Raw genomic sequence first — 288,358 nt, 5'->3', positions numbered from 1 at the left:
CTAAGTGTAGAGCAAGGGAAGTTAGATGAAAGAGAGGATGCAACAAAAGAAAAGGAGTAGGCTATAACTATTCAATCATTGGTAGAATTACCAAAGACTAGCACTCCTACTAAGACCATTCAAAAGCCGAGCACTAAAGCTATCCCCTTTCAATTTTCAACTCTAGGTTTGAGTTCAAAAAAAGTGGCTAGGGTACTTCACTATGGAGACCCTGAATTAGATGAAGATATTATGATTCCTTCTTATGATTCCAAGACTATAACCATGGCATAAATGACTAAAATGAAAAATGCAATATATAGAAGGATGGGGTAGGAAATAATGAGGAAGGAGTTCAAACATAAGAAAGCACTTCATGACATAAAGGACATCTTTTTGAATGCCTTCAGCTTGCAGTCACTAAACGAAGGAAAGCCAATAATTGAGCAACTATTAAACATAGTTGATCAAGTGACAAATGAAGACCAGGACACCAATGTTAAACTCATGGAATGGTTAGAGAGAAAATTTCAAGGAAAGGTGAATGAAAATATATCAAGTAGCATTGCACTTGAATAGGTAGAGTTGGCCAAGAAAATTGATAAGGTCAAAATTGTCCTTGAAAACATTTTTTCATTATATAGGAAGCTATGTGATTTTTCTAATTTCACACAAGAAACTAATCAACAAATAATGAGTTTGGAAAAAAACATGAAAGTCTCTAGCATGAAATTACCTAGAGATCCAACTTAGAGTGAGAAGCATTTTGCAAAATTTCTTTACACTCAAAGGGAGTTAGCTATACTAATAGCGGAGGAGGCCAATATTAAGGCAAAATTGATGCAGATCTAGTCCTCCATAACCCCTCATTTAGAAGTCCTCCACAAGGAACAAGTTTATGCTGAAATAGTTTTAAAGAAAGATCCAAATATTTCTACCCTCGATGGACTTGTACACCTTGCTGCAGATACTGCCATCCAGCATAAGTCACTTGACATAGCTTTGGAGAATTGGGATGCAGCTCTAAAAAGAATAATGGAGGTAAATAGTACTTTTTTGGCTAAGTATGGTATTACTCCTTAGAACCCTTTGACATTAGTGACAAAAAGGGGGAGATATATGTTTTAGGGAGATATAATGAAGATATAACTAAGGGGGAGAATGCTATAATGCTATAAATTTCATTCATTCTGATATAGTCAAGAGGGGGAGATACAAAATTTTGGCAATCATATGGAAACTAGCGTTGATGCACAATGCAGATATTCCATAAGCTCTGATAGATCATATATAGAATATAGATATAGCATACAAGTACAAAATATAGGTATAGGACAAAAGACAAGGAGTAATAGTCACATTTAGTGCAAAATTTTGGTTGCAAGAATGAAAAGGCACAAATCAACTCAGGGGGAGTTAAGGTATTTTGAACAAATTTTGAACCAATTTTGAAATTTTGTGGATAGGGTACTCATAAGGATAGATTAGTAATGTCTAGTTAAGTGTTTTTGACACTCATGTCAAAGGGGGAGATTGTTGGTCTTAAATAGTTTTGACATTTGAGTGTCAACACACTTAATCACCTTTTGTATTGAAGCCAAGTACACCATGTATGTCAAGCCACAATGTGTGCCAAGTCAAATTTTTAATATGTGCCAAGTCATAGTTGATGCTAAGTGAGCTAGAATTGTATATATGTTGAGCAAGATAGAGTGTAATAGGTGCCAACCAATTCAAGATAGTATGTGTGCCAAGCACCAATTGTCCAGTATGTGTCGAGTAACATAGAATTACCATATGAATTTGTGCCCTTCAAAAACTTAGATGTAAATCATTTTTGGAGCTGACATAAGAGGATTTTGAAGGATAAAAAGGATAAGGATGAATCTTTTACATTCCATATATGATCTGCATGCAACCAATCAAAAAATGGAGAAGGCATTCAACCAATGAGAAAAATACAAAGAATGAGCTAGAATTTGAGATTCAATATGGATTGTAGATCTATACCTAACACTAATTCTTCAAATTCTTTAAAAGGAGGTCAAAAACTCCATTGCATATGTGGTTGAGAATAGTGTATGGGGAGACTATAGTGAAATTCAGCATGAAGAAGAAAAGACTTAGAGGAACAAAGTAGCAATTTCATATCGAGTTGAGCAGAATAGCATAAGGAACAAGGGACATGATGAGATATCAAATCTCAGAGGATCAAGATCAAAGAGAGTAGATCAAGTTCTCAAAATCCAAAAATTAGAGATTACATACTGTCAGGTTTATTATTCTAATAATTTCTTGTCATTGTATTAGATGTTGGAAATCCTATTTTGATAGGTTAGCTTAATAGCTAGGTAGGAGAACCTTTGAAGAAGGTGATTGAAAATCCTATGTATTAGGTGGGTCTAATAGCCTATTGTAAATCCTTTAATATGGTGACACTTCATGTAAAGTGTTTTTAAATCCTCTAATCAGGTCACTATTGATACAGTGTAAAGCCTTTAATAGGGCAGGCCTTTCACAAGGCAGACCATCAGAAGTGGTCAAACACTTATTGTTGTAGTAATTTTTTGTGGGTATCATCCCCACCCCAGTTTTACCTTCTTATTCTTGGAGGTTTTTTGGGTTACCAAATCTTGTGTTATGTGTTAATGCATGTGTTTACTTTATGGCTATTTAATGTATTTATATGCATGTAGTTTACTTTTCAGTTTTATGCTTAGAGGGTTGAGAAAGGTTAAAAGTGTGATACTTCTGATTCACCCCACCCACCCCCCCTAGAAGTACTCTTCCCATTTTGAACATTCCAAAAATTATAATATCAGGATGATGGAGATGGCTATCAAAGGCCACTTTTCTTGTCAGACATATCAGTAGAAATCAAATAGAGAGTTTGCATGAGGCATGTGAGTGATAAATAAATAAGTTTTGGAATGAGATATTAGACATATAGAGAATTCTTGTCATTTATATCCATATGAAAAGATGATAAACATGGTCATATCAAGGATCTACTCCAACACACTTTAAACAATAAAAATGTGATTTCTATATGAGAATCACTTTAACGTGCAATTCTAGCTATCAGTTTGAAGAGCTTTGATGAATTATAACATGCACATGCATAACATAAACATTTACTTTTTTCTTTTGAAAAAAAATAATAATAAGTTGATTAATTATTTTAGGTAAATCAATGATAGATATGGATCACATAGCACCCATATATGAGAGAGTCGTAGACTCCTACAACTACCAAGCCTTTTCTCTAATACCACCATTTTTCAAATAGTTACCATGCCTCATTCATTCATAATTCCATAAATAGTAGCAATGACTATGTGGTATTAGTATTTATAAAGCTGAAGGGATTTGATGAGATCCATTCCTATTTCCATAAATAGAAGAGTTTTCCCATTCATTCATTCATTTAGCATTTAGGAGTTAATATATATATTTTAGTTCCCCTCCAATTTGATTTATGTAAGTCATCCTGATGGATCCATCCTTGATGATATTTCTTTGTGAGTGACCATGATTGAGACCATGAGTGGTTTGCACCCTTGGAGTGATTGGATTGATTATTTTTATGGCTGATTTAGGAGATTATGATGTACTAGATGGGTTCAGTAAGGTTTGTGCTAGTGGTTACTTGGATTGATTTTGTATCATGATGTTGTTATGTGATTACCTTGAGATGTGAGCAATGGTTGCACTTTGTTTTGTTGTCCTATTGTATTTAACTACGTTCTTGTAGTAGTGTTTACTCATGTGTTTGACCATGTTGACATAAATGTGCATAGTATTGTTTAAGTTGTTGAACAACTATTATTAATTCCATTATTAAATTCTTAAATAATTAGATTAATTGTGCATGTTGGATTCATTAGTTATAGTGCTGCGGATAAGTACCTTGTTCATTCTAGCAATTTTTATAAAATGGACTATTTAAATGATTATTTAAATGAAATTGATTAAATTCTTTAATTATGAAATTTCATGCAATTGTTTCTTGGGCTTATATTATTGGTGTACATCTACACTTGATTGTGTTCATTATTGTGCAGGAATTATATCCTTGACAATGGCATATGGAGTTATTGATCAAACCTTTCACATTCAACCAATGTCATCCCTTTATAACTGATGTACATTTTGTTGTTATTTTAATCCTTTGGTAATTGGTAAATCTAGATTCATAATGCATTATGTGACTAGACCCATGAGCATGTCTATGCATTTAGGATTCTGCAATGGTAGCAAAAAAGATTAAATTAAATGTTGTTCAATGGGTTGAAAGGATAAATTATTTGATTAAATATTTATTTTATTGTTGGCTAATTTTCCATAGTTGGATTCTAATTCAATTGGAATCACTTGATTTAATTTGGGTTAAGGGAGCCAATTAGTTTATTTAATTGATATAATCTAATTTATATGCTAGTTTGAAAAAGTACATTTATGAGCTAAAAGTGATTTTATTCTCACTTCTCATTTTTTCTTTGATGGTTTTGGAGAAAATTTTTCCAAATCCTTTTGTGAGAAATTAGTGTTTTACTCATTGCAATAGTTTGGCTCGGCAAATCATTGTGAGGTCAGTCTTATTGGATTCATATAAGGACTTCTCCACTATGCCGATGGATTCATCCAATTCAGTGTCCCCATTATTTTACAGTGCTATTTCTCATTTTTCCCTCTTGGCTACGAGGAAGGGATTTTTGGTTTTATTGGTTTTGCTCAATTTCAACTTTTGTTTTGTGTTTCTAAATATTAGGGAGTGGAGAACTAGTGTTTTCCCCCACTTTTATGCATTCATATCACTTGGTTGGATGGGGGTGAGCATTTATATTTTGTAGGAAATTAGAAATGGAAGTTTAGGCATTGTTATGCTATGGTTTTCCTTGAACCGTCTAAGTCCATTATTTTATTTGAATAGTGTGATGTTGGTTAGATTTGATCAACGTGATTTTAATTTTGTTGAATTCCAAGATGTTTTAGTTTTGGGTGTTTTGGCATGGTCTCATTTTACATGTCATCTATTTTTTTGCATATTTATTTGTTTGGATTATGTAGAGATTGGATCTTATATACCTTTCCTTAAAGGATCATGGAATCATAACACTTATAGGACATTCTGGAGTATTTTATCTCTTGATCTGAATTGGTGTTTCCATAGTGGATTTTGTTGTTTAGTCAATTTTATTGTACCCTTGAACTTGTGACCCTATTCTTGAATTGAGGTTTTAGTTTCATTTTTATCTAAGAACTTTGAGTTTTTGGCTTTTTAGTCTTTCCTCAGCTTGCGTGCTACTCATATTTTGTTGGGAACTTGCATTGTCTCCTTGTATGGTGGAAATGGATTGTATTCCATGTTTCCTTGCATGTTATGTTATAATTTCTTGGACACTAGTATTCATTTAGAATCCATACTCCCAGATTTACATTGGTTGAGTGAGCTCATGATGGACAATTTTGTTACATCATTGGGATTCATGTAGAATCTATACTTCCAGATATAGGTCAATTGTGTGATCTTGTTACACTTTTTTATTTTATCATTTCTCATCCAACCGTTATTGTTTGTGTAGTTGGTGTGCCCACACATGAGCACATGAATGTTTACTTGTCATGTTCTTGTGAGACTCAAACTCCTACTTGCCTTTAGTTGAGTTATGTTCATTGGGGTTGGGTTGGGAAACAACATAGCCTATAGGCACTCCTCATGTGATGGGCATGGGTATGTAGGGTAGACAAGTGGAGAGGCTTCACTCATAACCCCAGGTCATGTTCTTGACAAGGTTTACATGAAGAAGTTTCTAAATAAGTGATAACTAAATGAATAAATGGGTAGTAAAAATATGATAATAAAATGTAAAATAACTATATTGGTTGACTGAGTGTATATTCCTATATAGATTTTCTAAGGGCAATTGTTTGTATGGGTTCACTGAGGACATAGTGTGATGGCCTCTTGAGGGAGAGTTTTTGCATAATTTTTAGCTTGGGCTTGCAATGCCAAGTGATATACTTTCCACTAGAATCCCTATATAGTATACCCATAGATTGTATGACTAGGACCTATTATAATGCATTGTCTCATGATCTTGGTTTTAATCCTTTGTACTAGTTGGTGTGAGTGTTAGCCATTAATGATTGTGTTGTGTGTTTGTGGTTAGATTATTATCTCCATAAACATTTTAGGAGTGGGACTATAGGTACCATGTGGTTTGGAGGCATAGCTACCTATACCACTATGGGGGACTAGTGTATAAAGATGGTCTACTTTAGTTTGACACTAGTGTTGGATGTTCACTTGCTACTTTGGTGTATCTAGAGTATGTTTCCTTGTGATTTATGTTGTACTTTAGATGCATGGATATTATGTTTAGATGATGTTATTTTATTACTTGATGCACTCCTTTATTATGATTTTGTATCATATTTCTAGGTGATGTTTCTTACCATTACCTTTGATTAGTGATGTTATTGGTAGATTAGCATGTTGGATATAGTTGTTCTTATGATGTTATATGATGGCTATTGCTAAGAATGATCTCATGAGACAACTCTAAATATCTTGTCAAAAATTTGAGATTCATGCTTGGGGGTATGACTAGGATCCCTATGGTCTAGTGATTCCATTTTGGTTTTGAGGAAATAAGCATGACTATTTGTAGTTTGGTGGCTTCGTTGCTTTTTATTTCTTTCTTGAGATAATTAATTTATGCATATGTATGTTCATTGAGATGTTTCTTTCCACATGATTACATTAGATGATTCAGTTTAAATGTTAGAGTTATTTGATCTTCCTTATGCTATCAAGTGTTTACTCCTCAACTATGGTGGTTCTAGTACTCCCTAGCCTAGAGGTTCTAACTCTATCTTCCTTCAAAATATGTCATTTGGTGTTTCTTTTCTACCTTGGGTGAAACTGGTTTAGCATTGGCTAATACTAATAAAGTATCACATGACTATGGTAAAAATTATCGTGTGATACTAGAAAGTATCATATGGTAGTTATAGAAAGTATCACATAACACTAGTAAAGCATTGCACATTAGTATCTACTTAGATAGTATCATATGATACTAGAAAGTATTGCACGTGTTCTATGAAAAAAAATTCTTTGGTAAACAATAGGTACTATCTGACTTGTTGGATGTATTTCAGAAGGTCTTTGGGATACCCTATTGGGTTGTGCATCTTCCTAGGTCTTTATAGTTCATAGATTAAGTGTATCATTGTTTGTTAGATTCTCATAGTTGGTTCATGATTGCATTGGCCAGTAGTGGCATTTGGAGATTGTTGGCTGATTCGACTGTTTGGTTGAGTCTTAAGCTATGATCTTTTGATTAGTTGCATGTTGATGTTGCATGCATCCATGCTTTACTCCTTTAAAAAAATGTATTTTTTTTTATTTATCCTTGTTCCAAGGATCTCTGGGTGGGGCATTACATTTGGTATTAGAGCCCATGTTCAAACATTGGGATCTCTGTGTATTTGTTGCCCACATGGTTGATGTTGCAATTGTGTGAGTGTGAGTGTCTCTTTGAGAGTTCATGATTTCTTGTTGCTTGGGTACCTACTTGGGATGGACTTTCTTATCTAGTAGATGTTACTCAAGTGATGTGAGGAGAAGGAAGTGAGTCTTTCCTTGTTATGTAAATGGGATTACTTGGTTGTAACATGTGTTAACATTTTCATTTCAGCATTCCTCCTCTTTTGTGAGTGGTCTTCGTGTATCCTTACATGGCTTAGGTTCTTCCTATCATAGAACTTTTGTAGACCATTTTTACCTCTTGGGAGAAGAGTTAAGCGAAGCTTAGAAATGAAGGTTATTTCTCTTAGTGGATCCTGATAGCTCTTAGTGGCTCTTAAGTGAAGGTCATTTATTGCTTAGTGCATTATTGAATGACCTAATGCTTAGGATTTCTTGATCTATGACCATGAATCTTATGATTATGTGCTTCTTTAGAGACATCATCTATTAGTGGGTGTTATTCCTATTGTGATTGGGTGTGGCTTAGTTCACCTTTGAGGTTGAACCTAGTTGTGATCTTTATTGCTGGTGTATTCTCTTATGCTTACATCTCTAGAGCGAGTAGATTGACATCGTTATGCCACTAGTACTATTAGTGTGGAATAGGTGCATAGATGGTTGGATGAATTGCGATTTTTTTATAAATGAATCTTTGGCTGATTTAGTGTGGAGGTTGAGAGAGACTCCCTTTGAGTCCTAATGTTCTATAGTTTCTACCTCCCTAATCTTGTATTTTCAAGAGTTTATCTTAGTCAAGTTTCTCATTTATGGTTAACTTGAGGCTAGGGATAGAGTTTAGTGGTAGGTTGGGTGTAGCATTATTAGCACATAGCTAGAGAGACATGGTATCTTTGGAAAAATCTTACCATCATTTGCACTGGTGAGAAGTCAAACATATGATTTTTCCCATTAATGGAATTCCTCCCAATCTTGTTGACAAGTGATGCATTGTCTACCTGGGTTAAGTAACCCTAGTTCCCAATGATAGTTGAGCTTTGGTACCATAGAGAATAAGTTCTCCTAAACCTGGTTGTTGGTTAAGGAGAGTACCCTTTTAGAGTTTGCAATTGTGGTAGTGATCTACTGTCCCCTTTTTTTAAGGGTGAGTTGGCTTAGTTTCAAGAATGCTCATGTATGGAATGATAGTATTCTTAGAAATTTTGGGATGGTTATTCCCCATTATTCCAACTCTTGTTGGAACTACATAGTTTTTTGACCTTGATTTGTGGTCACTTGGTAGGTGCATGATATAGTTGGGCAACTGTTGATGAGTTAGAGTTGATTTTTCCTTACCTTGCATTGTTGACTTTATGGCTAGTTTGGTCTTCCTAGAGCATAGGAAGTTCCTTTTTGAAGGACCTTGTGTCAACGTGATGCATATTCTCTTGTGGTTAACCTATTTGAGGGTTGATGAGAAGGTTTGTGAATGTTGGAGTGATTTGGATTTGACTTGTGGAAAAGTCAGTGAGTCATTCCTATTGTTTAGTTTTGATTTTGTACTTGGTGTGTTTGGTCTTCATTCTTGGATTATAGGCTTCAAGGAGTAAGCCTAGCCATTTGGGGAAAATATAGTGCTTCTCCCATTTGATTTATGTAAGTCATCTCGATGGATGGAACCTTGATGATCTTTCTTTGTGAGTGATCATGATTAAGACCATGAATGGTCTACACCCTTGGGTTGATTGGATTTATGTTATTATTTAAGTTGGATTGATTATTCTTATGGCTGATTTATGAGATTATGATGTACTAGATGGGTTCACTAAGGTGGTGCCAGTGTTTACTTGGATTGATTTGGTATCATGATGTTGTTCCATGATTACCCTGAGATGTGAACAGTGGTTATGTTTTTTTTTATATCCTACTATATTTACCTAGGTTCTTGAAGTAGGGTTTACTGCTGTGTTTAACAATGTTGACTTAAATGTGCATAGTGTCATTGAAGTTGTTGAACAAATTTTATTAATTCCATTATTAAATTCTTAAATAATCAGAAATGAATTATCGATGTTAGATTCATTGGTTATAGTGCTACAGATAAGTACCTTGTTCAATTTAGTAATTTATGCAAAATGGAGTATTTAAATGATTATTTAAATAAAATTGATTAAATTCTTTAATTATGAGATTTAACATAATTATCACTTTGACTATTATTTTTGTACATCTGTACACTTGATTGTGTTCATTATTGTGTAGAACTTATATCCCCTACAATGGGACATGGAGTTATTGATTAGACCTTTCATATTTAGTAAATATCATCTCTGTATGGTGATGTATATTTTATTGTTATTTTAATCCTTAGGTAATTGGTAAATTGAGATTCATAATGCATTATGTGATTAGACCCATGAGCATGTATATGCATTTAAGATTCTACAATGGTTACAAAAAGATTAAATTAAATGTTGTTTAATGGGTTGAAGGGATTAATTATTTGATTTAATATTTATTTTATTGCTAGCTAATATTTTGTAGTTCGATTCCAATTTGATTGGAATCACCTAATTTAATTTGGGTTAAGGGAGCCAATTAGATTATTTAATTGAAATAAAATAATTTATATGCCACTTTAAAAAAGTGCATATATGGGCTAAAAGTGAGTTTCTTCTTAGTTCTCACTTTTTGTTTGATGGTTTTGGAGAAAATTCCTCCAAACCCTCTTGTGAGAAGTTAACTTTTTTCTCATTGTGTGAGTTTGGCTTGGTGGATCATTGCAAGGTCAATCTCATTGGATTCATCTCAGGATTTCATTGCTATGCCAATGGTTTCATCTGATTCAGCATCTCTGTTATTTTATGGTGGTATTTCTTATTTTTCCCTCTTGGTTGTGAGGTAGGGTGTTGGGATTTATTGCGTTTACTTTGTTTCAACTTCTATTTTCTATTGCTAAATATTAGGGAGTGGAGAACTAGGGTTTCCCTCTATTTTTATCCATTCATATCACCCGATTATATGGGGGTGAGCATTTCTATTTTGTAGGAAATTAAAAATGCAAGTTTAGGCATTGTTATGCTGTTGGATTTCTGTAATGTGTCTAGGTCCAATATTTTATTTGAAAAGTGTGATGTTGAGTTGATTTGGTTAGTGGTGGAAGGCCCCTAACCTAGTACCATATTTTTATCCCTAAATAGCATAGATATGGTAAGAATTAGGAAGCATGAGGAGGTGAAGTGTCATGTCCTTTCCTCTCATGCATGGTATGTGAATGATAGACTATCATCATACACCATATGATAGAAGGATGATAAGTAGGTTCTAGGATTTAGATACATCATGATTGGCATCTTCCTTATTAATATTGGATCTAAGATCTTATTAAGACTGATATACATTGTAGTCAATTGTCATAAATATCATATTCAAAACTTCATCAGGTCAGTAAGCTAGGACCCTATGGAATAAAGACTCGAGATGTTGTGACTTAGAAAACTATGCCAATGGGATCATAGTATGTTATGATCTATTAGGATATTTGTTTTAGGAAACCTTTGTGAAAAGATGAATTAACACCCACTCTTATAATGTATATCTCATAATGATAACGAGATAGTGATAGTAATCAAAACTATATGTAATTGAATCAAAGAATACTAGCTATGATGATTTCATTTTTGTGGTATTAACTTAAGGTATGTAATCAAAACTAATTTTCATGATTGGTTGATTTAGCAATATAGATCTGACACTTCATCATTTGATAGGGGATGGATTAGAATGTAGTTCATAATGTTAGTTTGATCACTTGATTATAAAATTAATGTTGATATGCAGATTCTAACATTTTAACATTTCAAAATTTTACATGAAAATAATTGAGAAATAAAAGTTGATTATGACAATTAAGTATGTTAAAATTGATTATATGATTTATGATTATATGTAATGGGTAGATTTTGATATTTTAACATTTTGAATGAATTATTTGAAATGATGAGGAAAGGAAATTTAATTTAAAATATGTTGATATGGATTTTGTAAAATTTGAAATTTTGTGCATTTATGATATATATTTTATTTGACCTCCTTGGACTACTGATGCTTGAGTTTAATGTGCAGGAAGTGGAACCATGGAAATTCTTGGAGAAAACTAGTGCCAAACCTTTGTGAACATAGTCCAACCAAGGAAAATGTTTGGAATATTCAAAAGCCTTGCTGTGAAAGTATTTTTCTTTGTAAATGTGAGTTTGCTTGCATGTGGAAATGTTAATCATAAAGATGCAATAGAGACATGTCATGTTGATGTTGAATGTGCATTTATGTGTCACATGACACTTGTCAATTTTGTGTGCAATGACATGTCATGTAGGGTTTTGGTCAAGGTCACATTTTACCCTAAAACTAATTACCTTGATAATGAGTAAGTAAACCCACTTGACAAGGGGTATGATGGGTCACAATCAAAGAAAATTCGAATTTGGATTTGGTTAGGGTTTTGAGGGGTCATTAGGTGGTCCCAAAGTGTCTTTTATGTGAAAATGAGCTTCCCATGTGATAGTATAACATGTTAGGAACCTAATTTTGACCATGATAGTGACTAGATAGCCTATAGAGCCCCTTTATCCATGCATTCTTCCACCAATTCGAAAATGGACTTGTCACATGTGTTCTCTTTGATGTTCCCACTAAGTCAAATATAGAAAAATTAGAGGAGACAAGGTTGTAAGAGGGAGTGGCTTAGTGCCTTTGCTAAAATAGTTAGTAAGAAGGCCTTATTAGAGAATCTTGGACAAACTAGTGGGGTGTTCACCCACTCTCTAAGTTTAGAGATAGTTAGGGTTTGGAGAAGGACTAAGGGAGCTCTAAAACAAATATCATTGCCTTAGCTTGGACCAAGGTTGGTGTCTCATACCATGTGCATTTTCTTTCTTTTAGTTTTGCATAGTAAATCTGCAAGCATGGAGCATTTGTTATGGGATCTTGCATTGGATTATGAATCTTTGGATGGTAGATTTTGGTATTGTGTTGTGCCAGGGTGAATCTTTGTATTGGGTTGTAGTGGTATGAATGTGCATTGTGTTTCATGAAATTTCTTGGGTTCTTCCTTCTTGAATCTCCTTGTTTTGGAATTGAATGTCAAGTATTGTTATGGGTGTGAGGGATTTACTCACCCTTTGGGAAGGGAAGAGAAGCTCAGGGTGAAGGGCTGAGTTGGGCTTGAAATATAGTTGAGGAGGTTAGAGTATGGGCTCCACTCTATTCCATATTCATTCATATCTTGTTTTGTGGGGGGGGGGGGTGGGGTGGGGGTGATAAGGGAAATGATGGTGTAGGAAGGAAGATTATGAAGTATGCGTATTCAAGGATGCTATGGTTAATGGTAGTATGTTAGAGGATTTTTATGAAAACTCCAAAAGGGCATGAAATTGTTGAACTTTGAAAGCCCTGAAAGGGTATGGAAATTATTTATTGAAGATATGTGATGATATGGCAAGTCTCCTTTTTGAAAGCACACCTTCACCCTATGTTCATTGGTTCCAATGGTGAACCATAGTGTAAACCTTGGAAGGGAATATTATGTGTTATTTTGTAAATTATCATGCATTATCATATGTTGTATGTGTGTATCCCATTTGGGTCTTGTTTCCCCTACTTAGTGGGTGGCTTCATATAAGCCTAGGATGGAAGGTGAGCCTCCATGGTTCCTAGTTTGTGTGTGCATGTAGGTTTGTGAAGATGGATTCCTTGAAGATATTAGGGTTTCACCCTTGACCAAGTTAAAAAAAAATTTATTTTTGAAAGAGGGACAAATGTGTCATGTCCTCTTAAATGTATTGTGATATCAAGTTCCCATTGTGATTTCATTTCGATGCAAAAGAGAATTATTTTTAGATTATGATAAAAACAAGTTTTGAAGGGGCCCCAAAACCCTTTAACAAAAATAGAAAAGATAAAGCATTAGAGTCCATTAGGTTTTACAAGAACCTAAAACCTACTGAGAAACAACATCAAAATTAGGTTTTATAGGAACCTAAAACCACATAAACTATCCAATAAAAGAACTCAGGTTTTACAAGGACCTAGAACTTAGTTTAAATACCAAATAAAAACTAGTAAATAGGACCAAAAACATAAACCATTAATCGCAACCAGCAAAAAAGATCGAAAGCTAAGACAAAAACTAGAGATCAAAACCCAGTGAGAGCTACTACTACAACTCTTTGATCATTTTAATGACCTCTTTTCCAATCTCTACAGTGTCTTGAATGGAATCAGTAGCTGAAACACCAACAACCTCCTAAGCCCACTTCCTAGAACTCTACCTAGTTCTCTTCCTTGGACTTTCTGGTGATATGATCTCTTCATTTGTATGTTTTCCAAGACTGGCAATAGTAGCATAGATACTGGAAGTCACCTATTCCATTTTATTACCACTTTCCATAATAAGCATTTGGAGGTTTTGTTCATAATCCTTGAGTTTGTTTGGGATGTTTCCCACGTGCACTTCCAGTTGGCTAATTTTGGCATAGTCAATATTCTGGTTTTGTTGCACAATATCCATTTTCTGTTTTAGACCCATTATTTTCTTATATATCCATGAATCAACTTGAAGAATGGAATCAACTTTTTTCTTAGCAAAATGCAAAAAGAAAAGCATAGTTTCTCTTTGTGGAGAATCATTTTTTTCCTCTACCACAACCTCTCTAGTAGGAGAAGCAATCTTTTCTATCTGTTCCTCCTCCCTTATAGTAGTAGGGTCCTTATTTTTGTCCTATTCCACAACCTCTCTGGTGGGTGAAGCAATCTTAATAGTATGATCCTCCTCCCTCTTAGTAATAGGGTCCTCTTTATCCTTTTCCATCTCTTCTTCACTAGCATCAATATCACTCTGATTACCCTCATCACCAGTATTACCCTATTCTATATTTTCTTCATTTTTTTCTTCTGCATCCTCCTTCCCACTTTTTCCTTTTCTCTTCGAGTAACCTTCTAGGTTAGAACTAAAATTTGTAACATCTATTTTTTCCTCTTCCTCTAGAGTATCATCCTCTTTCCTTTTAGAGTTCTCAAACTTAGTGTTCAGTTCCACCATGTCCTTTTGAGAATGCGAGGGTTTTTGTCTAAGAATCCTCTTCTTACCCTTAACATTCTCTTCATTCTTATTCTTTTTAGAATGAGAATCAATAATAGAACCCTTATTTTTATCTAATGAAGGAGTGCAAACAATGGACTTGCTTTTACAGTAACCCTCAATAAGGAGAATTAAACCTTCACGTAAAATAGGACACAACTCCTTCTTCCTATGAGCATGTAGACTTTGAAGCAAAGAAAACCACAAATAGAAAGGAAAAGAAAGTCTATCCTTATGTCTAAAATGACTAAGAAAGATAAAATGAAATTTATGTACACCTTTATTTCTACCATCCAGAATGAAATACTCACAAGTACAGGAGATCACATCCCGCCAAATTTCCTTTTTCTACTCCAAATCGTAGAAATATCCACTTTTTTCCAAATTTTTCTCCTCAGCATCCATTTTAGGAAATTTTTTGAAAGCAACTATTCAAATTCTGGTTTTTTTAGTGAACTTTATGCCTTCTATGGGTAAACTCGTGATCTCAGCTATGAAGTCCTCTGTTAATTTCACAGTAACACCATTTAAAGAGACCTTGTCCTCAGTCCAGTTTTTGAAAAAGGCTGTGGTGACATGCAGGTTTGAACCCATGAAGGCATTCCAAATAACTAGTCACCTTCCCCTTTTGCAAAATCTTCCAAACATTCTTCCTAGCCTTCCATTCATCACAATTTTTTGGTTCTTGTTTATGTGGCTCACCTCGTATTTTCAAAGAATTATAGAGAATAGGTAAAACTAGAATTAGTTGAAAGCCAAAAGCAAACAAGTTAAATAGATACCAAATTTTCATCACATCACATAAAACCCACTTTAGAGATGATATGTGCAAATCTCGCCTTGTAATCACATAAATGTACCTCCTTGGGGAAGGAACATTGACAACCATAGGCCCACTACCAAAAATCATTAAACTTCTAATGTTGGCATATCTTTCCCACGTTCACATGAGTAATGTCATAATTAATAAGGGCTTTAAGATCAATGTGCTTGTTTGACTCACTAAACCACATCATTTTATAACCCATTTGGACTGCATAATTAGCAACCTAGTCAGCTACCCCATTAGCCTTACAATAAGTGTGGGATATTATGACTTTTTCAAATTTATTAATTAGAAATTTAATCTCCATGATCGTTTCCTCAATCGACCAAGTAATTAAATTTTTGTTATTGAGCATGTTAATAATATTTAATGAGTCACCTTCCAACGATAGTTTAGGGTAACTCGAATTAGCTGCTAACTTCATAGTGTATAGAGCAGCAGTAGCTTTAGCAATGTGGTTATTAGAATTACCTATAGGAACTACAATGACATCAAGTATATTGCTAGCATAATCTTTTAAGACCCCTGCACATCTTGCTCTTCTTGAATTGCCTTTTGCAACACCATCAAAGTTCCCTTTAATCCATCCATTAGGGGGAGTATTCCATCTAGAAGTTAATCTTGGGTTATCAATTTTCAAATTAGGACCTTGTGATTGCAAAGGATTGTTAATTTGAAAAGTTTGAATAGCTTTCCTCTGAGATTTGAAATTTTCCTTTATTGCTATAACAATATTTTGTCCAAGAACCCATCCTGGCAAATCTTTATTTCTAAAGATTCTATTATTTCTTTCTTTCTAGATGCCCCACTGGAGATGGGGAAGAGTTATTTTCCATAGAATTTCAACATCAGGATCCCTAGAAGGACACTAACAACTTTTAAAACAAAATTCAACATTGTTTTGATGAACCCAAGTTATATTCTTGTAATTGAGAATCTCATCCCAAACTTGATGACTATAAGAATAGTTCAAGAACAAATGGCCTCTATCTTCAAATCCATTTTTACATAAGGTGCATCTATTTACCACATTAATACCTCTTTTTTTGCAGATTATCATAGGTGAGGATTTTATTTTGAAGCATTATCTAGTAGAAAATGTTTATTTTAGGTTTGAGATCCTTAATCCAAGCTTGAGACCAATAAGGATGATTACTCTTCTCCCTAGAAGTAAAGAGAGTAGAAACTTTGAATTGGCCACTAGGATCAGCATTCCATATCATCTCATCCTCATAAGTAGGATATAGAGAAAAAGCATTCAAACTTAATTGTATTTTATTGAAGCCTTGATCAATATCAGTCAATTTCACCCCAAGAATCGTTATGCTAGTAATGACTCACTAAAGTGCCATACCTTTGCTTACATATGTCAACTTGAGTAGTATGTTGAAAATATTCTAGTAGAGGATGATCCATTAACCACACATCTTCCCAAAATCTCACATTTTTCCCATTTCCAATTTTCCAGGAACAACCCTTTCCAAGAGTATTCTTTGTCCCTTGAATTGTTCCCCATATGGCAGATGGATGAAGAACATCAAGAGAAGAAAGGAAATCAGCTAAAGTATTAACATTGAAAAGGTACTTATGTTTTCATATGGTACACCATTCTTCATCATCATGATAAGGTCTCCATCCTTGTTTAGCCAAAGAAGCTCTATTCATACTTCTTATTGTCCTAATTCCCAATCCACCATCTTTGATAGGTTTGTAGACTTGGTCCCAAGCAATTAAAGGCAGTCTCTTTTTTTTCTCAATCCCAATCCATAAAAAATTCCTTTGAATTTTTTCAATAGTATATGCACATTTGACTAGAATTCTAAAAAGGCTCAAAGCATAAGTTGGTATACTTTGAAGACAAGCTTTAAGAAGAGTTTATTTACCTACCTAACTTAAAATATTTCCTTTCCATCCCGCTAACTTCTTATTGAATTTATTTATAAGATCTTCCCAGAAGGAATTAGGGACTTTCAAACCTAAAGGTAGACCCAAATAGATTGAAGGGAAAGAACCTATAGAACAGCCAAGGATATTACCAATTTTATTATGTCTAGGAATAGGAGTGTTAATAAAAAACATAGCACTTTTATTCCAATTAATCAATCGACTCAAAGCTAAAGAATACAAATTAAGAGCTTGCTTCAGGTTTCTAGCTTCACTAACTTTAGATTTACCCATAAAGATTGTATCATCAAGAAACTGACCATGAGAGCAAATAAGGGGTTGGGAAGAAGGCTACAAACCTTTAATAACACCTTTTTGAGCCAAATCCCCTATGTATCTCCCCAGACAATCAGCCATAATAACAAAAAGAATGGGGGATAAAGGGTCTCCTTGTCTCAGACCATGAGAAGGTTTGAAAAAATGAGAAGAACTTCCATTGACCAAGATAGCTATATAAGAGGTTGAAATCAACTGATAAATAGCCCCAACAACCTTATGGTGAAAACCAAAAGCATATAAAATTTTAGATAGGAATGCCCATCCAACTCTATCATAGGCCAAGTAGCAATGTCCACTTTCATAATAAACCCCTAATTATTGAAACATGATAAAGAATGAATATTCTTAGGGGCAAAGATAATAGAATTAAGAATTTGTCTACCTAGGATGAAGCCATTTTGCTAATCAACAATAATTGAAGGAATCACCAGATGTAATCTAGAAGTAAGGAATTTGGAAATAATCTTATAGAAAGAATTAGAAAGGCTGATTAGTCTAAAATGATCTAGAGAATTAGCTCCAATCTTCTTGGGAATCAGATAGAGAAATGTGGAATTGACTTCCTTTAGCATTTATTTTGCGCCATAAAATTCCTTCACAGCATCACAAACATCTTTTCCTACAAGTTTCCATAATTTTTGGAAGAAAAACATGGGGAAAACCATTTGGACCAAGTGCTTTGTCTCCTCCTAGAGAACAAACAGCTTTGAAAATTTCTTCATCTTTGGGAATGGAGCTTAACAATTTATTATGTTCCTTCAAAACCAAAGGTGGAATCACTCTGAGAAAATCAGCTTGGTGGTCTAGATTAATATTGGGATCAACAAACATGAAAGAAGAGAAAAAGGAAACCATTTCTCCCATAATGTATTTATCCTCAGTAATCTTCAGATCCCCCTTTTTCAGATGTGAAATGTGAATATTAGCTCTGTGCTTGAGGGTAGAGAGATGAAAGAAATTGGTATTTTTTTCACCTTTGATCAACCATATCAATCTTGATCTTTTTCTCCAGTAGATTTCTTCTTTAGTAATGATGTCATGATAGTGGGCCAACTTTTCATTTTCTTCAGTAATAAGGTCAGGAGTGTATCCTTCCTTCTAAATTTTATCCTAAATTTTTTGGATGTCTTCCTTGATAGTAGATTTGTTCTCAAAAATATTACCAAAATAGTTTTTGTTCCATATTTTAACTTCTTTTTTAACATTTTTGAGCTTAGAAGCTACTCTATAGAGAGTAGTACCTTCAATGTCTATATTCCACCAATCAACCAGTTTGATTTCAAACTAAGGGTGCTAGAACCACATCTTTTCAAATCTAAAAGGAAATTTTTTCTTGAAGTTTATCTTTGCAGCAGTAAAGATTAGAGGAAAGTGATTTGACCCAATTTTCTGGTAGGCTTCCAACTTACAAATAAAATCTTTTATCCAGTTAGGAGAGATGAGAGCACGATCAAGATGAGCTTTAATACATTCATTACCAACTCTCTTATTACTCCAATTAAACTAGATGCCATGGAGATCCATATCCATTAAACCCTCCTTGTTAATAAAATCCATAAGATCCAGTCTACCTTTCAGTTGACTCACATTTCCCCCCTTTCTCTCATGGTCATAGAGAGGAAAATTAAAATCACCCATAATGATCCATGAACCAAGATAACCCTTACTTTTTATATTTGAGAAAGTATCCTAGACCTTTTTCCTAAGGTTCTTATTGTTGGGAGCATATATATTGATAATATACCAATCTTCCTTATGATCAATGCTAGTAATTTTGGCTACCATTAGATATTTACAAGAATTCAAAATGGTTCCTGAATAATAGTTTTTCTTCCATAACATTAAAGTTCCTCCTAAAGTGGCTTCTAAACTACTAGCCTTTATTGAGTAATTTTTAAAGGATTTAATCTGTTCAACTTTCTCTTTATGCATCTTTGTTTCTTGCAATAAAAGAAAATCTAGCTTTTTCTCTCTAACAAAATTCCTAACAACATCAAGTTTATGGATGCTATTCAACCCCCTAATATTCCAAGTTATAATTTTCATTACTATTTTTTAGGTGTAAAATCCAGAATAGTTGTCTGTCTTTCATCAGCAATATTCTGCATACTCTCTAATTCTCTAGTTTTCCTAGAGGATCTTCTTCCAGGTTTATCTGGAATACCAACATCTAGTTTCACCTTTGTTTGCTGATCCACTCTACTTCCAAATTTTTTTGGGGTATGATCAATTGGTTTCCCCTTAACTTGTTGATCCACTTTACTTCTTCAAAAAGAGGATTGATAATTCCATGCAAAGTGCCTTTGTAGACATTAGGACAAGTGATGTGCTGATCAACATCAAACTCCTCACCATATAAAAGATTAGTGAAAACTTTAAAACCATTTCTAACATCACTATCATGGACACTTTCAGCATATGAAGAAGAAAAATTAGAATATATGAAGACTCAACATCCACTCCATCAACGAAGCATGTAGAATACAAATCAAACTTACTTTCATTGTCTCCATATAGGTGATTCAAATGTCTTGCAAGCACATCATCATTTATCTTATCAATAGGTGTTGATACATTAATCTCAGGATCAATCACGTACTGATCATCACTGCACTCATCCTCAAGACACTCTTCTACACAATTAGGTAATACGTCTCTATGGATAACCTCTTTGTCTTAATATTGTGTAGACACATTTTCTTCATAACTTTTAATCTCAAACTGATTTACAAAATTCTAAAATGGACACTCTCTTTCAAATTTAAGAAAAGAATTCATACCTTTACTGACATACGAGCACTCACTTTCATCATTACTTTCTTCTTCCCAGTCTGCATCTGATTCACATGAAGACGAACACACACTAGCACTATCCTCTTCTTGACTTGAGTAATAACTCTCATCATCAGCTTCATATGACACCTCTTGATAATATATTGGATCAGAAACTTCATTATCACTTGATAGATCACTTTTATTTCTTCCTCCTCATACTGAGATAAATACCTTTCCTCTTTCTAATTCGTTATGTTTTCAACACAATGTGAATCATCAATGGGAAAATGGATGACTGAATTTATATCTTGCCTGGATAACTCATCAAATGAATCAATTCTATCATTCATTGTTGTAATACCATAAACATGTGCATTCAAATCAGCACGAATGCAATCATTTCCTTTTTGCAACAAAGAGATATCATGTTCACATGCTTTTATTTCTGAATTTTCAACAAAACTATTTACAACAGTAGGAGTACTTATTTGCTGATCTGAAATCAAACACTCCTTATGACATTGACTTATGCTTTGCACCTCATATTGCTAGCCAATATTTCTAGAGAAGTGACTCTAGGTTAAGCCATATTTTATGTTATTCTCAATCTCTATTGCTATCATGAATGCCTAATGCAAAGTTCTAGGTTCCTTATCTCTCAACAAATAATTCATCTTCCTATCAAATGCACCGAGATAAACCACTAAACACATTTGATCATCTGGCTTGTAACTTTCAGGAAATTCACTCAAAATCTTTGCAAATCTGATATTAAATTTAGGAACTAACTCACCATTCCTTATTTCAATTTTCAAAAACTTATCAAAATAATCAGAGATGCTTACTCTTTCCCCGAACTGCATCATGAAAGCTGACATTAATTCATCCCAAGATGAAATTAAGCATGCTGGTAGGAACAAAAACCAGTCCCTAGCATCATCCTATAAAGTCTAAACAAACAATTTCATATGAATGTCTTCATGAGCAATTTCAAAATCACCAACCAAGTCACTAAACAGCTGAACATGATGACTGGCTAAACTTTCATGGTTTCCACGAAACTTAGGCAAATACTATCTGAGGTTACAAGGCATAGTATTCGAGAAACCATGGATACCATTAAAATTAAATGGCATATACCTCTTGGTAGAGATGGATCTAGGAATTTCACTAACAGGCTGCATACTAGATGAGATAAAATTCGACATTCTTCAACTCAAGACTCATTCATCATTAAAAACTTTTAGAATTTATAATTTGCAACAGATCTTCAAAACCCTCTACCAAATGAATGCTTCAAATACACTTCACAACTTTAAAACAACAATTGAAACCAAATCCAGCGAAATGTATAAAACATAAAACTATTCTCCTCTTCTTAGTGCTCGAACTTCACTTGATGGAGAATACATATGTAGAACTAACTTTCATGGGAAAGTGAATTATATGAAAGTATAAAATACCTCAAGTGTTGCTGTATGAAACCACTGATCTGCTGATTGGCTTGGTGCTAACATGAATTCCTCACACCACTAATCATAACCTTACAGAGTCACCATCTCACTAAAGAGAGAAATGAAATCACAGTTGTGCTTCATCTTTATCATTAAAATTCTTGTGACAACAGATCAAACAACACTTCTAGACTTATTTGTCAAAAACTTATACTAGATCTCTCTTCTTGCTTGCTAATTCATCTAACTTTTAAATCTGCTTGATTCCCATGAAAACTCTTGAAAACAATTTATACATCACTGATCTACAATGATTCAGAGATCCTTTAGATAGAGTCGCCACTCACTATTGTGAGAAATATTTTAAAATGATTCATAACACTACAGATTTGAATCGAAAATTCAACTTGAAAACTTTGCAAAACTTTTAACAACATTTAAAAGAGAGAAAACATCTTTCACCAATTCTAACTCTGAATTAGAACAGTATTCTAAAAACAACAACCAGTTGACATGACTGAAGATGAATGCTCTTAGCAACACAATCTATATTCAACCTTGAAAAATACTACTGCAAATGGATAAAAGCTTACTGAGGTACATTATTTGGAGTAAGAAAACTTGAAAAGAACATCAGAGAACTTACTACTGACACCTTTTAATGCACTTCTCTTGCTGTATTGAATCTCTTCTTTTCAAATTATACAGGTTTGTCTTAAATCTGATTCAATACAGTCCCCAATGGAGTCACCATTTTGTTGGTGTTTGAAAATGTTACCCATTTCCAATTACCCTGATGAGAACAAGATGCATCTAGGGGCAGCTAACTCCCATTATCAACACATCCATTCAGACACCAGGCCAACTATAAGGCATGACCCTTCTTCTTCTTCAGGCTCTGCAAAACCTAGGTGGGTGAACCTCTTTAGATCTGACCATGTGACCAGTGTAATAACCATATTTAGGATCTATAAAAGTAGATGAAACCCCTAATTCTTCTATGCTTAACCAGGAGATCACAAGCATGAAATAGCTAAGGACGTGACTAATGAAATTGGAAAGCTAAGTGTGGGTTATACTTCAAATATCTTTCAACATAAAAGGGAAAATTGACTGAATTATTGAGGAAAGACAGCATGTTCAATATGCAGCAAAACTTTAATGATCCTACAAGCGACCAGTGTCTTATCCATTAGGGTAACCCTATACTCTAGAATTATGCATCCTTGAACATCAATCAACATATAACATATGTTAATACATTCATGTTCAGTCTATTCACCTTATGAATTAGACAACAATATCCAATATAACCCATACTTTCTCACATTCTTTTTAATTGAATCTACAACCTTGTCTGAAATCACAAGCACTTATATGACTCCTTGAGTCAAAGGCAAGCAAACGTCAAACATACAACCGGGCAATTGCAAATAGATTCAAGATCTTTGTTCTTGAACATATAACATTACAAACTCAATAAGAAAGGAAACAAAATTATATTGAAATTCAAAAGAAATTTTGCACATTGTATTTATCTCCTTGAAATAAGTACATTAGGAATGCATAAAACAAGATACAAGATCACACTAGTGTATCAGAACTATCTATGAAATCCATATGTTGTTCATACAAGACATGCTAGGTACGTGGTTTTCACAGCCTGAGCAGAGCTCCAAGAGCTAAAAAAAAATTTTGGAAAACCAACCAATAACCCCCCTCCCCCTTAGCCTTGGGATCTCACTTAAATACTGTGAGATGCAACAAGCTTCAGGCATAGAGAATTGACAAGTGTCCCTTACAAAAGATATCTTAAGTTTGTAACGGCAGAAAGAAAAAAAAATGATTAACAGAACATTATGTAGATCAAATATTCTCCTATAAGCTCCTTTTCTGTTACCACTTTTTTGCTGATTTGGCTTTACCACTAATTTTTTGTATGCGCAAATGCTAAGACCGCCCTATTAATGACAAAATCAACTTTGAAGAATATGCACCAACCTAGGCCCGTGGGTTTTTTCAAGATGACTACTGAATGAGAATCATCTTTACTTCCCACTCTTTACTAATCATGTCAGGCTTCAAAAATAATAGAATCATTGCTTAGAATGTAGTACAGAAGCTGGAAAACAATGTGGTTATAAAAAATAACAAAATAGGGATGCTCTAATCCCCAGCCACATCTGTTTCCTTAACCAACTTCTTGCCAAAATCTACCATCCACTGACACAAAAAGGGGGAACACGCACAAAAAATGAAGAAGATTATACCCAAAGGTATAAAATCTTCCTCACCCTCTTCCAAAACTATGCACAGGGTCCCAAATATTTTTGCTACCCTGGCATCAAACTAAGATACTTTGAAAATTTGTTTAAAATATGATGTTTCTACTGAAAAGGTTGTTAGCTTACAAATTCTATTCCTTTTTCTTCTTACCACCTTGGTGTCTTGACTACGACACCTGATTACTGGCTTTCCTCTATCAAAAAACCATACACAGGCATATGAAGCTAACCATTTTCCTTTTCTGAACCATCCTCTAAAAATAAATAGATCATTTGTCAAAGTATCAGTGTCCCAAAACCAACTGCTCCCAACGAACAATCCTTCCACTATCCATACCCTCAGACTTAGTGAAATCTTTAGAAACATCTTTTGAAAAGCAAACAACAGGACTGAGAAATGCAGAGACTATGGTATACAATTTTTCCCTGAAGCCTTTCCTTTTATCTCTGTAACTTTTGCATTTTATCCTTGAGCCAACTACTTGACACCCATGCCAAATCTACCTCAATCTCAGCAGTAACCTTTTTCGTTCAGAGATTACTCACAAATTTCTACTCGCACAAGTTGATATTGGGAAAATCTCACTTGTTACACCCTGTTCTTTACTTTCACACATGAAGGTTTTCATGTCTCATTAATATGCATCATAATACCACCTTAAATAGTAAAATATGCACCGTCAATCTTGAAAATCATATTAGTTGATACTGTGAGCATGACGGCTTCAAAATCCACTAGGCAAGCTAGTCCAGAAAAACCCAATCAAAATTAGCCATGTGTGTAATTTATCTTTTAGTGGGTGCTTTGCGTGAGAACTGCAGATCTAAATTGAATCAATGACCTAAGTCCACCCCACATGTCACTTATGTGCTTGCCTGCATTTTGTAAGCTCCTCGCATTTTTAAAATGTGGACCAGCGCCCTCCGTTGATCTAAAGAAGATCAACGGTTGATGAAGAAAACCCTGAACAACCATTGCGCTGTGTCTTTATCACAAAACATGTGACATTTCAAAAATGGCATGATTTGGTTAAATGTGATACGGTCCACAATCCTTTCACCCGCATTATAAAATCATACAGAAATAAAACAATGCGGGCAAACGCTAGCCATTGATGTTGGCTTAGATCGAAAGTGATTCAGAATTTCAATAATAGGCGGCCCATCACAATGATCCTAACCAATGAGAAAATACCTTTTATTGCACATGTTCTGACAAAACTGACCGCGGCACTCAAAACTTCGGTGCCCATGAGATCGTTACTTCTTCGCACTTTGGTCTCACTGTGCCACGCGTCACAAAGTGGCATGCCCGCAATATTTATCTGCCTCTCATCTTGAAAATGCGAGTATGTCTCATTCGTCGATCTCACATAGATCAACGATGTTCATAACGTGTCCTCTTTGCTTGTACGAAATCTCCTTGCATCTTCATAAGGGACAGACGTTGCTTATGCGCTTGCTCGCATTTTGTAAGTTCCTCGCATTTTGAAAATGCGAGAATGCATGGTCCGTCAATCTGAACAAGATCTACGATCACCGAGACTTGCATGGTAAGTTTGAACAACAACCTTTTGGATTTAAAAAAGGTGTAAACCTTGATTACCTTAAACTTAAAGCAGATTTAATCTAAACACTATTTCAAGTTTGCCTAAGGTTTAGAAGGCATGCTCTGAGCAAGAAAATGAGAAAGGGCTAAAGGATTTCGAAGGATGTGGTGGATTTTTATAATGTAATAGGTTCTTGACTAAGTTCTGCATATTAAATGGGGTAGAAAATAGATTTAGGATCTTAAGGATCTTAAAAGGACAGCCGAGTGCACATTCAATTATGGGCATTCATAGGGCTTAACTTTCTCAAAATTTCAAATGGATGCTCAAAATGGGAATGCAATTTTGAGTGCCAACATCCCCTTTAATAACCCATTTCCATTTGACCATTTTCCTCAAAGAATCTAAATTTGGTCTAGCCCCTAAAAATTTGCCCACTAGGGTAAAAGAGAATTATTGTCATTCTTTATTGTTTGAAATTATGAAAGGAACAATTGAGAAATGGTATATATTTAACTTATAAGAAACACCTTCTTTATGAGATTTGATGTATTATGATGAAGTTATGCAACAAGATCCTTCCTCTTATGTTATTCATTGGTATAAATATTTTATAAAAATTGTGTGGAAGAATATTTTAAATATAGTTGATCAATTCAAAATATAGATGTTGCATTGCAAAATCATATGTCATGAAATGGGGAGTAAGTCACCATACTTTGGTAGTTCTTTTTGTATGGATGAAAATTAGAACATTGGTTTTTCAGGTTCTAGGATGACACCATCATCATCAATATAATCACTAAAATTCATGGTAGGATAAAAAAAATTATCTTAAGGAAAGAAAACCCATAGTCCAAATTTATGAGGAGATTTTCTGTAGGTACACATTTTCTCTTTGGAAAATGTATGGGGGAAGAAAATAATCCCCTCCCCTAGATTACAAACCAATAAAATATTGGTAGGAGATATTCCATAAAATCCTTCAACTTAAATAATACTAAAGCTTAAGGCATGAAAAAAGGATGATAGTATAGTCTAGGGGGTAAAGAAAAAATCTTTCTCTTTTAGGGTCTTCTGACCAAGTCTCTTGATTTCCATAAAGTAGCCACATGAATTTAAAAATAAATTTTATATATATATATATATATATAAAGTATGACAACCAAATCAACATAGGAAAGTACCTAGCTATTCCCCCTTAAGAAAATGATACCCCACCCTTATCCACCTCTATCCCATTGGCCTAGGTGCATGGAAGCACTTTTTATTTTGAGGTAAATATATTCAAAATAACTTCCTTAGAACATGCGGTAAACCAATGACTTTTACAAACTCAATGCATATAAGAATAAGGAGATTCAACCACTAAAACCATAACATATTAATATAACACTAAACCAAATGCCAAAAAGTACTTATGTAGCTGACCACCCTATATCCACCTTCAAATAAGAAAATAAGATTTAACTAAGGTGAAAGCACATAAGTCAGACGCCACCTCTTTGGGAAAAGCATGTCAAATTTTGAGTTTGGGATGGGATAGTGGTAACCCACCCACTCTAGGCACTACACTTTCTTGAAAAGAACAGATTTTGAAAATGAACTTTAAAGAAAATAAGACTTGACTGTGTTAGAATATTCCCCCTTTTTGGGCACTTCATTCTTGGGGACAAGACAATGTGCCATCCTAGAAAATGTGGACATTTTTGGAGGTAGTATATAAGGTGGAGGATTTTAGGATAGGTCTAGGGATAATTAAAAGATTATGTTTTAAATGGAGTATTAGCTTGTGTAGGATATTATAAAGTAGGATTTACTTAAAAATTATTAACTCATGTATTAAGAATTTAGAATTTAATCCCATTTAAGTTATTAAATTATGATTAAGATGTCAAGTCATATTTAAGTTATTGAATCATATTCATTTTATTAAATCATGTTCTAAAGAATTAGTGGTGGTAAAGAAGAAATCAATTTAAATGTAGGGTTTAAGTCATTTCATGGTAATTGTATATCTTGTTTATTTTAAATTAACCACAACTCTATCTTAGTAGAATAGTAAAGTAGGACGAAGAAAGAAAATTAGAAGGGAGGCGTGTAATGTTGCTTGGAGCTTTTATATTTTCTTAAATTAATTAGCTCCTTAATTGATAATGGTACGATTCTAAGGCAAGATATAAACTTAATGTGTTGACCTTTGTATAATCTTGGTATTAATCCACACTAAAATGTTGACAATCAATAATCAGGTCTTAGTGAAAATTAAGATAATAATGACAATGCTAAAATAGTATGTATATAAATACATGGCCAATAGATGAATTAATGGTATAGGTGTAGATACGAACTTAATGATCTTATTTTTCATAATATGAATTAGATGTTAATCAATGCCTAAAAGTGTTATTAAAAATAAGGTTGTTAGAGGTAATAGAGTTAAAATGAATAGTACATATATATGTTTCCATGGTCAACTAATTTTTTAGAGTTAGGTTAATAAATTAGGAGTTAATGAAATGACTATGTGCAAGATGATCATCAAACTTGGTATGCCTATATAAAAGAAGATGAAATAATAATAATAATAGAGTTATAGAATGAAATGAAATGAAATGAAATAGGATTGGTGAATTGTAACACATCATGGGAATTGTGAATGCATATATGATAAGCAATTTCGAATACCTAGTAGTAAAAAATCTAGTTGATTTGAGAGGATAAAGGGCATAGTGCAAATTTTTTGTCAAAATAGTCCTACCATAATAATTTAGTGGTCAAAATGGGACATAGAATGTAATGAGTGAAGGTCATTTACCTAGGACAATTATCAAACATCTTCACCAAAAATGACTATGGAACTATTATAACAACATCAATGCAAAAGTTTTGGTTCACACTTACATAGGTCTCACTATGAGGATAGGAGGTGAATTCTGATATAATAACATTGCTTAGCTAGTATGTTATACCTAGTTATTCAATTAATGATCAACCTCTCATAAAAACTTGATGTGCATGAATTCAAATGAAAGAAATTTCACTTCCACTAATTACTTTACTACCTCCAAACATAATGATTGGATTAGTATCTTCTAACATGAGTTGTTGTCTTAGCACTCTGCAGTTTGACAAAATATTGATAACAAGCATAGTTCTTTACACATTATCTTTAGTTTTTCCTTTCCAAAAAAAAATTTTAAAAATTGTAGTTTTGTTTTGTCTTGGAAAATTAAGGCATGACAAGTGGGTTTTTGATTTTGTCAAATTCCAAGATGTTTTAGTTTTGGGTGTTTCGGCATTGTCTCATTTTGTGTGCCATCTAGGTTTTTGCCTATTTCTTTGTTTGGCTTATTTAGAGATTGGATCTTATATCCCTAGTGGCCTTTGGAGATTGTTGGTTAATTGGATTGTTTGGTTGAGCCTTCTGTTGTGATCTTGTGATTAGTTGCATGTTGATGTTGTATGTATCCATGCTTTATTCTTGAGAAAAAATGTATTGTCCTTTATTTATCCCTGTTCCAAGGATCCCTAGGTAGTGAATTAAATATTTTGTCTCTTTATATGTCCTTGTCATCTATGTCTTTGCAATGATCTCCTTTAGTGGACATGGAAGAAAACAATAAGGGAAATAAAGTATGCAAAAAAAAAATCTAAATAATCCTTAATTGATTGAAAAAAGGATTGTTGAAGACATTTTGTGAGCCCTAGTTTTCCTTTTACTTACTTTCTATAATTACTACCAAAAAAATATACTAAGCATTAGTGACTTACCAGTGTCATTAGTTGACATGTGCAGCTAGAACCCTTCCTCCCACTTGTGATTTGTCAACTAAAACAAAACAAAATGAGATTTACTTTTCTTTTCTTTTTTATATCTCATGTTTAAAAAAAAGTGATATTTAGTTTAATTTATTTTTGTTTATATCATGTGTTCATCAAAATTGACACTAAACCTAAGGGATGTCAAAATGTTGCATCAAAAATTTGACCTTTTTGGGACATAAACAAAAGGAAATTGTAATTCATAATCCAAAATGGCCTTTGGTCAAAAATTATGGTTGAAAATCAAGTAAACTTGTACTAGTGGCATTAGATGAAGTCCATGACAATATTTGTGGGTGACACTCTGATTGCCTTTTACTTGATTAAAAATTACTTAGGGAGGGTTAATATTGGTAGACTATGTGATTCAATGTTGTCAGATATGCCAAGTCATGTAAAAATTCAATGTTGTTAGATATGTTATTAGATATGCCAAGTTATATATAACATAGACTATGCAAGTTGATGTTGTTAGATATGCCAAGTCATGTAAAAAGTTGATGATTCATGCTCTTTGGTGTGAAATTATTCCTTCCATCACACATTGGCCTTTCTAGCAATGGGCCTTTAATCTGGTTGGTAAGATCCATCTAACTTCCTCTAGTGGATACAATTCATAATCACAACAACTAAGTATTTTGGAAAATGAGTTGAACTCATTCCACTATCTGTTACAATAGGCAAACATGTTTCCATATTCATGCTGAATCACATCATTTTATGTCAATAATATCCTAAAAAGCTTTGCAAAAAGTTCAAAATCAAACAACATTGGTACTCAATATACTATACCCAACGAAATGGCCAAGTTGAGGCCTCAAATAAAAAACTATTAAGAATGTTGCATATAATAGCTCAGAAGTTAGATTGAGACTAGCAACTATAGATAAATATGGTATTATGGGCCTACATAACTACTATATATACTCCTACTGGTGCTACATCCTTTGCCTTAGTCAATGGCTCAACATTTTTCCTTCCTCTAGAAGTCGAGGTTCCCTCTTTATAAGTCTCTTTACATGAATTAATCACTAATGAGGACCATATGGATATGAGAATGCATGAGTTTGAAACTCTTGATGAGTACCAAAAGGAATTTTTTGACCACATGTGAGCTTATTAAAAGAGAATGTCTACCAGCTATAATAAGAAGGTCCATCCACATGAATTCAAAGTGAGTGAGATTGTTCTTTGATAGAACCCCAAGAACCAACATAACAAAGAATAGAGGGGTAAGTTTGAGCCTAACTAGTTGGGTCCCGACATTGTAATGGTGACATTTTGATCTGGTGCTTATCAACTTTCTACACCCAAGGGAGAACAACTCTCTAAACCTATCAACATTCTCCATTTGAAGAAATTATATACTTAAGGATTTTATGGCTCATCTATTTGTACATACTTTATGATCCTAAAAAAAAGCCCAAAAAATATCATATATGACGCTGAAAAATCCTAAAAATAAGAAAAAATCCTTAAAAAATGATCATCTTGGTGAAAACCTAGGAATAGGTGCTTTGATGTATCACCAAAAAAATTAAAAACCTCAAAAAATACAATTTATTTATTATTAAAAGTCCCAACAAAATTCCAAGTGGTGAAAACCAAGAAATAGGTTCTACTTACAACCCTTGCACCTATGTCTATTAGTCCTAGTTTTCCCTCACTCACTTCATTTTTCCTTGCCTAGCTTGGAATTGATTCTTGTATAGGTCTAGGGGACACAATTTTTTAGATTATTAGGCTCTCTTTGTGCATTGTTACTTCTTTGGAAAACTTTTCCAACAATGCTTCTCAACACTTACCCTTGACATCAAGCATTTCTCAACTCTTTTTGGATACCTTAGATACACTCTAAGATGATATGATATTTCTCACTATTAGATGTGAGTTCTAAAAGAGATGGTCATGTGACTTACACACACATACTCAAGCATTAAACTTGATGATACTTGATTGACTTTCTTTTCTTTATGTGTTTTCTATGGTGATTTCTTTGTTGAGTGTTCCCTCTCTAATAGTCTCTCAAGTATGTAATGGACTAGAAGACTGGGAGAATGGGGCATATTTTACTCATTTTCTTCTTGTAGGTATACTTTTTTGATCTAAAGTGCTATGAGCATTCACCTTTTTCCTACTTGACATTTTTGGATAGTAATGTATGATCTTGGTCTGCATTCACAAGATTGCACTTGAGGGTTATCTAGGCTCTTACGCCTTGATGCCAATGCAATCTCGCTATACTAAACTTAGGGAATATAACTACATTAGTCATCTTGAATTACATGTCTTTAATGCTTAGGTTGGATTCCCACATACCTATCCAATATAGATCATATTCATATCCTCATAGTTATATCAATGAGCATTGTATGATCATCCAATGTCCCTAATAAAGCTCAATGATAAAATTAGAGTCTAAAATTTATGTGTCTCTTGAGAGTAAACCTCTTTGCATACTATTTTTCATTTTAGGATCATTCTTACTTAGTATCACATCTTGTAAATGGAGAGAGATTTCTCTTCATCTTTCATGGATATGCCAACTAACTATGTTCATTTCTTCTCATTCCTCCTTGATTATATCTTTCACTCCTCATTTATCATGTCCACTTAATTCTTCTTCTATGGCTATCACCACAAGGGGTTAATCTCATCATCATATCTAATCTATCCAAGTATCACATTTTCAAAACATGATTCTATATCATAATATGAGACCTAAACACATCTATGAAAGAGATACATCCCTAAGCACATATAGATAAGAATGAACATAGATGAGAAAAATCACATGGAAATATAAAAAAAGTACTAAAACAACCAAACAAATCCATTGCATGAGCATGAAAAAGAGACAAGTACACAATGATATCAAATCAAGTATCTCATACATCTCAAGATGAATCGAAGTACATATACATTTAAGATCCAAAAATCTAGATAACTGTCTCAAAATACATCTACATCAATGTCTTACAAAGACATTAGCCTAGACCTAAACCTAGACCTAAGATTAACTCTCTCCTTCATGATTAGGTTATAACTTAGGGGGAGCCATCGATGTCCTAACTCCTCACTAGTGGCTGATCAAATATACCTTCTCTCTCTAAGTAGAGAAGAACTTGCATACCCACTTGAGCTAAAACTATTTAGACTCCATGATAGTAAATTTCCATCACTCCTTATGTCTTTACCTCATGATTAGCCTTTGCTAGATCATCTTGTAAGGATCTCTCTTTCTTGTAATACTTTTCTCTTACATTAACCAACTATTTTTCTCTAACTATAATAGTCATCCTTAACCCCTATACCTCTATCTCCAATGCATGGATCCAAGCATCTCAAGTATCCTCCCCATCTCCCCCTATCAACTGCTCTCACCTTTTCTCTACTCTCCCCACCCTCTGACATCTCACTAGTCTCTCATAATCCTTAGGCTCCTCCTCCTCCTCAACCCTTTCCTCCTTCTTAGCCTCCTCCCTCTCAACTTGACTCTAAGAATGTGTTTGACTTCCCAAGGCTTACCTATAGATCATCCTAAACTCTATCCTCCTAAAACCTCTCTCCTCTCCTCTAGTGCCTCTGAAATCTATACCATCCCAACCCTTATCTACCACCTAAGGTAAGAAATGGGTGCCTCTACATCTCATATAGGTATGTTAGCTTTACCCTTACATTTTTAACATTAGGTTGATAGTCCCATGCCTCTGGTTGTAACACTATAGTATCCCACAAATATTTCTAATATTATAACATAGGGAGCCACCCCAAACTCTCCTCACCCATGAATTAGGCATACATCATGGTCTCTATAGATAAACCATGTTGGTGCCCAAGATGTATCCATACCAAGATGATAACAAAATTCTCGACAATATATAAATACCTACTAATGAGAAATCTTCTATAAAACATGTAACCTAACTCATCATTGGTATCTTCCCATCTCAAAAGAAATTGGTAGGGCCTCCACTCAAATGAGGAAAACTCATCAAACAATATTTGATAATATGTCAAATTGCCACTATGAGACTATGGGATAAAATTAGTGTATCTATAGATGAATGGATACTTCCGCTCTCATGGCTTTACCTATGGTTGTACCACTTCTATGTGCTCCCACACCTAAATCTAGGCCAGAACTACACCACATGCCTAGGTCCTCCCCTCCTGATACATGATTTAATGGAGTTTGTGGTACATATTTGTGAGGATCACCAATCCCCATACTATCTACCTTGGTCAACCCACAAGATACGTAACCAATTAACCCCAACCCAAAGGGAAACACTTTTGGCTCATAACTATCACCAGGGCCTTTGCTACCAAAGAACACATAAGATAGGATACATGGTATTGATCCCTATACTCCTCTATCAAACACTCCCACAACATGTGCATGTCTAGGATGGTAACATCCTCATAAAGATCCTACACTACTACCATCCCCTCTATTAGGGTCTAGTCTTAATAAACTTGTGATATGAAAATGCTCATGTTAGCACTCATTGTATGGAAACCATGACCCAAAAGAAAAAATATCAAAGCATATCTATCATACGTACCAGGTCACCATGGCATGATACTCACATGATGTGATACACATTCTCTAAGGTGGTCATAGCCTCTCCAATGGGAAATTGAAATGTGTTATGCTCACTATGCTACCTTTCTACTAAGGCTTTAATCAAACCATGGTTCACCCAAATATGGGGCATCTACAATTGCTAGCCAAAACCCATGGTCTCTAATATCTCTCTATCCTTATCATCAAGGTAACATACAACTTGTAACCCTACCACCTTGGGGGCTTTGATATTCAAAGTAGGAAAAACCATATACATAATTAAACCAAGGAGAGTAAGAGCCTTAGTACCAATCATGATGGATCAAATAAAGCTTTACAAATCTAAGAAAGTGAGAAATCAAAAGTAACACAATCAAATTCTACCTTAAAACATGTGAATTTGCTCAAAAACTAACTATGTGATACTTTCTACAATAGTCATGCAATACTTCTTGATGATCATGTATCATGCAATAATTTTCATAATAGCAATGTGATACCTTTTATCATGTGATACTTCACACAATGTCATGCAACTAATGGGTAGGTCCCATATGATACTATCTCTAGTACCCGTATGATACAATTTCATTGTTAGAAGTATCATTTGATAGTTTGTATAATAAGTATTTATACTTTAAAATTATCATATGATTCATAACAAAAAACTAATAAAAAATGATTAAAACATGCTAAAAATGTGTTATTAATGACCAAAAAGCTCAAAATTTTTGATGACTTACTAGTGTACACTCGAAAGTGTCCCACTCTAAACCCTTCTATCCAAACAATTCCATGAGTTGGAATGCTTGGATGCCAGCTTAGAGCTCCCTATCCATGGAGTGCAAGAGATTATATTTCAAGAATAAGAAAGCTCTCAGATGAGCCTTAGAGATACTCTTCTTGCTAGTAAAACATGCAATGGGAGGTTCCAAAGACAAGATGCAAGAATGCAAATGTCCCAAGGAGTTCCTCAAGAATGCAATGAAAATGAAAATTAAGCTAGAATGAGATGCAAAGTGGAGCTATGCTAAAACATGAATGAGAGTGTTACAATCCAAATATTAAGCTATGTGAGATTGATTATTGCAAAATAGAAGCTAAACTAACATGCAACATGAATCTAAGCTAAAATGCGATGGTATGAGAGAATGTAGAAAAGAAATAGAAGTTCTCCACAAAGCTCCAAAGAAACCTGTTAGAAAACCTATAGCATAACAATATTCAAAAATGAGGATCGATTGAGGGGGAAAGCTCTCTCCCTTTTAAAGATGTATGGATGGTAGAGATCAAGATTAAGATGGTGGATGATCAACGGTGGAATTTGAAAAGAGGAGTGATCCATGTGCACACACAAGTCAACCAATAGAATATAAGTTGACTTGTCATATAAGACAAAAGTCACAAAGCCTTTTCTTTCAATTGCAAAATAGAAAAAGGACTTTATGTGTGCACTTTAAGTGGGTTAAAAGAATGGGGTCTTTTATTTAATTAAAAGGGGACATGTTCTTTTAATCAAATAATGAACTTAGGATAGCATAGTCAAACTATAGGTTATAATCAAATAAATTGATTATTAGCAATTTGGTCTAGGTAAATGATTAAATTAATTTAGCCAAAATGTTGAAAAGGGGGCTAATAGTCTAGATGACCATTTTTAGGTGATTACAACTAGGACATTGTACTATTGAGACAAGTTGTTCAACTAGCTATACTCGAATTGATGCCAATTAGTCAAAATGCCTACATAAGCCATGACTATCTCTCTTGGATCTCTCAAATATCTCAAATTAACTTGAAAGAAAAATAAGTTGAAAATGACCCACGGACCCCTTATATAGTCCTTTGATTTAATTTTGACCCATTTTTCAGGCTCCTTGGAATTTCGAAAAAATTGCACCCCTAGATAATTTTGACATCCTAGATCCATTTTTGGGATGGAATTCAAAATCTAAGTTCATCTTGATGGTCAAAATCACATTTTAAAATTTTGCCTACTTCTATGTAGTTAGTTGACCTTTTGAGATCTAATCTTTGAATCTTCACTGGGGCATCTCTATTCCTTCATATCTTTTTCATCTCCATCCTCTTATGATAATTCTATATCATCACGTTTTTCTTTGTTCTCACTTTGACCTAATCCTTATGACTTATCTTTTTTGGTCAAACTTATTCAAACTGGGGAATTTGATCACTTCTTAGTGGTCACTCTTGGCTTTTTATCACATATCTATCATCATGGACCTCACTTTATCTCATTTTTATCAATTCTTTCTCATTTTTGCATCCCTTATACCTAATTTCAATTTTAATCCTGACGAGATGGGAATATTATATCATCATTGCAAATTGTTTGCTTGCTATGGCTATCTATTTCTTAGGAGCACATACTTGAACCTTCCATTTTCTCTTGATCTATTTTATTTTCTTGATATTACTACTCTTCTTGAGTTTTGATATCATCAATTTCTCCTACTATTTAGTAGTGCCACTACCAGGCTATGCATTCAAAACTTGCTATCTCGTTCTACATTTCATTCTTTGATATTAGATCTTTATCTTGGTGCAGGGCATCAAGACAAAAATTCATGATAATAGGTTAGGTAATGGAGTCTAGAAGGAATTTTAGAGACAAGACCACATGTAAGGTCAAATGGATCCTTGGTACCATTATAAACTAGGATGCCATTTGAACCAAAGTTCAAGTTGAATCAATTTTAGTTGTTTTAAGGGGGAATAGGGAATTTTTAGTTTCCTAGGAGGTTTTAGGTGCCTTAGTAATCATTTTATATGATTTTGTAGCCTAGGTGGATAATAAGTACAAAAATTGTCAAAAGGACAAAAATTGCAAAATAGTGCAAAAAGTTGCTAAACAACAATTTTTGCAAAGAATTTTTTGTTAAACTACAAAGTGGTTGTACAGTCTTTATAACAATTCAAAAATTGGTTGTGACCATTTTTGGACATCTATTTAAGGTTTCTACATGACGAGAAACCCATTGTACGGACGGGTGAATAGCAAGCACTAATAAAAACTCAGAATTTCTATCATTTTCTCTATTTTTTCATTTCTGTACAGCTTGTACGGATTAGTAGTGGTGAGATTTTGGCACAGTTGGATAGAGGAGTGAATTAGTGTTCTATTTCATTTTGTTTGAATTCTTTATCTGATATGTGCTATGAACTATACCAATTTTTACAGAGGTTGGTCTAATTTGCCCTTAATTTGAGGGTTTCACAAAGATGTCCTCTTAACTTGAAATTCCATTGTGGGATTTCAATTCCCCTTTGGGGAATGAAAGTTAGGAGAGGTTACTTAATGATGGTATATACCTAGTGCTTTAGGTGTAGGTTTTCTAATTTTACCAACAAGCCCTAGACTGAACATTGCCATATGTCTAGTCTAGATTTGAAGAAGAAGGAAGGTTCAAGCTCCAAAACTAGTTGATTTGACCTAAGTGAAGGGTTTAGGAGGATTATTTAGATAAGAATAAGAGTTCCAATGGGTGGAGTTAGGTTTGTGAATCCATTTACTTACACTTCCTTTGTTAACCTAGCCTAATCTGGCCAGTTAGTTCTATGATTCAATGTGAGTGTTAGTTTGTGTTGGAGTAGAGTTAGAGTCTAATCTCTTGGAATCTTTAAGAGGAGATTCAAAAAAGGTAATAAGATATTCTAGTCCTTTGGCAATTTTGGGATTTTGACTGAGAAACCAAGAATTAGACCTATAAGGAATGTTGGTAACATTTGTGTAAATCATTTATTAGGTGTTTGAGAACTCCAAAGTTGGGAGAGTCTTGATGGATTAGGTCCATATAAGTCTTTTCTATCAAGAGATTTGAGTTAGAAACCCATCTAGGAAGAGTTTTCCTTATTAAGCCTATTGGAGAAAGGGAGTCCCTAAAAGGTTGTGGTTGATCTAAGTTGGTCAAGAACCCTATTATTAAGGGTTAGGCTTGAAAGTAGTGGAGTCCACTTTCAAGGTAGGGAATACCTTTTGTTAGAATCCTTTTTATCAGTCTGAAACCATTGAGGAATGTTGAAGTGATGTTTTGGATTTGGAGAGTGAATAGGTGTTGTTGGTGACAAGCTCTACATCAAGTGGTATCAGAGTCACTAAGAGCCTGATAGGAGAGGGAATATGTCTAAGAATGAGGAAGGAGAGAGGGACATACCTCTTAGGATCACAAATTTGAAATTGGCCAAGTTGGTCAAAGAACAAATGGCAAAGAGTAGGGCAGTAAGAGAAGAGAATAGAACTATGAAGAGGGAATTGGATAGATTAAAAGGCAACGTGGAAAAAGGAGTCCTAGAAGACTCTAAAGGAGAAGAAGAAGGGAATGAAGAAGAAGACCCTTTGTAGGATAGACAAGCCATGTCTTGAGATCAAAGAGTAATGTTAGAAGCCTTGGAAAGAGTAGGAAGGATAGACCAAAGGTTAGAACTTCTTATGTTCAATGGAAAACTAGATCTAGAAGAGTGCACAGACTAGATTAAAGCACTTGATAATTTCTTTGAGCATGATAACACACCTAAAAGCCAAAGAGTGAAGGTGGCAAAAATAAAACATGAAAGGATCTGCTATTAGTTGGTGGAAATTCGTACAGAATGAAAGGAAGGATGAAGGGAAGGAACCATTGGCAACATGGAGGAGGATGAAGTCAAAGATCAAAAGATAATTTATACCAAAGGACTATGAGGTCCTCATACATTAGAGGTTGTAAAGTGTTATACAAAAGGACTTGGACATTGGGGCCTATATATAGGAGTTTCATAAACTCATTCTAAGGGCCAAGATTCCTGAGAATGAGAAGCAAAAACTAGCAAGGTACTTGAATGGACTTAAGTACTCCATTAAAGATGAATTTATATTTTTTAACCCCAAATCAATACATCAATGTTATCAGATGGCCCTCAAGATTGAGGACAAATACAAAAGGAAAAGTGGATACCACCAAATTAGAATAAGGGAAGGAGGTGAATAGAAAACTACCTTCAAAACTAATGAGGGACTTTATGAATAGATGGTGATGCCCTTTGGGATTTCTAATGTCCCAAGTACATTCATGAGTCTCATGAATAAGGTTTTGGAACCTTTCATCAATCATTTTGTTGTTGTTTATCTTGAGGACACATTGATTTTTAGTTAATTTAGAGAAGAACATCTAACACACTTGGAATTGGTTTTGATGAAACTCAGGGAGAAGGAATTAAAGATCAACTTGGATAAATGTGTCTTCATGAAAGAAGATTTGGTGTTCCTAGGTTTTTTCATATCCAATGGCAACCTCAAAATAGATCCAAAAAAGTTGGAAGCCATTCTCAACTGGCCTATACCAAGGAATGCAATTGAGGTAAAAAGATATCATGGTTTGGCAAGCTTTTATAGGAAGTTCATTTAAGGTTTTAGTGATGTGTGTGCCCCTATGATTGATACAATCAAGGGTGGAAGGAAATGTCAAATTGCATGTAATGAGACTACAAATCAGTCCTTTAAATACTTGAAGAAGAAGGTTGTAGAGACACCCATCCTTGCTTTACCTAATAGGGCCATAGGAGGAGTCCTAAGTCAAGAAGGTAAACCAATAGCCTTCTTTAGTGAAAAGTTAAATGAGGCAAAGAAAAAATACTCTACATATGATTTGGAATTGTATGCAATAGTTCAATCATTAAGAAAATGGAGACATTACTTGTTGCCTAAAGAATTTGTGGTTTACACTAGCAATCATGCTTTGTGCTTTTTGAATAGGAAAGAGAAACTAAACCATAGGCATGTTAAATGGATGGAGTACATCCAAGCATACAATTTCACCATTAAGCACAAAAAAGGGGTTGCTAACAAAGTAGCAGATGCCCTTAGCAAAAGGAATCTGACCATCCAAGAAGTCAAATTTGAAAGTGTGGGAATCCATTCCATGAAAGAAATTTATAAAGGAGATGAAGACTTTGCTAAAGCTTACCATGTATGTAAGGAGATGAATGATAAGTACCACACTGAGTTTGTAGATTTCATCTTGTAGGAAGGACTTCTCTTCGAAGTAAGTCAACTATGCATCCCTAGAGGATCCATGAGGGAGAATATAATAAAGGAGAAGCATTGTGGAGGACTAGGAGGGCACTTTGGTTTGGATAAGACATTGGAGTTGGTTAAGAGATTCTATTTCTGGCCTAAAATGTAGACAGAGGTAAGAAGATTTGTGGAGAAGTGCATGGTGTGCCAAAAACCCAAGAGAACAACCTCATATGTAGTGCTATACACACCATTACCTATTCCTCAAAAACCTTGGGATTCGATTAGTATGGATTTTGTGCTTGGGCTTCCAAGAACTAGACAAGGCTATGATAGCATATATGATGTGGTGGATAGGTTTTCCAAAAGGGCCCATTTCCTTCCTTGCCAAAACAAGTCATGATGCTTCACATATTGCATGGTTATTCTTCAAAGAAATTGTAAGGCTGCATGGACTACCTTTTGTCTATAGTGTCTGAGAGAGACACAAAAATTTTAAGACATTTTTGGAGAACCTTGTGGAAAAAGATGGGAACCAACTTGTCTTACTCTTATGCATACCACCTACAATCAAATGGTCAAACAGGGGTCATAAATAGGTCCTTAGGGAACCTATTAAGGTGTTTAACAAAAGACCATGGAGTCACATGGGACTCAATCTTAGTACAAGTAGAATTTTCCTATAATGACTCAGTAAATAGAAGTATTGGTCATAGTCCCTTTCAGATTGTTTATGGGACTCATCCCAGAGATGTGATGGAACTAAGGGATGTTAGCACCTTGGAGAGAAAGAGTGCATAAGTAGAGGACTTTTCTGAAGTCATAAAAGAGATCCATCAAGAAATTAAGAGAAGGTTGCAAAAGACTACTGAAAAGTATAAAGAAAGAGCACATAAAACAAGGAGAGATCTTCAATATAGGGTACGAGACATGGTGATGGTACACTTGAAAGTAGAAAGGCTGCCTAAAGGAAAATATACCAAGATAATGATGAGGAAAATGAGACCATTTAGAATTCTTCAAAAATGTGGCACAAATGCCTATAAAGTGGAACTATCCCTTGATATTGGGTTATCTAACATTTTTAATGTCTCTGACCTCTATCCCTATAAGGGATCTGCTATTTGTGATGTAGGTGCAATTCATTAAGCAGAAGTACCTGCAGGACTCCTAAGAAGTCACCAATAGAGGTGTAGAGTCTATTGGACACCAAGATCATGAAATAAATTAGGAGGAAGACCTATTATCAATACCTTATAAAATGGAAACACAAGCCTATGGAAGATGCAACTTGGGTGACTGAAAAAGATCTCAACAAAATGGGACTTAAAGTGGAAGAGTTGCCAACTCAAGAGACTTGAGTTTTTTGGCCTAAGGAGTATGATGCAGGGAACCTAGAAAAAATTGCATGATAATAGGTTAGGCAATGAAGTCTAGAAGGACTTTTAGAGACAAGACCACATGTAAGGTCAAATGGATCCTTGGTACCATTATAAACCAGGATGCCATTTGAAAAAAAGGTCAAGTTTAATCAATTTAAGTTGTTTAAGGGGGATTAGGGAATTTGTCATTTCCTAGGAGGTTTTAGGTGCCTTAGTAGTCATTTGATATGATTTTGAAGCCTAGGTGCATAGTAAGGACAGAATTTGTCAAAAGGGAAAAAATTGCAAAAAAAGTGCAAAAAGTTTCTAGTTGCAAAAAAGTTGCTAAACAACAATTTTTGCAAAAAAATGTTGATAAACTAAAAAGTGGTTGTACATTCTTCATAACCATTCAAAAAGTGGTTTTGACCATTGGTGGACATCTATTTAAGGTTTCTACATGAAGAGAAACCCATTATACGAATGGGTGAACAACAAGCACTAATAAAAACTCAGAATTTCTATCATTTTCTCTATTTTTTCATTTCTGTATAGCCCATACATATTGGTAGAGGTGAGATTTTTACATAGTTGCATATAAGAGTGAATCAATGTTCTATTTCATTTTTTTTGAAGTCTTTATCTAATCTGTGCTAGGAGTTATACCATTTTTTGTAGAGGTTGGTCTAATTTGCCCTTAATCTAACGGTTTCTCAAAGATGTCCCCCGAACTTGCAATTTTACTATGGGATTTCAATGCCCCTTTGGGGAATTCAATTTAGGAGAGGGTAATTAATGATGGCAAAGACCCAGAGCTATAGGTGTAGGTTTTCTAATTTTACCAGCAAGCCCTAGGCTGAACATTGCCATATGTCTAGTATAGATTTGAAGAAGAAGGAAGGTTCAGGATCCCAAACTAGTTGATTTTGACCCAAGTGAAGGGTGTAGGAGGGTTATTTGGATAAGAAGAAGAGTTCCAAGGGGTGGAGTTAGTTTAATGAACCCATTTTCTTACACTTCCTTTGTTAACCCAACCTAATCTGGCCAATTAGGTATGTGATTCAATGTGAGTGTTAATTTGTGCTAGAGTAGAGTTAGAGTCTAATCTCTTACAATATTTAAAAGGAGATTAAAGGGTATCCAAAAAGGTAAGAAGATAGTCTGGTCCTTTGGGAAGTTTGGGAGTTTGACCGAGAAACCAAGAATTAGACCTATTAGGAATGTTGGTAACATTTGTGTAAATCACTTATTGGGTGTTTAAGAACTCCAAAGTTGGGAGAGTCTTGATGGATTAGGTCCATATAATTATTTTCTATTAGCAGAGTTGAGTTAAAAACCCATCTAGAAAGAGTTTTCCTTATTAGGCCTATTGGAGAAAGGGAGTCCCCAAAAGGTTGTGGTTGATCTAAGTTGGTCAAGAACCCTAGGATTAAGGGTTAGGCTTGAAAAGAGTGAAGTCCACTTTCAAGGTAGAGAATACCTTTTTTAGAAGCCTTTTGATCAGTTTGCAACCATTGAGGAAGGTTGAAGTGTTGTTTGGGGTTTGGAGAGTGAATAGGTTCTTTTGGTTGCAAGCTCTGCATCATATTTGCTTTTGCCTGCTAGGATTCTTCATTCTTTGACATAATGTGTTCCTAGATCAATCACACATTAGTCAAAGAGGGTCAATATAATCACCCAAAAATGGTCATCTGGACTATTAGCCCCCATTCCAAAAATTTTGCTAAATTATTTAATTATTTGCCTAGACCAAATCTTTAAAAATCAATCTAATTGGTTCTATCCAATAGTTTACACACTATCTCCTAAGTTTATGTTTAATTAAAATAAACATGTCCCTCTTTAATTAAATAAAATACCCCTTTCACCATCTTATCCTAAGTTGCAAATATAAAGCATTTTCCCCAATTTAAAAATAAAATAAAAGACTTTTTATCTCATGTGGAGATACAAAAGTCAACTCTTTCTCATTGGTGGAAATGATCTTGCTCATGGATGATGCTAAAATTTAAACCCCACCCTTGATAATATTCCTCTAGATTTTGATCTCTATCATCTGTACATCTTTAAAAGGGAGAGCTCTTTCCTCATCTAAGGATCCTAAATTTGAATCATTGTTATATTGCAAGTTTTTCTATAGGTTTCTTGGAACATATTTGGAGAACTTATATCTTCTCTCTCTTTAATTATTGTGTCCTCATGCTAGCTTAGCTTCATTTCCATTAGCTTAGTTTCCTTATGCAATAATCTAACTTAGCTTTATAATAACAGTTTTGTAATAGTCTCATGTTGCTAGTATAGTTGCATTTTTACATTCCATTTAGCATAGTTACATTTTCATTGCATTTCTATGAAATCTCTTTGATACTAGCACTCTTTCTTTTTTCTTACAATCTACCATCTCATGGTTTACTAACAAGGGCTTCATTCCTTAGGCTCTGAGTAGATCCCATTTCATCCTCATGTAAATGCCTTTGCACTCTATAACTGGGCAGTTGTAGGCTGACATCCAATCTTTCCAATATATGGGATTATTTGGATAGAATGATTCTTCTCTTGACAATTTTAGGTGTTTTTCTCTATGCAACATGATCTATCAACTCTTTACTTAAGTTATAGAAAAAAAAGAATGCTTCTTCTCTTGACAATTCTAAGTCTATTATTCTATGCAACACAATCTATAAACTCTTTACTTAATTTATGGAAAATAGAATGCAACCTATTTTACCAAGCATAATTTTAGAGGAAAAAATAAAATTTGTCCCACAAAGATCCATATTAGATGGGACATCATCACTACAGATGCTATCCAGTTGGTCAACTTTAATAAAGAAAAATTCATGTTAATAAAATTAGATATTTAAAAAGCATATGTCATGGTCATTTGGTATATCTGAAAGAATCTATTTTTTCCAAAAAAATGGATAAACCTAGCTTTCAAATGTATTTTGACACCTAAAATCTAAAACTGAGTTAATGGAATGTTGAAAGATTTCTTTGATATTTCAAGAGGCCTTTTCCAAGGAAGTCCTTTATCCCCTTTTCAATTTATTATCATAGCCGAAGCACTAGGTAGATCCTTAAACTTAGCTAGAATAGAAGGTGATATTTAAGGTATTAGGATAGCTTCAAAGTTGGATCATTTCACTCACCAATAATTTTTAGATGACACTTTTCTATTTGGAGAATGCTCAAAGGAGGAGATGAGAAGTTCCAATAAAATCTTGAATGAGTATGCATAGGTATCAAGAAAGTTAATCAATCAAGGAAAGTCAAAAGTCTTATTTTGCAATACTTCTTGAACAAGAAATTTTAAATTCCTTGGGATTTTCCAAAGGACATTTTCCAACTAAATATTTGGTTATCCTCCTAGCTTCAGGCTTTGGGAAAAGTGGGGTATGGGAGATATAGTAAATATGATCAATTATATAAGAAACTCTTGGAATAATAGTTGATAATCATTAGTAGGAAGAGCTACTAAATTTAAGGTAGTTCTAATTGTAATCTCAATCTTCAAGATGTCTTGTTGAGAACTTCATGGAGACCCTCTCTCAAAAGTTACAAAAATTCTTTGAGATTTCTTATAATAGGGATCTAGTGATAATAAAAAATTGGCTCTACTTTCTTGGGATAAGACTTGTAGGGCTAAGGAAGATGGTGTTGTGGGACTTAAGAGATTGGATGTATAAAACAAAGAATTGGGCCTGAGTTTGGTTTGGAAATGATAGTAGATATGGATTTGAAATGGGTTAGAATCTTACTTTAATACAACTATCTAGATGGTAGGATTCCCAATAGTATTTTTAGGCATTCTTCCTCTCCCAAGGGTTCAATTCCATGGAACTTTTTAATTAAATTTAGAACCCTCATTATTAATAGGTTATCTTGGAGTTTAGGCAATGTGGAACAATCTTTGTTCTAGGACATTTCGTAGGGAGGTTTCCCAATTCTATCCCATTCCTTTTAGGATAATAGGTCTATTGAGAACATAAAAGATAGGAATGGGGTTCATGTTTCTAATTCAAAGATTAAGTCTGATGTAGAACCTCTCTCTTTTAGAGGAAACCTAGTATGAGATATTAACATTAATGCAAGATTTAAATCTAGAATTTAGGAGATTTTAGAATCTGGAAGGATAATTCTTAATTCAAGATTAGATATAATTATCTCGAACGTATCTCCTTCAAGGTCTTATTTCTATAAGATAGGTTATGAGACCCTCTAAAAATCCTTTGGTTTCACTACATCCAATATTCCTTAAGAATTATGCTAGGGTAAAACTTGTCTTCTGCAAGAAGGTATTGTTGGAAATAATTGAAAAGATCATGAATGAAGAATAATGGAACTGGTAAAGAATGTTTTCAATCATTGTTTTTTCATTGATGTCAAACTTTCTACTTGCAGAAATGATAATTGCTTTAGTGATCCAAATACTATCTATTGGTTGATTGACAAGGAGGAGGCAATCAATAAGATGTAACTAGTACACCTAGAGAAAGCTTGAAGTTATGATGTTGTAATGAAGTATAAGGATCAACTAAGCCATTGATGAAATAATGTATTGATGACATACTCTAAGACATAGAGAATGAACACACTGATGTAAGGTTTAGCTAAGTCATTTGTAAAGCCTAACTAAGTTCATTGGAGAGAGCCAAGCAAGCTAGTTAGTGCTGAATAGATTCTCAGTTGAAGCTGAGCAAGTTCAACTTTAGTGTGTGCTGAGTGAAGATCAAGTGCTGAGTGAAGATCAAGTGCTGAGTAAATATCAAGTGCTGAGTAAATATCAAGTGCCAAGTGAAGATCAAGTGCCAAGTAAAGAAAAAGTGCCAAGCATGATACATGAGCCGAGTAACATAGAGGAAGCCGAGCATCAGTATACTAATAGTGCTGAGTTGCTGTATTATTTTGAAAAGTTGAAGATTCACCAGAAATGAGCTGACATGGTTGTTACCTAGAATTTTGCAAACTAGATAGAAGATAAGAATGATGAGCTGGTGGCACATAACACTATGTAAAATGTTTTTGGTAAACAGAACTGAATTCTAGACGAAGTTTCTAGATGAAGATGAGATATGGGATAGATGCATTGTATCCTATCTAATCTATTGAAACCCTAAAGTTAGAGAGGGAGAATCGAGTGAGAAAAGTATTCCATATCTCTATTTAAGGAGTCATAAGGTCACAAAGAAAAGGTTTGGTCAAGTATGAAAGCATGAAGTGCTAAAGTAGGTGCTAAGGAGGAAGAGAGCAAAGAAACTCAGTTTCGATAGATGACCATAGAGATGATTGCATTGGTATGATGAGCAAGAAGACTCAAGGAGATGAAGCTTGAGAGGAAGACAAGTTGTCAGAGTTGCAATGATTAAAGCCAAGCAAAGGATTGAACTGAAGTGTGATATAAAATTTGCAAGATATGTTGTGAGTTGTATCAGATCAAAAGCCATTATTGTTACTCTCTAAAAGTTGTAACAGTTAGTATAAATCCTATGGAATTAGGTTAGTTTAATAGCCATGTTATAAATCCTTTAATAGGGTGGCATTCCAAGTGAATGTTCCAAAGTCCTTTGACCAGGCCCATTCCTAATAGTATGGTGAAATCCTCTAACAAGGTCACATTTAACAATGTGGTGTAAGCCTTTAACATGGTAGGTCTTTAACAGGGCATCACTTTAGAAGAGTGAGAATTGAGTAGCATGTTGCTGGTGGTTTTTCCCAAATTGGGTTTCCACATAAATCATTGTGTCATGTGTTGATCGTGCATGTTTTATTCCTACATGTTGATTTGTTGTAACTTGCTAAGATGGTTGTTTTAAGCTTGGATGGATGAATAGTTTAATGGGCTCACTATAATTAGTGAAAAATTATGATTAGGGCATTTAGAACTTGAATAACTGATTCAACCCACCCCTCTTAGTTATTCTAAAGAATTCTAACAATTGGTATTAGAGCCTTGCTGTTGATTTAGTTTAAAGGGACTAGAATTAGAAAAGATCAAAATGCCTAAGAGAGAAGTTCCCAAGCTCAACAAAGATAACTTTTTTGCATGGAAAAGTTTGATGAAGCTGCATCTTGGATCTATAGGAGATTATGCCCAAAATTCAATTATTACTAAACATGTTGATCCAACTTGAACTCTCACTATAGAAGATTTAAAAAACAATCAGGAACATAATCAGACAATGTTGGAGATTGCTTTTGCACTCAACTATGTTGAATTCGATGATATCAAAGGATGTGACACTGCATTCAAGATGTGGAAAGCCCTATCAGACATTTATGGAGGAGATTAGAATGTCCAAAGAGAAAAGAGAGAAAGCCTCAAAGGAAAGTTTAATGACATGAAAATGGAGGAAAGTGAGAATGTTTCTCAGTATGCCTCTAGAATAAAGGAAGTGGTAAGTGCAATAAGATGTTTGAGTGGTCAATTAGATGAAGATACTGTTAATAGTAAGTTCTTAAGAACTGTGTTCCCTATATATGCTATTAGAGTATTAGCTATACAAGAGCTAAGATGTATACTAGGAAACAATCTAATTTTTGATGGAATAGTGGGTAGACTCACTGCATTTGAGTTATCTAACTTTGACAACTATAGACTTGAGAATGTTGAATCTACTTTCAAGGCCAAGATATCGCTAAAAGATACTAAATAGGTGAAATCAATGAAGGGAAGAAAGATTAAATATGTATCTAGTGACAGTAGCACTGATGAGGAAGATGTGGAAAAATTGTAAGCATTACTAGCTAGAAGATTTCATAGAGGCAAAGGAAAATTCAAGGGTAAGCTGCCTATCATTTTTTTCAATTGCAATGAAGTAGGACATATTATTGCAAGGTGTACACAAAAAAAGGATTACAAGGAAGGAAACAAGTACAAATACATAAGAGAAGATGATAAGAGAGATTACAAAGACAAAGGCAAGAAGTGCTATATCGCTAAAGAGGATTCTGATGATAATGATGACGAAGTTGTTTATGTGGCCATGAAGGACCAGTCTGATGAAGAAGAGACTACAACACTGGTAACATGTATGAACAAGAATGACAGATGGATCATAGACAATGGGTGGTCACATCACATGACATGAGACAAAAGTAAGTTTCTTGACTTTACTCAGTATGATGGAAATAGTGTTAGATTTGGAAATGATGCTCCATGTCAAATCAAAGGAAAAGGTTCCATTAAACTTACAGAGAAAATTTGATGTGACAATGCATACTATGTTAAAGGACTAAAATACAATTTTTTGAGTGTCTCACAGTTAGGCAATGTAGGATGCAAAGTAGAATTTGGAAACAAAACTCCAAAAATCTATGATACTGATGGTAAATTCATAGGAAAAGGAGATCAAACAAGAAGTAATCTATTTTATCTTGATATCAAAAATGCTTTGTGTTTTGTTGCAAAATTTGATGATATGTGGTTATGGCATAAAAGGCTATGTCATGTCAACTTTGAGAATCTGGTCAATATCAGTAAAATGAAGAAAGTCAGAGGTTTACCTAAACTAAAGAAGCCTAACAACGTCATGTGCAAACAATGTCATCTAGGAAAGATGACTAAGTCAAGTTTCAAGAGTAAAAACTATATATCTAAAGAAGTACTTGAGTTAGTCCATACTAATTTATGTGGTCCAATAGAAGTACAAAACTACAAAGGAGATAAATATATAATGTTGTTTGTTGATGACTATTCCAGGATGATGACTATTATGTTCTTAAAGAAAAAATTTGATGCTTTTTAAATGTTTAAGTGGTATGTGGCTAGAGTTGAAAAGGAAATAGGAAAGAGTTTGAAATGCCTGAAATCACAGAGGTGGTGAATTCACATCAAATGAATTTGAGACATTTTGCAATGACAAAGGAATCAAAAGACAAACATCAGCTCCTACAACTCCCCCACAGAATGGAATTGCTGAGAGAAGAAATAGATCTGTGATTGACTGTGCTAGAATATTAATGATGGAAAAGACTGTTGCTCTAAAATATTTGAGGGAAGTTGTAAGTGTGGCTATTCATACACTGAACCAAGTACAAGACAAGAAAGGTACAAGTGCAACACCTTTTGAATTATGGTATGGTCACTCACCCAATGTAAAGCATTTCAAAGTATTTGGTTGCAAATGCTTTATCCTTAAAGATACTAGAAATGGAAAATTTGATGCAAAAAGTGATGAAGGTATATTCCTTGGTTAGTCCACTATAAAGCTTATAAGTGTTTAAATACTAACACTAACAAAATTGTGGAAAGTGCAAATGTAAACTTTGATGAGTATACAGAAGTCCAAGTTGAAGAACCAAAGAGAATGGATGAATATAGAACCTTTGTGTATTCTTATGAAGGAATGCCTATTGACGAGATTGCTATCAATAAAATTGAGATTCAACAGCAAGTTTTAGTTTTAGCCGAATCACAACCAGTGAATGTCGAGTTGTATTCAAAAGCTAAGTTGCAAAATGAAGAAAATGCACATTCCAGCTCTGAAATTAGTACACATGAAAGAGATATAGAACTACCCGACAATGAAGTACATAGTGACCCTGAATCTGAAAGATCCAACATGGAAACAAGGATAGAACCAAGATTATCCAAATATGTGAAGAGACATCACCCAACTGAATAGAGAATTGGTGACAAAGATGCAAGACCAATGACAAGGAATAGACTAATAAATGAATCATGTTTGTTAAGAAAATTTGAACCTAAGACAATGTATGATGTGTTGCAAAATGGTGACTAGTATAAAGCTATGGAAGAAGAGATTGATCAAATAAGGAAGAACAAAACCTAGAGTTTGGTTCCCAGACCAGCTGACAAGAATGTAATTGGCACCAAGTGGGTATTCAGAAATAAGCTAGATGAGAATGGTGAGATTACTAAAAAAAAATCTAGATTAGTATGTAAGGGTTATGCTCAAGAAGAAGGATTAGACTATGGGGAAACATTTTCCCCTATTGCTACAATGGAAGGAGTAAGAACTTTACTTGCATATGCTACATATAAAGGTTTTAAAGTCTATCAGATGGATGTAAAGTCTACTTTTCTGAATGGTATATTAGAAGAGGAAGTCTATATTGAACAACCAAAGGGATTTGTTGATGAGAACAATAGGGATATGCTTTGTAAACTACATAAAGCACTCTATGGTCTAAAACAAGCACCTAGAGCATGGTATGAGAGACTTCACAAGTATCTAGTGCAAATAGGATTTGAAAGAATTGATGATAACAACAACATGTACATCAAATTAGAAGAAGGTAAGGATATTCTTATATCTGAAATCTTTGTGGATGACATAGTTTTTGGAGAAAAGGAAGTGTTTTGCAAAAGCTTTGCTAACAAAATGAAACATGAGTTTGAGATGTCTATGTTTCAAGAAATCAAGTTCTTTGTTGGATTGCAAGTATATCAACTAAAACATGGTATATTTGTGACACAATAAAAGTACATCAAAGAGATACTTAAAATGTTTGGATTGGAAGACTCCTAACTAGTCAGCACACCAATGACAACAGGACATAAGCTATCAAAAAATGATGAATCAGCTGCAACCCATCAAACAATGTACAGATCCATGATTAGAAAACTACAATATGTTGTACATAGTAGACTAGACATAGCATTAGTAGTTGGAATAGTGGCTAGATTCTCTACTAATCCTAAAGAAAATCATCTCATGGCAGTAAAGAGAATAATGAGGTATCTCAAATGAACTAATGATTTTGGCCTATATTACAAAAATAATGAGAAGTTTGAGCTCAATGCATACACAGACGCAGATTGGGGAGGAAACAATGATGAAAAGAAAAGCACAAGTGGAGGAGCATTATTCTTGGGAAAAAGGCTAGTTACTTGGACTAGCAAGAAACAAACATGCACATCTCAGTCCACTGCTGAAGCAGAATATGTGGCAACAGCAGTCAATTGCAGTAACATTGTGTGGCTCAAACATCTATTGAAAGGAATGAAAGAAGAAGTAACCAAACCTGTGATACTATATTGTGATAATACAAGTGCTATAAACATATCCAAGAATCTAGTAATGCATGCAAAAACCAAGCATATTGCAATCAAGTATCACTATGTCAAAGAATTGGTAGAAGACAAATGAGTAAAGATGGAGCACATTCACACAAAGAAACAAACTGTAGATATCTTCACCAAACCATTGCCCAATGATGCTTATGAATATCTTAGAGGCAAGTTGGGGGTAATGCCCCTAACTCAAGCAGTTTAAAGCAACAAAGAAGCTTCCCTGCATCAACAGGAACAAATCATTGAAATATCAGAAGAATGATACAGAGGATGACAATAGGAGCAGAAACTCTAGATTAGTTACAAGCATGGTGAAAGAGGGAGAAAAAATGAGATGCGAAGTTTATATTTAGCATGTTAAAGATGCTACATCTTTGGCATTTATGTCAAAGAGGGAGATTTATGAGAAATTGATCAATGAAAGGGAAAGATACAGAGATATGTGAGATCAGTAGTAAGGATGCAGCAGTCAAGAGGGAGAAGCATAAAGAAGTAGAAAACATATATAATTTTGGTGGTAACTAAGTTGATCAATTGATCAGTTTGATTTGCCATCAATGCCAAAGAGGGAGATTGTTGGAAATAATTGAAAAGATCATGAATGAAGAATAATGGAATTGGTAAAGAATGTTTTCAATCATTTTTTTGTCATTGATGTCAAACTTGCTACTTGCAGAAATGAAAATTGCTTTAGTGATCCAAATACTATCTATTGGTTGATTGACAAGGATGAGGCAATCAATAAGATGTAATTAGTACACCTAGAGAAAGCTTGAAGTTATGATGTTGTAATGAAGTATAAGGATCAGCTAAGCCATTGATGAAATAGTGTATTGATGACATACTCTATGAAACAAAGAATGGACACACTGATGTAAGGTTTAGCTAAGTCATTTCTAAAGCCTAACTAAGTTCATTAGAGAGAGCCAAGCAAGCTAGTTAGTGTCGAACAGATTCTTAGTTGAGGCTGAGAAAGTTCAACTTTAGTGTGTGCTGAGTGAAGATCAAGTGCCGAGTGAAGATCAAGTGTTGAGTAAATATCAAGTGCTGAGTAAATATCAAGTGCCAAGTGAAGATCAAAAGCCAAGTAAAGATCAAGTGCCAAGCATGATACATGAGCCAAGTAACACAGAAGAAGCTGAGCATCAGTATACTAATAGTGCTGAGTTGTTGTATTATTTTGAAAAGTTGAAGATTTGCCAAATATGAGCTGACATGGTTGTTACCTAGAATTTTTTGAACCAAATAGAAGATAAGAATGATGAGCTGGTGGTACAAAAGACTATGTAAAATATGTTTGGTAAACACAACTAAATTCTAGATGAAGTTTCTAGATGAAGATGAGATATGGGACAGATACATTGTATCCTACCTAAGCTATTGAAACCCTAAAGTTAGAGAGGGAGAATCAAGTAGGAAAAGTACTCCAGATCTCTATTTAAGGATTCATAAGGTCATAAAGCAAAGGGTTGGTCAAGTATGAAAGCATGAAGTGCTGAAGCAGGTGCTAAGGAGGAAGAGAGTAGAGAAATTCTATTTTTATAGATGACCACAGAGATGATTGCATTGGTATGATGAGCAAGAAGACTCAAGGAGATGAAGCTTGAGAGGAAGACAAGATGTCAGAGCCACAGCAATTAAAGACAAGAAAAGGATTGAACTGAAGTGTGATATTAAATCTATAAGATATGTTGTGAGTTGTATCAGATAAAAAGCCATTATTGTTACTCTCTAACAATTGTAACAGTTAGTATAAATCCTATGGACTTAGGTTGGTTTAATAGCCATGTTATAAATCCTTTAATAGGGTGACATTCCAAGTGAATGTTCCAAAGTCCTTTGACTAGGCCCATTCCTAACAATATGGTGAAATCCTCTAACAAGGTCACATTTAACAATGTGTTGTAAGCCTTTAATAGGGCAGGCCTTTAACAGGGCATCACTTTAGAAGAGTGAGAATTGAGTAGCATGTTACTGGTGGTTTTTCCCAAATTGGGTTTCCACGTAAATCACTGTGTCATGTGTTGATCTTGCATGTTTTATTCCTGCATGTTGATTTGTTGTAACTTGCATAGATGGTTGTTTTAAGCTTGGATGGATGAATATTTTAATGGGCTCAGTATAATTATTCAAAAATTATTATTAGGGCATTTAGACCTTGAATAACTCATTCACCCCTACACCCCCCCCCCCCTTAGTTATTCTAAAGAATTCTAACAGGTATTTTCTCTTTACTAGCTTTGCATCATAAAATTTTTAGTATGGATAAATTTGAGAGGATGAGATGTTACAAGCCATCAAGATGTGTGTTGTGCAAAAAGTAATTGAATTCCCTTGATCATATTCTTGTTCAATTTGATTTCCCTAACCAATGTTAGACTTGGCTTATGAACAAACTAGGATGGAAATCATCTTTTGCAAGTAACCTTATAGACCTTTTTCTTAACTAGCCACATCTCCACTCTAAAGATTCTTATTGTAGATTTTGGACTACATCCCCCTCCCTATTGATTTGGGAAATATGGAAGTAGAGAAACTATAGGATCTTCAAAGAGAAATCAATGGATCTCTCTTAATTCTTAATTAAAATGGAATAAGGTATAGTAGAAAGTAGGAAATAGGACACCTAGAATTCTAAAGGGCTCAATTCAATTTTTTGCATGGGATGAATGATGCATACTAAGTGGAATGGTTTAATATTTTCCAATCTTAAACTGAATACTATAGCTACCTGAAAAAAAGAGGGTTTGAAATGTATATAGAAAGCTCTTGAGGTAGGATGGTTCAAACTCAACTTTGATGGGGCCTTAAGACATAATCTGGGCCCGATAGGAATTGGATGTTGCATACACAACATGAAAGGAGATAGGAAAGATTGTGTTGCTAAAGCAATTGTAATTACAAATAACAATGATGCTTAATTCCTAGCCTTTCTAGAAGGACTAAAGGAATGTAATAGCATCAATATAGAAAACTTAGAAATTTTGAGGGGATTCCTCTATTATCATTAATGCCACTAGAGAAATATATACTCTCAATTGGAAGTTGGATAATATATTGCAACAAGCCAAGGCCTACCTCAACAATTTTTGAAGTTATGTTGGCAGCTATATTTTTAGGGAGGGGAATTAGGAAGAAGATCACCTATCCAATCAAGGAATATATGAAGTTAGGGAGGGTATAGGATAGGGTAATTGAGGCTTTTATCTCTTTCATAGGAATAAATATTATATTTTTCTCAATAATGACTAAAATTTAAACTTCTCTTTAATGATAGAAGTTATTTATTTAGGATTTTAACCACTCAATGTTTTATGCTAACATGTTTCTAGAGTGAGTAGTGATGAGGAGGTTTCTCAATATTTCTTTCATCAAATCAATGATAGTATTGAATAATGGTGTCAAAGGTTTCTCAAATGTAAATTGCTAGGAGAAGGGATAGCTCTTCTCCTTTTTTCCATAATTAAGGAATGCCCTAATTAATTATATCTATAAACTAGGGGATGCACCTTTTATCTTTTTATTATGGGCAAGATTGGAGGTTTTCTTCTCCATTCTTTCCTACCAATGTCTGCTTGAATAGAGACCTTGTAACTTTATAACATTTTTCTTTAATCATAATATAATTTATATAGCTTCAGCCTTTACTGATCAAAAAATAAAATAAAATTATAAGATTGAGTAATTTTTATTACTCGTATAATTTTGTGAAGCAATATATAACTTTATAGATGTGAAAGTATTTTTAGATAACTATATATGAAAATCATTTTAGATAACTGTATGTGAGTTTTGACATTTTAAGAAATCGGTCTAATTGATTTTTAATTATAAAAAAATAAAAATATTATCATAATAATTAAATTTTAAAATTTTATCAATAATATATTTTTAAGTTGCTTGATAAAATATATTGTAAAAAGAGTTGATATATTAATAAAACGTTTTCTTCAAACACTTGATCTAAATTGTATGTTTAAGTTGTACTTTATTTTTTGAAGTAACATAATGTAAAGGTAATTATACTTCCCTTAAAAATTATTACATTGTCTAATTAATTTATGTAAGAAATAAATAAATGGAATAAGTTGTATGTGGGAAAGGAATGTGAGGAGATGGATAATATTTTAATTTGGATCACAATATAATGAAAGATAGCTATGTGGGTGTAGGATAATATTTTATATAAGAGATACAGATCATATTTGACAACTATAGCTCTCTCAAAAGTAAATATAAAATGATATAAAGAGTTTAAAATATGTGGTTTTGGTACCCCTAATGATATTTCTTACATCTATATACACTTTTTTGTGGTATAATATAACTAATATTAAATAAATCTCAATTTTAGTTGTTTTAATGTGTTAATGAGATGGTTGGTTGAGGATAAATTAGACGAGTGCCTTTATATATCAATGGAAAAAGGTCTCAAAGTGTTAAAAGTAGATGGGACAATGATTAAAGCAAAGAGTAAAATGGAAAGCACACCTTTTGATTCCAAATGTAAGCTAAGTTTCATGTATGGAATCAATTAATTAAATGCAGTTATAGAACACCCAAATAAACAACTTAGTTATCCATAAATTAACCTGTGTGTTTGTGTGTGTGTGTGTGTGTGTGTGTGTGTGTGTGTGTGTGTGTGTGTGTGTGTGAATATGTGTATATGTGTGTGTGTATATATATGTATTTATCTAAATGTGTGTGTAAGTATATATGTATTTATATATAGATATCTATCTATACATCTCTCTCTATATATATGTACATATATACACACATATATACATATATACATATATATATGTGTATGTATGTATATGTATACATATTTATATGCATGTATATATATATGTGTGTGTGTGTGTGTGTGTGTGTGTGTGTGTGTGTCTACATGTATATATATGTATATATTGTTGACATTAAGGTCAAATATTTTATCTATTTGTGACTTAACACTTAGTCAGTTGTTTACATTACTACCAAGCTCCACATGAAGAAAGAAGAGTCTCTCGAGCTTCACAATGTCTACCGAACATCTGAGACAAAATGTATTGTAAGCCAAGCATATCAATTGTTACTAAGTTCTTCAGTGTAAGTGATGAAGATTTAATGTTAGTCAAGCTCTGTGGTGCCTACCGAGCATTCAATTATTATTTATCTATAATGTGTTAATGAAGCGAATGAAAGTATTGTTGACCAAGCCATTTCGTGTCAACTAAGTTTACCAATTTCTTCAGTTATCACAAAGTCATCTAGTGTTGACCAAGTTTCTATTACTCCAAGTGATCAGTATGGACTGAGCATCTACATCAAGTGAGTGCTAGAGTTTTTCAAGTGTTGACAAGTGTTGTCGAGTGCTAGAACATCACCTGAGTGGTCTTTAGAACCCAAGTTACAATAGTGAGCCAACTTTGTGAAAATTGTTTGAATTTGGCATTCTAGCTAACTCCAAAAGCTAATTTATTAAATTTGTATATATATGAAATATACCTTTCATATCAAAAGAGTGTATATTGAAGAATATGAAGCAAGAAGAAGATGAGTGCAAATTAAGAATGCTACAAGCAATATAAGGAAAAGAAGAGACTTATCTATCACAACAAGGTGATCATTATTATTCAAAGGAATCTCATTCAAAAAACTAAGTTGTAGATCAAAGATCAAGAACTAATTCATCCTAATATGTGCATCAGTCAAATCCTTTACCAAGGTGGACTTAATAGTCTCATTCCAAATCTCCTAACAGAGTGAATACTTCATTGTATGTTGTAAATCCTTTCACAAGGTGGACCTAACAGTCCTTATTTCTCCTAATAGGGAACATCATTAGAAGTGATCAATTGTAAGCTTTAATAGGCTAACTTTATACTGCAGTAATAAAGCTTGTGGTTATCATCCCCACCCCAGTCTTAATTTCTATTTTGGAAGGTTTTTGGGTTACCAAATATTGTGTCAAGTATTATGAATGTTTTACAGCTTTTAGTCTTTCATGCATGTAATTAGATTAGATTATATGGTGAATTAAAGTAAATGTTTTATTGGTTCTTGATTCCCACCCCCCCCCCCTTAGTCACCCAGTCTATACTACATTCCCAACGTATATATATATATATATATATGTGTGTGTGTGTGTGTGTGTGTGTGTGTGTGTGTACATACACATATGTATATATACATATACATATATAGATACATATACATATATATATAATTACATACATACATACATACATACATACATATATATAGACACACACACTCACACACACATATCTATATCTATATATAGATATGATAAGATAGCATAAAAAATATTTTAAAAAGAAACCTTAGTACCTCCTAGAACATAATCTTCTTAAAACTAGCAAATCAATTAATATGATTAAGAATATTGGATAAGGTTCTTTTGTATATACAAAAAGTTGGTTGAGATATTAAAAGATACTGTACATTCAAATATTTTATTTCTATATGATTCAAATATTATATGACACCCTTTGGAATTAAAGCTTATTATTGGAAAGAAACTTTATAATGATGTGTAATTTTTTTACCCTTACAAAAAAACATTTAGAGCCTTTTCCATACTCTCATTTATTATTAAGTTTGAATTTATATATCCTTAACACTAGCGACTATCCTTTGGTATAAAAGCATGATCATATATAATTACATAGATTTCTCATACTTTTACTTTCACTAGATGACCATATTCTCTTATTTTTCCAAATATCACACATTGAAACATTACAACTCATTTTCAAAGTCCTCTTTGTGTTTTTAATATTTTAAAAACAACTAAATTGATATTTTGTCTATTTAAGATTTCTAATTCATGAAGAAATATATAATTTAATATTTCTTCACAACTCAAATCTAGAGATAAAATGTTAAAGTCTTTTTATCATTTCAAGATGAAAGGATGTTCCAACTTAATTAATCACCTTGATACCTTAGACAACCTATCATAGCTAAAATTCTTATAATATGATAGTTTAACTTTCCTAATACCTCACTAACAAAAATGTGGTGAACATGTCAAATAAATTTAAGGGGGAGGTGAAATAGTTATCCAAAAACATTCTTAAAATTTTATTGATCCAATAAATACTTGAAGAAATAAAAAACTTATAACATATATTAACATAGAAGCAAAAAATCATCAGTACAATGAAAACAAAAATGTACATTGAACTAGAAGATGGGAAAGGTCATGGAGAAGCCAATTCTCATGAAATAAATATCAATTATTGTTATTTTTACAAAGAGTCTCACTATCAATTTCTCATTGTAGTTTGGCTCACTTTTGGTTGTGCTAACTACTCATAAAATAAGAAATGATGATTGTTGGTACAAATAGGCTCACTGTTACTACAAATAGGGTCATTGTTAGAATGTAAGCAATGATAATTGATTCTACCATTGAAGTAATTGTCACCAACACTTTGTAATATAGAAATTATATATTAACTCATATTATTTATATCAACTCAGATTAATGTCAACACACATATCTTGTATTGTTAGATTTGCATTTGCTCCACATACTTATCAAACACAAACATCACTCCAAGAGTTAAAATACTTTATTTTTACATATTGTCTCATACCAATAACAAGGTCAACCTAAATTGGTTTGGAGTTAGTCAATAGTAATTTTTTTAGTAGCTAATATTCACCAATTGGATAATATTAAAAATTTGGGAATCCAAATTTGGCTAATAAGTCAAGCTTTCATGCAACTAAAATTTCCACATTTTTACAAATTATTGCTTTAGATATATATAAATCACCAAATAATTTGATTTATCAAAAAGCTTAACTCAAAGATTCATGACAACTTTAGGTAGTTGTTTAGATTAAGTTCACCTATGTTTGTCATTTATGTAGAAATCTAAATTAACTTGTGAAAAATATCTCATAATTATTTGTTATAGTATGTTTGCATCACTGATATTTAGTTGTCACAATTGGTTTAGAATATAATTTAGTCATCTTCATTACTTCAAAGAGGTAAAAATGTTACTACCTGATTTATAATGTGTAGAGGGGTTCAAATTTCTATTAGATTATTGATCTCAATAGAAATAAATGGTCTTGAATTTTTTTAGTTCTATTAGAATTAAAAAATATTCATACATTTATCTCACACAATACAATGAGGTTTATTATATAACACTTTAAATAAATGGTTGAAACTAAATACTGTAGTGTTCTTTCCTCTAAAAAATTAAATTTTCATTTGCAATTATTTTGATGCAAGTCATGGTCTACACACAAGCATGTACCAAAATTTCAAGATACAGTCACTTCAATAACTCATAAAAAAAATACTCATCATAAAATTACACAAAAATACACAACTTCTACATATCACTCTCAACTATGATCCTATCTAAGGGATTTGCAAAATACTAAATATAACTACGTCTTTTTTGTTACACACAAAAATAACTACATTAAGTTTTCTTAGGAATCGAGAACTATTTTACATGTACATATGGTTTGACCCATGTAATCTTATTTTCTTTTCCAAACTCTAGTTTTTTATAAAGTGGATTCAAAGAACTATAATTTTTTATAAAACATTTTATCATTTTGAGTAGATGAACCTCAAACATTTTGTCCAAGTTTAGGTTTACCTAATTTTAGAAAAAAATATGTCCTCTTAAACCCCTATCTTTGTACACTATATTGGTGTACTTACCCTTTATTGCAAATCAAATATTAATATCAAACGATACATGTATTGCTAAACTCATGAATCTATTTAAACTTCAAAATACCCTATATAAAAAACTTAAGGTTTTTTATTTCTAAACTTAAAGGAAAACATTTATTAAACACAATGGTATGATAGTAATTGTATAATAATATATTAATACCCTTTGACAAGATTAGTTGTCTAGTATAATGGAATTTTCTAATGTGTGTGTGTAATATAAAATGATGAGAAATGCTAAAGGTAAATCACTCACCAAGTACTATGATATGTGCATTGAAATACAAATCCTCCCTTAAATGAATTTGATTAGTAAAATGAAAATGATGAAGGGTTCTTGAATGAAATATCTATGTTTAAGGAAGAAGTTTATATTCCTTAAAAACAATGTGATTGATATGATGCAATGGTATAATATGTAGATTTTTGGTATTATGAAGATATAATTAGTGAATTGGAGATCAATGTATAGTTAACATTGATAGAATCTATCTAACTACATAGATGGAAAACAATTCTATAGGTGTTGTTTAAGTTAGTACATTATAGAAGGATCACTAGTAAAGGAAGAATTGTTAGCATGAATGCTGATGATACTACTTTGGGGGAGTATCCTAAGCATTGGAAAGTATTGACATGTTGCACTCATGACTGTGTTTGTCATTGATGTTAACATAGAAGTAAGTCTCTAAAGACTAATAGAGTAATAGAGAGAGAGAGATTGTAGTTGTACGAACAATGTTTTGATTGTCTAGTGATGTGCAGTCATGGACATGTTCAACACTATGTCCTGATGATGTGCTTCAATGCACAAGACGTAAGTTGAAGATGTAAAAAAGTTGCACCTAATTTGCATAGAGCAATACAAAAACAGAGTATTAGGAAAGGAATTCCTAATGTTTTTTCCTATCTTACATCTGAGATGCAATGAAAAGATGCAAAGTCAGCTTATTGCAAAGGATAGTTTGTTGGTGACGTTAGAGAGTGTTCAAGTCCTAGTATCACATGTGTGAAGTTTTGTATAGATTGTGAGTTGATAGTGCTATTTTAATTATAATTAATTAATTATCTTAATATAATTAATTGGGAAAGCCTCAAGGCCAAATCAAGGAATTATTTTGATGATATGTTATAAAGTAAAGATGTTTTTCTTGTTTGTAATGTGTTGTAATCAATTTATAAAGTGTGAAGTGTGAAAAAGAGTAGAGTTTTTGGTGAATGTGAGTAAGTGATCCAAGGGATTATTTGATGTGACATTTTGGATCTAGTTACAAGATCAAATGAAGTAGAGGTCTAGTTGAAAGGAAAGAGATAGAGGAAGGAAGTACAGTTCACATCTATTAATTTGGAAGGAATAATATAGAGATCATTTGGATAGTGGGTTCATTGGTCTTAACCTTGAAGCTGTTTAGGCAGTGGGTCCAACTATCTTCCACAACTCCTAATAGGGTTGGAATCTCCTAATAGAGATTCAAATTATCCTAATAGGGACTCATATGTATTAAATGTATACATAGACTCCTAGCAGGGTCCATCCTCTAACAAGGAACATTTATATTAATACATCATCTTGTGGGTACCATCCCCACTAGGGTTTTCCCTCTAATCAAGGGTTTTCCTAGTTAACATATCTAGTGTTATTGTGTATGAGTATCTTCTTGTGGTTTCTATTTACATTACTCATTTGGTTAAGTTTTTTAAGGTCGATAATTATGATAATAGTTAGATAACTAATTCACCCCCCTCTTAGTTATATTGGGGAACTATATATTCTAATAATTGGTATCAAAGCCTCAAGTACTTGAAGGATAAGCTTAACAACTTTGGAATATCGATGGCAAGAAAGGATAGTCCTAAGTTATATAGAGAAAATTTTGTCCCATAGAAGATAGAGCTTATTGGTGAGTTATCAGATTTGTGCAGAAAATAGAGCATCAAGTTTTCGGATGCAGAATCCTTTTGTTGCATACAAAAGAACAAAATCACAAGCAATGATAGAACTAGATCCAAAGAAGAAGGTATGATCTTCTTATAGAGCCAAAAGGTATGAAATTTTTTGTTTGTTATACATGTAAAGTGTTTTTTCATTTTTCCTCTAGATGTCCTAAGAGAGTAAGAAAATCTAGAAAGTGTTCACTTTCTAATGAAAGAAGAATTTAAAGCAAGTATGGAAAGATTCTTAAATGACTATGATGATAAAGATAATGAGCTCGAATTAGTTAAGAAAGAGGAAGTAGTAGAAGAGATAGCTTTGGTAACTATTGTTGATCCAAAGGATAACCATTTAAATGTAGAAGTTATCATTGAGACTAACAATGATTTATAGAATGGTAATCTATTTGAGGAGTAGAGATATAATCTTAGAGAAGAAGAAAGAGTTGATTTGACAACTCCTAGTTGAAGTATATTCAAAAATAAGATAAATGAGTAAGAAAAAGTTGTGAGGAACAAGGCTAGAATTGTAGAGCAAGAAAGCATAGACTATGAGAAAGCATATGCACCTATAGCCAAAATGGAAGTAGTAAGAATATTCTTGGCTTATGCAGTGAATAATAAGTTCAAGGTATAATAGATGGATGTTAAATCAACCTTCATGAATGAAGAAGTTGAAGAAGTATATATTGAGAAGAATAGAGGTTTTCCTCTGATAGAATACAAAGACATCATATGTAGAATAAAGAAAGCTCTATATGTTTTGAAGCAAGCACCTAGAACCCAGTATGCAAGGTTAGATAGCTATTTGGAAAATCTTTAATTTGCTAAAGGTATGAAAAATAGTAATTTGAATTTGAAAGAACTGGAGAATGGATTGCTAGTAATAATAATATTTTTTCATGACATTATATTTGGAGGTAATGATGAAGCAAGCGATAATTTTTCCAAAGAAATGAAGAATGAGTTTGAAATGAGCATGATAGGAAAAATGAGGTTTTTCCTAGGATTGTAGATTATGCAAAATAGTGATGGTATTTTCATTTCACAAACTAAGTACCTAAAAGACTTGTTGAAAAGGTTTGGATTAGAAAGTTGTAAACCTATTGGTACACCTATGATAATTGGTCACAAGTTTTCCAGAAAAGATGAGACACCTAAAGTAGAGCATAAGAAGTACAAATATCTAACTCACACAACACAAGATATGGAAAATGTAGATGGGATTGTAGCTAGATTTCAAGTTGATCCCAAGGGGTATCACTATGTAGCAATAAAGAGGATATTTAGATATTTGAAAGGAACATATGACTATGGAATTTGGTATGATAGGTCAAGTGAATTTACTCTATGTGCATATACTAATGTAGATTGGGAAAGCAACATGGATGAAAAAAAGAGCACCAGTGGTGAAGAATTTTTTCTTGAAAGAAGATTGGTTTCTTGGCTAAGCAAGAAGTAAGATTGTATTTCACAAAGTATAGCTGAAGTAGAGTATGTTGCAATAGCAAATAAATCTAATCAAGTTATGTGGATGAAGAAAATTTTGAAGGATATCAGGATTGAGTTTGCAGAACCTATGATCATTTACTATGATAGCACAAGAATAGTGAGAATGTCTAAGAGTCTTTTATTGCATTCCAAGACTAAGACTACATATATTAAGTATGGTGTGTTGAGAGATAAAGTAGCAAAAAAGGAGATCAGATTAGAGTATGTAAGTACTAAAGATCAGATTGTAGATATCTTTATGAAGCCCTTACCTAAAGATACATTTGAGTACTTGAGAGGTATGTTTGGGATTATGCCCCTACCTACTTCTAAGTAGATGATGCAGTAAGTGCACTAGTCTAGTGGTACAGAGCAGTATTGTTAGATTGGGTTGAATGATAATGCTTCCTATATGGGGGAGTATCTGACATGATCTGAGTCATTGAGTACTCTTGGTATATGGTTTTGAATAGTATCTTTGGACACTAGAGCTGGTTGAAGAATTGGAGTAGTTTACTAATAATTGGTATACTGTCATATTGAGGCCTTTGATGTTGATTTCAATGGGGAAGAATATGTATGAGAAACATCTCCTAAGCATGTATGGGGAGATATCTCTTTGGGGCAGAACTTGAGAGTTTTTTAGCATGTAAACAACTTATGCTAATCCTAGAAGTGTTTTAGAGGATTTTAGACTTGATTAATCAAGAGGATTTGAGAAGAGGAGAACAACAACAACAACAATATAGTACTATTTTGGTATTTTAGGAACCTAGATATTTTTCATCTATGTTTCCATCAATGCCAAAGGGGGAGATTGTTAGCAAAAATGTTGATGATACTACTTTGGGGGCATATCCTAAGCATTGGAAATTATTGACATGTTGCATTCATAATTGTGTTTTTCATTGATGTCAACATAGTAGAGAGAGATTGTAGTTGTATAGACAATGTTTTGATTTTTGGTGATGCATAGCCATGGACATGTTGAAAATTGTATCTTGATGACATGGTTCAATGTGCAACACTTAAGTTGAAGATGCACAAGAGTTGTACCTAATTTCTGTATTAGGAAAGTAGTTCTTGATATTTTTTCACTATCTTACATCTAAGATATAATGAAGAGGTACATAGTCATACTATGACATAGGATGGACTATTGGTGATGTCAGAGAGTGCACAAGCCCTAGTATCACACATGTGAATTTTTGTATAGACTATGAGCCAATAGTGATATTATAATAATAATTAATTAATTATCTTAATATAATTGATTGGGAAAGCCTCAAGGCCGAATGAAGGAATTATTTTCTAGATATGGTATAAAGGAAAGATTGTTTCCTTGTTTGTAATTTTTTATGATCAATATATGAAGTACGAAGTGCAAAAAGGAGCATATTATTTGGTGAATGCAAGTAAGTGATCCAAGGGATTATTAGATGCAAGATTTTTGATTTGGTTACAAGATCAAATTTAGCAGAGGTTCAATTGGGAAGACAAAGATAGAGGAAGGAAGTACAATTCACATCTATTATTCTACAAGGAATAATACATAGATTTTTACATAGTGGGTTCATTGATCTTAACCTTAAAGCGACTTAGGCATTGGGTCCAACTATCTTCCACAACTCCTAATAGGGTTGGCACAATTCCTAATAGGGTTGGAATCTCCTAGTAGGGAATCATATTTATTGAATGTATTCATAGACTCCTAATAGGGTCCATCCTCTAAAAAGGAACATTTATATTAGTACATCATCTTGTGGGTACCATCCCCATTGGGGTTTTCCTCTAATCATGGGTTTCCCTAGTTAACATATCTAGTGTTATTTTGTATGAGTATCTTGTTATGTTTTTTTATTATACTACTTATATGGTTAAGTTTATTTAATGTTGATAATTGTAATAATATCCAAATAACTAATTCAAACCCCCCACCCCACCCCAGTTATATTGGTGGACTATATATTTCATCAAGAATGTGTAGGAAATTTGGCTAGGTAGATACTTTGGAGTTGTTATTTATGGTAGCATATATTTTATATTAAGTGAGGTGATCGTGAATTTTTGTTTTGAAGAAGTTATCTTTGAAAAAAATTTATGTATCATAGATTTTATTCATCAGCACAGACATTGTTTTGGTTTTTTTGGTTCACGCATTAAGTTTTAGCATGTATGCAATTACTTAGAGATAGTATAGAGTGTCAAGATTTCATACCTATGCACTCTAGTCTTGATGAGAATATATATATATTGATGATTTAGTGATAACAAGTATGCACAAGTAGAACATGATAGAGTTAAGAGAAGAGCTATTTTATGGTAAGGAACTATTTTTTTAGCAATAAATAAATTAACGAATCAGGGAAGGCATCATAGATGTTGAACCTAAGTGAAAAAAAGTTATTTTTGCATTTTGGTACATGTGTCAAGACACGATGGTTGACATAACATAATAACATGGTATAAAGGGCATTTTTGAAATGAAATTTTTTGTAATTTTTATGACATTGAAATTCTATTATTATTTGATGAAAATTTTATGTTAAGACTAGTAAGAAGCAGTATATGAAAAGATTTTATAGTGAGATACAAAGGTCAAATTAGATATTGAAGATATCAACATTGGAAAGAGGTTTTTTTTTTTTCTATATCACTTTTGTGTATAGAATTTATTGTATATTGCATGCCTAGGTGGTGGTAACATCTTGCATACATTTTGTAATTATAATAAAAAATTGTAACAAGGTTGAGGTTTCTAATAAGCCCTAGTCCTCTTACAAGGATTGAGAGAGTATAAAGATGTAAAAGACTCCTAACAAGGTCAATATCTTTCACAAGATACTCTTGATTAGTGGATCATTTTCTGCGGATCATCTCCACTAGGATTTTTCCTTGGCCAATATTTCCCTAGTTAAAAAGAAATGGTGTTAAATGATTTCCATTTTGTTTCTATTATGTTTACCTTTTAGTTCATTCACATGGGTATGTTTTAAAGTTATAAAAGATATCCATACAAGGGAAAACATTTGTGAAATACTAATTCACCACCCTTCCTCAAGTATTTCCTATTTCTAATTATTGATATTAGAGAAAAATTACTCATAAGAGGGTTAACAACTTGATTAATATCTATATAGATATGGATTAGTTATAGAAGAACCTAGAAGAAGCTCTTGAGAAACTTGATCTAATCATAGATGAAAGAGATTTGGTAAAGGACAAATATGAAAAGACAAAATATTTTATCCATAAGTTGAAAGAAAAGATTGAATACATTAGATTCACAAAGGATTTGAATGATCATATCAAGGATAGTGATGAAAATTCAAGACTTAAGAAAGATAATGAGATCTTGAAGCATGAACTAGATATTACAAACCTAAAATTGAGTTTTAAGGACAATGAAAAGAATTTTGAATCATATTTGAGATCTAAGGATGAAGATCTAAAACCCAAAATTACAAAGGTAACATCTAAACTTAAGACTACAAAGCTAGAATATTCAAAACTTGAGAAGTACAATACCATTGTGAAAGGTGAGCTTACGTAGACAAAGCGAAATCTTGAGAAGTTGTATTCAAGTAGTGATAATTTTGATGAGAATATTATGGTACAAAGACCTTCTTATGAAAAGAACAGTCTTGTATACTTTGAAGGATAATAATATAAGATATTTGAGGTTACAAAGGAACTAAATTTTATGAACCAATAACCTAAACCACAACAAGAAGATTTGAATAAGGTTGAGTCCCATCAATCTGAAATGTACCTAAACAATGTGAACCACCTAAAGGGGCAAGGAGGAGATTTACTTGAAGATGTTATGTATGAAATGAATTTGGTCATATGAAGATGACCTATATAGATAAGTATACTAACCCTATTTTTGGTTATTGTTATAATTGTTATGCTTATAGACCTAGAGCTATAAATTGTAGGAGACCTAGATTAAATAATTATATGTATCAAGGTAGTAACCCTATAGCTAGAAGACCTATTAGAGTAAATACTATCATGAGAAATGGAATTATGTATTATAAGTGTAACAACTTTGGACACATAGCTATAGATTTCATATTAGAGTTAAATCAATTAGGATCTAGATATAGAAACAATGTGACAACATTGCCAGTTTTGAAACAATTTAAGACACAGAACAAGATTTTGTAGAATGAACTAGATGATAATGTCAACAAACATAAGGAATAACATGAGAAAATCAAAATTTAGGATGAATGTGAATAATATCAGAAGGAATGAGATTAACAATGATAGTAAGAAAGAAAATGTGAAAAAGAAAGTTGAAAACATCAATGAAACATTTGTTTAGGAAAAGTAGCCAGCAAGTTCTCAAATTTGGGTAGAGAATAAGATAAAAATAAGTTGAAGTAAGTGATATTTACTAACAAACTTCTATCCATTTGAGGAACTTCTTTTAGACAAAATATAGGGGAATTAAAGGAAAATTATTTAACCCCTATACGATTGAGTTAAGGTTTGTACATTTCATAGAAGGTAGATATGGATGAAAGAAAGTGACACATAAGTGAACACAATATTTTTAGTTAATATGTGAGTGCACAAAGAGAATCATGTTCTATGGTTAATAAGAATAACTTTTTGAAGCCTACTTACTTTAACAATTAATGCAAAAGTTAATTAGAATGGATTTAAAAGATAAAATCAGATTTTTGAGTACTATTTGATCATAAAATAAATTAAGTAGCATCAAGAGTCAAATTTGAGAGAAAATTGAAGTGCAACGAAGCAAATTTGAAAGTAAAATCTGTGAGCCCTATTTTTGCAAATATAAAGGTATTTATCACTTTTATAGTTGTAATTTAAAGGTTTCAAGTTGAAAAATGGAAAATCCCATTGTATGTGATGTGAGTAAAAGACCTAGGTATAAACTTAAGAAACATTCATACCTTGAAGACATCCCATCAAGAGCATCTTTGGTGCCTAGTAGAGTATTACATGTAGAGGATATATGCACATACATATGTTGCAAATTTGAAAAAAAATAGAGACAACTATATTCACCATGATATGAATCTAGTATACAAGAATGACCTAACTTTCAAACAAGGGTGTTAACATTTTGAAAACTTAAACATTACTAGGCATATGTTATTTGAGGAGTTTGATAAACCTAAGTGGACAAGGATAATTCTGAACCCAATTTGTGAGGATATGTTCTAGGTAGGTGACATTCTAATAATGATTGATAATGACAAGATTTACAAGTTGACTAGATTGAATAATGAGGGTAGTAACCCTAATAATGTGAAAATTGTTAAGAAGAGCTATTTGAAACAAACTTGAAATAAGTATCAGATGGAATAAATATGAAATTAGACAAGATAGATGGAGTTTATGTGAGATTGATCACTAAGATTATAAGATATAAGATGAATAACAATTTTTTGGTAAACTTAGTACCTACTAGATTGATCCATGCAACCTAGATAATGATTGTAGGAAGATAGAAGGTTAATGTGTGTGACATTCTAAGGCAACAATTAGTTGACAACATAATTTTTTAAAGAAAACCAAGAATGAAATATTCAAATTTGAATCCTTATTGATGCACAATTCTTCCAAGTGATAAGGAAATTCCCTAGTATGCTCAATTATGAGTGGAATACAAAAAAAATGCAAAATGGAAATTTCTACACACTATTATAGGAAATAACTTGAAGAAATAATCACAACATATATCTCTAGGATGATGAAGATTTTCCAAACTTAAACGAAATAGAGATTTAGGATTCCACCAGCCTAATTGAAAAATATAAAGATGAAATACATTTTATGGTAGAGATAGATGTGACATGCATGGAAGTAGTAAAACCAAGAGTTAATTTCATTGACTCCATGGGATATGAAATGACATAGGAATTGATAGTAGGTTATACAAAGATAATACTTGAAGTTGAAGGATGGAGAGTGTCCTAGATGAGGAATTTATGAAGATAAAGTTAGAAAAGTAGAAAATCAATTAAATAGAAAGGAAATTATGAAGAAAGTTTGAAAGAAATTAAATCAGATGTTAAAAGAAACTAGTATGCATAAATAAGAATTCAAAGAAGCTATGGGTATTGCAAAAGAGATGAGAGAAAGTGGGAAATATGAGATATCAGTTCTAAATTCATTAGCAATAGAAATTGGATCTACTATCTTGGCCATAATTGTAGGACCATCAACTAAAACATCTACTACTCCATATGCAGGACTTACACCAGTACCCCAATCTTTTTCATCACCACTAGTTCAATCTAGAGAAGATGAAGAGGATGTTAGCATCATAAAAGTTCAACCATCTACAAGTAATAGCATTATAAGGTTCATGAGATTAGTAGAGGTCAATCAACAGGCAGTCAAACCTCTTAAACACAAAAGAATAAATTTTTTTTATAGGTCTAGGAAAGAGACAAAATACTATAGTTACTTATTTGGGAAAGAAAAAGGAGAAGGAAATAGAACATGAATCAAATGTAGAAAAAGGGAGATTAAAAGAAGATGAATATGAGGCTACAAGAAAGAGAAGAATGAAATGAAAGCCTAGGATATAAAACATGAATAGGAAGGTCATTAATGAAGGAAATTCCAAAAACTTAATTAAATACCATGATCTTTATGATACTTTTGAGAAATTGTAGTTAGATAATGACATACTTAGATGAATGATTTTGTTCAACAATTTTTTGATCAATATTCATGGAAAAATTCATGATCACTTATATTAAATGTTGAAAAATAGATAGAAGAGAACAAAGGATGAAGACAAAGTAATTAGAGAGAGAATAGTCACAAAGATTTGCAAAATTGAAAAAGAAGAATGCTTCAACAAAATAATGAGTATCTTAGAACCTTTGTTTAGGAATAAAATAGGAGCCATTCTAATCATAGGAGACAATTATGAGGAATTAAACAAAGAAATAGATGAAGCATTTATCCAGGTTATGATCGAGGCACAAAAGAAATCAAAAGAAAAAATAATGTTAGAACTTCCTAAGTCTAGTTAAGAAGAAGCAATCATAAAGTGTGGAGGGGGGGGGGGGGGGGGGGGGGGGAAGGGGGGAAGGGGGGGGGGAACTTGTGGACTCCAATTACTACTCTAGTAGACACACAAGTCAAAGGTGTAGAAGGAAACAAAGAAACATATATGACAGAACAAGTTAACAATTAGTACATACATAATAAACATTAACAGAACCAATATTACTAGTGATTCATCAGAAGAACCTTCTAAGGATTATAACCCTAGTACTAACAATTTGGTAAGATATAAAAGATCTAATAAATAAATAAAATGACACGGAAGAAGAAAAAAAGAATGGTAAAGATCAACATAAATTTTTTGATAAGAAGTTCCAAGCTATTTGGAAGATAATTACTCATGAAACTTATTTATGTGTACCACAATTGATACACACAAAGATAGAGAAGGAAACTTATATTTTTCAACAAGAAGAGGGATAAGAATATAAAATGGATACTAGTTGTATTGCAGAAAAATGTAATCAAGGAAATAACACTAAGCAACTAATGCATCTTCCTACATTATCATGAAAAACCTCAAAATATGAAAGAAGACATGGACATAAACATAACATGAAACAAAAAAGAGTATAAACTATCAAAATACCACTATGAAAAGCTCATGAAACCATCAAGTGGAGATGATTTCATCACTCATGGGATGTGGTTGCTCACAAATCTAGTAGCATAACAACGAGGTAGATAGTGCTTTTGTGAAAATGAGGAGAGGGCTCTCCTTTTATAGGAAAAGAGATGCAATGGACAGCTGAGATTGAATGCAAGATGAATGGCTAGGATCTCTCAAGATAAATGAGGTGGAGGCCAAGTAGAGTCCACATGGATTAGGGTTTTGACCATTCAGAGGGGGCAATATGCTCACACATGTGTGAGAAACCTTTGATGGTGACATGATCAAGGAGGTGTGAGAAGCATGGCTTCTCACACATGTGTGAGACACCTTGATTCTCATGCAAGAGGACAAGTGTGCAAGAGGTGTGAGAAGGCATGGCTTCTCACACATGTGTGAGACACCTTGACTCTCATGAAAGAGGAGAAGTGTACAAGAGACATGCAAGACATGAGGGATGAGGAAAGTGTGAACATCTCTCACACATGTGTGAGCACACACTTAAGATTAAGAGGTGATTAGCTAGGATGATTATGCAAAGCAAGCATGATTAGGAAGTGGGTAGGTTTAGCATGATGGGTTAGTTAGGATAGTGAGGTTAGGTGAGGGTTAAAGGTAGGAGCCATGTGCTCAAATAGGATTAAATGTAATATTTAATTCCAAGGGGGATTAGGTAAGGATTAATTAATTAAATGAAGTACTTAATTAAAGTGAATGGGTTAGGATTTAAATAAACCTTAGTTTATTTAAATCAAGGTAAGGCAAACATAATGAAATAAATGTAAAATTTATTTAATTAAGGTAGGAGAATTAAATAAATAATGAATATTTATTTAATGGGTCAAGTTAAGGGTATTTGGACAATTTTAGGTGTCTACATTTTGCCCCTCTTTGATATAGAATTAGTAATGTTACATCAAAGAAGAATAAAATATAGTGGCTATGAGGATAAGACTAGTAGCATGATGCCCCAGTCATGGAAGGATGAGGAAGGATGATGAGGGTGGAAGGGTATGCCCCCTCGAGAGGACATGCGGGTTAGGAGAACATGGATGTTCTCTCGAAATGGATGGGAGTGAAAAATGATACGAGTTATGCTGCAATGGCATGAACAACCTAAGTTTGATATTGTATTCGAAACTATGCACCAAGGTATGAGGAACCAAGATGACAATGTGTCAAGTACGTGAAAATAGGGGTCTAATACAACCATATGCCTTATGAAACCATGATATGGAAGACCATGATTCTTAGGGTCAATAGGATGCCAAGACCATGAAAAATGAAAAAAATACTAATGCAGACAAGCAACAAGCAATCATGCAAAAAAAACCAAAAGCAAACCAACATTTTGCCCCTAGTCAAGCTGAAAACCCATGAATGGATTTAGTGATGATGATTGATTAAGGATGACAAAGCTAATGATAAGCGTAATGCACATCCAAGGATTGCGAAGGATTCTTCCCATGATAATGTTGAAATATGGTCAATGGATTATCAGCTGATTGGGTCAAATTGATGAATTGATTAAAGATTGAGGTACAAGATTACAAGATGAGATTGATTGGATTAGTATTGATTGCATAGTTGATATTTTTTTTTTTTTTTTGATTTTATGGTGGATAGAAGAATGAACGTGGATGAGATTGGAAGAATAGATATTGATAAGGTGAAGAATGATTAGAGTAGAATAGAAATTGATTTGAAAGGATTAGAAGAAGGGAAAATTGATTGAATTAGAGGATGAATGAATTTGATTGAAGTGAGTTGGAAGAATTAGATTAAATGTGAGTTGAATAGAATGGATTGGGACCAATGACAAGGGAGAACCAAGGCATGGTAAATGGAGGAAAAAAAATGTGATTTGGTGGATAAAAGGGATGGTGAAAGGATATGAGGGGCCAAATGATATGATGTTGGAAAATGGAAGCCAAGGACCATATTTCGAAGGATTCCAAATGATGCCCCATACCAAGGATAGGAAAATGGAAGGAAATATGGTGGGAAAGGATGCATGAAAATGGAAGAATAGTGGAAAGACTAGTGGATGGAGGAAGAGAAGGCATGTGCTCTTCCAAAGCATGTATAAACATTTTGGTATTGTGCCTCTAGTATTGATCATGAGCATGGGCATGAAAGTGCAATGAATAAGGAAAATGGGAGGGAGGTTGTGAAATAGGGATAATGATATGAAGGGTATGGATGAAGTGTGAGATATGAAGGTGATGGGATGGAAGGGATGACCAAGATCATGGACATAGGAAAGGGGGATGGAAGTATGTAGGTGTATGGATGGAAAATGGATGAACATGACAAGGACCATGAGATGAAAGATATGGATAGCATGTCAAGATCAAAGATATGGAAGGATTACGAGACATATGTAGGAAAATGTATGGATAATGTGCAAGGGATATGTCAAGTGAGTGTATGGATGGATGAAAGGAAAGTGAAAGTCAAGATCAAAGATGGAAAGGGGCTAATGAACGGTAGAGGGAAGGAGGGAAGATATGTATGGAAGCTTCGTATGGATGGAACTTTCCCCCAGTGTAGAGTGCAAGTGGAAAAAGGAAAAGTGAATGGATGGAAGGATAAGTGGAAGTGGAAAGCAATGGATACACAATAGGGAAATGAAGGGAGGACTCAAGCATCTATGTACATGGATGGTATCCCTTGATATTGTTCTTTCTTTTTTTTTTCCTTATTATTTTCAAGGAATTTTGGCTATTTGCTCATAGATGTTGGTAGGATAGTGAATGGAGGAAAATGACTTATGAATGGATGGGAGGAAGATATGGTTGATGGATGCTAAGCTGGAAGACTTGTGAATGAATGGATGAAGGAGGTAGAAAGATCATCATTGGCACACACCTTGAAGGGTGATGGAAAGGAGAAAATTTTGGAGGATATGTAGGAGTGGATTTTAGGATATAGGGACCCAAAATGGATGAAGGAGATGACAAATTTGGAATGGTGGATTTGGGTATATAAGGACCCAAAATGGATTTAGAAAATGGAAGCTCAGATGGTTTAGGAATGAGGGAAGCCTTTGGATTAGAAAAATTGGATGTCATTGTGAATCTTTCTTCGAGATTCAGTGCTACATTAAGTAGCTTTGGTATCCACAAAATTTTTTCATTTTTTATTTTCAGCCTTTGTGGCCTTTTGATTTTGCTTTGGATCAGATTTTTCTTTTCTTGAACATGTCTTTTAGAGGGGACATGTTGATCCTTTGATTTTTGTGGATATTTGGCTTCATTCTTTTTTTCTTTAGCATCCAATGTGCTTCCATTGGCTATGGTAGGGGTGCATGAAGAAGAGAAAATGGATGGTGGACACTGGAGAGAATTCAAGGATATGTACCTTTGTTGATCTTTAGGAGCATGAGGGGATGAAGGGGAAAACATGGATATGGTAGATGGATGTATGTAGGGACCCAAAATGGATGGAAGTGATGAAGGATTTGGCAGTGGAATATAAGGGCCTGGAATGGATGGAAGTGAGGAAGGAATGAGAATATGGATATAAGGTCCCAAAATGGACCTAGAATATGAATGATGGGAAGCTTTAGGTTTGGATGGAGGAATTTTAGATTCGGAAGGAGTGGAAAGAGTACCAACATCTTGAGACATTATTTCTTCAATGGGATACTTAGCATTTTCAACACAAGATGCGAGTCTAGGTGGATGAGGTTCATGAGTGGTAGGATCATGTGGAGGATGAGGATCATGAAGGGGATTATGAGGGACAATAGTATCTTGAGATGAAGTGGGATCATGAAAAGAAAATGAAGGGGTACTTTGATCTTGACTTAGAAGAGGATCACAGAGTGGAATGCATGGATCGTGAGATGGAATAGGATCATTGAATGGAGTGGAGGGAATAGAGCCATGAGACGGAGTGATTTGATCTTGACATGGAGTGGAAGGAACTTCTGTATGAAGTGGAGGGTCTATGGATGCAAACTCTTGAGATGGAGTGTAATTGGTAAGGTGCATGGTACATGGAATGTCTTGATCTTGGTTAGGAAGGGAATCATAAGATGGATTAGGGGGGATAAATGGATCTTGATGGATAGGGGAACGATGGGATGAAGAAATTCTCAGATCTAGAGGAGAAGATGAACCTATAATGTCATGCTTTGGAGGAAGGTTTTGAGATGGCACTAGGGGTATGACTTTGGGTGATTGTCTCACTTCATTTTGTATTTTGCACTTAGCCAAGAACAATGAAAAATACCCCTTCTGAGGTGGGGATGATGTTTTTGGAGGACTAGAATTGTGTGAAGGTGTAACTATGGTTAAGGGATTGCATGGGGGGTTGGGGGTGGATGGGACATGAGGACTAGCATCTTCGAAACATGGGGGAAGAGGACACATGGCATGAAAGGAGGCCTCTTTCTATTGACTTGCTAAAATATAATTCTTTAGTTGTTCCATTTCCTTAGCAAGGTCATTTTTGTTTGCAGAATTGTGTGGGCTATAAATAGAATTGTATGGAGTTAAAAGATAATGAGGTGGATTTCCCTTGTCAAAGGTAGAAGAATAATGAACATGAGATGGATAAGAGTTGGGTATGAAGTTTTGAGGATGGATTTGATATGTAGGTTGAACGGGAGGTATAACTCCATATTGTCTTTGAAGATTGTCAACCATTTGATTAAGAAAATTCAAATCCATAGATGTTAGAAGAAGAGTGATGAAAGATTTGAGGATGGATGGAATATGAACTTAGGACTAGGAGAAATTTTGGACTTTACATTGGTTCAAATTGGATTTGACTTGATATGATTTGATTTGATATTGAGATTGATCAGGGTTTAATTTGATGTGATAAAAAACCTTAACCAAGTGAATGTGAGATTCAAATGAAAGTCCAATGGTGATGAAAATGCTCCTATGTCCAAAGTAGAAGATTTGATGCAAAGTTGAATTGGAAGAAGAATTGAATGAAATTAGAAAGATTGATGATGGAGGAAGATGTAAATGGATGGAATTAGAAATTGATTAGAAATGATTGAATTTGACAAGGAATTGAATTAGAAGGATGATGATGTGGAGGATTGAATTAAGAATGCATTATGAGATTGGCGAAGGAAATTGAAGCTGGATGATGATGAAGCATGACTAGAATGAAGATTACAGATTAGATTGAATGATGAGGAAGATAAGGAAATGATGTGGATGAATAGAGATGATTAAGAGTTCAAGGAATGGTTTGGATGATGAAGAGAAGAGATGGATCAGGGTGATGACTTGGATGGAAAGAAGAAGCGACATAGAAGTGATGTGGAAAACTTGACTTGGGGAACCCAAACCAAGACTTGTTTTTTTGTTTTTGAATTTTTTTTTTGGATTTTTGAACTTTTATGATTTTTATGTTTTATGATTTTTTTGGGTTTTTAGGGTTTAAGATGCAAAAGAAAACAAGGAAATATGTACAAGGAAAGTGTGTTTCAAACACTCAAGAATGTCAAACACACCAACAATCCTATAAGGTTTCAACTAGGATGTACAAGGATCAAATAGAGGGCATCTCACTATACGAAAGGTACATGAGGCCCAAATCTGTAGATGAAAGAAAATACTGCCACACAGCCGGGGGGAGATGGTAACCCAAATCTCCTCCTTCACTTCCCAAAGGTATAAATTTCTTTGAGAGAGGTGCCTTTTGATTCACCTCCCAATTTTTATACTCTACCAGAACATGGGAGTTGAGGTCATCCCAAGGGGTGATGAAATCTCCAATCAGGCCTCCTAAAAAAGAAAAACAAGACCACTTATTTCTTGTGCACCCAAGATCACCCAAAGGCACGAGGGGAGAGAATATGTAAGTGGCCTTGGGGTTCAAAAAGACACGCGTTTGTTCCCAATGAAACTTTAAGTTTTGTAATCTACTTGAAGACACATGTGTTTATATCATACAATGTTCTTTCCAATTTGAAATGTTGCCAACCTAAATGAAAACATGGATTCATCAACAAGAAATTAAATCTAGCATGTGCATAAGCAAATTGCTAAAAATGAAATCAATTTTCCTTAAGGCATTCAAGAGTGTGTGATTGTTCATTTTAAGCACCAAATCCAAATGTGATCTAGCCTAGGCATACATGTCCATTTCCTTAAGGCATTCAACAATGTATGAATTTGTTTTAAACACCAAGCCCAAATGTTTGCTACCCTAAACATGCATGTCAATTGTCCCTTAAGGCATTCAACATTGAATTTGATTGTTTTAGCATTTAACCATGCATTCAAAGACGAGTGTTTAAGCATACAAGTTCATTCCAAAAAAAAATTCAAAGCACAATCTGCAAGAAAGATGATTAGTGAGAAAATATCTCTACAAAAACACAAGTTAGTACCTTGAAAACCCTGCAATGTAAGTGTTAGCACAAAGTTTCATTTTTGACAAAAAAATAGAGATATAAATACTATCAAAATTTTATGAAACCAACACCATTACGATGGGCTTGAAATTAGCTTTTTGACGATATTTCATTTTTTGAAAACAGAGTTCATATGCTCAAGTTATGAGCAAAAAAACCAAAGGTTGCTCCTTATGATTTAAAAGGGTATGTGGACTGTTGATGCAGTGCTGACATCAGTGACCTGCGAGGTTAAATTTGATGGTTAGGAGCACATCAATCAAATTTTTTTTTGTTTTTTGAACCTTTTTGGTTTTTAAAAAAAATGAAAAAAAAAATGTGACATAGAGATGATGTATTAAAAAGAGAAATTTTACTTTATGACTTCAATCTAAAATTTGAAATCTCAAAAAAAATATCGAAAACAAAAGTTAATGTGTGATACTTTAATTTAAAATTCAAAATCAAATTGAATAGCCTAGTCTTGGCGGAGGCGCAAACAGATTTGCAAGGCAAGCAGAGGGTTTTTGGGCGCACAGAGAGGTAAGGTTTAGATGGCAGCCACGGTTGCAAGTGGCACGGCTAAGAGGGAGCCGCATGGAGATGCAGCGGGAGGATGGCTGGTGGGTTGTAGGTTTTAGCATAGATGTTGACGAGTTAGTAGGGTTTGCAATGGAGGTAGAGAGGAAGCGAAGGCCATGGGTGGATGTCAAACTGGAGCCATGAGTGGAGGTTGAAGCCGTGGGATGAGTAGCAGAGCAGCCACGAGTGGAGGTAGGAATGGTAGTGAGGAAGGGGATGGTGGCTCTGGAGTAGTGTGAGGGAAATGGCGGTCATAGGGAGTCTAGAGTGCAACATTTAACAGAGGTTGTGGGGTTGCAGAGTGCTCTGCAAGCTGAGCAGCACAGCGGGGAGGGGGGTTTCGATGGCGGCAAAGGCTGCGGGAGAAAGGACATTGTGCAGAGGGTGGGGAGTTACAACAATGAGCATGGAGCCAAGGAAAGGAGGTGGTAGAGATGGTAGAGGCGAGGGTGGGGAAGTGACGTTCGTGGCGGGATGAGTTGTGGTTGTGAGCTGCGGGATGAGTGTCATGAGGGGAAGTTGTAGGTGTTGAGTGCTATGCAGGGTTGCAGCAGGTTTTGGTGGACTGTGGCGGTGGTGGAGGGGAGGAAGCAGGGTCGTGTCCACCGAGGAGTGGAGGACACGGTGGAGGAAGCAAGCATTGTTGGGAAGCAGTCGCAGCCCTGCCGTGGGTGGCAGGAAGGGGAGCAGGGGCTGTCGTGACAGTTGCGCCAATTGCGAGCATCACGTGCGGGTGGCGTCCCGGCTGATCTGCGCCCAAACCAAAAAAAAATAGAGTTAAACAATGTGTGTTTTTATTTATTTATTTATTTATTTATTGATATAAAAAAGCTAACAAACAAATGCAAATGCTAACCTCCCTTTTTTTTAAATTTTGATTTTTGATTTTTAATTAAACTAACCCCTCCTTTTCTTGTTTTTTCTTTTCTTTTTTTAAATCTATTTATCTATTAACAAAGAAGGAGCATTTTTTTTTTAAAAAAAAAATTCTAACAATGAATATTTAATGCATATGTACCCTAGAACTTGGAAATAAAGCCATAAGAAATGAAACATAGAGTGTCATATGTCAAAAAACTTCCCTTATGTGCTCCAAAGATGATTATGGACTTTTTGGTTTGATTAGATGCTCCTCATGAAACTTGATCTCCAAGTGCAAGCCTTCAACCTACAAGCACTATGAAAACCTCATGAAACCATCAAATAGAGATGATTTCATCACTCATGGGATGTGGTTGCTCACAAATCCAGCAGCATAACAATGAGGTAGATAGTGCTTTTATGAAAATGAGGAGAGGGCTCTCCTTTCATAGGAAAAGAGATGCAATGGACAGATGAGATTGAGTGCAAGATGAAGGGCTAGGATCTCTCAGGATCAATGAGGTGGAGGCCAAGTAGACTCCACATGGATTAGGGTTTTGACCATTCAAAGGGGGAAATATGCTCACACATGTGTGAGAAACCTTTGATGGTGACATGATCAAGGAGGTGTGAGAAGCATGGCTTCTCACACATGTGTGAGACACCTTGATTCTCATGCAAGAGGACAAGTGTGCAAGATGTGTGAGAAGGCATGGCTTCTCACACATGTGTGAGACACCTTGACTCTGATTCAAGAGGACAAGTGTGCAAGAGACATGCAAGACATGAGGGATGAGGAAAGTGTGAACATCTCTCACACATGTGTGAGGATTCCTCACACATGTGTGAGCACACACTTAGGATTAAGAGGTGATTAGCTAGGATGATTATGCAAAGCAAGCATGATTAAGAAGTGGGTAGGTTTAGCATGATGGGTTAGTTATGATAGTGAGCTTAGGTGAGGGTTAAAGGTAGGAGCCATGTGCTCAAATAGGATTAAATGTAATATTTAATTCCAAGGGGGATTAGGCAAGGATTAATTAAGTAAACGAAGTACTTAATTAAAGTGAATGGGTTAGGATTTAAATAAACCTTAGTTTATTTAAATCAAGGTAAGGCAAACATAATTAAATAAATGTAAAATTTATTTAATTAAGGTAGGGGAATTAAATAAATAATGAATATTTATTTAATTGGTCAAGTTAAGGGTATTTGGACAATTTTAGGTGTCTACACTAGTAATGATCATTCCTTGTAACAAGGTGAAATAGGGAAAAGGAACAAGAAAAAGAATTAGTAAAGTCAATAGCAAAGGTGACAGTGCAAAAAAAAATGACAGTCAGTTGGTCACTCCACTCAAGGACATGGGAAGAAATACACTTAGTTCATCAAAGTCACTCTTAGAGACTTTGATTGCAAGCATGATGGGTACTACACCAATGATATCAATAGAGGATCCTAAAATAGAAATTCTTAGTTAGTGATTAGTATTGGCTACTAGAAAAATTCTTGAGAAAAGAAAAGGAATAAAAGGATCCCAATAGATGTTAGAGAAAATGACATGAAAGATGGAAAGTTTAATGAATATTGAGATTAGAGAAGATAACCCATAGGAGAAGATAGTAAATTTTTTAGAAGAATTTTATAATCATTAGAAAGATTTAGTGGAAGTAGCTACACTCAAAGTACTAGAAGAACATGAAAGTATGCTAGAATGTTTAAAATAACCTATCTAACTTGGATACATGCATCAAGGAACTATAAAGATGTGTATATAAAGATAATAAAGTTAATGAGAAATGTGTGCTAGCACATGAATACATGAAGACCTTCACATCTTAGATCATGGGAAAAGAAAATGAATTGAAAAGTGTAATTGGTGAAATCAAGAGTGCAGATGCTCAAGTCATTCACTTGGGGAAAAAGATCAATAAAATTCATGATAAGAGGAGAATACTAGAGAGGAGTAGCGAGAAAAAAATGTAAAAAATATCTTTTTTGAGAGAGCATATATATTCAAAAATTGATCCAATACATAAATAGTAGGATGTTTTCTTGAAGGAAAAAATATTATATGAACAATTTAGGTATCCAAGCTTTGAAGCAATAGAATTTGCTTCCTATGGACTATGCACACTTATCACCATCTCAAATCCAATTAAAGGAGAATGGAATGAAGGAATACTCATCTTGAATAGTAGTTTTGCTAATTGCATCTCATTGTTAGACAATTCATCAACATGAAGAGAAGAAGGTATACTAAAATTTTTGACTTGTATATAAATTTTTTGAATCACCTTTTTCATTGAACTCAAAGGGGGAGTCTTTGATGAAAAATTGGACATATGTAATATGTAAAAGGGGATATATGATAGAATATAGAGTAAGGGAGAGTAATATTCAAATTAGGAGATATAAGGATGTAAAGATGGTATAAATAGAAAATTATCCACATTTTGAAATTTTGTAATAGTCATGTGAAGAACTTCACCAATCTTGAATTTTTGAGATTTTTGGACTTTTCCAATTTTCCCATATGGTGCTATCAATTCCAAAGGGGGAGATTTTTGAAATTTTTGGCTAGGTAGATAGTTCGGAGTTGTTAGTTATGGTGACATCTATATTAAGTGAGAAGATCATGAAGTTTTGTTTACAAGAAGTTATCTTTAAAAATTATCAAAATATTATAGAGTTTCTATGTCAACACAGACATAGTTTTAGTTTGCATGATTCACACACAAAGTTTCTACACATGTGTAGTTACCTAAAGATAGTATAGAGTGCCAAAATTTTATACTTGTGTGTGAGTCTTGATTAGAAATATGGACAGAGATATGGATGAGTTAGCAATAATAGGTATGCAGAGGAAAAACAACACAATGTTAAGAGAAGAGATATTTTATATTAATGAATCAATTTATCTAGGAAAATATTTACTTAACTAATTAGGTGACATCCAAGATATCAACCCTAAGTGAAAAAAAGTCAATTTTGATTTTGGGACATGTGTGAAGACATGAAGGCTGACATGACATAATAATAAGGTAATAAAGGACAATTTTAAAATGTTTAGTTTTGTGATGTATATGAAATTGAAATTCTATTATTATAGGATAAAAATTTGATGTTACAAGTAGTTAGAGGAAGTATATGTGAGGATTTTACAGTGAGCTACAAAGGTCAAATTAGATATTGAAGATATCAACATTGGAAAGAGGTTTTTGTATACATAAATTTATTGTATATTGCATGTTTGGGAAGTGGACTCATCTTGCTACATACATTTTATAATTATAGTAAAAAATCCTAATAGGTTTGAGGCTACTAACAAGGTATAGTCTTCTAACAAGGACCAAGAAACTATACAAATATAATAGAATCCTAACAGGGTCAATATCTTTCAAAATATACTTTTGATTAGTGGATCATATTGTTGCTACCATCCTCACTAGGGTTTTACTTTGGCTAGGGTTTCCTTAGTTAACGAATAATGGTTTTATGAGTTGCATTGTGTTACTTTTATGCTCACTTTTAAATTTATCCACATGTGCATATTTTAAAGTTATCAAAGATATCTATAGTTGGGGGAAAAAAGTTTATGAAATACTAATGCAGTAATCCCCCCAATCCCCCTTCCCCTAGCCCCCCTCTCACAATATTTCCTATTTCTAACAATTCATATCAGAGAATAGTTACTTGGAATATGCATAAAAACTTGAGTGAGATATCTATGGATATGGATGACTTAGTGAAGAACCTAGAAGAAGCTCTTGAGAAACTTGAGGTAATCATAGAGGAAATATATTTTGTCTAGGTCAAATATGAAAATGCAAAAGATACCATTTAGAAGTTGAAATAAAAGATTAAATACATCATATCCAAGAAAGATTCTAATGATAAGATCAATAATAGTGATGAAGTTTCAAGACTTAAGAAGGAGAATGAGATCTTAAAGCGTGAGCTAAAAATTTTAAAAAAACCTAAAATTGAGCTTGAAGGATGATGACAAGATGATTGAATCAGATTTGAAATCTAAGACTAATGATCTATAATCCAAACTTAAAAAAGGTAACATTTGTACTTGAGACTAAAAGGATAGAATATTTAGAACTTGATCAATACAATACCATTGTGAAAGATAAGCTTACATAGACAAAGCAACATCTTGAGAAGTTGTATTCAACTAGTGAGAAGCTTGATGAGAAGATTATGACACAATGACATTATTATGACAACAATGGTCTTGGATACTTTGAAGGAGAATTATCTAAGAGATAAGAGGTTATAGAGGAACCAAATCTTGTAAACTGACAACTTGAACTACAACAAGAAGATCTCAACAAGGTTGAGTCTAATCAATCCAAAGATTTCTGTAAACAATCTAAACCACCTAAAGGAGTTAATGAAAGTATACTAACCATATTTCTAGTTATTGTTATAATTTTTATGCTAATGTACATAGAGCTAGTGAATGTAGAAAACCTAGATTTTATAATAACATGAATCAAACAACTAACCCTATAGCTAGTAGACCAATTGGAGTAAATAATGTTATAAGAAATGGAATTATGTGTTATAAGTGAAACAACCTTTGACATATTTCTAGATATTATATGTTATAATTAAATCAATTAGGACCTAAATATGGAAACAATATGATAGCATGTTAGATTTGCAACAATTTGGAACACACAACAAGAATTTGTAGAATGATCAACATGAGAACAAGAATATTTAGGAGGAATTTTTGGAAATACAAATGGGAAATGTATACACTTCTGAGGGGGCATGAATCAGAAGTACTAGTTGTTAACCAACAAAACTTTTAACTGAAAATAATACATGCATAAACACATTGAAATAACATGTAAAGTAAATGCATCCACATAAACACTTGACGCCAGATATGATTACCTAGAAACCCTCCAATGAGAAGGTAAAAATAAGGTAGGGATGCACCTACAATTCTTCACTACTGCAATAATAACATTCACCTATTAAGGTTACATAGTTTGACCATTCTCATGATCTGCCCTATGAAAGGCCTGCCCTATTAAAGGCTTACAAAGGATTGTTAGATCCTGCCCTATTAAAGGATTTTAACACCTTATTAAAAGTTTTCTTGGCTAAAGGACTTTAGAACACTCACTTGGAATGTCACCATGTTAAAGGATTTTACAATGATTGTTAAATCAACCTTAGTCCAAAGGATTTCACCCTACTAATACAGTTGTTAGAAAGTAATAGTAGAATATTTGATCTAATACACTTACAAATTTTGTCTTTCTGATTTCAAATCATTTTTCCATTCATCTTGGTCCTCTTGATCTATTATACCAATGTTGTATAGTTTCTCCTCTACTCTAAAAATTGATTCTACAATTCTTTCACACTTCTAAGCCACCTTGTATGCTTTAAGATCAATTCACCCCTTTCACTTCCTTCAATTCTTCACTTGCATCACTTCCTCATTCATACTCACACACTATAAAATATGGGGCTTTGTCTCACTTTAAAAAGAGTTTGGTGGCTTAGGGTTAGGTATGAATCTACGATTCAGAATCATTCATTTTTCCTGCTCAATTCCTTCCATTTTTTTGATTGGTTGCATGTTGATTGCATAGGGAATCCAAATAGATTTGATCTTATCTTCAAACCTTCGATATCTATCCATAAGTCAGCTCAAAAATGATTTACATAGTTGTTTCTACCATCACAAACAACTAGGTCCACTCTATGTTACTCGGCACTTGATAATACTAATGCTTGGCACTTACTATAATTCTATCTGGCTCGAAACTTGAACTCGCTCAACATCAATTGTTCACTCAACACTTGAATTTTTTGACACATGAGTGACTAGACACTCTTTACAACTCAGCATCTATACATATTATACTCGGCATATGTTACTGGCTTGGCATGAACTTAGTAAATATCTCAAGTGTGTTGACACTCAATTGTTGAAACCAATTCTTGGATCAATAAGAATGTGGAAAATATCAAAAGGAATGAGAATAGGAATGATAGTGAAAAATAAAAATAAAATGTAGCATGTAGAAAACTTCAATGAAATATTTGTTAAGAAAAAGTCACCTACAAGTTCACAAACTTGTGTAGAGAAGAGTTCAAGTGAAACACCTAAAAATAATTTGAAGTCGGTGATTTTTGTTGACAAACTCCTATCCATTTGAGAAACATATTTCATATAAAATAAAGGGGAATTAACATCATACAATTATTTAATCCCTTTATGATTGTGTAAGGTTTGCATAGTTAATAGGAGGTAGATATGGATGAAGGGAAGCCACAATTCTAAGTTCATATATGAGTGCAAAAAGATAAATAGGTTCTCTGGTTATTAAGAATAACCTTTTGAAGTTTGTGTACTTGCCCAATTAATAATTAAGGATTTATAGGATGAAATTAGATTTTTGAGCACCATTTGATAGTGTTAGAAGTTAAGGAGCATAAAGTAGAAAATTTGAGAGCAAATTGAAGTGTGCTATAGAAAATTTGAAAGTGAATTTTTTGAGCCCTATATTAATTAATTTAAAGGTATTTATTGCTTGTACAATTGTAACTTTAAGATTAACTTGAAAATTGGAAAGTCACATTATATGTGATGTCAGTGAAAGACCTAGGTATAAATTTAAGAACCATCCATACATTTGTAAATCCTTTGATAATGTAGATCCTAGCCAATATGTTTGTATATCTAATAAGGTACAAATTACTTCTAATAGGGTGAACCCTTAGAAAGGGTAATTGTATGCTCCTATTCAAACAACTTATTTATAGTAGTAGTGAGTTCCTAGGTATCTTCCCCACTATAGTTTTCACCCTCTAAAAAGGGTCTCCACGACACCAAAATCATACCTTCATGTCTACTGAATATGAGGTAGTTTGATTTTGTTATGCTTTATTTACTAATATTGGCCATACACTTGATTATCTATAAGTCAATATTTTAGTTGACTAGATTAGTGATTAAAGTTTTAAATTATTTATTTGTACAAATTGAAACCCCCATGCCCATGCTCTGCCCCCTCCAAAACCTTATATAAATATGATAAATAATTAAAGAAAAGTAGATTTGATGTATGGAAGTACTTGTGCTAGAGGAAATATAATGTGATTGAACTTACCTCTAAGGAAGAAGAGGAATATTGACCTTTTATATATAAATTTTATCATTTCTAGACTACCATAATTAGCTATAAATTCATATCAAGGAATTTGATCCTTGTAACTATTTATTGTGCAATTTTCAGCCAAAAGGTCAAAGACTATCAATTTTTTAACATGTTGAGTTAGTCATAAAAGCTCCAAATCTGATGAATTTTTTGAAGACATGTGACTATATCTAAAGCTTCCAAATCAAAATCCATGATTCTACAACCTATTACTACACAAAAATAAGGGGAAGAAGGTTAATGGGAGGGGTTTGCCTCTGTCAAACCCCTATTTAGGAGCCATCCTTAAAATGAAATAGAAAGAGTGTTGTAATGTACAAGAGACTAGATTTAAGAAATGGAGTAATACCATTTAGATGCAATTATCTCTTATAATATAATTATGGTAATTTAACATATTTGACTCAACACAAAAGACAAAGAAAATCATATTTAAGAAAAAAATCTCATCTAATAGATGGTATAATTTACTACATTTTTAATTTGAGGAAGAGAGAGAAGAAGAAGACTTAATTGATGAATGTGGACTTAACATTAGGGCCCATTTTTTTGTAGGGATAGGAATTCAGAATAAGAATTCATATTGAGAATATGAATGATTATTCCAGTAACAAGTATTTTTTGGATTAGACATAAGCTCATTTTAGGGGTAAAATGGGAATATGTATTCCTACTCCTTATTCCAATTAGTGCACCTAATGGAAAATAGAAAACATATTCTTAATTCCCTCTTCCTATTCTAGCAACCAAATAGATCCTTAGTGCCCTTTTGGTTGTATGCATGGGTATTGAGAATAGGAATGCACATTGAGAATATGATTGACTATTCCAATAACAAATATTTTTTGAATGGAGATAAGCTCATTTTAGGGGCAAAATGGGAATATGTATTCCTATTCTCTATTCTAATTAATGAACCAAACAAAGATAAAAAAACATATTCCTAATTTCCCATTCCTATTCCTCCAACCAAATAGACCCTTAATTCTAAAACTTACCCTTAGTTTTTAAACTCTCACTTTCTTGTATTTGTTCTAATCCTAAACATTACATTTCATGATAAAAAATGTCCTACCAACATTTGTTAATTTGTCATTTTTTCTAATTTTTCCATGCCACCCTACAATATTCACCATCAAATCCAAAAGATTTGATATATATTGATTATATCATCACTTTCCAAAATCAATTTTGAAAGAAGGGGCTAGCAAAACTCAGTTGATCTAATAGTCAAAATTTGATGTTGAGAGTGAATTGTAACCATAGAAATCATGAAATTATATTGACATTTAATTATAACATTGGTATTCATACTTTTAACAGCTAATGAATGAAAGTCATCAAAATTGTACATCCTAATTTCTTTTGATTTCTACGTACAAATGAATTGAACAAATCTTCAATTCAAATTGAGACCATAGAATTCAGACACAATGATTACCATGGGGAAACCCTTTAGGGAGAAAAACCCCACCCTCCAAAACTTGCACAATGTATTCTCAAATCTAGAAGATTACAATATACTAGCAATGCAAGTTCTTATAAGAGTGCATCACCAAACTTGAAGTCAGACTCAGACTAAGAGAGACTACTTCTAGCACCAGTCTTGCAAGCTAAACATGATGATTCAAAGACCTCCCCAAGCCCTCCTTTTATAGTGATTTTCCACTTGGAAATAATTTGTGGTTTTACAAAACTATGCGTCAAAACCATGGGAAAAACAACCATGCCACATGTTACCCACTTGTAATTTGTAACTCCAAGAATAACATTTTTGTCCATAATTTTGTCCTCTAGTTTAGAGGACCCCCATTAAAGTCATATAATGAGTTGTTTACACTCTAAAAATAGACCTTCTACATTGTTCTAGAGACTAGACACATTTTTAACAATTCATACACCTTTTTCCAACTTATAAACATGTGGAAAACTACCACAAAAAAATCCTAGAATTTTTTTTAAAAATTCTAGAGTTTTGTAGAAAAATCTTGCAAGGTTGAGATACAATTCTCACCATTCTCCCACTTGTTAGACACCATGCAAGAGTCAAGGGATCTATAGTGTCATGGACTTAAGTTCTAGGGGATGAGAGGCCCGTAGACTCTGAACACCATCTAAACTTCTCTGTGCTCCCATCTAAATCCATCTTCCTTTTGAACACCCATTTACAACCAATAAAATTCCATCCTTTAGGAAATGGTACAAGGTCCCATGTATCATTCCTCTTAAGAGCTTCCATCTCTTCTTCCATTGCTATCTTCTAGGACTCTAAATCATTCATGCTAAGAACCTCTTCTATATTTTTTAGTTTATCAATATTAGCATTCAAAGGGAATATACACCTCCAATCATCAAGAGTTTCTGGTGCTTTCCTCTATTTAATAGACCTTCAAACAAGATCTAGTTCAAGTTCAGGTTTAGGTTCATGACAGGTTCTCCCTCTTCCTTTGATGATTCAAAACTTGTAGATCTCTCTTCAACAACTTGTCTTTCTAAGGGCCTTGATTCAACTTTCTTAAGTGTAGCAAGAAGTTGAACCACATATTTCTTTTCTTTTATCTATTCTGGCTGCACTGTAATAGAAGAAGGCCCAGTTTCTCTAAAAATAACAGTTCTAGAGTAAAATACCTTTTGTGCAATAGGATCCTAAATCTTGTATCCTTTCACACCATAACTATATCTGATGAAAAGATATATTTGATAGCTTTTTTGTCCAATTTTGTCTACTTCTCCTTTGGCACATGAGCATATGCCTCACAAAAAAAATCTCTTAGATGTATAAGTGAAGGCTTATGGCTTCACCATGATTCCATTGGTTGGTTATCAACAAGAGCTGATGTGGAAGACCTATTTATTAGCTACCAGGCAGTGGCTATAGCTTCAGCCCAAAACTTTTTTTATAGTCTAGCTCCACGTAGCATACTCCTAGCCTTCTCCATCAAGGTCCTATTCATTCTTTCTACAACTCCATTCTATTGTGGAGAATACAGAGTTGTTTTCTCTCTTTTAAGACCACAATCTTTACAAAATGTATCAAAATCATTGGAGCAATATTCACCACCATTATCAGTTCTCCAATGCTTTATCTTCTTTCTAGTTTGCAACCAATCATTTCTTTAAATTCTTTGAAATGACTAAAAACTTCAACTTTACTTCTAAGAAAATAAACCCATGTTCTTCTACTAAAATCATCAATGAAAGAAACATAATAATTGATCTACCAATTGAAGGAACATCAACTAGACCAAATACATCTAAATATATTAGATCCAAAAAACATGAGGACTTACGAGAACTTGAGTAAAACTGAACACAGTTTTGTTTACTATAGATACAATGCTCACAAAAATCAAAATCAAGATTGTAGTCATTCAACCCATCAAAAAGGTTTTTATTCTTTAAGTTTTTTAGACTTTCCTCACCTATGTGGCCAAGTCTCTGATGCCATAGTCTTCTATATAGGTAACTTTGATTCGGTAGGTAGAGCACCCTTGGCTACCCAAAAATCATGACCATCTATTGAAAGAGAAACCCTCTTCTTCTCCAACAAAGTAGTCATCTTTATAGTCCTTTTAGAAGTACTATTTTACTCAACTGTGCATGTAGCAAGTTGGTACAATGTACCCAATCTACTTCCTCTTGCTATTACCATAGCACCTGTCACCATTTTCACACCTACTTCAAAAAACTAAACATGCACACCTATATCTATTAGTTTACTAACAAATAAAAAATTCCTTGGTAGTCCTAATATATGCAAGACACCATCAAATCTTCTAATTCTTCCATCAAAAAATTTCACAAAACTATTTCCATGGCCAACAGTATCAAGAACTGAGTTATCACCCAAATACTCCTTACCACCATCAAAATTTCATACTTACTAAACCAGTTTCTATTAGGAGTCATGTGAAAAGATGCACTTGAGTCTATCAACCATGCATTATCACCTGTATGAGTGGCTAAGGCTGTGATAAAAAATCTCCATCTTCCTTCTTGGACTTAGAATCAAAATCTTGCTTTTTCTTCTTTTTCTTCTTCTCCTCTTTGTAGTCCTTTCAGAAGTGTCTAGGTTTGCCACAATTCCAACAAATCACCTTGGTCTTACCAAGAGATTTTGATCTTCCTTTATTGTTGGACTTAGAGTGGCCATGTTGCTTTTCATTCTTGCCTCTTTCCTTTGGTCTTCCTTGAACACTCAAAGCCTCTTTGGCATATGGAGAGACCTTCCTTCTCATCTCCTTAGAAAGTAAAGAACCAACAATGTCCTCCATTTTCAAGACAACTAAAGTGCTCCCTATGGTCATGACAAAGTTGTTCCATGAGTCAGGCAACAAACATAGCAAGATTTGACACCTTTATTTTTCATCAATCCACACCCCAACTGAGGTCAACTAAGTCACCAACATATTAAAACTTTTGAGATGCTCAGAAATCTGTCCACCTTCTTCCATTCTCAAGTAATACAACTTCTTCCTCAATAAAATCTTGTTCACAAGTGATTTCACTTGATAGATTTCACTTAGCTTCTTCCAAAGCTTCTTTGCAATAGGTACTTCATGGACATTAATTAGTAAAGAGTCTAGGAGACACAATCTAATAAAACTTTTAGCTATTCTATCTCTCACATCATACTCTATATTTGAAGTTGGATTAGTGGGCCTGAGCTTTTTTTCATCGACTACATCCCATAGATCTTGATCAATCAATCAATCTTCCATCTTCTTCTTCTGCATCTCAAAGTTTGTGCTAAAAAAATTATCTTCATCAATCCTCCTTGATGTGCTTGCCATCTATGCAATCCTACAACACAAAAATGAAAAACCTCTGCACAAGCTCCCACTCAAACCTTGATTGGCTCAAAAAACCCTATACCCAAAAAATAGAACCAAAACTGGCCAAGCTCCGATAGCACTTGAAAGGAAGCTAAGGTGCATGGAATTGCTTCCTACACTAATCTTTGAGAGGACAGTTATGCAAATTTGACTAATTGTTGTAGAGATCTCAAGAAATGCATAATAACATAATAAAACTAACAATGAATGCATAACACAATGATTACCATGGGGAAACCCTTTCAAAAGAAAAACCCCACCCTCCAAAACCCACACAATTTATTCTCAAATATGGAAGATTACAATACACTTACAATGCAAGTTCTTATAAGAGCACATCAGCACAACTTGAACTTAGACTCGGACTTAGAGAAGCTCCTTCTAGCACCAATCTTGCAAACTAACTTTGATGATTCAAACATCTCCCCAATCCCTCCTTTTATAATGATTTACCACTTGGAAACCATTTGTGGTTTTACAAAATCATAGTCCAAAACCATGGGCAAAACAACCATGCCACATGTTACCCACTTGTAATTTGTAACTCCAAGAATACCATTTTCATCCATAATTTTTTCCTCTAGTTTAGACCCCAATAAAAGTCATATAATGACTTATTTACACTCTAAAAATAGCCCCTCTACATTGTTCTAGAGACTAGGCACATTTCTAACAACTCATACACCTTTTTCCAACTCATAAACATTTGAAAAACTCCCACAAAAAAGTGTTAGAATTTTCTTTAAAAATTTAGAGTTTTCTGGTTAAAATTTTCTAGAGTTTTTTGGATAAAGCTTGCAAGGTTGAGACACAATTCTCAACACTAGCTACACTCCTATTTCCATTGGGTGAGGAGAATATTGAGTCCATGTGAAAAGAAATGGATAGTGTCCCACCTAGATAATGTTTTAGTTTTCTTGCTCCATTACATTGTTTTATCAAAAGCACTTGAAATGAACATATTGCTTCCCTTAGTATTTTCTTGAAGTAGTAAGTACCTTATAGCATTGTAATGAATACTTTTTGGTCACATTTGACAAGCACAAAATCAAAATTTTGTAGAAAAGGAGGGAAGATATGTTTTCACTAAATTCTCCATCACATCTAATCTATTTATCATCCATGACTAAGAAGGTATCTTTCCTCAAACAACATAAACTTCACAGGCTAAGGCTTGATTCCTAGGCTGAAAGTGTTAAATAGTCAAAATTGACTTATATTTCAAGCACAAAAGCATGCAATTGCTAGTATTTTATATTCGATCATCATATATGTCTTGCATACATTTTTCAAAGAAATTATGTATTTAATTACTTAACTTTCTTATCATTATTCATTGTTAAATTTTGTTGATATTTAGATTCTTATTTTGTATGTTATAGAGATGAAGGAGAGATATTAGAGCATATTGCTATGACTATCATAGAACTTATTGAGAAGGTCAGATTTCAACCAAAAGAAACAAGTCCTACCTCCATGGAAAATTGGGACTAGTTTCATGGAAGAATCCAAATATTGAGTCACATTGTTATCAATCTTATAATTCATATATAAGAACTTTTTTTAATTCTTAATTTATAACAAAATAAATAAAAACTTCTTTAATTCTTAATTTATAATAACTTATATTTTATACAAATGTATTTCAACTCCTAAAAGACAATGATTTTTTTTTTTCTTAATGAACACAATGCAATGGACATTTGTTGATGTTAATTTCCTTGGAGGGTCTTGGTTGTTTATTATAATGCAATTACTTTAGAAAAGCTTGGATGAATACTATTTTTAAAATTCAATTCAACATGTCATTCATACCATGAGGCCACTTGTTATTTGATATTTATTATTTTTTTTTATTCAAAACGTAAAATATTTTATATGTATTGATTAAAATACTGATTTAAGTCATGCTTGAAATAAAATACAATTAATTTAGGTGAAAAAATGAGATTCAAGTTGATTAGATGTAAAAGAACTTTAAGGTGTTTGGTTTTGAGACTCGTGATATATGATAAGTGTTGATATTTTATGATATTTGATTGTTTAAAAATGTAAAATTGTTTGTTATATAGATCATTGTTTTAATTTTTGAACAATCATAAAAAAATTGTACATTAAATATAGAGTTTTCATATACAAATATAATCAATTGATAATGAAATATTATGTGGGGCTATTCTTAATTATTGCCTATTTACTCAATTATAAACTTAAATGGTTTTCTATTTTTTTTTTTTTGAGATTTATATACACATGATTAGTTATATTTTAATTATGAAATTGGAATGATATAATGTGTTTATTTTGAATGTTCAATTTTAAAAGGGATCATTTGGGTTAAATTGATTTAGGTAAAAAATTTAAGTTGAATTCGAATAATGTGGAAAAAAAGAATGGGGCTTACTTTATCATATTTATTAAAATTAGAGAAATAACAAAAGATTGAAATTTTTATTTGTTTCCAAGAATTAAATGAAAACAAGTAGATTTTAGGAATTTTTTTGGTAAGCAAGGTGGTTGAAGCCAATTTTTTTACTATTAAATTTTTTTAATATTGGTTATATATAGTTCCTATTAAAAATACTACATATAATCAACAACATTTAGAATATTTTATTAGAAAAATAATGTAGGCAATATACTACTCTTGCTAGCATCTAAAAATCCACTTTCTACCATATTATATATTATGCTGATATTGCTTTTTCAAAATATAAAGCCCTAACAAGACAATGAAGGAAGTTCCAAGGGACCAAATAATCTTATCTCTATCAATTTTCATGCAGACAATAATACATTTGGGGGTCATTTTTTACTTAAATTTTTGACAACAAGCCAATTTGGCTTGTCAAATTCAATTTTTTTTTTAAATGTGATCCTGATAACACAATTTTTTTAATGAAAGTTAAGTTTATCATCGAAATTTAAAAGACAGTTAAGTTTATCTTTGAAATTTTTAGGTTGTCGAGGATATAAACAAGAAAAAGAAAAGTGAAACTTCATTTATTCATGTGGCGAAGAGCGGGTGGAAGGCTTTAGGCATGACCAAGACCTTTTTAGTGTCATCAAGGTAAGATTGATGGATTAATTTTCATTCTCATCCTCTTCTGTTTGAAACTTTCTTTCAAGGGAAGGGTTCATGGATTATCTTTTATTCTCTTCCTCTTCTATTTGGAACTTGCTTTCAAGGTAAGGGTTCATGTATTAACTTTCATTTTTGCTAGATACATTACAATAATCAGGTATGCATAGGATCATGGTGTCGCGAAAAGTGGTGATCTAAAAAATATGTAGTTCTAAAAAATGCCTCATAGCATTTCAAAGTCCATTCAAAATTTTTTACAATCCATCCTAATACTTAAAAAAATAATTAATACCTTTATAAGGCCTACTATATCTTTCAATACCAACTTGTTAGTGAACAGATTGTCCTCCAAGAAAATACATAAAAATATAACCTTGAATGCATAAGTGAGAAGACTAATCAACACTAACAGTTGGGTAGGTTGTCATTGGATTGATAACCTTCCTCTGAATTTTATTAGGTATAGTTCCCTGTGTAAGATATACAATGAATTGATTATGGATGCTTTTAACCAAAAAGCACAAAAGGTCTACAAACATCTATTCGTAAACACAGAGTAGATGCGAAAAATTGAAAAGAAAAGAACAACAAATAACAATAGATGACACAAAGTTAACTTGCCCAAATGCTGCATTAAAAAGCAAACAAGATTAAAGATATATTTTCCATCCTCTTGAGAAAATGAGGAATTAGAGCTTTAGGCAATATCTTGAAATGATAGCATAATCTAAAAAAAATGATAATGAAATGTATTTAAGAGCAAACTAAAAACAACATAGAGATTGTGATCAGTGGAAGGAAAATGCATTAGAATCAAAGTTCTGATATGATTATCCTCCAATCTTCCTTCTCTAAATGAAAAATATGCAAAGGTCCCCTTCCACATTTACAATCCAAAATCACTATCTAAAAGGAAAACTGAAATTCTTTCTTTTAACATTACATTAACAAATCAAAATTTCCCCTATCTCTAACACATAGCTCAGAAAATAAACTCTACACTCTCTCTCTCACAAGAAATGGAACAAATCTAGAGAATTTCCTCCTCCTGCTATAGCATGCAGTTTGTAGTCCAAAAGAAATAAAAATGGAACCCCCTCAAACTTTGCTATTGGCATATTTATTATCTTCTTACTTCCATGAAAACCTTTCAGTTTCCTTAACTCAATCTTGAAAAACTTTATGACTTCCCCTTTTCCTTTTAATATTTTTAATCTCCCCTTTCTTAATATTTTTATATCATTATAAAAAAAAATTTTATAATTTTGCTAATATGAGGCCTCTATAATATATGCATGATGATAGGTGGCATTTGTTGGTGACAGAGTGCTGATCCACTAGAGGTGCAAATATACACATGTATCTCATGAACCCAAAAACATTGTAAAGATTTATTTGTTGAGAAGTTATAAAATTAATATTAATCCAACATATCTCAATTTCACAAATATCCAATAGTGGAGTTGGGACTTATGGCTCCCGCACCGAAACCAATTTTTTGTTCATCTACATTTGTGACTGTTATTGCTGATCTAATAGAGGTGCAAATAGGGACCCATAACTTTTGATCCATAATTAATCTCACATTTATATTTGGAGAGGATTTTTAAAACTAGCATTTACAAGACATATCCAAAATTTAAGTCAATCCTATGATTGGATAGTGAGATACAACCTCAGAAACATGACTATTTTATTGTGCTCTGCATTTCGTCACTGTCATTGCTGATCCAATAGTGCTGCACTCAAAAACCTGTAACTTTTTATCCATAAATAATCTAACAAAAATATTTGGAGAGGATTTAGAGAACTATTTTTGGCTATACATGACCACAATTTAGAACAATCCAAATGATGGATTCTTAGATATGACCCCCGAAATAGGATCTATTTTATCTGGCATCATTTTCTGTGTGTCATGGATCATTTTGACAGTGCTGCATTAAAATATGTGTAACTTTCTATCCATCAAGAATATTTTCAAACCACTTGGAAGAGATTTAGATAACTATTTTTCTTTAAACATAGCTAAAAATGGGATTGATCCAATTGTTAGATTTGGATTTATACTCCCTTCACTGAGACTAATATTCTAGCTCCCTGCAAATTTGTGGTCATAGAAATTATAGCAGCTTCTTCCAACTATATTTGTAAATGCATGACTTCCACCTACAAAGCCTTAGTCAATCCATAAAAAAAAATGCATATGGACTTCAAAGGTCTATCCTTATTGCTTTTTATGACCTATCATGCCACACCAAACAAATGGATCCATTTGAAAAGTATATTGAATCTTCACAACCTTGATATGCACTTCTTTTTTTTGAAACCATTGAGCTAATAGAGTTGAAACACAAATTATGAATAGATCTATAGGATTCTAATCTTTTCTAACTAACAAATCTACATTTCAAATAATGAATCTAAACTTTGCTTGAACTAAACCTGCAAGATGCCCATTTGAACTATCGAACCACTTCAAACTACTTCGAACTTTAGTTCAAAGAATTTCAAAAACATAAATTAAAAATTTTAAAACCTTGTTCATATCGGGTACCAACAGGGGCTCTAACTATGGGACTAATTTTGATGCAGAATCAAAGAACTCTAGCAATCTCTAGCAAAAGACAAGTGCCTTATCCATTGGGTAGATAGAGTCAGCAAGAAAACTAGGAGCTACTTGCAGAGAGGGAGGAGGGGAGTAGGGAAAAGCCAACCAAAAAAACCCAAAAACACCAAAGCTACCAACAAGCCCAAAGCTTGCACATTATTTAGACTACTACTACACACACCAAAACATATTTATAATATTTAAAAAGGTAGAAAAAGAACCTACCATGACAACCAGAAGAAAGGAGAACTCATGTATGTCCATTTACTGGCTGGGAGAAGTAGAAGCGTTTTTGCATCAACAGACTATGCCTTAATAGAGAAGCTCCATATCACTACTTAATGGTGACTTCTTTAATGTTGAAACTCAAGCTCATAGTATGCAAAATTTTGGCAATCCAACATTCTTTTCTGAGAAGCCATAACCCATCATAGTATTCTTCTTTACTTGGAAAATGATCCTCAACATGCATCCAACTAGGTTTCACTTCAAACTAAAAGTTTTGGAAAGAAGAAACCTTTTCAAGAAAAGATGCACAATATCCAAAAATGTTGTCATAAAAACTCACCATTTCTATATGGCATTTGATATCACTATCAACTTGTAAGCAAAGAGATGCCTCGTTAAGCATAGGATTACTTTTAATCAACTCATTTCCATCATCAAACATAGATATTTCAAAACTATCAAAATGAGTGTATGATACTCGCATAGGAATTTCTATTCTATACTTCACATAGAATGCATGAAGTTTATTTACCAACTCATAAATCAACATATTATGACCAACTTTAGGATTAAAAAAGTAGAAATCTACATCATTAGTTGCAAAAATCAAAGGTACTAAACTGGAACTATGTTTTACCTTAGCCACATTTGTATGATTTTCATCAAGTATCTTTGTAGTCTCTTGAAAATTGCTAACCATCCTTTCTTCAATTTCCTTGAATAGCTGAGAATCATTTATAGGAGGAGACTTTGAAGGGTTGTCATTCTTTGGACATAGTTCCTTCCTAAAATCTTCCATGACTTCTATAGTTAAGCATACCATACTCCCACTGTTTTCTTGAGTACCAAAAGATGAATTATCCTTAATCTCTACCAGTTCATCAAGATGAGGGATTGATGCAAGTTCCTGAGCATGCGGACAGATCGCCAAAAGTGAGGCAGTTTGCACTAGGACCTTGAGTTGGGAGAATTTTGTGAAGAAGTTCTTGATTGTGTAGACAGAGCGCCGACTGTGAGGCAGTTTGCACGAGGTTCTTGTTTTGGACAAGATTTGTCTTCTGAAGACTTGATTATGGAGAAGAGAAAGAAGAAGATGACTTTTGTGATTGGATGGATTCTGAGAATTCCTCGACTTGAGAAATTTAGAGCAAGAAATCAACAGTCATTGCTAGTTGATTTGCAGAAGCAAGTGAATGAGTTAGAAGCTGAGTTGTGAAAACGAAGAGCATGTCACCAGAAACAAGATGTTGATAATTATTTGGATGCAAAAAAGAAAGATGATCCAGTGGAAGAGCAAGAGGATGCAGAGGAAATTATTTGCAAACTAGAAGTTGAAGAAGATGAAAGAGAAGAGGAAGAGCATGAAGATAACCAGATTTGTATGCCAAAAGTAGATGAAGGTGATTGGAAGACTAAAACAATGGAGGAAGAGTATAGTGCCTTAGTTGGAGATCAAGCAAGTGGAGTAGTTATGTGCATTGTTGACGACATAAAAGAGGCAAGCGAAGATGAAGATGTCAAATAGGTAAATTCTTATGAATCATGGGATGTTGTCTTTGATATGAGTTTAAAAGATATTAATGATGGTTTGCATGAGGATCTTGTTCGTGATGTATGGTATGCAAAGGAAGATTGGTATGGTGTTGCTGGATTTATTACAGGTGTGATTAATTCAACAAGATTGGATGAGGATGAGAGTTATACGTGGATAGAGTTCATTATAGAAGAGAGATTTCAGCAACAAACACTTGTTCCAGCCAGTTGTTGGAAAAGAAGAAAGAAGGAAATATATTGGCATCAGATACTTGTTCCAACTATGTGTTGGAGGAAGAGAAAAAAAAAATGTCAATAGTGCCTACTTCATTTTGTGAATCCATATTCACAAAAATTTTCCTACCATGGGAGTCGGATTCAGGAGCATCATGCATCAGCAAAAAAAAAATGTGGAAGATTTGTATGTTGGTTTTCTTGTCCCGATTGAGGTGGAAGCTTGTGGTGAAGATGAAGATGGTTCTATATCTTTCTTTTGACATCAAAGTGTGGGACACACTTTTCTATCTACCAAGGGAGTCTGATGCAGGAGCATCTTGCATGGGAAAATTAAATTATTAGAAAAAAAAAAAAAAAAAAAAAAAATTTGTGGAGGAGAGAGAAAGTGACGAAAATGGAAGAAAAATAATAAAAAATAGAAAAATAGGAAAAATGGAGAAAAGAGGAATTTCTATTTTCAAGGTGCATGGGTGGCATAAATAGAAAATAATAAAAATAGTTGTCATTCCATTAAATGAGGTGTGTAGGTGGCATTTTAGAAGTTTGTGGAAAGATCCTTAAATCATGTATTTAATATTTGTTGGGTGCTTAGTTGTATTTAGGTGGAAATTCTAGAAGGTTGTAGATATTGAAGAAGGTTGTGGAAATTCTAGAATGTTGTGGATAAATCATGTCTTGGGTTAGAAGTGCCTATTTAAGCAAGGCTTATTATCATTTGTAATCAAGTTGGAGAAATAGAAGCTCTTCAAGTAGAAGCTCTTCAGATGTAATTTCTTGTAGAAGCTCTTAGAGAGAAAATATCTTTTATATTGTAAGAATTTGGAGTCCTTTCATTTGGAGGATATTGTAATGAATTTCAAGTGTTAATGGAATTTTTATGAAGCATTTTGTCATCTCTCTTGTCTCCATCTTGTTGTGATCTTGGTTGTGAGTTGGCACAGGTGGTGTTGGCCCGTCATCACATGAAATGTTTAGTTGGAAAATCTGATGGCAGTTGGTTGTGGTGTAAGAGATCTTATCACATTAACTTTGATAACATTGTGAAGATAAGTACTACACATGTGCTAAGATATTTGCCTAAATTTGTGAAACCTTTTAACATGGTTTATAACGAATGTGTGATGGAGAAATAGAAGAATAGATCAATTCCAAACAAGATTTTTACTACATCAGTAAAGTAGGAGATTTTGCACACATACTTGAGTGGTCTTACAAGAACCAAAGACTTCTATGGTGAAAGGTATTTCATGTTTTTCACTGATGATTTTGCAAGAATGATGCGTGTAGCATTTCTTAGAGAAATATATAAATCTTTTGAAAAATTCCAATTATTCAATAACGAAGTAGAGAATGAATTAGGAATGAGAATATAATAACTAAGATCAGACTAAGTAGGAAAATTTATTACAAATGAGTTCAACATCTTTTGTGAGGATAATGGAATAAAGAGACAAATTTTGGCCTGTAAGACACCACAACAGAATGGAATAGCATAAAGGAGAAATAGGTTAGTTAGTGAGGCAACTAAAGCTATGATGTTTGAGAATAAAGTATCACGTACTTTTTGAGTTAAGAAGTGAACACTACAATATACACAATGAACAAAGTACAAATTAGACAAGGTATTAGTAAGCCCCCCTATGAACTTTTGTTTGAAAATACACCTATTTTGAAATACTTTAGAATCATTGGAAGTAAGTGTTATGTCAAAAGAGAAGATGATATTGGAAATTTTAATTCTAGAAGTGATGAAGGTATGTTTCCTAGATATTCTTTAAAGAGAAAGGTGTAGAGATATTTTAATTAGAAATTAAGAACTATTGTTGAAAGTGCTAATGTAAAAGTTAATGAGAAGTTAAGAATTTGGGAAAGAATACATGAATATAATTAAGACGAAGATACAAATAAAAGGCCTTACAATTAGAATGTTGATCAAGAACTAATTTATGAAACTGGAAATGATTTGCTAGCTAAAGAACTGAGAGAAGATATAAATCATAACATAGAAAGGAACACCTAAATATGTTGCAAGGAATCACCCAACAAATTAGGTCATTGGAATTGCAAACAAGGGAGTGATGACAAGGAATAAGGTCAGTGAAGAATTGTGGATAATATCTCAAGTTGAATCTAAGACTGCAAATAAAGCTTGTAAGTATGAATTTTGGATAAAGGTAATGAAAGAAGAACTTGAGAAAATTGAAAACAATAGGAGTAGCATAAATACTCAATAGGGGAGACTAATACATGAAAAAATGTATTCATCATGGGGGAGAGTTGCATAAATGGGGGTGAGTATCATTGTTGCATGTTGAGGTATGGAGAAGAGTATTGTATGGTAGAGAAAGAAGATGAGGACGAAATATATTTTTGATATTTTTACTCTTTGATGTTTGTCATCATATCTTGCCATCAATGCCAAAGGGGAAGATTGTTAGCATAAATACTAATATTATTCCTTTGGAGATTCTATTGGCATGTTAGGAGAGATGATCGAGTGCTTATGTGTTGAATTCATGGCTTGCTTTGTCATTGATGTCAACATATTGGCTTTCTAGATAGAACAGTTAAACTTGAAGAGAGAGTTTCATTTAGCCCAATCAGAGGATGTAGAGTTATTCTTAGAGGGGTTAGAAGAGATTTTTTGGGTATTTCTTTATGATATTTCTAAGTGTGCAGAAAGATTTATGAAGATTTGAGTTAGTTACAATAGTTTTTCAAAAGACTCATTGTAGGCTAGTGTGCAAGAAATTGTATGTCGATGTTTGAGTTGTATCTTTTAACAAGGTTAAAGAATATTCAATGGGGTTGGATTTTGATTAGAGACATGTTCATGGTTATGTGTTTCATGAAGCAAAAATAGTTTATCATTCTGTGAAGGTCGTTAAAGTGTAATGTGTTGTATGTTTACTATTAATCAGGCTATGTTATGTAATTGATGTAATATGTATTGCAATATGTGAAACTTAAATGTAATATGTTATGATGGTCCTATATTACTTAGTGTACATTGGAGAAGCCTCAAGACTAGCTCAATTTTTTATTTTTATAACTTGGTATAAAGGAAAGACATTTTTCTTGGTTATAAGTGTGTGATCATAGTATCATGTGTATTATCATTGTATTATGCAAGCTTTGCATGTGAAGTTGATGAGATTGTAGCAAAGGATGATATTGAAAATATGTTGAGAACCAAAAAGGAAATTCATTGTCAAGATAAGTTGTTCTATTATTCATTTCATTATTGGATATGTTATCCTAAATTACTTGGTGAAAACAATTCTAAAGCAATTTGGATAGTGGGTTCAGTTGACCTCCTATCACCTGCTAATAGGGTTGAAGTGGCTCCTAATAGGATTGGGATCTTCTAGCAAGGATTTATGATCTCCTAATAGGGACTATATGTACTGATTGTATTTGATTGACTCCTAATAGGGTCTTATCCTTTCACAAGGAACTTACATTATAAGTACATCATCTTGTGGGAATCATCCCACTGCAGTTTTCCCTATTATCAAGGGTTTCTATAGTTAACATATCTTGTGTCATTGTGCATGGTTACCATATTATGGTTGTTGTATATGTTTCTATATATTTAAAAGTTTTGATAAAGATTATTTAAAGTGCATTACTGTGTATTGATTTTTGAGTTGTATATTTCGACAAGGTTAAAGCTTGGTTAGTGGGGTTGGATTTTGATTAGAGACATATTCATGCTTATGTGTTTGAGGTAGAAAAATCAGTTGATCATTATGTGAAGTTCATTGAAGTGTAACGTGTCGTATGTTAACTGGCAAGCTGACTATGTTATGTAATTGATGTAATATGTATTATAGAATGTTGAACTTAATTGTAATATCTTATGATATTTTCCTTGGTTATAAGTGTGTGATCATTGTATCATCTGTAGGATCATTGTATTATGCGAGCTTTGGATACGAACTTGATGAGATAATAGAAAAGGATGATATTGATGATATGTTAAGAACCTCAAAGGAATTGTATTGGCAACATAAGTTGTTGTAGTAGTCATTTTATTCTTGGATATATTATCCTAAATTGTTTACAGAAAATAATTTTGAAGCAATTTGGACAGTGGGTTCAGTTGACCTCGTATTAGCTCCTAACATGGTTGAAGTGACTCCTAACAAGGTTGGTATCTTTTACAAAGGATTCAAAGTCTTCTAATAGGGACTATATGTACTAATTATATTTTATTGACTCCTAACAAGGTCATATCCTTTCACAAGAAACTTTTTGTTTGAAATATAGATAGAATAACTGAGAGGGGGGATGAATCAGTTATCACAAAAACAAATCCACAAATCCCTTAGATGTCTTATAAACTTAGTTACTGATGTCACTCGATAGCCACATAGAAAAATGTTGTAACTCGGTAGATGTATGTTAACTTATTAATAATTCACAAAAATTTAACATGCATGCATAAAAGAAATAATATCTACACAAGAGACACCAGATTTAACGTGGAAACCCAATATGGGAAAAACCACCAAGTAACTAGCTACTGATTTTCACTCTTCTGAAGTGAGCCCTATTAGGAGCCAACCCTGTTAAAAGTTACAAAAACACAGTGTGAGGTGTGACCTTGTTAGAGGATTTAATCACCCTGCTAGAAGTGGCCTTGCTAGAGGACTTCAAAACAATTCAATAGAATTGTCACCTTGTTAGAGGATTTACAAAAATGGTTGTTAAACCAACTCTATTATGAGATTTAGCAATCACTACTACAATGCTGAAAAAGTAACAATGAAGTGACCTGAATGAGATGTAACTGAACTTTGTTATTATAGATCTCTATTTTCCTTCACTAGATCCTCTTTGATCAAATACACCTTTGCTACTCCTTAAGGATATTTGATCCTTCTTCAAAATTCACTCACACTTTTCTGACCCACTTGGATGATCTCTCATTCATCCATCCATTCATTCATCATACTTTAGAATTCACAACTTGACCTTTTATTTATACCTTACAAATTATCTAGTCAGCTCATTTACAAGTTACAATTACCAATAATCATTACATCAGTCGGCTACAAACATTACATGAAACAATTAAACTTTATTTCCCAAAACAATGAAATCCTTCATTAGTCGACCCTGCTCAGTAAACACTGCTTCAAAAATGATTTCCAGTGTTAACCAATTGAAGCTCAGTAAACACTGTGAATTTTACAAAATCCTTTGGAGACTGAGTGAACTTGGTAAACATTGTCTTCTCTTCGCTGACCTTGTGAGCTCGATAGAAACTGACTTCTGTCACAGAATCCTTCAACACCTGAGCGAGCTCAGTAGAAACTGTTTCCATAGAGTAACATTTTGGAATTCTCGGTAGACTCTATAATTCGCTTTGTTTACCAAATGAGCTCGATAGACTCTATAATTTTTTTTGTTGACCAACTGAGCTCAATAGACTCTATCTAATAACTGATATGACATTTGTGTAACATCAAAGACAACACACAATTGAACAATTTTATCCAACAATCTCCCTTTTAGGCATTGATGGCAACACAACATGTCATAGCAGAATGAAATTTGAAAATAAGTATTTTCTAACAGAATATTTCTCCCTCTTATATTTTATGTCATAAACTTCTCAAATGCAATAAGCTCCCTCTGTGAAGGAATTACATAGCTTCTTTTCAAACAAATTCAAATTTTACAAAGATATGACAGTATACTCTCCCTCTTTGACAACACATACCAAATGAGTAGCAATGTACCTTATGTCTGATTCATATTCAATGTTCCCATGACTATGCTGCATCAACTAAAAAAATCTTCAACTTGGTTCCTGTTGATGCATCACTAAAACTTCATTTTAGTGAGCCTCAGATAGGGGGATGACCCTTAACTTACCTCTTAGATACAAGAATGCATCCTTAGGTAATGGCTTGGTGAATATGTCAGAAATTTGTTCTTTTTTATGGACATATTCCAATCTGATCTCCTTATCCTGCACCAATTCTCTTACAAAATAATAGTTTATTGCAATGTGCTTTTTTTTTGAATGCATCACTAGATTCTTAGATATGTTGATTGCACTTGTATTGTCACAAAACATCTCAACAGGTTCTTTGATTTCCATCTTCATGCCTTCCAATAATTTTTTGAACCAAACAATATTAGAACAGTTCGCTGCTGCTGCAACATACTTTGTTTCTACTTTAGATTGAGATGTACAATTTGGCTTTTTACTTATCCAAGAAACCAACCTCTTTCTAAGAAAGAATGCTCATCCACTTGTACTCTTTCTATCATCAATGTTTCCTGCCCAATTTGCATTAGTAAACACTTTTAAGTCTAGATTACCTCCAAATTTGTTCCATAATCCATAAGCTTCAGTGCCTTCCAAGTATCTCATGATCCTTTTGATTGCCATCATGTGATTTTCTCTTGATTTTTCTGAAAATCTTGCAACTATACCAACTGCAAGAGCAATATCTGGCCTTGTATGAATTACATATTGTAACTTTCCAATCATTGATCTATATAATGTCTGATCTACCTCTTTTGATTCATCATCCTTGTTAAGCTTTAGTCTAGTGCACATAGGAGTTCCAGCTAGTTTACAATCTTCCATCCCAAATTTTTTGAGTATCTCCTTGATGTATTTAGATTGAGTGATGTAGATATCATTCTTACTCTGCTGAATTTGAAGACTAACAAAGAATTTAATTTCACCAAACATTGACATCTCAAATTCCTTGTTCATTTGTTCTAAAAATTATTTGCATAGATCATCAATTCCTATAAACAAAGTATCATCCACAAATATTTCTACCAAAGCAATCTTGTTATCTGGTCCTTCTTTAATATACAAGCTATTGTTATCATTAGTTCTCTGAAAACCAATCTGAATAAGATAATTATGCAATCTTTCATACTATGCTTTAGGGGCTTGTTTCAGACCACACAATGCTTTGTATAATTTTCAGACCATGTCCTTGTTTGGATCAACAAAACCTTTAGGTTGTTCAATGTAAACTTCTTCATCCAGAATACCATTGAGAAATGCAGATTTGATATCCATTTGATATACCTTAAATCCTTTGTATGCAGCATATGCAAGTAGGGTCCTGACACCTTCCAATCTTGCAACAGGAGCAAAAGCCTCTCCATAGTCTATTCCTTCTTCTTGAGAGTAGCTTTTACATACCAGTCTAGCTTTATTCTTTAACACCTTACCATCTTCATTCAACTTATTTCTAAATACCCACTTAGTTCCAATCACATTTTTAACTTTAGGCCTAGGTACAAGAGTCCATGTTTTGTTCTTCTCTATTTTCTCTATCTCTGCATTCATAGCCTCAATCCAACTTTCATTTTCTAATGCATCTTTGACATTTCTAGGTTCAAAATCAGTAATTAAACAAGTACCTTTTAGCTTACTTCTTGTCATAGGACCTTCAGATTTGTCTCCAATAATCTGATCAAGAGCATGATGTTTCTTGACATACTTGGCTAATATAGGTTCCTTGCCTTTTGACAGAGTTCCACTGTCTTCATTTTGAGTTTCAACTTCTGGCTCTGGTTGCTCTGCCTGTTACTCAGGTCCTTCAGTCTCGGTAGGCATTGGCTTAATAGCATCTGAATGTGACTCAGGTTCCTGTAACTCGATTTGAACTTCTTGCAACTCGGTGACTAAAGACTCGGGAGTAGAAGTTTCCTGATTGATAGATGTATCTGACACTGTATGATGTTCAATGAAAACAAATATCTTGTAATCTTTTGATTCCCTTTTGCTTTCTTCTTCAGTCCTTTCTAGAAACTCATCAACTTTCACATGTGCACTTTCTATAACTTTGTGAGTAGACAAATTCAAACATCTATATGCTTTACTCTTGCAAGAATATTCCAAAAATATTTCTTCATCAACCTTCACATCAAATTTACCTTTTCCAAATTCTTTTAGAATATAACATTTAATTCCAAATACTTTTAGGTAACTTACATTAGGTTTATAGCCATACCATAACTCATAAGGTGTTTTGAATGAGTCGTTCTTCAGCTGTATTTAGTTCAAGGTATGAATTGCAGTGCTGATAGCTTCCTTCTAGTATTTGATAGCAATGTTCTTTTCAATCATTAAAGTTTTTGCATAGTCCATGATAGATCTGTTCCTCCTTTCAGCTATTCCATTTTGCTTGGGAGTTCTAGGTGCTAATACCTATCTTTTGATTCCCCTTTCAATGCAAAAGTTATTGAGCTCATGGGAGATGAATTCACCACCTATGTCTAACCTCAAGCATTTCAATCTTTTCCCTGTTTCCTTCTCTACTCTGGCCAAATACCATTTGAACTTCTCAAATGCTTCTGATTTCTCTCTTAGATACATGACAGTCATCATTCTAGAGTAATCATCAACAAAAAGAATGAAGAAATTTTCTCCAGTATAGATTTCAATTCCAATAGGTCCACACAAATCAGTATGCACAATTTCCAAAACTTCTTCAGACTAATAATTTTTACTTTTAAAGCTAGTCTTTCCCATCTTACCAATCTGACAATTCTTGCATAGACCAACCTCTGATTTCTTTATACTAGGAATGCCTCTTACTTTCTTGAATTTGCTTATTTTCACCAAATTATCAAAGTTCACATGACATAACCTTTTATGCCATAACCAACTTTCTTCAACTTGAGCAATAAAGCATGAACATTTACCAAGTTCAAGATAGAACAAGTTACCTTTAGTTTGTATGCCTGATCCAATCAGCTTTCCTTTGTCATCCAGTAGTCTCACCTTTCCATGCATGAATTCCACTTTGAATCCAATATTGATTAGTTGTGTCACACTCAACATATTGTGTTTTAGTCCTTCAACCCAATAGGCATTATCACATACAAGCTCTATGGTTAGTGAGATTCTTCCTCTTCCTTTTATGCAACAAGGTTCATTATTACCAAATCTCACATTGCCACCATCATAGTCATCAAAATATTCAAACTTTATTTTGTCACCAATCATATGATGAGAGCAACCACTATCTATGATCCATGTATCATTTTTTCTCACATGAGAGATAAGTGTCATTTTATCTTCCTTATCATTATCAAATTCATCTTTCACAGTAATGTAAACAATTTCATCTTCACCATCATCAGAATCATTAGAATCCTTAGCCATGAAACATGTTTTCTTACCTTTGTCCTTGAATGATTTGAAATATTTCTTGCCATTGCACTTGTGACCTTTCTTCTCATTCTTATTTTGATTTTTTGGGCATTTAGCAGCAATATGTCCAATTTCCTCACATGAAAAACAAATTAAAGGAACTTTACCTTTGTATTTCCCTTTGCCTCTAGAATATTTCCTTGCTAGTAGAGCTTCAACCACCTCAAGATCACTGTCAGAACTCTATTATAATTCTTCTTCACTTTCTGACTAAGAATCATTTATCTTCTTGCCTTTTTCTTTGAGTGAAACATTGGCTTCAAATGGTGATTCAATGTTCTTAGAAGCTGGAACATAGTTGTCATAGTTATCTAGCTCAAATGCAGTCAATCTTCCTATTATGGCTTCTAAATTTATCTTATGATTTGCTTCACATCTTCTTTCTTGAATTGCAGAAACTATAATTGCATAAATGGGAAGCAATGTTCTAAGAACTTTACGTACAATTGTTTCCTCCTCAATGTCTCCTCAAAAAGCTTTGATTGCACTGACAACTACTTTGACTCTTTCAACATATTTGAAAATGTTTTCATCCTCATCTAATCAAATAGCCCTCTTAGACTTTCTACTTTGGCTCTTCTCACATTATCATCACCTCCATATATATCTTTCAGCTTGTTCCATATTTCAAAGGTGGTTTTGCAGTCCTTGACATCATCAAATTCTTCATAGCTTAGGACAGATGCAATGTCTATCATCATGGTGTTATGAGTCTTCTTCTCAACAATGTCATTGACAAATAGTGTACCAGAAGGAGTCACATTCTTCATCAAGATATTTCAATCTTGTATCTCCAATGGAAGCCAAATGGAGTCTCATGAGACCTTGCCATGCTGAAAAGTTATCCCTATTAAGCCTTGGAATTTCCCTCTTGTAAGACATCTCGATCTTTAGCTTAGATCCTTGAAATCCTTCCTGCAAGCACCAAAAGCTCTGATACCAATTGTTGGAAATATACATGGAGTAACTGAGAAGGGGGGTGAATCAGTTACCACAAAAACAAATCCACAAATACCTTAGATGTCTTATAAACTTAGTTACTGTTGTCACTCAGTAGACACACAAAAAAATGCTGTAACTTGGTAGATGTATGTTAACTTATTAAGCATTCACAAATATTTAACATGCATGTATAAAAGAAATAATATCTACACAAGAGACACCAAATTTAACGTGGAAACCCAATATGGGCAAAACCACCAAGTAACTAGTTACTGACTTTCACTCTTTTGAAGTGAGCCCTATTAGGAGCCAACCCTATTAAAGGTTACAAAAACACACTGTGAGGTGTGACCTTGTTAGAGGATTTAATCACCTTGCTAGGAGTGGCCTTACTAGAGGACTTTAGAACAATTCAATAGAACTGTCACCTTGTTAGAGGATTTATGAAAATGGTTGTTAAACCAACTCTGTTAAGAGATTTAGGAATCACTGCTACAATGATGAAAAAGTAATAAGAATAAGATGCAACTAAACTTTGTTGTTATAGATCTTTGTTCTGCTTCACTAGATCCTCTCTGATTGAATACACCTTTGCTACTCCTCAAGGATATCTGATCCTTCTTCAAAATTCCTCACATTTTTCTAACTCACTTGCATGCTCGCTCATTCATCCATCCATTCATTCATCATACTTTAGAATTCACAACTTGACCTTTTATTTATACCTTACAAATTATCTAGTCGTCTCATTTACAAGTTACAATTACCAATAATCATTACATCAGTCGGCTACAAACATTACATGAAACAATTAAACTTTATTTCCCAAAATAATGAAATCTTTCATTGGCCGACCCTACTCAGTAAACATTGTTTCAGGAATGATTTCCAGTGTTAACCAACTGAAGCTCGGTAAACACTGTGAATTTTGCAAAATCCTTTGGAGACCAAGTGAACTCGGTAAACACTATTTCCCTTCACTGACCTTGTGAGCTAGGTAGAAACTAACTTCTGTCATAGAATCCTTCGACGTCCGAGTGAGCTTGGTAGAAACTATTTCCACAGAGTAACATTTAGGAATGCTCAATAGACTTTGTAATTTTCTTTGTTGACCAATTGAGCTCGGTAGACTCTGTCTAATAACTGATATGACATTTGTGTAACATCAAAGATAACACACAATTGAACAATTGTATCCAACACTTTCTATATTAGTACATCATCTTGTGGGTATCATTCCCACTGGAATTTTCCTTTTTATCAAGTATTTCCCTAGTTAACATATCATGTGTCATTGTGTATGGTTATTTGTTGTGTCCATTGCTTATATGTTTAAGTTTTGATAAAGATTATTTAAAGTGCATAACCAATTCACAACACCCCCCCCCCCCCCCCCCGCTCTCAGTTATATTGGTGGACTTTACTTTCTAATAATAACAACATTAAATGATGTGATATTAAATCACATGTCATGAATATTCATCGCAAGCCACAACTCACCACAATGATAATTAGAGAAAGAAAGCCAGTATAAGAATACGCCAACCTTAAGATAACTTCATCTAGAAACATCATAACAATATGTGAAGCTAGAGATGGGATCTCCATGATGCTAAGGCAAGACCATAAGAATCACGTGATAAAATGATCCAACTCGATTAAGAACAACCTAAAAAAAAAGGAAATTTGTTAAAATCAACAGTAAATGAAAAAACTAAAAGGAATTATCTTTTAGTGATGCAATATTTCCAATGACTGAAGGATTCTCCTGAATTGGGACCTATAAGAATTCAGAAAGGATCTCAACAATGACAAGTAGAAGATAACATGTCACTTCATTGTTAGGTCAACTCTATTACAAGCTACTTGATTGTCATCTCCTTATAGTCATCATATTTGTTTATGGCTTGTACTAGAAACACCAAGGAGGGAATGGTATATGGTCCATTTCGAGGATTTATTTGGACATATCACACAAAAAAATAGAAAAACTTTTTAGGATCCCTGTCCAAGATCAATATGCCAACTTCATTGTAGGATAAGGAGAAAGTCATTGTGAGAAGGAGGGCCCTATGACATACGTCAATGAGTAATTTATGGATAAGTCAAAGAAAGGACTATAATTAGAGACAATGGAAGTGTTTCATAGAAGTATGATGTATGTGGATGCCAAGGACCCTCATACATTACATCCAAGCAAGGTGGATAGCCTATTACATGCAAAGGAAATGTATTCTTTGATGATCTTATTTATTAAGGCCATAAAAGCCAAGAAAGATTATATTGATTGGGGGAAAATGATTAGTGAAAAACTGCACAAGTAATTGATACAAATAAATGCTAATCCAAAGTTCTATAAGAGGTATTACTTGGTCTACTTGTTTTTTGCCTAGGCTACTTGCCCAAGGATGAGGGGGAAAGGTTCACTTAATGATCCCAAAACCAAGGTGTGTATTCACTACATGGAGTTGACTCTAGAAAAGGGAAAGAGTAAGTACAACAATGTGAATGTTCCTAAATGCAACCATATAAATTTATAGTTTTGGCATTTTTTTCATACAATTCAAGAGTTCACATGCATAAGGGTGTTTGTGTGCATTGTAGCTCCCCATAAGTTTTCAAGATACATATTGCAAAAATTTACTATCTAGCAACTATGAAAACTAGTTGGTGATGCCCACAAATAATTGTATCAATGCATGACCATGTTTCCAATTTTCTACCACCATTGAGGCTCATGCATGCTACACATGAAGACTACAAAGTGTATGGAGCCAAAAATAGAGCAATATTCCTTGAAACCTCTACATATTTTCCAATATGATTAGCATAGTCATCCATGTAATTGGGACCTATTCAAGCATGTGCTAGACTTGGCAGACTCATAGAAAGTTTGTATAGATGCATATGAGGTAAGGGTTAGATATGTTGTAGGTTGGACATGGACCTAGTTTGCACATGTGGGATATGGGTCCTAATAATCTCAACACTAAAGTCCTCAAATGGATGGAGTGGGTTGTGAACCATATTCAATGGACCTAATCAAACAAGTGGATAGACAACACTAATAATAATTGTAAGATATGTAAAAGAGACATGTCAAGCTAGTGATAGGAAATGTCCTAATAGATGTGGAGAAACAGAGAAAAGAAAAATAGGTTTATCAAATTACTTCATCTAGCTAAAAAAAAGAAATGAAAGAAAATCCTAATTATCCTTCTCATGTTACAACTACCACTACTTTGACCCCTTTGTTAGCCATCTTGAGGACAAAATGTTCCTCCAAGGCTGAAACTAGAGAAAGAAGGTTGTCAAGGAGATTTTGATGCTATACAAGAGATCGAATAAGGACCCTCAGGGAAATAATTAAGTCTTTGGAGGAAGGTGAAAGGGAAAAATAACTCATGCTTAAAAGAAAAAGAATGAGGACACAAGCCTTTGTTGCACAAGAACAAAATATCCCACCTTCAAGGCCAATTGTCACAACTACTACTCTCAAATAGGCATCAACCATGGAAGCAAGTGGCCCTAGTTCCTCAACCATAAATATAACAATAAATTAAGAGTCCCTCTAACAAACAACTTGCAAATATCATTGAAATAGAAGATGACATAGAGAAATTTTATAAAATAATCAAAGTCTCGAACACCAAAGACAAGTAAGTTGTAGGGGTGGTGGAAAATTTGATTGAGAAAGATATCCCTCAAGAAAATATAAAAGAATAGGTGAGGGAAGAAGAGTGTGAAGGAGATGCTAACCCTAAGATTATAGATGCAACAAACCAAGCGAGTGAAGAAGCGTTGCATACAATGTTCGATATTGGGGGCTCAAATGAAAATAATGTTGATGCAAAGTAGTATACTCTCAAAGAAACCCTTGAAAAACATCATGAAGAAAAGAGTAACAATGGGAAACATCAAGAAGAATCCAACCTATGTGAAAAGGAAGAAGGGATACAAGGTGAAAATACGATAGAGTACATCAAGAATAGGAGATCCAAGAACAACAAATGGAAGAACAACAAGAACAAGAACAAACTAGTAAAGAGAGAGATGTTGAGAAAGAACTAGGTAGTGAGATGATGGGAATAGAACTCTTTCCCCAGACCCCTCTTTGAGCAACACCTATATGGCTATCTAAGACCATTCATAGGAGGAAAATTAAATATAAGGAAATTAATGAAGAATATATTTCATAATTTTAAAAGAAACATATAGAACCCCTCTAGTTATTATAGCTATTATAATAGTAAATTGGAGTTTCAATGGGATTGTGTAGTATATGTGTTGTCTACAAGTTCCAAGTGAAATTATGTGAAGATATGTGGGTATTATGTATTATAGTGTATGTTGTTATAAATCAGTTTGATGCTAATGAAGACCATTTTAGTGTTACTTTCTCTATTCATGTATGATTCAAAAAATGTATGTTCATTATTTTTATTCTATGCAATATAATGTTTGCAATAAAGTGTGATTTGACAATTTTTGAAAAAGCTAGAAGTATATGTTTTATTATGGTATTGTTTTCCACTCTTTTTTTAGTTATAGATCATGCCAAGTAGTTTTCTGTAACATCTTTGAAGCCAAGGTTATGAGTCATTTGTTGTGCATTTATGTTATGTATTAGAAGTGGGCATCTTCAAACTTCATATATCTTCTATATTGGACAATACATTGACTCTTATAGCATCCATTTGAGTAGTGGCAATTGTATATATATCACTAGGAAAACCTGTAAGACTTTCAAGATTGACTTGTCTCATATCAATGCATTTCAACAATTAGAAAAGCAAGTTATGAAAGAAATGATTTTAATGGAATGAATGGAGATGCATAGCATGCCAATTAATAGCATTGGTACATTGGTTACAACTTTGTGGATGATACACCAATATCACTTAGTTTAAGTTCACTACTCTAAAAGTTTTCTTAATGGAAGGAAGGAAGAACGAAAAACTTGAATGCAGTAAATCTGTATGGGATGATATACATCAAATGTAGTATTCAAAAGATTGCATCAAATATATGCGCATTCAAGAGCTCAAATAATATGGTTATTATTGTTTGATTTAGGAAATCAATACAAAAGGATCAAGTCTGCATAGTATTTCTTTCCAAAAGATGTTATAATGATGAAGGATACTCTAATAGCACAAAAACATTATTAAAAAAAAATAGAGAAATAACAAGTTGCAAGAACAGAAAGTTGGCTTCTTATTATCTCTAAAGTATGAAATTACAAATTTTAGAAATAAGACATGCAAAGCCACCTAGGCATTTTCCTTTCAATATTCTATAAGCCAAAGCCACCACCAACATCCCAAATTTTTCCTAAACAATCCTATAGGCCTTCTTTATAGAGGCAAATTTTCACCACCCAGAAGGTTCTAGAAATTTTGGGCTAGACCTTGAGGTTTACCAACCCTAAATTATTATTATTTTAATATTTTATTCTATTAGAGTAGGCCCCAACAACTTTCGAAACTCAAAATAAATTTTGAAGAAATTTCATTTTTGCCCATTTTAGGTGTATGACTTCCGAAGACCATAACTCATCATCAGTTTCTCTTATCAGCTATTATGACCCCATTTCACAAATGTCACAAACTGATCTATAGAGTTTTCCTTATGTAAGCTCCAACCAAGGTGTAACCCCTTTTTGGAGTCTCTAGAGCCTTCAAAATTAGTTTAAAGTTTTTATGCCCTGTTGCCAATACCAAAAATATTCAATTACTTTACAAATAGACTTGATATTGCAATTAGACTTTATTGGTAGGCTAACACATCTAAAATGAACCTCCAAGGATGAAATCAAAGTATTGTGGACTCAAACGACCAACTAACTGAAAATAATAAACCTCTAGAAATAGTAACTCTACATAGAGAGTGCCCTTATTGAAAGACAGATCAAAAAAAAATTGGTTGATGCAATATTGCCCTTACACCTAGAGGATGCTCCTGAATCATATTATACACAAGAATGAGATCAAGGTTTGCATGTTCTTTATCATAACAAATCATTTTGGCATTAAAAACTTGGACATTTATATTTTTTAATGCTTGAGAGTGAGCAATTTTGGGAGAAATGATTTTAACTTTTGTTCAAGATTGGACTTTGGTTGATATTAACACATTTTAGCTTTTAATGGATTAATTAGCTAAGCATATGACTGCTAACCCATTTAATATTTACTACTGTACAAATATTTGCAATATCAAAAGAGAAATAAAATATTGAATTTAGCAAGCTATTATTATGATGTAACACCCTATGGATGGAGGGTTTGAAAATAGACAGTCCATCCAAGCTACTAAATAATTCATAGTGAATACACAACACATAAACAAGATGTACCAAATTGCAACTCTTTATTTCATTGGAATTCCAATTAAATGCAATTTTTCAAGTTGTAAGGCCTTCATAAGTATGGCCAATAAATACAACTAGATCCCACAGGATCCAATTACTCCCTAGCTAGCCCAGATTTCTATCATAGAACAGTCATTTGGTAGATACCCCAAGAAAGATCTAAACTTGGGCTCGCAAGATACTAAGCAATCTTCTTGTTTCCTAAGCCCACACTTTGTTACTAGCTCTTCCCAAATGCTATACTTCATTGTTCACTCACCCAATAGCTCCTTACTAATTCCTAATGTTACCCATGCCCTCATTTTATACATCACAACCACAAGTCGGCCTTACAAAAAGAAACTTCTAGACTTCTTGACAAAACATATTATCCCTCAAATTGGCTTGCAACAATCATTAAATTCACATAGGAGAAAGAGCCAATCCCAAATTTAGGTCCTCACACATCACAACGGTCAATCAACATCACAAAGAATGCACCCAATTAAATGCATAGGTCGGCTAGCCAAATCAAACAACATAAACTCATTGGTAAACTAGACCACTGAACTGCTAGCACAACACAGAATAGCTACCAAGGCCACACGATGCCAAAACACCACAACAACCAAGTTGAACAATCACCAAGTGTGAATCCTCTATCCAGCACAAGCTCATCCGCCGAGAACGTTCGACAAAGTAACATCCAAACCTGGTCATCCAGTCCATCAGTGAAGCAACACATCTCCACCACCAAATTATCGAGCATCTCCAACCTTCAACTAAGTTTACTAACTCTAATCATTGAGATCCAAAACCAAACTCAAACATATCTTTGGTTGATACAAGATTACCAACTACCCCGAGATGCTCCTGCATCAGATTAGGCACTAGGATTTGTGATCTTTGGGTCATGTAGCATAAGTATAAGAAAGAATTGATTATTACAAATTGAAGGATCTTTCAAGGTACTCAATGGTTGAAAACTCAATAGTCATTTTCGATGTCAACTCTTGTTAAATGGTTATCAATATGGTAGTTTGTTATCGTGTAAGACGTGTTGATTACTATCTCTTCTTTCATATTTGCAGAGAGTTTCTTTTGTGAATGAAAACACTTTGAAGAAAGCTTGAGCTTTGGGTGATCAAAGGACAAAACCCCGCTTGATTGTAAATGGCATTTCATATGAAAATTGCATTTGGTCTTAAGGAAATTTGTAAGATTGTTAGTTTCTTTATTTCCAATGTGCACACCTTCTTGAGTTATTAGCATTTCTTCAAAGGAAAAATGTATTAATTGTTGCATGTGTCTAGTCTTCCAAATTGTTACCATTATCGTAGAAAGGTATATATGTTGGTATTTTTATTTGGGAATAATATTTTAGTTTTAAGTGTGGAGAAAATCATGGGGTCTAGACTAGTCATTGTTTTATGGATTTGGAGGGGATTTTGGCATAAGAAGCTACATCATTTGTTGTATATCAATTTTAGATCTATACATATGTTTTTTAAGATTGAAGAAATACTTCAATTTTGATCTTTAGAAGGTTAGTACAATTTGGTATTCTTTAGTTAAAAAATAAATTACTAGTTTTGTGCACAACTGGGTGAATTTTGAAATGTGAAGCTATATCATGCTACTATTGTAATACATCAATTTCATACTTTGTCATATATTGTTTCAAATCAAGAAATCCACTTTAATTAGGCCTTCTTTAAGTGAATTTGATTTCTATGGAAGACCAATTGACTAGTTTTGATGTTTTCAACAAAACTTACATAACTATTATAAACCAAAGTTCAAAATTTGAAATATTTCTAATTTTGGCAAATCTTGGTTCACTTTTATCTCATTATTTCTTTATCAACAATGGATAGAGGTCACGACTCCCTCTTCAAGATGAGCTATTTTGACAATATTTTGTTCCAATGGAAAATTTATTCATCAACTATTATTTCAATAAATCTAACATATTCATAAGCATTTGGAATGATTTTTTTTAAATCATCATCTTTTTGAGCTCTCGTGGAAAAAAGCTTTCAAATAGATTTTCAAGTTTACGAAATATCATACATACTATTTAGATATTTCCAAAATCAATATTCATGTAATTTAAGATTGTTATAAACTAATGGTCTCAAAATAAATTACCCTTTGATACATTTATAAAAGTGAATATTGCAACCACAAACCAATATTTGCAACAAATGTTGTTAACAACTACCATGCAACCATTCAAAGTTATTAAGCAACAATAAATATATAAAAATTATCGATCCCTAAAGATGGTGAATATACAATTTTTTAAAAGGTTTTAAATGCAATTGAATTGGTAGAACAGAATATACTAATTGTCTAAAAGCTCTTAAAAGCTCTTGTGAATACACAAAGTAATGTTCACAAAAAAGATGTCTTGAAATATACCTAGTTCTCACTTATCATAGCTTATTCAAAATACTTGACTTATATTAGAATGATACATATAATTCAGAAAATGAACCATATGTGTGATAAGGATATTTCCATCAAATGAACTTCAAATATCTCAACATTTAATTACAACTATTAGTTATTTTATAAAAGATTTGAGAGCTTACATTAAAATTTTCATCATAGTAGAACACAAGCATGAACTACAGATTTCAGAATTGATGACCTCAAAATTTTAATTTTCATCAAGTTCAAAAGTTTGTTAAATTTTGTTAAATTTCCAATGGAGCTCTAATATACTAGTAGGATCTTAAACTTTGAATTTATGAGACCTTAAGCAACTCATGAAAAGCCTCTTGAGGTATATCCACTGATCCAATTCGTTTCATCCGCTTCTTACCTTCCTTTTGCTTGTCCAAGAGCTTTCGCTTTCGACTAACATCTCCTCCGTAGCATTTGGCAAGAACGTTCTTTCGCAAGGCCGACAATCTGTGCAATAATCATAACAAACTTAGATGACCATAATTTTAAACCTTGCATGTTCATCCTTTTGCTCGCATGCATGCACTAACCAACAAATGTCGTTCAAAAGGTTAAAATTTGTCCATAAATTTTTGACTTTCATTGAACATAAATAATCCTTAATTATTGTGTACAAAAAATGCATTGCTAGAATTTTTTACATATAAGTTAATAATGACTTTAAAGCCACAAACTTTTCATGCATCTATATCATTTTCCTATTGCACTCATGAGAAACATGATGCAATTATCAAGTGCAATTTCTAACATTCAGACCATAAGTACTCATTCCTTGCCACTAACCAATCTTACATAAGCATATTCATTCTTTGTCATCTATAACCAATACATTTAATATGTTAAAAGCTAAAACCCTATTTACTTTTCTTTTATTTATTGTGTTTACAATGTATGCTACAATTACATCCATGCAAATAATTTACTTCCTATCACACAAAATGATCATGACACATGTTATCCATTGAAACATTTATATCTTAAAACCTAAAACATTAGCAATAACAATTGTCATACGCTCAATCAATTCTCTTGAAAAAAAAATTAGTATAATGCCAAAAATGACAAATCAAGTATTACCTAATTTACGTTCCATGCAACTATTACAAAAAAAATTGTCTTTAAAGAAAATGCCAGAATCAAGGAAATTAAGTTGGAAAGCAATTCATGAAGTTTTTAATTTCCTTTGCAATTCAAAAAAGCATTAAAAAAAAAACAAATGTAATATGGTATGAAATTTATCTAAAAGTATATAAAGAGATCAACCACTAAAACTACATGATTACCAAAAGCTTCAACTACACTTACAAGAGAAGCTCATCCATAGGTAGGAAAAATAATCTCATAAATATGATTAAAAAAAATGATTGCGACACACTATAAAAGTACAAAAAACTTAACTCCTTTCATCTCATCTGTTTCAGATATAAAAAGATGAAAATTACTAGAATAGTAAATAAAGTAGTCATTCTACAATGAAAATTATTCAATAAAATCAAGAATACAAAGATCAATATAAGGCCTTCAAGATAATTATTTGTAAAATCAGTAATATCAAAGATTTTTAAAAAGCATTTATATTTCCCTTGTAATATACCACAAACATGTAGTAGCATAACATGTTTTTTCAATATCTTCTTTGCTTAATTAATTTGATCATGGTTTCAAATTGATTTTGGTTATTTAGTCATTGTCCTATCAAAACCCTCACATAGTTGCATATTTGTGATGGCATTTTTTTCCTATTGATTTTCTATGGAAAGTATAAAGTTGGAACTTGTGTTGATCTTCAACTTTAAATCAAAAATGAAAAAATTTAAGTGACAAATAGGTTTCTTAATTATATTTTATTTATCCTTCGCAAATGTTCTATTTTGGGTTTCATTGTTAAAGAAATTTATAATTATTTGCTCTCCATTATTTTATTTTATTTCTATGAGATCCTCTCCATCTTAGTCCAAGGAATTCGACGCTTTTAATTCAAACCTAGATTCATATTTTTAGATGGTTCATTTTACTCTTCCTTTGTGCTCATGTTCTTAAGATGCAATCACGTCTTTCTTGAAGACATAAATTTTTCCCTCACTTCTTATTAAAATCAAGAAAAAAAACAAAACAAAAATTGAAGATGAGGATTTTAAACCAAACATGATAAGAAATACTCCAAGCACTTTTGTAGAAACCACCACCAAGAAGCCCCTAAAGAGATCCAACCAACCATCGACAAGGTGATAGCATTGCCTATATGTTTGCACAAGTTCTAAGAGAAGCTGCAAAAGGATAATGGTATAAGTTGCTTGCATGATAGACATTCCTATTTAGTTCTCAAATATTTGTGGTGGATTTGCAATATGACAGTCGAACTATGGTATGGAATGTTATATAAGATCATGGTCATTTTCCTAAGTCATGTCATGAATGGCTCTAGTATTATTAGTCCAATGCACTTTATTAATTTTGCATCTACACAATGAAAGAAATTGAATGGTATAAGTTGCTTGCATGATAGACATTCTTTTTTAGTTCTCAAATATTTGCGGTGGATTTGTGGTATGACAATCGAACTATGGTATGGAATGTTCTATAAGATCATGGTTATTTTCCTAAGTCATGTCATGAATGGCTCTAGCATTATGAGTCTAATGCACTTTATAAATTTTGCATCTACACAATGAAAGAAATTGGTTGGAGAGTTGATTAAGAACCTACCAACTTTTGGATTCATCTTTGTACATTTGGTTACATGTTGGTACAAATCTATGATATATTTTTAAAGCCATAGATTTCATGTATAAGAGACATGAGGTTTATCCACAGTCAAAATGGAACCATATCTATAGTCTAATTGAGAGTTGAATATATTTTTGTTCTTTTAGTTGCTAGATTTTTTGGTAGATTGTTGAATCTTATATGTTGTTTGTATGCTCAAATGTTATAACTGTGTGATATTGCATATATACATATCTTTGGAATATCACACATGCACATCTTTGGCCATGCAGTAAGCCTAGAGTTTAATTTTAGTGCAAACTCCAAGGACTTTGTAAAGTGTATGCAAAGGGTTAAATGACACATGGCATGATATTGTTTTCTTGATTGTTAGGGTTGACCTACTTTACAATAGGTTTTTGTTGATTCATGAATGTCCTATGAGCATCCTTGATTGGCTAAGATTATAATTTAGTGGTGCCTTCCCATTGAATGCTAACCTCCTCTCATGAATGTTTCACTTTCATGTCTTCCAGCAAAGGGGTCTTTCTACCTAAACAAAGAAGCTTGTCATTTACTGTTTTCTTTTTTCTCTATCATGAATTGGTACCCCTACTTGATTTTTTATGGACAACCCCTAAATGCTAACTTATTTTGGCCTAAAATGATGGTTATTTAAACATGTAAGACCTCTAAGTTGCTTGAATGTAAGAAATATTTATTTTCATTAAGACTTAACATGAGTTGAAAGGCCTTTAAGTGTAAGTCACACATTGCCTATGAAAATAGAAGGGTTAAGACATAAAAACAAAAATGAACCAATTGATTTAGTGTTTATGGTATCATAACCCGTATACATATGAGGTACCTGGTGAGTGCTTATGAATACAAGAGGACCTATCCCCTCGTAATGAGTGAAAGTTTATTTAAACAATTGTCCAAGCAAATTTAGAAGCAATAATGAAGTTACAACATGTTGTGGGGGTCAAGGGTGTGGTCTTGTTGAAATCTCAACTGAAGAACTTGGAAAAACCACCAAATCTCTTAAACACTACCAAAAAACAACCCATAAACCCTGTAATCAAATAACTTAAATTTTCTTATTTGTGAAAAACCTCGGATAAACAACTCCATGAAAACACTAGTGATTCAAGCATGAAATCATTCAACCACCTAGGATGGATCTTTCATCACCAAAACTAGTACCCTTTCATGAGGTTTTGCATACTTAGTCAACTCTTAGAAGAACTCTTATTCCACTCAAACATCATCTCACAGTTGTGAACCATACAAATCAGAGCCAAGATCCCCTTTATATAGTCATAGGGAGGAAAGAGCAATTTGACTTGAAAAAGAAAAAAAAATTATTTCCCTCCAAATGCCTTTTATAATTTAAAAAAGCACAAGTTCAAGTACCATTCCCTAATTGTCCAACTTGAGGAACATAAAGATACTTTAATTAATTAAAACAAACAAGTAAATAATATAGCATTACTTTAGTGTAATAACTAAAACAATCCCAATCATATTGTATAGAATATCACCAAGGCACCAATAACTGATAAGTGGCATTGATTAAGCCAAGAAGATATAGAGGTTGAAAAAAGATGGTGGGTGCTAAATCGGTGATCTATTAAAAATAGATATGGTCCTCCAAGAAATGTAGAGAACAACCTAGAAGGCCCAAACTACAAAAAAGTGTTGCCACCAACTAGAATGCCCACTACTATCAAAAGACAAAAAAATGGAATCGTGCTCCACACGAATGTAGAGACCCCTAACCAAGCATCAATTAGCCTAGGGGAACCCAAGAGTAGGCTAGAGGAAATCAATAGCTCCTATGTCGAAGAAGGGGGCATTACAACATGGTACATTCGAAAAAGATTATTATCATCAGTGTATTAGTGACATATTGGTCCTACAAGAATTTTTAAAAGATTCTTCTAAATTGCACACTTCATCTCTAAGTTGATACCCTAGTTACATCGTACCTATTTTAAATAGGATTGTTAATTTCGTAACTTGGATAGATCAAACTGATCTGATTACAAATCGAATAAACTTGTTCTTAGATGATTTGGAGGCCTATATTTAATGGCACTTATTCTATTAGTAATAGGCTTTCCTAGAAGCATTATCGAGAGTTAAATCTTTAGTTAGTTTGTTAACTAAATAAAGTCCTCTCCTTAATCACTGATTTTTAGAATTAGTTAGAGGCCGAACTAGGAAAGGGCACGTCCCTTCTAGGGACATGCCCTTTAGGTCCATATTATATAGGGTATACTTGTGGATAAAGAACACATAATGAATAAACAATCTACTCCTTAGCAAATCTGCCCTATACGAATTATTGCAGAGACAAACAAGTTTCAGAATAGCATCTAATATTCTAAAGATTACATCCTACATTTTGAAGAAGAAGAAGATCATAACAGAAACAATAAAGAAAGGTATTATCTCAGATCTAAAACTTAGAATTTGCAAACACTTTACAAGGTATCAGAGCCTAGTTGTCGAACCTAGGCTCTGCAAATTAAATAATTAAACTTAATATATATCTAGCATCATCCTCCTATCTTCAATGGCATACACAATCAGACCCGAGGACAGGTTTGATGGGAAAGAACACTTTGATGCTTGGAAATTAATAATCATGATGATTCTTGAAGAAAATGATGTAAAACAATTTGTTGATTCATCATCTAGACAACTTGTTGTTGAACCTCATAAAACTATCTGGAGTAAAGGAAACAGGAAAGTCATGCGGATCATATTAGATGGAGTGAAAAATGATATAGTACACATGCTAATGAAACATCAAACAACATATGATATGATGAATGCATTATTAAATGCATATGAGGTTAACAATGCAACTAGAGTTCTCACACTGAAAAGGCAACTAAATCATACACAAATAAAGAAAGGAGAATCGATGAATTCTTACTTCCTAAGGGTTGCCAGTCTAACAGATGAACTTGCAAGTATAGGAACCATCATTAATGACACAGAACTAACACTAATCGCTATAGATGGATTACCAGATTCATGGGAAATATTCGCACAAGGACTAACTGCCAGAGACAAACTTCCTAACTATAAAAGACTTAAAGGAGACCGTCTTCAGGAAGAATCTAGAAAACTTATGAAAGGGGGAAAGTTGGAAATTGAAGAGAAGAACTTCATGTTCTTAACACAAATTCCTATAAAGGCAAGAAGAAGCACTTCAAGAAGAAAAAGGGTAATCAAAAGAATGACAAACCTAAGAAAGATCTATCCAAAATAAAATGCTTCAAATGCGAAAAGTTTGGACACTACAGATCTAATTGCCCTAAGAATTCTAAACAAGTGAACTATACAAACATTTCTAAGGAAAAAGATAACTATGATCTTGAGAATTGTGTATTATATTCGGCACTATCAAATGAAATCTCAACTAAAGCATGGGTGATTGATAGTGGATCATCTCGACATATTACAGGATACAAAGAAGCACTAGACTCTATATCAGAAAAGGTTAATGGCGAAGTCACCATCAGTGATAATTCTGCACATTTCGTCAAAGGAATTGGAAATTGCACCTTGAAACTAAAGTTAGGTAGTTCTCTTCTTCTCAAAGGAGTACTCTATGTACCACGAATAAAAAGGAATATAATCTCGGTTACAACACTTGAAGATGATGGACATAATGTAGCATTTATGGATGATAAAGTAATAACCTGGGCTAAGAACTCCTTATTTAATAAAGCAAAATTGATTGGTCAAAGAAAGGGGTATTTGTATGAATTAAATTCAGAACCTAGTCGTCTCATTCAAGCCTTAATTCATGAAGCTGTTGATATAAACAAAATATGGCACAGAGTATTAGGAGATCTAAATTTCAAAACCTTATCTACTATGGAGAAGATGGTTACTAGTTTACCTATGTTAAATAAAGATCATTCAAGCATATGCAAAGGATGCGCTCTGGGTAAGAACACCAAAAGTCCATTTCATGACAGCACTAGAAAAACTAAGAATGTTTTGGAATTAATCCACTCAAATTTATGTGGACCTATGTTTGTTCCTTCCCTTGGAGGATTCTGGTATTATATACTTTTTATAGATGACTTCTCTAGGAAAACTTGGATTTACTTCTTAAAATGCAAAGAATCAGATGAAATCCTGAAGAGATTTAAAGAATTTAAAACCTTAACTGAAAACTTATCAAGACATAAAATTAAAACTCCTAGGACCGATAATGGAGGGGAATACACCTCAGATTTGTTTAAAACGCTTTGTAAAGAAACAGGAATTAAGAGGGAGTATATCATTCCTTATAACCTGCAACAAAACGGGGGTGGCAGAAAGGAAGAATAGAACAATTATAAAAGCTACAAGAGCTATGATATTTGATCAAAATCTAGAATATTATCTTTGGGCAGAAGCCTCTTGTACTGTTATCTATATTCAAAATAGAAGCCCTCACTCCTACCTTAGAGATAAAACTCTTGAAGAAATCTTTACTAAGGTTAAACCCAATATAAGTCATCCTAGGATTTTTGCGTGCCCAGTATATATACATGTTCTAAAAGAAAAAAGTTAGAACCCTCCAGGAGGAAAGGTATTTTTGTAGGGTATAGTGAAACATCTAAAAGCATGTAGGATTTTCATACCTAGTCTAAAAAATATTGAACTCAGTAGAGATGTAATTTTTGAAGAAGATTTAACATTCAAAAGAGCCCTAAGTTCTTAAGAACCCTCTCTATTACCTAGTTCTAAAAGAAATATTGAATCTAAGTCTCAGAGGGAGAACATTGAAAAAATTGAAGATGAAATTCAAAATCTTAATTTGAAGAAACTTAAGATTCTAACAAAAGGCCACTTTGGGCCATTAAGACAGTAGAGGAAGCACAAGACTTCGTTGCACCATCTGGAATAGTCCTAGAAAGCAAAAGACCCAAAAGATTTTCTTTTTCTACAGCAAACATGAATGATTTGTCTAAATTGAAACCAACCAATGTTTCAGATGTTATTTAACATTCATCTTGGAAAGATGTTATGACAGAAGAATACCAATCCATTATGAAGAATGATGTTTGGGAATGAAAAGATGTTATGATAGAAGAATATCAATCCATTATGATTTGGGAAATTGTTCCTAGACCTAAAGGAAAATGTGTTGTCTCTTCTAAGTGGATATTTAAAATAAAGCATGCTGCTGACGATAGCATTGAAAAATATAAAGTCAGATTTGTAGCCAGGGGATTTTCGTAGAAAGAAGGGATTGATTATGAAGAAACCTTTGCTCATTTTGCCAAATACACCTCTGCAAAAGCAGTCCTAGTTATTGCAGCATAAAAGGGATGGAAAGTAGATTAGATGGATGTAAAAACAACATTCCTAAATAAAAAGATTACAGAAGAGGTATATTTGGAGCAACCTGAAGGATTTGAAACTCATGATCTTAAAGTTTTTGTTTGCAGGCTTAAGAAAGCTCCCTATGGGCTTAAACAAGCTCCAAGGGCTTGGTATGAAAGAATTGATAAGTATCTCACCAACTTAGGATTCTCCAAAAATGAAGCTGATCCAAATCTATATTATAAAAGGGATAAAGATGATATAGTAATTTTGATACTATATGTTGGTGATTTACTAATAACAGGTGATGATCATCTCATAGATCAATGCAAGAAAGATCTAATCAGAGAATTTGAGATGAAAGATTTGGGACTCCTTAATTACTTCCTATGACTGGAAGTAAGGCAGAATTTTGATGGCATTATACTTAATCAAGGTAAGTATACATTAGATATCTTGAAGAGATTTGGAATGTGGAACTGCAAGTCTATGTCTTCTCAAATGGACACTAATCTACATAAACTTAAAGAAGCAGCAACAGAATCACCTTCAATAGATTCTACTCTCTACAGATAGATGATTAGGTCCCTTATGTATTTGGTAAATACAAGAAATGATATTTGCTATGTAGTTAATGCCTTAAGACAGTTTATGTGTGAGCCAAAGGAGATTCACCTAGTTGCAATCAAATACATTATGAGATACCTACAAAGCACTCTAAACCTTGGGCTCAAATATGAGAAATTTGACTTAGATTTACATGGATTCACAGACTTAGATTGGGGTGGAAGTGTTAAGGATAGAAAAAGTACTTCAAGATGTTTCAATTTAAGATCAGCAATGATATCGTGGATATGCAGAAAGCAGTCTTCAGTAGCACAAAGTTGAACAAAATTTGAATACATTACAACAGCGATGGTTTCTCGGGAAGCAATTTGGCTTAGAAATTTACTTGTGGGATTATTTGGTCAAGCCATGAATCCTACGATGATTCATGTGATAATCAGAGTTCCATCAAGCTTTTTATGAATCCAATTTTCCATGACAAGTCCAAGCATATTGAAATTTCTTACCATTATGTTAGAGATATGATAGACAGGAATGCTGTAAACTAGAACACATTTGTACTGCAGATCAGACAGTAGATATTCTTACCAAACCTCTATCTCGAGTGAAGATAGATCACTTCAAGAAAAGACTTGGTATGGTTGAATAATAAATTTTTGTATTCTTTAAATTATTAATAAAATTATGTTATTGTCAGGCTATTGACTGTTATGGGCTCCGCCATTTGTATTCATTATTTAATAGGTGACGATCTCTGAGATAATGAACACTTGTATGAAAGACATTATGAGAGATGGCGATCTCTTAGATAATGTGTTGAATAGTAGAGATCTACTGTCAGATCTAGATGAGTTCAAGATCACATTGTGATGTTGATATTGTTACACTTATAAGTTACAATTTGGATAAAGGAAGAATTTTATTATTCTTTGGAGTTTATCTCGTGTTCTGGTAGATCTTAACTCAGGATCATGTTGTGATATAGAAATACTAGTACCTATGAGTCACAACTTGGATAAAGGAAGGATTTTCCATTTTTATCATGTATATTGCATTCCATGCAATATCATTGTCACTAGCATGAGTGATAAGTCACATCATAGGTATAGTAATATGACTTAGTATCATGTGTTCGATGATAACACATGCTAAGAAGATTCAAATAGATATAGAGTATCAATCTTTGCTTATTCATCTTAATTGATGATGCTAGATATGTTATCTCTCAGTATGATTATCAAGTTAAGAGGGATTGTTAATTCCGTAACTTTGATAGATCACATTGATTTGATTACAAATCAAACAAACCTATTCTTGCATGATTAAGAGGCCTATATTTAATGGTGCTTATTCTATTAGTAATCGGCTTTCCTAGAAGCATTATCGAGAGTTAAATCATTGTCACTTTAGTTAGTTTGTTAACTAATTAAAGTCCTCTCCTTAGTCGCCGATTTTTAGAATTAGTCAAAGACCGACCTAGGAAAGGCATGTCCCTAGAAAGGACATGCCCTTTAGGTGCATATTAATATAGGGTATATTTGTGGATAAAGAACACACAATGAATAAACATTCTGCTCCTTAGCAAATCTGCCTTATACGAATTATTGCAGAGACAAACAAGTTTTAGAATAGCATTTAATATTTTGAATATTACCTCCAACATTTTGAAGAAGAAGATCAGAACAGCAACAGTAAATAAATGTATTATCTCCAATCTTAAACTTAGAATTTGCAGAAACTTTACAAGGATCTAATAATAAACAATCATTACATAAACAAATAATACCTAATAAATAAAATAATCAAATAAATGATAAATTCTAAATATAATTTTAAAAAATTAAACAAGTAAATAAATAATAAATTAAATAGGAATACATCAAATAAATAGTATTACAATATAATAAAATAATTATAAAATTATCACAATCTTTAAATACATTATAATAATAATTTAATTTATATTAACTAAAATATTATCTTATAAATCTAATATATATTTTAATATATATCAAATAAAATATATAGACTCAAACTCACCACTTCAAGGGAAGTCACATCCCTTCCCTTACTGCCCACGCGTATAAACCCGAGTTGAGAACCACATGACATGGAGGAAGTTAGCATCGAAGGAAAAATCATGAAATACATCAAAAAGGAATAAATGATCAACGATACTCTTAAGGCAAGAGTCCAATGAGGGGGGCTTAAGCTCTATTTTTGAGGAATAGGGTGGTCCCATGAAAAATAATTGTTTGTCTATGAAATTATTTGGAGGCTTCTTCAAAATAGGAACTCCTCTCTTTTAGGAAGACTATAGAAAAAGGGTTGGTCTAGAAATTGCTGCACTAGCTTAGGATGCTTTTTGCCCTTTTGTCAAATATTTAATTTCAGAATTTTCCTCCAAAATAATTTTGGTGGGAAAATGGTTTTTTTAACTTATTTTTCTTGCGCACCACCACCACTTCCTTAAATGTCAGAATTCACAATTTTAAACTCAATTACACTATAAAAATTCATGGGACCTCCTCCTTTAAAATATTCCTGAGAAGTAGTAAGCAGCTCCAGCTCTATTTTTTAGAAAGCCCCCTTCCATAAGACCCCAGCCTAAGGCCTTCATTCATCTGTTTGATCAATGACATCACACCGGGATGATATATAGATGAATACATCTGCACAAAAAACCAGTGGACTGGAAACTCAATACAGCAAATCAAAGCTTTTGCATTTCGAACGAAAATCTCATCTATCTATGATGTTCGGATTAGAGATTGGAACCTTGCACAGTTTTATTGTATGTTCCATAAAGTCTATATTGGAAGAACATCAAAACCAGCATCATTAAGATCCCTGGATCCTTGGCACTGAGTTTGGATGGACTGACAAGTCCCGAATCTAAAGAGACATATATCATTGCCATATTTAGCAGTGGTATTTAGTAAGAGCAGTAATAAAGAAGTGAACAAGGGGAATGGTATATGTTTGAGCAGCAACTAAACATAAAAGACAGTGATAGAGGCTCTACATGAGACACATAAACAATAATATGACTTCTATGTTGGGTATGGAATAGAAGTCACTCTAAATCACATATATAACAAAAGAAATTAAGCTTCAAAAAAGTAAGTCCAACTTTGACTATTTCACACTTTTAGCCTAGGAATTGGTCATTAGTGTGTGATGTTTACAGACAATGGAATAGAAGTATTGGGACAAAAGAGGGAGAAATTAACATCTAGTGAGATAAAACGTGATTGCCCAAGTTAGATACAATGTGAATGCAGCGACACACTTGAGCACAGCAATTTGCATCGTTCTGTTTGCAAGTGATCAATATCCTTAAGCAATTCATAAAGAAAAAGATAATATGCTTGATCAAAGGATTGCGATCTATTAAGGAGTGTGACTTTCTGATCTGAAGAATGATTCTACGAAGAGCAGCAGCCAATATCTCCCTTTCTCCCTACTTGATTTGAAGGTGACAAAATGGCTTCTGTTTTCAAATACGTCTCAGGCCCTGTAAAGTCCAGCAGCTCTGAAAATGAGATATATTATCCCCTTCGACCAAATAGTTAATCTGACATTCGCATGCTAAGAAGCTAAATACTCGTGACTGGAATGGACAACTAGCCTCTGGAGTACCAGACAAGTGCAAATCTACAAACCTTTTAAAACTATACAAATCTGCAAACCTTGTAATACTTCTGATATGCACGAAAGGATCATCCTCTTAGCTGTGGCAGGAAAAGATAATTCAATCAGCCAGCTTGTGTCCGTGGAATATAAAAGTTAATGAGGTTCGTCAGCGTTATGGACATCAATATTGACAACTATTGCCTAGCGTGTAAAGACGATTTTATATGGATTGAATATCCTGGGTGCTGCTAATGTGCAGAAGGAATCATGCGAGCAGTTGTGCCCAGCAGGAGACTAAGTAGTGAGATCACTTCCTGAAGGCATCATGGGTATTGAGGCTGTTAGTAATAAGTTAACCAAAGTTTTACCGCCCTGGGGGACGGGGGGGCAGGTTTCTGAGCAGGGGGGACAGCGGGGTAGGGCCGGAGGAGGTGGTGTATATACTATGTACTATACATGTGGTACGTAAAATGCTAGTTATGAAAATATGTATAACAATATGACATATCAGACATAAAGATGTAAAATACTAATTTACTAAAATTTAAATACTTGAACATTGCATTGAACATTGAACAATTAACAATATATATTAAAATTCAAAATACTTGAATGAGCAAATGGAAGAGTTCTAACTTCTATTATATAAATATTAAATAATAATAGTCATAGATATCAAAAGTATAAGTATTTCATCATAAAGATGATTGCATTAACCAACATGATATGATATTCAGTACGACCAATAAAATATTTTTTTTTTAAATATTTTTTCAACAAACTTTATTCCTTTTGGTTGGACAGGGGCACCCAGCCGTCGCCTGAAAGGTTGAAGGACTTGTTCCCGTCCCCTGTCCCCTTAGGGGATGTCGAGACGTCCCCCCACTCCTCAGGGGATGTCAGGATGCCCTCCCGTCTTTCACCAGAGCGTTGATGGACTGGTGGCACCACTAAAGAAGCTGGAACAGCACACCCCCATCCCCGTGTTACACTGCTAATAACAATCCACACCACACAAGGGGGGACGGTGAATCAGTTGTGTACAATACTTGTAGACTCCATACTTCTTAAACAAATAACCAACCACGAATATAACGATGCATAACAAGATGAAAGCCAATACAATAAAATGGACATTTTTGTTCTCAAGGAAAACCTTGTTAAGGGCAAAACCCCGATGGGGATGATATCCACGAGATCGTGCACTAATATGAAAATTTCCCTATTAGGAGACCTGACCTTGTTAGAGTAGATACAATACATTTAGTACACGTGTCCATGTTAAAGGATTGGACATCTTTAAAAAGGTTCCCAACCCTATTAGTATTTGATGAGAACAAAATGGCTAACTACTAGGGCACATTGCTTGAAGAGAGAAGGTTAAACCCAACTTCATGAACATTCACTGTCTGAGATGTGAAGGTTAAATTCAGCCTCAAAGATCTACAAATCTAGATAAAGAACTGACTGATGACAACACACTCATCTCAACAATTCTAAAGAAGTACACTTAGGAATGATAACAAATTTCACTCATACCTCTAGCAAAGCATTTGACAGCCCTTCAACTCTTCTCTGATATCTTGCATCAAAGCTCGCACACAATAATCATTCCATTCCCATACCATACAACCAAGGGAATTACTTTTCTTTATACACGTTATGAAAAAAACAATTAGGTTGACCTGTTACGATGCACACAACACCTTTTATAATTATACAACAATTACAATTATCAAGTTACGTGCCATGATCCATTATTCATGCTCGTCAAATCAATCAACACGCTATACTGTCGAGTCGTCTCTCAAGAACAATAATCCACACGCTAGCAATGATTACATCATGAAACAAATGACCCACAAATCCAGAAGCATGCGTTATTCCAAATATTCTACCATGCTCCATGCTCGCAAACCTTAAGTCCAGCTCACCAGGATGTTATACCCAAAATACTGCAGCTACCTTTGCCATATTTTACTTTCATTACCCTGCAACCAGGCTTCACTAAAACATCCGTAACTTACTCCAATCATTACATAGAGAGTTGTGACCATAGACATAAGGTCTACACTCATTGTGCAACACATATACAAACCTGTCTACTCAGTAATGTCATACACTGCATGTACTATTCCAATCAATAGCTTGTAACATACAGAATCTAAGTCTGTCAAACTCCTCTCTAAAACTCCTTAACATATGTTGACATCAATAACAAAACCTGAATGGCAACATACCATTTGAGAGCAAAGTAATGAGACTCGGACCCGGCCCGAACTCAGCAAGGGTACCTCGACACGTAACCCTACTCGGACTCACCTGTGACCCGGCGAAGTGACAAAACCCTTGAAACTTAGAGATCTTTTAGGATTTAAAAAAATTCTATGCACCCTATATTGAATAAAGCTTAAAGACACAATAACAACATGAAATAGAGGGTAATTTGATCACATACATAACATACATCGATTACATAAGTATAAAGATAAACTTTAGATTTATTAAGAAAATTTTGAAAACAAAAATTAAAAATTAGCCGAGTTAGCCGAATCGGGCGAGTCAGCCCAATTGACCTGTCAAGTCAGGGTCACAGGTCATTTTAACCCGGCCGAGGTAAGTTGACTCGCCCGAATCGCAGAAAGTCTCGTTACTCTGTTTGAGAGCAATTCCAATTCAACAAACTCCCTTGTCAATAATCTTCCAATGCTCAACAAAGGCTACATACAATTCTATAAACAACTAATCATCATGACCAAGTTGCCTTTACGATTCACAGATCATCTAATTACCTAAGATAAATTCTATCTACTAATTAATTCTTTTACTTTGAATACTTACAATGAAATATCTTGAATTTTGGTAAATACATATTTATAAATTATTATAATTCTTATTTTAAATTACAATTACTAATTCAGGGCTAAATCAAGATACCAACCTCAAAAGGGGACATTATGGCAAGTCACTCCAAAAAATATGCTTGTACAAGGAACAAAATAAGACCAATACAAACATTTTTAAGCACTAACATGAGACCGATACAAACTCCTCTTGAGCATACATGCTAGAAAGCCAGAACGGAAGACCAAAACCTACTACTTAAAAATCCCCCCATTTAGAGATAACCTGTAAGTCCCCAAATTATGGTACTTTTTCAGTTCAATGTCGTATTTTATTTGTGCTGTGCCTTCTGGAGATCATTCATGACACTTTGATTCACACTTGGGTGCTTTGCTCATACTTACTATTTATAGTAAGTCACCAAGTTGATCAGTTGGCATCATATCTATACTTGGAAAGTGGATGGATTATTCTTGTGAACTATATCAGGGGCTTACTAATGTAAGTTATTAAAAATAAGCAAGTTTAACTTTAATAATATTAATTATATTAAATGACTTAATGACATGAAGTAAAGGGGGTTAAAGTGCATTTAAGTCATTTTCATAAAGTGACTTTATAAAATGACTATATAAAGTCACTTTAATCAATAAAGCTCTCCAGCTTGATCGAGAAATTACTTCATAAGGAGGAATTAAAAGTAAAGAATGTTAGCAATGCTAGAAACATTACTTAGAGCTTATGTGTTGCATTCATGATAGTGTTTGTCATTGATGTCAATATACTTGTTATTCCTTGAAGAGTAGCTGAGAAGGAAAAAGTGTTTAGCGGGGTTTGAGAATTGAGTATCAGCTTATGCACACTTGAGGACATGTTCATCAGCATGTCTAGATGCTACAGCTCCAAGCGCGTATAGAAATATGAAGACTAGATCAAGTTATGAAGGATTTACTTAAGGCAACTTTCAAACAATGCTTTTGGAAAGCGGGTGCTAATGTTTTGATTCTATCTTCTCATAGAGATGAAATTGGGTTAAGTGGACTTAGACAAAGGTGGAAAACATGACAGAGATACCTTGGTTAAGAGGGCATAATCAAATGTTCAACATGTGCAAAGTTATGAAGATTGTGAGTAGACAATTTGTTGATAATCTTGAAAAAGTGTATAATCATAATTAAACGTGTATTGTAATATCTTAAGAATGTCCTATATTATTATTGTAAATTAGGAAAGCCTCAAGGTCGGCTCAATACTTGCTTTAGGACATGGTGTAAAGGAAAGGTTGTTTCCTTGGTTGTAACCATCCGTGAGATTATTTTTGTTATGTTAACTTGTAAGTGAAATCCAATGCAGATAATTATTGTATAAGCGAACTTTAATGCAAATATATTTTGATCAAAGTAGAGATTGATGAGGATTGATGTGTTGTGAGCTTCAAATGAATTGTATTGGCAAAGGAGTTGTTTAGTCAGTTCAAAGATATTGGATATGCTTATCCGGAAGATTGTCTAGTGAAGACTGTTTCTGAGGCTATTAGGACAGTGGGTTCAAGTGTCCTCCTTTCAACTCCTAGTAGGGTTAGAGTCTCCTAACAGGGATTCAAAGTCTCCTAACAGGGACTAATATGTATTAATTGCATTTCATTGACTTCTAACAGGATCTATCCTTTCACAAGGAACTTTTATATTAGTACATCACCTTGTGGGCATCATTCCCACTAGGTTTTCCCTAGTTAACATGTCTAGTGTTATTGTGCATGGTTATCTTTCTATGGTTGTTGCATATATTGTTTACATATTTTAGAATTAATAAAAATAGTGAAAGTTGTTTTAAGCACATAACTGATTGAACTCCCCACCTCCCCCCCCCCCCCTCAGTTATCTTGGTGAACTTTACTTCCTAACAATTATTATCAGAGCATCAAGTCCTTGAAGTAAAAGTTTAACAGCTTGAGGAGATCCATGGTGCATTTTAGGAAAGAAAGTCCAAAGTTTTATGTAGTTAACTATGATAGCTGGAAGGAAAAAATGAAGACACGTCTACAATGCATGAATCCAGAATTTTGGTTGGTTACAATAAAAAAGAAGGGTGTGAATGAAGAAGACAAGCTTGACTCTTGAGAAGAAGCTCAGAAAGATATATTCATGCAGAATATACTTGCTAGCGAAGCACTACTGACATCTCTTCTCGAAGAACATGGACAGGTAAAATCTCTAAGATTTGCTAATGAGATTCAGCTTACTTCATAAGGAATATTTGACGGTGACGAACATGCTAAGAAGGTTATATTGCAAAGATGGATATGTTTATTTCAAGATGCTCGGATGTTGGAAGATGAAACTATAAGAAGCTATTTTGCTAGAATAGCAGAGATTGTTACAGGAATTAAGAGTTGTGGAGGTGAAAATACAAAAGATGAAGTTGTGTGGAAAATCTTGAAGACTTTAATACTTGCTTATCATCAAAGAGCATAGATTATTGAACAAGTGATTCCTTGCATGCCAAATTTTACAAGAGAGACTCTTCTTGCAAGATTATAGATATCTGAAATGTGGATGACATAAAATGGAGAGTTGCCTACAATAGAAACAGCTTCCAGCATAAAAAGAGATAGACCTACATTGACAAAAAGTGCAAGTACAAGTGGAGATTATGCCAGTAACAGCCGAACAAGAGATGAAGAAAACAAGAAGATTGAAGAAGGACTTACACTGCTTATGAAGAGAGAACCTAAAAGGTAACAAAATTCTTGTTTGTCGGACATGTAAAGAACTTGGCCATTATTCTTCAAAATGTCCTAGGAGAGTAAAGAAGTTTAAGCCTAGAAGCCTTACAAATCAAGAATACCTAAGGATAGTTTCTATGTTGATGAGGAAGGTGAAGTTGATTTTAAGATAATAAATTTCTTAGAAGATAGTGATGTTGAGGACGATGACATTGGATTTGTTGTTATTATGGAAGAAAGCCCTGAAAAAGTAGAAATAAGAGAAGAAAAAACACTAGTATCACAAATTGAAAAGACAAAGTCTGATTGGATTATGGATGGCAGTTGTTCCCATCATATGATTGGAGATCTAGAAAAATTTGTTGAATTCGTTAGTTATGATGGAGGAGTTAGAGTTGGAAATAATGCAGCATATCATATCAAAAGAAAAGGATCTATTACGCTTGATGGAAAGACTAACACTAAACATGTTTACTTTGTGGATGGTTTGAAACATAATCTTTTGAGTGTTGGACAATTAGTTGACAAGGGATATCAATTGTAGTTTATAGAAAAGACTTGCATTATCAAGGATAAAGATGGTAAATTGATTGGTACTGGTACAAGGACAAGAGGTAATGTATTTCAGTTGAACCCTTCTGAAATGACATGAGTAGTTGCTAAAGTGGATGACAAATGGTTATGGAATAAGAGATTGTCTTATCAACTTTGATAACATTGTGAAGGTCAGTACTACATTTACAGTTAGAGATTTGCCTAAGATTGTGAAACCTACTAATATGATGTGCAAAGAATGTATAATGGCAAAGAAGAAGAAAAGTTCATTTCCAAGCAAGACATTTACTACTTCAGCGAAATTGGAGATTGTGCACACTGATCTAAGTGGTCCTACAAGAACAAGAGCATTTTATGCTGAAAGGTATTTCATGCTTCTTATCAATGATTTCACTACAATATGTAGGTTGCATTTCTTAGAGATAAATCTGAAGCTTTTGAAAAGTTCAAGATATTCAAGAGTAGAGTTGACAATGAATCTAGTCTGAAAATTAAATGCTTGAGATCTAATAAATGAGGAGAATTTATATCAAATGAGTTTAACAATTTTTGTGAGGATAATGGTATAAAGAGACAAATTTTCAGCCCCTGAAAACTCCACAGCAGAAAGAAAGAACGGATCAGTAACAGAAGCAGCTAGAGCAATGATATTTGAGAACAATGTATCACATATTTATTGCAGAGAAGCAGTGAACACATTTGTATACACTATGAACAGAGCGCAAATTAGACAAGGCACAGGTAAGAAACCTTATGAACTTTGGTTTGGATATGCACCTACTATGAAATACTTTAGAATCTTTGGAAGTAAATGCTGCATTAAAAGAGATGATGATATTGGAAAGTTTGATTCTAGAAATGATGAAGGATTGTTTCTTGGATATTCATTAAAAAGAAGAGCATACAGATTTTTTAATCAAGGATTGAAGACTATTGTTGAGAGTGCTGCAGTGAAAGTTGATGAAAATTTCAGAATACTTGACTATGATTTTGATGGAGAGAATAATCAAAGGTCTAACAATAAGAATGTTGAGCAACAATTGTTTTGTGACACTGACACTGATTTGCAAACTGAATTGCAAGGAGAAATACAGAGAGAACCTAGATTTGAGCCTAGAGCAGAAATCAAAATTGAACAAGTGACACCTAACAAAATGTGGATAACAATCACCTTGTTAAACAAATCATTGGAAGTGTGAACAAAGGCGTTATGACGAGGAACAAGGTAAGTGAAGAATAGTGTTTGATTTCTCCAGTTTAGCCTAAGAATGTTGATGAAGTTTGTAAAGATGATTATTGGATTAAAGCTATAAAAGAAGAACTGGAGCAGATTAAAAAAACAAGACTTGAAAATTGCTTCCTAGACCTAAAGATAAGAATGTTGTTGGAACAAAATGGGTATTTAGAAACAAAATAAATGAATAAGGTGAGGTTGTGAGAAACAAAAAAAGATTGGTATGTAAAGGTTATTCATAGCAAGAAGGAATTGATTTTGAAGAAACTTTTGCACCTATTGCTACACTAGAAGTAGTAAGAATGTTTTTGGCATACGCAACTAACAAGAACTTTAAAGTTTACAAAATGGATGTCAAATCAGCCTTTCTGAATGAAAACTTGAAGAAGAGGTATATATTAAACAACCTAATGGCTTTCCTTTGACAAATAACGATGATATGGTTTGCAATTGAAGAAGGCATTCTATGGATTGAAACAAGCACCCGAAACCTTGGTATGCAAAATTGGATAAACATTTGACAAGTTTGAGATTTGTGAGTGGTAATACTGATAGTAACTTTTATATTAGTAAGAATGATAATGGCTTACTGATTGTTGTAGCATTTGTAGATGACATTATTTTTGAAGGTAATGATGAAGCAAGACATTTTCAGAAGAAATGCAGAAGGAATTTGAGATGAGTATAATTGGAGAAATGAAATGCTTTTTGGAACTGCAAATTGTATAGAACAAAGGTGGAGTTTTTATATCACAAGCTAAGTATCTTAAAGACTTGTTGAAACAAATTGGTTTGGACAGTTGTAAACTTGTTGGAACACCTATGGCAACTGGTTGTAAACTGTCTATCAAAGATGAATCCCCTAGTACAGAGCAAACAAAGTACAGATCGATGATTGGAGGATTGTAGTATATGACACATACTAGACCTGTAATAGCTAATGCAGCTGGAATTGTAGCAAGATTTCAGGCAGATCCTAAAGAGACACACCTTGCAACAGTAAAAAGAATTTTCAGATATTTGAAAGGCACACTTGATTATGGTTTATGGTATGATAGACCACAAGATTTCACATTATGTGCATACACAGATGCTAGTTGGGCATGAAGTATAGATGATAGAAAGAGAATCTATGGTGAAGCATTCTTCATAGGAGGAAGACTAGTTTTTTGGCCGAGCAAGAATTAAGATTGCATTTCACAGAGTAAAGCAAAAGCAGGGTATATGGCAGCAACAAATAATTGTAATTAGATTATTTGGATGAAACAAATGCTGAAAGATATTGGAATTGAGATTACTAAGCATGTTATCATATATTGTGATAACACAAGTATAGTGAGTATGTCAATCTAGTTTTACATTCAAAGACAATGCATATATCCATTAAGTATCACATTTTGAGAGAGAAAGTTGCAGAGAAAGAAATCAAATTGAAATATGTTAGCACAAAGGAGCAGAGAGAAGACGTACTTACAAAATCTTTGGTTAAGGACACATTTGAGTAATTGAGAGGTATGCTTGGGGTTATGCCCCAACCTACTTCAGAGTAGTTTATGCAAAGATTGCATCAATCCACCTGGTAGCAGAGCACTATTTTTTTATTAGGACTGGATGTTTGATGCGTCTCTTATGGGGGAGTATCTATGCTTGCGCTAAGTCATTAAGGACTCTTGGTATTGAAATTTAACAGTGTCGTCATGCTTGAACAGATTGTTTTTGAAATGATTGAACTTAGCGAATTGACATAATGATACCTTTTTAATTGATGTCAATGGGGGAAAGAGATATGTACACAAAAAACATCCTTTGGACAGAATGACACATGACTAACATCTTTGAGCAAGAGAACATTATGCATGGGGGAGATTAAAACCTTCCTTATGCATGTTGGTTAATGTATGGTTGTGATTTGAACATAAAAAACTCTTTACAACCTATTTAGGACTGAGATGTATGCTTACATTCATGAGCAACATGATTGGGGGAGCAAAAACAAATGAGGAAGAGATATATTTGGTATTCATGAAACTTAGATGTATTTCATCTATGCTGCCATCAATGCTAAAGGGGGAGATTGTTATCATAAATGTTGATAATATTCTTATGGGGGAGCATGTTAGCAATGTTGAAGACAATTCAAAACTTATCTGTTGCATTCATGACTATGTTTTTCATTGATGTCAACATACTTGTTATTCTATGAAGACTGGCAGAGTTATAGAGGAAGAAGGGTTTGGCGCGGTTCGAGGAATGTGCACTTGAGGACATATCAGTATGTCTAGATGCTAGAGCTATGAGAATGTACGGAAATATGAAGACTGGTTCGAGTTATGAAGGATTGACTAAGGGCAACTTCCAAACAACGTTTCTAGAAAGCGGGTGTTGATGTTTTGATATTATCTCCTCACAGGGATGGAATTGTCTTAAGCGGACTTAGATAGAGGTGGAAGACATGATAAAGATGCCTTGGTTAAGAGGGCATAATCAGATGTTCAATGTGTGCAAAGTTATGAAGGTTGTGAGTCAACATTTTGTTGATGATCTTGAAAAAGTGTATAATCATAATGAAACGTGTATTGTAATATCTTAAGAGTGTCCTCTATTATTATTGTAAGTTGGTAAAGCCTCAAGGTCGACTCAATACTTGCTTTAGCACTTGGTATAAAGGAAAGGTTGTTTCCTTGGTCGTAATCATCAGTGAGAGCATTTTTGTTATGCAAACTTGAAAACAAGATTCGGTGTGGATAATTATTGTATAAGAGAACTTAAATGTGAATATCTTTTGATCGAAGCAGAGATTGATGAGGATTGATGTGTTTTGAGCTTCAAAGGAACTGTATAGGCAAAGGAACTATCGTTTACTCAATTCTGATGTCTTGGATATGCTTATCCGAAAAACTGTCTAGTGAAGACTGTTTCTAAGCCTATTTGGACAGTGGATTTAGTTGTCCTCCTTTCAACTTCTAACAAGGTTGGCACAGCTCTTAACCGATTTGGAATCTCCTAACAGGGATTCAAAGTCTGCTAACAGGGACTAATATGTACTGATTGTATTTCATTGACTCATAACAGGGTCTATCCTTTCACAAGGAACTTTTATATTAGTGCATCATCTTGTGGGCATCATTGTCACCGGGGTTTTCCCTCTGATCAAGGGCTAGTTAACATATTTGGTGTTATTGTGCATGGTTATCTTTCTATGGTTGTTGCATCTACAACTTTCATGTTTCTGAATTAATAAAGATATTGAGAGTTGTTTTAGCACATAACTGATTCACCCCTGCCCTCTCGGTTATCTTAGTGGACTTTACTTTCTAACACTACGTGACTACTTTATTGTTTTTACTTCTCCATTCTTGTTGGAAATCAGTGACTGGTTATTGCCAGGACATAACCCCTTCAAATTTGAGATTTGGAAGACACCCAATCTCCTATTGAGAGGTGGATTTATTTTGTTCACCGTTGCACATAAGAGAGGAAGATTTATTGACATATTGAAGATCCTATGGGCGCATTGATAGCTTCTTTGCGGACCAGTTAGTTGCCAAGGAGTTTAAATTAAAAAGACATGCCAGAGTTGTCTTGCTGTAAGTGTTATTCAGTTACTAGTAATACAAGACAGAAATTGAATCTTCAGGTGTTTGTACAGATTTTCCAGGGATTGGTCATTAATTACTACTGATAGTTAAGATTGCTTAAAGAAAGAGGGTTATCAATTGTTATGTGAATACTGAATTTGTTGTTCTATACTTCTCCATTGTTGAAACATTCCAAGGATGGTTGGTGTTGCTGAAGTAAAATCTGCAACTGCAGATTATTTACAAGGCTGGTATCTTTGTAGTCTTAAGTGTGTTCAGATTATTTCCATGTCAAATATCTTTTGAGCCTTAGGTCTGAATACTTTCAGATTGTTATATCAAATGTTTGTTGTTATGTCAGATATAACATGGTATATTACTATCCATTAAGGTTGCATGCAAACTGTTTACTAAAATGTCAATTGCAGATTGAATGGATAATTCTGATTTTATTTGTTGACAGTATTTTAGCTATTTCAACATGATGCAAAGTAATTGTTAATATTTCTTCGAGAAGCATAACTGACAAAACCATCTTATTTAAATATCAGAACAGGTCAATCTTCTCTGAAAAATCAGTATACAGTGACTTACCATAACAAGTGTTTGACAGAATGTTCCCTCTCTAAACTGAAAAATTATGTCGGAATTCAGACAGGATCTTACGCAACCACTTTAGAAGCCAACAATGGAAGACCAAAGTCACAACTTACAATTCCACAGTAATAATCCACTTCAAGAATTGAAATTAGGTCTACACAATGAGAACCGTGTTTTTCAGCAATTTATCAAACATTTCATATTATTGTGATAATATTATGCTTCTATATATCGCTCAATGAAACATAATACAAATCTCTAGGACTTGCATCTATATTAAAAGAAATCTTTTATATTATCCTATACACGATATTCTAATGTTCATAGAAACAACCTATCGCAAGGGATCTACGACTAGACCCAAACAAATGACTAATCATGTAATATTCCTAGCATCCCTCTTATTAAATCATTCTCCAAATGGGGATAGGTGAACTAACAACACTTGATGAAAACAACAATAGTCCAAAAACAGGAGGTGTGACTAAAGGCGTACACATCCACATGTGATTAGAAATAGTGGAACTCATCTTACTATGCTTCTTCAATAGGATTAACCTTAGTGGACTTTGTCAAACGATAGGGAAAAGCAGATCCATTTAAGATCATACCCAAATTTGGTTGAGTACAAACGCTTTTGCCATAGGTTGCAAAAATGGTGATTAAGGGTACTCCCCTTATTAACACAAACACACAAAAAAATAGAGAAATAAACAGCAAATCACAAGAATCAAACAATTTTAAGAACAAGAAACTTGCTCTCTATTATCTTCAATGAAATGATATTATAATATCCAAAATATGACAAGCTACAGCCACATGGGCATTTTCTTTACAATCTGCAAGACAGAGCTAGCACTTACACCATTAGAACTACCCTAGATAACCCAATGGCATTCTCTATATAGGGGGAAATTTAACCGCCCTAGAAGGTTCTAGAAATTTTATCCCTAAACTTTGAGGCCAACCATCCTTTAAATATTGTTATTTATCTTTTCATAAAATGGAGTTTTGGAACTCAAATGAGTGTTTGAGAGAATTTTATTTTTGTATCCTAAGTAGTGCAACTTCCGAAGGCCATAACTCTTCACCCGCTGACCCGATTAGCTAACCCAAAATAAATTCCAAATAATGCATTTTTAAGAAATTTATATATATTTGAAATATGTATATAAAATATGAAATCTTACCTTAGAGATTATAATCAATGTCTAAGAAAAGTAATAATAATAATAAAATTTTAATCAATAAACAGATAATAAATTAATCTATGCACAATATCATTACACAAACAAGTAAATCTATTTCATAATATATTTATCAAATTAAATTGCAAATTATAAATTCCTGATATGAACTAATGGTCGCCTAACCTTATTTATCAAATTAAATTGCAAACTATAAACTCCCGATATGAACTAATGGTTGCCTAAGGGACTCGATTCAATCCAACCACTATATATATATAGGGGTTGGAACGAATGAATATATCATCGAAAATACCATTGAAAGCACATCTACCAATAAAAATTAAAGACATCAGACCAGGTGTGGATATGACAGAGTTAGCTAACTTCCTAAATGCAGATCACGTAGTCAGAATAATACAAAACAAAACACAGGCCTAATACTACCATCGTGGATGGGAATAGCAGAACAAACTAGTGTGGCAAAGACAAGAGTACATGATATTCAGATTATAAACAAGGGAGGAGAGTTGCGCAAAGCACTTCATCCCTTATCGAAAGGTTACAGGTTTGGCATCATCAATCATTACAAGTGTCGATAGTATAATTCCCAATGTAAGCCAACATCTCCTATTCCTTGCAAACAACAGCAACACATAGGGATAGAAATAAAATAGTGATTGGGATCAAGAGTAAATCCAGGTGATAGAGATCACAAGCAGAAGACACGTCGTAGTAATTGTTACCTAGAAAGGGAAACATTAAGAGAAAGTGCATCCAACAAATAAGAAGGAATCACAAATCAATTCAATAGCAAACCAAATACTCCAGACTAGTCTTGTGAGATCAGAGGAAAACTGGAATAAGTATTTCCAAATAGAGTTATGAGGTAGAACTTATAGTGAGAGCTCATAATTCTTAGAGACCAAGTAGGCCTTGGTAGAGGACATTCGATATGAGTGTCAAGATTTCTCATAGAGAAACTCAGAGACCAAAGGGCATTCATAATTGAATGTCGGAATCCCAAATCGAATTCTAGAGAAGGATTTAGTGAGAATCCCTTAGGGACTATATATACTGTAGTGGTTAATCATATGCCTATGTCAGAGAAGGGACTTGGTTAGAGGTGGGATCTCTACCAGTAATGATCAAAGATCCCAAAGGCCTTAGGGAAGCATTCTCATATGATGATCGCCTAATCGAGAATTAATTCTCATTAGAGGGTTAGGTCATCTGAGAGAAGTTCTTTTCTAAGGATTAGGTAGGGCTAGTTAAAGATAGTATTTAGGTCTTGTAGTTAATTATCTTATCATTTTTCCAACCTATTTTAAGATTGGATATATATCTTTTATGCTATACTAACAACTAGTTGCAGGTTCAAGCACTTATCCTTTGAAGCTAGTATCGGAGACATTACAGCTATTATAACCCCATTTCGAAAATGGCAGGAAGTGCTCTACAATGCTTTAGCTGCAAAGCATCAGTCAATCGAGGTTCAAACACCTTTTCAAGCCTTCAAAGCTTTCAAAACTGAGCTCAACATTTTTTACCCTTCTGCCAAAACCAAAAAAATTCAATATCCCCAAAACTAGACTTGATTTTGCAATGAAACTTTACTACCAGATTAATATAACCAAAGTGAACCTCCAAGGAAGAAATCAAAACATTCTAAGCTCAAATAAACAACTTACTAAAAATAGTAATTTTGAAGAATAGTAACTCTAGGAAAAGATAGCCCTTATTGAAAAAGTAAACAATATTTTTGGGTGATGCAAGATTGCTCTTACACCTAGGATGCTCCTGCATCACGTGGACACCCACTTTTCTTCACAACAATTATGAATGGGAGCAAATACATTCAATCATAATCACCAAACAAATGCAATTGGATAAAGATACATCCAATCGCAACATTAAAAAAAATTGAGAATTACGTCCTCATTGCCACATATATGCCCCAATCATTATAGATTGTTACCATGCTTATCACAGAAGATGTAACAGTTTCTGCTAATGTTTGTCAACCAATCAAAGCTTTAGTCATGTTGGTAAATAGTTTTACCACTAATATAATTTTGCTGCCTTATCACCAATGACTAACAAGAGGACATTGCTTATCCTCCAACATCTTGTGCCTTTATCTTCTAGTAGATTTTGTACTAAGAAAATCTGTCTTTGAGACTCAATTTTTAAATGCCTTCCCCCAAGATAGATATTGCATACAAGGAAGAATGCATCTGGTAGTAATTGAAGCAAAAAGAAAAAATTTACAATTGGATCTTGACAGGAACCCCCTTGATAGCACGACAATTAATGATGTGTGACTAATATAAGTAAAAATGGTTCCTATTCAGCAGAATTATACAACTTGACTTTGACTTGCTTTAATAGCAAATAATTGTTTGATTCGACTTTTGGGTCACAAGACATTAAAGCTTTATAAGAACTAATAAGTCATTTTGGGATACTAAACCGACAATAGCTAAACAATAAATTATAAGAACAATCTACCACAATGAAACTATGAAAACTTAAACTTCAAGCTTTGCATCCTTGCTTGCAATTCCCATATAATTATAATGAATTAAGGATACCTCAACAATGGTGAATTGTCCATCTCCATTTCTTGACTCCATAACTCGTATTCGTCAACTAGAAAAAACACATTTTCCTATTGTGCCTTTATACTAATGGGTATGGAACTCCCTTCATCATATAAAAGTATGCCCTACCCCCAATAATATCAAGTGATTTGTCCCTTGAGCAAATTTCCAACAAACAAGTGAGGTAACCAATCATAAAATAAGCCTACCCTCATAAATTGATCTAATTCAACTACTCTTCTAGCAACTACTATAGTTAATGACGATACCAACTTTGTAGTTGTTCTATTAGCATGTCCAAATTATTGCCCACTAAATTGTCATAATTTATTGGAGCATTGATATCAACATTATACAATAGCCATATTGATATAAGCACTTCCTCCTACTCCAATGAGAATACTAAACAGGGTGTTCTCCAATCCTCAATCAACTAGCTAATGATAACATCACATTTGCCAACACTTAGTCCCTCCATATATTCAACACTTAAATTTGTCTTCTCCATGCATATCTCAGGACTATGGTCAGTAAGGGTGAGAAGGCAGATCCAATGCATGCCAACCATGGATATGGTGTCAATGATCTTTTTGTTACCCAATGGATTTCCCACATCTATTATCAATGAATTTTCCATTGCTTTCATACTTCCACTAATGCTTGTTCTCACTATTTCTTTTCTCATCATCAACTATAACAAGATGATTTTCTAATCTCTTCTACACAAAAAAGAGAATTGCTTGACTTCGATATCTTCCTCTCACTCACTTCTCTCTACATTGCAAGCATTTCCCCCTTCTTCAAAACCACAATTCTTCAACCTTATTCAAAAGTTTGTGCTTTCTCTTATACCATATCAGAAATTTTGGATTACCACAAAAAAATGCTTCTATTTATGGTTCAATGAAACTTAATACAAATTTATAGGACTTACGTCTAGTTTATTCTAGGTAAGATAAGATAAGATAATAATATTAATGTCCAACAAAAGACCAACAAAATATTACGAGGTAATTGGTAAATACTTGCTTATTAATAACAGAGACCGAAAGGTCAATTTATACAAAAGGAAGAGACGATGTTTCCTTAGGAAACGATCGTAAAGAATAGAAACATTCTATTCCAGAGAAAGCAAAAAACGAAAGCAAACTAAAGCTAAAGATATTTACAAGATAACCATTAACTAATAATAGACGTCTTATCTATTATTGTAATACCCTCCCTTAATGGTTAATCTATCTAACACACAAAGCTGTCCTCTGAATTTGAAAAACTTATCAGGACCAAGAGGCTTGGTGAGAATGTCTGCAGTCTGATCTGAGGTAGGAACATACTGCAGATCTATAGTCCCGTCTTCAACCAGCTGTCGTATGTAATGACAATGAACATCCACATGCTTGGTTCGTTCATGGAAGACTGGATTCCGTGCTAACTTGATAACGCCTTCGTTATCAACAAACAGAGTAGTCGGTCCTGCTGGTGACATCTGCATATCCCCAAGCATCCGACGAAGCCAGACAGCTTCACATCCTACCTTAACAGTCCCTCTATATTCAGCCTCTGTAGAAGAGAGAGAAACTGCCTATTGCTTCTTGCTGGTCCATGTGACTGCACCGGATCCCAAACTGAACACATATCCAAATGTTGACTTTTTATCATCAACAGAGCCTGCCCAATCTGAATCTGTGAACCCACTGAGTTTAGGATTAGAACTCCGAGAATACAGAAGTCCATAATCAGAAGTGCCTTTCACATAACGAAGCACACGCTTTGCTGCCATCCAATGATCAGCCTTAGGAGCTGTCATAAAGCGTGAAATATAGCTGACTGGGAAGCTGATATCAGGCCTAGTAGCAGATAAGTAGATGAGGCTGCCTACTAGTTGCCTATACGTAGTATCATCAACGGAAGGAGAATCAGACTTGGCTGATAACTTGAGACCTTTCTCCATAGGTGTAGATGCAGGTTTGCAATTCTGCATTCGGAATTTGTCTAACAAGGCTATGGCATATTTGGACTGAGAGATGAATATACCAGAAGACTATTGCCAAACTTCAACACCTAAGCAATAATGCATGAGCCCAAGGTCAGTCATATCAAAAGACTGGCATAAGTGTTGTTTGATTCCCAGAATCAAAGATGTCGAACTGTCAGTGATGATCAGATCATCCACATAGATAACCAGAAGGATGATGTCACTGTCAGTAGTCTTGATGTACAGATTTGAGTCTGAAGAACTCCTCTTGAAGCCTTGATCACTGAGGTACGTATCAATCTTGATGTACCATGCCCAAGGGGCCTGCTTCAAACCATAGAGAGCTTTTACCAATCTGAGAACCTGATGGTCTTTACCAGCAACCTTGAAACTAGGAGGCTGCATCATGTAGACCTCTTCATGGAGATCACCATTCAGGAAAGCACTCTTTACGTCCATCTGATGGACCTTCCAGCCAAACTGTGCTGCCATGGCTAGGACTAATCTGATGGTGCTCATCTTTGCAGTAGGAGCAAAGGTCTCCTCATAATCAATGCCCTGACGCTGAGAAACGCCCTTTGCCACTAAACGAGCTTTGTACTTATCCAAAGTACCATCTGATTTGTATTTGATTTTGTAGACCCATTTGCAGCTAATGGGTTTCTTCCCTGGGGGAAGATCAGAAAGGACCCAAGTGTTGTTCTTCAGTAGGCTCTGGTGTTCAAATTGCATGGCCTGTTCCCACTCTGGAATTCCTTTAGCCTCGGAATATGTTTGAGGTTCAAACACACTGTGAATGTTGGCCATAAGAGCAAAGTTAACAGAATCTATAGTTTTGCTCTTTTTCCGAGTAGTTCTCCCATCAATGAGCACATCATCATGAAGATCAGCAAGTGTCTTAGCCCACCACTTAGGCCGGAGAGGAGAATGACCAACAATAGTACTAGGAGATGCTTGATCAACAAGATCCTGATCAGAAGAATCTGGATCAAACTCAGGTGAAGCATCTTCAAAACGAGGTGATCCTGCAGGAGAAGCCGGAGGTGGCTGTACAGGTATCACTGGCAGGATTGGAGCTGTAGGAGCTACTGGAGCCCTCCCATCAGGTGGACCTAATGGAAGCCGAACTCCCAAATCATGAACCTGCATAGGCTGGTCTGCTGGATCAGGAACAGGAGAAACAGGCATGAATGGTCCTCGCTGCTCATCAAAGACTACATCGCAGCTGTATATGAGACGAGATGTCTCAACATCAATAAGGCGGTAGGCTTTGTGAAGACTGCTATATCTAGCAAGCATCAGTTTCTGACTCTTGGCATCCAACTTGGTGCGTGAAGCATCAGGGATCCAAACAAAAGCAAGAGAGCCAAAAACCTTCAGGTGACTGATTCTGGGCTTGCGACCTGACCAGGCCTCTTCCGGAGTTTTACCTTTGACCGCCACTGTGGGTGACCGGTTCAACAGATAAACTGCAGTGTTAACTGCTTCTGCCCAAAAACGCTTCGGAACATGTCTGTGTTCGAGCATGGAACGAGCCATCTCGGTGATTGTCCTGTTCCGACGTTCAACTACACTGTTCTATTGTGGCGTGTGGGGTGTGGTGAACTGGCGTTGGATGCCATGTGTATCCAAGAAGCTGGAGAAAACATTAGAACAAAATTCCCCCCCATTGTCTGATCTAAGAGTAATAATAGATTTCCCAGACTCTTTTTCAACTAAGGGTTTAAACTTCTGAAATACAATAAATGCATCGGATTTCTTTTTAAGGAAATACACCCACATTTTTCTACTGAAATCATCTACAAACAATAGAAAATACCTGTACCCAAGAACAGAAGGAGTGGCCATAGGGCCGCAGATATCAGCATGAACAAGCTGAAGTACTTGAGAAGCTCGCCAAGAATCGCCACTGGGGAAAGGTGTGCGATGTTGCTTCCCAGCCTGACATGCGTCACAAACTCCAAGGTGTTGGGTTTGAATCTCTGGCAAACCAAGAACAAGCTCATCCCAAGCAAGTTGTGAGAGATAATGCACATTTAAGTGCCCATATCGCTGATGCCAAAGTGTGCTGATGGAAGATCGCCGAGCAGCCATAGCTAAGTCCTGAGAATCACCAGAATCAGTAAGTCTGAAAAGACCATGATCCTCAAGACCAACTGCAATAGTAGACTTAGTTGCCTGATCAGTGATGGTGCACTGATGTGAACTGAAGGTGACTGCCAAGTGTGGAGAATGTCGCAGCAACTGACTGACCGAGAGTAGATTTAGTTCCATCCCTGGAACATAGTACACATCAAGGAATATGAGCTTCCTCCCAACAGACTGAATTTGAATGTTGCCTTTACCAACAACCGTGTACTCTTCTCCACCACCAAAGATAACAGAATCTGAATAAGGCTGGTAGTCAGTAAACCAATCTCTGCGGTGAGTGAAATGTCGAGAGGCACCTGAATCAATGTACCAGGCAGATGACTGTACATGATCTGCGGGTCTTTTAGCCATGAAGGCATAAAAGGCAGATTCCACCTGCTCAGTGTGCTCTGCACTGTTCGCTTTGGGTTGCGAACCTGATTGCTTAGACTGGGCAGCTAAGCGTTTCCGACATGCAATCTTCATGTGACCATACTTGTGGCAATAGTTGCATTGAATGTTCTTCTTTTTGGTACCATCGGATGCTGGAGCAGAAGACTTCTGCTGAGATGGTTGCTGAAACTTGCCCTTATCCTTCTGAAAGGATTTCGCAGCAAAGGCTTGCTCAGTGGAGGTGGAACTGGAGCTGCTACCGAATTGTTGTTTCCACCGATCTTGCTGAAGTAGCAGGGTGCAGAGATCAGTGAACTTTAGATCAACACCAGTAGATGTGATGTTGAGAGTCTCGATAAAATGCTCATAGGAATTTGGTAAACTCCGAAGAGTGATTACCACAATATCCTCTTCCTCCATCTTGCGACCGATGGCAAGTAACTGATCACGGATTTCCTGAATCCGATTCAGGTGTGCCTGGAGCGAGGTGCGCTCATCCATGACAATAGAAAACAGAGTGTTTTTCAGAAAGAAGGCTCTGCTCTTGTCGGAAGTCTCATGAAGACCTTTTAGATGTGTCCAAATTTCGACCGCTGTCTTGCCGGATGGAATCTGAGAAAGCTGGTCATCAGCTACGGAGAGTTTGAGAAGCATTACTGCCTCTCGATTGTTCAGATCCCATGTATCTTGATCAGGACCCGGAGAAGTCGGACGCTGCTTAACACCCAGAACAAGTTGATCGGTGTTTCGATATTCGAAGATTGCGATGATGCGCTGCTTCCAGGTTCCATAATTGCGACCATTGAATTTGGAATTATGCTTGAGCAGAATATTTGTCAGAGATGCCATGGCACGTTTTTCAATGAAAAACTGTGAAAATCTGTGAAGGCACGTTCTTCGAGGCAAAAATACGGAAGACCCAGAAGAATCAGAGAATGACCCAAAAGAGAGCTCGAAAAACCCAGAAGGAATCTCCTGTCGTTTTCTGAATCCGCTGGCTCGAAAATCGAGGCACCCAAAAAAAACGGACGACAACCCAGTTGAGCTCTCGAAAAACCCACCAAGAATCTGCAAACAAAAAAAAATTTCGACCCCAAAAATTAGGGTTTCGAAAAAAAACGGCCCTAGCTGAAAAAAGCTTGAAAAAACTTCAGATTTCTTGATGAAAAATGGTCGAATCTGCTTCCCAGAGCACGATGACAGACTGAGATGGCTAAGAGCATGAAGATTTGATATAGAAACATGCAGATTTTCACCCCAAAAACGGGAGTCTCCAAAAAATGGCCACGATTTCCATGCGATTTGCAGATCCGTAATTCGGGAATTTCTCCAAGCAGAAAAACCCTAGGTGGGTTTTGGAGAAATTAGCTGAAATAATTTTGGAAAAATTTAAACAAATAATTTCAAGAAGAAATTATAAATTTTTCCGAAAAAATTTAAGTATTTAGCTCTGATACCATATTACGAGGTAATTGGTAAATACTTGCTTATTAATAACAGAGACCGAAAGGTCAATTTATACAAAAGGAAGAGACGATGTTTCCTTAGGAAACGATCGTAAAGAATAGAAACATTCTATTCCAGAGAAAGCAAAAAACGAAAGCAAACTAAAGCTAAAGATATTTACAAGATAACCATTAACTAATAATAGACGTCTTATCTATTATTGTAATACAAAAGGCCTATGGGACTAAAGGATTACAACAAAGAGGCTGACAGCAACAGGAGCACACAAAGGTGTCTGAAAATAAATACAAACAAAAACAGAAAGCAAACAAAGGAGAACTCCTATAGCCCCTTCGTTATTAAAACAATTTGTTCTAACAACTCATAATACAATCTCTACAAGTATTTCCTTAGTTACCAAGGTTCGTCACTTTTCCCTCCAAATCACGTATTGGTTTGAACCAGTACCAAATTCGGGTCCAATTCGTCCAAAATTCGCCTAGGGTTCAAAAGTATTTGGTGTATCAACGACTCCTTCATTTTCCTGCAAGATGTTATATGTGGCATCCCAAGATGCATCTTTGACATTGAGTATGTTTAATTGCACAAAATGGCTTAGACTAGATCATGAATGTGGAGACAATGAGCTTCTATAGTGGTAGACATGAACAAAATAAATCCATCATTGACGGATAGAACAATGTTGCAGGTATAACTCTGCTTCTTTTATAACATGATAGACTTCTTTCCAAGCGCTTGTTGTATGCCTATTGTAATAAACAAGGCTTTCAACAAAGGAGCTCTCTTGTTTGCATTCAACTTGTCTAGCAAGGCCTAAGATATGCCAATCAATTGGACAATGCTTTGTAATGATGCTATGATTAGAGCTACAAGTTTAAAGTTTATGGTGTTTTTGTTGTTTAAATGATTAAATCATATGTTTTTATGATACTATGTGACAATCTAATTTTAACTTATGCTTCTAGCCTTCATAAATATATATATACATATAATTTTTACATGTTTTTGTAAAAACAAGCCCAAAACCCTTTCCAAAATTTTGCCGTAACAGCGAACCGGTTCTTCGGACCCGTATTTCAAATCGAACTTGAACTGCTAACTAAGAATATTTCATTACAACCAATATTATAATATTATATTATCCTATACACATGATATTATAATGTTAACACTAACCAACCTATCACAAAGGATACACACTAGATTCAAACAAATAATACTGATGTAATTTGCAGACTAAGGATCCTCCACCAGATGCTGGCATGTTAAAGAGATCAATAGATGAGACTGAACAATGGAAGCCAAGAAGAGATAGCAAGGGATAGTGTAATCATTGATACAAATAGAGTGAAGGAAGATTTTGAACAAGCTACTAAGAAGAATGACAAATTTGAGTGGTTATTGCATGAGTCCTTTCAAAACAAGAATTTTCAGTTCCATATTGCACAATTGAATGGTCAAGTCCTACTTGTTGGAGGAATGTTCAAAGAAGAACTCAAAAGTGTAGATAAGGTTAGGCTTACTCCTTTTGTCAGGTTGCGGCACTTGTCCCAGGATTTAGAAAAACCTAAAGTCAAAATGAAAAAACTCTTGGATTGATACAGGAAAAAAGTAAAAGGTGGTTTGGGAAGTTTAACATAGAGAGATGATTTGAAGTAGATGTTGGATGTTGAAGATGAAACTTTGAAGTTTGAAGACACCAGACAGGACAATTTCAAGCATGGTTACGGTGTTGCCAACACCTATTCAAATAGTAATTGAATCTTTTCTCTCTTGCGAGAACAGTGCAATGACACCCTCAGTTTTCATCCAGTAGTTTGAAAGTTATGGCATTTTTGGTGAAAACTGCCATGACCCCTGCCTAGGGTTTTTAGCGACACGAAAAAATCCATATCTCCCATTTGGTACAATGAAAATTTCTAAACATTTGTACGGAGGTTTCCATGGACATGTTCAATGTCTCACATATACAGGCTCCATTGTTGATGTTTGCATGTGTTTAATTAGACTCATATGACTTTTACAAGCCTGTAACAAACCCTCTGGTAGCAAATTGAAGAAATTTGGATGTGATTCAAGAAGGGTTTGGACTCTTCATGGATGGAGAAGGTGTTAGGGGCATGTGTAGAGGTTCCACAGACTTGTTTGAGGAGTTGGCATATGTTGTTAACAACTATATTGCAAATGGTCATGACTGCCCTTAAGAGCCTGCAGTTGACAGTGAGAAATCCATAACTAGTCAAATGTTGGGTTCCCTGTTATGTAGCAACAACAAAAACTCATGAAATCACTTGGATGCAAGGTGTAGGAGGCCATCAAGTCATTCTTTGGGGTTCGATTAATTGGGATTTGGCATTATTTTTCAAGAGTTGTTTGATGTATGTTTGAGAGTCCCCATGTGGAAGAGATTTTTTTGGTCATTGTACAGTGTACTGCATCAGGAGGTATGGTCAATGTCCTTGAAAGGATCAGATTCAGTAGGTTCCTAAATGTCTCAAGGTGAACCCAAGACTAGAATCTAGAGGGAAGCCCAAGAGTCAAGTTCATGTTGTACTGAAAGAAGTCTGTACAAGATGATTCAGAAAGCTAATTGGGCTCTTTCTCTGCATCAAATTGGTATCAGAGCTAGGGCGATCAGGTTGTGAACATAAAAGGATCCAAAAAAAGTACAAGATAAGTCAAGTTGCCAACATGCCTCCAAGAGTGAATGTAGAAAGAATAATCAGAGAATTGAGAAACTCTCACCCAATGGTTGAGGGAAATGAAGAAAAGTTGTAATGCAAGACTCTCAACAGTTGAGACTAATTTGAGAAGGGGAGTGGTTATAGGAGAATTGAGTGATCAAGAAGAAAAAGAAGTGGGTGAGGAAAACAGACCACAAGAACAGGAAAAAGAAAGAAATGTTGAAGAGATAAGGTTGGAGAGATTGCTAAAGGCAGTGATGTCTGAAATTTTAAAGGTGAAGATGGAATTCTCAGTATATTCAAGAAGTCCGAATGGAGAACTCAGTGATTGGATAGTAGAAATGGATAAGTATTTTGATTTTGAAGAGATACCTGAGGGGTAACGAGTGAAGTTAGCAAGAACTAAACTGAAAGGACATGGATCCTTATGGTGGGATTATGTACAAGAAAAGAGCATGAAAGGTAAGGCAAAGGTTGTATCTTGGGATAGAATGGTGGGAAAATTGAAGGGCAAATACCTGCCTAGTGACTACGCCATTCAGCTGTCTAGGAAGTTCAAAAATCTGAAACAAAAAGACATGATGAAATGAGTCTCACATGTCCAAGGACCATAGAAGAATGTTATCAGCTAGCTTCAAGGGCTTAAGCAAAGTTGCAAAGGAAGCAAGAATGCAAATAAGAGGTAGAAAGACATTCAGAGAAAAAGGAGCCTTTGTTGATAAAGGGAAGTCGAGATGAGTCAAGTACATCACATGAACAAGCAGGAAATGCAAGGGGAGATTTTTGGAAAAGAAGAACCAATTTTAGGGGCAGATTTGGGAGTTATGGGGGAACAAATGGTTTTTTGGGGAAGTGTTATAAATGCAACAAGTTTGCAGATCATCAAGCATGGCAATGTTTTGAAGCGTGAACATCTACTTTTCAAAGTGAAAGAAGGAAGCAGATAGAACAAGGTGATGATGCTGAAAGTGTGAGTTCTTCAACACACATGGATAAACCAGAAATGGGAGTCTTTGTTGTAGAGAACTTTGAACAAAGCACTTGTGGAGACCACTCCAAAGGAAGTCTCTATTCAGAATTACATGCAAATTTCAAGGCAAGTGTAGTAAAGTTATCATTGATTCTGGTAGTACTGACAATTTGGTTTATGTTGAAATGGTAGACAGGTTAAAGTTGAAAAGATTACCTCATCTTAGCCCATACACAATCTCTTGGTTAAATAAAGGGCAACAAGTATTAGAGAATGAGGAAAGTTGGGTAGAATTTCATATACAGGAATATAAGGATAAAATCTTGTTAGTGATCGTCCATCAAGTTCAACTTTTATCATTAATTGGACAATTTTGTTAGGTTTATATGGATCTAGACTGACCAAACAACTACACATACTAGGGGCATCTTCATTGTTGTTTGCTACTTTCCTCTAGCCTCTTCATCTTTTGCTATGCATGGTGATCCCAAGGGGGACCCTTCTGTGGGTTTGCATGATTGCATCACCTATTTCTCAACCTTGGGGGTCATCATCATTACGGGGGATTTTAATGCATAGATCAAAACCCACCAGATCCCCCTCCAAGATTGGACAATAGAATCAGTTTGTGCCTTTGAATCGGATCTATCCACATTGGGATTGCAGCAATCTTTGGAGGACAATAAGGGGCTCTTTACGAGGTAAGGTCGGCATCTACTCGAGTTGTGCAAGTCGTCAGGCTTGGTGATCCTTAATGGTCTCTAATGTTTTCCTAGTTGTGGGCTTTTCACTTGTTGGCCTCACTGCAGTGGTGCTGGTGTTGTGGACTACATGCTCTCCTCTGCGTTTCTCATTCGCTCCATTAGGCAAATCACCATCTCCCATATACCTTTGGTTGGTCATACCATTCTCAAGCTTACACTCTTGGTCTCACATTCCCCCTAGCCCCCCCCGTTTGACCCCTCCACCTCCTACATCACGAAGTCGTCCCCTAATTACACTTCATTTCCTGTGATGATGGCAACCAAAACCTCTTCACTCTCCACCTCTGACGGCTACTCTCTCCCAACCCCTCCTCAGCCACTAGGTGTGCCTCTAGTCTGTTTGATCGCCTTAACACCATGCATTGTGAGTTCACCCTCCTCTCCTTCCTACACAACTCGACCTTACTTTCCTACAGTCCCAAGAGCCAAAGATCCTGTCGAATGAACCGGTAGTACAATAAGAATTGCACGTCCTTCGACCACTCAGTTCATTTCACCTCCTCTACAAACTCTCCCGAGTTCTCATAAGTCCACCTACTACCACTTCCTCCACCATAAATAAAAGGTTATTCATTGCTTCGAAATGTAGATCCCTTTGTACTTCGCTTTTGCAGTCCTCCAAGTCCTTTTGACGCACCCTTTTTCCTTGCCATCCCCCCTTCAACATTTGACCCTAGCTTCTTGGTTGCACAAACCTCCACTCTTTATGACAATCTCAGCCAACCCCCCTTCCTCCTCACCCCCCCTCGGCAACATCAACATCTCTTCAACGTCTCCAACATCAATGAGACTTTCAAATCTATGAGTAGTAGTAGAGTTAGAAATGAGCAAGGTTTTTAAATGGAAATCTTCAAGTTTGGCATTACAGTTCTGGACCCCTTCCTCACTATGCTCTTCATCGGGGTGGTGTGCCCTAGTTTCCCCCCTTCTTGGTCACAGCATATTATTCATCTAACTCACAAGATTGGATCGGCCTCAAATCCCAATGATTACAAGACCATTATGGGTGGACGCACATTCTCTAAGTTTTATGCTACAATATTGCACACTATTCTATCTAGGGAGTTGGATCAGCACCATCTTAGGGTGAGAAGGCGAGTTAGTTTCAGGGAGGACTTTCATACTACGGACCACATTGTGACCTTGTGGGCTATCATTAAGGAGGCTAAGCACTGCTCTGTGAAAATCTATTGTTGCTTCATGGACTTTCATAAAGCATTTGATTTTGTGCCTCAGACAAGCTTGTTCTAGAGACGTAGGAATTTCAAATATTCTTTTGACGGCCATCATAAGACTGTATGGGAGTGTGGTGGATAGATTCAAGGCTTCATCAAGGGTTTTTGGATTCCATACATGGCACCATTGGGGTGAAGCAGGGTTGTCCCCTTCCCCCTACCTTATTTGGCATTTATATTGACGAACTCACAACTTTCCTTCAGGAACAATCACTCCAGGAAGATGGTTGCCTCTTACATAAGACCTTGATCTCCATCTTATTTTTTGCAGATGAAGTGGATCTTTTAGCATCCTCTCTATAGGGTCTTCAGCAATTGCTTAATGGCTTGGCTTCCTTCTGTGACTTGCGGCCGTTGGTGGTTAACTTGGGCAAGACTTGGATGTCTTCAATTGTTTGAAGACCTCTCATCTCCACTTCTTCCAAAGCATAGAAGTGGAGATCTCTTCATTTTACACATCTAGTTTATGGACCCCATTTCAGCATGAGACTCGCCATGCAACCCCACATCAAGGGATACAGCTCCCTCGCATTGCTCAAGCAACAATGCTTCCTACATCATTTTCAGGACACCTTGTCCAAGATGGCCCTCTTCCACTCTAATCAGACTAATGGTGCTTTACGATTCTATTAATATGAGACCTCTCCTTGAGTCGGATTGGATTTCACTAGAGAGAGTCCAAGCCCTTCTCCTCAAGCATATCATCAAATGTTGCAAGTCTATCCCTCGTAGTATTATTCTAGCCAAGTTTAGGGCACACCCACTCAGACTCAAGGTCATTTTCGACCTGGTTTGGTTCCCCTAACATCTTCGATGCTTCAAGGACTTTTTTGATGACACAAATACTCGTATTTGGCTTATCGATCCTCGAAGGCAATTGTAGGTGTCAACCCCAATCGTTAGGCATGGTGTTGGTTTTCCCAAGTCTTTATTTTGCTGAGGTTGATGGGGATTGGGATTGACCACCTTTCTTATTTCCAATCTAGATGCGCCTGCTCATCTCCTCCCCTCCTATCAAGAGTTGGGCAAACATGTCATGATGGACATTTACAGGCAATATACCCATATGACTTGGATCGACCCCCCAGGGGGATTGTGACTAAGGATGGCCTTCAATACAAAGCATTTTCTTGGCTTACATAATGGGATTATTGTGCGGTCATCATACCTCTCACAAAAATGAACTAACAAGTCCCACATCTCCTTAGGCTCGTTCAGGTTGGGCTCTCACCGAGATCGTATCTAGATAGATCACCTAATTGCTAGGGATGATCGAATTTGTCAACTCTATGACATGGTAGAGGTTGAGGCGAAGATGCACTTTATCTTTCAATGCCTCATTTGCTATGAGATGAGTAGGAGGTTCCCCTATCTTTTTAGAGGGTGTCAATCTCTCTCCTTCAAGTATATCAATTAGCAACACTTGGCCCTTTACCTTCAGGAGACCACGAGATTTCGGGACCACACCCTACAAATTCAATGCCCCTCAAGTTAGACTACAGATCAGCTCATCATCTCCTTTTCGATGGTCCCCTAGCTCAGAGTACCAAGCAGTTGCTTTGTCTCCCTACCCCTAAGCACACCAAGTATGTGAGGCCTTACAGAAGTTATTTGAGACACCATCCCTCCACCTCCAACGGCTCTTAGCAGCAGCAACAAACTTCCTCTCGCCCTGGATTGTATCCTTTGGTTTTAGACTTCTTTTCCATGGTGGGGATGCCTAACATGTTGTTGGCGGTTGCCTCTAGTTACTTTTTGTTTGCTTTTAGTTGTTGTTGGTTCTACGCTTCCCTAGGGCAAGATTTGGTACTAATAGTGTTGGCTAGCTTCTTTGGTTGTATTTTGGCAGTCACCTAGATCCTTGTTATGGTCTCCTATTAAACATTAATAAATTTATTTTATCTTTATCTTTATTGTTCTTCATTTCAATTAAAAGAAAAACTTTAAATTAATATCCACTGAATTTATTTTAATTTTTGTAACGTTGTCTTTTCCCTAGACATAAGAGAATCAATCAATTCAAGTTTGATTCTGCTTCCAATGCATTTCTGCCTGTTTGTTTGCAGAACAAACAAGTTGTTAATTAGTACTTTTGTTGCAAAGCATGTTAGATTTGATCATATTGTATTGTATTTGTTATCCTTTGTCAAAGACCAGCTTAAACAGGCAAAAACAAGGTCTGCCTTGGGGATTTCGGCATTAAGAACAGCCATGTGGTTCTAGCATTGAGGAATACACCATGGCATTTGCATCAACCAATGAGTTGCCAAACCTGAAAACCCGAAGAATTTATTTGTTTAGTTAAATTATTAAAAAAGACAGACAGAAAATAAAAACCCGAGTCAACCTAGCTAACCCTGAAAGTACATGTTTTGAAAATTTTGGAATTGTTAGGAGTGGTAAAATTGTGATACAAAACCAAGATCATCACATAATCAAAAACTTGGGGATTATCCTAGCTGATGAAACTTATATCTAATTTATCTAAAAAATGCCAATTATGTGCATATAGAATGGATTCCCCTGGCATGAATATGAAACTACACAATATTTGGCATTATGCCCTTCAAACTGGTTTAAGGAAATAGATCTAAAAACTAGAATCTGATTTAAATTGGCTAGCACTGTCATCGTAATAACATTGAGATGAACTAGATATATGTTATGAACTAGGAACAATGATTCTATTAGCTAGATATTATATGTATACCACGCCATGTGAAAAAAGTTGAAATTTTCTTACGTTTCCCGTGCTATGATTTTTGACCCGATAGCTGCTTGTATGGATATCTCAAACATTTGCCTGTAGTAACATAAAATCGTAAGTTCTATTACACATTTAAAATAATCATGTAACTGCAAAATACACAATTGAACTTACAATCACCAAACATTGGTTGATATGATTTGCAAGTTTAATAGTCACCCAATTTCCAGCTATAGTAAATCTTAAGTGGAATCAACATAGTAATAATATATATGAACATACCTGTCAATAAAATTTTTTAGTTTTTCTACTAGCAGACGACCAATACGCTGAGCCTTTAACTTATGCACAATAGTAGCCATTGCATCAACTTGCTGACCATTGAGAAGTATATCGAGCTTCACAAGATCTGATGGTTGATAACTGTGTGTTCATAAAAAACAGGAAACTATCTTAGCAACTAACTGCAGCCCAACTGTACATCAAAAATAACTAAAGAAGTTGTCCAGAAATGCAAAATAAAGTGTACCATTATATTGTTGTGCCTTAGCAGGAGGGGAGCTCATAATATTCATTTCTCAGCAGCATATCCCGAATGAGTCTTATGACTATCCTTATTAACTAGTATGAAAATACACTTTAGAAATTCTAACAGTTGTTGTTAGAGAGTTACAAAGAAAGCAATCGTATGTAACCATTATTACCATAATGTAACCCAGGTTAAGATATTCAGGATATGCTTGCTGCCTAAGTCAGAAGGTTCAAATTCGAATTCGAGTTCGTCAATCATAAAATTCGGATGAAATTTGGCAAGGGTAAAACTATGGAAAAAATCGACATTAAATTTAACTTATATACACTTATTTATTTTTAAATCTAAGTAATGTATCTACAAATTTGCCAAAATAGTTTGACATTGCTAAATAATTAAACTAAATAAATCGATATTATATCAAAACAAAATAATATTATTATAAATAACAGTATTATATTAAATTTCATAAAATTTGGATGAAGTTTGGAAAGGGTAAAAATTTGCTGCAATCTGATGGATGAAATTCGGTGAATCCTGTGACTTAGCTTTCTGCCTAAAGAAAGATAATTCACACTGGATAGGCTGTAATGGTTGAAAGGAAAGGTACCTCTTATCAGATTAAAGCCAGGGATCTGGCTCGTGCCACAGAGAATAAAATCTTCATTAGAAAGTCCATCTTGTAAAAAATCTATCCAGAACACTAAATTTTGAATTTTCTTTTAAATTTGATTACCTGCAATTCAGTCCACTAATCAATCAGCTCAGTTAACGATCCCGCTCCCATACCATAACCATTCCTTTGTAAGAACCCTCGTGGCAAGCTTATACAAATATACACTTGTTTTCCTCGGTAGCAATTTTGTCAAAAAAATTTGCAAGTAATATATTTTTTGAGTTTCAGCTTGCTTGCTTATGTTTGTTACAAGTTGGCATACAAGTGCTCCAAAATTTTACTGCCATAAATGATAACAAATTACATAATTCATCAAACAAAAGATTTACTTTCATTTCCAGAGCAAGCAGATTACGAGGACAATTACAGGGACAATGGACTCTGACCTTCTCTTGCACAGATATCAAATACATGTACTAATATATCTGCTATTACTTTCCAGCCAAGAGCAGAGTCAACACCCCTCGACAGTTCATATTGCTCAAGTAAGATGCTAGAGTTCAACATAGAATTCCCACAAATTACTCCTTTGCATAAATAGACAAAGAAGACATGGCACTGATTCCACTTATTATCGAATCCTCCACTTGTAGATTAGAGCTACTCTAGATTGCCATCTCGCTGAAAATAATGATAACCACCTCTGTCCTGATAACCAAGAGACCTTGCTCAAATGGTGGGGCAATTTACAACAGCTGCACTCCCAATTGCTAGGGACATATTTGTTATCTGCTCCAAATCATTATAATATACCAGCATATTGTTTTTGTGGCTGAATTAATAACTGTTAGGAACCTGTGTGTTCCTTCTGTTTATTTTGTTAGAGTAGTGTTGTTGGACGCATATGCTTTGTAAGTCGTCCCGTGAGTATATTTTATTATCCCACATGCATAGGTAGTATTACTTTTCTAGATCGTACCCAGTATATAAGAATAGGTTGAGGCCCTTGATGGGCACGGACGAATTTATTGTATTGAGCTTGCTCAAAGGAGGTTACCCCCTCGAAGTGGCCTGCGATCAGTAGATTCATTCTGAGTTCTGCTATCACTTTGTATTCTGTTATTTCGAGCATTCTCACGATATTGCTATAAGGAGGTTCTTCTCATCTGGTATCAGAGCACTCTCTTGGGCTCGCTGGGTGGAAATTACATCAAATTTTTTTTCTGTCGTGGCCTTCAGGTTCCTCTCACTTCTAATATCTCTTGTTATTGCAATAACTCTTTTCAGTTGTTCTGTCTGTGAGTAAAAAAAAAAAAAGAGTAAAAATTTTTCTGTTTTTTAGTCGTAGCTTCCTTGTTTGCTTTCTGTTTCTGCTCATACTTCCGCAGAACGTCTGCAATATCATTTCGCATACTTCCTTCCTTGGCGACCCAACCCCAAATTTTACATATCAAAGCCCTAAATCCCTCATTTATCTAATTTTAGGGTTTGCCCTATCTTTTTCACCTCTCATCCAATCGCCACCAAACTGAGCCACAAGATTCAATTCCTCATTTTGCTCCCTTATCCCTCTTGGACTGTTCGCCTCATTTCGCCTCCCTACCCTTGAAACCCTCATTTTTCTTTTTCCCTTGTCCCCAGATAGTCTCCCACCACCCGTCGAACACCCATTTCCTATATGAGTTTTACCCAAATCCAAGTTTGCCGTAACTAAAAAAGTTTTTGTTTCTCATCTTCTACCCATTCCAAATAAAAAAAATAAATAAATAAATAAAAAAAAAAACCTTGTTTTATGGTTGTTACGCGTACAGGAGCAAAAATCATGGAAGAGGAAATTGCATCCCTCAAAACCAAACTTCAAGATCTGGATGACAAAATTCTGGGTCTTAACTTTCAGCAGTCAGCCATGAGCCGAAACCATTCAGGAGATACTGGGTCCTCTTCTGGCAATTTCCGTGGACCAAAGCTTGATTTTCCACGCTTCGATGGTTCTGATCCGACTGGATGGATCTATAGGGCAGAGCAGTATTTCAGCTTGCATAATACTTTGGATAACCACAAAGTCTCCCTTGCATCTTTTCATTTGGAACATGAAGCTCTTCAATGGTTCCGTTGGTACATCAAGGCTAATGTAGGCCCAACGTGGAGAGAATTGTGCACCCTCATTTTGGAGCGCTTTGGCCCTAGTTCCTTTGATGATTTCACAGGAGCACTCACTAAACTGCGTCAAACAGGCACTGTAAGAGAATACCAGACAGAGTTTGAAAAATTAGCTAATTACACAGAGGGCTTGTCTGATGAATTCTTCCGTAGTTGTTTTGTCAGTGGTCTGAAGGATGCACTTCACTCAGAAGTCAAAATGTTTCGACCTACTACAATGATGGAAGCCCTTGGGTTGGCTAAGTTAGCGGAAGACAAGATTAGTGCTCTACAACGCTCCAGATCTAATTTTGTTCCATTCAGAAATACAGGTTCTCACAACCCTCCAGTCATACCAACTCCCAGAACTACTCCGATCAAGCACTTGTCTGAAACAGAGATGCGAGTCAGGCGAGACAAAGGGCTTTGTTATAATTGTGATGAGAAATGGTCTCGGGGCCATAGATGTGTTCAGCAAAAGCTCTATCTCTTGGATGTGGATTCTCCACCGGAACTGGAAGAATATGTAGATGCTCAGGAAACAGTGGATGATGAGGTTGAGCCTCACCAGCCTGAACCTCCTTCACCAGAAGCTCCACCAGAGATATCTGTCCATGCTTTGGCAGGAGTCACTACTCCACAAACCATGCGGGTCCAGGGTTTCTTCAAGAAGATCCCTCTTACTATACTCATTGATTCTGGTAGCACTCATAACTTCATTGATCCACGAATAGCCAAACAGGCTGATTGCTTTATCCATCCCTGCTCTAGCTTTGAAGTCATGATTGCCAATGGGGGCACTTTACCTTGTAAAGGGAAATGTCGCAATGTGCGTCTCTCTATTGGAGATTATAACATGCGCTCTGACATGTTTGCCTTACCCTTAGGTGGCTGTGATGTGGTTTTGGGTGCCCAATGGTTACGCACTCTTGGCCCCATTCTCTGGGATTTTGCTGAACTTTGGATGCAGTTTTCAGCCGAGGGGCACCAACACACTTTGAAAGGCTTACAACCAGGGTCTCTCAGCATCATCAGTTCACACCGTATGGAAAAACTTCTTAAGAAAAATTCACATGGTGTCATCGCTCAGCTCCATTCCATTCAGATGCAGCCATCAGCAGTCTCTAGCACTCCTGCCGATCTCCAACACATTTTGGACAAGTATTCTGGTATATTTGCTGAACCTGTGGGATTACCTCCTTCTCGTCCAGAGGACCACCGTATTCAGCTCCTTCCTGGCAGTGTTCCGCCCAACATCAGGCCCTACCGCTACCCATTTCATCAGAAGACCGAAATCGAGATACTTGTCCGTGACTTACTGAAGCAAGGTATTATTCGCCCTAGTACCAGTTCCTTTTCTTCTCCAGTTCTGCTTGTTCGCAAAAAAGATGGGTCATGGCGACTCTGCATTGATTTCCGAGCACTTAATCATCTCACTATAAAGGACAAGTTTCCCATTCCAGTTGTTGATGAACTTCTTGATGAACTTCATGGGGCTCATTTTTTCTCCAAGTTAGATCTTCGTTCTGGGTATCATCAAATTCGGGTTAATGAGGAGGATATACCTAAAACTGCCTTCCGCACACATGATGGTCACTATGAATTTTTAGTCATGCCCTTTGGCCTCACGAATGCTCCTTCAACATTTCAGGCAGTGATGAATAACATATTTCGACCATACCTCCGAAAATTCATTCTGGTCTTCTTTGATGATATCCTCATATATAGCAAAACTTGGGCTGAGCATCTCCATCATCTGGAGCTTGTCTTGCAACTTCTCTCTGATCATCAACTCTGTGCAAAACTATCTAAATGTGTGTTTGGCCAGGAGGAAGTGGAGTATCTCGGGCATATTGTTGCACACCATGGAGTGCGGGTGGATCCTACAAAAATAGATGCCATGAAAACTTGGCCGCATCCTAAAACTCTCAAGAGCCTTCGGGGTTTTTTGGGGTTGACTGGCTACTACCGCAAGTTTGTCAAAGATTACGGGAAAATTGCAGCACCATTGACAGCTCTGTTAAAAAAGGATGCCTTCTCCTGGACCCCTGTTGCTGAGACTGCATTTGAACAACTGAAACAGGCTATGTGCAGTACACCTGTTCTCGCGATGCCAGATTTTTCCAAACCCTTCACTATTGAGAGTGATGCTTGCGGCAATGGATTGGGTGCTGTTCTCCTGCAAGATGACCATCCTATTGCGTTCATTAGCAAAGCCCTCTCTGGTAAGAATCTAGCCCTCTCTACTTATGAAAAAGAAATGATGGCTATTTTGCATGCTGTACAGAAGTGGCGGCCATACCTCTTAGGGAGTCATTTTTGCATCAGAACCGATCACCAAAGTCTGAAATACTTCCTGGAACAACGGGTATCCTCTCCTACACAACAGAAATGGGTCAGCAAACTCATGGGGTATGATTATGAGATCACCTACAAGAAGGGTAAGGAGAATATTGTGGCAGATGCTCTTTCTCGCACATTTGATAATCAAGCTTCCCTTTCCGCTATTTCTATGCCCATTCCCAATTGGTTAGCGTCTGTTCAGCAGGGCTATGACAGTGACTCTTCTTTATCTCAAATCATTCACCAGCTAGCCAATAATCCTTCTGCTATACCACATTACTCTTGGGATGGTGCTTCTCTTCGATACAAGGGTCGGCTAGTGCTTCCTCAGAACCCAGCTCTACATCAGGCTATTTTTTATGAACTCCATGCTTCTCCTTCAGCAGGGCACTCAGGCTTCCTCAAAACTTATGAGCGAGCAAGGAGAAACTTCTTTTGGAAAGGGATGAAACAGACGATTCAACAGATGGTGGCTGAATGTGATACTTGCCAACGCCACAAGGGTGAAACGACCCTCCTTCCTGGCTTGCTCGAACCATTGCCCATCCCTACACGGATTTGGACCGATATTTCTATGGATTTCATTGAAGGGCTTCCTAAATCCGGTGGCAAGACAGTGATCTTGGTTGTGGTTGATCGTCTCTCGAAATATAGTCATTTTTGTGCCCTCAGCCACCCCTATACTGCCTCCTCTGTTGCACAAATCTTCATGGACCAGATATTTCGTCTTCATGGACTCCCTTCTTCCATTGTCTCTGATCGTGATGCAACTTTTACCAGTCATTTTTGGACTGAACTGTTTCAGAAAACTGGCACCAAACTGAAGATGAGTTCGGGCTATCACCCACAAACTGATGGTCAAACTGAAATTGTCAATAAATGCTTGGAAACTTATCTTCGTTGCTTCACTTCCGAACAGCAACATCAGTGGGCCAAGTGGCTCCCTTTAGCTGAATGGTGGTACAATACCTCTTACCACACTGCCTCTAAAATGACTCCATATGAAGCAGTCTATGGTCAGGCACCTCCAGTGCTCCTTCCCTACACTTCCAACAGCTCACCAGTCCAGGCAGTTGACATAGTTCTCCGCAGCAGGGATCAGATTCTTCGTACCTTACAGGATAATCTTCACATGGCCCGTAATCGGATGAAACAGCAAGCAGATCAACACCGTTCTGAGCGCTCATTTCAAGTTGGGGATATGGTTTTTCTTCGTCTACAGCCATACAAACAATCCTCCCTAAAGCTGAAAGGGCGTCATAAGCTGGCCCCAAAATTTTATGGGCCTTATAAGGTTCTGCAGAAGATTGGTTCAGTTGCTTATAAACTGGAACTTCCTCCTTCTTCCCGCATTCATCCAGTCTTTCATGTTTCTTGTCTAAAGAAAGTTCTGGGTACCACTGTCAGAGCACAAACTACTCTCCCTGAAATGGATACGGAAGGATCCATTATCCTGGAGCCGGTGGCAATCATTGACCAGCGCACTCGCCAGCTTCGCTCTCGCTCCATCTCTGAGGTCTTGATTCAGTGGCATGGCATGCAACCAGAGGATGCTACCTGGGAACCCCTTCTTCAGATTCAACAACAATTTCCACACCTTAAGCTTTGAGGACAAAGCTTTTTTCTAAGGGAGAGGGGATGTTAGGAACCTGTGTGTTCCTTCTGTTTATTTTGTTAGAGTAGTGTTGTTGGACGCATATGCTTTGTAAGTCGTCCCGTGAGTATATTTTATTATCCCACATGCATAGGTAGTATTACTTTTCTAGATCGTACCCAGTATATAAGAATAGGTTGAGGCCCTTGATGGGCACGGACGAATTTATTGTATTGAGCTTGCTCAAAGGAGGTTACCCCCTCGAAGTGGCCTGCGATCAGTAGATTCATTCTGAGTTCTGCTATCACTTTGTATTCTGTTATTTCGAGCATTCTCACGATATTGCTATAAGGAGGTTCTTCTCAATAACTCAATCCTCACTCCGCACATACTCAAAACCATAAAACAACCAGTCAATATACAGCTGAGGCTAATTGATTACTCACAGCCAACAAGCATCAAACCTATGATGCAAATGTGAACTTAACACAGAAGTGTCGACCAAATAGGTCGGGCCCAAATACCATTCACGGAAAAAATATTTCAATATAACTCGGCAATAATATTTGACTATAATGTATCCTGACGACTATAGAATGTTTCTCTATGATTGTACTCTGGAACTTTTATAAAATGGTGGCTCAATGAAATATTCACAGTTAAACCTCCTCAAATATTTATTGAAGAAGCATATACGCAGCTATAGCTTTGCTCGATATTCTCGGCAGCCAAGCATATTCAATCCACTTCATAAATATTTTACCAAAACTATATGATAGCCTCCAACTATTTTCCCAAACCCAAACACGGCAATATGTAATATATTGGGACCATGGGCCGTGGTATTCAAATAGGTTCTCCACATGATTATTATTCATGGCAATCAGTAAATCAAACCTTTCACATGTTTTTTTTGCAATAATATAAGAATTTAAAGAAAGTCACCCAAGTTTCAATTAGGGACCAACAAATATTTACACACAAGAGAATAACCTTGGATAGTAGTGCTCAGGATTTTTTTATTTTTCTTTTAGATGGGTAATGGGCTGAAGCCGAGATTAATTATTATTACTTGCTGAAATTAATTATTATTTGTTAAGCTTGAGTAGACTCGAACCCAAGACCTCCCAGATAAGAGGCTCACAACTTACCATTGTGCTATAAGTTGTTGCCTATCATGCTTAGGAATATTCAGAAAAAGATATAAATCTCAATTAAACTCGGAGTATATTTCTGATAAACTTTCATATTGACTCTAAAAACTTTATAAATTACAAATATGCCCAATAGTGAACCTATGTTAGCATAACCTCCTGTTGATGTCAGTTTTGTACCACTACAAAACATATAGCAATTGAACACTTGATATGGGATATCAAACACTCTATTCCTCTCTTGAAAAATTGATACTCATGAAGACATGAGAATAACTCCAATGTTCTTTACACCTGTGGATACTAACTCAATTATCGATGTGATTTGCTAGTAATCACGTAGGCGGCCTTACGTTGTTCATTCAAGGATAACTTGGACTTTTGGTGTGATGGTGATGATTCGGTATGAGTGCCAGATGATGTTGATGGTGGCGGTGATGGTGGAGGGTGTAGCACCAGATAATGTTGAGGGCTGCGATGTTGGGGGCAATAATGCTCTAATGACTTTTACCTTCCTAACTTTCTTAGAATGAAATCCAACTACTCAACTACTTGCTATTTACTCCTACTCCTATGAATGGAGAGATTAGCAAATGGACGGGGATCGAATCAGATGAAAGCTAACTGGCTCTACCTCCATAGATGCAATGATTCAAGGGAAAAGACTAGTTTACCACGCAAGGCTTCCCATGAAGCTGCTAGGATGCTAGTGGCCTAGTTTATAGATCCCTGTCAAACATCCACTAATATCACCATGCAACTATCCATCCACTTTTCTCTCTACTTAACAACTTGAAATGAAATCTATTTTAACAACTTAAAAGAAAATCTTATTCTAACTATTGGAAGTAGAAACCATGCAACAACACCAAAAGTTCTTAATCACCATGCAAGTCACAACAATGAGAAAGAAAAGCGATTTTGACATTCTCTTAGCAACATTTTCTCTAACCCTTTAGAAATAGAGCAAATGGACTTATATAGAGGCCCAAAATTACAACCGACGGTAGAGATAAAGAGGCAAAACCAACAATCCAAATTGGATCCTAGAAACCCTAATTAGGGTTGCCACCCCATCGACCAATGAGAAGATGCCACCTCATCAATGGACCAATGAAAAAAAGAAAAAGTGGCAACCAATGAGAAGGCACCAAAATGGTAGCCAATCAGAATTAGACACCTATCCTACCCAAGAAAAGGGAGAATTTGCCACTTGGGCTTACATCAAATGATCTTCTAATATAGCTCTGCCCCTTTCTTTTATCTTTTTAGCCAAAGCAATGAACTTGGCTAGCTTGTCAATTGACTTCCTTCATCAAAGGGCAAAGTGTATGTTTCATCTTGAGCTCAACTGAATTCACCATGTTGTTTGCTGCTTGCAGTGTTTTCTCATGATCCTTCTCATATTCTTTCGTGTATCTAATAAAGGCATTGAGGGAGGCAAGGGTGCCCAAATGTTTCTTCTGGATGGCAAACTTCCTCAACTCATCCAATCTTGATCCAAATTCTGTCTCATTGACGTTCTCCTCTTGTCCACTTGAATTATCCCTTTGGTCTCTAGCCTCAAATATTTTCAAATCACTTCCTTCAAATTTGCTCTCTTGATGGCGTTGCATTATGTCTCTTTGCTAGAGGTTCTTGATGTTCTTTACTTTTCTTGACCTCCAAACTTCTCTTCCTGTTCTTTGCTGTTGGCTACTGCCCTCACCTTTCTATCTGACTGACTCTGTTGGACCTTCCTTTGGTTTCATCTTCTCATAAGTAAGGTGTACCCTTCGACTTTGTAATTTCCTCAACTTCCCGTTGTACCACGACTCGATGTGACCAATTATGCTTTAGATGAATGAAGTAAGCCTCCTGATTATCCTAAAATAACTTGGCTGCCTGATCCATCATTACCACTCTCATGCTTTTATACTAGGGAATATTAAATGGTTTTTCGACCACTTGTCCGCCGATGTTGGCCAACACTCTCTTCCCTTCATCAAAAATGGACTTAGTAACAATATCAAATCGAGATGCACACTTCATTACCAATTCTAGACAAGGCAAGGTAGGGGGGAAAGCTGCCGCATGTACAACTCCGCTCTTGTAGATCTTCTTTGCCATGGGGGATTGTCCTTCATTCAATCTATCATTTAACTATATCATGTTCACTGTACCGATATCGGTATCACTTATTCGCCTCACTTTCGAGAAAAATGTGGTCTTAAGCATCATGTCTTCTTTGTCTTTTTTGGTATTCGTTCCCTTTGGGTTCTCGCTTGCACTAACATCTACCATCCTAAACACTTATTTTTGCCCCTTTGTTCTAAATGATATAGACTACACTTATCGATCTCCAACCTTGTTTCTATTGATGGAATCTAGCTTATTTCTGCCTCTCCAAGTCCTATCTCTACACTTATCAATCTCCAACCTTCAAACTAGGGGTAGGACTACCACTTATTTCTGTCTTTTCGTTACCTTAAGATGGACTACACTTATATCTCCCAACTTCAACCTAGGATGGTCTAGCTTATTTCTGCCTCGCCAAGTGTCCTATCATGAAATCTACACTTATCTCTCCAAACTTCAACCTATCAATGAGATGATGAAGTGGTGGATGATGAATGCAAGAAGAATATAAGGGAAACGAACCAAGCAAGAACAAGGAGTAGAATCCGCCTTTAAACCAATCTTCACCTCTAAAATGAATAGAGTTTTACCTTAATTTTATTTTTACCAATAACTGGGTCCTCTTCAAATTCGGATCAGATTTCGAAAATTTCAAGCCTCCTTGCAAATAATGATGCCTTAGCAAAAATTAGAATTTTGTCCCCTTGGAATTGCCCATATATTTGCCAAAAATCAGACCTTGAATCATGTATTTCCTTTACCACATAAAATCGCCCAAATCTAGGGCAGAAATTCGCAGCCTCTAGCGAGAAAATCAGACTTCAAGAAATTGCCCAAGCAAGAGAAAAATTTCAGATCTGCTCCCAAATCGCCTAAGGCAAGAATTCGCCCATGATGGAAGAAGAGAAAATGCCGCCAAGAAGGAGAAATTTGCTTCAAGAAGAAAATCGCCTAGGCTGGAAATTGCCTCTTCAAGAAAAATCACCCAATACATGAGGAAGGTGGAATGAGGAAATGAGAAGGGGGGGAGCCCCTCTTATACCAAATTTTTTCATACCTCTCCTAGCTAGCCGACTTGCCCTGGAGGAGAACAAAATTAAATTAGCATCTTTATTAATGACCCAGATTTAAATCCCATGCTAAATTTACTTAGCTCAAAGTGAAATTAAACTATTTAATTGCCGGTTGTGATCAAAAATTGCAAAATAAAACAAAGAAAACCTAGGAGATGCCAAAACTTTCATTTAAAAACGTTTTAGCAATTAAAATATCATTAAAATCAACTCTAGCAAGCCAAAATCAATTTTCAATTTTAATTTACCAATTTCTTTTGAACATTTAAAAATCTCCTAAGCAATATTTCAACCAATTTAAGGAAATTTTGCAATTTAATCCACTTTCAATTTTGCAATGCAATTTTAATTTTTTAACCAAAATAAATAATTTTTCTGGCATCCAAAATCGATTTTCCAATTTTCAATTTCACTATCAAAAATTTCTTTTTCACCGAAAAATTCAAGATTTTCCAAAACAATTAAATCTTAAAAAAAAATCATTTTGAAAATATTCAAGTCTATACAATTATTTCAAATTTCCAAAATCTGTGTAAGTCCAAAAATTTGCTAATTTATCTTGCCGAATATTGTTCTAACCATCAAAAGTGTTGTCTTTGAAATTTGTTTGGCCTAAGGATAAAATTACATTTTTCGGAAAATCAAGTTTCGCACCAAGTGAAAAAGAAATCCAACCACATCCATCCTGGACTGAAGGCGTCCAAAGTGTGAAATTTTCAAATTGAAAACTTTTGGACAACTCCAAAAAAAAACTTGCCAAGGCAACCGAAAAAATTCCAAAAATCCGCAAAAATTGCCAAAGCTTGCCTGAAAAAGGGGGTCCCCAAAAATTTTGGGGCGATAGTGTGAAAACCTCACAACACCTCCCAGCAGAGAATTTGGGTTTCTGTCCAAGTCTTGGTCAATTTCTGAAGATTTCTATCTTCGGAAATAACCACCTAATGTAAATGCATCAAACAAGTTTCATCAAATCAAGTTAACATCTGAACCATAGTTAAAAATATTATGATTATATCATAAATAGCGCGAACTAAGGCAAACAATATTATCTCCATTAAAATCACTGATGATATTCTTATTTTCGCGCAGCGAGATAGAAGTCAAAAAATCGCGATATACCGCATGATGTCTACAAAACAATCGGCATTGAAACAAATTAAAAGAAAAAAAGGAGATAGTCATGTTTTATCATTTTGTTTAGAGGTTGAGAAAGTTATGTTTTATCAGACATGAGAATTTTCCATTTTGTTCTGAGCATTTGTTTTGGAGAGCTTGATAGACACAGGTATTCAAAGCCATTATAGGCTATAGCATAAAAAAATAAAAACTGTAAGAAAGTTTTTCAACTGAGATTATGCAATGACCATCGATTGCTTTCACAGGCTATGGCAATCAATTTTACATTTAACTACAAATACCTTGTAACCACTCCTCTACTATTTACTCAACATCTGGGAAAATTTGATTTAACTAGTTTTCATTTCATATATTCATCCAATTTGAAATAGAGTTTTTAACTTTTTTGTCACCGCTTATGCAATAGAGATTTGTTTGAATCTACATATATTTTATTCATAGTTAGGCATTTTCAAGTTGTTCCATGACTACCCATGAGGAAGAAACTTAAACGAGTAATTATATATTTTTAAATGTTCGATAAAATTGCCGATTTTTCTACATAGTTTTTGGCTATTCCGAGATTTTGATTTTTTTTAGGTCGCTCGAGATATTGCTGAGACCAAGATTTTCAACTATGATATGAACATCCTCAATAATCCTCTCCATAAACTTTTATGACAATATCCAAGAAACTCTTGGCTTTTTCAGTCCGTCTCGTCACCTTCCATTTCCTTTCTTTGTCTCTACATTTTCCCTCATTTAATTTTAAAACTGACCTTAAGGGAATGATTATAAAGTGACATTTAATAATCCTTTAATTTAATTTAATTAATTAACATTAAGTCGTCATAAACTTTAATGACAATATCCAAGAAACTCTCAGCTTTTTCAGTCTGTCTCGTCACCTTCCATTTCCTTTCTTTGTCTCTACATTTTCCCTCTTTTAATTTTAATATTGAGTTCAAGGGAATGATTATAAAATGACATTTAATAATACATTAATTTAATTTAATTAATTAACATTAATAGTACAGGTGATTCATTGTACTCTCGAAAGAGAGGTCACAAGTTCAAATCCCACTAGGGGATAGGGTATGTATGCCTCATTTGTAGTGCAGTTAGGTACCTCCCACAAGGAGTACGAGGTAGTCCCATACACTGTCCATATGTTAACCCATAAACCTATGGCTTGTGTTGTGGACTATAAAACACACTTTACTTTTACTTTAAATATTTCATTTAAAGTCTACAACTTAATAGAATTAATTTAATTAATTCTCACTAAAGTTGCGAACATTACATCATTTTGCTTGTATCCTAATTTTAACAGCCACAGAAAAGAAAGTTTAGCTTGGCTCTCTGCAGACCATCATAATGTCATAGTACAATTAATAAATGGCAGATTGTAACCAACCTAGTTTGTTGTTGAGCTGTTGACTAGGGAAGTGTAACTCAAATTGTAGAACCATTAAATGTTGGGTTGATAATCATTTACAGATGCCAACCAATGCTCTTACATATATAATGTCCACTCTCAGAATAGGGGCATCATCATGATAGATTCTCCCTACATTGAGCAAAATGTGAAAATAAACCATATTACATTCACTGATCATGGCATGTGACCTCAATTGTGTTCATAATACTCGATGCAGTTCAACAAATTATAACAAATATTCTAGCACAGATGGATTGAAATTATGCCCATAGAAATTGTCAGAATTTTTGAGGCAATGTATGGTGTGCGGTTTGTAGTTTACCATTCATGATTCCATGTTTTGACTTCATTATTTATTGCATGCTACATGGATATTTCAGTGTGTTTTCAGATACAGTAATGTTGTCAGTGCTATCAGAATTACTACGAATATGTATGTTGGTGATTACATGTGAGGACATGTGCCTGAAGTCTGTATGTAACTATTGTAGTTGGGCATGCAATCGATTGTACTTCGGTGAGTAGAGATCTTTTCACAAAGGAGTTATCCCCCATACATCATCATGATATGTTTCTATACTTTGTGTTTATTGCTTCCTTGCAAATTTGTTTAGATCATATTTCCTACCATTACCTTCTCATGGTTTATCATAAGAAGCTTTTCCCCATCCTAGCTTCCATTCATTTTGTATAAACTTAGATCATGGGTGGTAGGAACAAATCTTTTTTGACTAATCTAGTTTTGAGTGAAAATGTGCACAAAAATCTTGTTTCAAAGAAGATGGAAATCATGTCTACATTAGAAACAAAAAGATTCAATGGCAATGGAAGCACAACATGGAGGATTTGCAAAGAGATAGAGATCTGTGAGCTACATTATCCAAAAATAAACATGTTGGATAGAAAGGTGAGAAGCCTTATCAGGGTTTGCTTGGCAGATTCTATATTACTGAGTATTTCTAAAGAAAAGACCATAGGGAACCTCTAGAAGAATTGGCAGATTCTATATTACTGAGTATTTCTAAAGAAAAGACCATAGAGAACCTCTAGAAGAAGTTGAGGAACCTATATACTTCAAGGATGATTGATAACAATTCCATTACCAAGCACTTGAAGGCAATCAACATGATCATGAGCTAGTAACACCCAATGGATGTGATTATCAAAGTGGAAGATCAACACATGACCCTTTTGTGTTTTTGCCACTCATGGGATAACCTAGTAATAGATAAGGAAGCGCCACTGAAAAACTTGTTCTTCGTGAGATCATGGTTGGAGGCTAAAGGCTGTCAAATCCACCTATGAAGCCTTGCCTTGTCATGAGTCCACAATAATACAACAGGAGTATATATGATTGAGAAGCATCAGGGGTCGTCTTCTTTTCTGATCACTGATTGCTTTAAGAATTAACTGCCATTTTGAGGTAACCGCTGGCATTAAGGATTGTTAATGTTGAAGCAAGTAATTAAGAGAAGAGACATGGCGCTTCAGAAAAGACAGTGATTTCAGCAGGGAGTCATGACCCTTCATTCCTTCCCATGAATATATATAGTCACTCATTAACGTGGTGAAGGGCATCAAAGAAAAGAGCAAGAACATTGAATTAGAAGAAGAATACAATATCCTTCAGCACACTGAATTCTCGCTGCCAGGGAGAGTAACAGTAATCAGATCTGAACTTAAGGTGTGATTATTATTCTATTTTTTAAATGCAGGAACAATAATTAAATTATCAATGTGATTTTACAAACCATCTTGGTTTGTTGTTAATAAACATCAAAACAAGAACTCATTCTAACAATAGTCTGTCACAAAGGAAAGGGAGAGAGGGTCTGTAATTAAGGAAGAATCACTAAGGGCACCCTATTTGCAGTGGTGGTTAAGGGAGAACAGCTAGGAGGGCACCCTATTGCCAGTACCTTACCTTCCTAACTCTCATGTCAAGGGACTATTGTTATATCATGATTAACTCCAACCATAGAAGAATGGAGGAGAACCATATGAAGGGAGAACTGGGATCTTAGGGCACTTTGCTATGTTTCTTTACTCCACCTCTTGTATAATTTAATTTCACATATAATTTAAGTACTGTATAATAATGAAGACAAAATCTCTTTACTCTAATCCTGTTGTGAAACTCATGTGGATGAAGTGATTTAAAAAGTTAAAACACTTGACAGAAAACTGAAAGATGAGCTCTAAAATTTAAATACTAAGAAATTGCTTCCAGAACAACAAGTTCAATACTGTGTGCTATAATTAACAAACATCATCCCTGTAGGCATTTTCTGTGTTTTACTGTATAATAATGAACACGTAGTCTCTTTACTCTAATCCTATTGTGAAACTCATGTGGATGAAGAAATGATTTAAAAAGTTAAAACCCTTGCCAGACAACTGAAAAATGAGCTCTAAAATTTAAAGACTAAGAAACTGCTTCCAGAACAACAAGTTCAATACCATGTGATATAATTAACAAACATCATCCCTGTAGGCATTTTTAGTGTTCTCTGAAATAAATTTTAATAAATTTACCAAATTATTGCAAGTTTCAAGGCATTTCATAAAATTAGCAATTACATAGCTATATTTGCATTTTCTGAAAAGGAATTATTTGTACTCCACGTAGCAATTTTTAAAAGGCCAGAGTAACAACCTAAGACAACATACATAAAATTAAAATAATAAATATTGATAAGCGCGGCAAAAATTATAATTTTAGCACTTACATAAGGAAAACAAAATACAGAGAAAATAGATGGGCTTACTCGGCATCCTCATAATCAAATGAAGCATATCCAGATGTCAGACTTTTCAGTTCATTGTAAAAATCCACAACAATTTCCCTTAAAGGCATCCGATACTTTAATAAGGCCCTTTGACTGCATAGAACAGGACTACCAATTATAACATTTTCACAATAATGATTAATAGAAATTCAACAATAGATCATGAGCACAAAATAGTTTTGAGTGGGCAGAAAACCTGTCAATGAATGAGTGTTCTAACTGCTCGCCCCTTCTATCTGCGCAAAGTGTTAGTACACCACCCACGTATCTGAAGGCACATATCTCAAACTAATAAATTCATTTACCAAAGAAAATGGCTAATTACAATACAAACAGGCACTAACAGACCAAATGGCTCTTACCATTACACTCACAGATGGCATAGCTTATACACAACATACAAAAGTTGTCCTCATAGAAATAAATTATAGCACAGTATCATTAAGAAAACAAAAACCTATTCATGACAGGAAAAATATGTACTGTTTAGCACTTACTCACGGGGAAGAATTATAGTTGCCATTACAGTTGGTTCCCAGCATGTTTCCACATTTTTTCCAGGATTTGATGATAAGGAGGCAGGATTATGCACAGTCACCTTACTGAAGGATTGCTGAAAGTCAGATATCCAAAGGGAAATGTTTGAATTGTATATATTCTGTAAGAAACATTTACATCCAATGAAAATGGTTAATTTCACTACCTCCCGTCAACGTATTCAAATATATAGGGCACTGTAGGAGTCGTGGTAATGACTCTTGCTCCATGCTCCTGTATAGAAATGCACGTTGTTAACCTTAACAGTCACTAAGGCACTCTAAATCCAGTAAGAAACAATGTCTACATTACAGAGTTAATTTACAGTGATATTTTGTCAGGAAGACTCGGACCAAATATTACTACATAGAATCTGTGAAAAACTATCTAACTGAAAATGCACATCTCAAGGGGCCAGATGGATTACTTGTCAGATGGATATTGAGAGAATTTGTCTGTATCATTTCAATGCTTTCAATCTACTTGAAGCAATACACCCTCCCTATCAGTAAAATTCAGGAATTTCAACCCATATATAAGCTTTCTACTACCATACGGTATAATAAAATGACATTTGTATCCTCGTATCAAAAAACTTCTTTCAAAAGCATAGGTATTCTCCTCCTATTATCGGCGTGACTTTCACTAAGACCTGTGTGATTCCATCTCATAATCACAAGAAAACTCCACTTCAACAAACTCATCTACAACTGTTACATAAACATAAATCCCACTAAAAATTTACAATTAAGTCCCCTGACTTTAACAAAATTCTCAATCTATAACCTAATAAGAAGATGAATTTTAAGATTCTAATTCACTGGTTTTGCAATACAGAAACCAGCGTTTGTCATTATAGTTCTAAGGTTTTTATCGTTAAAGCTGTATTTCTACAAGTTTCAAGGATGAATGGGTATGGTTTCGGGGATGGCAAAAAAATCCCTGATTTTGGGGATGACCAGTAGACAGTCATTAAATATTACATTCTCATATTTATGTTAAAAGAAGATGAATGGCATTTAACTAACTAATATCAATAACTTGATACAGATTCCAAGATTGAAAGTTGAATGGTATTGTCACTTCTCACAATATGTTATTCAATTAATGACTAAAATGTGTAAACTCAAAACTGTAAATACCAATGTGCTGGAGTAAAAGACAAATTTGAGATACAAATGATTAATCTGATGCCCATTATTTTTTAATACATAAGTTGAGATTATATTAATGATCAAATAAGGATTACATTGCCGGCAATGCAAAGTTTCAAACTAAAGCTAAAGCACCCAACCTAGGAAAACCCAAAAGCTCAGGCAAGCATAGATCCCCAAAGCCAATTCAAATCTTCACAAAGGTGATAACAAAACCAGAGATGGAACTGAACAGCAACCAGAGAAAGACCAGATGCCAAAAAAAAAGGGCCACACTGTTTCATAAAGAACAAAAATTCTACCCATACCAGACAAGGGAGGTTTTGTATCCAAAGGTCGGATGCCAACAAAGGATTTTCAGTGAGAACTAGAAGTGGCCAATCCAGCCATGAGGATAATTTGCAGCTCCAATCCAACGCCATTTAATTAATGAGTAGAAAACTTCTCATTCTGGTTATCATAAATGATTAAAAACCATCGAACGAGTTGATGCCTTCAGCCATTTATAATTATACCTCACCACCCCTCCCCCACATGCAAACAATAGTCCTATTCATTACGTCATCTCCAATCCCTCTACAGCTAGATTAGCTAAATGATCAGCATCAGTATTTGCTTCCAAATATACATGATCGGCAATAAAAGATTTGAAGCTCCTCATAATCTGATACCCATTTTAATATTACAAATGTTGTTTATTTTTTTTGTCTTTGAAGTTTTCTCTTGACGATCTTATGTGTCAAATTAAGGGGCACCTTCCCTTTCCAAGTATGCTTGAGGGCCATCGTGAAATTCACTAGGCTGTACTAACTACTAACAATAGTTTTTTGCATTCCTTGTCAACAATATAGCATTTGTGCTTGCTAATTATGACACCCAAATCGAAACAATGGTGAATAATCTGACTCACTTAGAGCGAATCCAGATTTATTCATATGGCATAGTACACATTGAGAAAACTGAGATTTTTAGCTCCAGAAGGTTTCTGTGCATTTCCTCTGCCAAAAACTGTGTGCTCGCCACCATGAAGATTATGACATCTAGGCAAGTTGTTTACTCCATGAACCAATCTCTTGGCAGTCTTATGTGTCAAATTAAGGGGCCACCTTCCCTTTCTAGGTATGCTTGAGTGGCATCCTGAAATTCACTAGGCTATACTAACTATTAACAATAGTTTTTTGCATTCCTTGTCAACAATATAGCATTTGTGATTGCTAAATATGACACCCAAATCCGAACAATGGTGCATAATCTGACTCACTTAAAGAGAATCCAGATTTATTTTTATGTCATAGTATACATTGAGAAAACTGAGATTTTTACCTCCAGAAGGTTTCTGCACATTTCCTCTGCCAAAAACTGTGTGCTCGCCACCATTTAGATCCCTACATCTGGGCAAGTTGTATACTCCATGAACCAAAATCCTGGTCATTAGCTCATTAAAGCATAAAATTTTGACTTCTACTACTCAACATTCTCTGTGACATAAGACTTTGGTAGAGGCCCTCTAGTGTTGGATTTTTTTCACGCCAAACTCTTCCTACTATGCTTCTTCACACGACCAAGATTACCACAATAGTGTTGAGAGTTTTTTAGATTCTTGAAGTATCTTCGTTATTCTCTTGACCTTTCTTTAGAGGCCACTTTCCTTTGCCCTTATCCTTACTTCGAAAGGCCTGAAACAAACCCAATGTGTCATTGTTTCTGCCAAATGGTTTCTTCCATCTATCCTATTGCAAAAGACTGTTGCACAAATCTTTGAACTTAAAGTCGACATTGGTAGATGCGATGAATGTCTTAATGACATGTTCGCATAGCCATGGTATGCTTTTCAACATTATAACCACCATCCTCCAGCATTTGACCTATGGCTTGCAAGTTTCAATTGATTATGAATGCCTTTGATCTTTGCAAATGTTCCCGCTAGTGGGTCTTCCCATCCATCATGATTGAGAAAAGATTATTTTTTAGGAAGAAGCCCCTACCTTTATCCAATGTATCAGGCAAATCTCTCAGGGGTTTGCAATCTCCTTAGAGGTGTTGAATGTCGAAAAGCATCTCAATATAACAAATACCTAGATGAACACAATCATTTCTCTATCACAATCCTTAAATTTTTCCTAGCCTTTACCTATAACAATAGGGAAGGTATCCATACCAAGCACAATCTTATCAAAGCATTTGTACTTGAAGATTTTCAACATACGTTACTTCCATGTGATGTAATTCTTGCCAATAAAGCACTCACTACTTGCCTTCCAACATGATTTTGGATGATGAAGCCATCCCTCTCCCAGTTCGTAATTATAAAAAAGAATTAAGACCCCTACTTTTCACTCAACTTTCTACAAATAAAATATGGACAAAACTTGAATTTTTTGCAATCAAACACTTGGGCCAGCAAATAGAAATTCCTTGCCCTAGCTAAAACCAACCCTAGGTGCTAAAAAAATAGCACAAAACTCCACAATTTGATGGAATATCACCAACACATAGGTTCTAAATGGGTTTGAAACACAAGCCGCTCAAAAAATTCTACAATTTTGTCCAAAGAATTTCCAAAAATGTGCCAAAAAACCCATGATTTTTCAAAACAAAAATGCAAAAACCTGTGGCATATCAAAAACCAATGGTTCCAATCCGAAAATGAGTTAAATTACATTTGTAGATTTGTGGTAGGTAAAAAATAAAATAGCACCACCAAAAATGATACATGTTTTGCTATTGTAGTCGCAACTTCGCCCTTCTCACAAAATTGACTACAACCCATGAAGTTCAATAAACGGCTACAGTTTTAACCATTCATAAACTATGATTTTCAGAGGGAAAGGTCACATGCCTTTTGTAGAAAAAATAATGAACTTTTCAAACAAAAACAACTCACAATTTTGCACACAAAACCTGCAACTTGTTCCTGTACAAATTTATATGATTCCACACAGCACATGCAGTTCTATACAGCACTAAATTGGCAGGTTTTGTGTCACAAGCAAGCAAACATTCAGTGCTGACAGGAATTGTCCCACATGTTATGAGACCCCAAGGCTCAAGTCAGGCTCTAATACCATATTACTAAAAGTTGAACACAGAGAATGATTACCAAGATATTCCATATTAAACATGGAGTGAAAGTCTTCTCAAATAACAGATCATACAATTTATCCAAAAAGGATAAGATTCACAACTCATAAAGCAAAAGATGAGAACTTAACTAAAGAATTAGTATATTGAAATATTCAAAAAATGTATCTTAAAGACTCAATTGACCATTATAAATTAAATATTAGAACATTTGAATTCTTCTTCTTGATGTCCTTGACCTCGATCTTCTTATTGTAGTTGCAGATCTTTTCATCGTCGAGCAATCCTCTTTGTCTTCATCATTCCATATACCTTGGCTCAAAAGTAAAAGATGAAATTTGAAATTGCCTTAAATCAGATCTAGTTCACCTTTTGATTAACCTTCATTTGTCAGGGAATATTGGTCCTCGACTCTGATCTGCTTGAACTTGTCTCAGATTTGTACCTTATCTACTCTTATTCCAGCTTAATTCATTTTGGAATGATGTGCAAATGACAATCTTTCACCTGTTTGCTGAGATTTCTGGGTAGATTATGTTCCGGTTTTTTCCATCAACGGTTCGGATCACTCTGTGATCCATTATCAGGATGAGAGAGCTAAAGGAGAAAAGATATGGCGCTTCAAGTTAAGAATTCAATTGTTCATGACAGCTAACCTCATAATCATTTGATTCACATTTTAAACTTGCATTCCCTCCTTTTCAAATCATCCTGCATCCATTTTTGTCTTGGGAAATGTATCACATTCCTAAAAGAATCGACCCCTTCATGTATCCTTGAGCTGGAATCTCCTCCCCCGTGTTAGTTGGAATCTTCACTATCATGTTGCCTTTGAACTAGAATTTCCACCATCATGTTGCCTTGGAACTGGAATTTCCACTATCATGTTTGCCTTTGATTCCACTAACATGTTGCCATTAAACTAGAATTTCCACTATCATGTTGCCTTTGAATTGCAATTTCCACTATCACACTCCCTTTGAACTGTAAGTTCCTCTAACACATTGGCTTTGAATTGGAATTTCCAACACAATGTTGTCTTTGAATTGGACCATCCACTAACATGTTGCTTTAAAACTGGAACATCCATTATCATGTTACCTTTAAACAGAAATTTGCAAAGTCACGTTTCCTTCGTACAGGAATTTCCACTAAGGAATTTTCTTGGTGAGATTCAATTTGAAGTTAGATTTTTCTTGTGAAACTTAGAATTTCAATCTGGAATTTGGAATTTTAATTTTCTTTTTCTTTTTTTTTTAATAAATTCTTTATTATAGGTAACTTTCCTTTCTCGTCAAGGTCTTGAGTTTTCTTAATTTCTCACAATCAGCAGTTTCTGATTTTTGTGTTGATACCTTACCTTGACAACATTTTGCAAACATTACTTTGTGAAAATTTCACATTTCGACAAGGACTTCTACATTTCAATTGCATATTTCATAACTCAAAAATTGATTTTGAAAATAATAATAATCTCAATTTATGGAGGGACTGAAGGCAGATTTCGATCTAAAGGAAAACTTCCTGAAGGAGATCATCCTTGAACCAGGATTTTTCCATTACGATTCAATCCCTGGAAACTTTCTTCATTTTAAATCTCAGCATAGGAATTCCTCACTTGAGCACCTCTTCCTTGAGAGCTATGAGATAAAGAAACCCAAAAAAATGTTGCAAAACTAAAGACAACTTAGTAAAACACTAAGCTACTAGGCAAAAAAATAAGGGATCTGTAACATACATATTTTCTAGACTGAAAATGAATACTAAATTCTGAAATTAAAAGCAGTTAGGAAGGTAAATCGCATAACCATATTGCCAAAGTAATCATTATGTACAACTTAAAATCCTTTTTGTGTGAAAGCAACTGCTTTAATCTTTCATAACTGAAATAACTAACAACCGATTACTATAACAGCTCAAGAGAAAAACTAAGTCATTTCCATATGTTCCATGAATTATATACTAATTATGAGAAATGAACTTCCAAGATAAAATCCAGAAAAGAAAACATACAAAATCCAGCTGAGGTATCTGAAGATGATGTGCAAGCCTTGGTTTTCTAGTACGAGGAGAAGCATTGACTTAGGCTTAACCTTCCAACCACAGACCTTATTAATCCCCACACAATCTTTTAACAAGGCCCTCCCTACCTCAGGGTTGAGCTTGGGGCACCTTAGTCCAGCCATCCGAGCATACTGGTGTTTAGAATGTTCGCTCAGTAATAGGCGGGCATGCTTGATTAACTAGCACCACCGACATCTAATGATCAATAATAGGCAAGCATGACTCTAAATGACCTTGGCCAAGGATTTAGATGGGTTTCTAGTACTCGATCACCACCATTCAACTTGACAATAGGGTACAAAATGGAAAAACATGAGCTTACTTGGATGTGTTATCAATTTTATTTTGATTTCAGATATTAAGGTTTTGATTATGTTTCTTTCCCTTGTAGAGTTTTCCTCCTCTTCACCCCCTTTCATTGGCTACTCCAGCCAGCATGAGTCCTTGGAGAAAGTAACTCTCATTTGTGAATAAATACCTAGATTTCTATCCATGGGTGGTTAAACTGTGAGTACTATCTTGAGCAATGATAAATTCAATTCTTACAATATCAGGACCATAGAGCAGAATTCATAGCTGATGTAAGATGCAGATGAACACAGACCTCAAGCATTTATGCATCTAGAAACTTTGCCTTTATTTGAAAACAACAACATTCAAAGAACTCGAGAATCAAAAAAGACAGGAGTACTAACTTAGACACAAAGTGGTGTTTATATGTTATCATAAAACCCGATGCATTGTTACAGAGCATATCCTCGAGTGCATAGACGTAATTCATAGCATTGAAATCAGATTGCCATAGAGCATGCATATAGAACTATAAATGGTGCATAATACATAATCATATAAATCCAATGTATTAATAGAGAGTGCACTATTGGGTGCATGGACATAGAATTCATAACCTGGTAGGTGTTTCCTTGATAGTTCAGTTGATGCTCCAACCTCACGGCTTGGAACAACTCTTGTTGTGGTATGACAGGGGTGCGAAATGAGAAAAAGCCAACGTCTGAATACAAAAAAATATATTGAGAAGAAGTAAGGGGGTCCTCCAACAGTCATGCCATGATGTATATATATAATATCCCTATGACTCAATGAGCCACAGCCTTTCTTTGCTCGCTCAAGGTAACAGTTACAAGATCATCAATTTCAACCTACTGAGATTTTAAAAGAAACAATAGAAAGGTATTGCCAAGTGTAGTTGATCGTCTCACATGGAGAAACTATAAGTTGAATTATTAAAAGATTATTTATTTTAAATCATATATATATATATATATATATATATATATATGCATGTATATGTATTTGTTATTTTTAATAGATTTCATCATGTTCTTATTATTTCGAAGATTGCACCTATTTAAAATATGCATACCTATATACAAGCGCAATTTGGAGAATTAAGATTTATTTAACCTCATATCCTCTTGATATATACCCATGTATATATTTATACATATACTAATAGGGATGAACTCTAGATACTATTTTAATATCATGGTGGCATCATACATTTATATAGATATATGTGTATATATATATAGGTGATGATGAAAGAAAAATGGAGACACCATCACAAAACAACAAAAGCAAATTTTCTGAACATGAATTTTGTTAATGATAGTTATAAATTTATTTATTTTTTATGTTTGTGCAAGTAGCTCATAATTGTCTAGTTGTGTACTCTATTGAGAAGTCGCTAAATCCTTATCAGGTTAGTTAGCAGTCATACCTAGTGATTGACAAATGGACTACAATAGTACCCCATCACTTGAATCTTGTCTAGCAATGCTTTCTCCCCTTCATCTGCTCTCGCAACCACCCGTGCAACATTTCCACAATAATAACAAGTTCTTCCATTTTAAATCAATATTAGATTATAACACAAATAATTATAACAATAGCTAACTACCATCATCAATTAACAAGTAAATATAACAAGCAACGGCTAACTGCCATTATTAATAAGCAATTATACATAATCACTGTTAACAACCAAGTTCACATTGTTGGTTCCCAAAACCGCAGATTGGAATCCTACGAGCCTTGCCAACTCGATGTTGGGATATCCAACCGATTATGGCCAACTTGACAGAACTGAATAGTGTAGTCCAAATTCCCTGCACTTCTAGCTCTACAAGGCCAAGGCAGGTGCACCTGATCGTGGACAACCCTTAGATCCAAGATGCTTAAAGCAAATTGATTAGAATTTGAATGAAAGCTCCTAAATGGCAAGAATTGTAGAAAACTTTGAACTTGCATGAAAATGCGAAAATTGCTTAAATTATGAATTGAAAATAAAATGAATGATTATATTCTAAACATGAATTTTGTAAATGATAGTTATAAATTTCTTTTTTTTTAAATGTTTGTGCAAGTAGCTCATGATTGTCCAGTGGTGTACTCTATTGAGAAGTTGCTAAATCCTTATCAGGTTAGTTAGAGGTCATACCTAGTGATTGACAAATGGACTACAATAGTACCCCATCGCTTGAATCTCGTTTAGCAACGCTTTCTCCCCTTCCTCTGCTCTTGCAACCACCCGTGCAACATTTCCACAATAATAACAAGTTCTTCCATTTTAAATCAATATTAGAATATAACACAAATAATTATAACAATGGCTAACTGCCATCATCAATTAACAAGTAAATATAACAAGCAACGGCTAACTACCATTATCAATAAGCAATTATACATAATCGTTGTTAACAACCAAGTTCACATTGTTGGTTCCCAAAACCGCAAATTGGAATCCTATGAGCCTTGCCAACTCGATGTTGGGATATCCAACCGATTATGGCCAACTTGACAGAACCGAATAGTGTAGTCTGAATTCCCTGCACTTCTAGCTCTACAAGGCCAAGGCGGGTGCACCTGATCCTAGACAACCACTTAGATCCAAGATGCTTAAAGCAAATTGATTAGAATTTGAATGAAAACTCCCTAAATGGAAAGCATTGTAGAAAACTTTGAACTTGCATGAAAATGCAAAAATTGCTTAAATTATGAATTGAAAATAAAATGAATGATTATATGAATATTTTTTAAAATAAAAATAAATATGGATTAATGCAACAAATGAATATATTAATTCTTCAAAGGAATGAAGTGAAACAATTGCCAGCATATGGATTATGAATCAAGAGTAATATAAAGATCAATACTTAATTAAATGGGTAAACAAAGTCAATATTATAAGTTGAAACGTACAACTTTATCAAGTTCAATGTACTTAAACTATAAACAAATTAATAATCCAAACGCGATGGATCAATTATACAAACGCAATTTTAAACTAGTCTAGATTGCATTTTAACTCTTGTGATACGAAGACAAACTAGACATAAATATGGAAACATTTAAATATTTCACAATATCTATGTTTATCAAGTTTAAAATGTAATAATGATCCAGTCCACTTATCCAAATATTAAAATATTTATAGAAATTAATAAAATATTTTTAACGGACACAACTTAATAATAATTGAAACTCTAATGCAAATAAATAAAATAGATACGCTTACAGATTATGCCAGAAATAAAAATTGCACTAGAGACACTCCTTACGGATGATCCATCCAATGCGGTTTGACTCCAAAATCAACAATTTCATTTCTTCACCAATGAGAAAATAATATATCAAGTATGCAAATAATAACTTGTGCAAAAAATTTGGGAATCGTATATGAATATGACTTGTCTTATATTTATACATAATGAAAAGGCATGAGTGTGAACAATTGTGCCTTTTAACTACTCATAGTTATAACTAAACAAAAGAATTATAATCAAAACTCTGTAATCGTATAGTTACTTTATTATCATTAAGATTATAATATTGAGGATAACAAATCGACAAACCTCAAAATGTTATAAGATGCTACAAGATGGATGCACTACTTGGAAGACTCAACACGTCATCTGACTTTTGCTCCACCACGACTTTGCTGACTTTTTTTCTCATAAATGTAGCTCTCTTAATTAATAATTAATTTTGTCTTCCGCTCAACATTGTTCGCATTTTGCATTCCATTTTGAACAAAAATTCTCCCTCCTGCATGCATTCTCCAAACCTGCAAAGGACATAAAGCATCATCAAATATTTACTCTTACATTCATTGGAGTCAATATTAGGTGTTATATGACTCGAATCTCTTGTAGTTTCTCCAACGCATGAGGAAAGTGTTTACCGTATGGGGTAAATAGTTTAATGCATACAGATAATAGACAAGAACATGTAACACAGTAGTACTCCTTTTATTATTCGTATATATGTCAAAGAGATTACATAGTGCTTCCAATGATGATTACAACCATGATCCAAAGTTGTACATATACCACTCTGAAGAACATTCCCGAAGGGGCCCGTCAGCTACATGTCGGCTACATAACAATTACCGATTACATGCTAATCTACCTGTTGGCTATTTTATAATTTTACTGACAACAGAAAGAAATGACAAAAGGTAATTCGGTTGTCTCTGAATTATGTTGTCTTCATACTTGTCACTCCTCAACGACTCCCTATACACCTTATTTCATTGTATCTCATCACTGATATTGCCAACAATTATCAATCCTTTATCAAACTTATCAAGCTTGCAAGTATCCTCTGATTATTTCCTTAGAATTCACAAGGTGTCATCTCCATTGATTTGTGTGACTTTATCTATGTATAACCATTGTCATTTTATTTCAAACTGCTTGGTCGGGTCCTTCATATACGCACATATATCCAAGACTTTATAACACGCTATCTATTGCGATAAATTCCAGATCATCATCTTCATTCCAATTACAAATTCCTAACTTACTAGCGGTATATTTGTTCCTTGTTTGCATAGCCAATATATTCTCTTGACTCGCACAAATATTTGTTTCCATTTTTTTGGTATATATTTTCATTGAAGATTGCTTTGACTCTTCCTGATGTCTTCTTTATGCAACCTTTGATCACTGAACTAACCGTCGGTGCCTCTAAATATGCTTGTTTCCAATATGGTGCCCAACATAGATCCATATTTCATATATCTATTTCCAATCTTGCCATCTACGCTCCATCCAGCTGTATTTAGTCATCTCTGCATGATTGAGAATTCATCATTACTCATCTAGAACATTTGGATTGAAGTATCTCTTATTGCTCGACCCAACAACTTCCTTCTTTAATAGCATGAATATTTTATTGTTGTCTATTGATTTTCTCTAATATAGAATTATGCAAAATGTTCCCGTCTCATAATGTTTTTATCTGTCATTGTCATATCTTCAACTAGCTTTGAATATACCCGTCTTTTCTAGCATATTCGATACCATGAGTGATTTTTGACTATCGCTGACTGGATTTGACCCTTCTCTCTTATATATTGTCTTATCTTTATATCCATCATTGTAGGCTCTCAATCCTTCTAAATTTGGCGGACAGTAAGTTTGATATGTCGTATGGTCTGATTAAATGTTGGTCAACACATACTATAAGGAGGAGGCCAGGCATGGACCCTAATTTTATGTCATTGCCCGTGAGTCCACATTTTGCATGTTCACAAAAATATAACAAATCGACTTTGATGGATGCCCATGTTATGTATCTTCATTAAGTAATTCTAGATACCCATCGATTTGAGACAACATTACCTAACCTTTCCAATTTGTTCCTTTTGCAATCTACTCCAAGTATATTCTACCTCGATGCATCATGTTCCTTGCATGTGCAAATGGGAAGTTTTAGGCTCAGTTATGGATGTCTAAATATGAAGTTCTATAAACGATGTGCATAAAAATTATGAGAACGATGGCATGCTGATATATATCTGGTGTACTGTCAACTGTAAACTTTCACAGGTATCTTCAGATTTTCTTAAGCACTCTTGACCTTTGTCATCAATGATTGTCCTTTTCCAACTCTCCAACATCATAAATGGAGGTCTAGAATTTTGCAAAAAATAAGGCTCCATCATAGATGAAATAAGCAGTTAACTATAACTTCCCTTCTAGCGTGATTAATAGAAATGATGGTTTTAACTAATCATCTCAATGGCTATAATTTATTTTAATAAGTCAAAAAATTTGGGATGTAACATACCCTCCTTATATTTACATCATCCTCGATGAATATTCACAATAAAATTTAAATGTAGTATCTAAGCAAATAAAGTTTTAGCATTGTAAAAAGAAAGGAAATGATCAGGCTCCAATCCTGGAGAAAAGATGAGGGTATTTCTGAAAAATCCCATTATAGTTCTCCAAAGTAGCATTGTCTTCTGCATACAGGTCCCACTGGACCTTGCACTGGGTTATGTCTCAATTTTGTGAGTGAAGCTTACGTACCTCGACTATTCTAAGTGGTTCTATATCCACCACCCTGAGTCTCGTACCTACAATAAGTTCCAATCAATTATATGATCATGATGAGTGATGTGTTTCTTAAGATATGACACATGAAAAACATCATGCATCCTGGCAAGAGTCGAAGGTAATGCGATTTTGTAGGCTACTGGGTTCACGACTTCCAACACCTCAAAGGCTCCCACATACCTTGGGCTAACTTGGCATTCTTACCAAACTTGATAGTACTCTTTTGGAGTTTTACTTTTAATAGAACCTTTTCTCCTACTAAGAATTCTCTGGGTATCCTTTTTGCATCTGCATAACTTTTATGTCTATCATTTGCTTCATTCAATCTTTGACGGATTTGAATCACTTGTTCTTCCATCTCCTTGAGCATTTCGGGTCCGATAATAATTATGTCCTTGACATGGTTTCAACTTACAGGGGTTCTGCATTTGCAACCATATAGGGCCTCAAAGGGTGTCATCTTAATGGTGGATTGATAGGAATTATTATAAGAAAATTCCACCATGGTTAGATACATTTCCCATTGGTATTACCGATCTATACAATAAACTCTTAGATCTTCCAAAACCTAGTTTACTCTATCTATTTGACTATCAAACTCGAGATGGTAAGCAGAGCTAATATTTAACTTAGTCCCTAAGGCCAAGAATAGTGTTTGCCAAGATCTGGAGGTTATTCTGTCATCCCTACCTGAGATAATTTTCTTTGAGACTCCATGAAGTTTAAAAATCTCTCTCATGAATTTGTGAGCAATTTCTGGTGCTCCATTGGTTAGGTTACTAGGTATGAAATGAGCCACCTTGGTTAGTCTATCGACCACTACTAGAATGGTGTTGTGTTTACTTCGAGTAATGGGTAGTCCATGTATGAAATCCATGGTAATTATCTGTCACTTCCATTTTGGTACTTCATTTGGGTATAGAAGACAAGCTGGATAGTGGTGTTCTGCCTTGACTCTCTGGTATTCTAGACATCCTGCTACATAATCTGTTATTTTTCTTTCCATCCCTTTCCAAAAGTATAGTGGTTTTATATCTCCCATCATTTTGGTCACTTTGGGGTGTCCTAAATAGGGAGCTGAGTGGAATTCTTCTAAAATCATTCTTCGGATTTTCGGTGCTTTGGGAATGTACATCCTACCACCATACCTAAACAATCCATCTTCTTCCATTTTGAAGTCCTTGTCTTTGGGGTTTGGTGGATCCTTGAGAATTGCATCACTGATCTCTACATAGAATTCATCTTGCTTTAAAAGTTGTAATACTTGATCCCTTAATATAATATTTATGACGGCCGTAGCAGAAATATGCCTCTATTGGCTCAAGGCATCTACTACCTTATTCTCTTTACCTTTTATGTAACTAATGTCAAAGTCGTAATCTGCTAGAAATTCTAACCATCTCCTCTGCATGGCATTAAGGTTGGGTTGAGTAAAGATGTACTTTAGGCCATGGTAATTTGATCGAAGTTCAAAAGGCTTCCCTATCAAGTAGTGCCTCCACATTTGGAGGGCATGCACAATGGTTGCTAGTTACAGATCATGAGGAGCATAGTTTTATTTGTAGTCCTTTAACTTCCTTAGCTCATATGAACAACTTGCTCTTCTTGAATCAGTACACCTCCAAATGCATTGGTTATAACCACAAACTCCTTTTGGGGGACCGGTACTCTTAGTATAGGTGCAATAGTTAACTTCTCCTTCAAATACTCAAAGGTTGTCTAATATTTCTCAGTCCAAATAAACTTCTTCCCCTTCTTCTGCAATGAAATGATCGAGTAAGCTATCTTGGAAGAATCTCTAACAAACTTCCTATAGAATCCTACTAACCCCATGAAGCTTCTGGCTTCTGTCACATTCTTAGGTATGGGTCATTCCTTGATTGCTTTGATTTTTGAAGGATCTATAGCTATCCCTTTAGCTGATATAATATCTCCTAGATACTGGATCTCCTTTTGACAAAAGGCACACTTAGACAACTTCCCATAAACCTTATGTTCTCTCCATCTCTATAGAACTTTTTCTAGATGTTCTTGATGTTCTTTTTCGTTTCTTGAGTAGATCAGAATATCATCTATAAAGACCAGTACAAACTTATCCAAACAGTCTTGAAAAATACTATTCATCAGGTTCGTAAAGGTTGTTAGGGCGTTAGTTAACCCGAAGGGTAACACTGTAAACTCATAATGCTCGTATCTAGTCCTGAACGCAATCTTGTGGATATCTTCATCCATGATGCGGAGTTGATGCTATCGTGACGTTAGGTCAATTTTTGAGAATACTATAGCACCTTTCATTTGATCAAACAAATCGTCGATTCTAGGAAGTGGGTACCAATTCTTGATGGTGACTTTATTGAGCATCCTATAATCTATGCACAATCTCATAGTTTCGTCCTTCCTGAGGAACAATACCAGGGCTCCCCAAGTGAAACACTGGGTCGAATAAGTTTCTTATCTAACATATCATGCAACTGCAATTGTAGTTCCATCAATTCAGTGGTGGTCATCTGATAAGGAGCTAGGGATATAGGTTCTGCCCCAGGTTCTAAATCTATTGCAAAATCAAAAGTTCTAGATGGAGGTAGTCCTTGAAGTTCTTCTGGAAACACATCTTGAAACTTCTTGAGGTATGGATACTTCTCCTCAAAGAATTCCCTCAATTTTTCTCTAATTTCTCCATCTTCAAAGATGTAGTCATCACCATAAATGGTATCTATAGGTTCTCTCAAGTCTTCAATCTTAATTGCAAAAATCTTGCAGCCTTTCCTTCCACATTTCTTGGGTTGCATGGCAGATATCTAGTGTGATTTGATTTCATGCAAAACTCCCTTGATGCTTACAGGATTACCTTAGTCATCCAGACATTCTAAAGTTTTGGCAAGACAATCAACCTTGGCCTTGTGCTCACTAAGCCAATTAATGCCTATGATGATGTCATAGGACCCAAGAGGTGCTACATACAAGTTTAGTTCTATAGAGAATTTTGGAAAGTCAACCCGAGCCTCAAACAGACACTGCTCTACCTTAGCCCTTGATTGATTTGCATACTCGACCATCCATGGTTTTTCCATGTAACTAGACCTCTTTGGAAATCTACTTAATAATTTTGGAGGTATAAAACATTTTGAGGCTCCGATATCAATTAATATAGAAACAAGGTTTCCATAGATCTTACTCGGAGTTTCGGTTGGGCCTAGTTGTTGTTTTGCCTGTCGATTATCTAGTGTTGCGTGACTCCTGTACTAGTAGACATGTTGTGGTGGTAGTGGTGGTCAAGGTGGTTGGTTGGTGTTTGTCTTACGAGGACATTTGTTAGCATAATGATCCCCTCCACAATTGTAGCATCCTGTTGGTGGCCCCTTCCTCTCATTTACATTGTCATTCTTATTTGTATTGGAGTTACTTTTATAATCCTTGTTACCATTTCCTCTTGGTTCTAGTTTGTTGGGTTTGTACTCTTTAAATTGTTTCTTGTGGGATGTTATCTGCCCCTTTTGAATTTCAACTCGTTTTCCTTTTGTTATCTCGAATGGAATCATCTCTTTTGATTTGATGTTTCTATCCAACAGCCTTTTCTAGGGCTTCTTCCATGGTTCGAGGGGTGAGAACATCAACTGCCCCACCAATTCTATTATTTAGTCCCATGATAAATTTTCTCACTTTCAAATTTATATCTTGCTGATCGAAGGTACATACTTCAGCAGATAGGTGAGTTTCTCCCAATACTTGTGTACAGACATATACCCTTGCCTAAGGTTCTAGAAGTGCAATAGATTTTGGTCGTATAAAGTTCAGGGTAATGAATGTTTTTAAAGATGGTCACGAACTTCTCCCAAGTAATTTCAATTGTTTTAACATTCAGTTCAACCTTGGCGTTTCCCCACCAACTAGCAACTTCTCCTGAAAGATGGTATATTCCCCAAACTGCCTTTGAGGTTTCCGAGAAATTCCTAATCTCAAAATATTGTTCCATTTCCGTTAATCTGGGCTCTGCATCCTCTCCGGATTCGGAACCAAAAAACTTGGGTGGTTTGATCTTTTTAATGTCAACGGATGAGTCACTAACTATTTCAAGTTTCTTTTGTTTCTCAATTTAGGTAAGTGAGACTTGAGCGTTTCTCTCATTGTTCTCAAAGATTTCAGGTTTTGTTCTAGGAGGGGGCGAGGATTGCATTTCCTCTTGACTTTGCCAATCTGGGCTGCCAATTCATTCATCTGAATCTCCATATTGTCTAGCTTTGTTTGCATGTCTTGCAAAACCTAAAGTAGCAGATCAGTGGGAGGGAGTGGATTGTTCTCATGGACCATTTCGTGGTTTGCGACATTCCCGTTGTCGTTCATGTTTCTTAATTATTTTGTCCTGAAAATAATTGCAAGTTCTTTACGTCAAATTATCTGGTTTATACACATTTATACAAAAACAAATTTTAATTTTTTTTTAAGAAGAGGAATAGTAGAAGAATAGACAGAATTTCAACTACTTTATTATTCAACACTTAACTTTTCAAATACATTTACAACAACCTTTATTTACAAAATTCCCTCTACTGAGGCTGTTACATTTAAGTTATAGATTCAATCACTACGAAATTTTATTTTCAACTTCTTGTTTAGTTTTAGTTTCAGTTTTATACATATCTTGAACCATCTAAGATCTATGGAAGTGCATAAGAGGGTTAGCCTAGCGGGTATTCCAAACTTGAATGAGTTTGTTTCTATAAGATGCCTTCCTAGCAAGAGTCTATCTAACCCTTCCCTTTTTGATTCGTTCCAGAGCTTGTTTTAAAGTTTCGATGTCCTGAGGCATGCAACAATAAGAATAATCATAGTTTGGCATGTTCTTAATCAAGTATGGAAAGATGGGATGTCGCGCCTTCTTGCAAGGAGTCTTTCGTGTATACATCTTGTCACGTTTAAATCTAAAAAATCTCAAGTAAACTAATACTGCTAGGTGATGCGCCAAGGTTCAGTGTCGAACCGAGAGCTCTGATACCATATGTAACATACATATTTTCTAGACTGAAAATAAATACTAAATTCTGAAATTAAAAGCAGTTAGGAAAGTAAATCACATAACCATATTGCCGACTTAATCATTATGTACAACTTAAAATCCTTTTCATGTGAAAGCAACTGCATTTATTTTTCATAATTAAAATAACTAACAACCGATTACTATAATAGCTCAAGAGAAAAACTAAGTCATTTCCATATGTTCCATGAATTATATACTAATTATGAGAAATGAACTTGCAAGATAAAATCCAGAAAAGAAAACATACAGAATTTGGCTGAGGTATCTGAAGATGTTGTGCAAGCCTCGGCCTTCTGGTAAGAGGAGAAGCATTGACTTAGGTTTATCATCCCAGCCACGGACCTTATTAATCCCCTCATAATCTTGTAACAAGAAAGGCCCTCCCTACCCCAATGTTGGGCTTGGGGCACCTTAGTCTAGCCATCTGAGCATACGGGTGTTTAGAATGTCTGCTTAGTAATAGGCAGGCATGCCTGATTAACTGGCACCACCAACATCTAGTGATCAATAATAGGCAAGCATGCCATTGAACGATCTTGGCCACGGATTTAGTTGAGTTTCTAGTACCTGATCACCACCACTCAACTTGACAACAGTTTACAAAATGGGCAAACATGAGCTTACTTGGATGTGTTATCAATCTTACTTTGATTTCAGATATTAAGGTTCTGATTTTGTTTCTTTCCCTTGTAGGGTTTTCTTCCTCTTCACCCCCCTTCATTGGCTACTCCAGCCGGGGTGAGTCCTTGGAGAATGTAACTCTCATTTGTGAATAAATCACCTGGATTTCTATCCATGGGTGGTTAAACAGTGAGTACTATCTTGAGCAATGATAAATTCAGTTCTTACAATATCAGGACTATGGAGCAGAATTCACAGCAGAATTAAGACGGAGAAGAAGATAGACCTTGAGCATTTACGCATCTAGAAACTCTGCTTTTATTTGAAAACAACAGCATTCGAAGAACTCAAGAATCAGAAAAGACAAGTGTACTTACTTAGACACATAGTGGTGTTTATATATCATAGAACCCGATGCATTGTTACAAAGCATATCGTCGGGTGCATAGACATAATTCATAGCATTGAAGTCAAATTGCCACAGAGCATGGAAATTGCCCCACCAGCTTGGGAAAAAATTTAGCCACTTGTCAAAAATTGACACTTTATTCTCACCAAAACTAATAAAATCTTTTACCAAAATATAAAATTTAGAAGCTTTTCCCTTAAACATAGGAGGTGAAATTTCGAAGGTGAAGCGCACTACAAAATTCATAGAACCGCTCTTCTTACAAGTTCCCTAAAAAATCTCAATAGGTGCAGCTCTATTTTTAAGGAAGCTGGCATCCATAGGGCCCCAGCCTAAATGCTGTTGTGAATTCTCTAGCAATAACAAACTTATTGGCCCAATCTGGAAGCTCTATATGCATTTTTGGAAGTATACAGCTTGGCCAATTGCATGCAAAAGATGGAATGAACTGGGGGCTACGCCCCATTAACTCAGCCTGAAGATTGACGCCTTCAAGCACCAGGTCCCACGCAAATGATCGCTTGCAACCTACTGTGTTTCACACCAAACTAATTTCAACACACAATAATCCTCCAGAATGGCTCCAAAATAATTCTTAATCTCCCAGCTGAAAGCTCGACCCCCAAATCCCTCTTGTAACTGTGCCTTCTGTCGCCCAAACTGGTTGTTGCCATCCACAACAAACTCTTAAATTGCTCCAATCATGGCATAGTATTTTTAAGTCTTTACTATACACTGAAGCCAAAGATCAAGCCCCATGCAATTCTAATCTCAGGACAACTATGGGTTAATTAAAGCAATTGCCTCCTCCAATATGTCAATAGTTCCAAAGTAAAGTTCCATTAAAATCATTGGACCCTCCAGATTTATAGACTTTTACTTATTTTTAATTAAATAAAATGCCTTTAGTTACATAGCGAAGCCGAGGCTTATGTATTATTCCATTATTTAGAATAATAAACTATTAATAGCCAAAGGCCCCTTATTTTATTTCTTAAAGTGAATTTTAATTATTCGCTTATTATAATTTATTTTGAACTCCACTTAGGAAATATTACTTATTTCCTCATTATTTAATTAGAGCAAACTCCACTAAGGAAATATTAATTATTTCCTCATTGATTAATGCAAATAAAATGCAAAACCCAAATTTGGCTCTCACAACCCCTGCACCATTTGTTATACTCCTGGTGAGTCCCCTATACATCCCATTGGCCTACAGGAACTTTAGTGATAGACCAACCTCAACCCATCTCCTGTCGCCTAGAAAGGGAACATTACAACAATAAAGTTGCCTAAAAGAACCAGAGTAACATAGTTCTACAATAAGAGTAACCTGGTCCTCACATTAACATTAAAGTATCAAGTTGTAGAGATATTTCACAACATCCTAAGCATTAAAGTTTGGAATTTCTTCCTCCACATCCATAGAAATATAAAAGTATTGGTGATGTCTATGCAACAATCTGGAATTCAAATTGAACTTGCTATCATATGGTCTAGCAGCAACTCAAGACATGGCCTTCTTTTGAGTAGCAACTGACAATTTTTTTGAGGATTGATTCAAGTCAATCTACAAATCAGAAAATAGTAATATGCAAGAAATTTACCAAAGACAAAATGATTTGTCAACTTATTATGTTTATTCATTAAGGATTAATTCAAGTCAATCTACAAATTACGAAATTGAAATATGCAGGAAATTTACCAAAGACAAATGATTAGTCAAGTTAAAAAACTTATTCACTAATACTCAAAGGCCTTTCTAGTCAGTTCGTTCCTCAAAAACTATTTAGGTGCAAGAATCTGAATTTGGATATCTACACTCAGCAGTTGCGAATGATAACCAAGATCTAGGAAGCGGTGAGAAATCAAACTAGATAAACTTTTCTAACTGATTATGAATTTGTATTCAGCAAAATAATTGATGAAAAGAAACAGCAAAAGAGATATGGGAGACCATACTTGTTCAAGCCGTTGCAGAAACACATCCATATGAAGAAGTCCCAAGAAGCCACATCTAAATGAAATATACCATTTCAAATAAATTAGAAAAACAAGGATTAAATGCTTTTCTCCTTTTATGCAGGGACCTTTTCATTCTGTGTGGATATATTTAGAAGAATTAATTCACCCAGAGAGAATATTATATAGTAAAGACATCTTATATAAAATTTACTATATTTGAACAAAAACAGAACTAGACCTGAAGCCCAAACCAAGTGCTCCACTGCTCTCCTTTGCAACTGAGACACTAGCATCATTACATGTAAGTTTTTCAATTGCACCATTAAGAGCATCAAAATCTGATCCATCAGCAGGGTAAACACCAGCAAAAACCATATGCTTTGCTGGCTTGAAACCTTAAGAACAAAAAGCTGAATTAGTAGAAGTAAACATTATAGCAGTACAACCAGATTTAATATTATTTTGTAAACATGTAACCTAAAAAAGCATAATTATACTGATCAGATCTAACTAATATTTCCCACACACGACAATAAATTATGCTATTGCATTTTTCTGTACAGAAGAATGTAATAACGAAGGATAAAATAACTTGACCAAATCTGAAAAATATTTCCAACAAGCTAACACAAAATTATGTCATTCAACTTACCATAGAGAAGAATACAAGAATAACAGATGAGAAAACTTGATCAAATCTGACTAACATTTCCAACATGCTCCATAGAAATATGTCATTCAATTTACCATAGGAAAGGATGTATGAACAAATAATGGAAGAGCTTGATGGAAAACAGCTCACAGAGAAGAAATGCAAGAATGTGATAATTACACAGAACTGGATGGGGATGCAGGCAAAGGGATAAAAACTTAAGGAGCAAAAAGAAAAGTAAGAAGTGGCAAAGAACATTAACATAATAGCCAATACTAGAGTAAGGAAAAAATATGTGCTAAAGACCAGCTTGAAAAATATATGCAAGGCACCTGACAGTGAAAGGTGCAATCTTTAGCATGCATATGAGCATTACAGAGCTCTTGGAGGATTAATCCAAAAACAAAAAGTAGATCATCCGAAAAATGTGTAGCTGGAAACTGTAATGGGTACTTGAAGAGGATATAACCAGTATTTTTTAGAGGCGTGGAATTATGCACAGGTGTATGATATTGGTCTCACAAATGACAATGATCCAGCTTGATTTTGGTCCACTGCTACACAAATCAAATCAGACAATCAAATCTAGACTGTTTTGGCCTGTTTATTGACTTGGTCCATGTTGCCTTATCATTTAATGCTAATGTCCTAGGTTGAAGGGTTCACAGGTCCACAGCCTGGGCACAGGTCTGGATCAAGCCAGGTCCTCATACGGGTCCAATCCACCACGTCGGCTAGTTTGTCCAGGCTGAGCCTGGGTGGTTCATCCAAAAAGCAATTTGGGTGCAAAATTGAGGGTAATGACATTTTTTGCAAATTTAATTATTTTCTGGAGTTCCAACCCTAAAAAGGTCATCATAATAGACCTCGTTTTTTTGCTCATATGTTATGCAAACAGCTTGTTTTCTCTTGAGGTCAAGCGAAAAAATTGGTTTTCATAGGTGATTGAACCAAAGTTTGGTTGCATAAGAAAGAGTTGGAAGATCAATTTTTGAAGCTTGAGCTTAATTCCCACTCCTTTGCAAGCTTCTGTTGCCTGAAAGAGGTGAATATTCCTTCATTTTATTTTGACTTTGTTAAAGAAAAAATTCTTTTCTTTTTAATTGTCCTTAAGATTTACATGTTGATGTGACTTTTGTTCCACTATAACACACAAAATTGAATACTTAGTATTTCAAGAGAAAACACCAAATCTTCAATCTCTCTTGAATAGTGTTGATCATATGCTAAACAATGTAGATGAATTGTATGATCAAATGAGACAACATCAAGGTTCCTTCTTTATCATGGACTTCCACTCAATTTTATGATGTGATATACCAATTATCACAATTGCAAAGAGAAAGGGTTTAGGAATTCTATCTAACTCTAAGAATGTAAGATACTGTTGATGATGGGGTGAGCCTCTAACCAATCCTTGCTTTCTCATGTCAACTAGGCATAAGAGGTGATATCATCTACAGATGTAGGAATAGTTTTCACATTGTCAACATTCATTCAAAAACCCTCTGAAGGCACAATCTAGATGAACATCTTCAAAAAAAGTTAAACATTTGCAATTTAGGCCAAGTCTAACCTTGCACTATTAGTTACAATCAGCAAGCACCCAAAGGCATGGACACTAGCTTCACCACTAATCAGCATTCAAAAATATCTTCCATCCATCTACTTCTACTTCTATTCAACATGTAATGCATACTAATCTAAGTGAGAGATGCAAAGAACCATGCAATAATCCAAAATGATCATATATATCTGCCATGCAAGCATAACAATGAATATAGAACAATTTTGGTAGTACTTTGGCAACAATACACCAACATATCTCTCTTACAAATGATATGAGAAAGCCTTTATATAGGGGCTCAATTAAGAATAGTCAAGATTGATTTGAAATCAAGGGCCAAGATTAATCCACATACCCCCTAATTAGGGTTTCCATAACCATGGCTACAAATATTAAATGCCTATCTAATTATAATTAGGCACCACCATTTGGGCCAAAAGAAAATTGCATTGCCTTTCAAGGACCAATTAGAAAATAGAATAGGCAAAACAACCTGATAAGGTGTAATAACAAGTGGACCAATGAGGAGAGAAAGCTAGTAGAAGAAGCCACCAACTAGTAGACCGATAAGAAAATTAAAAAATGCTTCCAAGAGCTAATCCGAGAAAAGGCCATGTGGTCTATTCCACTTAGTGTCAAATGGGGCAATAGGATGATGCCACTTGTATTTGCACCAAGCCATCTCCAAGAATATTCTTTTTTAATCAATTTCTCTCTTGGCAAATTTAACGACTCTAGACATAATATGGTGAAGAACTTCTACCAGGACACTTGCCACGTTCTCATTGGTTCAGGATATGACTGCCACCTCAGCATCTCATCATATAAACTTGATAAATACCCTTCATTTGGTGATGAGAAATCATTGTTAGACCTTCAACTGTGAGGGATCATATTCATCAATTGCTTCATCCTCATGAATTATCTTCTTTGAATGAGTTTCTTGCTCTTCCCCTTGGGTGTATTAGATTCTTTCCTTTTAGTGATAATTGAGTTCTTCATGTTGATCTTGGGAAATCCAAGATAGCACTCCTTCTTAGGTGGAAGTCTTGTCTTCTTTTTCAAACTTGCTTTGTCTTTCTTCTATGTCTTTTGATGGTAACTCCTTTTCCTTGGCTTCAGGTCTTGACCTTGAGGTTTCAGCTCCCTTCTCCATACCTAGACATGCAACACCAACACTTATTCAAATCCCTGATTTTATTTATGAAATTAGTACTAAATCTAAAGTTTTCACTTGCTGTTGTATGAAATCAGACCTCTGTAATTTTGCACCTGTCCTGATATTTAGTCAAGCCATAGCATGACATGACAGCATGGAGGGATTGATCAGATCCTTTTCCTAGATGCGCTGGTCCCTTTACATACTATTCCGTTTACACACCATTTTTAATGAGATTTTTACCACAAAGGGGACTGAAAACTCTAAAATCAAACCCTGTTACAGAACTGAATAATTCTAAGAATGATGATCAACATCTGTTAACAGCAAGCACCAAGCTGCAAGAGATAAAACTCGAGGTAATTGACTGATTTTGCTTAATTTGGATACTAAGACCTCTTGAAGATGATCAAAGTCAGCCCTAGAAGTTGATGATTAACTGATATATGTTGGTAGATGTCTGTGAAAGTTGATGCTAACCTGCAAATTTAAATAAGAAGCGCTACCTACTGAGTTTCACCACTTCCAGTTAATGGCCCTCTATGAAACTGATTAGGAAATATCCAGTCTTCCCTTGATAGTTCAAACTTTCTCAGAAGCTCCTATTATTGCAATTGCTTTAAAAATGACCATAAGGATGTAGCAGTTACCTTGTTTATATAGAAGATGATAAAGATTTATTGCCATTATTGTAAATAACCCTCAATCAATTCTTAGCAACAACCAATAACCCTCACTCAATTCTTAGAAACAACCATTCTCAGCATTAAATTCATTAATTGCCTTCATTTAAGTTGATTCCTTTTTCTATTTCAAATTTTGAATTTGGGCCTTTCTATTGGATTGAATTTCTTCCCCCAATTGTGTTTGCAAATTTCAATTAAATGTTTGGCCTCACTTGGTTAAATTTGAGACAAATTTGAATGAATTTGAAATGTCTTGTATTAAATGTGGAAGCTCTTCTTTGTTTTGCTGGCATTGCATCGATTTTTGATCCATTAGGCATCCATTCAAGGGCCTTCAACTCACATCTGCTTATAAAATTTACCCTTGCATTGAAATTGCTTCCAACTCTGAACCTTTGATAGGAGATGAGGTTGCATTTGCACTGAACTTAGTATATAGCAAAGTTACGGGGAGACTAGGAGGTCTCTAGAACTGGTACTGGTAGCAATACAGCTATCTTCCAATAGGAGACCGGGGTGCTTGGAGACAGCAATTTTTTTTGTAGTTTAAAAAGTCTATTACTAAATACAAAATACTAAAACTGTTAAACTATAAGACTAGAGTACATACTAATAGTAATGTCACATTAATATAGAGTCAAATAGTTCAAAATTCACATTACATATTTCATAGTCATATCTGATTTCGGATTATCGCATATGAACATCATCTTATCAGATTAATAATCACTGAGAGTATCATTACATATTCATATTTTATATTCAGAAATATATAGTTTGATGCTAAAGCGCTGATATGCAAACCAAAAACTTAGAACTGTAAACAAAAATCAGAAATCTATCTAGTATCTAGTATGATGGTGATACTATTCATCTACTCCACAAGGTTGTGATCCACAAATCCAAACAAATTTCCACAAACATCCGTCGTCACTAGTAGGATTGGGAATAAAACTAAAAATAAAGAATAATGATTATAAATTAAAATATTTCTAATGTCCTTTAGGTTATTAAAATAAAATACTTTTAATGATCATTGGTTAAGTTTGGTTATGGAATTATTTATAATATAATCTAAAAGGCTTCACCTGTTTACCGATCAAAAAAAAAGTTTGATTATGGAATTATGGAATAAAAATGAAAAATGTCCGTAATGTTTTTGAAGTTATTAAATAAAAAATTAAAGAGACTTAAATGAGGGCCAAGATACTAAAACTTAATATTTTAATCAGGAGACTTCGGGGAGACTTCACTTTTTGGATTGGGAGACTTGGAGCCTTTACGAGACTTCGTCATGAAGTCTCCGGAGACGCAAAAAGTTTATGAGATGCATCTTCATCTCCAAGACGTGTCTCCGAGGGGGGAGATGCATCTCCCCGTAAGACTGGTATATAGACCACATTTGGGACCCATACATCTTATTTAGAGACCATACTTTTGAGGCTTAGGAGTCAAAAAATCAAATTAGGCCTTGAGTGCCAAGATTGGGCTTGGTCTAGAATAGGTTTAGGGCATAATTAGGCCACACACCACGTGCTTACGAAGGCTCGTTTAGTTTCATTTAGGTGTGATCTGCACTTAAGCTCAAACGTTCTATATAGGGCAGGGTTTAATGGACTTGAGGCCCAAATTTGAGACCCCTAAGGACCACACATTTCATGCTTAGGCCTTATGTTGAGGCCTTCATTGCCACACACCAGGTATAGGGCAGGGCTTTATTCAAAATTCAAATGCAATTTAATGTCGTTTAACCACCCCCGTTTCACATAGGGCAAGCCTCAATTAGTTTTAAGTCTGATTTACTAGTTCAAGTCTACTCCTCATTATCAGATGTCATAGATCTACTCCTCATGGTATCATTCTTGCTGAGTTCGGGGCTCATCCTTTCTGACTTGCGGCCATTTTTGACTTAGTTTGGTTTCTTCATCGCCTTCGTGGGTTTGCTGATATGGTTGGAGACCACGATCGTTACTCCTATTTAGCTTATTGCTCTTCAGTTTCCATGGCGGCTACTGAGTTTGGTGCTCATGCGCAGTGTTGGTATACACAAGTCTCTTCTTTGCTAAGTTCGATTAGGACTGATATTGATCGTCTCCCCCTTTTTCAGTTTTCTTTGGATGCCCCTGCTCATCTTCTCCCTTCTCGGCAGGAGTTGAATGAGCATGTTCGTCTTGATATTTATAGACGTTACATTACTACTACCTGGGTTAACCCTCCTAGTGGATTACGCCCACGGATGTCGTTTTATGTGACACACTTTTTGGAGATCTCAAATGGGATTATTGCCCGACCTAGCTATCTTTCACGGCGTTGGTCTCATGCCCTGTGGATCTCTTTAGGTTCTTTCAGAGTTGGTTCCCATCGTCTTCGAGCTCAATTGGATCATCATATTGACAGGGAGGAGTGGACTTGTTTGTTCTGTTCTTTAGGGGAGGTGGAGGATGAGGCTCACTTTCTTTTTCGATGCTCTATTTATTATGAGATCAGAGGGAGGTTCTTTTGTTTGTTCAGAGAGTGCTTCTCTCTCAATGATTTCTTCAGCTATTATGATCAGAGATGCCTTGCACTATATCTGCGTGAGGCCACTATGCTCCGAGATAACATGATTCAGACTCTACTTCCACACTAGCACTCATCTACTCAGCTCATTACTGCCTTTTTTACACCTTTATCCCCCTTGCGTGGTGTGAAAAGGCCCTCTAGCTCTATTCGGCCTAGTGATTTTTCTAGATGCATCAGATCCCATTCTGCTTATAGGCACCAGCAACACTCTTCTAGGACAGGTCGGAGACAATGTAGCACCTCTACGCATCGACACGTGTATCATTTTGTGACTGATTTCTTCTCACCCAAGAAAGACTCCTAGTGCTTTCTGTTGCTTGTTTTTGTTTGTTGTTGTTGCTTTTCTTCGGACACCTTTGTGTGCTCCTGCTGGCTTCAGCCCTGCTTTGTTGTAATCTTTCAATCCCATAGACCTCTTTTTGGTCTTTTATTGGACATTAATATCATTATCTTATCTTATCTTATCTACAAACTTTAAGAAGATGAAGTGAGTTGGCTGCAAATGATGGTTTCTTCAGATTTAAGTCTGAAAGTCTCCACGCGGGGGGCAATTTTTGGAAAAAAAATATTGGATTTGTTCTCATGCCAAAACACTTACAGATCATTGTAGGGCAGATTTCTAAGCTTAGTGGGACAGATTCAAGGCATGGGGACGCTGATAACAGGGGGTTTTCAGACTAAGTCTGGAAATACCTTCGTAAAGGGCAATTTCTTGGAAAAGAAAACGAAATTTTCAGCCCCCCAAACCTGTTCAAACGTAATTACAGATCAATGACAAGGTTGATGGTTCATTTCTGGGACTGGTTGGAGGCATCAAGAGACTGATTGGTAAGTGTCTTGAAACAAAAGTCTGAATTTTTCCTCAAGCTGGGCGATTTTTCAAAAGATTTATAGAAATTCCATAAGCTTCCAACCATTTAAGATTTGATTGTGAGAGAATTGATTGCAGGGATAAATTACATGTTTTCGACAAATTTCAAGCATAGAAGAGGGTCTGAAGATGTGAGTTTTGAAAACTCCATTATTAAATAGATTTCTTGGCAAAACTGCAGAGCTTTTAAATGATCTCCAACGCTATTTTATCTAATTGCAGACCTTTTGGAGTGATTCTAAGCCCATTTTGAGATCATCATGAGTCTGATACAGCATTTGTCCTCAGGCTTAAATCCAAAAATGTCTGAAACAGAAGCGATTCGGGAAAATTTCTCACGATTCACTAACATACTCAATCTTAAAGGGGCTGTTGCTGACTCTTTGGGAGGTATTTTTGTGCGAGGATTAACAAGATAAAGGACTAAATTCATCTGGAGAGGGTAAATTCAGACTTGTTCGCAGAGAGTCTAAGTTTGTCATTGTGAAGAAAGATAGATTTTGACCACGGTAGGTTTATAGTTTAGCTCATAATACGCATATAAATCCATGGATCATGATTTGTGATGAGCTTAATGGGATGTTAGGACTGATTTTATATTGTCTTCAGAGTTGCTACAAGCTGTTCTCAGAAAAATCATAAGTCTTTAGGGTCTGATTTTTACATTCTAATGGCTAAGTATTGATCAAATTGTGACTTTACGATTATAATCTGAATGCTTATTTTAGTTACACCTTTCATTGGATAGAATTACTGAGTTTAGGAAAAAAAATCATAGAATAATGTAGAGATTTTAAATCTGAAATTCATTATTTTGTTTGAGTCCCTTAAAACCATACTGACTTCGAGCTCTTACCCAGAATCATGTTCAGATCAAAAGAAGGGATAGTCACAAGCAAATGAATAAAGGGAGATGAAAGACAAGTTCAAGCTCAAAAACTAGGATAGCAATGAAAGAAGACTAGTCTAAAAGCCATCGAGATCAAAGGAAGACAACAATTAAAGATGATGCACTTCAAAGATGGAACAGAGAAGAGAAAATTCAAGGATCAAGCTTAAAGAATTATCTAAAGATCAAACCTTTGTCAAGTAGGGGCATGGGACAGCTCCAAATTTAAAGGAGTCCATGGAGAAGTTCAAGGATTCAATTGATGAACATTCATGTATCCCTGTATGCAAGTCAACTTAAGTACCTGCTTGAAGAATAAGGACTAGCTTAGAAGGAGATCAAATTGTCCTTATTAACATCAATTTCCCATAAGGATCAAACAAATACACCAAGGAATGTTCAAGGATGATTCTAACACCAAAGTTACATAGAAACATGAACAAGGGCATAGAGACAAGTCAGAGGTTGAGAGCAGGAAAGAATTCAAGGACAAAATTCCCATTAAGGGAGTGATCCTGATGATGATCATTGATCAAGTCATAAAAGGAAATGGATTGAGGAAGATTTAATACACCAAAGAAGATATCAATGTGTTCAAGTGATTTCCCCAAGGATCGAGTTCACAGATGAAAAAACAAAAAAAAGAATTCCAAATAGTGAAGGTGGAAACACGAAGGGTTCAAATATTACTAAGTCAAGACATCCAAGAGAACGAAATCAAGAACAATGAAGAATTCTAAGGATAAGAAAGTAGAAGAAAGATAAAGATTGCAAGAGGAAGGAGGCATACAAGTTGATAATGATCAGCTTCCTTGCTTCCTATTGGTACTCAAGCCTTTGAATTTTTGCATTGGCTTATTTTGTGGTGCTTCATTTCTGTGGCTATTTTGGCTGCCCTAATTAGGTTTGTAATGGATTAATCTAGGCCATTGATTTCAAATCAATCTTGGTCATTCATTGTAATTGGGGCTCCTATATAAACCCCACCTCTCTCATTTGTAAAGTAGGACTTGTTGGAAAATTATTGCTATGCTAATGTTAAGTTTGCTTTACTTTTTCATTGTTGTGTCTTGCATGGTGAATTGTTGTAATCAAATTTGAATTATTGCATGGTGGTCCACATTTTCCTCACTTAGCATAGGATTTCATTTCAAGTTGTTAGAATAGAATTTTCTTTGAGTAGTTTAGTTAAATGAAAGTAAGAGTGGATGCTCACTTTCCTGACTCAAACAAATCTGGGCCAGTAGCCTCTTGTTGATTGTATGTGTGGCTTGTGTGGTTAGCCGATGAATGGAAGTACTTAGCAATGGTATTAAACCTTCAGTTTGCATCCATTTGATGGGATTCAAGACGAGATACTGATTTGAAAACCATTTGAGTATTCCTTAGAAACTTGCACTAGGTGCGTGGAGTCGTTGATTAAGCTACATCTAGTAGAATCCAAGTCCATTTATGATTCCTTGCATACATAGTTAGGAGTAAAAGTAGTTGGAGTTAGCAAGTTTAAGTTTAGGTTAGAAAATCAAAACTATATTTTCATTGCACATTGTGAGTAGCAGTGCAAAAAGTTGAAATCTTTTGAATGCACAAGCGTAAGTTCCCAAGTGATTACTGGCAAATCAGATTATTTCACTTAGTATCCACAGATGAAGGAACATTGATGTCATTTCATGATCTTACTTTGCAAGCTTAACATGAGAGATGACCTTATATAAAGAGAGGATTGAGTAGTTGATGTTTCATCTCAAAACATTGGGTATTTGATTATGCATATTGTAGTGGAAAAAACTGACATCAACAAAACCCTTATATGAAATTGTTTGTTTGTACATTATTGTGTACTACAGGACTAACACTTGATGGTAAATTATCAATCTATTAAAATTGGACTAAATTTGAAAGCTTATACTATTAGAAGATCTCATACAAGAGGAGAGACTGATCTCCCTCTAACGTTGGCGTATGAACTTCATAGCATCAGCTATATCACAGGAGAGATATAGGCAACGTCATCACAAATGAACCCTTGAGGTTTAGGTTTGAATCTAGCGATGACACTAACCTTAAGGGCCACTTTCATGTATATGCATATAGGTATTGGCATTGAGTTGGGCAAAGATACCAAAAATCTGTTGTTGGCAAAAATTGAATGAAGTTGAGAACAATAATATCACATCTAAACATTTGTCTAAAACTATAGTAAGATGCACCGTAAACTTTTATTTGTCTCCAATATTTCAATCCAAGAATTAATACCAACCTCTTACTCACACTAATGATATACATTAATATCAACAGAAAAATGGTATTTTAATTATTATTTATCACCATATGGTGTGTTAAACTAATGTGTTCAACATGTACTGAACATAAGAATTTATGTAGCTACATGTAAGTTCCATTATTGTTTACTCAGAAATTGCCTGCCATGCCTATTCATCCATGAACCTGTTACTTTTTTAAGCCAGTGGAGTTCCTAAAACACTATCACCTTGCAGTTTTTGCCAAAATTAGAGATGTTTAAGTAGAATATCATACTTCAAGCACTCAAACTCAATTGCTACAATGAGAAAGACAAGTAACATTTAGTATATCTATGTCTAGGAACTAATCTTCAAGCTAGAATAACATGTTTAATTTGCCAGTAAGATTTTGTTTTATGATTAATCGAAACAAAAGACTATCAAAAGGTAGGAATTGGGCTGCAATATACCCTAATAGTGAAAGTACATGCCTGATGTGGCACAAAAAAGAGCACATAGGCTGTGATATCCCCAATACGAAATAAGATTTAAATAATTAAAAAATTTAGGAATGATAATATAAATTAAAGAAATTGCTCAAAGCACTATTAATATAAAATTATTAGTCAATATGTTCATTAACAAATATATGAATAAAAAAACACATAAGGTAAAATACACATTATATCTTAATACATTTTAATATATTAATAATCAAGTATATACAAGTAATCAAAATATTTATATCAATTAAAATAACAATCCATATTTCAAATATTATCAATAATAAATAGATTAATATAATTAATCAACATATATACATACATACGTACATACATATATATACATATATATATATATATATATATACAAATATGTACATATGTATATATGTATATATGTACATATGTATATATATGTATATATGTACATATGTATAGATATCCTAATATAAAACAGAAAAAAAAAAAGCTAATGGGCGCCACCCTTTGGGTCGGGGGCCCCATGAGAACGGGCATGGCTTTAAACATTGCCCACCCCTTCCCCCATCAATATATAAAATGGAGCAGCCAAAAGTGATTGGAGGACATGAAATGAAAAAGAAGTGAATAAGGTAGTGGTGAAGTAAGAGGCGACAAAGAATATTGCTGAATTGAGGTAAGAAGGGGATAAGACAATAAAGAACAATATTATAAGATAATGAATGGGGTGAAGAGGATAAGGAAATGAGGTGATCGGGGATAAAAGGATATAAAACAAAAATTACAACGGAACACACTATATAAGGGGGACATATATTATACGCAACCACCAAAGGTAAAGGGACATTAGATGATGGTATAAGGAAATAAAGTAAAATTGTCCATTTATATATATATACCTTAAAATGATAAATATAAGATGAAATTAAATGTGTATTGGCCAAAGTTATTCAATCATTGACTTAAGGTGTCTTTTGGGTTAGGAGAGTACTGAAATAAGAAAATAAAGTAAAAGAAATCAAAACTGGAGATCAAACGTAAGAAATAATAAGAGTGAACTCACTAGCAAACACTAGCATAAATATTAATAAGGAGGTGTATGGAGGAAAAGGAACTAAATAACAAATAAAGTCTCTAGAGGATAAGGATTTCTATCAAGCAATTAACGTTAAACATATCTTTGGTAACACTTTTCTCAAAGTCTACATCTATAATACATTATAGAAAAATAAGCCAAAAAGGTTCATCACAAGTGGTATCAGAGCATAATCCTGCCATCCTATTAGGATCGTATATGCAAACCTACCAAAGGAAAGGGAATAAAAACAATATGAATGCCCAATTAGCAAATGAAATGAGAGCTTTTATGGAACAAGCGAATGAGACAAACCAAGTACTACTCATAACTACAAAGCATGGGAAAATCAATCAACAGTTTAAAGAGTTGTTAAATAAGTTGAACTTTCTTTGTTGGTATGTAATCACAATAAACTCTTGTAATTTTAAATCTTCTGATGCTATTTCCAACTTCTTTTTAATCTGCAATTTAATAGTAATGTAGAAATATGGACTGCAGGTATATTGATCTCTGATCAATATATATATATCAATCTCACTTTGATATCAAACCAAACTATTAAGGATATTTATATGCACTTGAATAATATGAATACCTGAAATTGTGATTGTAGAGGAGTATAAGTCATTTATAGATTTCGATGCATATACTCCTTTGTTTGACAGCATATATATATCATTTCCAAGAACCAATTCTGATTGGTCATGACCATTCACTATCAAGAGTCATGATGATATTGGTTTGGTTAGTCTTCACTAACTAATCAATGTATCATTGATATGAATTAGCAAATCAGTCATAGATCAATTTACATCTTAGTCCATCAATTCATATTGAATGCACAATTTTGATATGCACCTCGTTCATCTCAGTTGTATATGATGTTGCTGGTCAATTATCTCATATATTTCGGAATAGTCTATAATATGTACATGTATGTAGCATATATTCACATCCATGTGCAAAATAGAATCCACTTATAATCTGACCAAATCTACCAGATCTCAACACTCCCTCTTAGCTAGGGAAGATTAACTAAGTATGAACAGATTTAGATATCACATTACTGGTGATATCAAGGAGTATATTGAATATCAAGTCAGCATGATATTCAGATATCCTGGTTATGATATGAGCACTGACATCAAGTTGCATGATGTCTGCCATAACACATCATGGCCTCTCACCATGATTATCTCATAAGGAACATAATGATCTGTAATAGGTATCGTGTCTTATGATATCCATCAAAATGCTCAAGAGATACTATGACATATTTAGATATCACCTTACTCATGATATCAAGGAGTATATTGAACATCAAGTCAGCATGATATTCATTTATCTTGGTTATGGTATGTGCACTAACATCACGTTGCATAATGTCTACCATAACTCATCATCGCATATCCATGGATATTACATCACATAATATCCACCATGATTATCTCATTAAGAACATATTGATACTCAAGCAATATTAAGTCAGCATGATATCTATCAACAAGTCCAAAAGATATTAACTATCAAGACATTTCTAGGAATATCAAGTCAGCATGATAATCGTCGTGATAGTAACCATTGTAAAGTCGTCAACTTACAATGTTGAATATAAGTCTATATTATCAAAAAGATCGTCACCTTTCTATAATGTACACAAGGGGCAGGCCCATTAAAGTCATGGAGTCACACACATGATGACATCAAAAGTTTACATGAAATTACCACGGATTCTCTCACGTGGTGTTGTTGTCATGGTATTTTGTAAATCACATTCACCATGAACCATATCAAGGGTTGGATCCATCATAGCTACTTCCAGAGAGTGGAATAAAGGCTTTTACTTAAAGCTTTTTTCTCATAGAGAAGAATGTATTACAAGGGGTTGCACTTTGAGCTCTTCTCCTTCATGAAGAAGAAACCATGAAGCAAACACTAACCTTTTGACCTCCTCATCAAGGTTACTTCTAATGAAAAGTCAAACTCCCTCTAAATTAGATATCACCCTTCTAACTTCCTCATCCAAGGTTGCATGTGATGGATTTTCAGAATCCCTCTAAATGTTGATTCTTCCTCTCGAAGAACTAAAACCACCTTTTAAAATTGTGTGCAACCAACTCAACCTCATGGAAGCAAGTTATGTCTTCGTTCTATAACTTGAATGACTTTCACACAAGATCCGTCATTATGTTCCCTTGAGTGCTTTTGATTTGGCAAGTATCCATCTATCTATGAACATCACGACCTAGATATCCACATAAAGGTCTTCCAATCTACATACATGGAACTTCACCATGTAAATCTTGATCCTTTAATCAGTAGAGAAATTGTCTCAACATGATCAACTTCCCTCTGAAACAAAATGTCCAAGATCCTCTAATGTTAACTGAAGTAGATCCTCTAGTTACTCAATCTGTCATGATCTCAATAATGATATCTATGTTCCAAGAGTTTTCTTATCATCTGTCATGATTCACATTCGACTGAAGGTGCTAGATCAAATACTAAGTTGGGCCTATTGTCATAAGATCATTCTATCACAGTCTTCTCCCTCTCAATAGAAGATCCCTTTGTCTTGACTATATTAAGATGCCTTAACAGTATTCCTAATGCATCATTCTTCTCTTCCTAGAAGAGTATCCATGCACATCAACATCCTTGATATAAGTTGTTCCAGTGAAGGTCCTTCCTTTGAAATTCCCCTTCTACAGGTGGTTCATTTCATGCCATTTTGTAAAGTTGATTCCAATGGATTTTTTAGCAGTCACATTGCTACATGAGCTTGCACTCTCCCTCTGATACTTAAGCTCCCTCTCAATGGGAGAACCCTCTTGTTTCTCAAAGGAACAAGACCAGATGAAGAATAGTTCCAAAAAAAAATATTGTATCAATGAATAGAACTAGCCAATGAATTTGTTGTTTTCATTTGACAGTCCCTTCCCTCATAACTCTCGTCAATGGAGGAATAACATCATCTACAACAATTTGTCCATCTAATAGGGTATTGGCTTATTCTTCATAAAGTAGATTTGCCTACAGCCACAACCTACATGAGATTAAAGTCATGTGATTTTTTGCATCAACTAGATGGCAAAAAATACTACAATTACATGTAATTCCCACAAACACTAAATGATGAACCAATACTCAAGCAATTGAGTGACACTTCTTTGAACTTTGAGCTCCGCTCCATCTCTTGAATAGTTGTAAGGTTTGTACATGGAAAATCATAGGGATTCTTGTGCCTAAGCAACATAATCTTGTCTTATTTGCATATAGGGCTATAAATATTCCAACTAAAGCATTCAAATAGTGATGACGTCTTCCTCTGTCTTGCTCATAATATGTAGAAACAACTTCCATTTCAGGGATTAAAGAAGTGTTTTTCATTGAAGAAGATCTTTTCTATAGACAAATGCCTACTCTTCGCTACTACGCTAAGGTATTGTTTATGAATCGTTGCACAAGAGAAAATCTATAATGATTAATGATGATCTGATGTCGCTGATGAGCTTCAACAATATCTCCAAATTAAAGTATCTCTTCTTATATCCTTTAGATTCATTATGTCCACTATGGTCCATTTCTCTGTATGGATAATAATGATAGTTGTAGGTCAATACATCTGCGTATTATATCTTTAATACTAGCACTATCATCTACTTCCATTCATGCTTAGGCCATTTCGCTCTGAGCTACACGATAATTCTGCAAATGAATCTATAACAATGTGCAAGGGAGCATGTATTATGTGTTTTCAAGAATAGAAGATATTAAATTCTTCTCATTGCCTTTGCAAAATTGTGTGTGAATATGCTCCAAATCTCATCTATTATGCAATTCCTCTCCTTACCTCTATCCAAAATGTAATAATTTTTTGTTTTTAAATTATGCTTTCATCCTCTTCAAATAGCACGTCTTTTACTGAGTCAAAGCTCAAATATATCCTTGTATCCACTTTATCAATGATAGGTCCCACATCTCCAAGCTTCCTTATGATTAAAAAAACTAAGAGAATCTTCAACCAGTTTACCCTCCTTGCAGAGATCGATCGAGACTCTAATTTACTTGAAAGAGACAACAGATCCTTCTCTCTATTGTTTGGTGCTATCTATCAATACAACTTCCTCTGTAACATCTCTTCACGCGGCTACCATGCACGGGTAATGCCCAGTAATAACATAGCGTAGTTCTTCTCGTGCAACTTCTTGCACCCAACACCATTAGTCCCTTTTGTCCTCAAGCATTTACCCACGACCCTTGCCATACATAGTAACATTTGAGAGGCCTATGGTAATGACTTAAACCGTGCAAACCAGGCATCATAATGTGGTATCATCGTGGCCTTGAAATGTTGTTTACTTCATTAAAAATTTACTTTAGGTTCTGAAAAGAAGTTGCCTTATGCAAAATCTTAGGAACATTACACTAGTTATATATTCACGAGATAACGATATGTCAAACCTGCAGCAGCTTTCATCTCCACAGATCCCTTCCACATATCTAATTTATTTGGAGAACATTCTTCACTATTGCGGTCGATACTTCAAATTCATAGTTATTGCAAGATTTCTGCAAATCACGATAGTTCTATGGTACTTGATTGCCAACAACACTAAGTCAATTGCCTCCAATCTGGAACATATGTTAGTATAGCTTTGCAAGATCGATCAAATTTAATGTTTTCCAGAATAGAAAAGACATCTATACACTACACAAGCCAACTTCAAATTCATAGAGAAAATCATTGTTACACATACAAGAAACTTGATTCAAAAGCCTTTGATAGGTTGTAGTATTTTCGAAGGTATTTCCAAAGTTTGTGGTGGATGACATCTCCTTGCCAAAACAAACACAACACAAGTGGGCAACATTCCAAACAAAACAAAAGGAGCTTACTCAGCATATAATTGGTCAAACCAATAAGGAACATGCCAAGTCTGTTTATGCAGTCTCCATGTATATATCTATATTATCGCAAACGAACTCTCCATCAAATGTAACTATCTTCATTGTTGTCACGACCAACACTAAACCTTTTGCAGCTCAACGTTAGTATGACATAGATGGACTCGACATTGCATAAACCCCAATTTCGCACAAGCTTTCGACAATATGGGATACAATCAAAGGATTGGTCACCAAGATTCTTCCATTCTTCAATTGCAATTTTTAGAGTAATAAAGTTTTTTCTGATTATTGATCTAATTAATCTCTTATTATCTCTAGTTTACTTAAGCTAAACTTTGGGCATATAATAATTAATTGTTTTATTAATTATTATCATGCAACCTAGGTTTTACCTGTTAGGGTTTTGATCTCCTTTTATATGGATTGATATCTTTGTAATTTATTTCATTCACTTCTAATTATAGAAATTTCTCTTTTTGCTCATCGAGAATGTCTCATCTGTGAATCTGGGAATTCCAGCCTCCATAACTTTTGCTTCTCTCTTTCTATGACAAGTGTTTGAATGTAGGTGACTCTTGGGAGCTGTGGGGTTGATTTTTCATTAACTTCAACATGGTATTAGAGCTCCAAATCTTCATGCCCCTGTTCTATTTATGAGAGGTTTGGCTTGGCTTTCATATCTGTGTTTTTTATTTTCAGAGGGTTTTATTTTTCAGAGTTTTTTGTATTGGATCTGGGGGGTCACCTTTTTCCAGTGCACTTTGAGCGCAAACGAACCTCACCATTGAGCTTAGAGAGCCCAAAAACCCCTATTTTCATATAAAATTGGTTCAATTTGGACAGTTGAAATTTGAGGCAAAAAAAAAATTGCTCCCAAATTGGACGGAAATCAAGATTTTTTGGCACAAAATTGTGATTTTTTGACACAAATCAAGATAATTTTGTTACAAACCTGACATGCGTCTTGATGTAATTTTTAGTCCTAGTGGGCACGCCTCCTGATGCATTTGGCACGGATGGCAATATTTTTTTCAATGCCCTTCCACCTCTTTTTTGACCTACATGTGATTTTTTGGCCGTAACTTGCTCATCCAAACTCTATTTTTCACAAACGAGATATCGTCAAAAAGTAGATTCTGAGCCCATCGTGATAGAGCAATTTATTTGGACTTTTGATGTTGTTTGGTTTCCAGTTTATGTAGTCAAAGCCAAAAGTTCTATTTTGCACTCCGGTAGACATATCTTGAGACATTCTATTTTCCAGATTCTACTCCACGCACATCCCATTCAGTTTTTTGTTTTTTTGCATTCTAACAAATATCTTGGTCATTTCAGGTCCAAAAATCGATTTTGTTTCTTGAGATGATTTTTCATGGGTTGTACTATTTCTTGTATCAACCTTATCTCTTTGATCTTTGTTGACATCCTTTTGTAGTATTTTTTCAAACGCACTAAGATAAAGTGTCACTCTACTGCATTTCGAGATCTTGCACATCTTTGTGTTTTCTTGTACTCGCACTATATTATAAAGTGCCTTGGGGGGTTTCCTGTTGGCCATATTCGCCATTTTCCTTTGTCAAGTGAGTGTTCCTTCCTCGACATTAGCCTCATTATGTGTCGATGACACCTACCATTATAGGTGTTTGTACTTCTTTTGCACTCTCAATGTTCCTGGTTCTTCTTTCTACAGGAGATATTGCATTCAGTTTCAATGTTCATGTCTTACCTCTCAGCATTATAGGGGGGTTATGTTGGTTCTATTGCTTTCTTGGTTTGATGGAGTGAGCTATGTATTCAGTATTTGATCCTATGTACTAGGCGATTGCAGTGGCTGGATATACCTATGTATTTCAGTGAGATGGATCATTTACCATATAGACATTCTTTCATTCCTATTTTTGGACGCCATGAAGATACCTTCCATCTTCAATTGATCATCTCTTCAGATTTAGTCTTCTCTACGTGGTCATGTTCTATACAGTGGAGGTTCTTCAGATCAGCAATTTAGCAGTGTTTGCAGCTTCATGCTTCAATGGTGTTCTTCAAGATCATCTTTTGTTCCTATCTTCTCGGACATTCCCTAGTTTGGAGGCTTCTTCAGTCCTTCCCTAGTTCTTTTCAGCATTATTTCTATCTCTTTTAGGAGTAAGGTCTTTCCCATGTGATTTTCTCTATTTCTCATTTTTTCAAAGATTTGGTTGCGCTTGGGTACCCAATCAGGCTTTGTTGCCAACTTGTCGAGACCCAAATTTACTTTCAGTAGTAGTTTCTAGATTTTTAGCTACTCTCTAAGTTTATCTTAAGGGTGGTGTTAGAGTAATAAAGTTTTTTCTTATTAATTAAATCATATTGATTTAATTATTAAGTCTCTTATTATCTCTAGTTTACTTAAGCTAAACTTTGAGCATATAATAATTAAGTCTTTTATTAATTATTATCAAGCAACCTAGGTTTTACCTGTTAGGGTTTGATCTCTCTGCAATTTATTTTGTTCACTTTTGATTATAGCAATTATGCTTTTTGCTCATCAAGAATGTCTTATCTGTGGATTTGGGAATTTTGCCTCCATAGCTTTTGCTTCTCTCTTTCTATGATAGGTGTTTGCATGCAGGTGATTCTTGGAAGCTGTGGGGTTGATTTTTCATAGTACTCGACTCACTACGACTTCAAACAAATCTAGATTTCCTTGAATTTTTTAAGTTCAGTTTTGGATCAGTTATTACCATGGCTCTAATACCATGTTAAATAAATTGAACTTTCTTTGTCGGTATGTAATCAGAATAAACTCTTGTAATTTCAAATCTTCTGATGTTATTTCCAACTCCTTTAATCTGTAATTTAATAGTAATGTAGAAATGTGGACTGCAGGTATATTGATCTCTAACCAATCTTTATATATATATATATATATATCCCTTTGATATCAAACAGGACTGATAAGGATATTGAACTACACTTCAATAATATGAATAGCTGAAATTATGATTGTAGAGGAGTATAAGTCATTTATAGATTTCGATGCATATACCCCTTTGTTTGACAGCATATATATATATCATTTCCAAGAACCAATTCTGATCAGTCATGATCATTCATTATGAAGAGTCATGATGACATTAGTTTGGATAGTATTCACTAACTAACCCGATCCTTCATGGATCTGGTTAGTTAGTGAATACTAACTAATCAATGTATCATTGATATGAATTAGCAAATCAGTCGTACATCGATTTACATCTTAATCAATCAATACTTATGGAATGCACGTAATGATATGCACCACATTCATCTCAATTGTATATGATGTTGCTCATCAGTTATATCATATATCTTGGACTAGTCTATAATATGTGCATCTATGTGAATATATTCAAAACATACATTTACATACATGTGCAAAATAGAGTCCACTTATAATCTGACCAAAGCTACCATATCTCAACAAGAGTAATCCCTATAATAGTGGATATTCGTCAACAAAGGTACCCAAACCTTCCTTTTTACCAAGAAAACAAATATCAAGAGAGGAAGAGGGAATTGAACAACCCACAAATAGTGTTGTGGAAAATATTAGAGCATATGCCAGTCTCGAATCGATGGTTAAAGAACTTATTATAACATTTAGTGAATTTTGTGAAGGCCAAAAATAATAAGTGTGAAAAAGGAAAAGGCCAAACCCAAATAAGGATCTCAAACACAAAGTAATATATTCCAAACTTTGATGAATCCAAAAAGATCATATCATACAATTGATTACAGACATAAAACACTTACCTCACCCTTAGTCCCATGACAAAGGAACATGCACTTTAATTCACGATGCTCCACTTATAAGGGCATAGCATATAAATGACGGTACCATGAAATCCACACCTAAGGTCATCAAAATGTCACTTCCTGATCCAAATTGTGATTTTGGATTACAACACCTAGTGTGATCCTCACGGTATTGTTAATTCGAATGCAAATAAAAAGATTCTGGACAACAGATTATGCAAGCCAAAAAGTGGTTCATTTCATTCAACTTCGAGTTTATACAAGGTATGATAAATCTAAAGGGCCATGAATCTGAAGGGCTAGCAACATCCCTTTGAAAAGAAATGAACAGTCTGCATAATGTTTATTACCAAATAAAATATCAAAACTATTAAAATTTTATTTTAAATTTGAAGTCTACTTGTAGAAGTCATAACTTTTTGCACATAGCTCAAAAATGTACATCGCTTACACCATTGGAATCCTATTGGAAGCTTTCAGGGCCCAGAAATGCCTCAAAGGCCTTTGAAAATGCAAATTACCAAAACATAGAAAATACCAAAAACTCAGATTTTGATATTTTCCCTTTGCTGCTTTTGCCAACCTCCTCTGGATCATCATGGACCATGTTCTGGTCATTCCTCCCCCTTCAAAGGCAATGGGCCCCCATTGCATCCACACTCTGCAATAGGTATGGAAAAGGAATCTGAATTTGTTCATGTGTAAGCCAGTTCCCCTGATATGCAAACTGACCTACTTGCACCACACGATATAGGTAAATAGTTTGGTTCTTCAGGTTCTTCATAGACTTCTCTATAACTTAATCAGTTTGGAGTGGATTAGCCACTTCTGGATTTAATTATGTATTACTAGTCTCCTCAACACCATCTGCATTGTCTAGTAATGGAGGAAAGTAAGGCTTCAAAAGTTCAACATTGAAGACTGGGTAAATGCCCAAGAATGGTGGCAAATTAAGTTCAAATGCAATTTCACCAATTTGTTTGATAATCTTGTATGGACCATAACGAAGGGGACGAAGCTCTCTGTGAGGTCCTTGCAATCTCTACTTCTGAAAATGCAACCATACCTTATCTCCAACCTGAAAATTATGAGGAGTTTGATGCTCATCATGCCTTGATTTATACTTCTTAGTAGTCTGCTCCAAAATTTCATGAATCAATTTTTGCAAATGGTGAATTCTATCAATGAACTTCATTTCTTTTTCGTTCTCCTTATCCAAGCATGGTGTCAAATCAGGCTGCATAGATGGAATAGAAATATTTATTGGTGCCAATGGCTGATATCCAAGACAAACTCCAAAGGGGCTATGGCCAGTTGAACTGTGAATAGCCTTGTTGTAGCTATGTTGTACATAGGGAAGACTTCCATCCCATGTACGAGGATGTTTTGAGTGATAAATACGCAATATTTGAATGATCATGCGATTGACAACCTCAATTTGACCGTCTGTCTAAGGATGTAATGTAGGGGACTTTGTTAGTTTTGTGTCCATCATCGCCCATAATGAAGACCAAAATTTACTTAGAAACCTACTATCCATGTCTGAAATAATGCTACTTGGTAGACCAAAATTCACCCAAACATGCTCAAAGAAGAGCTTTGTGGTGTCTTCTACAGAAATTGCCTTTCTACAAGCTACCAAGATTGCCATTTTTGAAAATCTATCTACTACAACATATACACAGTCATGCCCTCGTCTAGTAGTAGGAAGGCCAAATATGAAATCCATAGAAATTGAATACCAAGGCTTTTTTGGAATGGGAAGTGGTCGATATAACGCATGCTTATGATTTGCAGGCTTTGTAATGGCACATGATATACATGCCTGAATGTATGCAATCACATCATTTTTCATTTTTAGCCAATAAAAATATCTTTGAAGTATAGCAGTAGTTTCACCTATTCAAAAATGCCCTACAACCTTGTTGTAGTGAGCTTCCCATATTAATTTCTTGCGTTCTGCCTCAGGTACACAAACTTGGCCAATGTGACAAAGCATTCCATTTTGCAAATAAAAATCATTCACATGTTTACCTTCTACAAGCTGAGTATATACATCAGAAAATTCATTATCATGTTTATATAGCTGAGTCCAATTTTTTGTTTGGTGCCCACATGATTCTAACACCATACTTATTCCTGCAATTGGGGGTCTACTCGAGCAAGCTGCTACATTATTGGAGCTTCCCTTCTTATGATGAATGTTGAGATGAAATTGTTGAAGATAGGTTGATCACCCTTGATGTTTATCATTCTGCAATTTTTCTTGTGTTTGCAAAAATTGAAGGGGTTTGTAATTTGTATGGATGATAGTTTCCTTGCCTAGAATACAATGCTTCCATTGTTTGCAAGCTTGAACAATGGCATATAATTCCTTATCATAGGTGGGATACCTACGTACTGTATTGGAGAATGTTTCACTATGGTAGGCAATTGGATGTCCATGTTGCATAAGGACTGCTCCTAGGGCATATTCTGATGTATCAGCTTGTATTTCAAAATACTTGTAAATCAGGAAGAGATAAAACTGGTGCAGAGCATAACCTTTGTTTTAATTCCTCAAATGCTTGTTGACGAGCACTTGTTTATTTGGATTTTGCTTGCATTCCTCCTCACGGTGACTGATTTAGAGGCCAAGACAAATGTGAAAACCCAAGCACAAATCTGCGAGAAAAAGTTAGCCAACCCCAAGAAGCTATGCAACTCAGTGAGATTAACTAGAGAAGGCTGGTCTTTAATTACTTGTATCTTTTCGGGATCAACATGAACACCCTCACTATCAATAACATAGCCCAAATAGTTAATACTCTGCATACCAAAAGAGCACTTTTCCTTGTTAGCATAGAGTCCATGGTCTTGCAAGGCAGAAAATACTTGTTCCACAGGTTGCAGATGCTCTTCCCAAGTTTTGCTGAAAATGAGAATGTCATCTAGATGCACCACTACAAAAGAACTAGTGAATGGCCTAAGTACATCATTCATCATCCTCCTAAATGTGGTTGGAGCATTAGTGAGGCCAAAAGGCATCACCAACCATTCAAACAATCCCTCCTTAGATTTAAAAGCTATCTTCCATACATCTGCGAGATCAATTGGCACTTGATGGTACCCTGAGTTTAAATCAATTTTGGTGAAGAATTTTGCCCCTCTAAGCTAGTCCAACAGATCATCTAGCTGAGGAATTGGATATCTATTTTTTACAGTGATCTTATTCAATGCTTTATAATCAATACAAAGTCTCCATGTTCCATCTTTTTTCTTTGCAAGTACAATTGGGCTACTACAAGGAGATGCACTTGGATGAGTATGACCCTTCTGAATCAGCTATTTGTATCTGCCTTTTGATCTCATCATTTTCTAACATAGATCTCCTATATACTAGCTCATTAGGTAATGGTGTCCTTGGAATCAAATCGATAGAATGTCTAACTTGGCAATGTGAGGGTACTCTTACTGGTAGCTCAAACACATTTTGATATTTTGTTAAAAAATGTCCCATTGCCCTTTGTTGTTTTGTTGTGATGAACATGGTGGTATGGGAATTACATACCATTATTTTTTCTTCCTTGTGACGAATTATTAATAACACAAATGTGCCAATTTGGGCAATCAATCTTCTACACTATTTTGCACTAATCAAAGATGTAGAGTGAGTAGGACTTATCGCTGGTACCTAATACTTTTGTTCGCCCAATTTGATTATGACACTTCGTGGCCTAGATTCGTACACCCCATGGCATTGATACATGTAAGGTTGTCCTAATAAAATATCACACACATCAAGAGGAGCTACATCACAGATCACCTCATCTTTGAATGGTTTTATGGAATATGAAATATGACATTGCCTGTTGACTTGAACGTCTCTCCCTTGGCTTACCCAACCCATAGAATATGGTTGTGGGTGTGGTGTTGTCTTCAAATTTAGTCTTTTTACAGTTTCAACAAATATCAAATTCTTTTGGCTACCACTATCAACAATAAAATGCAAAGCTTTTCCTCCCACCCACATTTGTGAATGAAATAATCTCTCTTCATCATCCTGAGCAAATACCTTTGCAATGGCCACTGTGGCATATCAGCCTTAATGATTTGTTCATCTTCCTTTTGTTTTCCAAAATTTGTCACCTCGTTTTCAATAGTTTCTTCATGGGTTTCCATCATTAAATTCTTTATAGTTCTGCAATCTTTAGTGTTATGAGAGGGACTTTTGTGGACTTCACACCACATACCTGATTCTTGGCCTATTTTCTTCACACCCCATGTCTTATTTGCTGGTGAATTTGGAAATGGCTCCTTGGCTATTTGTTTCCCTATAGGTTTATTACCTTCACCTTTCCATTTGTTGTTCATTGGACTTTCCCTTCTCCCTTTCTATTTGAACTTCTCCTCAATTTCTGATGCAAATTTGAAAGCACTAGACTATGTCTCCATATTCAAGAAATCCATTTCAGTCTGGATGTATCTATGAAGGCCACTCTTATACTTCAAAACTCTTGAACTAATTGGTCCTTCTTTTGTCGGAGTAATTGCCATTGTATATATTTATGCTGATTGGTATCTTCAGGGTGATATTCTTGTTTTCTGTGCTCCACAAAATCTTCCCATGTTAGTGTACTATCCAAGAATACAAAAAATCCATGCTCATCTTGGGCTGCTTTGGTTTCTACATAAACTTCCCATGCCAACTTCACATGATTCTCAACTTTGAGGAGGGTGAAGGTGATTTTTTCAATATCTGAGAAATTATTAACACAAAAGTACCTCTCCAACTTTGACAACCAATCATCAACAGTGTCTGCACAATTTTCCCTCAAAAAGTTGGGATATCAAACTTTACTTGTACTTTAAATGGAGCTTGCCCCCAAACGTTGAATTCCTTGGATTGGTCTGTGACTCTTGTTTTCCCAACATCTGTGAAAATTGCTTCATCATTTCTTCATGTTGCTTATTCAATGCATCTTCCACTAGTGTTTTGAAGGATTCTTCCATCCCGTCAACCTGTTTTTTTTTCATCTACGATCGTTGAAGGATCTCTCGTAGCCAATCCCAACATTTGGTAAGACGACCACGTACGATGGGACATACAAGAGCAAACAAGCTCTGATACGACTAATTCGAATTGTGACTCCGAATTACAACACCTGGTGTGATACCTACAGTATTGTTAATTCTAATGCAAATAAAATGATTCTGGACAACAGATTATGCAAGCCAAAAAGTGGTTCATTTCATTCAACATTCGATTTTATACAAGGTATGATGAATCTGAAAGACCATCAACATCCCTTCAAAAAGAAATGAATAGTCCACATAATATTTATTACAAAATAAAATATCAAAACTATTAAAATTTTATTTTAAATTTTAAGTCTACTTGTCTTAGTCATAACTTTAAGCACATAGCTCGAAAATGTACGCTGATTACACCATTGGAAAGGTAATCCAATTATCTATCTCCAAATTTCAACAATCAAGCTTGTTGGAAGCTTTTAGGGCCCAAAAATGCCTCGAAGGCCTCTGAAAATGCAAACCACCAAAAGATAGAAAATACTGAAAAATTCAGATTTCAATATTTTCCCTTTTCTGCTTCTACCAGCCTCCTCTGGATCATCATGGACCATGTTCTGATCACTTCCTATGATGAATTTTCACAAAGGTCTATCAGAAGGCTTGATAGAAGACACCCCCAAGAAGACTTCAAAGGGTTAAAACATATTAAGTAATGAGGGGCAGTTGAAAGTTATATTAATGAGTTGCAAAGAATCTCATTATGAATAACAAGAATGGATGAAGATCAACTTACTTAACTATTCAGAAAAGGGTTGTAGGAACAACTAAGAGTGTTGGTAAATGCTTTTGAAGATGCCTTTGAAACAACTCTAATTTAGAAACCTCCTCGACAAACAAAAACTCTTAAGCACCCACACAAAACAATTACATGGTATAGATGAAAGGCATAAGAAGAAATTTCCTAAAAGAAAATGATTCCATTGCAATGAGAACTTTGGATGCAGACACGTGCCAAAATGAGAAAGCCCAAAAACAACAAGAGTTGAGAAAGGAGTTAAGTTTCCAATGTAAAGTATAATGGGAACTGAGACATAAGTACATGAGAAGGGGTCAAGTTCATACAATAGAAGAGATACTCGACACAGAAATTGAAGGAACATCATCGAAGAAAATGAGGTATGATCAAGGGAATTTCAACAACATCCAATAAGAAAATGGAGAATAAAGTCAATGGAATTTTGAGGAAGTTCAAGCCTAGTTGCAATAACAATTCAAAACTATTTTTATTAATGACTTATTTATGTAACCTAATTTTGATCATTATTGTCATATTTAAAAAATAAATAAATCAAATTAAAAGAGATGCAATTAAGGGAGAACCGCTAGAGCACCCTATTGTAGAGGCAGTTAAGAGAGAATTACTCTGATGGCACCCTACTGCTATGCAATCAAGGGAAAATTTCTAGGGCATCCTATTGCAAATGCCTTTCCTATGGAGTCTCCAATCAAGGTAGAAGCACGAGGGCACCCTCTCACAATAATTGTTAAGGGAAAATTGCTAAGAAAGCACCCTGTTACTTTGTGATAAAGGAAGAATAGCTAGGGCGTGCTATTGTAGTACTAGTTAAGGCAATGACAACTTAAAAGTGCTCTAATGCAAGAAGTATTCCTACGAGGTCTACAAAAGGGAGAACCCATGGGACACCCAATTGTAGTACTAGACTACTAGTTAAGGGAAAGACACCAAGAGAACCTTTTTGTATGAACACATCCAACAAAGGATATAAGACATAAATAGAAATAAGCAGCTCACTAAGTAGACCACCTCGTGTGGATGCCTAACAGCGGCCACCAGGGCCAAGGGGAGCAAAGTTCTGCTCTTGGGCTTAGTATGGGATTGGCTTGGACAAACTTATCATGAGACATTTTTTCTTTGAAGCTTATATATATGTAGGTATTGTTGTTCACTTTGTGCTTGCAGGATTCATAATCAAAAGCATAATTAAAAAGAGAATTTCGTAAAAAGAACGAGCATATATTGTGTGTTTGCTTTATATCTACTTCGTTTCTTCATGCATCAATTTGTTTGCTTCGTGCCTCGACATAGTCATGCATACATCTTCGAGGGGTACTCTAAACATGATTCTTCTTGGTCCATCAAGAATACAAATAGGACTTGAGGAAAAATCCAATAGCAACAAGTTGGCCTAAGATTGTATCTAGAAAATAAAAATAAAAAATAAAAACTTGTCTTGAGTTATAAAATAATGTGTAATCATGTAATTGAAGTCCACCAATATAACTGATAGGGGGGTGAATCAGTTATGCAACAATTATATCAATTATCAACCTTATTAATCCTTAACCATATGAGCAATATAATCAGCAACCATAACAAGATACTCATACACAACAACACCAGATATGTTGACTAGGGAAACCCTTGATTAGAGAGAAAACCCTGATAGGAATGTTAGTCGCAAAATGATGTACTAATATACATATTCCTTGTTAGAGGATGGACCTTGTTAGGAGTCAATGAAATACATTCAGTATATATCAGTCCCTATTAGAAGACTTTGAATCCCTATTAGGAGATTTCAACCCTATTAAGAGTTGTGTCAACTTGTTGGGAGTTATTGAAGGCAGATGGACCCATTGTCCAAACAACTTCAAAGGCAAGATCACTAAACTCACTGTCCAATTGATCTTTGTATTATTCCAACTGATCTCTATATTATTCCTTGCTTATTAATAGAAATGAATTGTACTTGTACTTCCTCTTCCTCTGTCATGTCACCAGATCACAAACTTCACATCCAATAAATCCTTGGATCACTTACTCGAATTTACCAAATACTCTACTCTTGTTCACACAATCCACTTGCTTGATACTCTTCCAAACAAGGAAGATATCCTTCATTTATACCATGTCCTCAAAACAATTCCTTGAGTTGACCTTGAGGCTTTCCCAATTAATTATTATAGGAACACATTAAGATAATTAATAATATTACAATTACACAACATTGTCGGCTCACAATCTTTACAATTTCTCACATGTGCGACTCCAGAACTTGCACACTCACTGACGTCATCATCAGGTTGTCTTCTATCATCGTTTAACTTCGCATATCATGATTCTATCTCAGTTAGGAGATACAATCCATTTACTAGAAATTGCTTCTCAAATACTCTGTTTGAAAACTGCTCTCTGTAAATCAAGCATATCTTTTGCATATTTTCTTCTAACTAGATGCGCACTTAACCTTGTCATCAGGACACAATGTAGAACACATCCTTAACTGCGCTTAACCTGACCATCAATTCTATGTTCGTACGATCTCATTCTCTATTTGCTATTCTGTCAGTCTTCACATTAATACTGCTATGTTGACATCAATGACATACACGGTCATGAATGCAACATGTCAATCATGCTAACAATCTCCACATGCTTTGGCAATGCTTAGGATACTCCCCCGAAGAAATACCATCAGCATTCATGCTAACAATCTCCCCCTTTGGCATTGATAGAAACATAGATGAAAAACATCTAAGTTCCAAGAATACCAAAACAACACTCTATTGTAATTGTTGTTGTTCTCTTCTTTTCAAATCCTCTTTATCAATCAAATCCGAAACTACTGGAACATTGTGATGCTCTGCATCTCTTTCTTTAGGATCGGCATCTGTTGTTCACACACTAAACAACACTCAACTTCTCCCCCATTCAATCTATCTCCCCATTGAAACCTTATACATAGGAGATCTCAATCTCTCCCCCATTAATCAATCTCTCCCTTATTCATGCAATCTCTCCCCCATTCATACATAGGAGATGTTTTCCATGCGCGCTCTCCCCCATTGACTTCAATGACAAAGGATTCATTATGTCGATCATCTGCTCCAAGTATTCAATCAGCACAAATGTCCAAAGACACTATTCTAAACTAGCTACCAAGAGTCCTTGATAACTTTGCTCATCTTACTACCCATACAGGAAGCATCAGTGTTCAGTCCAGTCAAACAATAGTGCTTTGTACCACTGGACTGATGCAATCCCTACATCATATACTAAAAAGTAGGTAGAGGCATAACCGCAAGTATACCTCGTAAGTACTCAAATGTATCTTTAGGCAAAGGCTTCGTAAAGATATCTGCAATTTGATCTCTTAGACTGACATACTCTAGTCAAATCTCTTTCTCAGCGACTTTCTCTCTCAAAACATGATAACAAATATATGCTTACTCTTAGAATGCAATACAGGATTTTTAGACATATTGTACTTGTGTTATCACAATGTATGATAACAGGTTTTGAAAACTCTATCCCAATATCCTTCAGCATCTGCTTCATCCACATGATCTGATTACAATTGTTTGTTGCTGCTACATACTCTGCTTCGGCTGTACTTTGTGAAATACAATCTTGCTTCTTGCTTAGCCAAGAAACCAATCTTCCTCTAAGGAAAAATGCTCCACCACTGGTGTTTTTTCTATCATCCATACTGTATGCCCAGTTCGCATCAATATAAGCACATAAAGTGAAATCACTTGATCTATCATACCATAACCCATAATCAAGCATGCACTTCAAATATCTAAATATCCTTTTTACTGCTGCATAACGAGACTCCTTAGGATCAGCTTGAAATCTTGCTACTATCTCAACTACATTTGCTATATCTAGTCTGGTTGGAATTAGATATTGCAAACCTCCAATCATTGATCTATACTTCTTCTGCTCAATTGTAGGTGTCTCATCTTTGCTAAATAACTTGTGACCAGTTACAATTAGTGTACCAACAGGCTTACAACTTTCCAAGCCAAAATCTTTTCAACTAGTCTTTTAAATACTTAGCTTGTGAAATGAAAATACCATCATTGTTTTGCAAAATCTGCAAACCTAGAAAAAACTTCATCTCACCAATCATACTCATCTCAAATTCATTTTTCATCTCTTCAACAAATTTATCAATTGCTTCATCATTACCTCCAAAGATTATGTCATCAAGAAATATCGCAATGATCAACAAACCATTCTCAATTTCTTTCAAATAAAAGTTACTATCTATCGTGCCTTTAGCAAATCCAAGTTTTGCCAAATATTTATCCAACCTTGCATACCAAGTTCTAGGACTTGCTTTAGACCATATAGTTCTTTATTCACTCTACATACCATGTATTTTTCTTCTATCAAAGGAAATCCTTCAGGCTGCTCAATGTAAACCTCTTCTTCAAGCTCTCCATTTAGAAAGCCTAACTTAACATCCATCCGATACACCTTAAACTTCCTATTTGCTGCATAAGCCAAGAACATTCTTACTGCTTCCATTCTGGGTACAAGGGCATATGTTTCTTCATAATCTATACCTTCTTGTTGTGAGTATCCTTTGCATACCAATCCAGCTTTGTTCCTCACAACTTGACCATGTTCATTCATCTTATTTCTGAATACCCATTTAGTTCCTATAACATTCTTGTCTTTAGGCCTAGGAACCAATTCCCATCTCTCACTCTTTACAATCTGATCTAGTTCTTCCTTCATTGCTTGAATCCAATGATTATCCTTACATGCCTCATCTGCGCTCTTAGGTTCAACTTGAGAAATCAAACATAATTCCTCATGTACTTTGTTTCTTGTCATCACTCCTTTGTCTTTGCTTCCAATAATCTATTCTACAGGGTGATTCTTTGCCTAATTCTTATTAGGTGTAGGAGTTGCTATCTAAACTCTTATCTCTTCTCTAGGTTCAGTTCTATGTTCTCCTCTTCGCTCAACAATTTGTACATCATTCTGCAAATTATTGTTAGTCTCAAAGAAAACTTCAACATTTTCATGGTTAGCATTCGGATCAACAATAGTCACTAAAGCTATCTCTTCTTTTACTTCCTCTTCCTTAACCAAATCAAGTTCATTATTCGCATCATCACTATCATTCAAGAATCTTTCCATACTTGCTTTGAATTCTTCATCATCATTAGATAGCGAATTCTTTCTAGTTTTTCTTACTCTCTTTGGACATTTGGACAAAAAAATTACCAAATTCTTTACATGTCCAACAAACAAAAATTTGCATACCTTCTAGCTCTCTTTTCATAAGCAGATCAATACCTTCTTTGATCTTCTTGTCTTCATCGGATCTAGAATTGTCTTTACTTATGCTTCTATTCTTTTGTATGCAACAAAAAGATTCTGGATCTGGAAACTCAATGCTCTGTTCTGTACACAATTCTGATATCTCACCAAGGAACTCCATCTTCTGAATATCGAAATTACCTTCATCTAACTTAGGGCAAGCAATTTTGGGGAAGATAGGGTTGTGTTATCCTCAACTTGAAATAAGTTTTAAATGGTGAATAAAAGGAATAATAATATAAATTTGAGAAATTGCTTAAAGCACTATTAATATAAAATTATTAGTCAATATGTCCATTGACAAATATATGAACAAATAAATCCATAAGATAAATATGTCTTAATACATTTTAATATATTAATAATCAACTATATACAATTCATCAAAATATTTATATCAATTAAAATAACAATCCATATTTCGAATACTAATTAATAATAAATTAATTAAAATGGAGGAACTCCGTAGATAAGCACGCTCAAGCTCGAGTAGTACTGAGGTGGGTAATATCCCAAGAAGTCCCAATGCTTCACCTATATGAGCATCACCTAGATCCAATGTTTGTTAATGTTCCATTCATTCTCATGAGACATGGATTCTGTGAACCACTACTCATGAAATATGGGTCAATGAGTTTGACTCAAAAAATATACAATTGAATTTCTAAGTAATATCAAAAATCGATTTGTTTGGGAAATATCTCCTACTTATCAATTGATGAGGTTAAGGAGCTTTCTAATGAATGGTTCATAAGGCACAAAACTCGGTGAAGGTTTTGCAAATAGGGTTGCAAGCAGAGCAGGTTTAACCAGGGAGGAAGATCTGTAGTTAAGTGCACTCAAGCTGGAGTAATATTGGGATGGGTGACCTCCCAGGAAGTCAGGAAGTCTCAGTGCTTCAGCTCTGTGAGCATCACCTAGATCAAATGCATGTTGTGTTTTCCATTCATTCCAATGAGAGATGAGTTATGTGAACCACTACTCATGAAAAAACTAAACAGTTGAGTCCTAAAAGTAATATCACAATTTGAATTCTTGTGGATAATATCTCCTACTTATCAATAGATTAATATAATTAATCAACATATATTTATCCTAAAATAAAACACAGAAAAAGCTAATGAGCACCACCTGTGCGTCAGGAGCCACATGAGAATGGGTGTGGCTTTAAATATCCCCCCAGTTAACATATAAAATGAAGCAGCCAAGTGTGACTAAGGACACCAAATGAAAAAGAAGTAGATAAGGTAGTGGGGAAGTAAGAGGCAGCAAAGAATATTAGTGAATTAAGGTAAGAAGGGGAGAAGACAATGAAGAGCAAAATTATAAGATAATGAACAAGGTGAAGAGGATAAGGAAATAAGGTGATTGGGGATTAAAAGATAAATTAAAAATTACAGCAGAACATAGCATATAAGGGGGGCATATATAACAACCAAAGATAAAGGGACATATATAATACGGAAATGAAGTAAAATTGCCCATTTATATATACCTTAAAATGTTAAATATAAGGTGAAATTAAAGTGTATCAGCTAAAGTTATTCAATCATTGACTTAGAGTATCCTTTGAGTTAGGAGAGTATTAAAATAAAGAAATAAAGTAAAAGAAATCAAAAGTGGAAATAAACGTAAGTTATAATAAGAGTGAATGAACTAAGACACTTGTATAAATATTAATAGAATGAAGTGTATGGAGGAAAAGGAACTAAATAACGAATAAAGTCTCTAGAGGATAAGGATTTTTATCAAGCAATTAATGTTAAACATATCTTTGATGACTTTTCTCAAAGTCTAGCTCTATAATACATTATAGAAAATTAAGCCAGAAAGGATCATCACATAGCCTGTGCATTAAAAAAATCTATCTTACCAGGAAGAGGTTGAACAACACTCCGTACATGATGCAATGTATCTCCCACTCGAGCTTCTGTTGTTGAGCGCATACCACTGATGATGTACCCCACCTGACCCGTCAAAAGCATCCCTGTAGGTGTAAGTTCAGGATGCAAAATACCAACATCCATTGCTTCATAGCTCTGCCCAGTTGCAGCTGATGCTATCTTATCTCCCTTTCTTAGAGCACCATCAATAACAGCAACATGGCAAATAACTCCCCTGTACTCATCAAAATAAGAATCCAATAAAAGCATTCGGAGAGGTGAGCAAACTAGCCCTTTTGGGGGAGGAATGCGTTCGATCACAGCAGGAAGGACCTTCTGAAGACCTTCACCAGTTTTAGCTGATGTTAAGAGAGCATCTTGAGGATCAAGGTCAAACATTGATTGCAACTGAGCTTTAACATTATCGGGCTCTGCAGTAGGCTGATCAATTTTATTTATGACTGGAATGATAGCAAGGTTGGCTTCAAATGCAAGATAGAAATTGGCAACTGTCTGCGCTTGAACACCTTGAGCAGCATCAACCACCAAAAGGACTCCCTGACATGCAGCGAGGGATCTTGATACTTCATAGTTAAAATCCACATGTCCAGGTGTGTCAATCAGATTGAGTAAAAAATTCTGAGATGGCATCGACACAACCCCAGTGTTGCCATTAGAACTACAGTTGAAGAACATTGTCGCTGTTTGGGCTTTCACTGTTATTCCTCTTTCCCTCTCCACCTAATACATAGAAATAAAAATTCTGCATCATCAAACTAATTGACCATTGTGAAACAACTACAAATTATATACAAAAGGATAAATACAACAGGCAGCAACATCCGAAACATTCAACAACATATGTTAGGAAGAACACCACTTGTTTGTAGTTGTACAATAGGGCAAATACAATGCAAGGAAAGCAAAATATCAAAATAAATGGAGAAAATGTGAGAAAAGAAAGTATATCGCTCATTCACATGATATATATCTTTTGCACATCGTGTTGATATCTATGAGTGATTTATTTGATTGATTCAAAAAGACTAAAATATTCCAGCAAGGTTTCAATCATCAAACTATACTAGATTACTCATCAATAGAAGCAGTATGTCAGTTTGCATAAGTAAGCTTATCCAATGGTACCAGACAGACCAATCTGAAGAGTCATATTTTAAAATAATTTCTTTAACTACTGTTTTCTCATGTTGAAAAAATATCAGCTGCACCATCATTTTTTACTTGTATAAAATGAGTGACAGAGAAACCAGTGTCCTAACATTGTCTACAACATCTCTGTCCATCCAACCATTGCAAGACTTGTTTTGAAATATAGCAATCTACCAAAATCATCTTACAGCCTCCCCATCCTTCTTGCTTTAATACAGCTAGTCGGAATATTAACACCTTTGCAAATTTACAGAATCTTGCAAAATTGTAGTCTAACCCCATTTTAAGCCTCCTTGCATCCACGTCCCATAAAGGCATAAACTGTCCAAACTATCATCACACTATACAGCCCAATCAATTTGTGTGATGAGCTTACAAGTTATGACTCTAATCTCTAGTGAAAATTCTATTGCATCAACCTCATCCATTGGAAACAATGCAGACTGTATTAACAATATCGCAAGTTACTGTATTAAATTTTTCCTTTCTCAATCACATTTTTGCTCTAAATTTTTCTATAACTCGATTTCCTCCTTAGTACTCCTTGCTGCAAGTCAAACAATTCTGAATGTAGAAGACATCACACTTATCCATGTCCTTGCCCTGCCTCACAATCTAAATCATGAGTCACTTCAACCTCAAAAGTGTCTGGATACCCAAAAAAATCTTTCTTAATGATGGAAAAATTCCCCTGCATTATACTCGATAAATGCCCAAAAGTAGATTTGGAAAACAAAAATTTCAACTAAGGATATTAATCCATAGGAATCCCCAATTTATTTGGATAGATCCAAAAAAAAAGGGAGAAACAATCTAACATGGCAAGCAAAAATATAACATAACTCTCAAAACTGCTTACTAAAGATATCATAAAATAAATTAGAGCATCAATTCAAAAAGCCAAAAGACCATAAATAGTAAGTAAATTTCAGTAAGAATATCAAATTTGTGATCTTTTGAAAAAACAATAAATGATCATGAAACTCCTAAAGGTGTAGTCTATAATTATCTACATAATAAATCATAAGAGTAGTTACAAAATAAATAACTAAATCTAACGAGTTTTGAATAAATATGCCCAAAATGGAAATCAGTGATATGCAAACAGTAAATTCCTCGCTCTTGCATGTAAACTTTTATCATAAAAGGATTTGTTTTATTGTCTCAAGACAACACATCTCCAACTCACTTCTTACAGACATTCTTTAGAGTTCCTTACTTGAGGTAAAGAACGTGGAACCTCAAAAGATCCAGATCAATTCCAATGATGACAAGTTGCTACCAAAGCCAAAGAAGTCTACTCGTATGGCACCTCCTCCAGTAGACACATCAATTGTCAGTCCGCTTCCTGATGATGCTCCTCTGTCAGATGAGTCACCTGATTCACCATTGGATACAGTCATGGATGCATTTTCGACGGAGCGGGCACATCCTCCTTTGGACTTGGTTTTGATAACATGAGCTTTGCCCATCTCATCAGTTGCTCTTGCAATCCTGTCAGAGAACCAGTATCAGAGTTTTGAGAGTGTGTTTGACACATACTCCATGACTATCCCCTCTCTATGAAAGTTCATCCATGGCAACCACTTCAGAGCAATTTGAGCAGTTCATGATTGAGGTTACCCACAGTAGTCTCACTCCAATCACCAATTAGATGGAGACTCTACCTATTGTGACCACAGCTGCACAGGTTGACTTGGTATCCACATTGGCTACCACATCTGCAGCGGGATCCTCTTCTCTTTTCTCTACCTCCATGGTTAAGAACAATCACTCAAAAGAGGAAGAAAGAAGAAATCCCGCCTGAGGATCATGATTTCAGGCAAATTGCAAAAACCAAGGCTCCAAAGAACAAAAAGGCAGAATTGGTTCCAAAGATCATGGTTCGAGACAATGAAGTTAAGTATACAAAGGTAGATAAGCCTCTATTTGACAAACCTGCAGATGAAATGAAATCCACAGATTACAAGCTCACCAGAATCAAACTTGGTAAACAGGCATGGTTAAGTTGTCAGCAAGATAAGCAGGATGTAGTCAACATGCTCACACAAAAAATAGACAATTTGTGGGAGGAGGAAAACAGGTTGAAGGAAGAGAACGTGCAGCTCCTAGATATCATAGAGAAGATGAAGGCCTCTTCTCTGTCAGTCGATCCCATCTCTTCTAAGCATGTAACGCAAGTGGAAAGGAAAGGAAAGCTCGTGGGTGAATGGAGCAATTGACTAGAATCACAAGGTGTGCAAGTGAATCAGGATGCTTATAAGATGCTCAAATGAGCAAGGGAGATTTCAGCCAAGCTAAATGAGCTCCTTACTTCTTTAACCAGCAGCTCAAATTTCTAAATACAGATATTGATGTCTGGAGAAGCATGATAAAAATTGATTTAGATGTTTTATGCGATTGTGGAATCATTTTTCAAAGGAAACATATTATAATTATTTGCATCTAATGGTCAACAAAGAACAAGTTATGCAGGTGTTCGCAACAGAAAGTAAGGCAGCAATAGATCGTCTTAATGACCAAGAATGTGTGGTCAATAAGTGTTTTGAAGAACTAACATGCAAAGTAACTATTGAGGATGGCGAACTTGTTGAAGAAGAAGGTGTTTTGATAAAGTTCACAAGAGTTATTTGTCTACAGCTTGAGGCAGATAACTTTGATTTTAACATGATCAATATATTGACAAGCTACAAAACTTCATTAAGTGCTCTACAAAACAAATTGGTAGAGTATAATAATATTACCTTCAAGAGTGCAAGCATAATTCAAAAGGTAATTGTTATTACACAACATACAGGAGCACCGGATGCAGCAAATGTACATGAGTCTCTGCAGAAGTTTGGGGATTTCATAGATACTCTGTGAAGATGTCTTTCAAGTGTCCTAGACACTTCATTTCTATGTTCTCTAAGAATAGGTGTAGTTTTTATGATAGATTGCATGATATGATATGATATGATATGATAGATTTTAATGACGTCCACGAGACTAAAGTAGTCTATGGGACCCATGCAATCACCCTCCCGAGTCAGGAGCCAAACTAGTCAGTTGCAAACTTTTGGTTAACTTGTCTCTTCTTCTCTGAATTTTGATAATCAAATCCGCTGTTCTCTTCACTTGATCTTCCTCAAATAAATAGTTGAAGTCCTTGTTCTGCAGAATTTTTGTATAATCAGATCTGATGTCGTTGTAAGCCAAGCATTCCTTGACAAAGTGTTGCTCTGTCTCAACTGTTCCCGTATTGCAGAATAAACATGTTTTGTCTGCCCACTCTTCCTTTGGAACTTGCAATCTACCAGTTTCACATCGCAGCTGATGTGAACTAGTTCTAATTTGTGCCATCAACATTTTTGCTTTCCAGGTAATAGGTGCCCTTATATAGGCCTTTTCATCATGACTAGAAGTGGGATTAAATTCTTTAATGTAATAAGATTTTTTCCGCCCTATGTGTCTTGTCCACAGAATATTGCGAAATTTTTCATTGACAAACTTCTTTATTTCTTTAATGTTATCCAGGCAAGTTTGGATGTTGATATCCCATTTTTGCATCCATTTGTCATTTTGTTTCATCCATGTGCTTTTCCGCCTCACAAGTTTTTCCTCTATTACCAACTTGGGCCAACGATGTGTTTCCAGACTTTGGGTTTTCTTTAAATAGCTTAGCATTCGAATCAATGCGACGGCTTCTAATGGAAAGGAACCCACCTCCGCCAAAAGGATTTCATACGGAACTGTGGTCTTGACTTTAAGATTGCATGTGATGAAGTGTTTTTGAATTCTTTCTAGTTGCCGCCATTTCTATTTGGACATACTACTGCCCCACACTTCACATCCGTATAGAATAACCGGAGTGACCAGCAAACCAAACAGAGTTTTCATGGTCGTTCAATCCCATAATTTTGCGTTCCTGCACTTGTTTTGTAAAGAGTATAATGCCTTCCAGCCCCCTTGGATCCTTTTCGATCTGCAAGTATCCCAGTTGAGTTTGTTATGAAAATCGATGCCCAAGTATTTGTACTCTTCCACAATCTCAAGGGGGCTATTTTCAAACAAAAACTTGTCTTGTATGCCCCTATTCTTCTTTAGTGAGAAGATCATAATTTTGATTTTGCTAGTGTTAACTTGCATTCCTACATCATGACAAAAAAAATTTAGTGCTTTCAAGTGCTCTTTCAAACCTTTAGCTGTTCTAGCAAGAATTATGAGATCATCTGCATATAAGAGCAATCTTATCACGAAGTGGGCCAGTTGCACCCCCTCACCATTGGTCTTGTTTATCCACTCTTCTAACTTGTCAATATAGAGCTCGAATAATGTTGGAGAAAGCGGACACCCTTGCTTAACCCCGATGTTGCTGTCAAAATCTTCTGATATCCCTTCTGTCATTTTGATTTTAGCTTTGACCTGCTCATATAATCTGTAGACCGCTGACCTAAGTTCTTTAGGGACTTCCAGCTCTACCATTCTATCCCATAGTTTATTACGTGGCACTGTGTCCAATGCTTTTTTAAAGTCCACGAAATAACAAAAAGCCTCGTTCCCCGAAGTGTCCCAAACTTTCTCTATCAAATGTCTGAGAGTGATGCCGTGATCTATAGTAGAGTGTTTCGGTCTAAAGCCTGCTTGCCCTTTTGCACGTTTGCCTTCTGTTTCAGCCCAGTTGCTGATTTTTTGTTCTACCAAGCTGCCAAATAACTTGCCAAATAGTGGATTGATCATGATGGTTCGGTAATTAGAAGGATTGTTTATATCTCCACTTTTGTGGAGTGGGATCACCACACTTGTAGTCCATTTTACAGGGAAACCTTCTCTATTGACACTGTTGAAAATCTTAGTGATGTGTGGTGTGAGGATTTCAGCACCCCATTTTAAGTATTCTGCTTGTAGCCCATCTATATCTTGCGCTTTACCAGCAGCTAACCTCTTTATGCCTTGAATAATATCATTTTCGCTGAATAACTCCCCTGTAGTCTCTATTTCCATGGTACTACATTCTCCTAGATCACATTCATAGAGAGTCTTGGCATATTCTAGCCATTTGGTTCCTGTTATGTTATTCTCTATCTGAGTTTTTCTCTGCTGAAGCTCTTTCCAAAATTTTCTGGGGTTGTTTTTACCAAGATTAATCAACTCTATTCTTCTCTTGTTCACATACACTTCTTTCTTCTTTTTAATCAGTTGATCATACTCCTTTCTACTTTCTCTGTTCATGTTCTTTTTCCAATTCCTTTTTGCCATTTTGCACTCCTCATCAAACCAAAGATTGGCCGGAAAAGTGTTCTTGGCTTCTTTGTGGCCCTAGATCTTTTACACTCCTCCAATGCTTTAATGATAGTAAGAACAAGATTATCCTTGTCCATGAAATGTCGTTTTTCAGACTCAAGATGGTTTCCCGGAACCCTAGACAGCCGCAAAAGAGAGTCTTGGAAAGTATCATGGTTTCCTTGTGTCATTAAAACTTTGCCAGTCGGAATCATCTTCCTCTTCTGTAAAGATTTTGGGACAATATGTTGATCTTTAAAGTGAGTGGCCACCCTTATCAAGATGGGGTTATGATCAAATTTTAACTCTATGGGGCAATCTTCTATCTCAAAGTTAATTATCTTTGCGACATAGTCTTGCGAGCATATAACATAATCAACAACACTTTGTCCATTGTATCTTTTGCATGTGATTCCACCTGATTTAGGCCACTTTTCCATACCATTGCATATAACCATGTTGTATAGGCAGAATAAGCCTAGTAATTCAACACCAAAATGATTAATCTTTCCCATGCTATCCTGTGAAGATCTTTCCCATTTTTGTGTCCCTTCTTCTTCAAGCCAAACTGGATCTCTGCTTTCATTGTAACTCTCCTTAAGATTGAGAGTTTGGTTGTTTGCTGTTCTAGCATTGAAATCCCCTATTATCATTATTTCCCCTAAAGAGCTAAAGGCTGCTATGTCTTTTTTGAGTGCAACAAACGGGTCTTCTCGATCCAATCTATGTTTTTTATATATTTTTGAGCCTTTTGGAGCGAAGTAACATATAGCCACCCTTGTAGAAATCTGATTCTCTGTTATTTTTATCCAAATATACTACTTGTTTACATCTTCTTTCTCTAAGTTTACAAATCTGCTCCAAGTTTCTTTTATTAGAACGGTGATGCCTCCATGCCCTTTACCATTATCTATCTTTTCATTCCACAGTGATACCTTCTTATACCCTTCAAAATCTGGAACCCTACATCCATCATGTTCATGAGTCTCGGTAAGCATAATGATGTCATTATCTTTAGCTATCGGCCCTAACCCAGGTCCTCTTCTCCAAGGATAACCTCTACAATTCCAACTAACTATAGTTAAATGTTCCTGGGTGGGCCCGAGTTCCTATTTATTTCATGTGATTTTGTCGCTGATTTGGGCTTTGCCATTTTGTAGCCACGCCCATTTGCCGTTTTCTCGTGCTGTTTTCACTTTTTCCCATTCCTTCCTCCTTTCTTCTTGCTGAGTTACGGTGAGGTCATCATCAAGATATATGTGTGTACCTCTAAGAAACTTCCTCTTGCTGAAAATGTTGTTTTTATCCCTTATATTCCTCATTGTCACTCTAACATGTCTGTCTTTGCCTCCTCTAATCCATTTTCCGATTCTTTGAGCTTGTATGGTTGTTCCATGCCAGTCTAATTGGTCTTTAAAGAAGTCTTTAACTAAATCCGTTGTTTTCTCCTATTCTCCATAGTCTCGTAGCCCTTTGACAACGATATTTGTTGCTTTCTCATTTCTTTCTTTTTCCTCTCTAATATGTCTCCGAACTTGTTTTTCAATGTTGTCAATAGGAGTGTTTGCTGGCCCCTTTACTATGTTAGCCCATTATCTAACTTCTTCGATCTGTTCTCTGAATTGATTCTCTTTTATTTCCATATTGGCAATGGCATCTTGTATATTTTTCATTTGCGGATTTTTCTTTGCTTCCTTAGCCTCTCCTTCTCCCGTGGTACTTGCTGCTGTCCTCTTTTCCCCTACTTCTTTCTTTAACAATATTAATTCATGCTCTCCTTTTTCCATATTAAATTGCAATTTTTGAATTTGTTCTCTAAGTGACTTGACCTCTGCTGCCAGCTTCCAGTTATCCTCAGTAACTCTTTTCATTGTGATACTTTCTATTTGGCTCCTCTCTTCAAGTGCCCACACCCTTTCCTTCATAGCTACTAAATCGTTCACAAAGATGTCTGGATACCACGTCATAGGTGTCCTTGTGGGGCTGTAATTATTTGGTAGCCCATCCTCCACTGTGTCTATCACCTGAGAATTATCCGGCTTCCCTTCACCGTTAATATCTCTGATATTATCAAACTGCTTAATTGTTTTAGAGATTTCAGTCGGCCTCAGACTTTGTTCTCCCTCCCTTGCGCTGCATGTAGAAGCAAAATACTTTGTAAATACAGAAGAAGAAAAAACATGTATAGTTGCTTCATTCAATCAGGTTGCAAGTGCATTAGGTAGTGCAACTTTGAACAAGGCATAGGTAGTTGTTCAATAAGTCAAATTGGTTGAGTGTTTCCCCTTTTATCTCTCCTCTTTTCCTATATAAAGGAGAGAGTTCATTGTATATTTTCATCTATCGATTTATGCAAGAACGCAATGCTTGGAAATCTTGTATTGCTAAAAACTTTGTGTTTCAAGGAGCTATTTTCATAATTGAATAAAAGAAGCAAGATTTTCAAATCTTTGTGTTGCAAATCTTGACATTGGATACTGTTTTCTTATGTTGCGTTGTTTAAACATTCTTGAGTTCATCTCATAGCTTCATTGTGTGACTCGTTTGAGTTTTCAGTTTGTCTTCTAAAAGACTTTGAACTTCAAGAGAGGAATTGCTACAGTTAATAGTGACTGCAAATTACTAAGGGCTAAAGACTTTGAGCTTTACTTTGAAGTATCTTTATTTTAAAGGCACTAGTAAAGAGACTTTTGTGCCTTCCTAAATTCTTGGTGAAATCAGAAATCCGAGCTAATCGCAGGAGACTTTGGGTTCATGTTGTTATTCCACCAAAGTATTATATTTAACTATTGCCTTAAGAGTTGCTCCTACGTCAACCACCGAGTCACTAGTATTATCATAGCAATAAGAGATTTTTGTAGGGTTTTAAGTTGTAGTTACTAGTGAATCATTCCTGAAAAAGAAGAATAGATTGAGAGAACCACCACTTCGTATAATTTCAGTTAAAATCCTATTGAAGCCAACTAAGGTAAGAAGGGAGCCTCCCCTATTGCTGAGAGGAAAGATTTACCTCATTACACCATTCCCTAAAGTCACAATTTTGTAAGTTGTAGTCTTAGGGACTTCCAAAAAATTTAGCCAGCAAGCCTATGTGATAAAGACAACCGAGAATGGGTAAGACAGGAGAGGTTTGAAAATACAGGTAATAGACCTCCAAGCAAGGGAAGCAACTCTACAGAAGAAATAACAATCAAGGGAAATATTCCAGTATGACTTGTAGGTGATTTCAAGCAAGAAAACTCAACAACTAAGGAAATAATGGCGATGATGAAGACCCAAAGAGGCCAAGTGATTTATCCAAAGTCTGTGAAGTCAAGTTGACAATGAGGAAGAAAAGGAGAAAGCCAAAAGAACGAGATTAATAATACAACTCAAGAAGAAGAAGACACTAATGAAAACATCCCCTTGCAAGAGCCTCCTAGCAAAAACGAACAACCAATTCAAATTGTCCTGTCACCAGTTGTTATGGCTTCTCCTCGTGATTTCTTGTCATCAGAAATACAAATGATGATTGACATTACACAAGTGGGTGATCAAATGCCAACTAAATCCAGCTTAGCAGTATTGGTGGATCAGCAGTGTATCACCATTCAATAACCACTACAAGCTACTTCATCTTCATGATTACAGAAAAGCTTATTGAAAATGAAGAGACTAATACAAGTGATTCCCCTAGCCTTGGACATAGTTGCCAATATGCTCTAGAAATCAGCAAAGGTGAAGGAAACAAAGATTATGTCTAGACTTGCAATTGAAACTACTTCCTATTGATGTTTTGGTAGCTTTAGAAGAATAAACCTGTAAGATCAAAGAGAAATATATATATATATATTTTTATTTTTATTTTTTTTTCATTATATTAATTATAGTTAAGAATAGATATGTCTCATGAAGGGACATGTCTCTTCTCGTGGTTTGTTCCTCATACAACTACAAGAAGACGCTGCCATTTGGAAAACACGTACCAAACATTATGGAAGTGCTATTACATTTGCAGCGATCCTCAGAACCTTAACATGGTATCAAAGCCTTGTTCCTTCTATAAACCATAACAGCTTGAAGGTAAAAAGGAGAAAAGAAAATAATCCATAACGAATCCTTTAAAAGGAGGAGCAACTGAAACATTGTCATCTGATGAGTAAGAGTGTGATTGGAGACATATTAGGGTTTCCAATGGATGGAAGGGAAGAAGCCATAGGTTGTGGTTGAGCAGCAAATTGGGGCTGCCAGTGCTCTGTTGTGGGATGACCACCCAAGGTCAAAGAAGCACAGGAAGGGAGTTTAAAATTATGTGTGTTCTCAACACTGGAAGACACGATGGGTTCAGTCAGTGTATGAATGGGTGCTGGGAATAGAGGAACCCTGGGAAAGAGGTTTGCATGCTCTACTGAAAAATGAGTAGAATGATGAGAGGCCCAGTGTGAGTCGGATCCAGGAGCCATACAAGGGGATATTGGACTGTAGTGAGGGGATGTTGATGGGTCTAATGCAAATGACAGGCCATCACAACCTCCTCTTACTTCCAGTTGAGCGGGCATATGTAGAGACGTGGTGACAATGTCTGTTATTATAGGTAACAAGGCAATAGCATGATGAATTACATTCTTACCTAAAACATGAATACTCATGGAAAAATATATCATAAACGGATTGTAAGGCAAAAGCATTCATGAATGCAACAAATACAACCTATCATAATGGGCTTCAAAATATATAGAGACGTCAACAATCTCTGTCAGCAGCACATGATACAATCAACGTAGGAGGACTTTCACTATTTGATGACTCACTTATTCTTGAGAGCCCATTTCCAAATAAGTCAGTAATAGATCTCAGGTTGAGAATATGGGGCTTATCAATAGTCAGGAAGAAACATAAAATTATAATAATCAATTATAAAGATTGGCATATGCACAATGTTTAATAATTATTATGCAAGGAAACATAAATTTGGAAAGGTGCAAACATAGAGTTACGTATTTTGGGAATAAAATACCACCCATTCAAAATATATCGGGAGATATTACACGCTATTTAGAGGGGAAGAGATTGATAACTACTAAAAGAGGATATCATTAATCTCATATATTCTGAGATCTGCTGTGAAGTGCAATCTGCGTATACATATACCACATTGAAGAAATCCTGCCTAAGTTCTCCAAGCCAGCTCATCACGTGCAGAAAATCGTACAAATAGAACCAAAGGTCAAAGGGGAGTAAATGATAAAGTCAAGGTACGTGTGGCATCTGATTAACCACAAGGGGAAGCATAGAAGGTAAACATCGAACACATCAAAGAAACCTACGTTATTACAGTCAAGGAAGGAAATGACACGTCAGACGAGACACCAAATATAAGCATTGCAATTATTACAGAGTATATGACTATGTCACATGTTTAAGTCATCCACAATTACCAAGATATCAACTCAAGATAATTGTTGTTCAAACAAAAGAACAAAGAAAATTGGACAGAGTAGTACTCGATATAAATAAAGGGGGACAAATTGTGATTGCTGAACAATTAGGCATGGGATGGGATGCCCCATGCAAGTTTGAGACCGCTATTAATTGATTAGCATGTGGATGAATAGAAAAGTGAAAATGGTTATAAGGAAGTAGAGGCTTTGGGCACCGACCAAATAAAGCGTGATGAGGACCATACGATGTTGATGTCCAAGATAAGTATTTATTTTTCTTGAGTATTATAATTATCTATTATTATAGTAATCTCTCTCTTATTTTTCAATATGTACTATAAGACATATTTGCCTTGATCTTTTCCTCTGAGAATGTTATTGCAGAAAAAGGGAAAATTGATATCAAACACAAAGACAATCTATCACTTCTTCAAAGGTAAAGGAGTTCAGAAGATTGATATTCAGAGGGAGTGTGACATACTCATCTAAAGGAGCGAATAGAGGATATGTTTCAGTTGATCTTGGAAGATCTATATCATATTAGATTGAAATGGAGCATGGCACTTCATCAAAGACAACTTTGGTTGAGGAGCTCAGATGATTGATTTTCAGAGGAGTTCAAAAGTCCTTGTTTGTAACTATATGACCTTAATGGGCCCATCCAATGTGTGCGTCATAAGGAAGTAAGGACTTCCAAATGATTATCACTTGTATTTGTAGAAGTTATTGAAAGGTGACAATCTTACAATAACTTAATTTTCTACTATGACGAATATCTTACGATGTCTATATAGATCATGATAGATTATACTTTGCATGATGGATGTTTATATGGTACGCATTATGAGAATGCGTGTGCACATACCTTACAACATTTTTTAGTACATAGTGAATGCAATGCAAATTGATGTTCTGGAGGCCATTACACGGAGTACTTGGTGAATATCATGCAACTTGATGTACATGAGACCATTACTCATAGTACTTGATGAATATCTTGCATCTCAACATTCTGAAGACCATTACTCAAAGAGTATTTGGTGAATATTACATATTGTTATTCTAGAGACCAATACTCAGATGTGATATCAAAATGGTGAATATCATATGTTGATATTCTGGAGACCATTGCCTTATTGAGTACATGGTGAATATCAAGTGTTGATATTCTGGAGACCATTACTCAGAGTTTTGGTGAATGTCATATGTTGATATTTTGAAGGCCACCACTCTTGTTATCATATGTGATATCAAAATGGTGGATATCTTTTGATCAAAGATATCTTTAAAATTTGTCATACCTAACAATGGTGTAATACGTGTCCTATGTTTATCCTCCCTAGCTAAGAGGGAGTGTTGATGTTTTGGTAGCTTTAGAAGGACAAACCTGTGAGATCAAAGAGAAATTTATATATATATAAAATTAAGTTTTCCATTATATTAATTATATTTAAGAATAGACATGTCTTAAGAAGGGACATGTCTCTTCTCTTGGTTTGTTAGGACACTGCCATTTGGAAAACACATACCAACATTATGGCAGTGCTATTACATTTGCAGCGATCCTCAAAACCTTAACACTTCTAGTAACCTTTGTGTTGAGATAGCGAGACCCGCTACAGAAAAGAACATTGAAGAAGCAAATGTAGAGGATTTTAGCGTAAGCAAAGTAGATCTCAGCCCTCCTACAGCTAAAGGAGATTTCCACAAATTTGAAGTATCTACAGCTCAAATGCTACAAAGGGCTACGAAAGAGAAACAGTCAAAGGAACAACTGAAAAGTCAAGTGCAAACCTTGGTAGCTTATATTACTTCCATAGTTGATTCTTCAGATACATCATTGGCAGTGGCTTCTACGTCAACTCTTACCAGCCCAAAAGGTATCCTTGAAAAGACCATGGTTGAAAATATGATCAAGCAAAAAGCAAAAAGGTCACAGCAAAATGATAGAATCATGGATTAATCAAGTGAGAAAAGATGCTTCAAATTTTATGATTGGAGCAAAAGAGCTCTATGAGAAGATCCTTATGCGGGAACAGGAAATGACAAACAAATTTGAAGCAACTAAGGAAAAAAGTTGCTTGGTAGTGGATAGTGGATGAGCTACACGGGATATCCAAAACTGTTGGGAATACTTTTAATCACTAAAAAGGTTCTTGGCAATCCAAGTGATAATCAATCAAACATGTAGAATAAGAGCATAGACTAGAAAGTTTGAATATTAACAAAGGGCTGACTGAATATGAAAAATCGATAGCACCATGTGAAAAGGCATGAATGAAGGTGCTAGAAGAAATTATCACCATCATTGCAGGTGGAGCAACAGTGACAGATCTCCAATACATTGATTGTCAGATCCTTTTAGATAAGTTCACAAGCAAGATTCATTCGGAGATCGAAAACAGGGTATCTGACATAGAGACTATGAAGAAACTCGGCATGGTTTCAGTCACTTTGGAAGATTGCAACATTTCAGCATATCAGCATGAGTTGGATGAAATACAGGATAAATAGTATACTGTAAAACTAAGGATGGACAATGTCTTCATACCCAGCTATAAACTGATGGCAGCAATTTGCAAGACATACAGTGTTTTCAAGAGCAGATGAGCTGGTCCATAGGGATAGAATTTCATGTATCTAAATTCGTGAATATCTTAGTGGCTTTGTATATTGTCTTCATTTTGATAATGTTTGGCTTTCATTCAAAACTTTAAACTTGCTACTTATTCTAGTTAATATTTGGGAGGTTAATTAACCTTTTTCTTTTAAACAAAACTTTGAGGTTAATTAACCTCATCTAAAATACATAAATGGGAGTTAGTTATCAACCTCAAAAGAGCTGGTTATTATACCTCAAAATCTATATAAGGATGTAAAGGCTTTGTAATAAGACGTTTTGGACACTTAATGAATTGGTGAGCAGCAATGATATAGCTTCACAAATTAATGCAAAGCAAGTTTGGAAACTAAATACAATCTTGCATTGTGTTAATGTTGTTTCTCTGTGTTCTTGGTATAAGGATATAGCGATGTCTACAGATTTTGATCCTATTCATAAGGACAAATTGTCAAGATGTTTGATTTGTGTTATGATTAACTGTATTTTGGTACCTTAAGAATGTATACATGATATTAGACCAGACTTACATCAGTGGTTACTTATGTGCATAGTCTGTAGTTTTCAGTGGTGAGATTCAATAAGTAAGCTCCTAAAGGTCCTGAAAAGTGTTTGTGCATTCATTATCAGAAGTTTTCCAATAAATCTTTACTTGTGTAGTAGGTTATAATCTGAAAAATCAAAATTAAATCTGATGAGGGAGCTGCCCGTCTACATGTAGAGGAAGGTCATATTCTTCGTGACCTATCCAACTGTTGAGGAATAGTTTGTCACTGATTCCATTGGGTTTAAAATACAGAGATTCTAAAGTGACAAATCTGTTTACCAACAGGTAGTCAAGTTTGTTAGGGTGGGCGAGAGCTGGACCAAGCCAGTCAAGGATATGGACTTGAAACCAAGTGATTTGTGATGAAATGACTTGGAATCATTAGAGATTTTTTCTTCTAGTTTCAATTTCACTTGAGGAAGTCAGGAAAGGTTATGGGAGGTAACACTATCAAAGGCGTGTTGAATTCTGAAATTTGGCCAAGTCCAGAATTTTTTTAAAACTCCCAAAATCTAAAATCTTTATTATAACTCCGATGAAGTTGAAACCTATCTCACCCATCCTAACAATATTTATATAAAATTTGAAGTAACAAGTTGGGAATTTCAACATGCAAAACAAGGTCAGAATTCCTTTAGGTCCAAAATTTCTACCCTTACAAAATCCTAGCTTTTTCAGAATTTCTGCCTCGCTTCAAGTGATGATTCAATCAAAGCTATCAACTCCAAGTTGATCACAAGGATGTAAAATTGTAAAAGGGGTAAATTGATTATGTCAGATGAGGAGAATAGGAGGTGGTGGAATTCCTCTCAACCAAGGAAAATTCCACCCAAGGCCAATTCCTCTACCTCTAAAACCTTCGCCCAAGTGAAAAATACATTTTTTTGGATGAAGCCAAGTGCTCAAGTTTTGAGGATAAAGAAACTGATGATCAAGGGAACAAAAAATGATGAAATTGTCAAAGCAAAAGGAAGAGTTTTAAAGCATGGCAATCATACTGAATGGTGGCTTAAATTGTCTCAGTCAAAAAATTCTGCCCCATAATCTGTCCTTTATCCCCAAAAAATTTGCCAAAGTAAAAACATAGTTTTCTTCATGAAGTCAAGTGGCCAAGTCATGGCGATTGAAAATTGGTGATCAGGAGGTGAAAATGGTAAAATGAAAAGGGATAATAATGAGTTTTTTAAGACAAAAAGAAGAATATTGAACAAGCAAAGACATGTGAAGGGGGCGGAACTCCTCTCAGCCAAGGAATTCCGCCCAAAATCATTCCTCTATCAACAAGACTTCCGCCCAACAAGGAACACAAATCTTAATAAGAATCAAATACCCAAGTAATGGAGATTAAAATTAAGGATCAAAGAGATGCAAATGATGAGAATCCAAGAGGTAAATGTGAAGGCAAAAGGAGAATGTGATCAAAACCAAGCATATAGAGATGGTGGAATTCCTCTCGTCCCAAGAGTTCCGCCCTAGAAAATTCCTCCAGACTCAAAAGATTTGCGCCTTCAACATGAAGTCTCCTAGTGAAATTGACCAAATCCAATGGTATAATAAAGTTGGTGGTAAGAATTGAAGATGAAATTTGGACAAAACTTGAAGGAGAGTTAGTTCTTTTCGACAAGAATGATCAGATCAGGTCAAATTTCCCTTAACCAAGAAATTCTTCCATGAACTCAAGGATGAAAAGGGATGCAAATAAAATCAAAACTCTTGCTAGCCTCCTTTAAAGCGACAAAATTGGCTAAGTCTCATGAGTTGATAGTGGAATGAAGCCTCTAAGAGGAGGCAGAATTTTTCAAGGGAGAGGAATTTTAATCCTCATACCCCAAAAATCTTTGCCATGGGCTGAGAACGAAGAAAAAAGAGACCAAACTTGCACAATTGGAGGAGATAGCAAGGTGATGTCTCTCTTTTTTCCCATTGCCAATGGCAATTCAAATGCATCAAGGATAATTTGAAACCAATTTAGGACTTGACAGAATTCCTCTCAACCAAGGGATTCCGCCCAATGTATTATGATAATAGATAGCTTCTATTATTGTCTATTATTATTCAATGTTTATCTATTGTAAATATTAGAATGTTTCGAATATTTGGTTAGTTCTTAGTTAGTTGTTAGTTAGAATAGAATGCTTCTACTTTTTACAATCATTTCCTAAGGAAACATCATTTATTCTTTTCTATATAATGATCTATTGATCACTATTAATAACAAGAAAGTATTTTACCAATTACTTTGAAATATGGTATCAGAGAAAATACATAGAAAAGTCCTTTTTTGAAAATTTTTGAATGAAACTTTTACTTGTTTTTTCTTTGAAAAACATTTTTTCTTTCAGTGCCCACTTTTTTCGACTGTGATTTATTTAGAACCTGTCTAGGGTTTTTTGTGTTAGGCATCAGTTGATGTCTAGTCATGGATTTGGTAGCTACGTTTTTCTATAGTCTGGTCGTGGGTTTTTTAAGACACAATTTTTTGTGACCTCTCTACAACCCGCTCAATTTATTCAATTCTATTCATGAGTCTTTTCTATAGCCCACGCAACCCACATTCTCTGTAAAACGACTGCATTATTTTTACAACTCGTGGTCGTTTTTTCTGCAAAAAATTGCGATCATTTTTACCCGTTTTATGGTCATTTTATGCCCTATGGGAGGCATCTAGAGTTTGTATAAACCCCTGTCTAAGATTTGAGACCAAAAACTAAATTTTTTTCCTACAAATTCGCCATTGTTTTGAAGCTTTTTTCAGCTCAGGTCATTTTTGTTCAAAACCCTATTTTTTTGTACCAGATCGAAAAAAATTTAGAAGTTCTTGTTGGATTATTCGAGAGCTCAACTGGGTTGTCATCCATTTTTCTAGGTGCCTTGATTTTCAAGACAGTGGATCCAAAATCCGACAACATATTCCTTCTATATTTTTTGAGCTCTCTTCTAGGTACCTCTTCATTTTTTGAGGCCCTCTATTGTTTTTGCCTTGAAGTATGTGCCTTCACAGATTTTTACACTTTTCACTAAAAAACGTGCCATGGCATCTCTAACAAATATTTTTCTCGAGGGAAATCGTAAATTCAATGGTCAAAATTATGGCACATGGAAGCAGTGAATGCTAACAATCTTCGAATATCAGAATACTGATCAAATTGTTTTTAGTGTTACACAGCATCCGACAACAGCTGATACTAATCAGGATACATGGGATTAGAATAATCAGGAAGCGGTGATGCTTCTCAAATTATCCATAGTTGATGATTAGCTCCCTCAGATTCCATTCGGCAAGACAGTTGCCGAGATATGGAAGCATCTCAAAAAACTTCATGAGACTTTAGACAAAAGCAAAGCCTTCTTTCTCAAGAACTTTGTTTTTGATTGTCGTGGATGAGCAGAAATCTTTCCAAGAAATCTCTAAATAAGATTCAAGATATCTGTGATTAGTTGCTCGCCATTGGATGTAAGTTGGAGGAAGAGGACATTGTGGTAAAAACCCTCAAAAGTTTACCTAAGTCCTACAAGCATTTTATTGAGACTCTCAACATCACTTCTACTGGTGTTGATCTAAAGTTCATAGACCTTTGCACACTTATGCTTCAACAAAATCAGTGGAAATAGCAGTTCCAACTCCACCTCCACTGGGCAAGCCTTTGCTGCTAAATCCTTTCAAAAGGATAAAGGCAAGTCTCATTCACAACAAAAGTCATCTACTTCAACATCAGAAGGCTCCAAGAAAAAAAAGTTCAATGCAACTACAGCCACAAGTATGGTCACATGAACGTTGAATGTTGAAAATGCTTAGCTACCCAAGCTAAGCAATATGGTTTGCAACCCAAAGCAAACAGTGCAGAGCACATTGAGCAGACAAAATCTGCCTTTTATGGCTTCATGGCTAAAAGACCTACAGATCATGTATAGTTGATTGCCTAGCACATTGATTTAGGTGTCTCTCATCATTTCACCCACCACAGAGACTAGTTCACCAACTACCAGCCTTTTTCAGATTCAGTTATTTTTGGAGGGGAAGAGTACACTATTCTTGGCAAAGGCAACATTCAGATTCAGTCTATTGGGAGCAATCACATTTTCCTAGATGTGTACTACATTCCAAGGATGGAACTCAATCTACTCTCAATCAGTTAGATGTTGCGACACTCTTCAAGATGAATATCACCTTCATTTCACATCAATGCACCATCACTAATAGGGATACTCTGTCCATTGTTACTCTTGGCCTTGAGGATCATGGTCTTTTCAGACTTGTTGATTATGGTGATTCTCAAGAACCTAGCTATGGTTACTTGGAGGTCTTTTGTCAACTCACTTTGGCATTAACGATGTGGGCACTCAAATGTGCATTATCTCTCTCAGCTTTCTTGGGAAGAGCTTGTCCTTGATTTGCTAGAGATTCAGACTCAACTTGGAGTTTGTGATACATGTTAGGCTATGAAGCAAAATCGCACACATTCTCCTATTCGCGATTAAAGGTGTGCTTCTCAGGTATTCCAGCTTGTTCATGTCAATATCCTATGGCTACTCCTTTTGTTCTCGGGTGCAGGTAGTTTATGTTGTTTCTTGCTGATTTCAAAAGAAAGATGTGGGTATATTTTCTTAAAAAGAAATCAGATGTGTTTACTGTATTTCAGAAATTTAAAGATCTACTTGAAAAAGAATCTAGGAAATCTATTATTGCTCTTAGGACAAATAATGGGGGGTAATTTTGTTCTACTAAATTCTCTAGCTTATGTGATATTCATGGCATCAAGCACCAATTAACCACACCCCACACACCACAACAAAACAATGTAGTTGAACATCGGAACAGAACAATCACCGAGATGGCTAGATCCATGCTCAAACACAGACATGTTCCGAAGAAGTTTTGGGCAGAAGCAATTAACGCTGCAATCTATCTTTTGGATCGGTCACCCACTGTGGTGGTCCAAGGTAAAACTCCAAAAGAGGCCTGGTCAAATTGCAAACCCAAAATCAATCACCCGAAGGTTTTTGGCTCTCTTGCCTATGTCTGGAACCCTGATGCATCACGCACCAAGTTGGATGCCAAGAGTCAAAAGCTCGTGCTTGCTGGATACAGTAGTCTTCGCAAAGCCTATCACCTGATCAACACTGAGACATCTCATCTCCTGTATTGTCATGATGTAGTCCTTGATGAAGAGAGAGGACCATTCATGCCTGATTATCCTATTCTTGATCCAACAGATCAACCTATGGAGGCTCATGATTTGGGAGTTCGGCTTCCATTAGGCCCACCTCTTGGGAGGGCTCCAGCAACTCCTGCAGCTCCAGTACTACCAGTGATTCATGTACAGACACCTCCAACTTCTTTTGCAAGATCACCTAGATTTGTAGATGCTTCACCTGAGTTTGATCCAGATTCTTTTGATGGGGAACCTGATCATAGAGCATCTCCTGATACTAATGTTGGTTCTTCTCCTCTCCAGCCTAAGTGGTGAGCTAAGACACTTGTTGATCTTCAAGATGATGAGCTCATTGATGGGAGAACTACTCGAAAAAAGAGCAAACCTACAAAGTCAATTAATTTTTCTCTTATGGCCAACATTCACAATGTGTTTGAACCTCAGACATACTACGAGGCTAAAGGAATTCCAAAGTGGAAACACGTGATGAAATCAAAATGCCAAAGCCTGCTAAAGAATCACACTAGGGTCGTTTCTGATCTTCCACCAAGGAAGAAACCTATCGGCTACAAATGGGTTTACAAAATAAAATACAGGTCTGGTGGTACTTTGGATAAGTACAAAGCTTGATTAGTTGCAAAGGACTTTTCTCAATGTCAGGGCATTGATTATGAGGAGACCTTTGCTCCTACAACAAAGCTAAGCACTATCAAATTAGTCCTAGCCATGGCAGCTCAATTTCATTGGAAGGTCCATCAAAGGGCGTCAAAAGTGCTTTCCTGAAAGGTGACCTACAAGAAGAGGTCTATATGACGCACCCTCCTAGTTTCAAGGTTGTTGGTAAAGAATATTAAGTTCTCAGCTTAGTGAAAGCTGTCTATGGCTTGAAGCAGGCCCCTAGGGCATGGTACATGAAAACTAATAAGTACCTCACTAATCAAGGCTTCTAGAGGAGTTCTTCGGACTCAAATTTGTACATTGAGACTACTGGTAGTGACATCATCCTTGTGGCCATTTATATGGATGATTTGATCATCACTAGCAGTTTAGCATCTTTCATTTAGGGAATCATATAGAGTTTATGCCAATCTTTTGATATGACTAATCTCGGCCTAATGCATATTGCCTTGGTGTTGAGGTTTGGCAGCAGTCTTCTGGTATATTCATTTCTTAGTCCAAATATGTCAAAGCACTGTTAGACAAATCTCATATGCAAGATTGCAAATCCACATCTACACCCATGGAGAAAGGTTTGAAGTTATCAACCAAGTGTGACTCTCCTACAGTTGATGATACTACATACAAGCAACTAGTAGGCAACCTCATCTACCTCTCTACTACTAGACTTGATATCAGCTTCGAAGTGAGCCACATCTCACATTTTATGACAGCTCCTAAGGCTGGTCATTGGATGGCAGCAAAGCATGTGCTTTGTTATGTGAAGGGCATTACAAATTATGGACTTCTTTACTCTCAGAGTTCTAATCCTAAACTCAGTGGGTTCACAGGTTCAAATTGGACAGGTTTTGTTGACAATAAAAGTCAACTTTTGGATATGTGTTCAATTTGGGATCTCATGTCATCGCATGGACCAATAAGAAGCAGCAACCAGTTTCTCTCTCATCTACAAAGGGATAGTTAAGGCAAGTTGTGAAGCTGTTTGGCTTCATCGGATGTTGGGGGATATGCAAATGTCACCAGCAGGACTGACCACTTTGTTTGTTGATAGCAAAGGCGTTATCAAGATAGAATGGAATCCAGTCTTCCATGAACAAACCAAGCATATAGATGTTCACTGTCACTACATATGACAACTAGATGAAGACAAGACAATAGACTTGTTGTATGTTCCTATAGCAGATCGGACTACAAACATTCTCACCAAGCCTCTTGGGCCAGATAAGTTTGTCAAATTCAAAAGACCACTTGGTGTCGTGAATAGATTAACCATTAAGAGAGGGTATTACAATAATAGATAGCTTCTATTATTGTCTATTATTATTTAATGGTTATCTATTTGTAATCTATTGTAAATATTAGAATGTTTCTAATATTTAGTAAGTTGTTAGTTAACTGTTAGCTAGAACAGAATGTTTCTATTCTTTACGATCGTTTCCTAAGAAATCATTGTTTATTCTTTTGTATATAATGATCTATTGATAACTATTATTAACAAGCAAGTATTTTACCAATTACTTTGTAATACAATGTTTGTCCTCTACCTTCAAAATCAACACCATGGAGAAATTGGACAAAGCTTGAGATTTTAATCTCAATCATTCAAAAGGAAAATAATGACATTTGCAATCAATGAAGGATCAATTCAAACAAGGAAAATTGATCCACGACATTTGGCAAAGAGCTGAAGCAAATGAACAAATTATATGCCTAAAAAAGAACAAAATTTATTTAATTACGTCAAGGATCAAGGTCGGCCAGTATGATAAAAATAAGGATTGTTTTAAATGAATTAGCTGGCCTAAAAAGGCCACGTTGGCAGAAGGAATAGACATGCCCTTTCAAGTTCTAAGTTGTCTATATAAAGGAGGCAATGGCAGTTCATGTCACATCATTCCCAAAAAAGAAGTACTCTACTTAAGGACAGCGATTTCTTCTCTTTAAAGCAAAAAAATGCTCATCCAAAGAACCAAAATATTTCCTTATAGGCAGCAAAAATAATGAGGGAAGAGACTGTAAAAGAGGCACCAAATTACCTCTGCTCAAAGCAGTGATTTTCTCCTAAATTTGCCGTGAATCATCAACATAAGGGGAGCAAACTCCTGAATTGTCTACATTCCCAACCAATTTTCAAGTTCAAGGAAACAAATTGTCATGTGAAATCAATAATTTCGTCAACTTGAGACATCTAAAGCAGTGATTCTGAACTTTAAGGCAGATTTATCTTCAAAAACTCGGAGATAAAGAGGGTAAAGAAGAGTAAAGTAAAGATTTTAAGTAAATCCATAACAAGTGCAAGATTAAGATTATTTTCTCAATAAAATCAAAATAAGAATTGCAAGAAGTAAGAGAAATCGAATCTTGAGCTTAAGAAAATCCATTTAGACTCCTTGTTTGATGTTGATGCAATTTCATGAAAGCTTTCAGATTTCCTTCATTTCATGAGCTTAATGCATTTTTTTCTTCTGTTTTTGCAAGATGAAAAAGGAGAAACTAGGACAGCAACGATATAATGGCAAGGCCAAGCAAGGAGAGAACAAAGGATGGAGGCAAAGTTAAGCTCAAAATTTCAAAAGAGGGGGAGGTTCAAAATCAAATCATCAAAATGCAAATTCAAGATCAAGATCAAGATGGAATTCAAGAAGAAAGAACAAGTTTGCAAGCCCATATATATATAACACGTATATATAACTTCAGTTTTGTCTCATAAGTTTATCCAAGTGAACCTACCAAACATTAACACTCCCTCTTAACTAAGGAGGATAAACACAAGGCAGATATTACACCATTGGTAATATTAGGAATGGCAAATTTTAAGGATATCTTTGATCAGAAGATATCCACCATTTTGATATCATGAGTATTCGCGTTCAAAATATATAATATTCACCAAATACTCTGAATAACAACCTGCAAAATATCAACACATGAAATTCACCATTTTGAAATTACATGAGTATTAGCCTCCAGAATATCAACATATGATATTCACCAAATACTTTGAGTAATGGCCTGTAGAATATCAACATATGATATTCACCATATACTCAATAAGATTTGATATTATGAGTATTGGCCTCCAGAATATGATATTCAGTAAATACTCTTTGAGTAATGAAGTCCAGAATGTCGAGATGCAAGATATTCACCATGTGAGCAATGGCCTCATGAACATCAAGTTGCATGATATTCACCAAGTACTCTGTGTAATGGCCTCCAAAACATCAATTTTCATAACATTCACCATGTACTCAAAAATGTTTATAAGGTATGTGCAGACACATTCTCATAATGTGTACCATATAAACATCCACTATGCAAAGTATAATCTATCATGATCTAAATAGACATCGTAAGATATCCATCATAAAAGAAAAGTAAGTTATTGTAAGATTGTCACCTTTCAATAACTTCTGCAAATATAAGTAATGATTGTTTGGAAGTCGTCACTTCCTCATGATATACACAGGGGTAGGCCTATTAAATAATGCAGTCCCACACATGATACCAAAAGTTTACATGAAGTCAAAACTCCCTCTCATTCTGATATGATCAAAATCTTCAAAGTTCAATTGGAACAGATCCTCTATATGTTCCTCCAGAAGGATGTGTCAAACTCCCTCTAAACATCAATCTTCTAAGCTTCTCATCCAAAGTTGCCTCTAATGCAGTGTCAAACTCCCTCTAAATTTGATATTAGTCATCATTTTCCTCATGTGCCTCCTTAATCAATGGTAGTTTGTGGTGGATTTGCCTTTTCACATCCCGAACTATATGATAGCATTGTTTTGTTTTCAAATTCCTCTTTCTTCAACAATAGGGCTCTGTTTCTAAGAGCATTAAACACATGCTCCTACACTATACAAGAAACCTTATCCCAGTCACAACTGTTGAAGAAAGAGAAGATGTCCAAGTGTATATTCCGCACAATTTGGTAGATAGATAGATAGATGAAATTTTAACGTCCACGAGGCTAAGCATAGCCTATGGGACAGTCTTCCCACTAATAAACCAACTTAAGTAATTTGGTTCTTTTTCTGTGCAAGTTGATGATGAGCCCACTTAATTGTTCAACGTTCTACTTGCTGAATAAGTCATGCCAAGAGTTGTTAGATATAATATCCGCAAATTTGACCCTGTTGCCCCTATATGCATAGCATTCTAAATAAAGTGTTGTTCGGTTTCCACCTTCCCAGAATTGCAAAACGTGCAAACTATCTCTTCCCAAGGCTTTTTTGGCCTCTTCCACCACCCAATCTCACATCTGAGCTGATTAGAGTTGGTTCTAAGTTGAGCAATAAGAGTTTTAGCTCTCCAAGAAATGTTAGCCTCTATGTATATAGCAATATGCCTCTTGGAGCTGATTGTATGTAGGGTTGAACTCGTTGATGTAATAAGTCTTTTTCCTTTCGAGCCCCTTTCCCCAATTACTCTTATAGAATTTTTCCATAACAAAGGTCTTAATTTCTTTATTGTCGGTGGGACACATATTGAAAAGAATATTCCATTTCTTCATTCACTTGATATTTTATTGCATCCATGTCTTTTTGCATTTGCACAAAATACCATCAAAGACCACTTTAGGCCACCTACTCGCACACATTTTTTCAATTCTTTTAAGATAGCTAATGAGGTGAACCATAGCAAGAGCCTTGATAGGGGCAGCTCCCACTTCACTAAGCATGATATCATATGAGACATTGTTTTTGATCTAGAACTTGCTTGTGATCCAACGTTTTTGGATCCCCTCAATTTGTTTCCGTTAAGGCTGAAGTGTTGCTGGCCCATATTTCACATCCATAGAGAACTACCAGTAACACAAGAAGCCCAAACAAAGTTTTGATTAGTTTTCCAATCCCAAAACTCCGCATTGCAACACTTGTTTTGGAGCACATAAAGAGCCTTCCACCCTCCTAAAACTCTTTTCTTTCTACAACCTTCCCAGTTTAGACTCTTGTTGAAGTCAATCCCAAGGTATTTATAATCCACAACTTCCTAAAGAACATTGCCCTCAAAATAGAACTTATGTTGATGTTGTTTTCTGCTTTTAGAAAAAATCATGATTTTGCTCTTACTTATATTGACTTGCATCCCTATCATTTTGCAAAAGCACTCAAGTGAGAGTAGATGTTCTTGCAGTCCACAGGCAGATTGGGCAACGAAAATAAGATCATTCGCATACAGAAGCAGCCTAATTAGAAATTCACCTAACTGAATACCCTCCCCATTTTGCATGTCTAACCATTCTTCAAGTTTGTTGATATATATGCCAAACAAGGTAGGAGAAAGAGGACAGGCTTGTTTAACCCCTATGTCACTCCTAAAACATTATGAAATGTCATCTAAAGTTCTGATTTTGAATTTCACCTCCTCATACATCCTATGGACAGCAGCTCTGCGATTCGTAGGGATCCCCAATTCTTCCATCCTGAGCCAAAGCTTATCTCTAGGCACAATGTCAAAAGCTTTTTCAAAGTCAACAAAGCGACAAAAAACCTCATCATTTCTCTCCCACGCTTTTTCGATAATGTGCCTCAAGGTGATACAAAGGTCAACAATCGAGTGTTTTGGCCTAAAACCAGCTTGACCTTTTGCACGCTTATGATGAACATAGTTTATAATAGTGAACAAAAGTACATTACATAAGTTGGTGGGCCCATTACCAAGCTCTCACCTCTGTCCATGGTTTATAAAACTTGGTTCATGGATCAAACCAATTAATGAGTTGCTCACTTATTTTAATTTATTTTGTCCATTTGTTCGCCCATCCTTGGTGTGCCCAATGAGAAATCTCAATCACCATTTAATATAATTCATCTCCTTTTGTTTTGGGAGACTCCTTTATTCAATTGACTTAGGTCACCAACTATCATTGAGGGTCCTTTTACACATTGATGTGTCTTTTTATTGGTGACACGACCTACATTCTCCTTCTATTAATCAATATTTCTATTGTTTGATATAATTTTCCATCAAATTATTTGTCCTTTTTCATATGTTTCTTGGTTTTCATTCATTCGATAACAGCTTGATGACCCTTTACCCTTCGTTCATATCCTATTAACGATAGTCTTTTCAATAATGAGTCTCATCATCACTTATGATTCGGCACCTCATCTTATTTATGTCCAATGTGGATGTAACATAGTCCACCTAACCCTATTCCATTGACACTTGTCTTTTGTGAGAACTACTTTCCTTAGGACACGAGGGTATGCTGACCAGATTTCCCAATGTCAAAATATAATAATATTAATACTCCTGCCCATTGTATTATTTATCGTTCCTTCTTATTCACTAATATCGGTATGGCAATGGCGAATTCTCTCTTTCCATTTATTAGTATGAACATATTGACATAGACATTTGACAATCTGGAATCTGGATGAAGCAAGCATGCAATTCTTTTGATTGAAATCCAATGACATGCAAAACTCAATGCAACTATCTAATAGTACTGATGAAACACAACAACATTGTAATGGGTGACTACATTGCCAGTGTGGGGGTCAAAGGAGAGTTTGTTTGCGATGACATACCCTCGAGCCAACTAAATTCCCATTTCCTCCCACAGTTGGAATCTCTCTAATCTTATCAAACACAGTGTTGTGGACCACCACGGCCAGTGTGCTTCCATTAAACTCCCCACTCTAAAAAGACGTATGTGACTACCATTAGCAGTTGAAGATCCTCTTGACTAGCCAAGGCGTACAGACCCTGAGCTCTGCCCAACAATGTAGAGGTGGGTTGAGGGACTTCCATCAAATGGTCATCAATCACAACTACTGATCTGAAGTGCATGCGTGAAGTATTTGTTGATGGAGCTCAAGCTACCTCCACGATCACCATGTTCTTTACTGAAATTCTCTCGTGGAGATAGAAATGCAGCTTGCTTATTTTTACCTTTCCTACTTCCAACTTTGAAACAGCCATCTCATTTATGAACAAAAAGTGATTGGTACTGCAAATGCCACAGAATGTCGATGCAGCTCCATCATCTCAGAACGTTATTATGTGATTCTGTAAATTACAAACATTAAATCTGCATACCACCCTCGTATATATATAGATCAGTATATTATTATTATCTTTGACATTAATCTATATCTTGTATGATTGTCGTGGTTCCATCACAAGGACCTCACAACCTCCACATTAATATATACAGCAATCTGAAACAATAGCTATGTCTTTTCCTTCTAATCTGGCTCTAATACCATGTTGTTTATAACAGATTGCTGCGAATGTAATAGCATTGCCATAATGTTTTTTGTATGTGTGTTCCAAGTGCAGCAATCTCTCTTTATATTGTGGATCAGATATGGATAGACATGTCTATTCATTAATATTTAATTAATATAATAGTTTATTAGTTAACTACCAACTGAAGCTACCAAACATTAACAATCACAATGGAAGACTTGGCAATGATTAGTATCAAGAGATATTTTCTCATCACAAACAAATGATCAAATCTACAAGATAAGGATGTTGAGGTGGCGTCCACTTGTCTTCTACCAAACAGAAAATTTGAGTTACACATGCTCAAGCACATTCAATCATATTATGCCATGTGTACAATTTTCTCATTGGCTTTCAAGAGCATTGTAATTTTCTTATTGGCCCACAGAGTGGTGCCTTCATGTAATTGGATGATAGGGTGGCAACCCTAATTAGGGTTTGCAATGGATAAGTCTTGTCCCTTGATCTTAAATTGATCTTCGCCCTTTCATTGTAATTGAGCTACTATAAAAGGCCAGGGCCTTCTCATTTGTAAGGGTTAGATAGTTAGTAGCAGAAGTAGAGCAGGAGCGAAGACTTGATGAAATTGTTGCCATAATGTTATCAAAGTAATTAATGATTCATTGTCAATCTTTATGGTGGATAACTTAATATTTCTTTGAAAGACTGCATGGTTTCTTTAATTCCTCACTTACATTAAATTGCACTTCATGTTAAGTAGAAGTAGAAATAGATAAATGGAAGATACTATTGAATGGTGTGATTCATGGTGAAGCTAGTGTCCATACCTTTTGGTACTTGTTGATTGTAAGTAACAGTGCAAGGTTAGTCTGGGTCTAAACTGCAAGAGTTGGAGATGTTCATTTAGACTGCACCTTCATAGGGTATTTGGATAAATATTGACTATGTGAAAATCATTCCTACATCTTTAGAAGCTACCACCTCCTATGCCTAGTTGATACGGCAAAGCAAGGATTGGTTAGAGATTCACGCAATCATCTACATTATCCTACATTCTTCGAGTTAAATGGATTTTATGCCCTTTCCTTTGCAAGTTATTTGGTTGGGACTGATTGAAGAAATTAAAGTCAATTTGATATCCACTGACTGAATAGTGTAAGGCCCTTTGTGATAACCAGCATCTCACATCATTATAACTGAGTAAAAGTCCACGATTAAGAAGGAACCTTGAGGTTGTCACATTTGATCACACAATTTATTTACCTTGTTTAATATGTGAGCATCCTTATTCCAGAAAAAGCATGAGATTTGGTGTTTCATCTTGAAATACTAAGAATCAATTTTGTTGTTGTAGAAGAACAAAACTCACATCAACAAGACTCATCTTGCAACAAGTTAGGAAAAAATAATTGAATGTATAAATTTTATAAATTATTTATGTATTTATCAAAATAGGCTTAACCGCCCATTTCTACTATTAGCGAGCAACTTACATAACAATTAGTTAGAATTAGAAATAATTGATACTATGCCTAGCCTAGGCCCATGGGATGTCGATTGTACTTCAAAGAGTTATTAATTTATTTATAATAGGAGCTCTAATCAGTAACGTATTCCACAAACATCTTGTCAGTGGATTATGTAATGTCAATAGTTAAAAATCTCAAATGCAGCTCTGATCTTAAGGCTTCAATTTCCGGCCATTGATTGCGGAAGTCTTAAGTCTCTTAGTTTTTTTCACATTGGCGGATGTCTTTTGCGTTGCTCTTTTTCAAACACGGTCACAACAATTTGAGGTAATGTTCAAAGACCAAATCGTATTTGTGCTCTACGGCCAAAATGTATCGGCCTTATAGGCACTATTTAACATATGTCGCAGTCAGTTTCTGCGCTTCTTGTGTTCATTTCTAATAAGGCATTGCTATGAATTAACTAGTCATACTTTCTGAGACCCATTTATCCAGTTTACTCACTTGTGTACATAAATATGGTATGTTTCTAGCTGTTGTCTGTTTGGATTTTGATTAGAACAAATAGGGTTTTGTACAGGTAAAAATTCCTGTTAGGGGTTTAACGTTTTAGGGTTTAGAAAAGCGTACCTGTAATTTGTCCAGATACTGTGGCTGGCCATGGCCTTTCTTAATTGTTCCGGTGAGCTCCAACAGACGGTCTGCCAGCGTAGATTTACCGTGGTCGACATGAGCAATGATTGAGAAATTTCTGATGAGCTCGGGCGTGTATTGGCTTAGATCAATCGTATTGTGTGAGTACGAGCAGAGGAAGCGGCTGTGCAATAATGAAGAGTGAACGATATTGTGTGTTTTGGAGCGAGCGTGAAGGATTTGTTCGGCCTGTCTGACAAGCCTCCACACTCCCATTATATGTACGTCTTTAAAGGTGTAATTTATCCATGGCGCTATTCACAAATCTGAGGAAACACTTCGAATTCAGAAGGAAACAAGTAAGTTGTTCAGGAAGCCACTTCAGCATTTACGCGCTGGTGTAAGCGATTTTTTGTTTTTTCCAATACAACTGGTTTTTACGAATAAGATGTGGCCAAGTTAGAAGAATTGGGAGAGGGACTTGACTATGAATAAATGATTTTAATGAAGTTCAAGAGATTAAAAGAGTCAAGGGATAAAAAGAAAAGTATATAGTTCTAAACAATTTTCATATGTCTTTATTTTTGGTCTTGTTTAATGAATCTTAATTATAGAATTACTTGTTTTGTTGATCTTATGTTTTTCAACTAAATTGTGCATATTCTCAATTTTTAAGATGATTTCATACTGAACTTAAATATGTTGTTTTCTTCATTCTTTCCAACAATTCTCTATGAACTGCCCTTCTTTCCTTTGTAATTTGCATTTTTTCAATATAAAAAAAGAAAAACTTCAATGTCTTCATAAGTTGTGTATTTGTGAAAAAGTATCACTCGGTTTCAATTGAGCTTGTATTTCTCCTCTCAAGCCTCTTTGAGCTTATTACATCTACTTGTCTTGCACCTTTAAGATGATGTGATCATGTCCTCAATTGTGACATGAATAGCCTTGCTTTTTTTTTAATAACATCCCCTAAAGACATTTTTTCCCCATGCTCCCCAATTGGGTTGAGCCTTTAATATAGTAAGCCTTTATTCGACCAATGTTATTAACCTATGTGGCACTTATTGACACTTCTCTATGAAAAACTTGTGTATGCTCGTATTTGTATTAGGACACTCATGAAGCTTAATGTTATATTTATTCAACCACTTTTTATTTTGTTTCATCCATGTTAATGTGATAGAACTAATTCTCTATGTTGATGATCTCTTTTTTGTAATTAAAATAGCTTATAAATTGAGGAACACTCAAAGACACTTCAAACTTTTTCTCACAGGGCTAGGATGCAAATGAACACTAGCAAAACTAAAGTCATGGTCTTTTATTTGAAAAGGAACAAGAAGCAACAAAATATTTTACTTTTTGAAAGCAATCCTTTAGATATAGTGAATGAAAAAAAAATCTTAAGATCAATTTCACAAAAAACTTAATTGGTAAACATGCAAAGAAAAAAGATTCAACATTAAAAAGTGTTATATTCCTTACAAAAAAGATGTATGAATACAAAGCTATGGACTTGAAAAAATAAGTTAACACATTTTAGTTTGTTGGTCACCCCTATGATCTTTTACAGATGTGAGATTTGAGGTAGCTATGTGTCAAATCATAAATAGAGGCACGTAGAAAGAATCCAAAATTAACTAATCATCAGCAACCTCAAAATTGAAATTGTTATGCCTTGGATAAGATCTTGTTGGTAGAAGCATCCATCTTCCCTTTAAAGGCCTTGGCAATGGTCCATTTGTTAAGGTACCTAAAGAAAAGTCAACATATTGAAAAATATCATTGCCCTAAATTGATCATGGAGGAAAGATTGGATAAGAAGAAAAAATGCATGGATGAAGCAAAATGATAAATACATGGAAATATGTCCAGGAATATACAGAGGGTTCCACTATGTCCTTATCAAGACAGGGCACGCAAAAGCTAATAAGTAGAAGGTCACTCATTACCTTGATGGATTAAGACAAAGCATTCAAGAGGAGCTAAGCTTGGATAGAGTGACCAACATTGAAGAGGCATACATGTTTATCTTTAGAGTTAAGAAGAAGCTAACCAAGAGCTTGGTGGAAATAAAGAAGGGCAAGGCCAAGGAGGAAGGGGAGGTGGTAGGTCTTTGGGAAGCATAAATGAGAACCAGAAGAAAAATAAAGATGTGGGCACCATCTAAAACCAAATAAATGAGGGTTTCAATTGACTCCTGTAATCCAAATTATGGAGACCAATGAGGAAGGGCGAAAGGAATAGGACAAGATCCAAGAAGAGGAAGCTTTTTTGGAACATGTTTTCACCATGGAGAAGAAGGCCATCGAACTTATGAATGATCTCAATGTCAAAGAAGGGTAGATAGGAGAGTTAAAGGCTAGACAAGAGTTGCATGTGTGGATGAAGATGCCAAGTCATCACATTTGGAAGATGTTGAAAGAGGAGAAGTATGTTAAGCATGAATAATTGATGTAGTTGTATAAGGAGTTTGTCAGTATGTCAAAGATATGACTGAGTGCTAATGTGTTGCATTCATGATAGTGTTTGTCATTGATGTCAACATATTAGTTTTTTGGATAGTTCAACCAAAGTTGCAGAGGAAGATTCTTTTGGTGAGGTTCATGGTCAGTGAGTTATGTTATGTGCACTTGAAGGTGTATATGAGCAATGTTAGTATGCTAATGGAAACCAAATTTAAATAAAGCTTCTACAAACTAAACAAAATTCATAAACTTCAAGATAGACTAAGATGAGCTCTCAATTGAGAATATGAGCCATTAATGGGCTCTTTTAATGAGAAGCTCTCTTGTTGAGTAGCTTTGTCTAAATAGATAAGATGTATGCTCAAGCTTTATGCTTCAAAAAGAGCTTCAAATGGAGTTGGAATTTGGGTGTGAGTATATGGTTTTGATGTAAAATGGCTTCTCAAAATGGCATTATGACTTTACTTCATGGATTGTGTTATTTTGCAAAGGGAAAGGATCCAATTTATAGGCAAGAGGCTTGAGGGATTGAGGGCTAAGATGCAAGGATGGAAAAAAGCTCATGGAGGGCTCAGATTGCATGAGAGGAGAACACATGGATTGTGCTTCTTGACAGCCAATCAAGGAGTGACACATGTCACATGGTGAGAGTATGGAGGAAAGGGGAAGGATGAGTCAACAAAGGAGGCTCAAGGGATAAAATCTTCATAAAGACCCTCATAATGGCTTGTAAGAGCAATAAAAGGGCTTGGAAGAGTCATTTATGGCCTAGTGGACTTCATAAAGTTTTGTGGTTGAGATATTTTGAGGGAGATGAGAGCAATTTCGACTTGGGCTTGATTAAGAAGGTTTTAAGCTTGCTTAGGATTGTGCAAATGATTAGAGGATGGATTAGGATGGTTTAGGATTAGCTTAGGGATAGGAAAGTGGATGACATTTAATGAGGGTGGGTGAAGGAGGAGATATTTGTTAACTTTGGCTTGGGTTAGTAAGTCTTAACCCATTTTTAGGGAATGTGACAAGGTTAGGAGGGGATTAGGATTAGGTTTAAAGACATCTTCTAGAAGAGTCTAGACTTTGGATGAGGATAAAGACTTTCTAGAATAGTCTAGAATTTCCTAGGATGAGGATAAATTAGATTTTTAGGAAATAAATAAAGTTTTATTTATTTCAAGGGTTTGGGTTGAGGAGATATTTATTAAAACTTTTTTAATAAACATGAGGATTAATATTTAATCTTAATTAAATATTTTGAGTTGGGATTAGGGGTAGGAAATGATGGGATTAGCCTTTAATCAAAATTAAAGAAGGATTAGAAGATTTTGAAAGAGGTTAGTGGTCTTAAGGAAATTGGCCAAGTTTTGGGCAAAAAATAAATTTTTTATTTATTTTGGGTTTTTTGATCAATTTATTAATTAAATAATTAATAAATAAGGAAATAATGTTTAAATAAGATTTAAACATTTTTGGGAGGGATTCCTTAATTAAATATTTTTAATTAAGATAAAGGGATTTAATGGCATAAAAATAAATAAATTAATTAAATAATTAATTAATTAATAAATGATGATGTCATCAGGACTTTTTCAGAAAATAAAAATACTTTATTTTCTAAAGGTTTTTAGGTGTCTACAGAAGGTATATTCAGGAACCTTTCCTAATGCTATGTCTATGTTTGCAAAAGGAGTTATGAAGTTTAATGCCTCGCCAAGAAAATCCAAAAGGATAAGACAAATTGATATGAATTTTGATGAATAAGTTTTTTTAACATCTTTTTCTTGCCAAGTTCACTTAATCACAAATGTAAAATCCTAACAAGTTCCCTAATGTCACCCTTAATTAACATTACTTAATTTTGTTTCTAACATCTCATCCTTACTACTAAGTTAATCTATCTATTAGTGCTACATGTACTCATAATCTAATACATTATCCATCCTAATATCCCTTTCAAAATTAGGAACTAATGTCCTAGTCCTTACAATCAAATGGGTCTTCTTAAAATGCAATAAAGATACATGAAATATATTTAAACCATTAACCATACATGTAAACCAAATCACCTTCTATTCACCACTAACATTATGAAGAGAAAATGGTTCTTTATTTCATCATACATTTATCTAAATACAAAATATACAATGTTATGACTTCATTTATCTTTTGAAATAATACGATATGTTCACATTTCCCTTTATTTCTTATGGAGATACCCTTTACCCTTATTACATATATTTTCATTTCATGATACATATACATATGACTTGTTCTTTCTTGTTGACAATTTGTGGTATTTGAATTGTATCATTTTGGTAAGGTTGAGGATCGTTCAATGCACTTGGATTATGGCTGAAGACATGTTTAGGAGACTATGGTTAACGTGGCAAAACTAGATGTTCATTCTATGAAGTCTTGTGAAGATTGTTCAGCATGTTGTTCCCAAGAAGCTGACTATTGATAAAATCTCTATGGGAAGTGTTAATTATAATGTAATGTGTAAATGTAATATCTTAATGTGGTTTTATATTAATCATTATAAATTGGGAAAGCCTCAAGGATGACTCAATTATTTATTAGGACTTGGTATAAAGGAAAGTTTGTTTCCTTGGTTGTAAATGTTGTATTAGAAAAGTAAGATCACATATTGTGTTATGTAAGCTTTGGATGCAAATTATATTTGATCAAAGCAAAGATTGATGCTGAGGATGTACTGTGAGCTTCAAAGGAATTGTATTGGCAAATAATTTGATATTTAGTCAGTTCAGAACTTGGATATGTTATTTTGAAGATTGTTTTGTGAAGATAGTTTGAGGCTATTTTTACAGTGGTTGCAGTTGTCCTCCTTTCAACTTCTAACAAGGTTGACACAACTCCTAATAGGTTTGGAATCTCCTAACGGGGATTCAAAGTCTCCTAATGTGGAATCATATGTACCAGTTGTAATTCATTTGACTCCTAACAGGGTCACATCCTTTCACAAGGGACTTTATTAGTACTTCATCTTGTGGGTATCATTCCCACCAAGGTTTTCCCTCTGATCAAGCATTTCCCTAGTTAACATATCTAGTGTTATTGTGCATCATTATCTTTCTATGGTTGTTGCATCTATTATTTACATGTTATAGAATTAGTAAAGATATTGAGAGTTATTTTAAATGCATAACTGATTCACCCCCCGCTCTCTCTTAGTTATTTTGGTGGATTTTACTTTCTAATAATTGGTATTAGAGCATGGGGTCCTTAAAGAAAAATCTCAACATATTGAGGAGATCTGTGGCTTTTATTTTAGGAAATAAAGTCTAAAGTTTGATGGAGTAAATAATGGTACGTGGAAGGAGAAGATGAAGACTCACTGATGTGCATGGGTTTGGAATTTTGGTTAGTTACATTGAAGAAGAAGAATATAGTTGATGAAGTAAGTTTGACTTTTGTGAACATATCAAAAAAGATACATTCATGTAGAACATACTTTCTAAGGAAGCACTATTGTTAGCTCTTCCCAAATAAGAATATGTAGAGGTAAATACTTTAAAGCTTGTACATGAAATTTGGATTATGTTACAAAAGATATTTGAAAGTGATGAATATGCAAAGAAGTCTAGATTGCAGAGTTGGATATGTATGTTTCAAAATGCTAAAATGCAGGAAGATGATACTATGTGAGGATAGTTAAGTAGGATATATGAGATTGTTGCAAAAATTAGAAGTTCTGGAAGATTTTGAAGACCTTGACACCTTCTTATTATAAAAGGCACAAATGATTGAAGAAGTTATTCCCTATATGCCTAAGTTTACAAAAGAAACATTTATAGGAAAGTTGCAAATATCTAAATCATGGATGAAACTGAATGATGGATTACCTAGAGTTATGACTATTTTTTGTATACAAAGAGACATACCTACATTGATAAGGAATGTGAGTGCAGGTAAAAATTATGCTAGAGAACAAGCAACAAAATAAAAAGAAGATACGAATATTGATGAAGGACTTGCCTTGCTTATGAAAAGATAACCTAAAGGTAACAAAAAATTTATATATTGGACATGTAAAGAACTTGGTCATTATTCATCTAAATGTCATAAGAGAGAAAATAAGTTTAAGCCTAGTTAACCTTACAAGTCAAGAATACCTAAAGATTGTTTTTTGTTTAGAAGGATGATGAACTTGATTTTAAGACGGTACATTCTCTAGATGATAGTAATGATGAAGATGATGGGATAGAATTTGTTGCTATCAAAGAAGAAAGTCTCAAAAAGGAAATAAAAGAGGAAGTAAGAGAAGAAAAAGCCTTAGTATCACATGTTGAGAAGAAAAAATCAAATTGGATTATAGATAGTGGTGTTCCCATCATATGATTGGAGATATGAAAAAAAATATTGAATTCAATAGTTATGATGGAGGAATAGTTAGAGTTTAAAATAATGTAACATGTCACATTAAAGGAAAGTGATCTATTACTCTTGATGGAAATACTAACACTAGGGTTGTTTACTTTGTGGATGGATTGAAACATAATCTTTTGAGTGTTGGACAAATTGTTGACAAGGGATATTAGTTGTAGTTTATAGAGAAGACTTGCATTATCAAGGATAAGAATGGTATAGTGATTGGTATTGATAGAAGAAAAAGAGGTAATGTATTTCAACTGAACCCTACTAAGATGACATGTTTGGTCGCTAAAGTAGATGATAATTGGTTATGGCCTAAGAGATTTTGTCATATTAACTTTGATAACATTGTGAAGGTCAGTACAACATTTGTAGATAGAGATTTTCCTAAGATTGTGAAACCTTCTAACATGGTTTGCAAAGCAGAAGAAAAGTTCATTTCCAAGCAAGATATTTACTACTTCAACAAAATTAGATATTTTACATACATATTTGAGTGGTCCTATAAGAACAAGGTCTTTTAATGGTGATATATACTTTATGATTCTTATTGATGATTTTACTAGAATGATGTGGTTTACATTTCTTAGAGAAAAATATGAAGCTTTTGGCAACTTCAAGATATTAAAGAGTATATTTGAGAGTGAATTTGGTTTGAAGATTAAATGTTTGAGATTAGATAAAGGAGGAGAATTTATTTCAAATGAATTTAACGACTTTTCTGAGGATAATGGAAAAAAGAGATAGCTTTCAACCCCTAAGACACCACATCGATATGGGATAGCAGAAAGAAGGTAGAGATCAATGAAAGTAGCTAGAGCGATGATGTTTGAGAATAATGTATCACATGTCTTTTGGAAAGAAGCAATGAACACCACATTGTACACTATGAAAAGAGTTTGGATTGGACAATGCATTGGTAAGACACTTTATGAAGTTTGGTTTGGACATACACATATTGTGAAATACTTTAGAATCTTTGGAAGTAAGTGTTATATTAAAAGAGATGATGATATTGGGAAGTTTGATTCTAGAAGTGATGAAGGAATGCTTCTTGGATATTCATTGAAGAGTAAAGCATATAGATGTTTTAATCATAAATTGAAGACTATTGTTGAAAGTGCTAATGTGAGAGTTGATGAAAAGTTTAGAATTCAAGAAAGGATACTTAATTATGATTTTGATGAAGAGATTAATCAAAGGACTGACAATCTGAATGTTGAATGAGATTTTTTTTATGAATTTGACACTGGTTTGTAGATGGAATAAAAAAGAGAAGAGCCAAGAACTGAACCTAGATCAGAACAAAGAGTATAAGTAAAAGTTGAACATGTAAAACTTAAGATGAATATTGCAAAGAATCACGTTGTCAAACAAATCATTGGAAGTGTGAAAAAAGGAGTTATGACAAGAAATAAGGTTAGTGTGATGTCCCCATTCTCTATCCCTTGTAGATGAAATAGATTTTAATAAGGAATGATATATTTCTTAGATTCTTCCCATTAAATCAATCTCTCCATGGGAGTGATTGTCTCCAATGGAGACATCCCTTCCTCAATTACACCCCCTCGTAATTAACTATATGTAATACTTGTTTAAATATTTCACTTATTCCTTATTATGTTTATATTATAAAATATTAATTATGTGATATTAATTATATTATTATTATTTTAATATTGAATAAGGCATTATATCATACTAATATTTCACTATTATATGGATTATCATTCTACTTTCTATTATTGATTATCTATTTATTATTAATAATAATATTTTAATATTATATATTCTATTATGTTATAATAGATTTCCATATTATATTATAGTTATAATTAGATTTACAGTGGTATCATAGCATAATTCCACCATCCTATGAATAAAGGATTATGGAAACTCAAGAGGGAAGGATAAAAAGAACCACCATGAATGACCTAGCACATGAAATGAGATCCTACATGGAACAAAACAACCAAACATTAATTAGTCAAATGGAAAGATCTAACCAAACACTTCTTCAAGCACTGCAAAGTATGGGAAATTCAATCAATAATAATCTCAAAGGAGAACCTATTCATATAAGAGACACTATCTCAAATCACTCATAGAGTAATAATATATCTTCCAAGGTTGAGGTACCGCAACCAACATTCTTATCCAACAAAGAGTTATTAAGAGAGGAAGAAGGGATATAACAACCCTTGAATCCAACTAAGGATATAGCAAGAGCATATGTTGAACAAGAACCTCATATTAGGGAAGTAGTATCATTTAGGGAATTATGTGAAGATAAGAGAAAGGAAACACCCATGACACATGTTAATAAGGATCTTAAACATAAAGAAAAAAAAATGTGGATGTTCTAAACTTTGATGGATTAGAAAAGGTCACGACATATGATTGGCTACAAATATTAAACACTTACCTAACATTCAACCCCATGACTGAAGAAGATGCATTCCAATTCGTCATTCTCCATCTAACTAGCATATCATGAGAATGGTGATACCATGGGAAAAACACCTACAACCATGATAATATTACTCCATATAAGGAATTCATACAAAAAATTATGAAAAGATTTGATAGAAAACATCCCCAAGAAGATTTTAAAAGACAAAACAATAATCAAAGACAATAACCAATGATGAAGCAGATGAAAGAATTTGGAATTTTTGCAATATGTAAACAAATCACGTGCCTGGGTCTCTCAATTTTAATTAGGCCATAACATTACTATTGCTAATAATAAAGCTTTATTACAAATCAAAGCATAAGAGGTGGGCCCAAAGACCAAACTTAAGGCAACACACTCTCCCTTAGAGAAATGCTTGCTAACAAGATTTTGTAAAGGATTTCTTTTTGGCTACCATTGCCACAGTATATTCTTTCTTTATTTCTATTTTGTATAAGAGAAATAGAATTTTATTTAGTGTGTAGAATAGGTAATGATATATAACATGAACCAGAGCAAAGACATGTTGGAAAAGAGGAAGAATAAAGAGAGTTGGTATATTCCAAGAATACATTTATAAAAATATTATTAGAAGATCAAGAATCAATAAAATAGTCATTATAAAAATATGGAGATCTAGTCAAGGACATCTTGTGATATGAGGTTATGGATTTTAACATGACAAATTAAGAAAATGAGTCAACAAAATATATCTATTAAAAAATAAATCAAGATAAGTTTATTTTTAATTTGTTTTTAGAATTTTAAAATTATTTATGCAAAGTTATTTTAATCTTAAAAAATTATATTTAAATGTTTTTAGATCCTCATCTTAAGATCATATTATCGCTTTTAGTATAAAATTACAGAAAGATCTCAAGTGAATCAAATAAAAAGAAAATAAGCAATTGGAATGAAAGGTAACATTATTCAACATCTTTGTACCTTGAAGAACAAACAAACTGAGGGAACAAACAAACTTGTAATTTTAGAAGGGAACATTATTCAAAATCTTTGTACTTAAATTCATGATAGATAGGGAGTGTACACAAGCCAAGGAGTAAATTAGTCACTTGGGGCAAGAGAATTCCAATATGGATGAATATCTGAGGGAGCCCCAAGTTGAGCATGTTCAAACTCGAGTAGCGGTAAATCTACCATCCACAACAAAATTAAGCAAATACCTAGTAGGCAGGGAGTGTGCACAAGGGGAGGAGTAAATCGATCATGTCGGGGCAAGAGAACCCCAATATGGATTAAAGATCTGAGGGAGCCCCAAGATGAGCATGTCCAAATTCTAGCAGCAATAAATATACCATCCATTAGGGAATTAGGCACCCTATTGTAGTCCTAGCTACAAGAAAATTGTTAAAAGACACATTTTAAGAGATTTTTCCCAAGCAAGGGAAAGGAGTGACATTTACAGTAAAAGTTGGTAAAATATTTCCTTAACCCTTTTTTTATTTCAAATTGTAAAAACAAATCTAACAAAGTTTTAACATGTTTCTACATCGTGTCTTCATGAATTAATGTGTTTTCTTTGCTTTATGTTTTCATGCATTCACACTTGTCTACATTGTGTTTGCAATGTACTTTCATGTATTAATGTGTCTACTTTGTGCATGCACTATTTTTCGTTCATATGTTCTTGCATAGTTCATCATGAACTAACATATGTACTTTGCATATGTTTCACACATATGTAGAATGATGATCCATCTAATAGTGAAATAGTATTATGACATAATACCTTATTCAATATTGAAATACAAAAAAATGATTAATACCACATAATTAATATGTTATAGTATTAACATAATAAAGGACAAGAGAAATAATGAAACAAATATTACATATAGCTAATTATGAGGGAGTGTAATTAAAGAAAGGATGTGTCTATTTAGAGACTATCACTCCCTTGGACAATATATAAAATGAAACTAAAATTCATTTAGTGTGAAGAATCTAAGAAATATATCATTCCTTATTAAAATTTATCTCCTCTACTAGGGATAGAGAATGGGGACATCACATTTAGTGAAGTATCGTGTTTGATATCTCAAGTTGAACCTAAGAATGTTGATGAAGCTTGTAAAGATGATTTTTGGATAAAAGCTATGAAAGAAGAAATTTAGAAAATGGAGAAGAACAAAACTTGAGAGTTGGTTCCTAGACATAGATAAGAATGTTATTGGAACTAGGTGGGTATTTGGAAACAAGATGAATTAACAAGGTGAAGTTGTGAGAAACAAAGCAATACTAGTTTGTAAAGGATATTCACAACAAGAAGGAATTAATTTTAAGGAAACTTTTACACCTGTTGCTAGATTAGAGATAGTTAGAATGTTTCTAGCATATGCATCTAATAAGATCTTCAAATTTTATGAAATGGATGTTAAGTCAATGTTTCTAAATAGAGAACTTGAAGAGAAGGTATACATTGAACAACCTGATGATTTTCCTTTGACAAAAGAAAAGGACATGGTTTGTAGATTGAAGAAAGCATAACATGGACTGAAACAGGCACCTAGAGCCTGGTATGAAAGATTGGATAAACATTTGACTAATTTGGGATTCGTAAAAGGTAATGTTGATTGTAATTTATACTTGAGAAAAAGTGAAGATGGTTTGCTAATTGTTGTAGTATTTGTAGATGACATTATTTTTGGAGACAATGATAAAGCTAGCAAGGAATTTTTAGAAGAGATAAAGAAACTATTTAAGATGAGTATGATTGATGAAATAAAATACTTCTTGGAATTAGAAATTGCACAGAACAAAGATGACGTTTCTATATCACAAGATAAGTATCTTAAGGATTTGTTGAAAAGTTTTGGATTGGAAAATTGTAAACCTATTGGAACACCTATGGTGATTGGACGTAAATTATCAAGCAAAGATGAATCCTTGAGTGTAGAACAAACAAAATAAAAACCTATGATTGGTGGATTAGAGTATTTGACACATACTAGACCTTGTATATATATAATTAAGTTCAATTGTGGCAAGATTTCAAGCAGATCCTAGAGAGACACATTTTACAATGGTAAAAAGAATTTTCAGATATTCAAAAGGAACTCCAAATTATGGGATATGCTTATTGGTAGCTACAAGTATTGAGAAGTACTAGTGGGGGCGGGGAGGAGGGGGGGTGATTTCAATTTTTCTTCACTTTTAAACACTTTCTTTTAACCAATAATTTTGCTTTAGCATTTGACTGATAATATGTTGATTCTTTAGTATACCAATAGTTAATGACTTTTAGAAATAAAACATAGTATACATTCACACCATAAATATTAAACACATAACACACCGATTTTGGTATCACAAAAAACCCTTGATCAAAGGGAAAAACAATGGTGGGGATGATACCCACAACTTATGACTACAGTAACAAGGTGCCTGGTTAGGAGCTTTATAATAATGCCACCTTATGAATGATTAAACTCTATTAAAAGTGTCTAATACCTAGCTAAGAGCATAAACAATCCTATTAAAGACTATTATGTTATGAGATTTAATCCCACTATTACAGTGTTAACATGATTAAAGGTTTTACATAAAGAATTTAAAATAGAACTCCAAAAGTCCTATCAAAGACTACCTTGTTAAAGGATTTCACAATCTTGTTAATCAATTGATTAGGTATAAACAACAAGAAATTGACCTATTCCTCTTCTAATAACTGCTTACCACAAGATTGCATTCCTTTGTTTTCCTCTCTCTCACTTGTTCTCCTGTCTCACATCTTTTTCCCTTTTTGCCTTTTTCGCTTGATAACCTAATTAGGGTTTTTCCATTTTCCATCTAGAGTCTTACACACACTTATCTTAATTCCTTTCTCACCTTTAACTTCACTGATACTCTATGTCTTAATATGTTTTATTAACTGGCAATATTACTCGAATAACACTTGCCTTATACATAGTAATATAAAGTTTGGTCAACAATGACAATGTTAGTAAAATATGCCAATAAGAGTATATAGAATTTTGTCTTTAGTAACAATCTTTGCATTTGGAATTGGTGGAAAAACTTTTTATTAAAAATAAGATGTAATTTGTACTCCCCCTTTCATCATAACCTTCATACTATCTACTTTGACCATCATGCTTTATCAAACTTCACCAACCTTCTCCAAACTTTGACAACAATGCCAAAGGTGACATTATCCACTCAAAATTTTCCTTTTGAAACCTATGTACTTCATTGCACGTGTTATACTTACCACTATAGACTCCCATTTTCTCTGTAAGCTTGAAATTTTTGTGATAGTGCATTCAATCTTCTATTTATTGTCTTTGTTCTTTTCTTCTCTCCCATTTTTCTCAACAAATTTGCTCTTTCTTACAATATTTTCATGTAAAGCTTCTTGTTTTCATGATGTAATTCAACATAGGGTTTTTTCAATATCTCAAATTCAATTCTAGCATTAATTTCTTCTTCTTTATCTTCTTCATCTCTTTTCCTTTTTCCTATAACTTTAATAATATTTACCATAACTTGCAATGTTCTTGCAACCTATTCTTTTATAGATTCACTTTGTCCTTGTGTGTTGCTCACTTTGTTACTTTATTCCTATTCAAAGGTCATTACTCTGATAGTAGTAGTATTATTATTTTATTTAGTTTATGCTTCATTTTTGTTTCCTTGTTCCTTACTTACTTCTTCAAGTGTCTCGCTCTTCTTGCCTTCGTGTTCTTCACTCAACTCCTCATGTCCTACAATTTCTTTTGACGTTTCCTCTTCGAATTATGAGCTTGATATAATTTCACACTCACTCTCTATAGGGCTATCTTCACTAGTAATGCCAACATGTTTCACTAATTTTCTCATTTAAATTGTAGATCGTTCCACTCTGTGGTTCTTCTCCTATAGTACTTGTGATATGAAAAATAATATTCAACATTCTTTTACTATACTCTTCAACATATTTATCGATTCTTGCAAGGGTTTTGGCCTTTCTATAATTGATTGAAATTATTATTTTCATGTTCATTCAGTAGCCTATCCATCTCTTCAACTGATATATATGGCTTTACCAAATGCAACATTCTGTCTCAACTATCTCTTTATAGTTTATCTGCATTGTTCCACTTGATTAAAATTATATCATACAATTCTATTGGAATTTTTCCTTCTAACTTACTTGGATAATATGAAAATATGTGTATAGAGTATAATATAGCTTCCTTAACCACTAGCTTTTCTTCTTCACTACACTTCCTAGTTTTGTAATTTGGTATACCTCCCATAGTCCTACACTTCTTCACTCCTTGTGCCAACTCCTCAACAATTCTTTCTAGTCTTCTTGTCACTTGTCTTAGCATGGTTTCCTATGATCTTCCTATTGTTTGACTTCACATTCTTCTTTTAGCTTGTGTTGTTGTTGATCTTGTATGTCTCACGTGCTTGCATTTTGCTACTTGTTTATGTTTCTTTATCTTTGCGTATGTTGATGGTATACTGTCAGTAGTCTTTTGTCTGCTACTCCCTTCACCTTTAGACTTATTTTCTTTCATAATTATTTTCTTGTAATTTTCTCCACGTGTTCCAAACCTTAAACTTCTTCATCCTTAGCTTCAACCAGTAGTACCTCAATTACCAGTTCTAGTTCATTATTTGATACTTCATAGCCAAAAGGAGTTACCCAAACCTAGGTTCTATTGCTTTCATATTGCATGAATGTGTACTAGCCATAAAACATACATCCCTTTTGTACTTGCTTACAACTTGTAATGTAGTCATATTTATTCTGTTCATTTCCTCTTGTAGTTCTCTAACATGAAACCTCGTTAGACTATTCTAATTTCTTCCTAATGTTTCAATAAATCCATTCATTTAATGCACAATCAACTCATTAACTGACTAGTTCACATCTCCTATGCTAGGAAAGTAATTTCGTACATAGAAATATATAGAGATCAATAAATGTCCATATCTTAATCCTTGCTTTTTAATCTTCTATAGGTTCATCATCAACTAATTTCTCAACATCTCACACAGATCAAACTTTTTCCTTTCAACAAAAATTTCATATGCTACTTGCATGACACCTCCTAGTATTTTGTCAGTTTTCTCAACCTAATAGATGTTATACCTTATCGCTAGAGAAGCGAATCTTATGCCTTTTTCTTTGATTAAACTTACATCAAATGTTTTTTGAATTATCCTATATCTAACTAGTCTGTCAATTTGAATTTTTGAGTCTAGGTCTTGTTGATAGGACTTTATTTCCCACACTATCAACCGAGTAACAATTATCATTGGACTAGAATGTTTGACCAATATCACTTGAAAGAATAGAGAGAGGAATTCCCTCTTTCAAAGCTCTTGTTAATTGAGTCTCGACCATGTAAGTAATAGGAAAAGTTGGATGAGAGTGGTGATTGTATTTATAATAATGAGGGCATGATCTCCAACTAGTCTTTGTCTACATAGGATTTCAACATAGAGTCTTACAAAGTAAGTTGGGTAGGTATCATAAGACAAAACAAGGTGGGGGGAGCCGTATAGAAAGAAAATAACAAAAACTAAATAATCTACATAGTTAGAGATTTAAGCTATCTATAGTCCACTTTTGCACCATTATTATAAACAATACATGCTTGGATGGTAGAATAACTTAACTACATGCTCAATCAATCAATCTAACATTACCAAGTGCTGCAAATGAAATAGTACCAAAGTAAACAAGATCATTTAGTTTTATCCAAGCCAAGGAAGATAATAGTAACAAAATAGAAAGATCTCACTGCTTTCAAAGATGAGTGAATCCCATAGTAATCACTCTAGGATCTATCTATTCTTATAACAACTTAAAATACTAGTGAGCACTAGGCCGAACAAAGAGAGAGAATGATTCTAGGTAGCCAAATGTATATTAATTCCCTTAGGTAAATATTACAAATGTGTATGGCTATAAAAAAATATACAACAATGGACACTAGATGACAAAATCAGCAATTTGACCAACCTCTTTAGTGTTATTTACATACCTATTTATACTAATAATTCCCACACATACAAAATATATATACAAAATCTGATACATCAAAATGTTGGTAACCGCTTATCGAGACCAATGCTCTTATCTATCTACCCTATTTAAGACTTCTAACACATGTACTATGTGCAATATTTACAGCATTGCATAAAATAAAGAAAAATGAGATACAAAAAGGAGGTAGCCCAAATCAAATATCCTTCTCTTCATGTCAAGGCAATGGTGATTTTACACATTTTTGGCATAAGTTCATTTGACCAACCTCTACCCACTTGGTAATAAATTACTTGACAAAATTTGACGGTGATAAAACCAATACTTTTTCCTATGTCACCTCCACAACTACCAAGCTAATACCACCTTACCTTGAGGTTTAAAGTTTAGGGACTTATCGATTACCATCAAGGTATTTTATTCATTTCCATTTGGCCATCTTTCTTTGGCCCTATGAAATTCTTCGATGAACTCAAAGAGCCTCGCCCAATCAATGATTTTGACACAACATAGTCACCCCTGGGATTCCTCCATCTATTTTTTAGTATCCTTGATGACAGTCTCCAAGTACCTTGTTTCTTCCTGTGCCTCTCGAGATTTAAGCACCATTCTAGTTAGAGCCTTTTGTCATGCCCAAAAATACGAGGGCAAAAACACACAACAATTTTTTTTTTAAAGTTAATAATTAAAATTCACTAAGTTTGATATGTTTGTGTTCATAGTTAAAGTATAGGTTCTCTACATTTCATCTTAAGTTTATAATCTTGAAGAGGGATAAATCAATAAATTGAACTCTCGTTATTAATTTGATATCGACATTTGTTTCGTTATTTCATTTCTTATACAACATTATATTTAAAATTATTGAATAACCATTTAAATGAATACGGATCTAATTAAATTGAAATGTTAAATCAAGAACTAATTAAGATAAAAATCACATCTAACGTACTCATAAATATACTTTATTTCACTTTATTCAAATCACAATTTTATTTAAAATCCATGATGATTTTTTAAAAAAATAAATTAATATTCCTAATATAATAAAAATATAAATTAAACTTAAATTTGACTAAATGTTAAAGCAAAACAAATTGACATTTTCTATTAGTCTAACATAACTTTACAACTAATATTAATTTATAACTTTTTAACAAATAATCAAACAAGCCATTTTCTAAATACCACTTTAATAATATTAATAAACCTAATACTAAAACTAACTTAAAAATAAATATTAACTAAAACAATCTTGACTAAATTAAATACTACTAGACTAAACTAATTTTAATTAAATTTAAACTAACATAATTTTAATACTAAACTAAAAGTACATCTAAATTTAAATAAACAAACAAACTTTTAAATGAATTAAAAAAAAAATGAAACAAACAAATCTTAAAATAAACTAAAACTAATATAACTTATCCCCAAACCCCACGTCATTTCTTACCCTTCCCCAAATCTCCAATCTGATTTATAATTAAACCCACCACCAAACTTCAAACCATCCCCACCCTGCGAGACTAGCCTAGGCATTGACCTAGGCGCTATCCTAGGTAGCCCACGTGGGGCTCTCCCCACACCGTCCTCCAACATATCACATAGACATTCGTTAATTGCATCCGCAGGCCTCATAAAGACGTTGAGAAAAGTAAGTTTTATTTTAAAGCTTTAAAACTTTTAAAATTATCTTCCAAACACATGTTGCCCCCCCCCTCCACACGTCACGTCACCCCTTCAAATCTCCTACGCTTTTTCCAATGCTTTCCATGGATATTGTGCTCTGTCCAAATATGCTTAGTGCAAACCCCAAACCAATTTGCAATGAATTTTTTTTTTTTAAAAGAAACCCTTACATTTCGCTTTCCTCCCTCATTAGGACACGTGAGTTGAAACTGACTTTATGGGGAAAGAATGGGATTGTGCCATAATGTTGGGGACAAAATTCGTAGGGCTTAAAAAGCTTGTCAGGCCCTATTTTTTTAAAGTAAATAAAACAATGACTTGCCACCCATGAAAATTGCAAAACACAAAAAAAATTTAAATGCCAAGGGTCAAATGGGGTTGCGCACACCTTGGGCAAGGAATTAAATGAAAAGTTAGTTAGGTGGGTAGATTAGGTTAGGATATTTAGGTTAATATAAAGTATTTCATTTTTTTATTTTTTTGAATTTAAATTTAAAACAAAGCATCAACAAAGAATATTCTCTATTTCCACAAAAGTTTTAATTTTGCTTGTCTATACAAAAAATAGAGAGTATTTGCTCTCTTGGGGCAATTTTTTTTTAAGTCTTTATTTTTCTAAGTATAAATTTTGAAGTTGATTTATTAACCAAGAGGGGTTATACTTTTTTTTTCAAAGTAAATCTAATAGGACTTGTTACAAACTAAATATACCAAGAATTTAAATGATCCGTTTTAACAACAATGCAAGAATTGTTTTGTTTTCAATAATCATGAAACTGAACCTACGTTCATAACATAATTTCTGTTTTAACATAAATGAAACTTGATTTTTTCCTAATTGAACATCATCATTTCATCTTATTTTTTATATGCATCCATACAACCAAAAATTACAAACAAAACTCATGAGAAGCAATAATACTCAATCGCTAATTTATTGGCAACCTGATTCAAAGGCTCAGTCGGGAAAGAACCAGGAAGAAAACCCAGTGTCGTTGCTGTTACAACAAAGTTTTTAAATATAATTTACATAGGATTCAAATCCCAAAATTAAAACAATCCAATTAAATTTCCTTCATGACCCTTATCAAGGGGTCCATATCATTTCTGCAATACATTGCTAAGATCGTGGAGGGAACAAAATCTGACCAGGTGACAAATAAGCATAACAAAGAGACAAAATCAAACATTCCTATCAATACTAGGTTTTCACAATAGGAATTCAACAATGAATTAAAACTAGGGAAAGGTGGATTTTTCCAACAGGAGATGTCAGACACAACACCAAAATAGATGCCCAATTGGGGCTATAATTCAAGAACTTTCATTCTTCCATTCTTACATGCCAAAACTCATACGAGGTTTGTGCTGACAGGTAGGGGCCCATAACACCCTACCCTCTCTCCCTCTTCTCGTCTTAAGAAGAGACTCTACACTATTGGAGTCCAACTAAATACCTTTCCCGAAATTGGCCACTTCTGCCCTATCCAAGGGTGAGTAATGCCAAAACACCCATACAAGAAAACTTCGAAATTCAACAAAAAACATGAAAGAAAGGCATTCAAGAAAACATGGTTTCAATTCTTCCCAACATACCCAACATACATGCAAGCACACCAAAAAGAACAATGTAATAACATAAGCATGAACCAAGCATGAAACATCATGAGCAACATGAACAACAAGAACAAGGAGATGAAGAAATCCTACCTTCACAAAGAAGTTATGGTAAAATGAACAATGTTGAGAAGAGCTTTTCCTTCCTTGCCTTCAATCTTCCAAGACTCCTCTCTAAAAGTAGAGATTGGGTAACAACCAAAACTACTCCAAAAAGGGCCTCTAAATAAGATCCAAACTCAACCACCAAAAAGGGCAATAACTTCCCCCATTCACCTAAAAATCTAGAAGTTTCTAACTCAACCAAACCAAAGGTTAACCTCCAAGTAGAGTTGAGGTTATGCAACTCATGGTAACCACTTTCAATTTTCGCACAAAGGCAAAAATAGACTTTTTGAGTGACCTCAAAAGTCAACAAAAGGGGCTTAGGGGGTGGAAAATGCCCCCAACCCATACCCATACCCCTTTGGTATAAAGATTTCATGATTTAAGGCATTAGGAATTGATTAGGAACCAAACTAAAGCTAGGAAAATTTAGGACTATCTAATAAACTCCAAAATGCAGATTAAGCACTAATCCAGATTAGGATTAACTAAACTTGATTAAAAACAAATTAGCAAAAATGACACTAACTTAATTTGACTTAGGTCCAAAGGTTACTTAGAGAATCCTAACTAGCATGCTGGAATGCATAAGCAATTCACGAGCGTCAAGTGACACTATAAGAACATAGTTACGAAACATTAACATTTACTGATCACAGAAAGATACATTCATACATCTCACAATACAATTTAAGATACGAACAACATGGTTTCCATGAACGGCACATAGGGATCAGTTCCATTCCTTCATCGGGTTTCTTGGCTAAAATATCCTGCACACTCATTGCACACATCAGTAGCCCCATAAAATCACATGCATATATGTATATACGTATTAGAAAATCACATAAATTAAAACATACATCTTTCAAAACAATCAGGGTTTCTCTCATCCTGCTCGTATTCTTAATCATTAAAATTTCATAATCAAAGTGTTAATCCTGCATTTACTTATTTTATCAACATGCATAATCATAAAACATTAAATGACAAACTCAAATATCTGAAAGTAAACATCACACAACATGAAATAATATAATATGTTCAAAGCATCTAATAGTGTCTCAACATATCGAGTCATAAGTATCAAAATAATAAGGTATCAACTATGCTATGAAGGGTCGAGGCAAGGCCTCACACCTTTAGGGACCTAATACCAAAACCTTCAAAGCCTAAAATTATTTCTTCCACATGCTCATCGAACTAACTGAACATGGAATCTATGGGAGCACATCCCTTCTCATCTCATAGATCATATCCTATGATGACCTTTGCTAACTTTGAGTAATTCTTCAACTAGTTCTAGAGCTCAATATTCTCAGGCCTCATGGTAGCCAATATTGGCTTTATTGCCTTGATCTAGTATCTGATCAACTCATAACTAAAGTAAAAATAAGAAAGATCTTCCCCTCGTAGTATATCCAAGTCTTGTATAACATTTTCCCCCACTTGTAGTACTTCATTGAAGACTTCACTTAGTTGGGTCTATTCTTGCTCTTCTCCATCCCATTCAACGAATACATTACCCACCATGGTCCCCAAGCTGGTCCCCATGAAAAATGTAGTTAATGAAGAGGCCAAGGCTACCCTTATGCCATTTACTTGTCTGGAGATCCATCCATCCACCACTATAGCTTTATCTTTCATTGTCCTTAGTTCTATGAGATCCTTTAGGGGTATAAGAGGATCCGTTTGTGAAGAAAGAGGAGCTAGAGGGGAAACCATAATTGGTGAGGCCAATTTGGCTAGTAGTGCCTTGTAACCTTCCACCTCTACTTTGAGCTCGACAACCCTCTGGTTGATTTTGTTGTACCTATCCTACAAACTCTTCTTGACCTAGTCAATGTCTGCTAGCTCAATATGTGGAGTTTGGTATCCCAAGGACACTTTGATGATCACATACTCTTTGGGTTGGACCTCCCCTTCATTTCATCATGTAGCTGAGACCACTATTATAACTACCACCTCCTCATTAGGCTCATTCTTTACCATGTATGTAGGTCTTGTCCTCTTCTTCACCCTTTTATCAATTTGGGTGGTAGTCATTATATCCACCATATCCATTAATGTTCTACGAGAGGCGGATGAGCCTACTTCTTATTTTGCTCCTCTATCAACCACTTTGAAGGTTCAAGTCTCTTAATCCTTAACACAATGGCCACTAACTACTCAACACTTGATACTAATAGGGCCCAAGGTACTTCTTACAATGCCCCCTTGAGCTCTCTGTTGTTTGCACGATAACCCTTGTGATTGTTTCCTTGGTTTCCTCAGGTGAGTAACTTCTTATTATGACTACTTCTTGAGAAACACCACCTGAGTTCTTTGGATCCCCCAGCACTTTGGGAACTCCTTCCATCTATATTATAATTTCTTTGGTGGTAGATGTACCCACTTCTTCTATGACAAATTTAACCTAGATCCTTCGTCCTTCCTCTCTATCCATTTTGATATGCTCTTCCATGCGGTTATGCTCTTTCTTTATATGTTTTTGGAGGTCCTCTTCTTCCTTTTCCTTTTACCTTCGAAAACATAACTTGACCTCTTTCCTTTATTCTTCCAAGGGGTTTAGACCTTCTTCCATGTGTTCCTCTTCCTTGGGGCTAACCATACATGCCATCTCTTCCTATCTCAACACTTTAGGGTTGATCACAAGAGCTATATCTAACTTGATTTCTTCCTTTGACCTTTGAGTAGGCTCCACCTTCTTAGGTGGACTAGACACCTCTCTGCCCATCACTTCGTGGATGTTCATCTATAACAAGTCTTTCATGTTTGTGATACCAACATGCTCCATATCGAGGGAATCCTCTTCTATTATCATCGACTACTCATAACCATCTTTTGTTAGGGATATGGTGGGGCTTCCCCTTGGTCTCCTAGTTTTTTGCTTTGTTCCCCTCCTTACGAGACAAGGCATATCTTCTTCTTCTTCTTCTTCTATCCAGATATGCTTCACCCCTAGATCCTCATGAATAGGCATGAGGGAATTGTTAAAAGGAATGAGAATCCCAACTATCCATGCCTTTATAGCCTATCCCAGCCTCTGGGATGCCTCAACCTTTTGTCTTACTTGTTCAACAAGCCTGGTGACTAATACATTATGTTCCTCCATCTAAGCCTACAATTCATCAACCTTTTGCTTGCATCTACCTTGGCCTTGCAACTGACAGGATGAGGTGGTGGACTCTTAACACTCTTTAGCATAGGGTGTGCTTCGAGGGTAAGCCTTGACAAAATCCTAGTGACTTCTATTGATTACTTCCATTACTATCCCCTTTAGAGATATGGTCTCATTCACATAAAAATCCATGGGAGGGAGAGCTTCGAGGCCTATCCTTGATTGTTTATAATTAGCCAGGGGATCTTCATGATCTTTGAAATTCTTAGGGAAGCCAAAGATCCTGTAACTATCCATTTGTTTGGTGGTCATCCATTTGTGTTTCTTCTCCCACACCCCAAATTTTGTGGGGAGGTTGGCCCAATAGTGGTCCAAATGTGTCATGTGGAGTCAGGCACCCACATTGGAGGGGGTCGTCTGACTTGAATAATCAAAGTCCATCCTCTACAGGTAGAACTCCTTGAAACCACAGGCCATCAAACTTTCTCAGCTTCTGTGACCTATATCAAAGTGCAGGAATAATTCCCACATCGAATGGGAAAAGGGATACATGTTACCTTCTCAGTTTCATGGACCCCTATGAAACTTTAAAGGCTATCTATAAAATGCTAACAAAATTACCTTGTCCATGAAAACTCAGGGAGACATGAATGAGTGTTCGCTGAAAAGTGCCACCCACATGTATGTGAACTTCTGATACTGGGTGAAATAGGCATCCAATTTGTTATTAGTAACTTAGCTACATTTGACATTCAACATCCAATTTCCTTCAACAATAACAAGGACCTATTAGTGATGAAGCAGTCATTTACCGTTACATAATGTTGAAAACATTCATCAAATGGAAATTGGGGGTGATATCCCCATAGGGGTTGACTTCCTTCACTTGGCATAATTATCATTATTCCTTTATATAATAGCCACATAAGTCATAGAGTCTACTGAGCAATTAGTCATACCAAGTAAGATGTCATCACAAAGGTCTTTTCACATTTCCTCTATTCTTCAGGGAGATTCAAATGCTTTTGTAACACCATTAGTCAAACTCTAATGATACAAAAAACTAGGGTGACCCAATCTAATCACATGGCTTGTGTGGTAATGCCAACTAAGATATAGTACATCCAAGAGGCAAATTCTTAGGCTTGAGACTTCCAAAAAAATTGACATAGGCAACATATACATAACTAGATGGGCTCAATGAAGTCAACCCAATGAATTGTAAGGGTTATCTTCCTAGGGTCCTTCCTTTGCTTCTTTAGCTAGTTCATGTTGAGAAGGGCTTGACCTTGCTTTCTATAGTCGCAAGTTATCTCGTCAGTTCACCTGGGACAGATATCTAGGTGTCAGGTAGATTTACACATTGGAAGCATTGAGCTATTGTCACCTTGTCTGTGATTACAACAAGATCTCCCGATACCCATGTAACCATGTAGATGTCCTTGTTGAACCTTTATGTGTATACCATCATCATTTCTTGGCATTGGACTACACAAGGGAATAATCTGGCCTATACAATTCCACTATCCATAATAGCCTTGTCCTCGATGTCACCATTATTTCCTCGGGCCAACAAATCAATATAGAGTGTCTGGAACTCTCTTTACTCCCTAACATCTGTATCCATAATATTTTTTAGTGTAGTATCCACATTTGAGGGATGAAGGCCCACGACATGTATACTTGAGGACTAGAAATAGTTTGTCAAATTCTGTGTCGACCTTGGTCCTCTTGGAGGAAGAGGCTCCCACATCACACATACCCATGAGCTCATCATCATATATATCCATTACTTGACTTGAAACATCGAGTACATGTTAATACTATGTATTTTTTTATGGAAGAACACCATCTTTCTCTCTAGACTTTAAAATCATTCCTCCTCTCATATTCTATTAGTACCAAATAGAAAGGACTTTAAAACTCGACTCCTAAAACAACTAAGTTTATGAAAATGATGAAATATAGAAGGGCCATACCTTGTCACAATGGGAGTCACCTTTAATGAGTTGCCAAAGCCACACACATAGATCTGAGAGCCTATAATCATGATTACCAATTGTTAAGGACTCAACCCCCTAATTAACTGAACCAATTCCTACCACTGAGATTCATTTTTCTGTCACCATCTTAGAAAACCTGACACTACCATGCTAACTTGTATGTCCAACACAGAAAGATAAGCATTTAATACCTACATATGTGATGCATAAGAACATGGCACAATGTATATCAATTGCTCAATAGGACTTGACATGATAGTTGTTTAAAGTAGAAAGAGAAGCATATTCGAAATAGGTTCGTAAAATGACCCATCAGGAGTGAAGCGATTATGGGACTAGTAGAGAAAAGGAGAAAACCTCCCTGTTCCTACATCAGTATTAGCGAATTATTTAGGGATCATCATCGAAGTGGGGCTACACAACCACCATTACTTTACAGGGGTTAGGACATATGAAAATGGGAAACTATAGGCTCATGACCCTTAACTCAAGTGATAAAGGGCCTATCAAAAAGTGGTGAAAAAAAAGCCACACCAATCCAAGGAAGGTATGCCTATAGTGTCACTCTATACCCATAAGGTAGAGGTTGCCCAATTATCTAGACCCTTCACATGCATGATTGAACAATAGGGCAAGACTTGCAAAGGGATACAAGAAAAATTAGGTGTAGTGATAGAGACACACCGACACCCAAAATAATAGAAGCACAAAAATAGGAATTATTATTCATTTAGGTAGAAACTAGATTACAATTTATAAGCCTAATGAGCCACGAGTCAAACCTCTTTTCTACCCAAAAGGGATGATAATTCCACTCATCCTCCACCATGCAAAAACTAGCCAAAAGGAGCCAACCTCTAGAAAGAAACCAAACTAAATACACCAAAAACCACACCAAGACCCAAAAGGGCAAAGGACCCTGCAAATAAAGGAAAATGAAACAAAAAGGAAAGGGCAAACAAAGGAAACAAACCACCAACCTAAAAGGTACTGCACAAGATTTGAGTACATCTTCCTAAACACTCACACCACCTTGTAGATTTATCTCTCTAGAAGCACCTAAATTAGACAAGATAGGAAATCACAATGTCTTGGAAATTGAAATTTGTCACGAGGTTGGTTCCCAGAGCACAATTTTAATCATTTAGTGAAAGTAAAAATGAGTTGTATTACCATCCTTAAAATCCCAGTAATTATTACTTTGGGGCACATTAATTACTCCCTTTTACCTTCTTGGGTGTGTTTCTACCATGTTCTTGTATATGAGCAATGTTAGTATGCTAACAGAAACCAAATTTAAATAAAGCTTCTACAAACTAAACAAAATTCATAAACTTCAAGATAGACTAAGATGAGCTCTCAATTGAGAATATGAGCCATTAATGGGCTCTTTCAATAAGAAGCTCTCTTGTTGAGTGGCTTTGTCTAAATAGATAGGATGTATGCTCAAGCTTATGCTTCAAAAAGGGCTTCAAATGGAGTTGGAATTTGGGTGTGAGTGTATGGTTTTGATGTAAAATGGCTTCTCAAAATGGCATTATG

General features: G+C 34.9%; 1 protein-coding gene across 1 annotated transcript; it reads right to left on the bottom strand.

Annotated features, from left to right (window-relative positions):
- Positions 1–117,885: 117,885 nt before the first annotated feature.
- LOC149569483 (Small GTP-binding protein) lies at positions 117,886–262,481 on the bottom strand. Its single transcript, XM_089822181.1, has 11 exons — positions 261,958–262,481; positions 231,796–232,546; positions 198,129–198,285; positions 197,888–197,942; positions 177,357–177,424; positions 177,151–177,255; positions 176,850–176,921; positions 176,633–176,746; positions 160,021–160,161; positions 159,775–159,834; positions 117,886–118,285 (listed from the first exon to the last, which is right to left on the bottom strand). The coding sequence occupies exons 1-11, from the start codon at positions 262,234–262,236 to the stop codon at positions 118,120–118,122; spliced, it is 1,968 nt and encodes a 655-aa protein (XP_089678307.1). The 5' UTR covers positions 262,237–262,481; the 3' UTR covers positions 117,886–118,119.
- Positions 262,482–288,358: the final 25,877 nt, after the last annotated feature.

Source organism: Cupressus sempervirens, chromosome 3 (genome assembly GCF_028749045.1).
Source record: "Cupressus sempervirens isolate cs-2001-9-10 chromosome 3, ASM2874904v1, whole genome shotgun sequence".
NCBI classification, from domain to species: domain Eukaryota; kingdom Viridiplantae; phylum Streptophyta; class Pinopsida; order Cupressales; family Cupressaceae; genus Cupressus; species Cupressus sempervirens.
This window is presented reverse-complemented; position numbering and strand designations above follow the sequence as displayed.

What these genes read in the sequence shown, in the direction of transcription:
- LOC149569483 (XM_089822181.1), bottom strand. Translation starts at nt 262,236, where the DNA reads ATGGGAGTGTGGAGGCTTGTCAGACAGGCCGAACAAATCCTTCACGCT. An exon ending in TGTTGTTCAACCTCTTCCTG is followed by an intron (nt 198,286 to 231,795) that starts GTAAGATAGATT and finishes TTTGTTCTTAAG; the next exon opens with GTTTCAAGCCAGCAAAGCAT. An exon ending in TTTGATTATGAGGATGCCGA is followed by an intron (nt 160,162 to 176,632) that starts GTAAGCCCATCT and finishes ATGAACACACAG; the next exon opens with TTATCAACCATCAGATCTTG.